Source organism: Cyprinodon tularosa, unplaced genomic scaffold, assembly GCF_016077235.1.
Source record: "Cyprinodon tularosa strain WSP-4 unplaced genomic scaffold, ASM1607723v1 ctg401, whole genome shotgun sequence".
NCBI classification, from domain to species: Eukaryota; Metazoa; Chordata; class Actinopteri; order Cyprinodontiformes; family Cyprinodontidae; genus Cyprinodon; species Cyprinodon tularosa.
In genome coordinates, this window is record NW_024039121.1 from 67,576 (window position 1) to 344,421 (window position 276,846).

General features: G+C 41.7%; 2 protein-coding genes across 4 annotated transcripts; both read right to left on the reverse strand.

Annotated features, from left to right (window-relative positions):
• Window positions 1-27,106: 27,106 nt before the first annotated feature.
• On the reverse strand, window positions 27,107-196,047 carry sorl1 (sortilin-related receptor, L(DLR class) A repeats containing). Of its 3 annotated transcripts, none has more exons than XM_038298187.1 (48): window positions 195,730-196,047; window positions 165,693-165,809; window positions 153,556-153,690; window positions 149,724-149,885; window positions 149,214-149,281; window positions 138,679-138,859; window positions 125,924-126,025; window positions 125,640-125,809; window positions 122,019-122,211; window positions 113,622-113,739; window positions 102,737-102,810; window positions 96,026-96,114; window positions 95,770-95,948; window positions 91,716-91,902; window positions 91,477-91,605; window positions 85,729-85,814; window positions 85,479-85,651; window positions 85,254-85,385; window positions 80,875-80,966; window positions 77,552-77,798; window positions 73,376-73,514; window positions 73,121-73,294; window positions 72,907-73,020; window positions 72,711-72,833; window positions 70,787-70,906; window positions 70,461-70,586; window positions 70,168-70,278; window positions 69,845-69,976; window positions 65,625-65,756; window positions 65,405-65,539; window positions 65,179-65,331; window positions 64,741-64,893; window positions 59,631-59,759; window positions 56,681-56,807; window positions 56,428-56,597; window positions 56,093-56,205; window positions 48,869-48,973; window positions 48,723-48,789; window positions 46,394-46,476; window positions 46,224-46,314; window positions 44,870-45,063; window positions 42,855-42,974; window positions 40,800-40,964; window positions 40,519-40,693; window positions 37,630-37,736; window positions 36,831-37,020; window positions 36,496-36,708; window positions 27,107-28,081 (listed from the first exon to the last, which is right to left on the reverse strand). In XM_038298187.1, exons 1-48 carry the CDS (start codon window positions 195,991-195,993, stop codon window positions 28,014-28,016), a joined length of 6,627 nt encoding a protein of 2,208 aa, XP_038154115.1. In that variant the 5' UTR covers window positions 195,994-196,047; the 3' UTR covers window positions 27,107-28,013. The 3 variants fall into 3 exon arrangements, with proteins under 3 accessions (XP_038154115.1, XP_038154114.1, XP_038154116.1); XM_038298186.1 differs by having other exon boundaries at window positions 64,741-64,896; window positions 195,730-196,046; XM_038298188.1 differs by lacking the exon at window positions 195,730-196,047 and adding an exon at window positions 177,684-177,771 and having other exon boundaries at window positions 64,741-64,896.
• A 55,800-nt stretch (window positions 196,048-251,847) lies between these two features.
• Window positions 251,848-260,117, reverse strand: bco2b (beta-carotene oxygenase 2b). Its single transcript, XM_038298185.1, has 12 exons — window positions 260,006-260,117; window positions 259,738-259,936; window positions 258,870-259,081; window positions 258,665-258,780; window positions 258,450-258,552; window positions 258,236-258,364; window positions 257,438-257,598; window positions 257,190-257,357; window positions 253,084-253,221; window positions 252,825-253,007; window positions 252,644-252,754; window positions 251,848-252,438 (listed from the first exon to the last, which is right to left on the reverse strand). The coding sequence occupies exons 1-12, from the start codon at window positions 260,040-260,042 to the stop codon at window positions 252,322-252,324; spliced, it is 1,674 nt and encodes a 557-aa protein (XP_038154113.1). The 5' UTR covers window positions 260,043-260,117; the 3' UTR covers window positions 251,848-252,321.
• Between the last annotated feature and the right edge of the window lie 16,729 nt (window positions 260,118-276,846).

Genomic DNA, 276,846 nt, shown 5'->3' on the forward strand with positions numbered 1-276,846 from the left:
GTCACTGTACGGCGAGCCATGGCGGCTTCTTCTTCGCAGAGATCTGTTGACGCAGGCTCGTGGAGAGATATTTCATCCTCATCTAGAACATATGGCTCTTTGGGCCAGGCCTGTGAGAGGGTGAATATGACTGCCAATGGCTTCCTCAGTACGTCATTAAAACTACTCAGAGTGCAAGAGCTGTTTCCACAAACAGCGCATATGAGGGTAAATGGCGTGCATTTGAAAGCTGGTGCACAAAAACCATGCTTGGTGCCATGCAGAACCCTTTGTCACTCATCCTTACATTCCTGCAGGAGCTGCTGGATAGGCTTGGCATTTCTCACTGTGAAGGTGTACCTTGCCGCTATCTCAGCTTGCCATATTGGTTTTGGTGACAAGACAGTAGGGCAGCCCCCACTGGTGTGCCAGTTTATGCCCAGTGAGCCCAGTGTCAAGGAGCTTAACCCCCCCGTGGGATCTACCGGTGGTATTTGAGGCCCTATCAGGTTCACCATTTGAACCGTTGCATCAGGCTGAGCTCAAAATACTGATGTTCAAGACGGCTCTGTTAATTGCTCTGGTCTCTGCTAAGCGTGTGAGCAACCTCCACACGCTTTCAGTGAACCCATCCTGTATGGATGTATGTGGAGAAAACAGCTGGTTTCTGCAAATCTGATCAGCTGTTTGTATCATGGTCCCCACCACATAAAGGGAAGCCCCTAACTAAACAATGTCTCTCACATTAGATAGTGGGAGCTATTATCATGGCTTATGAGGTTAAACGCCTCTCACCCCATGCAGGCCTGCATCATCCTGGGCAATGTTTCAGGGTATACCTTTTGAGGACATCTGTGGGGCTGCCAGCTGGGCAACTCCTCACACCTTCACTAGGTTTTATAGGTTGGATGTTACCACACCCTCACTGGCCCACACGGTTCTGGGTGTAGGATCTTCACCTTTATAGGTTAGGTCCTCGAGTAAGCTTATCTGGCAATACGGGAGTTGCAACATCCAATAGTGAGATACCAAAACAAATGTTGAAAGAGAACTCTAGGGCTACGTTCACACCGCAGCCTGAAGTGACCCAATTCCGATTTTTTTGCCCATATGTGACCTGTATCTGATCTTTTTATGACAGTCTGAACGACACAGATCGGATTTTTTCAAATGCGACCCAGGCCACTTGGATATGTGGTCCTGAATCCGATACGTATCTGATCTTTTCAAATGCGACCTGTGTCTGTACGGCCAGGTCGCATTCATCCGACCTACACGTCATTGATACTTGACAAATATTACTAAACGTTACTAATCTGCGTCCTACTAAGCGGAGGCGGGGAAAACTAACAACCATGGCGGAAGATAACACAGAGAGCAGTCAATGGAGAGAAAGTGAGGTTGCTGACTTAATTCATATTTAGAAAGCTCGATTCAGACCAAACTCGAAGGGTCTTACCGGAACCGGGGGAGGGTCTTTCTTTTTGATCTTCTTAAAAAGATTTCGTTCGTAATGTGCCTGCTCCTGTTGGAGAAGAACTTAAAGAACGCAATATACGCTGCGGTATTACGAGTCATGTTTACTTCCGCAAACACTGAGGACGCTTGCTACGTGTGACGTCATCGCGTCCTCGAGTGCGCATGCGGGACACTTCGGTTGGACGCATTCAGTTCACACAGTAGATCACATACAAGTCGCATATACTTGGAAGTGTGAACGGACACGCAAAAAAATCAGATTTCACAAAAAAATCGGAATTGAGCATTAAGGCCTGCAGTGTGAACGTAGCCTAGGTTAAGGAATTAACCCCGGTTCTCTGAAACATGAGTGAGGTATCTCGCCAGATCACCCTCCTTGCCTGGAGCGAGGAAAAGGTGTGCTTACGAGACTAAGGGTCACCAGCGTGACGTCAGGTTCTTATACTGGGTATAAGTCCCTCCCCCAGTAGCAGACGTCACCTCTGTGAGCCAGTCATGACTGGCGTAATGTTATAGTGCTTCTAGAGACAACGCTGGGGGCGTGTCCCATAGTGAGATACCCCACTCATGTTTCAGAGGACTAGGGTTAATTCCGTAACCTAACGTTTTCCTGTATTGTATTTTGTTTGTTCTGTTCACGTAATTCAACATTTCAGTTTAGAGAATGACAAACAGTATGATTTCAGTATTGGGGTAACATTTATTCCACCCAAGGAAAAGCTCTACATATGAAGCTACAATTGTCCCATTTAGCATTTTTCACAAACCAAAGCTGAGTCCTTCCTGCATTTGTGACAGGTATACTTTGTGCAGTGAACACAACGCTCAGTGCTGTGGTTCCTGTTGCAGAGATTGCACACCTGGCCTGCTTATAGTAATAATGAAAAAATCTAAAAAATAGAGTTTAGCATATTTTCCCAAAGTAAGAGTTGTAGACTGAACTAGTTGAGGTTATCTATGTATCATACAAGTTTGGTGGAACTGCAATGATATATAGTGTAATTATTGGCTTTTATATGCTTTTAATAACAATGAATAAATCTCCAAAAATACAGTTTGGCTTGTCTTCCCAAAGAGTTGTAGTATGATCCAGGTTAAGTTATCTATTTATCCTAGTTTGGATGCACTGCAATGATCTATAATGTAGTCATTGCTCATTTTATACTTATTCTAATTATGAAATAGAGGTTCCATTTGTCATTTAGGCTTTGGGAAATTCCTCAGAAAATCATTAGTCTCAACATATTATTACCTGTGTTTTCTGTTATTTTACATTTCATTGGCGATCTAAAGTAGCTGAAAGTAAAAAACAATCATTATCAGTCTTGAAGGAAAGTCCTGCCTTCTAAGACAGACTGAGCTCTGCCATTTAACAAGGAGACAAAAAACTCTCAGCTTATTTTTATTCTTTTTATTAAGATCTGAGGGCAGGGGAGGACAAATGGAACATCTTAAAAAATGACTTTCGTAAAGATTTTAGACAAATAAAACAGTTATTCCACTTGTAGAAAATCAATGGTGGTTGTTGACACAAATTTAAAAGTAGCGTAGCTTAATATGGCTAACTGAGCAAGATAAAAGAGGCTAACCTGTTAGCTACTGAGCACAGCTAGCCACAGTCTATTTCGAATTTCGATCTGACCAGCAGTGGCGGCCGGCCCATAGGGGGCGCTGGGGCACCGCCCTCCCTGATAAGAAGAGAGAAACGTAAAATATATTTTTAGAAATTAACTCATAAATGTCAGTTTTACTCTCTAGACTGTGTACCTATAAGCAAAACAAATTATATAAACTACATTTCCCTATCTACTGTCATTAATTTGTGGATTTCCACAGACAGACTCCTACCGTCTCTGTTCTGGGGGCGCTGATCAGACAGCCCCACATTTGCAGAGAATCTGTCAATCATGTACTATTGCTAGGTGAATTTAATGGCCAATCAGCGTCTCAGAACTTTATGGTCTTGGGGCGCTGAAAATACTGCGCTTTAACAGGCTTCTGAACCCAAGCGCAGGTGCAGACAATTAGAGGGAAGATGGCGAACGTAACGACCGAGATGCAGCTTCCACCAAATTCGGTGAGATCCTTATTTATCTACCCGTTTGCCAGAAGAACATCCCTGTTGTAGGATATGAACATTTCCTGTCATGGTTATTGTGACTATGACGAATCCACCTCGTCGCTTAAAACAACCTCTCTAACTTTGCGCGCCACACACACATTCCTGTTATACTGTGTTTGTGAGGACCAATACACTCGCGCTGAGCCCAGTAGCTCCATGAACTTAAAACACACAAGCTGTTCCTGGTTACCTGCTGGTGTATTGAGGGTGCACACTTAATATTTCAGTGGGGTTAGCCGTGTGTGTGTGTGTGTGTGTGTGTGTGTGTGTGTGTGTGTGTGTGTGTGTGTGTGTGTTTGTGTGTTTGTGTGTACGTGTTTATGCTACGGGGACTTGTCATCTTCAGTCTGGCTGCGTCTTTGTTGGGTTCAAACCCAGTTTGGTGTAATTGAATAAGTCAATGAATCTGTGTAAAAGAATTAAGTTGTAAAAATTATTTGTTTTTGTACATCAATTGTTTGTGGAGGTAATATATGGACAAAACTGATTAATGAGAAGAAATCAGAAATAAGAGAGCCTGAGGGTAGGGGCTTAAACTATTTAATGAGGGCTGTGGGAAGAAAAGCGGCAATTTTTGTTTTCTGTTTCTTTGTTACATTGCTGGTAACTGGAGGGAGGCTGAGGCCCAGAGTATCTTGTACATGTTTAGTTTCTTTTGCACCCTGTTTTGAGTTTTTGAGCACAATAAATCCCCAACACCGGTAACCCGACTGAGCCTGGATTCTTGGAGGCCAAAGAACCCCGTCACAGTGACCCAAATCATCACTGTTACTGTTATTTTATAGTAAATTAAATCATTACTGTTAAATTGTATGTATTGTCCAATTGTTTATTTGAATTCTTATTCCGGATTAGTTGGAGACATACACTAGGCTATATCAGCCCCACCAAAAATAATTTTCACCAGCCGCCACTGCTGACCAGTACTCCAGATGAGGGGGGATGAGGGGGGATGGCATCCCTTTTCTTAAAACAATATTAAAAAATCATCCCCCTTCTGAAATGTAAGTTATTCTAAAACCACCATGGTTGACCACAGGCTAGTTTATCTATTCAGTTAGAAACATTGTATTTAACATGATGCACACCTTCCAGAGTGCTCCAGTTTTGTCTCGTTAGTCTGGAGAATAATTTTCCAATTGTCTTTGATATCATCAAGATGATTTTTGGTAACTATGAGACTTTACAAATATACTGGATCATTTAATTTTTTATTCCTAAAGGTTTTTCTTTTAGGTCAGGAAGGATTTTTTTTCATTTTGCACGAGAGTGCAAGTGCAAAAAATAAGTTGGGCTTATCTGGCTCTTCTATGTTTCCTGTGGATGAATGTCTCTCATTGTGATCAGGAAGAGGCTTTCTCACACTTTTCAAACTGATTTCAGACAAAAGCTTCTCAGTATTTCTGGAGTTTGTTTCTTTATATCTTTCAACCAACTTTATGTTATCAAAGATAAGATTTAGTTGATTTTAAATACATGGATGTAAAAAGTGGTCAACAAATAACCCTTAACTGTGGTTCATGATGGTTTATATGATTTAACAGGACGAGCAGTTGGTTTAAGTTTAAAATTAGGATGTTTGGAAAGCACATTTCCTTCAATAACTGCAAAGATTAGAAAAATTCATACTGATTTTATTTAATGCATTGTTGTTTGCTATTTGCATGAATCTCTGAATCAGTTCAGAATGAAAACAGCTAAACCTTTATAAGGTCCTATAGGTAATAAGGACAAGACCTTATTACCTTTGCAACATTCAAAAAATATGGATATTTTGATTGCAAAAATTAATTTCAGTGTAATAAGGAGAAATGCCAAGAAAAATTGTTTCTAGAAGAAATTAATGAAAAACACAGGGTTTTTTTTCCCAGCATAACCTTAGAGGCATTAATGCTGATACTGGCACGGACATGTTTTAGTTTATAAAACTAAATAGAATCGTTAACTAGGTTTATTAAATTTTTTACTTTACTTTTTAATTAGCTTTCTACCTTTTTTTAAAGGGGAGGGGGCTCCATTTGTAAGGGGGATGCGAGTCAAAAACGCTAACCTGCCCTATAAAGGGTTAAAGTGGAAGAAATAATTTTTTCCCACTTCTGTAGTCGAACCATCACTGAGACAAAGTCTGACGTTTCTCTACATCTGGGTATCAGTTAATAACCAATGCAACAAAAAAGATACCATCAGGTCCGGTTTAAAGCGGAGCTCTCTAGCATCTGGAGGTCCAGCACAGGCCACCAGCCCTTCAAAATGTCCACAGATAGCAGAGAGCAGCAGGTTTAAAGAAGGATTCATTGCTGCTCAGAGAAAGAACAAAGCCTGACATAAGACAGCTGCATCAGTCACTCCTGCCCCCTGCTGGACGTTTACTCCACAAACACGCACATGTTGTCTCACACTATCCTTGTGGGGACTTTCCATTGACTTTCATTTCTTCTCACTTCTATGGCCTAAGCCTTAAATAAACTAAACTCACACCTTAGTCCTAAACCTAATCCCCGCCTCAAGATGGGAACCTTTCCTCATAGGGACCAGAAGTCCCCAAAATGTAGCATATTCAAGGGAAATCGTCCCCACAAGGTAACAGAACCTGCACAAACACACACACACACAGCTGTGTTGACTCAGAGCTCCTGGAACACTGTTGTCTGAAGCGGATCCTTGTTCCTCAGCAACCTGAGGCCCATCTGAGGGGCCCGATGGGCCGACTCCAGCTTTAAGAACGTTGAGCTTCCACACAGGGATCACCGCTCACCCTCCTGGGATCCCGATAGGCCTGATGAGCACCACTATGTCCGAAGGTGAGCTCATTCCCTGCAGCGCTGCCAGGCCGAATGACCTCCATCCTAAAGATGAATCCAGCTCTCAGACAGACAGCTGGACCGCATGCCTGATGTGTGCTGCCCTCTGATGTGCATGACCAAATTTAGGAGCGCAGCAGCCAGTCAGTCGCTGCACAGCTCTATTTTTACCTGCATTACATAATCATGTTAATTAGTTAGAATAAGCACCTTTATACAGAAACTTAGAATCTAATCTAGAACTGTTTACATGATGGAGGAAAACAGCTCAGTAGTGTTTTCAAAAAAGTAAAAAAACAAACTTTGAAGACGTTTCTCTTCCATCCAGGAAGCTTTTTCACTTCAAAACGTCAGAAATAGCGTTGAATTCCAGGTTTTATCCAGCAGCCCAACAAAGCCTGGTTTTAGTTTAGAAAATATGCAAATAGAAACAGACGAACGGGTCCCCCCCTTTGGAATGGGGGTCGTTTGTTGGCCTGCAATGCCCCATACCTGTCTATGTCTCTGAAAGGGGGTCTTTAAAGAGAATTGTTGGAATGGCTGAACAGGTGAAGTCTTCTGTTCCACTATAAACAAGGAAGCAACTCAACAGCATTTCTGATATTTTGAGTTGGAAAAGTTTCCTGGATGTGAAGAGAAACGTCTTCAAACTTGGGAACAAAGTCCAGTGAATTGTTTTTTAACTTTTTATGACTATGACCTGAATGACTGAGAATCTTCACCAGAATACAGCTCATAAGTGTTGGACAATGTTACCTCTTTAAATTAAGGTGAAAATGTAAAGTTCACAATCATCTATCATAAAATCAAACCATGTGTGGAAAAACTTTGGATCTATAGATGAAAGAAGTCAGAGTGGAGTAAAAGCTGACTAACTCAGAGCCTGACACACCCTTCCCATCAGGGGGGCGGAGTTAGGCAGAAGCCTGGGGTGGCCATGGCTAAAACTGTGGATGTTGTTTTCAATCATTTTCCTCTTGGTTCAGTGCGATCAGTAGAGATTGACCCTGAAGTGGCTTTGGCTCCTCTCGGTGTTCTGCCATCCTAAATGCACATTATCCTCTGCCTGGACTGAGACTCCTGATTTTATGTGCAGATTTGTCTGAGACTAATCTGTTCATGCTCACATCCACTGACCTCAGATAGAACACCTTGAAAAAAAGCCAAAAGATCGCCAAAATACGACCGACGACTGAGATTCTCTTTCTGTTGGCCTGGTTCCAGTGGCGGCTGGTAGAGTTTACTCCAGGGGGCGCTATAACTTCAAAATAGACGTATACCAAAAACAAAATGTATACTAAGGTTTTGACCCTGACCACCCAGGGTGCAGACCAGGAAGCAGAGTTGTAGTTTAACACACATCTCTGCAGCTTCTCTACTGTTACCCACTCTTTACTCCATCCAGACAGTGTCTTGCCCACGACCAAAATCTAATAAATTAGCAAAGATTCCCAAAGGAGTAAATCATGATAATCTAATTAAAATCAAAATAACTCCAATTGGGGAAAAAGTTAAAACAATTAAATGCGGTCTGTTTAACATAAGATCGCTTTCCTCTAAAAGTCTACTAGTTAATGACTTGATTTGTGATAATCACATTGACTTGTTTTGCCTTACAGAAACCTGGCTGCAGCAAGAGGATTATGTGAGCATAAATGAGGCAACTCCTTCAAGCTATTTAAATTTTCACATCCCCAGAAGTTCTGGGCGAGGAGGAGGAGTAGCAACAATCTTCCAGTCTGACTTACTGATTACTCCCAAAACAATTAATACCTACAACTCTTTTGAACATTTAACCCTTAATTTCCCTGATCCAAATTTCAAGGCAAGAAAACCTCTTCTTTTTGTAACTTTGTATCGTCCACCAGGTCCTTACTCTGAATTTTTAGATGAGTTTTCAGAGTTCCTTTCTGATTTGGTATTAAATACTGACAGGGTCATTATAGTGGGAGATTTTAACATCCATGCTGACATTGAAGGCGATAGCTTAAGAGCAGCCTTTAATGCTATCTTAGACACTATTGGCTTTGTTCAAAATGTGAATAGTCCCACGCATTCTCATCTTCATACTTTGGATCTTGTGCTGACATACGGCATAGAATGTGAAGAAATAACAGTATTTCCTCACAACCCTGTCCTCTCTGACCACTTTCTAATAACCTTCAGGATTACTTTAACAGAGTTCTCCTCCCCCAAAAGAAGGTTCAATTTTAGTAGATCTTTATCAGATAGTGCAGTTATACATTTTAAAGAATCTGCTTCACTTTCTCTCTCCTCTGTGTCGCTGAGCAGTGCTGCAGAGTGCAAAAGCTTAGCTTATTCCCCTTCACAGGTTGATGATTTTGTTGATGGGGTTGCTAGTTCTCTGCGTATTGCCTTAGACAACGCAGCTCCTTTGAAAATGAAAACCGTTAAAAATAGAAAGCTTGCTCCTTGGTTTAATGCAGAGCTGCGTACTTTGAAGCAAAATGCTAGGAAACTGGAGAGAAAATATCGCTCCACAGGCCTGCGAGAGTCCTTCCTAGTCTGGAAAAATGGTTTACTGCTGTATAAGAGGACCCTTTGTAAAGCAAGAGCAGCATACTTCTCCTCATTAATAGAGGAGAATAAGAATAATCCTAGATTTCTTTTTAATACAGTTGCCAAACTCACCCAGAGCCATAGCTCTGTTGAACCGTCCATTCCACCTGCTCTTAGCAGCAATGATTTTATGGGATTCTTTATAAATAAGATTGATCTTATTAAAAATAAGATCATAAGCACTCCTCTATCCGCGATTGTACCTGAGGTAGTCATGGAATCTGAACCGGGTTTAGACTGCTTTGATCCAGTTGAACTCTCTGAATTAGCAAAATTATTGTCTTCATCTAAGCCTTCAACTTGTACGTTAGATCCAGTTCCAACCAGGTTATTTAAGGAGGTATTCCCTTTGATCTCCTCCTCCATTTTAGATGTGATTAATCTATCTCTGTTACAGGGAGATGTACCTAAAGCTTTTAAGATTGCTGTAATTAAACCTCTGCTTAAGAAACCGTCTCTTGACCCAGATGACTTGGTCAATTATAGACCTATATCCAATCTTCCTTTCTTATCCAAAATTCTTGAGAAAGTAGTTGCCAAACAAGTCTGCGATCACTTCCACCATAATGAACTTTTTGAAGAGTTTCAGTCTGGCTTTAGAGCTCATCATAGCACTGAAACAGCTCTGGTGAAAGTCACTAATGATATTCTCATGGCCTCAGATAATGGACTTGTATCTGTGCTCGTCCTGTTGGATCTTAGTGCTGCATTTGATACAGTTGACCATAATATTCTTTTAGAAAGACTTGAATATTTTGTTGGAATTAAAGGAACAGCACTAGACTGGTTTAAATCTTATCTATCTGATCGAATTCAGTTTGTTCATGTTAATGATAGATCTTCAACACGCTCTAAGGTTACCTGTGGAGTACCACAGGGATCAGTGCTAGGACCAATTCTCTTTACTTTATACATGCTCCCAATTGGTAGAATTATTAGACAGCATGGGATTAATTTCCACTGTTATGCTGATGATAACCAGTTATATCTGTCTATAAATCCAGATGAAGCTAACCCATTACATAGATTACAGGCATGTCTTGAAGACATAAAAACCTGGATGACTCTTAACTTTCTGCTTCTGAATGCAGACAAAACAGAAGTTATAGTCTTTGGACCAGAGTCTCTGAAAAAGAAACTGATTAGCCAGTCACTTCATTTGGATGGGATTAAACTGATTTCAGATAATAAAGTAAAAAATCTTGGTGTTATTTTTGATCAGGACCTGTCATTTAAATCCCATATCAAAGAGGTTTCTAGAATTTCCTTCTTTCATCTGAGGAACATTGCAAAAATTAGAAATATCCTGTCCAGGGGTGATGCTGAGAAACTAGTCCATGCATTTGTTACTTCAAGGCTGGACTATTGTAATTCTTTACTATCAGGAAGTCCACAAACTGTAGTTAAAAGCCTTCAGCTGATCCAAAATGCTGCAGCCAGAGTTCTAATGAAAATGAAAAAGAGAGATCATATCTCTCCTATCCTGGCTTCTCTTCATTGGCTTCCTGTTAAATCAAGAATAGAATTTAAAATCCTCCTTCTCACATATAAAGCCTTAAATGGCCAAGCTCCATCTGATATCAGAGATCTGATTGTTCCTTATGTTCCTAACAGAGCACTTCGCTCTCAATCTGCAGGTTTACTAGTGGTTCCTAGAATTTCTAAAAGTAGAATGGGAGGCAGATCTTTTAGTTCTCAGGCTCCTCTCCTGTGGAACCAACTACCAGTTTTAGTCCGTGAGGCAGACACCCTGTCTACTTTTAAGGCTAGGCTTAAAACTTTCCTTTTTGATAAAGCTTCTAGTTAGAGTGGCTCAGGTTATCCTGAGCTATCTCTATAGTTCTGCTGCTATAGGCTTAGACTGCTGGAGGACATAGGGACCCCTATTTCATCATTCTGCTTCATTCTCTCTCTGTTCTCCTATTCTGCAGAATCTGTTAGTTCAATCTCTAACCTTCTGCTCTCTCTGCTTTTCCTCAGAGTAGCTTTGCCTCGTCTGTTCCTGTTTGGCTGTGACGTCATCCTGGAAAAAACATCAGCTGTGCTGCTTCTATCAACACCCTTGTTAATAGATGTTGGAGATCGGCCTGTTTTCCAGTGTGGTCCTGTTTCTCTGACCGTGACTGAGTGGATGTGCTCTCTTCGTCCTCTGGCATGGGAGCTGCCTTGGACCTCGTCTGCCTGGCTGTGTGTTTCCTGGACGGGGCCGCCTTTTACAGCTGCTTTTTGTATCTCTGCTTCTGTCTCCTTGAACCCCAGTCGGCCTCGGCAGATGGCCGCTCACACTGAGCCTGGTTCTGCTGGAGGTTTCTTCCTGTTAAAAGGGAGTTTTTCCTCTCCACTGTCGCTACAAGCATGCTTAGTGTGAGGGATTGTATTTGAGTCAATGAGTCAATGCAATCAACTGGTTTTCCTTAGATAGAAAACTTTGTATCAATTTGACTGTATGATCTGGTTGAACTGGAAAGTGCCTTGAGATGACATGTGTTGTGAATTTGGCGCTATATAAATAAACTGAATTGAATTGAATTGAATTATTGTGAATTTATTTGTTAAGGACTTATTTCATAACAAATGAATGATAAGTTACTGAGTTAAAAATATAAGTTAACATTAATGTTGATAACACAGTTCATGTGTTAACTGTGGTTAAATTTAGGACTGCATTTATTTGGAGTTGAAATAAGTTGGACTCTATTACCCAAGATGCTCTAGGAGCAGGAAGTAGAGAAAAAAGCTATGTCACCTTTACGTAAAAAAGGTAGTATTGTTGAGCCGAGCCGACTGGCACATAGTGTTAATTTTACCGGCCATTTTTAAATTTAGTTTCAGTTTTAGTCCAGTTTCAGCATCACTTGTTAGTTTTTATCACATTTAGTCGACATCATCCCATTTTTATTTAGTCTAGTTTTAGTCGACTATAAGTCGAGCATTTTAGTCTTTATTTTAGTCCAAGAAAACATAATTTTATTCGTTTAGTTTTAGTCAACAAAAACCGTCAACATTTTAGTCTAGTTTTAGTCAGGACATCATTTTAACCTTTTACTTTTTTGTCAGCAGATAATATTTAACATTTCCTAACATTATTTCACATTTAAACATTTTCTCTCATTTTTTTGATTAAAAAAAACAAAATTTTAAGGAACACATGCAGACATGGAAGATGTTCTGAAAATATTAGCATATTTATTTCTAACATTGTTAAGGTTCACGCTGCTTTTTTCTTCCTTTTTTTTCACCATTCTTCACTAAAGCTCAAATAAGGTGAGTAACTGTCTCACTTCGTCATTTTTAGTTGTAAGTCACAACATAAGGTATCACACCAGTATATTTACATGAATGCCAACAACAAAAACAAAGATTCTAAAAGGGTTTTAAATCAGTCCTAGCTGTCTTTATCCATGCTGGATCTGATCCTGACCTTTGAAAAAGGAGGCAGGAAAAGCCTTAGCCTCGCTGCATGCAGTTAGCCGCGCTGCATGCAGTTAGCCTAGCCTTGGAGCTAAATAATCCTATAAACCTGTCAATCAGACGCACTTTCTAACAGACGACTGTGACGTCAGCGCTGTGGAGGGAGGTGGTGAATAAATATAGCTGCTTTCAGCTCTGGGTGCAGCAGAGCTGCTCCCCAGGATCTTTGCATTGAAGAAGAGCTGCTGCGCTGGACGACTTTAACCAGATGAAGGAAGATTTATGGAAATATGTCACCAATCTGAAGAACGAAACAGCTTTACTTTTCGTTAAAGATTAAATATTTATCTTGCACATCTAGAAATATATTACTATAATTAGAAATATTTTCATTTTATAATTACATTTTTAGTTGTTTTTTGGTGGGGCGGCACCATAGCGCCCTCTATTGGCCAGCTGCCACTGCATGCTTTTCATTACAGAGCATTACTGAAAGGCTCGATGCAAGCGAACGCTCCCAGATCAAATCCACTGATATCGAACTCTTTTGCATGAATCTAAAACTTCAGGGCTCCATTTGAATACTTCCAGTCAAACTGTGCATAACTTTTCAAATTATTGTGTGGAAGTCAGACTGACTCCAGATGTAACTCAGATGTTTTAGTTTCAGTTTGCTGAGCTTTTTTATCCTTTAGCAGCAGGTGCATCATATTTGATACATGGATTTTTAAGAGCTGCACATCAGCAGTGAAATATTGCTGTTCTTGAAAAAAAATGGCTATTACTATCAGACAGGTGCAGTGAGCAGAGAAGCTATAATAAATTTCACAGACATGCTTTATGTATCATATTTGATAGAACAGCTGATCAGATTTCAATTAGTCGATATCTATATATTTTTCCCATTTGTCAGATTCTTGAATGACTCTAGTTTAAGAAAGTTTGAATTTTCTCTCCATTAATTTAAAGTTTAGACGGATCAAGTATGAGTATGCATTTTTGAAAAATCGACCCTCCAGCTTCAGAGGTTCAAAAACATTTTTTTTTCAGGCCTTTGACTTTTCAATGCTAATGAAAATGTGAAGAACCAGAATGTTAACGTCTATAAGCATGGAACTCAACGCCATTTCTGACACCTTGAACTGAAAAAGCTTCCTGGATGGGAAGAGAAACGTCTTCAAACTTGGAAACAAAGTCCAGTAGATTTATTTATTTATTTTTTTTTTTTTGAATGACTGACCTGGGTGACTGAGAAACTTCACCAGCATGGTAAATATCATGTTTTGCTTTGAGAGTATGCAGAAATAAAGTTTATTTTCTCAACATATTGCTTCAGTTTAAAAAAGGCAGATTACATGAGATTCTTCGTCTTTCTGCTGCCTTTTATCCAGGAGCTTAGAAAGATGTTATGTTTTTTTAGTTTAAATCCAACTATGAAAATACATTTAATTAAATAAAGGTTAATAGCTGTAGGCAGGATGAATCTCCTGTAGCAGTCTGTCTTACAGCGCATCCTGCAAAGCCTCTGACTGCAGACATACCTTTCAGTAGTCCCACATTTTTGCATTATTATCCTTTTATTGGTCTAAAGTAACATTTTTATCCTACATGTCTAATTTGCATCAGCAATGGGTAGAATACCGGCAGAAATAAAGACTAAAAGTTTTTGTCTGTTAGCAAATTATTTATATAATGTGTTTCACTTGTTGAATTCTTCCACTTAATTGATGTTTTAATTAAGTAGAAATGCCTGTGTAGATAGTACACAGACGTGCTGCTGCAGGATATGAGCTAGAATAGAAAATTATTCACATCATCATTGTTTATATACTTAGGAAAAAGATTTAGAAATAAGTAAAAAAAATTCTTAAATTAAGTGTATTTACCCTTGCCAATGAAATTAGTATTTTTACTCTTAAAATAAGATAATTAGATAATATGCCCTTGCAATAAGAAAATGTAATCGTGTTTTATTTGTTTTAAATATAAATCATCTTGTTTCATTGGCAAAATGTATTTTTACCTCCTTAATCCAAGAACAAATGCTCTTATTTTAAGAAAAAATTACTTATCTAGATTTAGATTTTTTTCAGTGTACTTTTAAAAAACTCTTCAAGTAAATCATCGGATTCCTCAGCAATAGGTCAGCCATGCCAGCGGAGGTTACAGCAGCACAAGTTTTCTGATTTCTTCAAACATGTTGTTGCATTTATCTGAAAGTTCTTCTCCCAGTTTACTGATGAATATGCAGATGATGCTTGAATATCTATGTATATCTATCTATATGGTGGTTTTGCTTGATTTGATCCTATATAGAATGGAAATGAGTTTGACCCAAAACGTCAGTGTTCTGCTGAGACTGAATGATCGAAGCCGATGCTACAGAAAGCTCTGCTGTGTAAAAGGAGCAGACGGTGTGATTTGATTGTGAAGAAAAGTGAACAGATGGAGAATTGAGACAAACCTCTGTGTGTCTCACTGCATCCCTCTGCGTGGCATCACAGCGCCGGGTTAAGGAAAACAAATAGCTTTTATCTTTGTTATGAAATTCTGAATGTACAAATATTGTGACTATCTTTGAATTTTCACCACTTCATATTTACTGCATAAGCCTGACTGAAGAAAAAGCAAAAAAAAGCAAATGTCTAAAACATTAAACAGTTTAGAGAAAAGAAAAAATTTCATTCAGTCCACCTCTTTCTAATCTAAGCTGTAGGCTGCAGCTGATAGGATCAATTAATGATCAATTCCTTTTTTTTTTTTCCTTTTTCCTGTCTCTGTCATAATACAGGATTTATTTTTCTAAACCTTAAAGGTGCAGGAGATCTTTTCTCATGCATTTTTTACCATGTAGCTTAAAGATCTCCCCACAGCCGCTAAGCAAGCAGTGAAATAGAAGGTCTGGAGGTGAAATTAAAATAGATGATCTCCGCTACAGTGAGAAATCAATGAATAACCCCAACTAATCACAAAAGACGGTCCCTTCTACACGATTGGTTCCATGACACGTCAATCATGGTTGTCTGCCCCTCCCCCCTGTACACGTACCCTGACACATGAACGAATCGACCCCCCAATGCTCGTACAGGACGCCATGGCTGGTAGCTAGCCACTGTTATGCTACGTTCACACCTAGAGCAGTGAAAACACGCGTGTTGCTTCATTTTTGATGATGGTACAAGTTTAGTTCTGATACGCGGCTGAAGCATCTTTGCTAGGGTGACCAGGTTTGGGTTTCTGAAAAGAAGGACACTTTTTTTTCTGGGGGCCACAGGTGTCAAGGCTACCATCACCGGGTCGGGTTCGGTCCCTCCATCCCCTGGTCGCTCCCTGGTTCGACCACGTGCTGCTCTGTAGTCGACCAAAATCCTGGTTGCTGCTCTGGCTGCGCGGTGGTAAAGTGGGTCTGATGCGCAGTGGGCGGAGCTACCCTATCCTTTCTCTGCCTGGAACAATGGCAGCTATATTAGCTGTGATCAGCGGGTAAAATGTAGTTTGAATCTATGTTGAAGTGAGAAAGTCCTCCTGAAAACATGGTCTGAGCAGCCAGTTCATCCAGATTACCATTAGGGCTGTAAATCACACCCATCATGGCGATTCGATTCAGTGTCGATTTCCTGACCCAACGATTCGATTATTTTCGATACTCAAGAATACACCACGATACGACCGCAGACAGGAGGCCGGCTTGTTTTGTTTTTATGACCGAAATTGCGGAAAACAACTCGGGAAGTTTGACCCGCTAGAAGAGCGAAGTGCGCGAGAACGCTGGGACCCTTTTTCCACCTGGATCTCCGCTCTTTTTGGTCCTCATGTCCCTCCGTCGTCGGACTAAACTCGCCCCCACTTCCTCGCCGCCTCGACCGTATCTAGACCCACAGCGTGTAGCACAGACCATTAATCAAAACTGTCTGCATCAAGCTCACTGCAACACACTGCTGTAAGAGTATAACCAGGAAGCGAGGTAGGAGGGCAAAATAGGTTTAGCGCCACCGCAGCACGGGAGGGAGAATTACGCCCAGGAGCAAATGGATAAAAATAGACCGGAGAAAAAAAAAAAAACATGAATTGATTCTCTTGCGGACGTATCGATGCATCGGCTCATCGGCTGTTGGATCGATGTATCACCCCTAATTACCATCCTGCCTTCAAAGATTTCTGTGGGTGCCGCTCAGACCCCCACATACCGGCGGTGCGCTGTCACTGGGAATCCCATTCCTGGCGGTTTGCCGCAGCGGCTGGAAGGCCTTTTTCATGTACGTAATCCAGACTGAAGGCGCCAGGATAATAAAAGGAAGCAGGAAATAAAGTACCATGAACACTGGAAGTGGGGCCCCTAGTGGCGGAAGGGAGATTAAAAAAAAAAAGTTATAAAATATACTTTGCACAATTTAGATATTTTTTATGAATATTTCGGGGAATGATTTTAACTTTTTTTTATTTTGCTATTACGCGCATTTGGATTTTAATTGAATTATTTTGAGGCCTAATCAACACAAGTTCATGGAAGTTATGTTGTCATGGAAACGTCAAGCAGGCTAAGGCGTGGTATCCTGAGTAAATGTACATAGTCTAATGAAAGAAACGAACAGGAAATATGGCACAGAAACACAATTTCGGATTCGTCCGCTCATGAGACAATTGATCTCCACGACCTCAGAGCGCACCTGAACATTTGGACACCTGTAACCATGGCAACCTGCCTGTAGCTGAAATTAAGAGTATGGTGCCGCCGCATACTGTACTTTAAGAGGTTTAAGGTGATTTTAAACATAGTATTTTAGTTATTTTCATCTTGTGACCAAATCTATGTTGTTATGAGGCTAGGAGGAAGTTCAACTGAAGAAACTGATGGCTCGCCTTAATCTGCCTACGACACAGCTTTGAACCACACCACCATGAAAGCCAGTCAGCATCCAAAGTTCACCTTAAAAGGTGAATCACAACTCGTCTGCTCTCTGGTGCGCAGGAGGTGTGACTTCATTCAGATGACCCCGTTTCAACCCCCCTCCAGCCCCTCCTCCACCAAGCTTCATCAGAGCGTCATTCCTCCCCGACTCTTACTGCGTTCCCTGTCTCATTTCAGCTGGTCCAGCAGAAGACCGCCATGTTGAGTCTGGTTCTGCCAGAGGTTTCTTCCCAAAGGGGAGTTTTTCCTCTCCACTGTCACTTCATGCTTGCTCATCATGGACAGGTTCTCTCAACCTGTGTTTATCCAAACTGGACTTCCATCTTCCAGGTCCCTGAGTGAAGCTCTAGTATCAGCTCATACAGTCCTCTGGATCTCCCCATAAAGCTCAGCAGACCGTCTCTCCAACCAGCAGTCTACAGACTGACCAACTCCATCTATCTCCACTCCACCAGCAGTTTCAGGCCTGGGGGGGGGGGGGAAACAGTCCTGTTCTTTACTCCTGTTCATGCTTACCAAACCAAACTCAGCGCTATGTTTCCTGCCGAGGTCTGAGCGCCAAAGACTAAGTAATTGTATCTATAAATTTCTTCTAATTGTCTTTTCTCTTTCTGTGAGTTTTCCAGATTGATATAATGTTATTGTAAAGATTAACTTATAGCGCATATATTCACCTGAGAACTGACGATGTCTGTGTGTTACAGACCCTGGTTGGTGCACTGAAGGGTATATGAAAATAAAGTAGTAGATCTCAATCTATTTTTTTTTATTGTATTCTAAATAGGAATATAGGCTCATAGGTCTTTTAACCAAAAGAAATTCACAGCACCCCCTGTTCAAAAGTACTTCCAGTGGCCCTGCACTTGAGATTACTAATTCCATGGTCAAAATAAATATTTAAACTTCATACAATTTATAAAATAAAAATAAGCCTTAAATGTATTGCTACTAAGAGAAGCAGTACTACAGTATTCCGGTGCAAAGGAGGATGTATGTTTTTTTTTTTTTATCTTCAACTAAATGTTATCATCACTTCTAGAACCAAATAATCAGAGTTTTAGGGAACCCAGAGTTTTGAATCACAGAACTATATTTCTAAAACACCCTGCATGTATAAAGGATGACTCGTCACTCCGTTAGGGGCGGACCAGGGAACCAGTCAGCCAACAGGAATAAACATTTCAAATTATCTGGTTTATCTGTAAAGGGAATTATCTACAGATCATCAGAAGTGAAGTTCAAATGAGTCTAAAAGCAAAACCTGAAAACTGATCAGGATGCAACTTCCTCTGATTTAAGATGCATCAATAAGATTCTGACCAGAACCTAAAACTTCAAGAAGAGTTTTCCTACAGAGAAACAGAACTGCTTTGGGATTCCTCCGCTTTGGGGCAAATCTGTGAGGAAAGTTAAGCACTAGAGGACGTGGATTAGCGGTCGCCATGATAGGTGGCAGTAAGGAAGGAGGAAGCTGGCTGCTTTTTATCACAATGCCAATTCACAACACAGGTCATCACAGGTCAGGTCATCATTTACTGACGATTCATACAATCAGATTGATTCATGGTTTCCTTTTTATAGCGCCTGTCCCTCCTTGCAGATTTATCCAGCGTCTGCCTGATGTCCCAAAATCTCCTAAAACTCTGGCATACGCTGAACTTTAAATGGGTTTTTCTATTCTGGGCGTAAATGTAGAGTATTTATAACGAGTCCAGAACTTCTGTCCAACAACAGCCTAACTTCTGCATAACACACGGCAGCATAATGCCCAGGAAATGATGCACAAGCCAGTGTCCTGATGGGGGCAGCAATGCCACCAGTGGCACCTGGTCTGCAGAAAAAGATGTCTTTGATCGGGTATATTTATTAACTTGCTGCTGGCTTACCGCCCGGCAAAGAAAACAAAAAGAATAAAGAAAAAGAAAGAATGAAGGTCGCAGCAGATTGAGCGTCATGTCTGCTAGGAAGTGTGTTGGTGGTGGGCGTGAACGCAGGGAGGATCCATCACTCACCTTCTGGCTCATCCTATGATGGGGATGAAGTCTGGAGGAGAACTGACGGTTTCCTCCTGTGAACCCCCTTTATACCAAAACGCTGCCAATACGCCATTATACAGTAGCTGGAAGGTAGAAACACGTTCAGCGCTCGTCTGGAACACGGCAGATACGCTGATATGTTGGAGAGAAGTTCTGGATAAGTTACGCAGAAGTTACTCAGAGGTTTAGGATCAGCTAGACGCCACGACTGATGAGGAACTGACACTGAACGGATGGCAGCCATCAGATAACTGACCTGGAACTGACGGACCACATATAGCGTATGTTGACATACGTATGTCTACGTGTTTCATTGTGTTTCAACGTACTCATAACTTATACAAAACGTACCCTTATCCATCGTATGCCAGCGTTTATGACAGATTTTCCGTACATCAGACTTACTCTGGTCTAAATTTCCAAGGTGTGACGGGGGGGGCTTAAGGAAATCCAGTCATTGACTTTGCAGGATTCTCTTCTCCTGGGTGAGCAGGTAGAGACAGGAGATGCAAACTTGCATCAAGTCAATCCCTCACTCTGAGCATTTATGCAGTGACAAGAAGAACCAGAACCAGTTTCAGTGTGAGCGGCCTTCTGCTACATTCAAGGAGACAGAAGCAAACAGACAAGAGAAACTTACAAGCACTGATCTGTTAATATGTTAGAAAAAATGTAAAACGGTAAACTACCTCCTTAGGAGCATCTGTCTGGGAAAGAAAGTCAATCAGACGATCTGTGAGCAAGTTTTCATGTCAATGGGATGGAATAGAGCACACCCAGTTAGTCCCAGTGAAAGCTGATCCCACACTTATGTCTAGGAGAGAAACAGGACTAAACGCTGAAAAACAGACCCAAATCTATCATCTATAATGTAAGGTGTTGATGGCAGCAGCACAGCTGATATTTCTCTCCAGGATGGAGTCACAGCCAAACAGGAACAGACCAGATGAAGCTACTATGAGAAAAAGCAGAGAGAGCAGAACGTTAGAGATTGAACTAACAGATTCTGCAGAGTGGGAGAATAGAGATAGAATGAAGCAGAATGATGAAAAAGGGGTCCCTATGTCCTCCAGCAGTCTAAGCCTATAGCAGCCCTCTAGGCTTAGACTGGGTAGGATTCAAGTTTTCCATTTTCTCTCCAGTTTCCTAGTGTAAGAGAGCGTAGGACGTACAGCCACTCTGGGTGACGTATGCTAATTTTTCACCTTCATATATTTTGGATTTTATAAAAGAGAGCTGTATTTCTGTAACTTTAGTTTTCCTGAAGTTTGTGGTCTTGGTTTGCCCTCCATTATTCATTTGTTTATTTGTTTAATAATGACATCAATAAGGCTGAAGGCTGTCTGGATTAACACACTAGTCAGGAGCTCATTTCCTACCCTGATGGCGTTCTACTGTTGACCCCACGAAAGGTCAAAGAGCTAAGAGCAGCAGGTAGAGGATACAATTTACTCATTTCTGAATTTAGAGGGAAATTTAAGCCATGCCCCTGTAATATTAGATGGTTGGACATTAAAGATTAAACTAGGTATAATTCTTCCTAAAGAAAAACTATAAATTAATCTCAGAATAAAGAAATATTTGAGAAGCATTTTTCATGTAGTGTTTAGTCTTAGAAAATCTTCTCAAATATTGTTGTGCACTGTCGCCATCTGCTGGCAGCACTTATACGTCCATCAGCTCAGCAGCTTCAGTGAACAGCAAAGGTCATTTTATATTGAGAATGCTTCTTTTGTCTTCTCCATCTGAGCTTTTCTCTGCTTGGGAAACATCCTTGTTTTACGTACATGTCTGATATCCTCCCGCCGACCACGAGGTCTTGTTCCAGGAAATATACAAAAACACTTAAATATTTATGGGGGAAAACAAAGTTTAAAACAGAGAAAGGAAATAGCCTGCAGGGTTATAATTGAGAGTGTATGTAGTGAGCGATCCAATGGAATAGAAATTAGTAAAGTTACAGGACTAAACAGGGACCCTTTAAAGGAAAAGTCCGCTCATATTCACAATTCAAACGTCTGAAAGTAGTTTAACTTTGAAATGATTCCATCCTGTTCAATAAATGATCAGTGTTTTTAATTCAGAGTAATTTTCATGTGAATGTGCTTTACTGGAGGCATCCATGTTTGTCAAAGAACTCTACTGCCACCTACGCAGAGATAGGAGGTAATGAAGTACAAATACTTCGTTACTGTACTCAAGTAGATTTTTCTGATATTTTTACTTTACTTTACTACTTATTTTTATGGCGACTTTTAACTTCTACTCCTTACATTTTTATACAAATATCTGTACTTTCTACTCCTTACTTTTAAAAAAATTGGCTCGTTACTCTAATTTTGAATCATTTCAATGGAGTTACCGTTATTATTTTTCACGTCATCAATACCAAATTCAATCTAATTGGATGGGAATCTACGTTGCATTTGACGCACCACTACAAGATGAATCGACAGATTCGGATTCATTGGCGGCAAATCGTTGCAGCTTGGTGGCGGCGGCGTTAGCATAGTAGCATGGACGACGAGATGATTGAAAATGAACACAACGGAGATCTAGTCCTATTGGCAGACATCCATTTAAAATGTAGGCAACGGCATGAAAAAAGTGGTTTCTACTTTTACTTTTATACTTTAAGTAAATTTACAAGCCTGTACTTTGTTACTTTTACTTGAGTAACGAAGTTTAATCAGTACTTCCACTTTTACCAGAGTATCTGTACTTTTACTCAAGTACGGAAAGTGAGTACTTTTGCCATCTCTGCACCTACTGGTTAGTGACATTGTCACGGTGCGGTATCGGCTGTTGATCAAGTCCCAGTGCTGTATCTGGTGTTTGTCACAACGCGCTATTATCCAAGTCATCTTGAAAACATTCTTCTTCCAAAGGTCAGTTTCTCTGACCGTGACTGAGTGGATGTGCTCTCTTCGTCCTCTGGCATGGGAGCTGCCTTGGAGCTCGTCTGCCTGGCTGTGTGTTTCCTGGACGGGGAAACACGCAGCCAGATTTTTGTATCTCTGCTTCTGTCTCCTTGAACCCCAGTGGGCCTCGGCAGATGGCCGCTCACACTGAGCCTGGTTCTGCTGGAGGTTTCTTCCTGTTAAAAGGGAGTTTTTCCTCTCCACTGTCGCTACAAGCATGCTTAGTGTGGGGGATTGTATTTGAGTCAATGAGTCGATGCAATCAACTGGTTTTCCTTAGATAGAAAACTTTGTATCAATTTGACTGTATGATCTGGTTGAACTGTAAAGTGCCTTGAGATGACATGTGTTGTGAATTTGGCGCTATATAAATAAACTGAATTGAATTGAAATGTTGGCTACATATTACGGGTTTTTTCTCTGGCCAGAAGTTCGATGGCAAATCCTCCCTCTTCAAGTTGGCGATCCAACGACCAACCCGTCCGTGGAGGATCAGGAATCAGAAAGGTGGAATAACTTTTTTTTCCACTTTTACCCGATGTATTCCAGCATCCAGCTGCCATGCACGTGGGCATTGTCAGTTTCACTATAGCTCTGGTGAATTTCAATGGTGAAGTCCTCTGGAAATCTTCAATAATTGTTGTTGATTGCAGATGTGTCTAGTAGTTCCCATTGATTTAGCTTGTAAAGCGGGGAGAATGGCGCTAGGCTTACCGCACCGTGACGTCACTGCTGGAAGATGGCAGGAGGGAGTGGCTACTAGCCTAGTAAACTAGCCCCACCCACCAGTGGCCAAAATCATTTTAGCCTGTGAGTGGTCTGGCCTCGATCAATGCCTCAGGCCCTAGAACTGGCGGGCCAATCACAACGCAGACATGTGTTTTGAATTTCTGGACGCAAAATGGGCGGGGTTTGAGGGCGTGACGACAAAGCTGCACGACGCTGAAGAAAACACAAGGAAGCTGGCAACAACTATTGAACAGTTGTTGTTTGACTCTGCTTTGGAATCAGTTTTGGAAGGATTAGACTTTGGGTTTTAAGTTGAAACGTGAGCAGGAAGAGGCTCTACGCTTGTTCATTTTTAGGAACAACGTATTCGCCGTTTTACAGAAAGCTTTCTGTCGTGCTTAATACGTCACAGTCAGTTTCGCTCATTGGTCAGAGCGTTGGCCAATAGGGAGAGACATTGTTTGAAAGATAACGGGTTGTTCTCATCAACAATCTTCTGATGTCTCATTCATCGGGGCCAGACTAAATTACACATTTAATCTCACATTAAGTCTGGTTTATCAGGCTAAGGTGGTACTATATTTGGGCAAAATGGTCGCTCCCAGACTCGGTGATCGCGATGAAAATTATTATCTTTATAATAATACAGTGTATCTCTGTATGTATGAATATTTCAGGGTCATATAATTCTAATGATTTGTCATATCATGCTCTTTGAAAAATACTCAAGTCTTTTGAGGAGACTTTGTTGAGCTATTTTTCTTTTTTTATGGATTCATCAAAATCCCAGAAGCATTTGCTGAAATACTGGTTTATAACCTGAAAGTGAAACAACAGCTTCAGAACGATGGACTCCTTTTGTTTGACTTCTAGGAGTGATTTATTGTGTTAAAGACGTCTACATGTTCACGGGTCAACGTGAAAACCTGTGACGCTGGTTTGCAGAAGGGATTGCTGCTAAGTCAACAACCCGATCATCCTGGGGGAGAGAATCCTGTGAAGTCAGTGACTGGATGCAATCAGCTGGGATTTTTCAACCTTTAATCTGATTTCTATAAAGCAGCTTTAGATGACGTGTTGTTAACTGCTGTTAGGAAATTAACTGAACTGAATTCTAAAAGTAGAATGGGAGGCAGATCTTTTAGTTCTCAGGCTCCTCTCCTGTGGAACCAACTACCAGTTTTAGTCCGTGAGGCAGACACCCTGTCTACTTTTAAGGCTAGGCTTAAAACTTTCCTTTTTGATAAAGCTTCTAGTTAGAGTGGCTCAGGTTATCCTGAGCTATCTCTATAGTTCTGCTGCTATAGGCTTAGACTGCTGGAGGACATAGGGACCCCTTTTTCATCATTCTGCTTCATTCTATCTCTATTCTCCCACTCTGCAGAATCTGTTAGTTCAATCTCTAACGTTCTGCTCTCTCTGCTTTTTCTCATAGTAGCTTCATCTGGTCTGTTCCTGTTTGGCTGTGACTCCATCCTGGAGAGAAATATCAGCTGTGCTGCTGCCATCAACACCTTTGTTTCTAGATGTTGGAGCTTGGCCTGTTTTCCAGTGTAGTCCTGTTTCTCTGACTGTGACTAACTGGATGTTCATCCTCTGACATGGGAGCTGGCTCGGAGCTCGTCTGCCTGGCTGTGTGTTTCCTGGACGGGGCCGCCTGTGGAGCTGGTTGACAGTTGCCTTTTGTATCTATGCTTCTTTTTCTATGTCTGCTTCTGTCTCCTTGAACCCCAGTGGGCCTAGGCAGATGGCCGCTCACACTGAGCCTGGTTCTGCTGGAGGTTTCTTCCTGTTCAAAGGGAGTTTTTCCTCTCCACTGTCGCTACAAGCATGCTTAGTGTGAGGGATTGCTGAAGAGTCAATGAGTCGATGCAATCAGCTGGTTTCCTTAGATAGAAAACTTTGAATCAATCTGACTGGATGATCTGGTGAACTGGAAAGTGACCTGAGATGACATGATGTGAATTGGAGCTATAGAAATAAACTCAATTGAATTGAAAACCTTCAGTCTAAGAATTATCCTCTGGATCTAAGGAATACCTCTTTGTTTGTCGGGTAAACTTGTGTATTTCCACGTCTCTCCGCCGCCTCTGCTGCTTGGATCTAGTCTGAGGTTTAAGCTAAGTTCAAATGTAACGGCTGATCTTCCTTCTCTTCTTGTCTTGGTTCCAGTTTGGATGCAATTAGTGCCGACCAAAGCCAAGATTCATCTTTTTACAACAAATCCCATCAACAGGATTACCTTGGATCCAGAGGTCAGGATGTTTTCCTTCTCTTCCAGTTTGTATAAATAAAATAATGCAAAGCTAAAACCCTGAAACAAAGTGGCTCTCAGCAAATTAATGAAAAACAGAAGGTCTAATAATAAGAGTCAGCAGAGTTTCTATATCTGCTGCAGGGATGGGACGGATTAGAAACGCTGGCTGATAACGTGTGAGGAGAGCAAAGGAAGTAAAACCCTGCAGCTCCTGTACCTTCAAACCACAGGACCAAGGTTTCGTTTTTTTATCACGTTTATTTCAGTATAAGTGGTTGTTTAAAACACCTCAACATTGTTTCTCTAAACTTCTCATTTTCTTGCAATCTGCAATACAAGCAAGCAACACATCAACATCGTCAAACATGGCCGAGTTCCACATGGTCCGACTCGGCGTCACATTACGCAAACTATTTGACGAGAGTCAACATTAAGACAGGTGGGAAGCAAACAGTCACATGGTCACCTCGAATCACATCCTGCAGAGGCAGAACAACCCGATTACAGACACGGAAAAGGGCTCCATTAAACCGTCGGATGTGTGTGAGGACGTGCGCATGCATGTGCATCTTTGTTCCTGTCGTAGAAACGTGACATCACATGAAAATCCAACGTGTTGTGATAAGGCATTATGTGGCGAAAAGAAACAGCAGTCAACAGAATCAACATCATTACCAGAAAGATCTGCTTTTTAAGGCCGAGCAACAAAGGGTCTCAGCAGAACTTTAGAGGAGATCCTGTAAAAAAACAACAAAACTAAGCAGGTTTCCTTACATTCCTCATGAAAAGCTTTCACTCTTTTCCAGGCTCAACTTTCCAGACTTCATCTGTGTTTCCAGGATGGAGGAAGGAGAGAGAAAAGGAGATGGAATGCAAGGAAGAGACATAGATTTAAGGAAACCAAGGAGGATATGAAGGAAGGACAGAAGGATGCAGCTTTAAACAACAGGAAGGACATGCACGTTTCATTATTTTCTCTGTAGATCCAGGAAGAACCGGACGGTGCGATGCTGTTGGCGAGCAGGTGGTCTGCAAACTCCATCTTTGAGCAGACGGTGGGCCGACGCTTTAAAAACTACACCTAAAAATACATTCATGACGACGACGTCTTTCACAACAAAACCAGGAGGGGAGAAAGCAGGACGCCGGGGGTTTGGGTTTCAAATGGCTCAGGCCCGCAGGCAAAACCCAAACCAGTCCTAGAACCGGGCCCGACACCCTGAACAGAACCCAGCTGAACGGTGGGTTCAGGGAACAGGAACCAGGGGAGGAGAAAGAAATTTGCTTTGGTTCTGAAAACATTTATGTTAAAATCAACCGTATAAAAACTCCCAGGAAAATGTTTGGTGATCGGCCAGATCCAGGGAGGGTTCTGATGGCGCCGAAGCCCGGGTGAAGAACCCGGCTGGTTTTCTAAGGGGGGTTCCCTTTCATGTCTGAATAGCTGGTATATATCTAACTTTTTATTTCTACCTTACAGAACTGGGCTTTGATCAGGGCCCGGTTCTGACCCGTTAGCTCACAGGTGCATCAGAACATCTTCCTCTTTATATAAGTTTGGGTTTTAAAAAAAGGGCCAGCTCAGAACTTCTTGGGCTAAATCCGGGTCGGTCGGTTCTAGAGGCCAAATAACTGCAGAACTTTGGTTTAGGTGTTAATCTGATTCATCAGTTATAGTTTTCTACTCTGAGGGTTTAAAGGTTTATAGAAATCCAGTTCTTAGAAGCAGAGGTCCGCTGTAGCCTCTCTGAGCGCTGCTAGCTTTAGCATCTGGTACTAAGAGATCTGGAGGACGCCATCATGTATCTACTGCAGCTGAGATTTCACCAGCTAACCTGCTTTTACGATTAAAAATCCCAACTGTCCTTTCAAAGAGCCTCTCCACAGCTCCCAGTTCAAACCGGCTCCTTTGAATCCAGACCAGTCATGGTAACCGGGGGGTGCCGCCCCCAGCGCCGGCGTCTGCTCTCACTGTTCCCTGAGAACCCCAAACAAACTTCCCCTGTGACCACAGCTACGACAAACGCTGGGGACAACAAACCCCTCTTATCCTGAACGATTTAAACATAAAAACAAACATTTTACAAACGGTACAGTGCAGCATTGCAAGGAGAGGAAATTAAAAGCAAATATTTACAAACAGTGACGATGAGCTTGGCTGCGCTCGGATCCTGACGTGGGTTTGGCTCTAGAGAACGGTGCGCTGGTGCTGGAAAGGAAAGGTGTTTCAGGGGAACATTCTGTCCATAATCCACAGTGAAATTCCCCAGCTGCCCGGCCAGGGACGCCAATATCACACCTGCTCAGATAGTACAGCACATAACTGTACTATTCAAAGACGTGTTTCTGACCTGATGAACAAGCTTTTTAACTCATGTTTACAGCGTAAGACTATTTTAATATATTTCTCTTTTTCTATGTTGTTCTGTGTTTTTGCATTCTTTATTCCAGTTTGAATGCTTATTTTGGCTTTAAGCAATAAACGGCTCCGACGAACAGAGCTGAAATTCCAAAAAGGAGTCATTCCCAGGACGAACTCTGATCCTTCACAGCTTGCTTCGGTTTCCGCTCCCCCCGCCCCCATCAAGTCTGAGCCCACAAACACAAACATTTAACATTAGAAAAATAAGTTATTGCGCATCCAAAAAAAGTGCATCGTATCCTTGAAAAATATTTATATTTTTTCCCCCGTTTTCCTTCATGTTTCCTGCCAAGCGGGTGGATTCCCACCGATGGATCCGAGATGGCGGGATGTTTCTGGGTGCTCCGATGTACGAGGGGATGGCCAGCTATGCAATGACCATGGGGACGTCGTCGGAGAATCCGCTGATCATTGGAGCATCTTCATCATCATCGCCTAAATCAGAAGAGGACGAGAACAGAAAGGATTTCATGTTTGCATGTCGTGTTACTTGGATAATTTTCCAAGCAGGAAGAATCAACATCAGCACTGCGAAGAAAAATCAGATCCTTTGACTGAATTGTTGGGAAACAATTAGTCGTATTAGTCAAGTCGTGTATCAAGTAGGGCGGTGAATCTTTGGGATTCCCACGATTCGATTTAGAATCGATTCTTGGGGTCACAATTAGATTTTTTTCCGATTTTTTTAAATCCAAAGGATTCGATTCAGAAACGATTAATTTACGATTAAAGACGATTCTCAGGATCTATTCCAGTCTGCTGGCATGAAAGAAGAGTACATTTATAAAGACTTTATAATTAAAAATGTTTTATTTACCTATTGCAATAATGTAAACACCAAAAGGTAAATTCTACCAACAACTCTGGGTGATGTCTTCAGAGATGATAAAGGGGATTTGAAGTACTCCTGAAATACTTAACTTTACCGTTGCAATCTCTGCAAATCGCATGAGTCATGTCAAGCCCTTTCTAACCCGGGCCGGGTTGAAGGTAAAATCCAAAGTGTTTCCAAATGGTTGCTTTTAAAGACCGCGGCGGCGGTTGAATTTCTTTTTCTTCATCCTCCATACTTTAGCAGCAACAAACACAGTAGCTCACACAACACTACACACAACTCTGTAGCCTGCTAGGCTAACGCTTCCATGCCTGTCCATAGCTCACACTGCTCATTGGTTTCGCCAAACACTACGGTGCCTGATAAGTAGGGGTGTAAATAATAATCGTTTTGTATCGATGCATCGATCCAACAGCCGAGGTTCCGATGCATCGATACGTCTGCAATAGAATCGATTCATGTTTGTTTTTTTCCTCCGGTCTATTTTTATCCATTTGCTCCTGGGCGTAATTCTCCTCCCGTGCTGCGGTGGCGCTAAACCTATTTTGCCCTCCTACCTCGCTTCCTGGTTACACTCTTACAGCAGTGTGTTGCAGTGAGCTTGATGCAGACATTTTTGATTTATGCTCAATATTGAAGCGTGGTCTGTGCTACACGCTGTGGGTCTAGATACGGCCGAGGCGGCGAGGAAGTGGGGGTGATTTAGTCCGACGACGGAGGGACATGAGGGCCAAAAAGAGCGGAGATCCAGGTGGAAAAAGGGTCCCAGCGTTCTCGCGCACCTCGCTCTTCTAGCGGGTCGAACTTCACGAGTTGTTTTCCACAATTTCGGTCACAAAAACAAAACAAGCCGGCCTCCTGTCTGCGGCACTGTCTCCGGTCAGCTATAATTTGGGAGAGGAGCAGTGGAGCGTCTGTGGAGGGGACGGGACGTCTGGAGCCAAGGTATGGAATTGAACTCATTGCAATGATTTTGTATTTTTACAGTATTTTTTGATGCAACTTTTCTACTTCTGTTATTTGCTGTTGTTTCTAAAAACAAATGCATAATGATATTACAGCTTTCATTGATTTATTTCAAACTTGAAACTTTGTTTAGCCTGTAAGGTGTAAAAAAAAAAAATAAATAAATAAAATAAATATTTTAACCGATTAATCGAATCGAATCGTGGTGTATTCTTGAGTATCGAAAATAATCGAATCGTTGGTCAGGAAATCAATACTGAATCGAATCGCCATGATGGATGTGATTTACACCCCTACTGATAAGGCACATCCACACCCACAAAAACGATCGTTTTTAAAGAAAATGAGAATCGATTCTGAATCTTTAAATGTTAGAAACGCGAATTTGAGCTCAAATTGATTTTTTTTTTTCACCCCTAGTATCAAGATCGGATCTTTAAGAGCTCAGAACATTTTAACTAGAAACCAAATACGTTTAAATTTTTCCTTTGAAATATTCCTATAAATGATTTCTAATAAACCTGGTGAGCTGAAAGAGAACTAAAAACTGAACAGAGATCTGGAAACAGATTCTGGGTCAGAAGGTTGTTTGGATCAGATTTTACTTCCGTCTAACCGGATTTAAACTAAGCATCTGAAGGCAGGTCATTTAGCGATGCAGTCCGACACAATATAATCTTCACACTGCATGAAAAGTGGGATTTTCGTCAATATGCGGCACTGTAGATTGTCGTGGAACTTCAGGTTAGCGGCAGTTTACGACAATTTGCAGGCTTCGCCGAAAACTCCCGTAAATTGTCAGAAATTGACGTGGACTTTGTTAGGCAGTGTTCCCCCCATGCCTCCCCCCCATGGGATTCTAGGGGAGGCTTTAACATGTAAATGAACATGCTGTGAGCTATACAAATGCAAATCAGGGTTGCAGGGGGGGTTTTACTCCAAGTGACATTTTTCTAAAAGGTAAGAAATCTCTGATACAAAGAGATCAGGCTCAGTATAGCCTCTTACATTTTAGCTTGATTGGATTTATTTAATTAAAGTATAGAGACCAAAACAGATATTTAGCTGACAGAGCAATACATTTAGAGCAGTAATTATAAAAAAAAAAAAAAAAATTGCATTTAAGATAAAAAATAAAATGTTGTCTGTCAATATGCTCAATTCACAATTAAGTGGAAAAGTTTCAAGAAATGAGTCTGAGATGATTCACTTTATAACATGGCGCATTATCCTGTTGGAAGTAGCCATGAGAAGATTGGTACACTGTGGTCATAAGGTCCGGCCAGGTCAAGATCCGCAATTGCAATCGCACCAAACAGGAAAAAGAACATCGAGAAATTCCGGTTCGTCAAATTAAAATATAGCAGCAACAGATCGGTGACTAGAAATTATAGCACAATTCTTATATATAAAAAAAAAAAAAAAAACTAACACCGTTTATTTCAATGATTGGATCCAAACTATTGGTTATTCACCAACGAGGAAGCAGATTTCTCATCTCCATCAAAATATTTATTTTATACCGAGGGACTTAAACTTTAATCAAATCCATTCAAAAGAAACTTCTTATTACAGGAATGAAAAGAGATGTTTGGGAGAAGAGAACAAGTTCATTCAAAAAAAGCAGTTTTGAATTATCCTTATCCCCGTTACAAAAATCTACAAAAATATATATATATATATATTTGGGCAAAAACTGAACATATGCTGGATGATGGTGGGATTTTTTTAATATGTCATATTAAATTAAGCACTCACAGGGTTCATACAGGAATGAGTGACTCTACTTTAATGCTATTTTAATGCTATTTGAAATGATTTTAATGCCATCAACAAGAACCATGTACACAAGTTATTAGTGTACATGAAATATGAAGGAGTTGCAAGCAGAGTTCCATGACTCCTGTATGTATGTAAACACACACACACACATATATACGTATATATATATCCTCTAGCTTTTTCTCCGCCTGGAGCGATATAATATATCTGACGAAATTGTTTTTATAAGCATTTTTTATTAAAGAATTATAAATACTTCGATAAACATATTTCAATAATTTTAGTGCCAATTAAGGCCTTGATTTAAAAAAAATGAATGATTTTTTAATTATTTTTATTGATCCGCGGAAACCCTGGTTCATCTCGCGCATGCGCTCTACGATCTCCAAGAAACTCAGAGCGGCGCGGTGAGCAGCCACAGTGGAGGATGTATGCTTTGCTTTGTGCAGCGGTCTGGAGCGTCTGGATTTCGGGGTAAAACTCCTCTTGGACGCGATGGCGACTCTGCATCGAACAAGACGAACTCAAAGAAGAGATGCTAGCGGTAAATATATGTTCGATTACTGCCTGCTAGGCTAAAAGCAGCCTAGCCTAAGCTACCGCTAATAGTAGCCTAGCCTAAGCTACCGCTAATAGCAGTAGCCTTGCAAGAACAAGCTTTATTAAAGTGTATTTTTTGTGATTCACAGGAAGCAGTACGCCGTCTTCACAACTCGGAGACTAACTGCAGGCGCTATGAACCGGAGCAAGGGTAAGATTTAAAGAATATGCTTTCATTCTGCGGTAAAAGGCAATGGATACGGATGGATACCGATCATAGCTTTTACATTTTGTTTTCACAGACTACTGTCGCCTCACAATGAGGCGGTGACCTATTTGCTCGGAGCCATATCAGCAAGTCCAGATTTGCACGATGTTGATAAAGACGACATTGTGTGTAAGTGACTTGTTTTAATGTTTTCTCCTTCCTTGTTACTGTGACTTGCGTTTGATTTTTTATTTATACCACTCTCATTTAATTGTTTTCCAGCTGCCTGTAAGACGTATTTTAAGACGGTATGCAGGAGCTTCAGATATACGCTGCCAGCCAACACGCTGCGTGCGGAGGCTATCTGCTCGGAGTCGGGCCAGAAGAAAGAAGGTAAGACTTTATTTGGTGACTATTTTTCAGGTGCATTAATAGATGTGTTGTGTCCATTTTTTTTTTCAGCTGCTGAAAGCGAGGCAGAGTGTGCTAGCAGATGAGGAAGTGGAACTCTGGAAGTCTGCCACCATCGACCTCATGTCTGACGAAGAAGATGGCGTCGTTGGGGGATGGATTGTACGGTCGCCGCCATTTCGTAGGCCGGATCTCACTGAACTCTGTTAAGCTGCAGTCCCGGTTAGAAGCGATGCCGAAGTACAGGGCCACGCACAGTAGGCGTCTGCACATCGGACCTGTCTCGAAGGGAATGCTGCCAGTTACCTCCAACCCCGAGGAGGCAAACGGACCGTTCACGGAGTTGTAATTTTTGGATACGCATGTGTGGGCAGACCCTCGCGTTGTATATAGTTGTGTGTGTTTTAATAAAGCTCTTTCTTTGCATAAACAGCTTCCTGGCAAATGTTCATTTCCTGTATAAATTCATTCATGTCCTTGATGGTAGCCTAATAATTGTGTAGTAGTGTAGGATAACATAAATACACACCATATGAATGAATAAATATATGAATGAATAAATATATATATGTAAGCCAACCAATCACGAGCGACTTTACTTGTTTAAAAAGAAGTGGTTCCGTCCAATACTCAGTAAGAAAATTAAAGCCTGGCGTGGCCACGTGTGGTTTTGCTGCCAATCACGAGTGATTTCATTTGTTTGAGAATAGTGGTTTCAGCCAATACTGAGAAGGTTATTCAAGCCAGACCTGGCCAGCCGCGCGGGTTTGCTGCATTCATATGCTAATTAGGGCCATTAGTACAGCTGATCGCTCTCCACATACGTCAGAGTCCGTTTCCGACAATTTGTGGCACGACAAACGCGGACAAGCACGGGTTGCAAATTGTCGGAAACTGACGAAAATCAGGCAGATCTGCGGGAGTTTACGGGGAAGAAAATCTCACTTTTCATGCAGTGTCATCCATCTTTTTTAGAATCAGAATTTTTAGAATCCGGAAAAAAATCTGTTTTGTTTTCTTTCACTAAAGTTTTTAAGCTTTCACTCTTTTAACATGTTAGGATAATTATCATTGAAGATGTGTGAGTTTATTACACCCTGGTTTGGGCTGCCTGTTGCGCGTCAGAACAGACATTTTAATCTGATTAGGACCGGGGTCGGCAACCCAAACTGCTCAAAGAGCCATATTGGACCAAAAAAAGAAAACAAATAATCTGTCTGGAGCCGCAAAAATGTAAAAGCCTTATATTAGCCTCGTATGGCAACACGGGCTCTAAGTGTTTTATCCCACTATAGAAAAATTTAATGTTTATCCTGAAACAAATGTCACATGAGGTGACGGAGGAACAGTGAACGCTCCCATCGCGCACTGCTTCACCGGGCGCCGCTGCACCACCTTCACTGCGCGGTTTAAGTTTTCTTGCAATGATGAAATTATAGAAACACGATAAAGGAATCTTTCTATGGTGGACATGTTTCTGTTGGGAGGAGTTAATTTAGTTATGAGGAACCAAGCAGGAAGTGACATCAGAGCTGTGCTCTCTAACCCCGAAATCCCACATCCTCCATCACCATCGTTCCTTGGTCTGATTAATATTTTTAGGATTTGGGGAAAAATGGCAGAAAGTTCCCATCCCTGCATCAGAGCGCCACCTGTTGGATCTGTGGACGGTTTTCCATCCTTGCAGCCAAATTAGCAGCAGTAGTTTGGAGATGCAATCTACTTATTAAATCTATCTTTGCTCTCCTCTAATTTATCCTGCAATCACACTTTTTCTCTCCCTCCCAGCTTGGTGGTGGGCTGTAGATTTAGCCTTCCCTGGAAATGCCTTTCCTAATTTTTCTTTTTTTTTTTGACACCCTCTCATTACAAAGCAAAAATGCAGGCAATGAGTCGGCCTATTTGAATCCTCTTTTCTCATCAGCTATCTTCCTTTTTCCCCTTTGGGATTCATATTCCGAAACACGCCTGCAGCTTTGTTAGCCTGGCACCGCGCCGTGTCACGCTGGTTCCAAGTTATGATCACTGATCTCTATGGCTATGATGCAAATTATTGTTCAAATTGATTTATAATACAAATGTTTAAAGCATTGGAAAACATTAATTTTTGTTTGCAACCTGCACAGCATATAAAAAAAAAAAAAAAAAAAAAATCGATTTTCATAAATTTTAGAAAAAGTTCCAGGGAGCCACTAGGGGGAGCTAAAGAGCCGCAGTTTGCCGACCCCTGGATTAGGACAGTTCCTCTCTCTGGATATACCGTTATAATCTTCATTTTGTTCGTGGCAAATATTTGGAAATGGAACGAGAGCGGCGTCCTGCAGCTAAGAACGAAGTGTAATATTTTGATAAGGCTGGAGCCATGGATGTCTAATCATCTGCTAACATCTATGATATAATGATGATGCAGACTGGAGATTTATAAAATGCCTTCTTAACTGTTAATTATGGCCACTTCCTGTGAGGTGAGCAGCTGCCTTCTGTAACTCGGAGCTATTTCTCTGATCTGAGTAAGATTATAATTTCTATCAGAATCTGTTGTTGTGTCTCCTGGTTATTTAATACATATAAGTTATGAAGTGTTATTTAAAGAGTTTTACCCAAGTCATCTCTTTTCAGGGAAAAGAACCGGAAAGATAGAGCATCAGGGTGCATAAACAGAGCCTTTAACAAACACTTCATAAAACCATCATAAAACTTATGATATTTTCACACTATTTGCTAAATTTAGGAGCTGCAACCAGCTGCATCACTCTGAGCTGCAATGGTGTCTCCTCAGCCCCTCCAGGAGAGGAACAAAGGGTCAGGCATACAGTAGCATCCATTCAAAATGGCCCAGTCAAACGTTACACTTCCTTCCAACTGAATTCACTGAATTACGGCGTCTGACCAGGAGATGGCGCTTCTCTTTAGATCTTAATGTCCACAAATAATGACAGAAAGAATATTTTAGTACAAAGATTGATGTTTAAAAAGGAATTGAAGGGGAGCAGCCAAGGACCCAACAAGGAAAGTGGGGTAATTTTGAATGGCTGCTACCTTATAACTAAACAAGAATCTATTTGTTATGAATAAAAAAACGACCAATAAAATATCTCCAATGTACAGAACGTAGAGCTATCATTAATAGATAGGGTACGTTTCTCCAACACACTGTCATATGGAAGCCAATCGTTACCATATTTCTAATTAAAAGGCATTTTCAGAAATGCTTTTTTTATTTTAAGAATGTTGCTGCATTGTTTGACTCATAAATGAAATTAGTAATCAATCATCCTATTTGCATTTTCATTTTCTTCTTTAACACCGCTCATCCTTTTACTTAATTAATACAAAAAAAAAAGACATTTGAGATTTATTTTTCAAAATGTACTCCAGCAAATACGAACCAAAATTCAATTTGAAATGTAAATTTGAAAATGAAAAAGCATTTCTGGAAATGCTTTTTCATTTTAAGAATGTGGCTGCATTATTTGACTCATAAATGAAATTAGTAATCAATAATCCTATTTGCATTTGCATTTTCTTCTTTAAGACTGCTCATTTTATGCCATAATCAAAGAGAAAACACGGCGGACATTGCTTTTTCGTTCTCATGGTCTGCCTGCAAAGAACTGTGCTGCAAAAGCATTTCTGAAAATGCTTTTTTAATTTAAATATGGTAACGATTTGCTTCCATACTGTCAGACTATTTGTTACTTGGTATCAATGATGCTAGCTGTGATTTCTCTCTGTTTTTAGTGTAATCCAGCGTTCAGTGCTAGCAGCGCTTTTAAACAGGCGGTTCTGGTTCTGGTTGCTCTCAGAGGAATGTTAGATCTTGGCTACATGAAGGTCATGACCCCATAGTGACCCATAGGGGCATCGTGCTAAAACTACTGAGGTGTCAGGCTAATCATCAAATGCTTTTTTAAGTCTTTTGCAGAATATTTTAAGTCTATATTAAAACAGACTCCCCTCAGTTTTGTCTTCGTGACCAGAATAGTAACATTTATTGAACCTCAACAGCTGAGCTTCTAGTATTTGCCCATTTTAATAACCAAGGTGTGATCGAGAGGGAAAATATGATTACATCAACAGCTAACAGAGAACACCTCCAAACCTTACCTAATTCATCCCCAGAGGAGAAGATGGCAGAGCCCAGGCGAGAGTTATAGTGGGAGTTGGCGAAGGCGGTGAAGTTGTTCTGCAAGCGGCGGTGTCGGATGTAGAGCGCCACCAAGCCGCCGCCTACCACCACCAACAGCAGGAAGAGGACGGGAACCACCACTGACGCCATATCCCTGGAGTGGCTCTCAGCGCGGGACGCATCGCTGCTGCCTGAGCGGGTGGACAGAGAAGAGGAACAGGAGGAAGTTTGTCTTCTAAAGACGGAATGGCGTGGGTTAACCTGCGTGGGTTAACCTGCGTGGGTTAACCTGCCTGGGTTAACCAGGACCTACCTGTCTGAGGGTTATAAAGCAGGAGTGCGGGCTCCCCACACAGCTGGCCCCCCAGCAGGCAGCTGGCCTGCACTGAGAAGGTGTAGTTGTGTCCCGCCAGCAGGCTGTTGATGCGGAAGTAGGTCTCTGTCGTGTTTCCCAGGTACGACGTCTGGTTGGTCTCGCTGTCAGACATCCGCACTTCATATCCCTGCGAACAGCCGGGATGGAGGGAAAGGAAAAGAGGAGAAAGGAAACACTCAGACCCTCTACTTCTACAGACTCCAGTGTTCCAGATCAGGGTTCCACTGAACAGAGCATCTTCTTTAGATCAGCAGCGGCTCTGGTGATTAAACTCTACAACGACTGAATTAAATCTAAATATGTCATTTTTTTCATAAAATAAGGGATTTTTTTCTTGAATTGAAGAGGTAAGTGAGACGCTTTGCCAATGGAACAAGACAATTTACATTTAAATTAGAAAAAACATTAGCATTTTCTGCTTAAAGTGCATATTATCGTATTTTAAGAGTAAAAATACTCATTCCATTGATAATCTCATTGACCTACTCAAATTAAGGGTAAATACACTTCATTTAGGATTATTTTGTTTTTGCAGTGTAGGCAAACACTGCAAAATATTTGAATCTAAAGAAGACATTTTTTCTTAAAACAATGTCATCGTTTTCTTGAATTGAGGAGAGAAGTGAAAACAAGACAATTTACATTTAAAATAAGAAAAAAACAATTGCAGTACTTCAAGAGCATGTAATCTAATTATCTTATTTTAAGAGTAAAAACTAAAGTTGTTGGTTCTCACCCTGCTCTCGTTGAAGCCCTTCTCCCGGACGGCCAGGCTCTTCCAGAACAGGAAGATGTGGTCGTTTTCTGTCAGAATCTTCAAGGCTTCAGGAGCAGAAAGTGGAACTGAAAACGAGAGGAAAGTATTTTAGGGCTGCAGTGAAGGATTTTATTGAATGAATCAAATTATAATCAGACAGGAAAATGTGCAGAATTAGAACCAGTTGACGTAAAAAGCCTCTGATGAGTTCTGGATGGACACATTAATGGCATAAGTTCAAACATTTAAATGTAGATTAAAAAAGGAATTAAATGTAGATGTGTTTTTACAGATTTACAGTTTAATATCTGCTCCGAGCGACTGGCATCTCCTGCACTGCAAAAAACGTGAATCTAAGTAAGTCATTTTTTTCTTAAAATAAAAGCATTTAGTCTTGAATTAAGGATGTTGCCAATGGAACAAAACAATTTACATTTAAAATAAGAAAAAAAACTATTGCATTGTCTTATTTCAAGTAGGGGTGGGCGAATATATCGGATAAACTCCATGTATCTCGAGTTTCCCCAGCGCACGATAGTTAGAATTTGCATGAAATCTTGAAATCAGGGATGCCTGCTTTAACCCCTTAAACCTGGCGGGCCCGGTACCGGGCCCAGCTCACACCAGCTGATGTTTATTTATAAAAAATTGCCAAAACACAGTCACATGGTGTTTTGTCCTTTAAAATCGGGCTTTAAAATCTCTAAAAGATGTTTCAAAATTAGTTTTTCACAAATAAATGTTGTTTCATAGTTGTGTAAACTAATAAAATGGGATTTAAAATTCCACCTGAAATGTGTGACTCTGCGGGAGTAATGCAACAGCAGGTATTCATTTTTAGCCCCGCCCCCTAATGGCCGCCATCATTTGCTTGAGTTATAGTCAAGATGTGGATCTATAAAGTCTGAGGGTTCATCCAGAGTTTCAAATGGTTCTTCATGGTGTTTTGCAGAGTTTATTTTAGGAAACATTTTGGCGCGGCTCAATATTTTTCATTTTTTTCTTAGTCGTCTGCATCTATTTCACTGAGTTTTATTTTTCCCGCACACTTTGAACACATCATAAACCCCTCCTTTAAACAGGATTATTTTCTCGCACACTACAGCAACCGGCAAAGTAAAGATGGCGGCAGCAGTTGCGTCAACTGAGCGATATACGGCAGCGGTTTGGATTTCACGCCGAGGACGTCGAACAAAAGGCGCTAATTTGTAAGACGTGCCGCTAACCATTGCTGCAAAAGGAAGCAGTACAGATTTATTCCAGCACCTAAAAAGTCATCAGCTCCTAAATGAAGAATGTTATAAACTCTGCATGTCAGCGTCTCTCTGCTCGCCAATTAAAACATTCAATCAATCAGCTGTGAAGCCGATGGCGTTGGCCGCGAGTTTGAAAAATCGATCCCATATGAGAGAAACAGGAAGAGATGGAGGGAAATCACAGATGATATTAATGATTTTATTTAAATATTTTTTAGATGCTCTAATATCTGTGATGAGATGGTCAGAGGTTTTGCAGGTGTTTTCTAAACTTGGCAATGTTCTCAAATTCATAACTTTTTGTGTTTCTCTAAAATTCCCAGCAGGTAAAGATCAATGTTAATACAGTAGATGCTCTGATAATGCTTTAATTTCTGGACAGTATTTCCACTTTTGTTTTGAAATGTTATTTTTTAATTATGCACAAAAGAGCCTTTTTTATTTTGATTTATTTAGTATTGTGTGTTTTTGCTTTGTTTCCTGTTTGGTTGCTGGGATCTTGTTAACGGTTTAACCTCTTAAAATCCACCTCATTTTGGGTAAATCCTCGCCTATTCTGCAAACCCAAATGGAAAAGCAAATAACTTTAACATGTGCAATACATTATTTGAAAGCTAACACCCTCTAGTTTCTTAATATATAAATTACAATTGGCTGAATTGGTGACTAGAACCCAGACCAACCTGCATCAGTTCAAACCTGAATCAAAGTTGTTGTTTTTTATTCTCGGAAATGAAAGGTTAGAAATGATGGGTCTTAAAACCCACCTGGCGACGTGGTGGGTTTTAAGAGGTTAATTCTGACACCCAAAGACATCAAACGGCAGTAAAGCTTTGATCTGGTTAAAATTAAATAAAATTAAATTAAATTTGAAACCAAAAGTTTGAATGATTGTATCAGTGCAATGTTATGCTCTCTATTGTTTTTGAAGGTATATTGTGATCACAAATATATCATGGTATTAGATTTTCTTCACATCTCCAAACCCTCGTTTCTTCACTTCCTACTCAAATGATTAATCAGAGACTAAATTAGTTGATTCATATTTTAATCATCGATTAAAATGATGTTACGGTTAAATTGGACGATCCATTAACTATATTTGGGTCTATTCTGATCTCAGCCCACATCTTGTTCAGCGTCAATCGATTTCCTTCCAGCTTTTATCCCCACATCGATCTGCAGTGTTGTTTAAAATATTATTTTTCCTCCATTCTGACAGGAAACAACATCTGTTCTTATGTTCACATTTTTAGCATTCAATCAGCTTCTGGTTTATTTTAATCTAAACTTTGTTCACTTTTCTGGGCTTTTCACTTTGTTTCCTTACTTCTAGTGTGTGTGTGTGTGTGTGTACTTGTCTAGCCCTCAGAGTGAGGACCATTTTTCCAATTTAACCATCAGATTGTTCCAAAGTGAGGACATTTTGCCGGTAATTCTGTTAATTGTTAGGTTTAGGACTAAGGTGTGAATTAGGTTAGGATGAGGTATGAATTGGTAATGGTTAGGTTTAGGGTTCGAGCATAGAAAGGGTTGAAAATGACTGAAAAGCACATGGTCCTCACTACATATAGCAGAGCAGGTGTGGGGTGTGAGTGTGTGTGTTGCAGACCTGTGTTCAGGTTGAAGCTGGCCTCCTTGGTCATGTTGCGCAGGCGGACGGAGACGCTGTACCTTCCTCCGGGCTCCAGCCCTTTCAGCAGGTACTCCACCGTGTTGTTCCTGGAGGTCAGCTTATAGTCCCGCTCCGCCTTACGGATCACGTCCTTCACGTGGATCACATACGTCTGGGAGAATGGAAGGAACACAGACCATGACGTCACAGCAGGCAGGTCGTTAACATTAAACCTGGGACGGCGATCCTCCCACAGAAGGAGCTGAGCGTCTGCGTACCAGAGGAGCGTCCGGCGTGTCGTAGGGCGGCTGCCACTTCAGCGTGGCCTGCGTTTTGTCCACGCGCACGCGGTGCAGGTTGCGGGGCGGGAGCCGCTCGTCGGGAATCATTTTGACCACGGCGTATTCAGAGGGAGGACCCAGGAAAGGAGAGACGACCCGAGCCTTGGGGAAGACGGCAGAGGTCAGCGATTTAGGATTCACAGGATTAAAACATTCTGCTGGTTGCTGGGAAAGAACCGGATCTGTCTGGTCCTCATCTGGACTGGGAGACTGACGGTATCCCATAATCCCCTGCTCTGTCTCCACCATCCGTAGAACTATGGCTTCTAATAAATTATAACTAATACAGAATATTTCCTTCAGCTCCATGTGGAAATTTATAACGGCAGTTTAGCTCAGAATGATTATATTTACATTAAATCTTCATTAGAACAAATATTTTATATTAAATATTTGTAAGTTCTAATTATAAATGAATACCTAAACTGACTTTAATCTAAGTTTAAACTAAAATCCTTTTTTATCATTCTTGCTTTAATGATCTTTTTGGAAACACAGGAAGGAGCAATCAGCTAAGTGAGCTTAGTGCTTGGAAAAAATCTTTCATTCATTTAGAGACAGCATGAAAAGTCAGCTGAGTACAAAACAGAGAGGAAAACAAGAAGAAAAGGGACAAGAAGAGAGGGACACAACCTAGAACAGATAATGGATGTCTATTCTATTAACATTTCTCTATCTGGAGAATGGCTCTGTTTTATGTGTTGTCTTCTCAATTCAGAGGGCCCCCTGCCTGTCTTTGCCTAGGGCCCCACATTTCCTAAATAAGCCCCCATGTCTAGTAGCTCCAATTGATTTTGCTTGTTTTTTTATTATTATTATTATTATTTATTTCGAACATGCAAGAGAAAAACAAAAAAACAATGTTTAAAAACATTGCAGAGAAAACCAACAAACAAGGTCCCCTTCTTTCCTGAGTTAATTTACCTCTATTACATGTGTGAAAAGGAGCAGGAAGAAGTAAAACTTGTGCTCCTTCCCCTTTAATTCTTGTATTTCTTCAATTTACAATATTTATAATTATGCTGCTATATATATCCATATAAATAAATACCTACCTACACATATACATACATAAATATGTATACACATATACCTTCAAACATATATATAAACTTTCTGCAATGCTTCTCTAAACCTTTTGAAAATAATTTCTTTGTACATTTTTTTGAAAAGGAATATGTTTGGGCATTGCTTTAGTTTCTCATTTAGTTTGTTCCACAATTTAACTCCACAAATTGATAAACATAATCTTTTTCTTGTTGTTCTACATCTATTAGTCTTAAAATTTCCCTTTAAATCGTACCCTCCCTCCCTTTTGTATATTCCCAGGCAATAGGCTATGTCTTACTTTGAACATAAATACTGCAATTTGGTATTCTATTAAATCATGGTATTTTAGTAATTTAGATTTTAGAAATAATGCGTTTATATGATCCCGAAGTCCGGGATCCCGAAGTTGTAAAGCGGGGAGAATGGCGCTAGGCTTACCGCACCGTGACGTCACTGCTGGAAGATGGCAGGAGGGAGGGGCTACTATATTTGGGCAAAAATGGCCGCTCCCAGACTCAGTGATCGCAACGAAAATGATTGTTTTTATTTTTTACTGATTAACACTAAATTCATTAAATCACTGCGAACGTGTTAGTTATTATCCATTGGTTATTCCTTGCTGACCAGACTTCTCCTTTAACAACCTGCTTTGCCAGTGTGGGTGGAGCTATCAGAGGATTCTCCCGTTACGTCCTCCTAGTAAATATATTCTTGGTCATTTTTGATGGATTTATGCCGACAGCTCTGCAGGAGCAGAGATCCCCGTTTGGATGCAGGAACCGTCTCCTTGGCAGCTCCCTGCTCATCCTCCGATTGGCCGCCATGGCATGTCGACATTTTTCTCAAGGCTCAGATGATTTGGACGCATTTGATGAACGTCCCGGCCGATGCTGAAAAGGCGTTCAGCTGGAACGCAGCATTAGAGTTTGCAGACGGACTCACCAGGAAGAGAAACTGCTCATCGCTGTCCACCGTCACCGTGAGGCTGGGGGACGTGCTTCGGACCTGATGGGGACTGCGATACAGATCCAGGAAGGAGGTGGCATAAAAAACACTGTACACCTGCACACATGGTGGGAAAAAAACAGTTTCAGCCATATTCAGCTGCTTCCACTGATGCTGTCTAATAAACAAACATTTAAAAATAGTTCTTCTAAGATAAATATTTGTCATAGTAATGTTTTAAACAGGCAGAGATGAGAATAATGTAGCTCTGATCCCGAATTAAGCCTGAATTAAATGTTTTCAGCCTAATCAGATGATGAAGGGCAAACTCTTCCTCATCCTCTCAGACTGAAACAGGTCAGATTATCCGTCTCCAATGGATAAAAGGTCTTCTTCATGATGGTGGTGGCAGTTTATGGGTCTCTACCGATAATTAAAGCTACAGACGCTCCTCTGCAGCCACCAAGCAGGACCTATTGTTACCATGGAGACACCAGGATCTGCTGAAGTGGCCCTTAATGGCGGGGAACAGAGGGGGGCCGAGCACACAGCCCTGGGGTGGGAGTTATGGACTGACCTCTGCTCCATTAGTTACAAAGAACAGTTTTTGTAAATGCAAATTAAAAAATGAAATTTGAAAATCTTCTGCACCAAAAACAGGTTTTTAAAGGAACATTTTCTCAGATTTTATTTTTCACTGTAGTCGCTGCTACGACGGACAGAGGTTAGCAAAGCTGTGCTAACCACAGCGATGGCCGGTATGGCTACCAGATCTGATCGGGTCCTGCTTCATGCTAGTGGCGTTACGCTACCTGATTGGCTGAACGTTGCCACATGATGTAAAACATGGTGGTTGCTCAGACGACAATAATAACATCACGCAGCGTCAGTGTGGCGAGTCGGGAGCTTCTGTAGCGTTAGCGCGTCTAATGACCGATAAAGTTTTATGTGAGCGAAAACAAAACTAAAAAAAAATGTTTCTTGTGAACAAAGTAACTGTTAGACCAGGATATGAAGAGCTGGGTAGCGCTGTGGCTAGCTGTGCTCAGTAGCTAACAGGTTAGCCTCTTTTAGCACGGTCAGTTAGCCATATTAAGCTACACTACTTTTGAATTCATGTCAACAAAAACCGTTCATTTCCTCCAAGTAGAATAACTGTTTAATTTGTCTAAAATCTGTATGAAAGTTATTTTTAATATGTTCCATTTTGTCCTCCCCTTCCCTCAGTTCTTAAACAGAAGAAAAATAAGCTGAGACTCTTTTTGTCACCTTTTTAATGTTGTAGGGAAGCGGCTGTTCCAACCGTTGCATTTCCGAATTCTCCCGAGTAGTACACGACTTTACACGGGTGAATAAAGTGAATGTGATTGGTCGATTATCGAGGGGGCGGTATTGTTTTGGTGGAAGGTTTGCAAACAAGTTTGATTGTAACCTTTTTGTCGGAAGCATCGTGCTAACAGTTAGCATCTTAGTGCTAGCAGGTTCCCAATGGGAAATTCCATTGGGACCAAGTAGCACTAAATTGGTGACTTAGAAACGACGCTGTCAAGGAACGCTATGGACAGCGGAAACATGCAAGAGGAGGAGAGTTTAGTGTCGGAGGTCGTGGATGAGTCTCCTCCGTCATCCATTTTTTATTTAGAGGAGGAAAGCGGGGACGAAGATGTTGTGGAAGAGGACGCCAGGGCGGCAGAAGCTTGGTTTGGTGTAGAAGGCTTCCAGCCGTACATGTTTGAGCCCTTGCCTCGCAACGCTGCCAGTTCTGTTAGCTCTACGCCTGCCGAAGACACAGACGTCCATCCCCGTAAACACTGGGACGCAACTCAATGGGAAAGGAAAGGATACTGATTTCAACCGTAAAACATGAAATTATAAATTTTAAAGAAAATATAGAAATAAAATCTAAGAAAGTTGCTTTTATCATTTATAATTTTTTTGATTGTTAATTCTGGTCTGTAATTCGGCTCCATACGTCCGTCCCTCATCATTGATCACTGTGTCGCCGCCTTTACCAAGGAAGCGGCGCTGCTGCCGCTGTTGATGCTACACTCCACCGCCGTCTGGTTGAGAGCCTTGGCTTTGAGGAAGGGGCGCTCCGGCTGGGTGCCTGCGGTCTGGTAGTGGGACAGCGCGGTGGGGCTGTCTCCTACGCTGGTGTGAGCCCACACAGACACCTCGTACACCGTCCCCGCTGTCAGGTTTGTGGCTGCGGACGACAGAAACACTCAGACTTACTTCACAAACATTTATTAACTTCCCTGGTGAGGATGTGTGATAATATTCCTTTAATTTCCCAAAAAGTTAATATCAATCCACTGGACTTTGTTTCCAAGTTTGAAGACATTTCTCTTCCATCCAGGAAGATTTTTCAATTCAAAATGTCAGAAATAGCGTTTAGTTCCAGGTTTTATCCAGCAGCCCAACAAAGCCTGGTTTTACTTTAGAAAACATGCAAATAGAAACGGATGAACGGGTCCCCCCCCTTTGGAATGGGGGTCGTTTGGCTTCTTTGATAGCCTGCAATGCCCCATACCTGTCTATGTCTCTGAAAGTTTTTTTTTTTAAAGGTTTGCTTTTTAACTTAAAAGAAAGTACCAGTCTGGATTCAGTGATTTTGAGTTTTGAATTAATTGAGGGTTAGAAAAAATGTTTTTCTTTCCTTTTTTTAATTTTAATTTTTAAAGCTCAGTCGAACTTCACAAACATAATTAGGACGGTAATCTCACAGGTCAAAGGTTAATGACTCCACCACAAAAAAGGGGAATAAGAAACATATCTGACAAATGCATTATTCTAAATATCCAGCTGAATATCTGAGACATGCTCCGCTGTCCTCCACCCTTATGAGTTATGAGGTCAATATTAAAATAAAGAAATCCTTTAGAACCTAATATTAATTTAAATTATTGCTTAAAACCAGACATGATGTTGTTTGTTTTATATTTAACAAACATCAAAGTCGTTACTGATCAGGCTTCTGCGTCAGATTGTAGTATCTCCAATATTAAAAAGTTAAATCAGTTAAATTTCTTCTGCTACAGAAGAAATGAGGCCATTAATGGAACGATGATTTGCTCCCAGCAAACAATAGAAGGATTCTTTAACAGCATTTCTACCAAAAGAAACAACTGCAGGATTTCTTAATCTGATTTCTTGTTTTAATTCGATTTGATTGGGTACGTAAACCAGCCGTGAGCCGCAGTCCTACATTCTCTGCTCTTTTTAGAGAAAAGATCCCAAACAGATCTGGAGGTTCTGAGTTTTGGCGACGCTGAGAAGCTGCAGGCTTTTCTTTTTCTCCTCAGACAATCTTTCAGAACAATTTCTCCAGCATTAAAAGATGAAATCCCATCCAGCAGGTTTTACCTTGAAACTGTCCCTGTGTGACGTTGTACTGATGACTCTCCTTCACGTGAGAGTCAAACTGCCAGAAGAGAACCACCATGAAATACTGCAGCTGGAGGAGAGAAACAGAATGAAAGACCAACCAGAACGAGGAAGGATGGCTGCGTCCCGACTGGAGGGGAAGCTCTTACCTCAGAGCGGGAGCTCAGGCTGAAGGACAGAGAGATGGAGCTGGAGGAGATGTTGGTGGCTTTGACTGAGGGAGGAGGCAGAGCTGCAGCACAGAGAGGAGGAAGCATTACCCATCTGCTTTATGCACAGCTTACTGCTTCATCTTTATCTTAATGAAAAAATAAATCTAAGTCTAATCTTTACCTCTAGTTTTATCAGAGGAACGAGCATTACGAGGTGAAAAATGGATCCAAGCTGGGAGGTAATTAGGTAAATATTCTGGTGCAACATTTCCAGAAAAAAACAAAAAAACAAACTAGATTTCCATGATATTTAGATCCTGCTTTAGGATCCAGGTTGTGGGAAAACAGAGCAGGTTTCCTCTCTGCTCCGACTGCATGCTGGCGAGTTAGGAGGAGAAGGCTGCCTGTGAGACGGCGCTGAGGGAAGCAGAGAGAGGGTCACAGCCGCTCTCCATCGATTACTGCTAAACTCAACGGAAAAGGGAAAAGTCTACACTTTTTTCTATAATCCAGGGTTATTATTATTATTTTTACAGCTTTCTCTCTGCTGCTGAGGCTTTAGCGAGCCTTGGTGAACTGAGGACAGTTCAAATTTTCATATCCGTGAGCAAATCTAGAGCTAAATGTGATGAAACGTGTCACTGCCATCTAAAAACACTGGAGACTTTTGAAATCTAACTTGACAAACTTGAAATGAACATGGGGGAAGCAGACATGTACGTCAAAGTGCTGCTAAGCAACATGCATTTTCAGCTTAGCAGCGACTTTTTTAAGGATTAGTGCTGAAATGCAGCGGTGAGACCCCTGTAGTCTCTGCTAGACGAGTCTGAAAGTCTCCAAAGATGGCGACGAAGTCAGCATCACTGGACTGTGGTCTCCAGTTCTCCTTCACTAACGAGAGCAGAGCACCGGAGCCACCAGTTAGCTTCATCCACTAGCTGCATACACAGCGCTGTTGGTTTTATAACTTCATGATATTTCAGTATATCTTAAACTCTGATCATGATTAGAATAAGTGTGCAACCTTTAACATTGTTATTTAACCACTGTGAAGGAAACCTGCATGACAACATTTAAAGCCTTAAATGGCCAAGCTCCATCTTATATCAGAGATCTGATTGTTCCTTATGTTCCTAACAGAGCACTTCGCTCTCAATCTGCAGGTTTACTAGTGGTTCCTAGAATTTCTGAAAGTAGAATGGGAGGCAGATCTTTTAGTTCTCAGGCTCCTCTCCTGTGGAACCAACTACCAGTTTTAGTCCGTGAGGCAGACACCCTGTCTACTTTTAAGGCTAGGCTTAAAACTTTCCTTTTTGATAAAGCTTCTAGTTAGAGTGGCTCAGGTTATCCTGATCTATCTCTATAGTTCTGCTGCTATAGGCTTAGACTGCTGGAGGACATAGGGACCCCTTTTTCATCATTCTGCTTCATTCTATCTCTATTCTCCCACTCTGCAGAATCTGTTAGTTCAATCTCTAACGTTCTGCTCTCTCTGCTTTTTCTCATAGTAGCTTCATCTGGTCTGTTCCTGTTTGGCTGTGACTCCATCCTGGAGAGAAATATCAGCTGTGCTGCTGCCATCAACACCTTTGTTTCTAGATGTTGGAGCTTGGCCTGTTTTCCAGTGTAGTCCTGTTTCTCTGACTGTGACTAACTGGATGTGCTCTCTTCATCCTCTGACATGGGAGCTGGCTCGGAGCTCGTCTGCCTGGCTGTGTGTTTCCTGGACGGGGCCGCCTGTGGAGCTGGTTGACAGTTGCCTTTTGTATCTATGCTTCTTTTTCTGGCCGCTCACACTGAGCCTGGTTCTGCTGGAGGTTTTTTCACGTTAAAAGGGAGTTCTTCCTCTCCACTGTCGCTACAAGCATGCTTAGTGTGAGGGATTGCTGAAGAGTCAATGAGTCGATGCAATCAGCTGGTTTTCCTTAGATAGAAAACTTTGAATCAATCTGACTGGATGATCTGGTGAACTGGAAAGTGACCTGAGATGACATGATGTGAATTGGAGCTATAGAAATAAACTGAATAGAATTGAAGCAGGCTGGAAAAAGGAAACATGAAGCCTTTAAAGACAATAGCTGAGCCTCGTTTCCATCAACCATCTGGAAATGTTGGGTTTACATTTTTCAGGCCTACAGTCAAACATGCAGCAGTGACTAAAACATTAAGATCATTGAGACAGAAGAAGAATCTAGAAGAGCGTCTAAAACTCTGCAGAGCTAAAAGGATAAGATCTGTGTTTAAGATGTAATAATGAGAAAGATGGACGGGGAAATATCTGAGCCACTAGATGGCAGCGTTACACGGTGAGCCAATGCTGTCGTACCTTTCTGGGGGATGATGGATTTAATGTCCGTCCAGTTTCCAACACCTCGACTGGTCACTGCAGCCACCTGGAAAACATTTCTGAATGCATAACCAGCGAAGGGATAAAATAAAAAAAGGCCAAGATGGCGGGAGGGTTTTCCTCACCCTGAATCTGTACAGGATGTCCGGCTGCAGCTCCTTCACCTCGGTTCCAGCTGAGCTGCATCTCTGAGACGTCCAGTCAGGAAGGCCGTCCTGGCTGTACTCCACCTGCCCACACCCACATAAAGCTATGACCAACCAGTCTGATCAGCTTCTGGTTTATCAATCCTGCTTAGATTTTACTGCTTTGATGCATAAAGAAGAAAGAAAATATTTTTTTAATTTAATGTTTAAGTCCAAACTTTGAATTTCATCAAAGAATCAGCAGCAACTTTACAAAGTTACACATTAGTAAAAACGGGAATAAGCAGCTTAAAGTCCTGCCCTGTTAGAAAGGACCTACTGTAGCAACATCCTATGTTTACGCTAAAATCCATCAGTTCATGTCAGTCATTTTTTCTTAAAGATCAGGCTAACTGCTGTTTGGCTGTCACACCTTGCTGATTTAGCCAGCATAAGCCTGACGTCCCAGAATCTCCTAAAACGCTGGAATACGCTGCACTTTCTATGGATCTTTTCTATTCTGGTCGTAAACATAGAGTATTCATAATGAGTCCAGAACTTCTGTCCAACAACAGCCTAACTTCTGCATAACGCACGGCAGCTTAATGCCCAGGAAATGATGCACAAGCATCAGTTAAAGCTGCTCCCCTATGGTGCATCACTGCTCCAAAACAAAAAGAATAAAGAATAAAGAAAAAGAAAAAGAAGGTTTTTGGTGTCAGCAGATTGAGCGTCATGTCTGCTAGGAAGTGTGTTGGTGGTGGGCGTGAACGCAGGGAGGATCCATCACTCACCTTCTGGCTCACCCTATGATGGGGATGAAGTCTGGAGGAGAACTGACGGTTTCCTCCTGTAAACCTAACCTGACTCCGCCGGATGGATTTGCTCCTCATATCCATCTGGAAACCTTCCGTTGAAGTAATTTAGGGAAGGGGCGAAAATACTGGTTAGCTGATTGGCCTATGTTGGTGATAGACGGGCCAAATAAACCAATCAGATCAACGAAGCATATGACGTACTAACAGAGCGACGACGAAGAGGAGCCAATTGATAGATCAAACTCTTGCCGAAACCAGTCGGGAGAAGAGCAAAAACATCTTTTCCTCTGAGAAAAGCCTCCAGAGCAGTGTTTTGCTCTTCTTTCAGTGAAGAAATACTCTGTAATTCCCATAAAACTTGCTCGATAGTAACGCTAACGCTAGTTTCATCGGCTGAAGCCGCCATGTTCTTTAGACTGAACTGTCGCGCTTCTCGTTGCGTCACGCCTCAACCCGCCTCAAAGCCAACGCTGATTGGACGTTCGTTTGGTGAACGGCTCCAAATTTTCTTTAACGGAGAGTCTCCAGACTGATCTGCGAGTGAAACCTTGAAAGCTCGCGAGATCAGGATGGTCTCACGAGGCTCCTGTGAACCCCCTTTATACCAAAACGCTGCCAATACGCCATTATACAGTAGCTGGAAGTTAGAAACAAGTTCAGCGCTCGTCTGGAACACGTCAGATATGCTGATATGCGTTGGAGAGAAGTTCTGGATAAGTTACTCAGAAGTTACTCAGAGGTTTAGGATCAGCTAGACGCCACGACTGATGAGGAACTGACACTGAACGGATGTCAGCCATCAGATAACTGACCTGGAACTGATGGCCCACGGATGGCGGACGCTGGCGTACGTTAAAAATGTATTCGCCGCATATCGACGTACTCCAGCTTGCTCCTAAGTTATACAAAACCCGTTACTTATCCAACATATGCCAGCGTTTTTGTCCAGATTTTTCGGACGTCAGGCAGACGCTGGTCTAAATCGTTAAAGTGTGACAGCGGCTTTAGCCTGTAGGGCTGAACGATTTATTCAAAAATAAAAATTGCAATGAATTTTAACCAAAATTGCGATTTCATTGCGATTTAAAACCAAGCACATATGTGTAGATGTTTCAATTGGTGGTTTCAGTTTTTTATGACCTTGTTACAGGACTTTACTGTAAACTTTGTGGGAAAAAAGTTTCTACTTCCTGCAACTGTCTCTTCCATTGTGTGTTTTGGTAAAACAATTTGAGGCATATTACTGCCACCTAAAGGCTGCAGGGAGAAATTGACCTAATTTATCTTAATCTTGATAAATGTAAGGTGACTAAAATTGAGTAATTCTGCGATTTGATAATTGCGATTATATGCAATTAACTGCCCTATTAGCCAGACCAGCTGCTATCAGTGAATCTCACTGGGCCGCTTTTTACAGTTGCCTTTTGTATCTATGCTTCTTTTTCTATGTCTGCTTCTGTCTCCTTGAACCCCAGTGGACTGAGCCTGGTTCTGCTGGAGGTTTCTTCCTGTTCAAAGGGAGTTTTTCCTCTCCACTGTCGCTACAAGCATGCTTAGTGTGAGGGATTGCTGAAGAGTCAATGAGTCGATGCAATCAGCTGGTTTTCCTTAGATAGAAAACTTTGAATCAATCTGACTGGATGATCTGGTGAACTGGAAAGTGACCTGAGATGACATGATGTGAATTGGAGCTATAGAAATAAACTGAATAGAATACGGAGCAGTTGGCTGCCAGCAGCCACTTCCTGGTTTGGGACTGATTAGACTGAGCTGAGAAATGACTTCTGCTGAAGGTTTCCTCTGTGAAACGACCTGCAAAAACTGCTGATGATGCAGGATGGGATCTAAAAACCATAGATCTATGACAGCTTTGCTTTAATGGCCCTCTCTCCCTGTGCTCAGAAGTTTGTTTCTTTGTCTGACAGCTGCACACAAACAGCCATCTTTAACCGTTTCTTCCTCAGATTCATTTTTTAAAGGGGTTAACAGTTCTTCTATAAGCTTCTATAAAGTATCTATCAGATCAAGGACAACTGCACTTGATCTTGGCCACAAGATGGCTGCCAGGGTGCAGACACACAGTAAGGCAGGTCCTGTGTTTTTGCCAAAAAAAGACTCCAAAACCATCAAATTTCCTTGGATTGTGCCATCAACATGTGTATTTTTCATTGCTACCTTGTTGTAAATTGTTACCTTTTCTGGAGTTTAACGGGCCCTCGTAAAATGGAAAACTCAACTCCATACGCAGTAAAGAGGAATCAATACCTCTTGTTCACAAGATTTCTCAATTCTGGATATGCCAGGCCACCCCCAGGTAAACTTGATCGTTCACTTACAACTAGATCATCCCTGGGGGCTTTGGAACTTGTGCTAATCTTACTTTTAGCTGGTGATATTGAAATAAATCCTGGACCGGCTAGGAGCACATGCCATGTTGGACTACAGTTAGCAGGCCCAACCCCTGAGCTAACCAGGCTACAATTACAGCTACCCTGGTTCCTATCTCAGCTGCCTGGGTTACAACTTCAGCTAGTTGGGCATCCACCACCTGGGCTGCAGCTAACCAGGCCTCCATCTCCTGGGCTACGGCTAACCGGGCCTCCACCACCTGGGCTACGGCTAACCGGGCTTCCACCACCTGGGCTACAGTTAACCAGGCTTCCACCACCTGGACTACAGCTAGCCGGGCCTCCACCACCTGGGCTACAGCTAACTGGGCCTCCACCACCTTGGATACAGCTAACCGGGCCTCTACCACCTGGGCTACAGCTAACCGGACCTCTACCACCTGGACTACAGCTAGCCGGGCCTCCACCACCTGGGCTACAGCTAACCGGGCCTCTACCACCTGGGCTACAGTTAACTGGGCCTCCACCACCTGGGCCACAGCAAACAGGGCCTCCACCACCTGGGCCACAGCTAACCGGGCCTCCACCACCTGGGCCACGGCTAACCGGGCCTCCACCACCTGGGCTACGGCTAACCGGGACTCCACCACCTGGACCACAGCTAGCCGGGCCTCCACCACCTGGGCAACAGCTAGCTGGGCCTCCACCACCTGGGCAACAGCTAGCCGGGCCTCCACCACCTGGGCCACAGCTAGCCGGGCCTCCACCACCTGGGCCACAGCTAGCCGGGCCTCCACCACCTGGGCCACAGCTAGCCGGGCCTCCACCACCTGGGCCACAGCTAGCCGGGCCTCCACCACCTGGGCCACAGCTAGCCGGGCCTCCACTACAAAAGAAGGAGAGAAATCTTGTTTTCAAAAAACATCGGACATCTAAGATTTTCCATACGCTTAACCAGGCAAAAACAATCTGGGATCCGCAGGCCAAACCAAAAGGCTTGTTAGGCGGACACTTGAATATACGGAGTATGGCATCTAAAAATGAAGAGCTTCAACATCTACTCTGCAACTCTAACATCGACTTTCTGGGGCTCTCTGAAACCTGGTTATCAGACAACTCTCCAGATTCAGTGGTAACTATGCCAGAGTATAATGTTTATAGGAATGACAGGGCACATGGGAGGGGTGGAGGTGTTCTTCTCTATGTTAAAAGCGCTTTAAAATGTAGACGGATATACTGGCCAGAAGAAATCCAGCTCGAGTATGTTGGTGTAGAAATTTCACTCTCACCTGAAATGTCTTTTATTGTAATTTGCTTGTATCCTAAACCATCTGCTAGATTGGATTTTTATGACAACTTAAAACTTCTTCTTAATCATTGTGATTTAAATAAAGAAATTATAATTATTGGAGATTTTAATGTAAACTGGAATGATAAGAAAGCTAGAAAGAACCTGAAACAAGTCACTGAACATTTTAATTTTAAACAGTTAATAGAACAACCTACTCGAATAACTTCACACTCCAAAACTTTGATAGACTTGCTTCTTGTAAATAAACCTGGAAGAATTATCAAAACCTTTAATTATGTAACTGGGTTGTCTGACCATAATGCCATCTTCTTCTCAAGAAAACTTACAAAAAAACGTTTTAATGATTCATATAGGCCAAGTGCAAAAGTCTCACCCAAAACAATCATTCCCAAAAAATTACTACCAAATCTAGTGGAAGCTCTGCAAAGCTGTGATTGGAACGAAATCACTCAAAGTAAAGATGTTGAAAATAGCAGCTGTCTATTTCACAAGAAAATTAAGGAAGTAATGTTAAACTTTACCAAAAGGGGAAGCCACAACAAAAGAAAGAGAAATCTATTACCATGGATGAATGAAGAATGTAAGAAATGGATGAGAGACAGAGATGAGCAACTAAAAAAATATATGAAATCCCATCTCATCACAGACAGGCATAAATTTACCTCACTAAGAAATAAGGTTACTCAAATTATGCGAAAGGCTAAAGCAACATTTTTCATGAACATAATTTCTGAAGCAAATGGAAATTCCAAAAAGATCTGGCAAAGTTTAAATAAATTAATAGGGAAGGATAAAAAAGCAAAACAAGAAATTGAGTTGAAAATTAACAATATTGCTGTGACTGATCCAGATCTATTGACAAATGAATTGAATAATTATTTTATAAATTCTGTGAGAGAAATAAGCAAATTATTTCCATCTCCTGATCTTAAACCAAGGTCCATTGATCTCACACAGCCTGTTTTTAATTTACGCGAAATAACAGGGCCGGAAGTCTCCAAAATTATTAGTTCACTAAAAAATTCGAAAGCTAAAGACATTCATGGACTAGACACTCATCTCCTAAAATTATGCAAAGAGTCCCTTATTGCTCCAATAACTCACATGGTTAATTTATCACTTAAACAGAGAATTGTCCCATCATCCTGGAAACTGGCCACAGTCACCCCAATCTTTAAATCTGGTGACAGTTCAAATGTATCCAATTATCGACCAATCTGTATACTTCCAGTTGTTTCCAAGGTTGTTGAGAGATGGGTAGCAAATATTATAAATGAACATTTAAATAATAGTCCCTTTAAACTACATGCAATGCAATTTGGCTTCAGAGCAAACCACTCCACTGAATCAGCAAACAGCTTTTTTATAGAAAAGGTGAAAAGTCAATTGGATATATACCCCTGTGTTGGTGCAGTGTTCCTTGACCTTAAAAAGGCTTTCGACACTGTCAACCATGAACTTCTTCTAACAAAATTGTCAGACTTCAATTTCTCACCAGAGGCAATTCAGTGGCTTAAATCATACCTATCCTCAAGAAAACAATGTGTAAAAATTGACAGTATAAAATCATCGGTCTTGGATGTCTCTGTCGGTGTGCCGCAAGGATCAATACTAGGTCCCCTGTTATTCTCCCTGTACATAAATGATCTTCCCAAAACATGTAATAGTGTGAATTTTCAAATGTATGCAGATGACGCTGTAATTTATACTCATGCAAGAAGTGTTAAAGAGGCAGCTTCTATTCTGACCTCAGCCATGGTGCAAGTAAATGACTGGTTTTTTAAATCATGTTTGCTTCTCAATAAAAAAAAAACGGTCTGTTTGATGTTCTCAAAGCAATCAAAGGAAATAAAAAGCTCCGGAGTATTCTTGAGAGGAGAAGAATTACAACTTGTCACAGAATTCAAGTACCTTGGTGTGATGCTTGATTCCACTTTGTCCTTTAAAAATCATATCAAAAAACTTGCCAATACTGTCAAATTTAACCTTAAAAATTTTAAGCAAATCAGGTCTTTTTTAACACTTGGTGCTGCTAGAATTGTTCTCCACTCAATGATTTTATCTCACATTGAATACTGCATCACAAGTTGGTCTCTCACCACAGTTACCAATTTAAAATTAATTGAATCACTGTACAAAAAATCTCTAAAAGTGTTTGACCAAAAACCTAATTCTTTCCATGTATGTAATATTTTAAACAAGTACAATCTTTTAAATTTTGAAAATTTTATAAATTTTAAGTATGTATGCTTCATTTATAAAGCTCTACATGGACTAGCCCCACCTCCTATGTCTACTCTGTTCAAACACAAGACTTCAAGTGGCCTGAGAACCAGGGCCTTCTCCAGAGGAGACTGTGAGGTCCCTCACAGAAGAACAACTTTTGGTCAGAACACTCTCTCTGTGAGAGCCACTAATATCTGGAACAGTCTTCCTCTACACATACGGGAGAGCCCTACACTGATCAGCTTCAAAGCCCAACTCAAACTACAGATGAAAACAAACCAGTCATGTAATCACTAAACTCTTAACATTTCCTTGTGATGCTTGTATTGTATGTTATGTTCTTTCTTATGTATTTGCCTGCCTAGGGACTACGGATGGAAACTAGCTTTGTAGCTATAATCCGGCATATTTACATTTGTTTTTATACTGATGTTCATTAATGTGCATTGTCCCTATTCAAATAAAAAAATAAAAAAATAAATAAATAAAATAAATCTATGGGGACCATGGGATCACTTACGATGTACTCTCTGATCAGACCGCGTCCGCTGTCAGGTGGGCTCCAGCTGACCTTCACCGTCCCGTCCTCGCCTCGGTCGCACGTCAGCTGCAGGTGTCTGGGAGGGTTGGGCACTGCTCCAGGTCGCCGGGAAGAGACAGAAAACGCTGCGTGAAACATGGCTACATGGAGAAACGAGCCGCTGACCAGAATCAGGTGATCCCAGCTGGTCAGAACGGGTTTCTAATGTTCTCATCGGCGAATCCTCAGATCCATGAGGGAATAAATAAAAAAAAAACAAATTTTTCTAGGTTCCAACCTCTGTTGTCACAGAACAGAACACCTGCAGCACTCACATCCCTCCGGCGTCCTGATGGTGATCATCTCGTTGGTCTTGTGCAGCTTGTTGAGGCACTGAGTGAGCACCTTCACCTGGTAGGTGGTGTCTGGCTTCAGCACGGTCAGCCTGTAGCTGGTTTTGTTGCTGTGGGTGTCCATGCTGGTCCACTGCTGTGTCCCCACCAGCCTGGACACAGAAACCATGGATGAGCCACGTGGGGGCGGAGCGTAAAGCTCAGATTTCCCCACCTTCCTGGTGACAGAGCTCACCTGTAGTAGACCAGGAAGTAGCAGGAGTTCAGGGGCAGGTTTTTGGGGCGTGACCAGGTCACAGTAACGGCTCCGGAGAAGTCCGGGGTCCACTGGAGGTTCTGGACTTTGTAGGCACGCGTGTCCACTGGGAGATTAAAGGGACAGCTGGTTATTTATTTAACACCACCAGCAGGTGGCAGCACTACACCACTTTAGACACAATCAACCATGACGATCTGCGGTATTACTGTCAGTATTGAAGGAGGAAATCAAGCCGTTGGTGGCGGTAATGCACCAAAAGTTGTTTGCCAACCGCCATAAAACACAAGAAGAAGAAGACGAAGAAAGAGGGAATCAAGCAAATCAAAAGATTTCGGTTGTTGTTTATAGTTTTTCTTCTTCTCCTGTTTTGTGTTGGTTGGCAAGCAACTTCCGGAGGCGCATTACCGCCAACTACTGGAATGGAGTGTGAATCGGGATGTGCAGCCAGACGGAGATGGCGCGTTCTGCTCATACGCTCTTGTTATCAGAGAACCGAGCCAGGGAAAAACCGAGCCGAGCCCACCTCTGGAACTGGTCTGCAGTTAGCTCGGTTCGGTTCAGTTCAGTTTGCTTTCCATTTACACACCATAAGTTATCTCAGTTACTGAGCTCGGACAGGTCTCGGCACGGTTTTTCAAGGGTAGTGTAATGGGGTATGTGTCTCTGAGCTGGCCCGGTTTCTCTTCGGGGTCCCCCAGAGCAGCTGGAGGAGGTGAGTGTGGATCAGGAAGTCTGAGCATCTCTGCCTAGACTGCTGCCTCTAAGACCCGGCCCCGGATAAAGAGGAAGAAAATGGATGGATGACGAGTAAAGCCGTTTCCTTCGTCGTTGGATCGTTGACATATTTCCATAAATCTTCCTCCATCTGGTTAAAGTCGTCCAGCTCAGCAGCTCCTCTTCAATGCAAAGATAGGAGCATCCTGGGGAGCAGCTCTGCTGCACCCAGAGCTGAAAGCAGCTTTATTTATTCACCACCTCCCTCCACAGCGCTGATGTCACAGTCGTCTGTTAGAAAGTGCAGCTGATTGACAGGTTTATAGGATTATTTAGCTCCAAGGCTAGGCTAACTGCATGCAGCGAGGCCAACTGCACGCAGCGAGGCTAACTGCATGCAGCGAGGCTAAGGCTTTATCCTGCTTTCCCTGCCTCCTTTTTCAAACCAGGATCCGACCCAGCATGGATTCAGACAGGTCGGAATCCATGCTGGGTCGGATCCAAACTGGTTTGATGACTTAGTATACAGGTGCTGGTCATAAAATTAGAATATCATGAAAAAGTAGATTGATTTCAGTAATTCCATTTAAAAAGTGAAACTTGTATATTATATTCATACATTACATACAAACTCATATATTTCAGATGTTTATTTTGTTTAATTTTGATGATTACAAATGACAACAAATGAAAATCTCAAATTCATCATATCAGAAAATTAGAATATTACTGAAGACCAATAAAAACAAAGGATTTATAGAAATGTTGGCCAACTGAAAAGTATGAACATGAAAAGTATGAGCATGTACAGCACTCAGTATTTAGTTGGGCCTCCTTTGGCCTGTATTACTGCAGCAATGCGGCGTGGCATGGAGTCGATCAGTCTGTGGCACTGCTCAGGTGTTATGATAGCCCAGGTTGCTCTAATAGTGGCTTTTAGCTCTTCTGAATTGTTGGGTCTGGTGTATTGCATCTTCTTCTTCACAATACCCCATAGATTTTCTATGGGGTTAAGGTCAGGAGAGTTTGCTGGCCAATTAAGAACAGGGATACCATGGTCCTTCAACCAGGTACTGGTAGCTTTGGCACTGTGTGCAGGTGCCAAGTCCTGTTGGAAAATGAAATCTGCATCTCCAAAAAGTTGGTCAGCTGCAGGAAGCATGAAGTGCTCTAAAACTTCCTGGTATGTGGCTGCGTTGACCCTGGACCTCAGAAAACACAATGGACCAACACCAGCAGATGACATGGCACCCCAAACCATCACTGACTGTGGAAACTTTACACTGGACTTCAAGCAACGTGGATGAAGTGCCTCTCTTCTTTTCCTCCAGACTCTGGGACCTTGATTTCCAAAGGAAATGCAAAATTTACTTTCATCAGAGAACATGACTTTGGACCACTCACCAGCAGTCCAGTCCTGTTTCTCTTTAGCCCAGGCAAGACGCTTCTGACGCTGTCTGTGGTTCAAGAGTGGCTTGACACAAGGAATGCGACAGCAGAAACCCATGTCTTTCATACGTCTGTGTGTGGTGGTTCTTGAAGCACTCACTCCAGCTGCAGTCCACTCTTTGTGAATCTCCCCCACATTTTTGAAGGGGTTTTGTTTCACAATCCTCTCCAGGGTGCGGTTATCTCTCTTGCTTGTACACTTTTTTCGACCACATCTTTTCCTTCCCTTCGCCTCTCTATTAATGTGCTTGGACACTGAGCTCTGTGAACAGCCAGCCTCTTTAGCGATGACCTTTTGTGTCTTGCCCTCCTTGTGCAAGGTGTCGATGGTCGTCTTTTGGACAACTGTCAAGTCAGCAGTCTTCCCCATGATTGTGTAGCCTATAGAACTAGACTGAAAGACCATTTAAAGGCTTTTGCAGGTGGTTTGAGTTAATTAGCTGATTAGAGTGTGGCACCAGGGGCCATCAATTTTGAACCTTTTCACAATATTCTAATTTTCTGATATGATGAATTTGAGATTTTCATTTGTTGTCATTTGTAATCATCAAAATTAAACAAAATAAACATCTGAAATATATGAGTTTGTATGTAATGTATGAATATAATATACAAGTTTCACTTTTTAAATGGAATTACTGAAATCAATCTACTTTTTCATGATATTCTAATTTTATGACCAGCACCTGTAGATTTGATTGTTTTTTGGGTCAATATTTCTAACCCACTGGTACCAAATCCTCCAGGATGGTTTTAAACCTACCGGTGCAGTTCTCTTCATCGCTGTGATCCGAACAGTCCAGGTAGCCGTCGCACCGCTCGCTGTCCAGAACGCAGGCTTCGCCGTCGGAACAGCGAGTCCCGTTGATGCAGAACAGAGACTGCTGGGTGGCTGGACACAGACAGAACCGTTACGTTACTTCTAGGAAATGGACTTCATGAGAAGAAACATGTCGGATCTTCAATAAACAACCAGCTGTCATGAATCGGTAAAGATGAGAGAGAGAGCTGAGGAGGCGGTTAGGGAACCGATGGAGAACAAGGAACCTGCTTCCAGACGCTCCTCAGAACAATCTGAGGAACACGTTCTCATCCGTCATGAACAGGTGGAAGAGGTTTTCTGATTAAGCAAAATGTTTCTAAATCTGTAAACTTTAGATCTGCTTTGGGATCAACTTCAGCTCTTCGCTTTTATTGGTTCAATCAAAGAACACAAAATGCACAAAATAATATTAAGACCAATTTAAAGAACAACAGAGTTCATGTCATCATCTGTTTTCTTTTTAAATGGAAACAGACAACAAAAAAATAAAGATAAGAAAAAGGAGGGAGTGTTTAGATCAGAGGGAACCAGGATGTAGATTTATGAGGTCAATGAGTTCAGAGTGAAGCGCCAGCATGGAGAACGCTCCACCTGAGGCTGCCGTCCCTTTAAGAAAAGGTTATCAATGGAGATATGACTTTGCGTATTTAGTGGTGAGTTATTAAAGGTTATATATTCAACTGATCTGCAGCAGTCTGAGGGTGAGCGGCGGGGTCACAGGGGAACACAGAGACACACTATCCGTCGTGTTTTTGGACTGTAGGAAGAAGCCAGAGTACCCAGAGAGAACCCACACATCCACAGGGAGAACAAGCAAACAAATATCCACAGCCAAAAACGTCTAGAAACAAAAATCTGTGGTAATCAGGGCTGAAATCAATTAATCAGATTAATTGAGTATTTAAATAATCTGCAGCTAATTTAGTAATCGATTAATCGTTAACTGGAGCATAGAGACTATAAACCAGTGGTAACCAATTAAAGATCAGTGGGTTCCAAATAAAGAAATGTAACAACCAGTAAAGATACGGAGACATTTTTAACTATAATCTGTTACTTGAAAAGAATTTAACACTGAAATAAAATTAGGTTATTATGCATCCATGTTATGCATTGAATTTTTAAATAAAGATATTAAAAGTTTTTAAATTTTTCCATTTTAAAATCTAAAGTGTTTTTTTAAGTAGAGAACAACAATCGTTCAGTTTGGTTTATAGATAATTTCCTGATTCCCATATTTTCTCAAACCCCTGAACTGATGGTTTGTTATTTTCTTTCTTTTTTCTGTCTTAATGTTGGCAGTGGGCTTTAGGCTGCCCTGCAAGGCTTTAAACCTGGGTTTAACCGGAGACTAAGCCATTCTCAAGCACATATCAAGGAGCTCATTTTGAGCCTGGATCCAGATTTATTGTTGATTCTGTTCATGGTGGAGAATCCTGCTTCACAGCAGCAGGTTGAGCCAAACATCCTCTAAATGTGCAGGGTCATCTTTGAGCACGCCATTTCACTTTTCTTTCACCAGTTCACCGCAGTTCTTCCAGCAGTCCACACTTTCTCTGCTCTCTTTTTCTCATGGTCTTCTCCTTCTTTCCCATCGCCCGGCTTGCCACAGGTTTGCCTGCTGTGTCTAAAAGTAGCAGCAGCAGCAACCCAGACTGACAGCTCATTGGCTCATTTGGATCACGTGCAGCCTGGAGCCGGACGCTCCCCAGGGCTTTACCGTATTAACAGGAGAAGCAGAGAAAGTGAAGGTAGACACTGTCATCAGACAACATGCAGTAATTTATAAATGTTTTAAATCAGGTTGGGTCCAGCAGGTTAATCATAAAATATGCCTTTAGCAGAAACTCACTTAGAGCAGGAATCATACCAAATATTATAAATAATATATATACATTTTTTGCATTTAAGTGAACAAATCTTTTTCTTCTGCCAATCTGCTCTATCAAGAAATCCTCAAGTGGAAAAGTTTTAGTTTAAACTGGGTTAAATCCATAAAAACTATTCTTTGGCTATTTGATGATTAATCGGAAAATAATCGAAATATGAATCAATTTGCAAAATAATCGATAGTTGTGGCCCTCGTCATGGAATAGATACCAAAAGCAAATGTTTTTGCATATTTTGCTGATTTTAGATTTATTTCAAACAGTAATACCAAGTATTATTTTCTACAGACCAATTATCTTATAATTCTTCACATTTCTTTTTTTACTCATTTCAGTAACTTCTGTCGTTCCGATCAGAGAGCATGTTCCACTTTGAGACTAAACATCATGTTAACAAAAATAGTTTTATGCCGTGAACCATTTTAATGATTCATTTGGTATTGGAAAAGTTATAGAGCATCAAATATCCTCCTGGGTTTAAAACTTTTAGTATGATACCAACTGTAAAGAGAAAGTAGTGAGCAGAAAAAAAGGCTACATGAAAAGTTTTTCTGAAATGATGCTTCCTATCTTTAGCAACATTGAGAACAATTCCTGACTGATCAGGTCTTTGCAGCCTTTGACCAGTAGAGGGCACTCTAGTAGAGGATGTCAGTGTTCTGGCTCCACATGGCTCCTCAGCCTGGGTGCTGCTGGGTGCTAGTTGCCCCCCAGAGACTCCATGGAGACAGATGCTGAGCTGGGATTCAAACCCTAAACCTTCCTGGAGAAGAGGAAGCAGTAATATTGCTGCAACCTGCAGCAGCATGAGGATAAACTACAACCTAGTCGCCTCAGATAAAAGGAGAGAAAATCTATTCATGATAAATATCTGGATGGGAAGAAAAGAAAAGCTCAGACTTCAACCATTGAAATGTCACGGGAAAGACGGATTAGAAAAGAATAAAAATAAATGAAAAATGTTTGGAAGATCAAGCAGCAGGAAGGATATTAGAAATGAAATATACTTAGTCAGATTCTCAACACTTTTGGAGGCTTTTTTATCTTTATAAGAAGGTTAAAAACTACATAAAAACCTTAATTTAAAAAAAAAGGAAATAAGAATGCTTTCTTTACATTACGTCGATCAAATTTAGGAAACAAGATGTTTTATTTTGTTTTTTTCATTAGTGATTTCAACTAAAAACGGAGAGATGGAGCCTTCAGGTCCCTTCAGGTCAGTTGGGTTGGTAAAATAACAGCTTCTTTTATTTTGAAAGATGGTAAAATTATTAAATCAAAGATTCAATGCATCTTTCTCTCTCAAAGGGATTTTAGTTGATTTTGTGGGGTTTTTTTGTTTTTTTTTTGGTAGTGATGTTTCTCAGTCATTCCAAAAAAAAAATTTAAAAATCAATCCACTGGACTTGGTTTCCAAGTTTGAAGACATTTCGCTTCCCATCCAGGAAGATTTCTCAATTCCAAAACCCAAACTGGGTGTTTGTCAAATCAGCAAAGGAAATGCAAAAGACAAGCAGCAGAACATAACGATGAGAAGATTAAATGCAAAACATCTCCATCCATTATGTTGTTGGAGGCTCTGAAAAACTCAAGAGGATTTTCTCCAAACACTAAATCCCAGAATATTTCAAACCAAACAGACCCTGAAACAGAGACTAGTTCATCCTAAAGACCAAACCCCCAGACCTAATCTGAGCAGAGTGGTGTCTGCAGTACACCTACACCTGATGGACAGAGGACATTCCTTGGAGGACCAGAATGTTCACATTTTGGACAAAGAAGACAGGTGGTTTGAGAGGGGTGTGAAGGAAGCCATCTATGTTAAGAAAGAAAAACCAACCTTAGACAGAGGGGGGGGACTCAGATTTCAGCTTTCAAAAACCTACAATGCAGCGATAGAGTTGATTCTTTCCTGCTAATGATGGGTCCAGCAACACTGATGCAGTGCATGCATCGAGCTGCCAGAACAAACCACCATCGATGCACGTTTCGTTTCCAGAAAGTCATGTGACCGATACAGGAGGTGTTTCTAACCGATTCACTAAACTGTTTAAAAATGTTTCCATTAACATGATGCTTCTACTAAAAATCTTTAGTGGTTTGTCATTAAAATGATCAATAATTTTGTAGCAGCCTTAATGGAATAGGAACATTTCAGCCATTGTGGGTTTTGTTTAATTATTTTCTTGTTGTATCATACTTTTCCTCATCACTCAACTTATCCGAATAAAAGTTAATTTCAAATTGCCGTTTTTTTCTGTATCCTAATCCAAAAGCATCCTCATTCACATTTTCCCCTCAATTCTCACATTATGTTTACATTTATTGGCTGTATCAGAAAATATCAGATATTTTCAATTCAAACAGATATGAAATACAGTATAACCTCCAATAACATTATACTAGGTCATCCAATGAATTCAGTTTATTCTGTCCAATCAGCTGCCTGTAGTGTCTTTAAATGTCCAGCAGGTGTCAGTATTCTGGGAGACAGCATCAATGCAGTTTGGCAGTGTGTCAAAATTCCTCATTAACCAATCACTATTTCCACCATCATCACAACCCCAAATCCCATAACGGGCTACAGAACACCTCGCCTATTCAGCCAGGCCAACAATTCCCTCTAACGACCCCCCTTTCAGAAACATAGACAGGTATGGGGCATTGCAGGCTAACAAAGAAGCCAAACGACCCCCATTCCAAAGGGGGGGACCCGTTCATCCGTTTCTATTTGCATGTTTTCTAAACTAAAACCAGGCTTTGTTGGGCTGCTGGATAAAACCTGGAACTAAACGCTATTTCTGACATTTTGGATTGAAAAAGATTCCTGGATGGAAGAGAAACGTCTTCAGACTTGGAAACAAAGTCCAGGAGATAGATTTTTTAAACTTTTTTATGTTTGTTTCTTTTCTATATTAATTTTACTTATTTATTTATTTTCTATAGTGATTAATCTCAGTGCATGCATTCAGTAGTGTTTGTATTTCTGCTTTTGTGCACCACTTTGTCCGTGCTGGTCTTTAAAAGTCACCGTGTGCGGGTGAATCTAAGACGCTGGTTTAGGTGTAGAAATAAAAACCTTTGCAGTCGTTGATTTTTCTCCTTCAGACGACGGAGAAATATTCTGGATGATCAGTCGGATTAAATGCCTGCAGACTTACGGCAGTTGGCTTCGTCCGAGCCGTCCTGGCAGTGCGGGTGGCCGTCGCAGCGCAGCCACTCCTGGATGCAGTGGGGGGGGTGATTGCACTGGAACTGCCCCTGACCGCAGCGTCCGGGGGCCGGGGGAGGGCCCGCCGTCATGGAGCTGTTAGCTGCTGTCAGAGGAAGCAGAAGAAAGTTCCAGATAATCTGCTTCAGTCTAGAAACCCAACTGGCTAATACAGCTGGTTGCTTAGCAACACATGGAGTTTCTTTGGCATAAAACATGTGACTACTCTTCCTGCTGTCTGACTGGATGAGCAGAGGAACCGAGACGTCGAAGTTCATAGACAAACTGGGACCCTAGAAACCCGGATCTGGTGCTGAATCATCGGAAAGTTTCTGCCTTTTCCACAAAGTATCAAACCTAAAAAAATTCCTGAACAGATCATTTCAACCTGTGGGACATCCGAGCTCATCGCTGCCGTCAGGACAGTCGGCGTAGCCGTCACAGACCCAGGTGTTAATGATACAAGCTCCTGTGCCGCAGTGGAAACGGTTTGGGGCGCAGGTGATGGGCCCAGAGGTCGCAGCGTGCGGAGTGGCGCCCCCTAGAGGAGACGCATGACCTGTTAGTCCAGGAATAAGACAGAATGTAAAGAGAGCTTTGGTTGGGAAACCAACCTGTGCACTGGGCCTCGTCCGACCAGTCGCCACAGTCGTTCTCTCCATCGCACTTCCACCACGTAGGAATACAGTGACCGTTCCTGCATTCAAACTGGAAATACCTGGAGCAGCCCGGCATCTCGGTGGGAGCAGCTGGAACGATGACAGTTAGAATGATTTAACGGTTCCACACGGTGCGTACGCATCGCAGCGTGAGTGGGAGGAATCTCCTCCTCACCGCAGTTGGCTTCGTCAGAGTAATCCCCGCAGTCGTCCATGCCGTCGCACTTCCAATCCAGGCTCACGCACATTCCGTTAGCGCACTCAAACGTGTAGGAATCGCACACTTTGCCAAACTCAGACGGCGTAACTGATAGAGAGGGAAACAAAAACTCAGTCTTCGTGGAAATCAGAAGAAAATACATTAAAATTCAAGTTTTGCTGAAAACAAAAAAGCAAAAACATATTTAGGTAAAAAAATTGCTCCTCCCCTTTAACATGTGGATCCACTGAAGGACGCTGGGACTTTCACAGCACTAGTGGGGGTTTTTTTCGCACAGTAAACTGACAGGAAGGGGATAAGAGAGAGGGGGAGAGACATGCGGGAAAGGACCACAGGTCGGACCCAAACCCGGGTCAGCCGCGTCGTTGACTAAGGTCTCGATACATGGATCATGCGCGCTAACTGCTGCGCCACCAAATCATGGCGGCTGTGACTTTTTTAACGTTTCTTTCCCTACTTCCACCTTTTAGAAAAGACACGTATTAAAGGAAAAGTCCGCTCATATTCAGAATACAAACTTCTGAAAGTACTTCAAATATTAAATTATTACTAATTGTTCTATTACATATTGTTCAATAAATGATAAGTGTTTTTAATTTTCATTCTAATGTGCTTTACTGGAGGCATCCATGTTTGTCAAAGAACATGTAACCTGCATTAAATAATCACCCGCATTTTATTTTGGCGGGTCAAACAGGAAAGCACACTTTAAAGGAATAGTACACCCAAAACATGATTAGCCTTCATTTTCTACTACCCCCATGCTGAACAACACTCTGGAGTACTTTTTTGATATCTCAAATGCATCTGGAGATCTGGGAGGCTTCTTGCTGTCTGCTGACATTCAAATAATGGAGGTCTATGGCGCCCGAGGCAGAAAGGTCCATAAAAGTCCACAAAAAACGTGTCAATATTCCTCCATACTGCTCGTCCAATGTATTCCAAGTGTCCTGAGTGGGTAGCATCCAGAATTTACTCGAAACGAAGTCATTTAGAATGTTTTTAGAGCATAAACAGTAGTGTATAGGATTTCCTAAAAGCGAGTTCACGAGTCTACGGAAACCGCGGCAAACCAAGCCAGATGAAAGTGCGCATTCAGCGTCTGCTCTGCCGATAATGCAAGCGTAGAAGAAGAAATGTGCTGTTTACCTGTGCAAAGAAAGAAACAACGAAAGAAAAATGTCTGAGGACTTCAGTGTTGAGGAAGAGCATGAGTTCTTTGCCGAGCTGAATGCGCACTTTCATCTGGTTTGGTCTGCCGCAGTTTCCGTAGACTCGTGAACTCGCTTTCAGGAAATCCTATACACTACTGTTTATGCTCTAAAAACATTCTAAATGACTTCGTTTCGAGTAAATTCTGGATGTTGCACAACAGAAGTTCGATGGCAAATCCTCCCTCTTCAAGTTGGCGATCCAACGACCAACCCGTCCGTGGAGGATCAGGAATCAGAAAGGTGGAATAACTCTTTTTTTCCACTTTTACCCGATGTATTCCAGCATCCAGCTGCCATGCACGTGGGCATTGTCAGTTTCACTATAGCTCTGGTGAATTTCAATGGTGAAGTCCTCTGGAAATCTTCAATAATTGTTGTTGATTGCAGATGTGTCTAGTAGTTCCCATTGATTTAGCTTGGAAAGCGGGGAGAATGGCGCTAGGCTTACCGCACCGTGACGTCACTGCTGGAAGATGGCAGGAGGGAGGGAGGGGCTACTATGTTTGGGCAAAAATGGCCGCTCCCAGACTCAGAGATCGCCACGAAAATTATTGTTTTAATTTTTTTACTAATTAATGCTAAATTCAATAAATCACCACAAATGTAAAAGTATAAAAGTTTTAGTTATAAATAATGATCCATTGGTTATTCCTTGCAGACCGAACTACTTAAACTTTTATTGTCTAAGCTGTCAAATGTTCATCTATTAGAACCAATCAGCCAGTCAGTAGCTTCATGGCTGAAATATTCTCAAGCGTTGGGTCGTCGCGCCGTGCACGCCATGCTCGAGCCCATAGAAGCACTGTACTCTTTTACCCGTCCACGGGATGTAGGTGCAGTACCCGCAAAAAAACACATAGGAGCAGTGATACAACATAACAAGCGGAAATGCAGAAACAAAATGGAAAAATATGACGTTCCACTTCCAAAATGGCTGAATATAGTTTTGTTTATTTAGGAATTGATGATAATGGAGGAATAGTAGGTGAATTACATAGTGGATTGGTTTTTTTTTTAACTTTTTTGGAATACTATGGGTGGTTGTTTCAAACTTTTATATGTTCTATGTGACGAAAACAGAAACTAGAATCCTTGTTTTTCTCACCATCTTGACCAATCAACTTTTCAGTCAGTAAATGAAGAGTAACAGCACAGCATTTAACCACAATGTTCCACTGGAACCTTCTGCTCTATTTGATGTCAGTATGCCTGGCTGTGTGTTTCCTGGACGGGGCCGCCTGTGGAGCTGGTTGACAGTTGTCTTTTGTATCTATGCTTCTTTTTCTATGTCTGCTTCTGTCTCCTTGAACCCCAGTGGGCCTCAGCAGATGGCCGCTCACACTGAGCCTGGTTCTGCTGGAGGTTTCTTCCTTTTAAAGGGAGTTTTTCCTCTCCACTGTCGCTACAAGCATGCTTAGTGTGAGGGATTGCTGAAGAGTCAATGAGTCGATGCAATCAGCTAGTTTTCCTTAGATAGAAAACTTTGAATCAATCTGACTGGATGATCTGGTGAACTGGAAAGTGACCTGAGATGAAATGATGTGAATTGGAGCTATAGAAATAAACTGTATTGAGTTGAGTAAAGGAAATTCATGGAGAACAACTTCATATCCTCCCATTTGGTACGAGGCTAGCGTACGGTCCACGCTCGGGGCAGGGAAGCATGATTGTGTCACTTTTGGTGCGTGCACCGTCTTGCCCTGTTCGACCTAGCAAGTATAAACCAAGCTTCACCCTCCTTTTCCTCCCTGGAGAGATGAGGTCCCGAAGGCAACAAATGTTGCTTTAAAGTCGTAGGGAAGCGGCTGTTCCAACCGTCGCATTTACGAACTCTCCCGAGTGGTGCACGACTTTACACAAGTGAATAAAGTGAACGTTATTGGACAGTGAGCAAGGTTCTGGTAAATCGACTCGTACCTCCTGTATACTACATGACACAGTACACTAGCCTCGTGAGACCATCCTGATCTCGCGAGCTTTCAAGGTTTCACTCGCAGATCAGTCTGGAGACTCTCCGTTGAAGAAAATTTGGAGCCGTTCACCAAACGAACGTCCAATCAGCGTTGGCTTTGAGGCGGGTTGAGGCGTGACGCAACGAGAAGCGCGACAGTTCAGTCTAAAGAACATGGCGGCTTCAGCCGATGAAACTAGCGTTAGCGTGGCTATCGAGCAAGTTTTATCGGAATTACAGAGTATTTCTTCACTGAAAGAAGAGCAAAACACTGCTCTGGAGGCTATTCTCAGAGGAAAAGATGTTTTTGCTCTTCTCCCGACTGGTTTAGGCAAGAGTAGCCTGGCTTGTGGTTGTGTTTTCGTCGTCGCTCTGTTAGTACGTCATATGCTTCGTTGATCTGATTGGTTTATTTGGCCCGTCTATCACCAATATAGGCCAATCAGCTAACCGGTATTTTCGCCCCTTCCCAAAATTACTTCAACGGAAGGTTTCCAGATGGATATGCGGAGCAAATCCATCTGGCAGAGTCAGGTTAGCAGTACACACCATGAGGCTGAAACTCGTTCCAATCCAAAAAATTTTCACGTGACTGGAGAAAAGACACCAAAAAGGCACAAAACAGTCATATAGTGTACGCCCGCCTTAAGGAAGAAGTCCCAAAATGGAAGAGTGCATCTAAACTTGTCACTACAGCGTATTAACTGCTTTTATTTAGGCACGGCTCTTCTAGATTTCCTGTTTCCTGCAGCAGCAGGTCAGAGGTTCCCAGTCTCTAGTGAGAAGTTAGCCAGCAGAGACATTTAACTGAGTGAAAATGACTATGAGATAAAGAAGAAACTGCACAATGTTTTAAAAAAGAAGAGCTGAGTGGTTTGATTCAGGCTGGACAGCCTCCTGCTGGCTGCATGGTAGCTGGACTCTGTTTACATCACATCTTTTCTTTCATTCTGAGATGAAAGCAGCACAGAAAAGGAGAGAAAAACCAAAATACACAGAGTGATGCTCACCACATCCGGCGTACCCGGCGTCCTCATCAGAACCGTCTTCACAGTGCTTGATGCCGTCGCAGACCAGAGACTGGAAGAGGCACTGCGCTCGGTTCTTACAGACAAACTCCATGTAGCGAGTACACAGCGGATCTGAGGGAGAAACCCAGACGACTTTTAGCTAAATCCCTCTTTTTCTTTAAGGCACGGGTCTGAGTCTCCTCTGTCTTTCTGTTATCTATGCAACTCCTTCCTGAATAAAGTTCCTCCGATTTCCTTGAACCTGAACAGGAGGATTAACTGGCTGCATGACTTCCTGTGGTACGCTGGTCTCTGTGACTCACCACAGCTGTGCTCGTCCGCCCCATCAGGACAGTCGCGGATGCCATTGCAGTGAGCCTTAGCTGGAAGGCAGGTGCCGTTGGAGCACAGGAAACCTTTACACTGGGTTCCCTCTGAAACAACAGAATTTACATTTATGGCTCCTTTTATTTAGGAACTTTGAAAGCAGATATCCAACCCTGTTGTATGTGAAAACAAGGAGAAAAGGCTGCTGCTGCTTTTACCATTATTTAACACTGAAGTGATTCTCTGAACAGCTTCTGTTTCCCTCAGCAGGAACAAAGCTTCAACTCACCGCAGTACTGAGGATCCTCATCAGAGTTGTCCTGACAGTCATCATCTCCGTCACACTTCCAGCGCAGTGGAATACAGTGGCCTGTGTGACACTGGAAGCTGCTCGGTTCACATGTATGGTGGCCCACTAAGGACAAACGACATAGAAGAAAATGCTGGTTGAACAGCTTCTACACAGATGAAAACCTAAACCTGCAACAGTCAACAGACACTAAATGGATCGTTTGTTAATGTGGACTGAACAGCCGATGGTTTTTTTTAGATAAAACATCACAAATGTTCTGAAAGCTTTACGTTAATTAACTGTATAGTTTATGAAGAACCAACCTGTGCAGTTGGCTTCATCGGACCAGTCTCTGCAGTCGTTGTCTCCATCGCAGCGCCAAGCATCACGGATGCAAACCCCTCGTGCGCACGTGAACTCTCCCGGGCCACACTGGTGAGACTCTGAGGAGGCGATGAAAACTGGAGTTGGTGCAGAAATCAGGAAGGAGTTCCTCTGGTTTCTCTGTTTTTCATCAGTTGCATTAATTCCTACGGCTGCATTGTTCAGAACCAATCAGAACCCAGAGCAGCTAGCGTTAGCTAAACTAATGCTACGTTCACACCAGTGTTGTAGTACTCGAAATCGGTCTTGGTCTCGAGACCATTTTTTGATGGTCTCGTCTCATCTCGGACTTGACCACATTTGGTCTCGGTCTTGTCTCGGGCGCTGAGGACTCAGCATTTTATTTCAAGACCGGTCCAGACCACAGCTGTGGAAATAACGCTAATCATCAGAATATTATCAGTCTCTTTAAGATCCTTCTTTTTATTGGATGCTTGGATTCAAACCCAAGCAATAACCTCATAGTCTCATTGGTGAATGCAGTGAAGGAGATCAATCTATTTTTTCAACAAATTATCTGTCTCATAACATATTTCACAACTAGGTGACAGATATAGATTTATTTTAAAAAAGTTGAGAGAAACAAGAGAAATGATTGGCATTTTTTCAGTTTTACACATTTTACAGAATTTTGCACATTGTTTTGAAATAGCACATTTAAAAACAACATAAATGTGTACTGTTCATGAACGGCAGAGAAAGTACTATTTTGATCAACTTTGATTGTTTGAAATTCTGTGATGACTACACAGACGTACTAAATAAAGATGTTAATGTTTATTCCAGTTCTGTCTGTTAAATATCTAGGTGTTTTTATGTGAATGAGAGTCTTTTTAGATCAATTTTTGTGATTTTGATCATGTTTCACATTTTATTGTCACATACTGGCGCTGGTCTTGGTCTTGACTTGGTCTCGGACCCTAAAAGTCTTGGTCTGGTCTAGCCGCGCGGCTGAAGCAGCTTTGCTGCTCTGGCTGCGTTGTGGTAAAGTGTGTCTGACGCGCGTTGGGCGGAGCTACTCTATCCTTTCTTTGCCTTGCAGCTATATTTGCTGTGATCAGTGGGAATAAAGTAGTTTTAATATGTTTTAAAGTGAGAAAATCCACGTGAAAACTTAATCATTGCAGTCAGTTCATCCAGATTACCATCCTGCCTTCCAATATTAGTTCTGTCGGAGCCCCACATACCAGCGGTGCGCTGTCAGTAGGAATCCCGTTCAACAGCAGCCTCTAGCCGGGTCGCCTCCTCGCGGTTCACCGCGGCGGCTGGAAGCGGTTTTCATGTTCATTATCCAAACTGCAGGCAGCAGGATAATTAAAGCGAACATGTTTTGTTGGCAGGTTTCTACATTTTCAGTTAATTTAGGCGTTAATAAACTGTTTAAACTGTTTCAGAGGAGTGATCATAGCGCTCTGTGTCATCAGCGATGTGTCCGTCTCCCTGCCAGCTCCCAGATCAGCTTCTCTGATTGGTTGATGCGGCGCGTCCAGCAGCAAAAGTTCCATTTTTCCATCTCGAAAAGCAGCACGTTTGCGGGGCATCGCGCGCGTCAGATGCTCAGATGCGCTGCGGTACATTTTGCTGCACCTTGAGGCGCGTCAACCATTGACTTTGCATGTAATCTCGCTGCTCCTGCTGCGTCCGTTGTGAACGCAGCATAAGAGCAGCTAGCGTTAGCGGCTGTCTGGAAGGTGTCGGGTGCGAGGACTTTAGGGAGAAACCTGACGCCATACTACCTCATGGATTTTCTCAGGAGCTTTCATCCCTGATTCCCATCAGGTCCTGAGTTGCCGAGGATAACAAAAGAGTTGGGAAAATGAATGCCAACAGTTAACAGCTCCGGCTCGGAGCAGCAGGGCTCACCACAGTGCTCCTCGTCACTGTTGTCTCCACAGTCGTCTTCGTGGTCACATTTGAAGGCCAGCGGGATGCAGGAGCCCGAGGCCACGCAGCGGAACTGGTTGGACGGGTCACAGGTGGTCGTCGCTGCAAACAGACACAGAAACGTTGCCCTCATTTCTTTTCACCATCAGGTGGGGCTCGTCCGGTGGATACTCACGACACTCCTGCTCGTCGCTCATGTCTCCACAGTCGTTGTCGCTGTCGCACTTCCAGATGCTGTTGATGCAGCGGCCGTTGGAGCAGCGGTACTGATTGGGCAAGCAGCTGTGCTCTGATGAGACGAAAAGAAGGAATGAAACCTGATTACCCTGAAGACAGACCACAGCGAGCATCAGAGGAAAGCCGGAGGTCACGCCGCCTCTTAGCCTCACCGATCTTGATGCAGGTGTTGTTTTGGAGCCGGTAACCAGAGGGACACAGGCACTGCAGCTCCCCGCTGGGCGTGGTGACGGTGGGAGCGCCGTCCGGACAAACGCAGGTGTGTCTGTGGCTGGGCTGTGGCAGACACAGCAAGCTGCACGGCTGGTCGGCGCAGGCGTTATGTCCTGATCAGGACGACAGGACAACCAGAGAGGATTAGAATCCTGCAAGGGATGTAACTGTTAGTGGAGACGGATGCTCCTTACCTCGGTTCTTCCCTTTAGAGAAGATCTTCAGATCCATAACTCCAGTCAGTCGGCCAACAATCAGCTCATTGTTCTGAGATCCAGCCTTTGGAGCTTTGAAGATTCCCATCCTTGACCAGTCATCCCAGTACAGGTCGTTCTGAAATGAGGAGGAACCGTTCAGTGAATACAGGAGGAATGGGGGATCAGGGCTCCGGTGGAAGAATAAAAAAGCCTGAAACCATCAAATCAGGGCAGAGAGAAACAGGGTTGAGTTTCCTCTGGAAGAAAGTCCTGTTATTAGATGATATTTTGGAGCGCTGGAATAGATCCATTGAAAAATCAACTCACTAAATCAACCAGGAGAATAAGGATAAATCCACCCATCAGGGAATTCCATATTTAACACAGAAGTGATCATTTACTAATAGCATTTAAATGGTATGTAATGTAATGGCTTGTATACTCAGATTACATTCATTTCTTCTGCTCTGTGTGCCCCCTACAACCCTGGCAGTGAAGGATGGGTGGAATTTCTAGCTATAACTTTGAGAATTATGTAGATAATTTCTTGTACAGTAAGGGCGCAGGACGATTAATTTTAAAATCATGTTCATTGAAAGTATTATAGACTGGTTTATATGTTCTAATAACTAATAACTGGTTGTAGTATCGTTTACCCGCCGTCTTGTTTTCTACCAGGGCTGCTGCGGTCATTATTAGCCGTCATCCTCAGAGTCTGACTGTAGACCAGAGGTCTGACCTGGAAGCTGTGATGCCTCCATGTCCCGCAGCATCACTACCTCTCCTGAGCTTGAAGTGGCTGATGGTTCAACCAACTGTTGTTGGAAAATGTTATTCTTGTTCCTTCCTTCTCAGTACATTGATGTATGCTATTTACTCTCTAAAAATGTTTTTTTTTCTCAGTTAGTTTGTCTCACTTGCAAGGCCACAAAATGTCTGAGTGGAAGATGGTTATAGACCAGACATACCTTTTTCCCATAACAAAACCACATACTTTTTCAAGGTAACTGTTTAACCAAAGTGTCTGTTATTGTTTTGACTCTGCCTTAAAAGTAAGGGAACAACTTTGTCTAGGTTAGAACTTGGCAGACCATCATGCTGTGAATGTGAATGTCTAGTTCTCCTTTACTTTGCAATAGGCTTGTCCCAATCCGATACGTGGATCGGATCGGGACGCCGATATTGGCAAAAAAATGTGTATCGGCAAAGCATGTAAAATGCCGATCCAGACTGCCGATCCAGTTTTTAAAAAAAAAATCTGGTCCGTATTTTCCAGTTTCGCCGATTGAAACAATCCATTCCACTATTTTGCGCCAGTGTTTCCCTGTTTTGCATTTTTTTTTAAACAGTAATACTTGCACCTTTAACTGTTTACGGTTTTACTGCTCACTGTGCAATTTCAGATTGCTATTCATAATTTTGTCCAGTTTGTGTTTATCTCTTAATAAACAGGTAAGTTTTTTGTTACCAAGCATTGTGTTTTATTCAATCTCACCTAATTCAGCTGGCTAGATGTTATCAAGAGTACTAAAACCCTTTTCAACATGAGTCTTACAACTAAGGCTAAATACTTTAACTTAAACTTAAATACGTGCTCGGATATGCTGGTATCGGCCAGTATCAGTATCGGATCGGAAATCCAAAAACAATATCGGTATCGGATCGGAAGTGCAAAAACCTGGATCGGGACATCTCTACTTTGCAAAGTAAATAAAGTGCCGACTGAGTAAATCCCTCGATCTCCTTTATTTAACTGGACCAAACAGTTGAAAACTTTTTTCACACAACACCAACCGAACCAGTTCCAGACTAGATGTTCTGGAACAATTCTCAGGGCGTTTCTCAATTCACGATAACGCAAGTACGTACTTGCGTTCTCGTCAAGTCCGTTCTTGGCGAGAACGCAGGAAGATCGGACTTGACGAGAACGCGAGCACGCAAGCACGTATGTGTATTGGAGCAGAAGCGTACTCGTGACGTCATCACAGGCAACGTTGTTTAGCATTTCTTTAACAGTCAAAGCTATTTATTCCCTACACAAAACATTTTGAAAACAATATTTTTAATTTCTAAAGCTTAAAAAACATTAAAAAAAATTACCGAACCGCAAAAAAAACGCCATCAGAACGAGCGGTAGTTCACACATAACTAGACCGAGAGAAGTGCACTACAGACGGGGTAAATTTAGCCCTGGCTGCGGTTACCCTCGGAGGTCTGCTGGTCACTCTGGTCCGCTCAACGTCGGACTTTTTTTTTTTTTATTTCACACTAACTCTGTAAACAGGCCACACAGGGAGGCTTAAATGTATAATGTTATTGCCTCAAACGATTTCAAATCGTACTTTTGAAAAACAACAGCAGCAGAAAAGGGAATGTTTAACTTAACACTGTGAGCGCTGTCTCGAATCAAGCTGCGGCCGCGGGGTATTTTGGGGAAGCGGTCAGTCTGAAGAACGCACAAGTCTGCTCTGATGCATGCTCGATAAAGAGGGCGGGGCGAGAACAACATCCGGGGATTTGATGCGTTCTCAATCTGGCGTTCTCGAGAATTGGAACGCTACTCGGGCTGAGGCTGATGACGTGTCACGAGTACACGAGAACGCTCAAGAACGCATATTGAGAAACGCCCTCAGTGTTTCCATCTATTTCCCTTATCGCATGCTAAGCTAGCTCCAACAGTGACGTCACCACGGTGATGGGTTTTTAACATCTGTTAATCAAAGTGCTGGTGTGGAGCTCCTGAATGTAGGATATTTCTGTTAAAAATAAGACTGTTTGATACCATGAAATCAATAAATATACTTCTTTAAAGTTGTAGGGAAGTCATATTTAAATGTCAAATTATTCTTGCTTAAACATGTATATAAATGTACTCTTTATTAGACCATATTGTCCCAAAATGTAAAAAAATAAATAAATAAAAAATCCTGTCTTAAAATCAGTGTTTTTTCCGTTATCTTCTGCAGGCCAGTTAGTTCTACGTCAGCCTGAACATCTAAATTCGGCCAATCATATATCAACGGTCATCTGTCAATCAAATGTTTTCATTTATAGCATCTTGATTCATCTGTCGCAGCTAATATATGCAACGGTTGAAACCAGAATCCCTTCCTTTCCCATTGAGTTGCGTCCCAGTGTTCACGGGGATGGACGTCTGTGTCTTCGGCAGGCGTAGAGCTAACAGAACTGGCAGCGTTGCGAGGCAAGGGCTCAAACATGTACGGCTGGAAGCCTTCTACACCAAACCAAGCTTCTGCCGCCCTGGCGTCCTCTTCCACAACATCTTCGTCCCCGCTTTCCTCCTCTAAATAAAAAATGGATGACGGAGGAGACTCATCCACGACCTCCGACACTAAACTCTCCTCCTCTTGCATGTTTCCTCTGTCCATAGCGTTCCTTGACAGCGTCGTTTCTAAGTCACCAATTTAGTGCTACTTGGTCCCAATGGAATTTCCCATTGGGAACCTGCTAGCGCTAAGTTGCTAACTGGTTAGCAAGATGCTTCTGACAAACCGGCCACAAGTAAACTTGCTTGCGAACCTTCCACCACAACAATCCCGCCCCCTTGATAATTGACCAATCACATTTACTTCATTCACTCGTGTAATCTCGGGCACCACTCGGGAGAATTTGGGAGAAACGTTTGGAACAGCCGCTTCACTACAACTTTAATTTATAAAATCTTTAACCAACTTCTGCTGTGTTGTTTTAAAGTCAAAATAAAAGGTCAGTATTTTGGAAGATGGAAGAAATATTCACCACAAGTCAACACAAAGTGAGTTCTTCAAAATAAAAGCACTTCCTGTAGGAATTTGTTTGATAATCAATTTTAAATATGTCCTTTTAAGCATAAATACATATTTACGGTACATTGTAGCTCGATTGTTATTCGATATTAATATGTATTGTATTGTAGAAATAACACAAAGAAGTATAATTTCTAAAAAAAGTAAAATCTAAACTTGTTTCTGCGTAAAATTTAGATGTAAAGGCAGAGCAGGTTTATTATTGAAGCCAAATTCAGTAGAAGAACAATTCAAAGTGCTTTAGATGAATAAAATGAAAAGTAAAGGTGTTGCTGACAGACCAGCCACCATGAATGCGATGTGATGAAGCTAAACTTGGCAGAGGCTGGACCCCTGACCTCAAAGCGGTCTGGAAACTGCGTCCTACCTTGAAGACGGCGATGGCGTACGGATGGGGCAGCCCCTCCATCAGAACGCTCCTCTGCCCCCCGTCGAAGTTGGCCCTCTCGATGCGGTCGCTGTAAGCTTCGGTCCAGTACAGCCACTGGTCGTCGGCGGTGATCCCGTTGGGCCAGCGGACGCCTTCAGACACTATGCAGGACACGTTGGTCCCGTCCATGAAGCCGCGGTAGACGCCGGCGGCCCGGTCTCCCCAGTCAGTCCAGAACATCATGCTGAGGAAGATTAAAGAGGTGCAGCCATGTTACTGCTGTTCTACACAACCGCTAACCGGATCTTTAACAGAACCATTAAATCTCTGATCAGAACCAGGCGGGGGATCGATTCAAGTTTCAATCTAATGATCCTCATATCAAAAATAATATTTTTTACTTTTTGCAATAAACAGCCAATTAATAAAGAGAGAAATTGCTAATGGTGGCTGCAAGGACAATGGAAAAAGTAATTCTTAAAAGCCAATTAATCAATTAAACATTATTAAACATGATTAACTGATTATTGAAATAATCGTCAACTAGTTTAATAATAGGTCAATCATTAACTGGAGCGTAGACTCTAAAACATGCATTTAGCTGACAGAGCAGGAATTATATGAAAATTGTAAAAAAAACTATTTTGCATTTATGATTAAAAGACATTATTTTTAGTCAATCTACTCTATTAAGGTAAAAATCCTCTAAGAAACCTTTTGCTATCGAATTATTAATCAGAAAAATAATCGACAGATAAACCTGTAAGCACGATAATCATTAGATGCAGCTCTACTTTACATAGAGTCAAGCAAAGTTTTGTAAATGGAAATATAAAAAAAGAAAATCTAGAAATAAATCTCTGTAAAACATTTTTTCCTATCAGAAAAGTTTTAAGTAAATTTGTTGTTTTCCCCAATTTCTTGTTTTTAAATGTATAATTTTTCTAATTTCTCTTTTTCAAATTAAGTTTCACCACTGGGGGCGGGCTTTACTCTAGAATGATGTATTTCTATTGGCCTGCTGGACTTTAGCAACATTTAAATTGGTGAAGAGCGTTTGTATTGGGCTTGAAGAGAATTAGATCTGTTAAACTCAATCTCAAAAAGAAATTTTAAAAAATAAGATATTCTTAAAAATTTTTTTTTTTTACAATTTCAGGAGACAAAAAAGAGAAAATATCAAATGAGGAAACAGCAATGTTACTCCCAAAACATTTCTTTTTTATTTTTAGTATTGAATTTCTTCCATATTTCTGCTTACAGATTTTCTGCTCCCAGCAAGCAGTGATGTGAAGCAGAGCGAGATCATTTCTGCTTAATGCTGACAGATACTGTCTGTCATGCCTTTTGTTAAAAGACAGCAAGCAATTCATAGCATGGATTAGTTACATAAATTAGATAATGAATTAGTTAATAGTTTAAAATTAGTCTAAGAAAATCCATGTTAAAAAGCAGCTAAAAAGAGTTTGGGTTTATAATTAATCAGAGTTAGACATCTCGTTTTTGTCAGAGCTGTAAAATAAGTTAGGTAGTGAGTGCTCTCACATTGAAAATATCTTTGACGTATTTTTCTCTGAAAAATCCCGTTTCAGCAGTAAGCTACAGAAACTGTTCATGTTGAAGTTAAATGTTGTTCTACACGCTTCTGCCTTGGAAAATATTCGTCTTTGTAAGGATTGCTTTGCTCAGAAAACTCTTTAATTATTTTGTGTAGAGTATGAGAAATGTCTCAGATACATTTGTGTTAAAGTGAAGCTAACTAAGTGTAGAATGTGCTGAGGATGTTCAGATACAAATATTAGTCAGTGATTAGTTTTTTTCTTCTGTGAATTTCAGTTACAAAATAAAAAAGGAAATCAAAACCAGATTTTTGAATGAAGGTTCTTCAAAGCAAAGCAAGCAAAGCAAGCCTTGTGTGGAGAACTTTTTTCATGTTGTTCGCTGGCTGTCTAGCTTCACATGGTCACGTGTTGTGAAGACAGCATACTGTCTTTTACCTCCTAATCTGCACAGTGACAGCAACAGTTCTTTTTTAGTTATTAGTTTAAGGGTTGCCCTAGTGGTTAGAGCAGTGCGCTGTGCTCTGAGAAGGTCGCAAGTACCCGGTTTGATCCCCACTGCCTATACTCTGGGTCCCTGAGCAAGACCCTTAACCCCACACTGCTCTCTGGGTGCCGCACAATGGCATCCCACTGCTCCCCAAGGGGATGGGTTAAATACAGAGAGGGAGTTTCGTTGCTCTGTACTGCTGACAGTGGAAAGACAATATAAGCTGAAAAAAAGATAAAATCAAATAAATCTTATGCTGCGTCCAGACCGAGCTCTTGGGCTTCAAAGCTTCTGGTTTACACGCAAAGTCTATGGGGACAGTGTCGAGGCATCCAGCGGCGTGTCTGAGCGTCCAAGCGTTCAACGCTGGAGTTCAATAAAATGAACTTTTAATGCTGGACGCCGGGGCGTCAATCAATCAGAAAAGCTGATCCAGGAGTTTTTTGGGGGAGACAGACTCTACCTGCAAGCTGTCATCGCTTCTGCAGATTAAAATAAATAAATATCAAGGAGTTAAACTCCAAAGGTTAAAATAAAGCATGAAGAATGGATGGTCATGTAGAAGGAACAGAGAGCAGCTCTGATCATTATTGCTGCACTAAAACATTTTTTATCAGCTATGGAGAAACAGTTTATAAAAACCCACAAAAACTAGAAATGTTAAAACCTGCTGATGAAAAATATTGGATTCTATATTCTGGTTCTGCAGCAGGAAACCCCCCACAGGCTGGCTGCAGCAGAGAGCTTTCAGCTGGGATTCCCAGTGCTGCCTCCTGGTGGTACGCTGGAGGTCTGGAGCTCCCAACAAGAACTGCAGATTATAGTGGGATTATAATCCTGATGAACTGATGAACAGAGGATGTTTGGAGGAGGACTTTCTCTCTTAAAAACGTGTTAAAACTATTTTTCCAACTCATAAAGTGAATAAAGCCGAGCTGCTCTCTAGCTGGAAGCTACAGAACAGAGCAGATAAACAACCAGAGCGTCAGAGAGTCAAAGCAACTTGAACACAGTTTGATCCAACGTCCAGATTTCTGTGTTTGCAGGTTTTTGATGCCCCTAACGCCTTCTTTATAGTTTTAACCACAGGATGAAACAATGAAGTTTCACCAACTCCTTAAAGCGTTGCTGCTTGTTGAACACGTGGTGTAGCAAGAAGCCCAAATCAGCTGAGATCATAGGATCAGTAGACCTCGGCCAGAGCAGCAGTCAGTCCTGGCAGAGATCCCCCCCCCACCTGTAGCTGTAGAGAGAGGAATCACAGACGTTACCTTTCTGCAGGCAGCAGAACCAGAGCTCTCGGATGCTCCAGGACGGTGGAGTTGAGCAGAGTGTGACGCAGGTCGCCATCAGGATTAGAAACCTTCAGAGATAAGGAGGAAGCAATAAGGAGATAGAAAAATGATTTGTAAAGAATTACATCATGATTAAAAATCAGGACAGGATGCATTCATGTTTCCCAGAGGACAGAGAAAGTTGAGAGGATCTTTGAGCTTCTTCCTTCTAACTTTAGGCTTATTGAAGGTTTCTGCATCAAACAGCAAAAGGCCACAATCAGCACCTCTCTGTCCGCGGACTCTCTGAGGGAGGTTTTTGTTTTTTAAGCGGTTTCCATTCGTCCCAATCAACCAGAGGAGCTTTTCATTAGAAAACTTTGCTCCAATCAGAACTTTATCTTCTACACTGCAGAGCTTCAGTTGGTCTCATGTTTTCCTGGAATAGTAACTGGATCTTTGCCACCTTTTAAGCCAACAGGTCATTGGTCGTTTCTCAATTCACAACAACGCGGGTACAAGGAAAGAAGTAAGTATGTTCCTGAGAAGAACCAAGGAAAGTCTGGATTTGGGGAGAACGGGAGAACACAGAATAAATCTGGTTCAATTAGAACAGAAGCGTACTGATGACATCACCACATTCAAAGCTAGTCTGGAGCTGCTTTTCACCTCCTGTTATTAAAAGTCTTTTTTTTCATTTAGTGGAGGAATAATGATGAACACAGTCAGATTAACACAAATAAAATTAACAATTTGCCAAATAAAACAAAAAAATCGCCATCAGAGCCAGCGGTCCTTCACATGCAGAGAGAGGGCTACTATAGACGTGCTAACGTTAGCCGGTCAGCAGCAGCCAGGGCTGTATGGGAAGTACATGCAGCTCGTAATCAAAACAGGGAGCCAGCGGGGGACTGAGCGACTGAACCCGACCCGGGGACGGTAGCCTGGACAACGGCGACTCGGAAGCGCGGTAAAGCAGGCAGGGGGAAGAACGGGGCCACTGCTCCAGGCTACCATCACCAGGTTGGGTTCGGAGCAGCTCTGGAGCTCAAGGCTCGGTTCGAATGCCCGGTCCAGTCCAGTCAGCGGCCCAGCAATCCCACCCCACCCCCCCCACACACACACACTCCTTTTCAGAAACCCAAATCTGGTCCCCATAGATATGCTAGCATTGCTATGAACAGCTTAGCGACAGAATCATCCTTCCAGCTTGCGGTGCTGATGGCCTTAAGGTGGGAACAGCTCCTCGTTTCAGTAAAAAAAGTTTAGCAAATCCTGCTTTGAACTGTCCAATAAAATGCTTCGAGCAAATGAACAGCTGAGCATCAAACTTTGCAGGGATCCTCTGATAGATAAAAATAATCCATGCCTGTCGAATCTTCGGATCCTTGGGAAGACTGTGAAAATGTTCCCCTTCGTCCGGTCAGCCTGGAACGCTGCCTTTCCACCCGTGGTTCTGACTTATTATCAATAGAGAAACTTCCTGCTTTGTAATTGTTGAAGTTAACCAACTGTAGGCTAACGGCTAAACTGCTGTCTTCCATCTGCCTCTATTCATGTTCCTGGGCCTTGAACCAGTGGGCTGGTCTGGATGTACATTTCAGGGCACGATAAAAGTGCAGCCAGAACCAAATAAGGCAACATCCCAGAGTTTACGTCAACTTGTTGCTTCATTTGGATTTGCATGTTTTCTGGTGGAAGTTTAGAATAGTGAGATTTGCAGAGAAAGGAGGTGTTGATGGGTTTGAACTTCTCTGTACGTCCATTTCACCCAATGAAATATCGTTATTCATCTACAATGGAAACTGTTTGCATTCTATGACGCCTTTAAAGTACTTTCTTAAGCAATAGTAGATTCTATTCATTTGTAAGGCTATTGAGTGTAATAGTTTTATTTATTCATTTTATGTCTATATTACTATTTATAAATCTACAGTGGGCGCTGGTTGGAAATGGACACTTCACTCACGCTCCGCGTGTTTCACGTATTGTGTGAAAAACATGTGACTACTATAGCCACTAGGTGGCAGTCTGACTCCATTTCGGCGTCCCATGAGTCAGAATTACATAGGTCGAGTAGCAGACTGGGAGAGGTGTCACGTGTTGCGAACTTATAGCGCAGTGGTTAAGCTGAGTGCTCTGTGGACTAACAGCTTGTGGGTTCAATCCCAACTGTGGCCGAGTTGCCTTAAATGTTTTTTTTTTTTTTTTATAAAGTGATGAAAGTTAGAATGTAACCAGGTTTTCTATTTTTGAAACAACAATTGGAGTTATTCGTTGGACATTCACGCATGAGCCTGTATAAAAAGAGGAGCTGACCAGCTCCTTTAGTCAGAGACTTGCAGTAGACACCGTGTCTGTAAGTTTGTGGGCCTGCAGTCAACTGAAAAGCAGGTTTATTGGGGATCTTGGTGTGATATTGTTCTATTTTATTTTGTTTTTGATTAAAATAAAGTTAATGAATTAATTTAACATTGGGACTGCATAATCTTATTTCATGAAAATATTTATAGATAGATTGATTTTTGATTTTTTCCCCTTTGGTTAAAAATTTAATATATAAATGTTAAAGTATTGCAATTGTTTCCAAATTAATTTTTCTTTGCACCAACCAAAGGGGAAAAAATAGAAAAAAAGCATCTGATTTTTTTTTTTTTTTTTTTTTTTTTGTGGTTATCTGCTGCGGACATACTGTAAGTGGACTGGTCATGTTATTGTCCGACTGATGTGTGGGTTATACAGGCCAAACATCTTCCCTTGCCAACCCAAATAATGAAATCCGTTTTTTTTTTTTTTTTTATCTTGACGAAAACCAGAAATATGGTCTGCCTGCATTCATCAACAACTTATGTTTGTGAGACCCCCTACCCCTCAGGACCCCCGCCTAATCAATGCAAAAAATAACGGCAAATGGCTTTAGCAGGTTATTCAGAGTTGACGCGGTACTTTGCAGACAACTTACTCTCTTGTTCTCTGACAATAGAATTCAACCACCACCATTTACAGAGACCCCCTCCCCCTCACAGCTCAACTTTGTGGTTTAACAGTTCTCAGATAAGATCGGAGGTGTATCTATAACTACTATCAATCTATCTATAAATATTTTCATGAAATAAGATTATGCAGTCCCAATGTTAAATTAATTCATTAACTTTATTTTAATCAAAAACAAAATAAAATAGAACAATATCACACCAAGATCCCCAATAAACCTGCTTTTCAGTTGACTGCAGGCCCACAAACTTACAGACACGGTGTCTACTGCAAGTCTCTGACTAAAGGAGCTGGTCAGCTCCTCTTTTTATACAGGCTCATGCGTGAATGTCCAACGAATAACTCCAATTGTTGTTTCAAAAATAGAAAACCTGGTTACATTCTAACTTTCATCACTTTATAAAAAAAAAAAAAAAAAACATTTAAGGCAACTCGGCCACAGTTGGGATTGAACCCACAAGCTGTTAGTCTAAAGACCACTCAGCTTAACCACTGCGCTATAAGTTCGCAACACGTGACACCCCTCCCAGTCTGCTACTTGACCAGACTGGGAGGGGTGTCACGTATTGCACGGCAAGAAAGTAACACACAAAAACAAAGCTTTCAACGGCACTTATATTTTACAAAACTAAAGAAAATATATTTTCTTACATACCCTTTTGAATAACTTTGGCTTATCTTAATGAGGAATCAACTTTGGATATGATTTTAATTTCAACATCACCAGCCGCAGCACTGTCTCTGTCGCCTTTCTCTGGTTGCGCTACAGTCCGTATCCCCGGCTCCAACTTAATTAATTTTATTTTTCATTAAATAATAGCGATGCAGATAAATAGAAATAACAGTTCTCAGATAAGATCGGAGGTGTATCTATAACTACGCAACCATTTTCATAAAATAAGATTATGCAGTCACTTGACTGCATAATCTTATGTTAAATTAATTCATTAACTTTATTTTAATCAAAAACAAAATAAAATAGCACAGTATCACACCAAGATCCCCAATAAACCTGCTTTTCAGTTGACTGCAGGCCCACAAACGTCACCCTCAGCACGGCAGAGGTCCCAAGCGCCACCTGGTGGTTGTCCGGGTACATTGCAGTTCTTTTTGAAATAAAAAAACTGGCCTCAGGAAATACAACGTGATTCACGTGGGAATCACACAGGAATCACGCAGGAAACCGTCCATTTCCAACCAGTCCCCACTGTAATCATTGTTATCCTTTTATGTATTTACTCTTTGAAATTGTTATAAATTGTTTAGTATGTGTGCATGCTGCGAAGTTTGCCTGCTCTTCATTGTGCAAATGGTGTAGCACGTGTCAACGTGTTTCTGTAAACTCTTATTGGAAATTAATTTTAAAAAATGAATGTTTTTACCTCTATCTTCTGGGCTCCAGCGTCTACCCAGTAGAGCAGCCTGCTGATGGGGTCAAAGGTCAGGGCCTCCACATTCTGCAAGTCTTTCCTGACTATGACCTCCTGACCCGTGCTGCCGTTCAGACACAGACGCTGCAGGAGAAGCAGAACATGGAAACGCCATCGGTGAACAACGCAGCAGCAGAAGAGAAGCTGAAGTTCCACGGAGCACCAAAGGATCCAGACCTGGATGGTGTCCAGCGAGATGTCGGCCCAGTACAGGCAGTTCCTGTCGTAGTCAAAGTCCAGAGCCACAGCTTCCCTGAGGCCGGCCAGCGGCAGGGCCTGGTCGGTGCCTGTAGCCAGGTCGTAGCGGTGGATGGAGTTCCTCACGGCGTACAGGATGAACTCGTTACTCTCTGTGAGGACACGGCAGACGGCTCAGCATAAAGCAACCAGGCACACGGGTCATTTGGTTGTTTAGAAAGGAACCGACCTCCGACAGGACAAGGCAGCATCTCTCCATCCAGCCTGGCTTCCACGTCTCCTCCGCTGCAGCTGTCCCCCGGTACCTTCCTGTAGCTGCGAGTGGAAGAACCAGACGGTTTAATACCCAGCAGGACACCTGGTGGTCCTCACACCGAGCAGCCAGCAGGAGGAGGAAACACAGAACCAGTGGCAGCAGAGGTGGACGGATCCGATCAGAAACAACGGTAGGAAACGCTCAGATCCTCCAGACACCAAACTTAATCTGAAACAAACCAGGAACTCCAGCACCACAACCCTACGTCCATGCTGTGGACTCGGACTAGGCCACTAACTCTTAAAGTCGTAGGGAAGCGGCTGTTCCAACCGTTGAGTGGTGCCAGACTTTACACGAGTGAATAAAGTGAATGTGATTGGTCGATTATCAAGGGGCGGGATTGTTGTGGTTTTGCAAGCTTTTTGCTTGTGGCCGGTTTGTTGGAAGCATCTTGCTAACCAGTTAGCAACTTAGTGCTAGCAGGTTCCCAATGGGAAATTCCATTGGGACCAAGTAGCACTAAATTGGTGACTTAGAAACGACGCTGTCAAGGAACGCTATGGACAGAGGAAACATGCAAGAGGAGGAGAGTTTAGTGTCGGAGGTCGTGGATGAGTCTCCTCCGTCATCCATTTTTTATTTAGAGGAGGAAAGCGGGGACGAAGATGTTGTGGAAGAGGACGCCAGGGCGGCAGAAGCTTGGTTTGGTGTAGAAGGCTTCCAGCCGTACATGTTTGAGCCCTTGCCTCGCAACGCTGCCAGTTCTGTTAGCTCTACGCCTACCGAAGACACAGACGTCCATCCCCGTGAACACTGGGACGCAACTCAATGGGAAAGGAAAGGATTCTGATTTCAACCGTTGCGTATATTAGCTGGGACATATGAATTAAGTAGCCTCGTGAGACCATCCTGATCTCGCGAGCTTTCAAGGTTTCACTCGCAGATCAGTCTGGAGACTCTCCGTTGAAGAAAATTTGGAGCCGTTCACCAAATGAACGTCCAATCAGCGTTGGCTTTGAGGCGGGTTGAGGTGTGACGCAACGAGAAGCGCAACAGTTCAGCCTGAAGAACATGGCGGCTTCAGCCGATGAAACTAGCGTTAGCGTGGCTATCGAGCAAGTTTTATGGGAATTACAGAGTATATCTTCACTGAAAGAAGAGCAAAACACTGCTCTGGAGGCTTTTCTCAGAGGAAAAGATGTTTTTGCTCTTCTCCCGACTGGTTTCGGCAAGAGTTTGATCTATCAATTGGCTCCTCTTCGTCGTCGCTCTGTTAGTACGTCATATGCTTCGTTGATCTGATTGGTTTATTTGGCCCGTCTATCACCAACATAGGCCAATCAGCTAACCAGTATTTTCGCCCCTTCCCAAAATTACTTCAACGGAAGGTTTCCAGATGGATATGCGGAGCAAATCCATCTGGCAGAGTCAGGTTATGAATCAAGATGCTATGACCGAAAAAATTTGATTGACAGATGACTGTTGATATATGATTGGCCGAATTTAGGTGTTCAGGCTGACGTAGAACTAACTGGCCTGCAGAAGATAACGAAAAAAAACCCCACAGATTTTAGGACAGGATTTTTTCAAAAATATAAATTTTCTAAGAGTGATTTGACATTTAAATATGATTCCCCTTGATCAGGTGAAAACATCCCCTCAGCATGCTGCTGCCACCGTCGTGTCTCTCCATTGTGTTAATTTCAATGAAGTTAACACTGACTGAGTTATAACTGTTTTTAGTGTAAACCAACAACCAGTGCTGGACGAGACTTTGTGCTGTTAGCAGCGCTTTTAAAAGGTTCTGGTTCTGGTCGCTCTCAGAGCAATGTTAGAACTCGGCTCCATGAGGTATTAACTCTCAAAAGTCTTCCCCATCTACTGTGCCAATCGCTAGCATATCATGTTTCAAACGTTTAGCTTAATAACCTCTATTTTTCTAGTTCTGCTGCTCCGCTGTGCAGCGTGGCTAAATGGGCCCATTCAGGTGAGAACTGGAGGAGGTTAGATTTACAAACAGAACCACAGGAAGTCTGTTCTGCTTCCTTCATTCTATTAAGCAGTGGAAACAGGATGTTAGCTAACAGGACGTACGGGCGTACAATGTGCCATTACCTGTTTGCCAATAATGGCAAACAGAATAACTTCCAGTGGAAATATTTCCTTTTTCTTACTTTTTTATTCTTTTGTATTTTTTAGAGGCATGGGTTTCTTTTTGTATATCTTTGTATTTTCGTATTTTCGTCAATATTGCATTTTCTAAAAATAAAAAAACAGAAATACATAAAAAAGTTCAATCATCTTGTGATAGTTACTTTGACTGCTCTGAGCATGCGCAAATATACGTCACACAGCGTATATATTTAAATTTGTTTAAATATTTGATTTACTCTGTACTTAACTATGCACTCCAGCAGTACTGATCCCACAATGGATTCATTTGCTACCTTTCGTGACCTGCAGTTTTTCATTGATAAGGGAACATTTCCTGAAAATTTGGATTTTTATTCCAGAAAAAATGACATCAAGCAATACAATGGATTGAATTTAAAAAGCATCCATTTCTTCCAGAAAAGTCTTCAATATTGTCCTTACGATGTAGTTTAGTATTCTTTAATTATTTAAGGATATAAAGAAAGTTTTTTCAGTACCGTAATTACATTATTTTTTGGCGACCCGGAAGTTATTCTGTTCGCGCAGGCGCAAATGAGCTGATGGTACGGATCGTGCTACCGGTACGGATCGGGTAGCGACATACACGCTTAGCTAAAAACTTTAGAAATTGTATGCCCCATTTTTGGGATGTACGACTTTGGTACGCCGTAATTTTACCCCGGAATATGAAGGAATATCTAATGTTTCTATGGACAATTTCACTGGCGGGAACAAGCACGCTGCGCTGTCTGCAAGCGGGTTTTTAAAAAGTTTAGGAAAAGTCATTGAATGGCTGATAACTGTAGGGTTATTTTGGAGTGTTTTTTTTTTTTTCTTTGGGACATTACTGTCCTTGGAATGGGGGGGGGGGGGGGGGGGGTAACAACAGCGTAAGCTCCTGTCACACCTGGACGATTTAGACCAGCGACTGCCTGATATACAAAAAATCTGGCAAAAACGCTGGCGTATGGGAAACCCTTCGACATACTACGACGTCAAGAATTTGGAGCATGTTTAGAGTTCCCCGACATATTCCAGCGTGTGACATACGTGGGCCATAACTTCCTGGTCAATTATGTGATGGTTGACATACGTTCAGTGTAAATTACTCATAGGTCGTAGCGTCTAGCTTACCCGGAATCTATGAGTAATTGTGCATAACGTTTGCGTAACTTATCAAGAACCTGTTCCAGTTGACCGCTTACACTTAGACACTTAACATTATTTATCCCATGGGATTACTTCCCAGTAGCTTCTATAGAGTACAAAGAGTTAAAGCAAAATGCCATTAAAGATAAAAATACTACTGACAATATAAATAGAGCAGTGTTGTATAGTAACAAAGTAAAAATACTTCATTTCTGTACTTAAGTATAATTTGAAGTACTTTATACTTTCCAAGAGTATACATTTTTTGAGAACTTTCACTTTTACTTCACTACATTTACGAACTTAATTGCATACTTTTACTCCGATACATTTTCAATGTTTGGTTTAGTTACTAAGTAAAAAAAAAAAAAAAAAAAAACGAGCAAGACAGCGAGAGAAACGGAAGTGTTTTGACCCCGCCTACTGACTACAAAGTTGGGTCTTGACAATAGGATACTCCTGTTTCACAAAGTCAGTCTAAATTTATCCTACACTTAGTTGTTTATACTATTTTAGGTAAATTTAACCTTTAAAGTTTACCAAAATGTACCGTAAAAAAATGTCATTCAAACTGCACTTACTTTTTACTTATACTTTTCACTACATTACTTGAGTACATCTATTTTTACAGTAATCCTTATACTTAAGTACAAGCCATTTCATTTACTTTAAGACTTTTACTCAAGTAACATTTCAGTCAGTGACTTGGACTTTTACCAAAGTCATATTTTGGAAAAGTACTTATACTTTTACTGGACTCCGAGATTTCATTACTTTATACAACACTGAAATAAAGTGTATACTGTACCAAAACAGCATTTAAAAAAAAGAAAGCTGTAATGTCCTGGAATATGTTTCCCTTAGATATAAAAACACGCTGAACGTGTTTCTAACTTCCAGCTACTGTATAATGGCGTATTGGCAGCGTTTTGGTATAAAGGGGGTTCACAGGAGGAAACCGTCAGTTCTCCTCCAGACTTCATCCCCATCATAGGGTGAGCCAGAAGGTGAGTGATGGATCCTCCCTGCGTTCACGCCCACCACTGTTAGGTTCATTCTTTATACATCATGTGCATTGTTATTCTGTTAGCCAGATTAGAGAGAGTAGAAGGCCTTCCTTCACATTGTGGATGTCACTGTGTGTACGGAGGTCATCTAATTAGGACAGCCTTCTTGTCTTTTAAAGATACACAGGATATGGGCAAATCTTGGAGCCGGTCTGATGAAGGAGAGCTAGCTGTAACCCTGGGGCATAGAGGCAAGATGCAAGAAGTTCAGGGCATTCATAAGTCAGTTTCTGATACGGACAGCTAAGCATCCACCTGATGCAACACATAGACTCATGAGCTATAAGAAGGAGAAGATGGCCTTGTTTAGGGCTCAATCTTTGCCGGACGCTCACTGATGTTTTTGGAGCCCACAGCTCTGCAAGCTCCAAGCATTTTCTCTGTCCTGTAACGACCTGATCTGGAATAAACTCTGTTACTTTTTTACCCTTGTTCTATAGTCCTTTTTATATGGTTTTACTCAGTTTGAGTTAAGAGTAGAAAATAACTTGCTCCCAGGAAAAGAACCGGAAGGGAAGTTCTGAGGCGCAACTGCCTATTGGGGGGGGGTAAACAGCAGCTGGGTTAAAAACACGATCAAAGACATCTTTTTCTGCAAACCGGGCGCCTCCGAGCTCGTCGCTGCCCCCCTCAGGACACTGTGCATCCTTTCCTGGGCATTACTCTGCTGTGTGTTATGCAGAAGTTAGGCTGTTGTTGGACAGAAGTTCTGGAATCGTTATGAATACTCCATGCATACGCCCAGAATAGAAAAAATACGTAGAAAGTTCAGCGTATTCCAGAGTTTTAGGAGATTCTGGGACGTCAGGCAGACGCTGGATAAATCAGCAAGGTGTAACAGGGGGGGCCTAACGTAAATGACACATGGGTGGTGGGGGTTGTGGGAGGGGGGGGATTGAAGCATTCTTAACAAAGTAGATATAAACAGGACCGAACTGTGAATCTGTTCATGGTTCAGCAAATATCGGTGAGAATGAACAGCCTCTATGGATACGGAGAACATTACAACACAGAAAATCATCAATTATTAAGATGAAATGATTTTTAATTCATTAAGATTACTCTCATGATGACCCTAGTTTTTGTTAATCGTTTAATACCTAACATTATTTATGTGATAAATCCCAGTTCTGATCATAAAAAGTAACTTTAAATTACTTTATCTTAGGTAACTTTTAACTTCGATTGAGAAGTACTTGAGTTACTATCTATTACTTATGGGTAAGAGTAACTAATAACTATAACTAGTTAGCTTTTTCAGTAGGGGATGAAGTGTCATTGCCACAGTTCTAACAGTTATTTTCTTTAAATTTCTAAGGAAAGACGTGCATTTGTGATTTTGAGAATTCACCCTTTGCTGCGACGGTAGGTGGTCCCAACGGGACAAGGGACCGGAGGAGCGTACAGGTCTCCAAGGAACTCTGGGTCCGGTACGCACACCTGAAGAGACAGGTCCTCGCTGAGCTTAAAGCCATAGTCACTGAAAACAGAAAGAGAGAGACTGAGAGCTGCTATTTCCAGCTGACGTCGCATCGTTCTTCAAACCCTTTAATTATCTTTATTTCTGGGATGGTGTTTCGCTCCTCTCACCATTCGTAGTCCTGCCGCGTGCAGGAGCAGTTGGAGACGGTGACGGGGCGATCAAAGTCCTCCCCGTTGAAGCAGGTGGCGTGAGGAGCTCTCCTCTTGAAGGTCACCTCTCTGCCCAGCAGACACTCGTTTCCATGTTCGTCTGAAGGAGACCAGCGCTTGTAGTCGGCCTCTGAACACGGGACACCTGGAGCGGGGGGGGATCTATTATTAGGCAACACTAGGCAGCTGTCCAGGGCCCCAGGTTCCTGGGGGGCTCCATAAAACTCTGTTTCCATGTATGGTTATAATAATAATAATAATAATACATTTTATTTAACAGCGCCTTTCTAGACACTCAAGGTCACTTTACAAATAATACAAAAAATAAATAAAAAGAGATGAAAATACAAAATACAGATACAGGAACATAAAAAAACAGAGAACAAAAAAACCAATTATGGATAGGGAAAAGAGCAGTATATTCACAGATAAGCGAGCTGGAACAGATGGGTTTTGAGTCTGGCTTTGAATAAGGGGAGAGAGTCAATACTGCGGAGGTCGGGAGGAAGTGAGTTCCAGAGCTGGGGAGCAGAGCGGCTGAAGGCTCTGCTCCCCATGGTGACAAGTCGAGCTGGGGGTACAGTGAGGTGGATGGAGGAGGAGGATCTAAGGGAGCGGGAGGAGGTGGCAATGTGAAGGAGGTCTGACAGATATGAAGGAGCAAGGTTATGGATGGCTTTGAAAGTATAGAGAAGGATTTTGAATTGAATTCTGAATTGAACTGGGAGCCAATGGAGTTGGTGAAGAACAGGGGAAATATGATGGAAGGAGGGGGTTCTGGTGATGACACGAGCTGCTGAGTTCTGAAGAAGTTGGAGTTTATGGAGAGATTTATGAGGGAGGCCAAAAAGAAGAGAATTGCAATAATCAATACGGGAGGTGATGAGGCTGTGGATAAGGACAGAGGCAGTATGAGTGGTGAGGGAGGAACGGAGACGGTTAATGTTGCCAAGGTGGAAGTATGCAGACCTGGTAATTTTATCTATGTGAGACTGAAAGGAGAGGGAGGAGTCGAGGATGACACCCAGACTCTTGACCTGAGGGGAGGGGGAGACTAAGGAGTTGTCAATGGGTAGTGAGAAACTTTTGATTTTTGATAGGGTGGATTTAGTGGCAACGAGGAGGAGTTCTGTTTTATCACTGTTTAGTTTAAGGAAGTTTGAGGTGAACCAGTCTTTAATTTCAAGTAGGCAGTTAGTAAGGGACAAGGGGGGGAGAGAGGAAGTGGGTTTACTGGATAAATAAAGCTGGGTGTCATCCGCATAACAGTGAAAGTGAATGTTGAATTTCCGGAAAATACTGCCAAGGGGAAGAAGGTAGGTGATGAAGAGGAGGGGGCCAAGAACTGAGCCTTGAGGAACACCAGAAGTGACAGGGGAAGGGTGCGAAGTGAAAGATTTGAGCTGAATAAACTGAGTGCGGTCGGAGAGATATGAGCGGAACCATTCAAGAGGGATGTGAGAGATGCCAAGAGAGGATAATCTATTGAGGAGAATGGGATGAGAAATGGTATCAAATGCTGCACTGAGATCGAGAAGGATGAGGATGGAGAGGAGTCCGGAGTCAGCAGCTATAAGGAGATCGTTTGTGATTTTTATTAGGGCAGTTTCAGTACTATGAGAGGGGCGAAAACCAGACTGGAAAGGTTCGTAAAGACTGTTGAGGGTAAGAAAGGTGTGGAGTTGAGCAGACACAATTTTTTCAAGTATTTTAGAGATAAAGGGAAGATTAGAAATGGGATGAAGATTATTAAAGTTAGTGGGATCAGAACCAGGTTTTTTCAGAATCGGGGAGACAGATGCAGTTTTGAAAAGTGAAGGAACAATACCAGAAGAGAGTGAAGAATGAATAATGGAAGTAATGAAGGGGAGGAGGGAGGTAAGACAGGTTTTGACCAGAGCCGTGGGGAGGGGGTCAAGAGAACAGGTAGAGGACTTGGATTTTTGAATGAGGTCAGAAATTTCAGAAGAAGTGGGCAGTAGGAAGGAGGAAAATGACTGGCTACGGGGGAGGGGCGGAGGGGAAGTGGGAGGCAAGGCGGTCATATGTAATTGCTGGTGAATGGAGTAGATTTTTTCATTAAAGAAGGTTGACAAAGAATTACAGGTCTGAGTAGAATACATGTAAGAAGGCAGGGTGTCAGGGGGGTCAAAGATCCTATGCATTATGGAAAAGAGAGACTTGGAATTTCCATCATTGGAACAGATAAGGTCAGAATAGTAATTTGATTTGGTAATGGCTATTGAATTTGAATATTGAAGTAGATGAGTTTTATGCATTTCTTTGTGTATGGAGAGACCAGTTTTTTTGTGGAGGCGTTCCAGTTGCCGACCTTTGGCTTTCATGAGGTGGAGCTCAGGAGTAAACCAAGGGGCAGAGCGGGAAAAGGTCACAGACCGGGTTTTGAGAGGGGCAAGGTACTTGAGAATATTGGAAAGTCCAGAGTTGTAGTGGGTGACAAGGTGGTCCGGAGAGGAAAGAACAGGGATTGGGATATTGTCAATGTGGGAGATAAGATGTCTGTGTTTATGTTCTTCATATTGCGGAAGGAAATCTGGTGGACAGGCTTGATTATGGAGAGAGACAGGGAAACGTTGAAGGATAAAAGAAAGTGATCTGAAATATCACAATATAAGCTATTACTAGATAGACTAATTAACATTGGTATAGGAAACACAGCTATTACTTGGTTCAAAAACTATCTTACAGAGCGAACGCAATGTGTTTCTATAGATGGTCTTAAATCAGACTTTTTAGAAATTTCTATGGGTGTTCCTCAAGGTTCGATTTTAGCCCCCATCTTATTTTCTATATTCATAAATAACATTGGAAAGGACGTGCAAACTGCTAAACTGCATCTTTATGCAGATGACACTGTGATTTATTCAGTTGCCTCTTCACTGAACCAAGCCATGCATGACCTTCAGTTGGCCTTTCAGCAGCTTCAAGTTTCTCTACATGGCCTTAAGTTAGTTTTCAAGGGCTCGTTCCCAATCCCCAGATAATATAACTATTAACACATTAAATGGAGACTTAATTGAAAAAGTTTCTTCATATAAGTATTTAGGTTTTTGGCTGGACAACAAACTTTCTTTCAAAGTTCATGTTGAAAAACTTGTAAAAAAAGCTGAAACTACGGCTGGGGTTTTATTTTAGAAATAAAACTTGTTTTAACAAGTCAGCCAGAAAAACACTTGTGAAGGCTACGTTTTAAGTGTTTTGGACTATGGTGATGTTGTCTACATGCATGCTGCCTCTAGCACTCTCCACCTGTTAGATTCTGTGTACCATAGTGCTCTGCGCTTCCTAACTAACTCCTATTCCCGTACTCATCATTGTACGCTGTATGAACTGCTAGGCTGGCCGTCACTAAGTCTACGTAGATAACTTCATTTCTATATTTTTCTATACAAGGCCATGTTGGGTAAACTGCTGGCATATTTATGTAATCTCCTCAAGCTAAATTCCAGCCATTTTCATCTCCGTTCCACCAGGTGGCGCTCTTACCAGGTTCCAATGGTTTTTACTGAGCTGGGGAAGAAATCCTTCTCTTACTTTGCTCCATGGTCCTGGAATACTTTGCAAAACTTGCTCCATTTAAATGATCTAGTCCAATTGAATGAATTTAAGACCATGTTAAAATGTCATGTCATTCAAAAATGTAAATGCCCTATGTGACCTGTCTTTTCCTCTATGTGAGATTTTGTCTATGTTGTATTTCTGTTTGTATTTTAACTGGTGTGCCGTCTTGGCCAGGTCTCCCTCGAAAAAGAGATTTCAATCTCAAGGGACTTCCTGGTTAAATAAAGGTTAAATTAAAAAATAAAATGGTTCATACAACTATTCCTTATTTGTGCACATTAGTTATGTTTTTAATAAAAATCCTTTGTCTAAAATGCCATCAGACAATAATTATCAGGAAATAAACCACTCGTCTGATCATGAGCTCCATCCCAGGTGCGATCTGAGACTCCGGAGCAAAGCGAAGGCGGCGCCTCATTCTGCCACCTACCCAGAACATCCGAGGTGTTGACCTGCAGGATGAGCCAGCTGTGCCTCTGCTCAGCATACGAGCCGAAGATGGTGAAGATGGTGCTCTTCTCCCCCGGCTCCGTCAGAAGCTGGTACACGTACACCTCCTTCTCCGAGAACTGGAACTCGGTCCACGTCTCTCCTTCGTTGGTGCTAAACCTGCCGACGACACGTTACAATCCATCCTCTGCAGGACAAAGATGGAGACCAAAGAAATGAGTTAACGTGAGACTTACTTGAGATGTTTGGTGGCGCCTCCCTGTGTAATGGCCATCAGGATACCCCCGTGGTCCCCCCAAGTATAGAAATGAGGGCCAGCCAGAGCCTGAAGACAAAAAACAAGAACATCTCTTGGCTTCTACTCTTCAGACACTATTTCATTTCACCGTCCCAGAAAGAACAAACACACAAAAATACATCAGTTTTCCTCAGGAATATATGAATAACCAATGCTTTTATTTTGATGAGTCTAGTTTCGCCTCAGTTGTAGCATGTAAATAAGATGAGTTGCCAATTGAATAAGATTTTTTTATCTTAAAATAAGATCATTGGAAAATATGCACTTAAAATAAGACAATGCCATTTTTTTTTTCTATTTTTAAATGTAAATTGTACTGTTCCATTGGAAAAGAAGTATTTTTTTCTTAAAATAAATGCATTTTTTCTTGGATTAATCAGTTCAAGACGCCATCTTAGACCTGCTTCAACAAACCCGCTGTCATTTAGACAAAGCAGACAGCAATGTGAGGATCCGGTTCTTTGATTTCTCCAGAACATTTAACAGCCTGACTCTAAGAAGGCTCAGGCGGGGCATCAACAATCACCTGGACCAAAAAAACCTGAGAAACTTAGGTTCTTATCATGGCAAGGGCAAAAAAAGCTCAACTGTTCTAAGAACTCTGGAGATGATTTCACACAGAGGGATTCCTCATAGTGAAGATCATGGAGAGCAGTGATTTCCTGAAGACTCTGACTTCTTCAGTCGGATCCTTCCCTTCTACACTGGCATAAAATCTAAATCTAGAGAAGTCTTTTTTTCTTAAAATAAAACCATTTCTTCTTGGATTAAATAAATAAAAGAAACATTTTGCCAATGGAGGAACATAATTTACATCTTATTTCAAGTCTACGTTACCTACAAAACCCAAAACCAGAAAAGTTGGCCTGTTGTGTAAATCGTGAATAAAAACAGAATACAATGACTTGCAAATCATTTTCAACCTATATTCAACTGAACACACTGCAAAGACACCATACTTAAAGGAGAAGTTCGGTTTTTTACACTTTAAGCCCATTTTCTGTAGTGTCCAGGATGAAATCGAATGATCGACACCAAAATTTTGACAATTGCTCCTGTCTCTGCTTTTTGGCTCATTTAGAATCACCCCCTGGCTGCTTTAGAATGGCTAGCATAGAGCATGTCCGATAATGTCCTTAAAACAACCTTAAACGTTCTTTTTTTTAAATATGCTACTCACCGTGTCGTCAGCGCTGTTCAATGACGTTCCAAAAAAAGTTTCGTGAAGAAAAAACGTTCCTGTAGTGTTTTATTTAGCATTTTGTAAATCCCATTGAGTTCTGTAGGAATAGTCAATATTCCGCTGCCACCGGAAACGGAAATGGGGCCTGTTTACACAGTTGTAGTCTTTTCGCTTCACTCTGTGTACTCGACGTCGAGAATCAAGAATCCACCTTTCGTATTCCATTTTCAGAGTTTTTTAAAGTGTTTAACAGAGACGTTAGCACCTCGACGTCGGAGTACACAGAGTGAAGCGAAAAGACTACAACTAAGCGTAAACAGGCCCCATTTCCGTTTCCGGTGGCAGGGGAATATTGACTATTCCTACAGAACTCAATGGGATTTACAAAATGCTAAATAAAACACTACAGGAACGGTTTTTCTTCACGAAACTTTTTTTGGAACGTCATTGAACAGCGCTGACGACCCAGTGAGTAGCATATTTAAAAAAAAGAACGTTTAAGGTTGTTTTAAGGACATTATCGGACATGCTCTATGAAAGCCATTCTGAAGCAGCCAGGGGGGGATTCTAAATGAGCCAAAAAGCAGAGACAGGACCAATTGTCAAAATTTTGGTGTCGATCATTCGATTTCATCCTGGACACTACAGAAAATGGGCTAAAAGTGTTAAAAACCGAACTTCTCCTTTAACGTTCCAACTGGTAAACTTTGTTATTTTTTTGCAAATACATTTGGAATTTGATGCCTGCAAGATGTTTCAAAAAAGCTGGCACAAGTGACAAAGAAAACTTATCCAACACTTATTTGGAATATCCCACAGGTGAACATGCTAATTGGGAACAGGTGGGTCCCATGATTGGGTATAAAAGCAGCTTCCTTGAAATGCTCAGTCATTCACAAACAAGAATTGGGCGAGGGTCACCACTTTGCGAACAAATGGGTGGGAAAACTGTCGAACAGTTCAAGAACAACATTTCTATTGCAAGGAATTTAGAAATTTCCCCATCTACGGTCCGTAATATCATCAAAAGTTTCAGAGAATCTGGAGAAATCACTACATGTAAAGGGGCAAGGCCGAAAACCAACCCTGAATGCCCGTGACCTTCGACCCCTCAGGTGGTACTGCATCAACAACCGACATCAGTGTGTAAAGGAAATCACCACATGGGCTCAGGCAGGGGCGTTGCTAGGCACAAAGCTTTACTGGGGCACTTGCCCCCTACCGCATATGTCCCTCCTTCCATACACAAATACAGACAAGCACACTGCCCCACTGTGATATATTCCTACCAAAATTAACAGTTGAAATATTAATAAGTGTAAGATCATATTTGTTTTAACAAACATGAACATTTTCAACGTTGCAGCTATAATAAATAAGACATTACCAACTTTGACAAATAAAAAGTTTCCTAATACACATTCTGAAGTAATCATTAATTCCTAGGTTACAGAGTTTTAGTTCAGGGGAACATTTAACTCAACCTGAACTAAGTTTTTCTTTTATTTATTGAGCATTAAAGTGTACCTCTTATTTTTCATTTTTGCAAAGCGGTCAATCACTAGACTGTGACTCAGCTTAGAAAGTTCTTCCTTTTCAAATGATAAAATAGCCAGATGATGGAGCCTATCTTGTCCCATTGTGGACCTCAGCCAAGTGTGGAGCCTTCTCAACACACTGAATGACCTTTCACAACTCCAGCTGTTGACTGGGATTGTAAAAGGGAGATCTGGATGACCTGCGTTAGTGTTGGGAATATGATGTTATCAAGCAAGTTGAAAACACTGCATATCCTTGATGACAAGGCTTTCTTTTTCAACCATCAAACCATTTTGAATTAAATGAACGTTTTTTTACTCCAAATTTGTGCTGGGGATGGTGGGACAACTTCACTTGTTTAGGACCATCACGCTTTCCCCCTAAGTCACTAATGTCCCCTTCTTGTTTGTGGAAGCTGGTTGTTGCTCCCTCATCACCTTCATGGTCCTGTCTCTCTCCTGTCTCTTGCCTGTCTGTCTCGCCTCCTCCTCCCTTTCCTACTCCAGCACCTGCATTCTCATTCTCTACAGCAAACATTGAAAAATGTAAATTTATATTTATGTAAATATCAGTCATATTGCTTATAACGTTGCTAATGTAACTGGTTAGCTTAAATCACTAATTCATCACGAGACCTTACCTCCCTCTCTCTCATCTTGTTTTACTGCTTCCCTGTCTCTGCTTCGTGTGAGGAATTTCCTGATATCCATCTACAAACCAGTGCAGTAATTTTCAGTTAGTAGCCTATAAATCATCTGGTTTCACTGGGAAAATAATAAAATTGACAGAACTAAAAATGCGTCGCGGCCGCACAGTGTCCCATCCAACTCAGTTGAGAGCAGCGCGTTAGTTTACCTGCAGTTCATGCAGTGACATGCGCTGACGTGGGGGGCGCTATTACATCCTCATTTTGGAATAGAAATACACATCTCCTCCCGTTGGAATTATTTTAATAGATGCTTTAAAAAATGTATTACTGTTGCAAATATTCATGAGATTTATACTGGGGCACAGCTCATTTATACTGGGGCACGTGCCCCAGTAAATGGGGTCTGGTGACGCCGATGGGCTCAGGAATACTTCAGAAAACCACTGTCACTAACTATAGTTCATCGCTACATCTGTAAGCGTTAGTTAAAGCTCTACTATGCAAAGCAAAAGCCATTTATCAACAAGATCCAGAAACGCCGCCGGCTTTGCTGGGCCCGAGCTCATCTAAGATGGACTGATGCAAAGTGGAAAATTCTTCTTTGGTCTGATGAGTCCACATTTCAAATTGTTTTTGGAAACTGTGGACGTCGTGTCCTCCGGACGAAAGAGGACAAGAACCATCCGGACTGTTATAGGCGCAACGTTCAAAAGCCAGCGTCTGTGATGGTATGGGGGTGCATTAGTGCCCAAGGCATGGGTAACTTACACATCTGTGAAGGCAACATTAATGCTGAAAGGTGCATACAGGTTACATACATATGCTGCCATCCAAGCGACGTATTTTTCATGGACACCCCTCCTTATTTCAGCAAGACAACGCCAAGTCACATTCTGCACATGTTACAACAGAGTGGCTTCGTAGCAAAAGAGTGCGGGAACTCCCCTGGCCTGCCTGCAGTCCAGACCTGTCCCCCCGTTGAAAATGTGTGGCGCGTTATGAAACGTAAAATACAACGGAGACCCGGACTGTTGAAAAACTTAAGCTGTACGTCAGCTTAGAAGAATTCCACCTGAAAAGCTTCAAAAATTGTCTCCTCGGTTCCCAAACGTTTACCGAGTGTTGTTAAAACAGGGTTCCTACAGCATGAGGCAAGTTAAGTTCAAGACTTTTTAATGCCACTTGAAATAAAAATTTAAGACCAAATTCACAAGAAACACCAGAAAAACCTGCTTGCGACAACTTAACCCAAAGGTTTATTTTAACATAAACCACTGCACTAATGTTTCAAATTTTGAAAGGCTTCCCATACAGGAAGAAAGCTAAAAACACACAAATGACAGATATATTTTAACAATTATTTAACTGTGTCAGGTTTCTGTTATAGTATTTAGTCTTGCTTTACTCCTTGCTGTGTTCTTTGGTTTTTTCCAGTTACTGTCCTAGTCTGGGTTCTGTTATGTTTTCTTTTAACATTGTGTTATTTCCAGTCTTCCAGGTTTCTATTTGTTGCTCTCTGCTGCCCTCTTGTGTTCTCCTTCTTCCCTAGCTCTTTCCCTCTTGTTCTGTGCACACCTGCTCCCAGTTTCCTCATTAGCCCCCTCTTTGTCTCTGTCTCCTTTAAAAGCCCTCTCTCTTCAGTTCCCCTTTGCTGGGTCCTCGTCAAACACCGTCTACATGCACTAACTCCTTCTCTCAGAGCCTTCTTCATTATGTTTGTGATTCCCCTGATGTCCCCATGGTTTCTGGTACGTTAGACTTGTTTTCATGTTTTTGATTTTTGGACTTCTGGTATCATGTTTGTTTGGACTTTCTGTTTTCTGTTAAGTCATTATTAAATCCACAACAGATTCACGTCTGCCTCTCTGCCTCTTCTTTTGGGTCAACACTCAATAACCAAATCCTGACAAACTGAATTCACAAACTTTGTTTTAGCAGGGAACAAAAAAAATCAGTTTTAAAGCCGCAACATAACCATTGCTAAGTCTTTTTGCAGCTATTTTTCTTTGTATGGTTTTCTTAGTATGTTTGATTTGGTGATAAGTGGAGGCGTTGCAGAGACAAGGGTGGAACTAAACTGAGAAATACCGGCTGTTTCTCTCTAACTCCATTTTGACGCTTTGTGTTTCGCGCTTCGCATGTGCGACTCCACTGCCTTAATTCCCATCGTTCTGAGCTTGAATGACTTCTTGCACTAAATCCACTGAGCCTCATGTATGTTCCCTGGTTTTAGCCATGGAGAAAACTCTTGGCTGGAGACAATTTTGGTTACATTTACACTTGCTCATATTTTCCAGACAAAAGTTAATGATGCATCTCCCAAATGTCCCGGCCGCAACAACGCTTTTATTGGTTCCGATATCGGAACCAAAATAAATAAAAATAAAAATAATCCTATTTATGATGTTTTAAAAATTAAGACCTGCGAAAAACTGATTTAAGACATTTTAATACCAATTAAGGCCTTCGTTTTATTTTATTATAAGACTTTTTAAGGAGCCGCAGGAACCCTGCATAAGGAAAGGTGATGTAACACAGTGGTAGAAATGCCCTGTGCAACATCTTTCTGGCATTAAATTCTGAGTTAATGGTTATTTGCAAAACAAAATGCAGTTTCTCAGTTCGAACATTAAATATATTGTCTTTGCATTGTATTCAGCTGAATATGGGTTAAAAAAGGTTTGCAAATCATTATATTCTGTTTTTATTTTAGATTTACATAACCTGCCAACTTTTCTGGTTTTAGGTTTGTAATTATCTTATTTTAAGAGTAAAAATCCTCATTCTATTGGCAAACTATCTCATTTACCTGCTCAAATAAAGGGTCAATACGCTTCATCTAAGAATATTTGACTTATTTCTAGATAGTTTTTCCAACATCAACACCGAGAACAACTGGTTAAAAATAGCAACAACAAAAACTATGACTTGCAGAAACATTTAATTTCCCTTTTGGATTAATAATAAAGTATATTTGAATCTTACTGATTGGATTCTGCATTAAAATCTGAATCAATACCGAGCTCTGCTTGTTGTAAAGTAAAACTTAGACATAACTCAGAGGTAAAAGTCCTGAAACTGTTAAACATTATTTACAACCGAAGCATAAACGAAATAAATGACCCAATAGTTCTGCAGGAATAATGAAACGTTTGGATTCTTATCCAGTTAGTTTAACCTCACAGATCGATCAACAGATCGGCCTTTTCTCTATTTTGACGTCATAGAAACGAGCTGCCGTTTCTCGTCTCGCCGTCTGCGTCACCTTCCGTACTGACCTCTTTCCAGCGAGCTCCAGCGCTGCTCGATACGTAAACGTTGGGCTTGTTGGCCAGATTCCTGCCAACGGATCCTGCAAGCAGAGAACAAAGCAGGTAAAACACATGAAGGGAATCTCCTGTTCAGCATCTGGGTCTCTCCTCATTTAGCTTCACAGATGAAAAGCAGATTAAATAAATGTAATCCATTAAAACATCATTTTGCAGAAGAGTAAAATTATTAAAATACGGTTTAATCTTCTCATTATTTGTTAAATCTGTTTTTCTGGGCTTGCAGCATTTTAATGCATCAGGAAATAGTTTGGGGTCTGATTTTCAGCCCAGTCTGACCTGGAAGAAGGAAAACATGAAAAGGAACCAGAACTAAAGGCGTCGTCAGCAGCACTCGATGCGGAAGCCATCAGAGAGGGGCGGAGTCAGAGTCAGACTGCTGTTATCAGTCTGAGATACTGAGAAAGCACAGAGCTGTTAAACGCTGCATAGAGGAAAAGCTATTTCTATAAAAACGCTGTGCTTCTTTAAAGGAATAGTACACCCAAAACATGATTAGCCTTCATTTTCTACTCACCCCCATGCTGAACAACACTCTGGAGTACTTTTTTGATATCTCAAATGCATCTGGAGATCTGGGAGGCTTCTTGCTGTCTGCTGACATTCAAATAATGGAGGTCCATGGCGCCCGAGACAGAAAGGTCCATAAAAGTCCACAAAAACGTGTCAATATTCCTCCATACTGCTCGTCCAATGTAATCCAAGTGTCCTGAGTGGGTAGCATCCAGAATTTACTCGAAACGAAGTCATTTAGAACGTTTTAGATTCTAAACAGTAGTGTATAGGATTTCCTAATAGCGCCCCCATGCGCGCTCACGATTCTACGGAAGCCGGCAGACCAAACCGGAAGAAAGTGCGCATTCAGCGTCTGCTCTGCCGATAATGCAAGCGTAGAAGAAGAAATGTGCTGTTTACCTGTGCAAAGAAAGAAACAACGAAAGAAAAATGTCTGAGGACTTCAGTGATGAGGAAGAGCATGAGTTCTTTGCCGAGCTGAATGCGCTGGTTTGGTCTGCCGGCTTCCGTAGAATCGTGAGCGCGCATGGGGGCGCTATTAGGAAATCCTATACACTACTGTTTAGGCTCTAAAACGTTCTAAATGACTTTGTTTCGAGTAAATTCTGGACGCTACCCACTCAGGACACTTGGATTACATTGGACGAGCAGTATGGAGAAATATTGACACGTTTTTTGTGGACTTTTATGGACCTTTCTGCCTCGGGCACCATAGACCTCCATTATTTGAATGTCAGCAGACAGCAAGAAGCCTCCCAGATCTCCAGATGCATTTGAGATATCAAAAAAGTACTCCAGAGTGTTGTTCAGCATGGGGGTGAGTAGAAAATGAAGGCTAATCATGTTTTGGGTGTACTATTCCTTTAAGCCTCCAGGAGAGAGAAGATAACAGGAAGGCTGCCTTGTTTTAAACTTTAAACCTCAATCTGTCAAAGAAGGCAGCGGATTCATTATTCTGCTGGTTTTTGGACGTCTCCAGGTTAAAACAAGGATCGTCATTATTTAGTCCTCACCGTTACTGGCTGCTGTTACTGTCATGTAGGGGTGTGGGAAAAAATATATTTGCCGATATATCGGGATTTTCAGCTGCCAAATTAATATTGATTGTTAAGTTTTGACTCAAACAATGAGGGAAAATGGGCTACATCTGCAACTCCGCTCTGGCAGATGGCGCCATGGAGCCCTTTAGCCGTGCGACGCTGCGCCATATCTGTAGTTGAGGCCGTCACGACGGAAGACGTGAGCTGTTTCTCAATCTGTGTACTTGTGCGATCTCATACGCTAAAAAAACGTCATCAGCCTGAGCCTTAGTACCGTTCCAATTCAATAAATAAGACCAAGAACGGACAAAGTCCCCGGATGTTGTTCTGGCCCCTCCCTCTTTACCCAGCATGCATCAGAGCAGACTTGTCCTTTCTCCAGACTACTTCCAGGTTAGCGCTCACAGAGCTCAGAGGATTAAGTTAAAAGTTCTCTTTTCTGTTGCTGTTGTTCAATAAAAGTACGTTTTAAGATAATTAGAGGTGAGAAAATTATATTTTAAGCTTCACTATATGGAACATTTACTGATTTAATGCGTAATTTAAAAAAAAAGTTCCGATGTTGAGAGGACGGCGGCAGCCAGGGCTAACGTTAGCCCGTCTGCAGCGGCCATTATTCTAACTTCATTTTATGGTACTAAGGAGTCTTTAATTATATGTTTTTAAATTAGTTAATAACTATTAAGTATTTTTAGTAACAATTGAGTATCATATGTCAAGAAAGAGCTAGGTGTCCTCTTTTTCAGAAATCTAGATGTGCTCACCCTGATTCTGATATAACACCAGAGCTGCTGTGATTAATCAATTAAGTCTAATTAGATGAAATCCTTTAAAATCTGAATACGAATTAGAATTTCATGTATGAGGAAATCATGAAAGTTTCACTTTTAATTTTCTTCTAAGTGCTACGGCTGTGATATAGATGTAACTCAACTTAAAACAAAGCAGAGTGTATATGACGTCATCCGCACGCTGGACTGGAGTTGTGACAGACAACCCGGGCCACAGGCGGCGCTCTACCGCTTCTATTCATTCTAGCTAATCTGAATCCTTCAATTCCATTTGGAGAGCGAGATCATCTGTGGTAGCAGCACTAGACGTGAGGAAAACTAGCAGCAGGATAAATGAACGGTAGCCAGCGTGCGCGGATGACATCATACATGCGCCGCTTTGTTTTAAAAAGATATAGAAAATATCCCCAGACGGGTGTCTGGGAGGCAGTGATTGGCCTCCATGTTCTGAATGCTGGCGTACCATAAAGAATAAATGATGAACAGTTTAGTTTGTGCCTTCAAGTCGTTGCCCATAGGAAGACGTTACTTGGATTAGGGGTGTAAATAATAATCGTTTTGTATCGATGCATCGATACGTCCGCAAGAGAATCGATTCATGTTTTTTTTTTTCCTCCGGTCTATTTTTATCCATTTGGATGTAATTCTCCTCCCGTGCTGCGGTGGCGCTAAACCTATTTTGCCCTCCTACCGCGCTTCCTGGTTATACTCTTACAGCAGTTTGTTGCAGTGAGCTTGATGCAGACATTTTTGATTTATGCTCAATATTGAAGCGTGGTCTGAGCTACACACTCCGGGTCTAGATACGGCCGAGGCGGCGAGGAAGTGGGGGCGAGTTTAGTCCGACGACAGAGGGACATGAGGGCCAAAAAGAGCGGAGATCCAGGTGGAAAAAGGGTCCCAGCGTTCTCGCGCACCTCACTCTTCTAGCGGGTCAAACTTCAAGAGTTGTTTCCCGGAATTTCGGTCATTAAAACAAACCAAGCTGGCCTCCTGTCTGCAATTAGGGAGAGGAGCAGCGGAGCGTCAGTGGAGGGGGGGGGACGTCTGGAGCTGAGGTATTGCATTGAACTCATTGCAGTGATTTTCTGCAGTATTTTTTGATGCAACTTTTCTACTTCTGTTATTTGCTGTTGTTTCAAAAAAAAAAATGCATAACGATATTACAGCTTTCATTGATTTATTTCAAACTTGAAACTTTGTTTAGCCTGTAAGGTGTAAGAAAATTAATAAATAAATAAATAAAATTATCCGCTTAATTGATTAATTGAATTGAATCGAATCGTGCTGTATTCTTGAGTATCGAAATTAATCGAATCGTCTGGTCAGGAAATCGCCATGATGGATGTGATTTACACGCCTAACTTGGATATAACCTAACGGAATATCTTCAGAACGGCTCCAAATGACACTAAACTCATACGGGTGAGTAGAACATGATGGAATAACGGAAAATCAAGGAGGCACTGTAAAAAAAAAAAAATGGCGTTCCCCTTTAAGCTAGAAATATGTCTGAAATGTGTGAATTATATATTTTATAGCGGATGTTTAAGTCTTCTTAAACTGCTTGAAGTCATTATTCTGAGAAAGACCAGAATGTTTTCTGCCATATTTCACAGTCGTTCAGGTGTGCAGATGGAGGTGGAGAGAAAGAAGGGATGAAGGTGATAAAGAGCGAAAGGTTGGTTTAGGAAAAGACACTTGGTACAAACCGAATCCTCAGAATTGTTAATATTAAAAACATTAGCAGGATGTGAACTTTATTGAAACCTATAAAATAAAGCTTATTTAACAATGTTACTCAGTGGCGAAGAACAAAAGACAGAAAGACAAGTTAAGTAATAAATAATGTCTTGGATAAATTGCTTTTAAGTGCAGTTGTAATCTTTGAATAAGGGTTTTTTACTTGTGCTTAAGTAATTTTGTCCTAAAATAACAAAACTAGGGCTGCAACTAACGATTATTTTGCAAATCAATTAATGACTAATTATCTTCTTATCCAGGATGATGTTCCTGAATCTCAGATCAACCAACTGTTGCATCTCAAGTGAGACAGAAAGCCTGTCATTTCTGCAAGATGTGATAAAGCCTTAGAGGGTTTATAACAAGGGAAAACCTGTTTGGTTGAATGAAAAGTATCAATCCTGATGTCTGAATCTCAGAAAGTAGAAAAATACGTCAACTAGACGACGGAGTAGCAGCTGTAATTAGCCCATCTGTTTGGGAGCGATAAGAGAGCCGAGCGCTCGCTCCCTCACAGCTCTGCACTCTCTCTCCATCCTCACCCTGTTATCTAATAACAATTACATTAGAGAGTCATGCTGGGGGTGGGGGGCGTCAACAAATCAGAGCTCTCCACCAGCTGCAAAGAGCTGAGGAGTTGTTGTTTTTTGCCAGTTTCAGCAGCAGAGCGTTTTTATCCCAGCAGTTTGCTGCTGACAGAACATCTAGATGTTCGGTGAGAAATGTTCTGACAGAGATCAGCAGACCTGGTCTGTCTGGTTCACTTCCTGTAAAGGTCGGACTGTCTGGTGGCAGCAGAAATGTGAGGAATATGAAGAGAAGCACAAAAAGACGACGGCCAGCATCTCTTCCTTCTTGTCCTCTCATAGACAAACCTGGAAAACCTTCAGAGAATCATCCAGCAAACATGTCAGTTGAAACCATGGCTCCTTTCAATGCTGAGGAGCAGCGGCTCCACTCTGAAGCCTAGTTTATGCTCAGAAACCAGGTCGTCTGTGTGTGTCGCAATTAACACAGATATGCGCATATTACTCAATCTTTTCAAGATGGTTGAAAATGAAGACTGCTCTCCGCATCATTGGCTACCATGGTTGTTTTTCTTCCTGCTTCTGTGTAGCAAGACGGAGAATAGTGACCTTTGTTGAGTATTAAAGGGATAGTTCAGGATTTTTGACATGAATCTGTATGGCATCCCCATCACCAGTGTCATGCTATCACACTGACTTACCCCTGGCAGCGTCCTGTGAGCAGAGTTCTCGTCCAGTTTTGGTCAAGCCGAAAGTAGTCCGGCAGGTTTGCTAGACCCAGCGAAATAAAACGTTTCTCTTCCCAAAACATTATGTGTTCAAAAGAGCGATATTTTTGCATCCCAAAAACGTTGTAGTGGAAAAAGTCACACGTCGTTATCAATTGGTCCTATTTTCTCTCTGTTCGTATCAGTGCGCGCCGTCATTCAGACAGCTAGGGCCTACTAACCTGACAACAGCCAGATGCTGTGACTGTTACTCACACTGACGTTTCTCTTTTTTTAAAATCTGAGTAAGTCCTACTGCTGTTTCAGCCTTTTAGTTGGTGGTGGCATTGTACTGAAATGAGATATATAAAAAAATAACATTTCGGCTAGCGTGGCAAACATCTAGAGAAAGTTAGCAGTTAAATATTGGATGAGTGATCAGCCCAAGACTACGGAAGAGGATTAGGGCCACTGAAAAAAGTTAAGTGATTTTTAAATTTTATTTCAGTTTAATACAGGAAAAAAGTCAGAATTCTGACTTTTTTCTCAGAATTCTGACTTTTTTTCACAGAATTCTGACTTTAATCTCATAATTCTGACTTCTTTCTCAGAATTCTGACTTTAATCTCAGAATTTTGGATCTTAATGTAGATGGGCACCACGAAGGTAGAGATGTGGAGCATTCAGCTTCACTGATAAAGATGTGAGTTGTTTGAGATGGCCAGTGACATACTGTATTGGTGAAAAATTACAGAATTAGGCAACTTTTGATGTGCCCGAGGGGTCCCCCTTATAAATGGAGGAGCAGAAGGTCATTAAAACAAGAGAGCTAGTCTCTAAAACAGACATGGCTATGGCTTGATGCTAACATGTTTGTTGTTAAACATACTTTTGTTATATTACATTTGTGTTGTGTTTTCCAAATAGTGTAGAAAATGGATGGTGGGTTTATAATGTTTACCTTTTATGAGCAGGACAGGAAGCAGAGAAGTGCTTTTATTTTTTATTTATTAATTTTTTACCAGATTTGTTGATTAATTTCAAAATTATGTATTCCTTCCAAATTTCCAAATCTGAAGAATTTTTTAAACCAATATCTACATTATTTAACATTTAGTTTGTTTTAGCAGTACTTCCTGTTATCTTTACTCTAAACATATATTCTGGTTATTTTTTTAGTTAGACCTTCTTGTTTTTATATATCTGTATAGTACCCCCCCCCCCCCCCCCCCCCAAAAAAAAAAAAAAAAAAAAAAAAAAAAAAACTGTAAATTGATTAGAAATATTAATCATCTGTCAGATTTCTGAGAAAAAAGTCAGAATTCTGAGATTAAAGTCAGAATTCTGAGAAAAGTCAGAATTCTTACTTTTTTACCCATGTTAAACTAAAAAAAAATTTAAAAATCAGTTAACTTTTTTTTTCCAGTGGCCCTAATCCTCTTTCGTACAAGACTAAGATGACTAAACCAAAAAGATTCAGTTTCTATATATGAAAGTGAACTGACAACAAAGCACATAGGCAGCATCCCGACAGACCATTTTACCTCTTTCACAAGTTTCTGACTTCTGTATCGCTGTTTCCCTCCCTTCTCGGAGTGCTCAAACACTCTCACTCAGCAGTTCAGAGAGGGGAGGGGGAGTACAGTGACGTAACGCTATGCTGCGCCTTCAAAATAAAAGCACGCTAGTTAAAAAATGTCAAAATCGAATATTTTGCGGTACAATTTTTTGAGGGGGACATATCCACCTGGCTTTTATATCGGGGGGGACATGTCCCCCCCGTCCCCCCCGCTTCCTACGCCACTGGAGGGAGACATGCATCTGGCTGTTGTTGAGCTCGCTGTCTGAATGACGGCGCGCACTGATACGAACAGAGAGAAAATAGGACCAATTGATAACGACGTGTGACTTTTTCCACTACAATGTTTTTGGGATGCAAAAATATCGCTCTTTTGAACACATAATGTTTTGGGAAGAGAAACGTTTTATTTCGCTGGGTCTAGCAAACCTGCCGGACTACTTTCGGCTTGACCAAAACTGGACGAGAACTCTGCTCACAGGACGCTGCCAGGGGTAAGTCAGTGTGATTGCATGACACTGGTGATGGGGATGCCATACAGATTCATGTCAAAAATCCCGAACTATCCCTTTAATGGCGTGTCGGATGAATGCGACCTGGTCGTTCAGACACAGGTCGCATGTGAAAAGATCAGATACGTATCGGATTCAGGACCACATAGCTTAGTGGCCTGGGTCGGATTGGAAAAATTCTGTTCTATGTTGTTCAGACTGTAATGAAAAAATTCAGATACAGGTGCTGGTCATAAAATTAGAATATCATGAAAAAGTAGATTGATTTCAGTAATTCCATTTAAAAAGTGAAACTTGTATATTATATTCATACATTACATACAAACTCATATATTTCAGATGTTTATTTTGTTTAATTTTGATGATTACAAATGACAACAAATGAAAATCTCAAATTCATCATATCAGAAAATTAGAATATTGTGAAAAGGTTCAAAATTGATGGCCCCTGATGCCACACTCTAATCAGCTAATTAACTCAAACCACCTGCAAAAGCCTTTAAATGGTCTTTCAGTCTAGTTCTATAGGCTACACAATCATGGGGAAGACTGCTGACTTGACAGTTGTCCAAAAGACGACCATCGACACCTTGCACAAGGAGGGCAAGACACAAAAGGTCATCGCTAAAGAGGCTGGCTGTTCACAGAGCTCAGTGTCCAAGCACATTAATAGAGAGGCGAAGGGAAGGAAAAGATGTGGTCGAAAAAAGTGTACAAGCAAGAGAGATAACCGCACCCTGGAGAGGATTGTGAAACAAAACCCCTTCAAAAATGTGGGGGAGATTCACAAAGAGTGGACTGCAGCTGGAGTGAGTGCTTCAAGAACCACCACACACAGACGTATGAAAGACATGGGTTTCTGCTGTCGCATTCCTTGTGTCAAGCCACTCTTGAACCACAGACAGCGTCAGAAGCGTCTAAAGAGAAACAGGACTGGACTGCTGGTGAGTGGTCCAAAGTCATGTTCTCTGATGAAAGTAAATTTTGCATTTCCTTTGGAAATCAAGGTCCCAGAGTCTGGAGGAAAAGAAGAGAGGCACTTCATCCACGTTGCTTGAAGTCCAGTGTAAAGTTTCCACAGTCAGTGATGGTTTGGGGTGCCATGTCATCTGCTGGTGTTGGTCCATTGTGTTTTCTGAGGTCCAGGGTCAACGCAGCCACATACCAGGAAGTTTTAGAGCACTTCATGCTTCCTGCAGCTGACCAACTTTTTGGAGATGCAGATTTCATTTTCCAACAGGACTTGGCACCTGCACACAGTGCCAAAGCTACCAGTACCTGGTTGAAGGACCATGGTATCCCTGTTCTTAATTGGCCAGCAAACTCTCCTGACCTTAACCCCATAGAAAATCTATGGGGTATTGTGAAGAAGAAGATGCAATACACCAGACCCAACAATTCAGAAGAGCTAAAAGCCACTATTAGAGCAACCTGGGCTATCATAACACCTGAGCAGTGCCACAGACTGATCGACTCCATGCCACGCCGCATTGCTGCAGTAATACAGGCCAAAGGAGGCCCAACTAAATACTGAGTGCTGTACATGCTCATACTTTTCATGTTCATACTTTTCAGTTGGCCAACATTTCTATAAATCCTTTGTTTTTATTGGTCTTCAGTAATATTCTAATTTTCTGATATGATGAATTTGAGATTTTCATTTGTTGTCATTTGTAATCATCAAAATTAAACAAAATAAACATCTGAAATATATGAGTTTGTATGTAATGTATGAATATAATATACAAGTTTCACTTTTTAAATGGAATTACTGAAATCAATCTACTTTTTCATGATATTCTAATTTTATGACCAGCACCTGTAGTGTCGCATATGGCAGAAATATCGGATTTGGGTCACTAATGGTTCAACAAGCACCGCATCCATGTGTACTTCAAACCCGGCAACACCCTGGGACAAAAACTGGTTCACCCCAAAGACAAGACGCCCAGAAACAAGACCGACAGCGTGGTATACGCCGTTCAGTTTAGTGAAGAGTGCAGAGACCTGTACATTGGAGAGACCAAGCAACCGACTCCTCAGAACAGGACTCAGCTGTTCAACTACTGAGGGCTAAAGGACACTCATTTGAGGACAATGTCCACATTCTGACCAAAGAAGACGGATGTTTTGAGAGATGGGTTAAGGAAGCCATCTTTGTTAACCTGGAAAAACCATCTCTCAACAGAGGAGGTGGTCTAAGACATAACCATTCACCTATTTAAGGGCTGGTTATCCTCCTGCAGCAGTGTGTCACAGTTAGCTTGTCGCAGGTATGATGCAGATATTCTTGATTTATGCCCAATTTTGAAGCGTGGTCTGCACTATGTTATTCCACCCCACAATACAAAAGGGACAACCACGAACTAGCTAGGATTGTGGGTGTCCCTGTATCGGTTTGACGAGCTTGTTCGCCGTCTAAAACCCCTCATCCAACGGCGGAAGACACACAGTTCACCCGTGAGTGTTCCCCTAAGACCGGTCGTGGCGCTGCGTGTTTTGGCTTCGGGTGCAAACCAACAGACTGTCGCACAGAGCTACAAACTAGCGTCCTGTACGGTGTCTGGGATAGTGTCCGAGGTGTTATGGACGGCACTACAGCCACAGTTTCTGCCATTAGGTACCAAACAGGAAATACGCATAGAGTAGAGCGGTTGAGAATTGACCAATCAGAGGCCTCCTGTCTGCGCTCACCTACAATTTTTGGGAGGAGCACCAGAGTGTCTGCGGAGGGGGACAATAACCAGAAGATTTACCTGCCCTCACCTGACTCACTTCGAAGAGGCATGTGATCGAAATCACTCTGAAAGGGGAATTTACGACCAATCAGAACGCCCTAACGAATATTAACCGCCCAGGTGACCTGCATGGCCAATCCAGTAGGAGGGATCAGAGCCACCATTTGTTCCCCCTCATTCCTTGTTCCACCTCCAGTATATTAATCTCATTGCTCCCCACAACTAGTTGGAACTGAAGAAGCCTCCTGGATGAGGAGAAACATCTTCTAGAAAACTTCACCTCCCTCTGCCTAAACTGAACTTTTCAATATTGAAGACTTTGGTTAAATATTTAATATTATGAGTTTAGAACCGCCTTGACAGACAGAATAGCAGGATTTTAAAGATGCAATTCAAACTGTGATAAATGGCAGTTAACTATGAAGCTTCTGCAATTAAAAAAACATAGTTTGACAGCCCTGAGGTTTATATATTTACTAATAATATACGTATTATTAGTGACTCAGCTGATGTAGTGACAGCCGCAGTGACTGACGGGGTCTGGTTGGTTAAAATCTGAGCCGATCTGACGACGCTACAGCAGGAGGAGTCCAACGTCTTCTCTGGGAACTAAAAGACCAAATATGGCGGCAGGTTCTACTCCTGTAGCTCATGTGGTCTGGATTACTGCTGCTCTCCTACCTGTGGCCATGATGAGTCCAGGTGCAGAGTCCTTGGATAAAATGGGCATCCTCCTCAGCTGGATGTTGAACAGCTGGCTCCAGCGCTGGGCCAGGTGGAGAGAGCAGCCTTTGCTGAGCTGCGGGAAAAAAACAGGAATCAGACGGAAAAAAGGAAAGCTGTTTTAATAAAGCTTATAGTCATGGCTGCCATGTAGGAGTAGGGATGGGGATCGTTAATATTTATTGATATCGATACCTTTATCGATACTCCTTATCGATCCGAGCCTTTATCGATACCACTATCGATACTTTTCTGTTATTTGGTGGAAAGACGATGCAACAATATGTTTTAAACAGAACTGGTATTGCTTCTATTGCTTAACAAGTGAGCATAACAAAAACGTTTCTAGCCTTCAATAAACATGGCTAATGTAATAGGCCACTTCGAAATGACATAAAACTAACTAGAATATATTTTCACAATTGTTGGTTAATGTATTGTCTACTGTCACTTTTCATCATGTTTTTAGTGATTAGGAAAATATTTACAAATAAATAATTGTATTTTAAATTAAATGTAATTTTTAATAAATGTTGGCATCAGTAGTTTAATTAAATATAGAGCAATATACAACTGTATTACTCATGTTTCTTGCCAAAAACAAAATTTCCCGTTTTCTTTACGTTACACTTGAACGCATCATGATAACCTAATTGTCGTTTTACTGAGCCAATCTGAACACATCATCACGCAGCACGTCTGAAACTTTATTTATTTTTCAAGCTAACTAGCTTGTATGCTTCCGATTACAACACGGATTTCACAATTAATATTTTTAACTGACCGGACAAGCTACAAAGTCTGTGTGCGCGCTTACCAGTGGTACTCTGAGTGGATGATTAAGACGGACAGACTGCGGTGCGGGGGCAGCCGCAGGAGGAGGAGGAGTCTTTTCCGTTCAGCCATTCTCGAGTCACGAGCAAAGTTAAGTGCCAGACTTCACTTGTTTTACTTTTAATATCTGTTTGCTTACAATTTCATTCCAAAACATTGGTGGACATGCTGCAGTGATTGGATTGATTAGATTTAAATGCTGTGACGCGACTCGAGGGACACACAATTATGTGACAGGACCTCCGGGAGAAAAAAAAAAACGACCAGACTCGATAGTGGTATCGATAAGCCCAAACATTATTGATTTTCGGGTTTTGAAAAAAGTGGAACCGGGTCCTTGATGGAACCGGGTTTCGATCCCCATCCCTATGTAGGAGTGGTGGTACGACTGAGCTCCAACAATCCAAACTATATCAAGAAATCACTCAACATCCACCCTATTTAAACATGTTTTTGAGCTGTTCAAGACACTGCTGCCACTGGATCAAAAAACATTTTTAAATTTGGTGAAATTTCTGGACTTTTTCAGCGTAAGGAGCAACTTGTTGGTAAGCTACGGAAGAGGATTAGGGCCACTGGAAAAAAAAAATGTTTTTTATTTTATTTCAGTATAGTATGGGAAAAAAGTCAGAATTCTGACTTTAATCTCAGAATTCTGACTTTTTTCTCAGAATTCTGACTTTTTTTATTGTCAGAATTCAGTTAGAATTCTGATATTAATCTCAGAATTCTGAGAAAAAAGACAGAATTCTGAGATTAAAGTCAGAATTCTGATATTAATCTCAGAATTCTGAGAAAAAAGACAGAATTCTGAGATTAAAGTCAGAATTCTGAGAAAAAAGTCAGAATTCTGACTTTTTTCCCATGTTAAACTGAAATAAAATTTAAAAATCAGTTAACTTTGTTTTGTTTTTTTTCAGTGGCCCTAATCCTCTTCCGTAGTAAGCAGACACCATTACCAAACTTTTTATTTTTCTTTACAAACCATCTAAGGAAAACATTTGGTGAATAAATGGAAACTGACAAATTGGTACAAGATGTGGAGGACATAAATAAATCTCTGAATTTCATGTCAAATGAAATAACTACAGTATCACAGCAACAAAGCAGCCTGCTAGAGGCCTTGGATCAAATCAAACAACTGATGGCTTTAATGCACGAAATGGACAAAAAAAATTGAACGGCTGGAAAGAAGAATTGATGACTTGGAGCAGAATTCAAGGATGGATGATCTCCTGATCTCAGGGCTTGAAGTACGGGCCACAGCAGGTGACAAGAAGGAAGATCTGGATTCTTCATTGGAAGAAAGGCTGGGCGATATGGCAAAAATAAAATATCACCATTTTTTGATTATTATTGTGATCTCGATTTTATCACGATTTTTAGATACGACTAACATAACTTCAATTACATGCAAAGAAGAGAAAAATGAAATAAATTAACAAGTTTATTAAAATTAGAGAATCAAAGTGGTGCTAACAAACTTATTTTTTAAATTTCTATATTGTAAACACACAAAAGAGTATAAAAATGCAATAACTCCTGAGTAAAACTATTACAAATTAGCTACATTTTTCAAGTTACTACAGTCAAAATAAATAAAAATTCTAACTGTATCTTAGTGCAGTTTTATTACTTTAAAATCTTGACTGGTCTAATAAAGTAAAAGAAAAAAGAAAGCACAGAAACTAACTTGGGGGGCGTAACTGATTTTCAAACTAACGGACGAACGTCAAACCTTCCGATTATATTCTAGCTGTGAAGGTTTTTTTTTCTTGCTCTTAAATGTTGTCAGTGGCAGAAATACAGCAGCGCTGCAGTTCTGTGGATCCTGATAAAATGGTCTCTAAATAACGACAGATCGTCAGAGGTGGAGGTCGTAACACGGTCTTAAACCGTCACATCGCCCAGCCCTAATTGGAAGATCAGGTAATCAAGTTCATTAACAGCAAAGACATCATCACTGATAGTGAAGACATTGTTGCTTGCTATATTTTGGCTAAAAAGCCAAATGTTACCATTAGGCTCGCAAGAAGGAAACTCAAAATGGAGGTGCTGAGAAATGGAAGGGTATAGATGTTAACCTGAATGAGCACCTCACAGAAAGAAATTCTGAAATTGCAAGACAAGCAAGGATCCTAAGAAGAGAGAAGATTGATAAAGCTGGATGGAACCCCGGAACAAGCAAAGGTGATTGTTGTTAAAGATATAACAGAACTTGAACTACCGTATTTTCACGACCATAAGGTGCACCGTACTAAAAGGCGCAGTCTCAGTTATGTGTGCCATTTCTGTATTTACACACACATAAGGCGCACCGGACTATAGGGCGTGTTTTTTATATACAGGTACATGTCCTCTACTACCTTTAAATACCTCTACTGCGTATTTAAAAATACAGCGGGGGCAAAACTGAGTATGATTGTGCTTTATTCATGTATTTATTACAAACTATTAATCAAACCCATCAAAGTCATCATCCTCTGTTTCTGAATGAAACAGCTGCACTAAATCAGACATGCCAATTTCCCCTTCTTCGCTGTCAGAGTCACTTTCCGTGCCGGGCGGCTCCTCGAAAATTATGCCGGCTTTTGCGAAAGCTCGAACAACAGCGCCAGCAGACACGTTAGTCCAAGCATCTGCAATCCATCCGCAAACGGTGGCGTTCCTTTCTCTGCCTTGCAGCTATATTTGCTGTGATCAGTGGGAATAAAGTAGTTTTAATATGTTTTTAAGTGGGAAAATCCACCTGAAAACTGGATAATAAAAGCTAACATATTCTGTCGGCAGGCTAAGTTAATTTAGGCGTCAATAAACTGTTTCAGAGGAGCGATCACAGCACTCTTATATGTGTATCATCAGCGCTGTGTCTGTCTCGCTGTCAGCTCCCAGATCAGCTTCTCTGATTGGTTGATGCGGCGCTTCCAGCAGCAAAACTTCAATTTTTCCATCTCGAGCTGCAGCAGCACGTTGGCGGTGCGTCAGATGCTTAAACGCTCCCGACGCGCAGCGCCTGCTGCTCAAAACGCGCTGCGGGACCTTTTGCTGCGTCTATACGCTCGTCAACCATTGACTTTGCATGTAAACTCGCTGCTTCTGCTGCACCTGCTGCGTTCGGTTCACACCGATGTCGTGCGGTTGAATAACAGCGAGCACAGCGTTCATTTGTTTCCCCATGTTTTTCACATCAGCTGTGAGATGGGCACGCATGGAGTTACAGATTAACAGCGATGGTGATGAGTGGAAAAAAAACACCTGGTCTCCTTACATTCAGCCACTCTTTCATCATCTCCTCAATGAGGTGGTCTCAAAAGTCGCAGTTACAACACACATAGGGCGCACCGCACCATAGGGCGCACCGCACATTTTGAGGAGAAAAAAAGATGTTTATATGCGCCTTATAGTCGTGAAAATACGGTATATAAATAACACGTCATCAGGATTAACAAGGAAGACATGATGAAAACAACTCATCATATACGGATGACAAAGAAATAAGACCTGCAACAAATTTGGATGAACCAAAATCCTCAACTACTGAGAGCAACAGCAGAGACTTAATGAATGTTCTGAAAGCCGACATTACCAAATGTTTAATTAGACGGATTAACTGGATATGCAAGATGATATTGATCCACAGAATTATTTTTACACTGGACTACGTATTAATTGCAAATATTATACTGAAGATCAGTTTGAAAGCAGTGTGATAACTAAAGATAAAGTACCGGTTATCAATTTCAATTGTAGAAATTTAAATTCAAATTTCTCTAAGATTATTTACTGGTTGATACAAACTAAAAATACATTTTCTGCAATGGCAATTTCTGAGACTTGGCTTCATGAAGAACAATCTTCTATGATTTAAATGCAACGAATTTAAAATGTACTTTACAAGTAGAAACAGTCAAAAAGGCAGGGGTGTTGCGTTATATATTCAGGGCTCGATGTGAACCATCGCTCGATCTCCCGGGGCAAGTAGTTTTTATTGTTGCCATCATTACCATCTGATGGCAAAACAAAATTATTTTTCACTCAGAATTACTTTTAAATCACCGACATTTGATGAAAACGACCCAGAAGCGTTGCCGGCGCCATTTTTGTTGTTTTGTACACATTCTCGCGTGATTTTCCGCGGGAATTGGCGCGAATCAGACATTTTTTTCGACTTGGCAGGCTAAAAAACAAGGCAAAAAAATGTGAGTGGACTAACACACCCACCACCTATTTCACCCTCCACCCAGATAACCCTAGATTAAAAATGATCGGTCAGGTATTAGGAAAATTGGCATAATTGTTCGCCATGCGCACAGTGTAAATATGGCTATCATACGGCAGTCTTCTGTACAGTGATGCAGGTCATACATTAAAAAATGTTCATTAATTTTTTTCTCTCAGACATTGGAGATGTGCATTTAAATGTTATAGAGCTAAACATGTTAGATTGGTGACCTGTCATGTTATTATTATTGTCTTGTTGCTGCATTTATTTTGTCAGGGAAAACTAATCCTGAGTCAGTTAAAAGTCAGGGAATTCTGAAATGATGTCAGACTGTGGAAACCCTGAATAAAATAACTATGGATAATGATTCTCTAGAAAAGTCACATTATATTAATCTTGTATAAACAAAATAAAAGTTATTCATTTGTGACATTGACTTCTGTCTTGTGATTTATCTTAAGTTTTTAACCTGTCAAGTTTTTTTTTAGATTTTTAACATTACAATTTATATTTTTCCAAGCACACAACAGTTTAAAGCAAAATTTAGTTTGAAAAGAATGAGCAGGAAGGATTGAAAAGCATGTTAACACGGTAATGTAGGCTGGAGTTCATTATCTGACGCATGCAGATACACACCAGGAACCTGGAAACTGAAAAAATACTGAATTACAAAAAACATTAAAAAACAAACATTTTTCATTGATATATATACAAAAATGAATATTAGGAACTATATTTATCAAACATTATACTGGGCAAGTAAAAATTGTTTCTGGGCAAATGAAATGTGAAAGCCACTTGCCCGAAGGGCAAGTGCTGAAAATCCTTAACGTCAACCCCTGATATTAAACAAAAACTTACAGGTAAATTGGTGAATAACGTGTCATTTTCTATTGATATAAGTATAGAGTGTTTCTGTGGAAACTGAGATGGAAAAGTCTAAGAACGTAATAATCAGCTTAATTTACAGAAAACCAGGATCCTGTGTTGAAAAGTTCAGGGAAAAAATAACTGGCATAAATTAATGGCATAAACAACAACAACAAAAAATGGCTTTGTAAGCAGAGATTTTAACATTGATTTGTTGAATCCTCAGATGCAAAATGCTAAAACAGATTTCATTAATTCCACGTTAAGTTTAGGATCGTTTCCATCAATCACTCCACCAACTCGAAAAACAACAAATAGTGCAACATTGATTGATATATTTTCACTAATGTTGTAACATAACCACTATTATTTTTTTTCTTTTTCTATAAAGTACATTAAAGTGTACCGATAACAAACTGTCTCGTAGAACAGTTAGTTCATTGGTATTATTATTTCAAATCTCCACTGGATAAAAAATGATGATGGGAATTAATATACTGGGTTATTTTGGTGAGGAGAAATTTCTCAATAAAAAGGGGCGTGTGCGTCGGCGTGCGTCGGATGCTTAGGATCCTTAGGATCCAGATCAAAGTTATCTAAAAAATTGGTAGCATTATATATTTAATGTTAATGTTCACATCTCAAGTTTAAACTGTCTGATTTACAAGTTTGCACTTTGTGTTTAATGTGACAGGAAAAAATTAAATACATGAGAATTTTGAAACACAGTTGAACCACTTTCACTATTGTTAAACTATTCATACTGTTCTAAAAACTAATTAGTTGCCAGTACATGTTCAGGGTCTGTTTTTGATCAGGGTCAGTTCTTATGATCTCAGAGGGAAGAAAATGTTCAGAAAACCAAAAGCAAGAACTAACGTAAAACAACATTGTTTTCTTTTGTTTGGGTTGAAAGTAAAAGATTTTATATAAACAAGCTTTAAAAAGATATTTAAGAATAATACGATAAAAAAATTATGAAACGTGAATGCAATTTAGAGCAGTAAGATATTTGGTGCGTTACCTTTTTTTTGTCTCCTTTCTTTTTCCTAAAAAATTATTGCAGAATAATAATTTTTCCTAAAATAATAATAATAATACATTTATTTAAAGTTAAAATCTCAAAGTGCTACAGGTAAAATCATCAAAGAAGAATAAAATCAAAATGTAAAACTATATAGAAAATAAAATCAATAGCATACTTGTAAAATGTTAAAAAAGAATATAAATTTTTTTAATCTTTTTAAAAAGTCTGTATAGTCTGTGGTTCCCTCAGATGATCACGGAGGGCAAAAAAAATGTTGGTATGTATTATAAACGGTCGCCATCTTTTTATCTTTATTTTCTTATATCTTTGTAAACTGATGTAAATTGGCTTTGGAGGGCGGGCATTATAAGATTCTTGCTTCTGTCAATACACCCTTTTTCAGACTGTTTTATTTTATGTTACATGGCTCAGGTTATCCTGAGCTATCTCTATAGTTCTGCTGCTATAGGCTTAGACTGCTGGAGGACATAGGGACCCCTTTTTCATCATTCTGCTTCATTCTATCTCTATTCTCCCACTCTGCAGAATCTGTTAGTTCAATCTCTAACGTTCTGCTCTCTCTGCTTTTTCTCATAGTAGCTTCATCTGGTCTGTTCCTGTTTGGCTGTGACTCCATCCTGGAGAGAAATATCAGCTGTGCTGCTGCCATCAACACCTTTGTTTCTAGATGTTGGAGCTTGGCCTGTTTTCCAGTGTAGTCCTGTTTCTCTGACTGTGACTAACTGGATGTGCTCTCTTCATCCTCTGACATGGGAGCTGGCTCGGAGCTCGTCTGCCTGGCTGTGTGTTTCCTGGACGGGGCCGCCTGTGGAGCTGGTTGACAGTTGCCTTTTGTATCTATGCTTCTTTTTCTATGTCTGCTTCTGTCTCCTTGAACCCCAGTGGGCCTCAGCAGATGGCCGCTCACACTGAGCCTGGTTCTGCTGGAGGTTTCTTCCTGTTCAAAGTGAGTTTTTCCTCTCCACTGTCGCTACAAGCATGCTTAGTGTGAGGGATTGCTGAAGAGTCAATGAGTCGATGCAATCAGCTGGTTTTCCTTAGATAGAAAACTTTGAATCAATCTGACTGGATGATCTGGTGAACTGGAAAGTGACCTGAGATGACATGATGTGAATTGGAGCTATAGAAATAAACTGAATTGAATTGATTGACATCTTAAAAGTGTCTGCAGAGAAAGGAGCCTTTGATCCACGGAGACGAGGAAAGTTATCATAAAAACACCAACCAATGCGTGAAAGGCTATTAGAACTCCCAGGATGCACTACTTCCTTTTGCAGCCTTGTTATTGCTGTGACCTAGAGATGATCTTTTTCTTATTCCGGGGATCAAAAACTTCCCCTTTAAAACCTTGGCGAGGATCAGCCGTCGGCGTCGGTCATACCTGGCAGTCCACGGTCCCTCCCAGGCTGTCAGCGGCCGGCGCCTGCAGCAGCTCCCATGTCCCCCCCTTGTCAAACGTGATGACGGAGCGCATGTTGTCCTCGCTGACCGACCCGTTGATGAGCGTGGCGATGAAGATTCCTCGGAGCCCCTCCACCCGATGCAGGTCTGCAAAAGGCTCGTTGGCGAAGTACCTGGAACAGCCAATCAGAGTCTGTCAGGAAGTGAGCGGGTCGCATGGAGCAGGTCAGTGATCATTTAAACAACAAGCCGATGATGTCATCATGAGAAAAAAAAACATGGATGGAGGAGAGCAGGAAGTTTCTGAGGAAGAACATGGTGGTTTGTTGTTCTCCACCGTTACCAAGCGTCTCACAGCAGAGTCCAAGAGGTTACCATGGGAACAAGCAAACAGGTCACGCCTGTAGGCTATTAGCGCCTCAACGGATTCAGTAATTTTGTTGTAATCTGTGTTACAGCGGCTAAAGTCCTCTAACCTGCTTTTCATTACCAACACGTTGGCGTGTTCCAGATTAGACCGCCATGTTTCCAGCGTTTGTTTCCTCCATCCTGCAAAGATGCGATCAAACCCAGGAGGAAAGATTTCATCAAGAACTCTTTAAAAATTCTGATGTATTTTACATAAAAACTGCTTTCTGGATGCTTTGGTAGTAGCTACCTGAGAGGAAAGCACGGCCATAGAAAGTATTTAAACCCCTAAAGCTTCTCCAAACTGTCTTTATTAGGATCTTTGTGTGAAAACTAAGGAGTAAAGCTGGATGGTTAAGTAAAAGGAAAAATTTATGGTTGATATTTAGAAGAAATCCCTAGAAATATAAAACTAATATGGCTGCCGTCGTTATTCAGACGCCAGTGCAGCTGATTTTCATCTGACCTGTGAGTTCAGTAAAGTCTCAGAGCAGCCGTTCTGTTTCTGCATGATAAAGACAGAGGAAGACCACAGACAGATCAGAGAGGAAGATGAGGAGAGATTTAAAGCAAGATCCATCCATCATCCATCCATCCATCATCCATCCATCCATCCTCCATCCATCCATCCATCCATCATCCATCCATCCATCATCCATCCATCCATCCTCCATCCATCCATCCTCCATCCATCCATCCATCCATCCATCCATCCATCCATCCATCCATCCATCCATCCATCCATCCATCCGTCCATCCATCTTCTTCCTCTTATCTAAATAAGACAATCCACATGTATCGGTCACATCATTAGATCAAACGCCGTGTGTCCCAGGGCCCTGGTGCCATTACAGGAAGGAACAATGTCAGAAAAGGCCTTCTGCTGAAAATTGGAGCGAGCGTGGAGCGATTTCGCCGAAGCAGCAGGAAAAGTGAGCACAGTGTGGATTTTGAGCGGTGCGTCCTGGCAGAACTTTGAGCGGCGTAGCGAATGAGCGAACATCCTCCTGAGCAGGGAGCAGGAATTGCGCGGCACTCCGCTCCGTTCACATGCTCTGGCCTCCTCCCGGGGGGACGTACCCAGAACACCTCACCAGGGAGGCGTCCAGGAGGCATCCTAACCAGATCCCTGAGCCACCTCCACTGGCTCCTCTCGACTTAAGACCATGGAGGACTTTGTGATTTCAGCCAAGCATTGCAGGAGAGCAGTGGAAATAAACACATGCATGAACCAAACTTTTTAACAGATAAAAGCTTTCCATGAGTTGGCGGCTGGATTATTCAGCAGCTTTAAACAACAGAATGCCCATTTTTTTAAGCCAAACAAGCCGTAAAGTCAATGAGAGGTCAGAGTACGTCTGTCAGAGAGGAGCTACCAGCTTCCCCTACTGACATAAAGATTTAATTGATGGGAGACGCCATGCTACTGGAAGACATAGAGTTCAAAGAGTCCAGGTACGAGGATTGATCCCTGAGGGACGCCGTAGAGTGAAACAGAACCACCTGCCCACCAGATGTGGCTTAAATATTCATGCAGTCCCACCCATAGACAATATATATGAAGACGCCTCATTGGATGAGGCACTGAAATTTAAATGTTGTATGTTTGTACTTACTGTTTCAGTGTTAAAATATATTCAAAACACATTTTTGACTTAAAAAGAAGTTCATTGTCATTATTTCTAAACAGCTGAAATTTCATTTGTTATTTTCTCTTCAAGCTAAAAAATCACATTACTATTTCAAAATTCAAACTCCTCAGATTCAACTCAGTTAGCGTTAGCTAGCATGACCGGCTCCGTCATGCTGGTTTTCCTTCCGTATTAGCGCCACAAACGTCACGTCACGTGACTAAGAAAACGTGACGGGATTGGCTGGGTGTTGGACGCCACAATCCGTTGCTAATGTCTGTGACCTGAAGTAACCCTTCCCTTTTTACACTGAATTTAGACGCCAAATCTAAGACGGTGAAATAGAGCAAGTTGAATCTCAGGAGGCTGAAAATATTGAGTTTGAATTTTGAAAGATTGAATTTTTTTATATGCAGATTTTTTCAACACTGAAAAATTAAACTGAAAAATAAGTATTGAAAATGTAATCACTTTGAAATAGTAATGTGAATTTTTAGCTTGAAGAGAAAATAACAAATGACATTTCAACTGTGTAGAAATAATTGAAATGAATTTTTTTTTTTAGGCCAAAAGTGTGTTCTGAATATATTTTAACACTGAAACAGTAAGAACAAACATACAACATTTAAATTTTAGTGGCATTTTTAATTCAAATCCCAGCGACACACAGATGACGCATACACGCGCTGCTTCTTTTTTAAAAGATATAAGTATAAATAATCTAACTGTGGATGTCTGGGGGACAGTGATTGGCCTCCATGTTCTGAATGCTGGCGTACCATAAAGAATAAATGATGAACAGTTTAGTTTGTGCCTTCAAGTCGTTGCCCAAAGGAAGACGTTACTGGATATAACCTAACGGAATATCTTCAGAACGGCTCCAAATGACACCAAACTCATATGGGTGAGTAGAACATGATGGAATAACGGAAAATCAAGGGACCAATGTAAAAAAAATGGTGTTCCCCTTTAAACCTCTGTGATAATCCTGTCCTTTGAATCCTGGAACATTTAAACAACTTTACTACAAAAAAATGAAATCTAAATAAGTCATTTTTTCTTAAATTAAATCAATTTTTTCTTAAATTTAGGAGGTACATGAGAAGCAAAACAATTTACATTTAGAATAGGAAAATCTATAGCATTGTCTTATTTCAAGTAGAGGTGGGCAATATATTGAATAAACTGCATCTCGAGTTTTCCCATGCACAATAGTCATACGTCAGCCTGAACACCTAAATTTGGCCCATCATATATCAACGGTCATCTGTCAATCATATTTTTTTGATTGACAGATGCGTGGCCTGCAGACAGGCTAAAGTTAGCACCGGCTGTACCCCACCTTAAATATCTCTCCCGGTGAAAATAGCGGGTTAACGTGTGTTTTCAAACATGGTCGCCCCGCTAACAATAAGCATCTGCTTCCCTTCCTACTGGCATAAAAAGCTGGTCTAAGCGCTCCCTGGCAGCTGCGCGGCCTCTGACCCCCCACAGCTCTGCGTCTGGTGACATCATCACGCTGGGTTAGCGTTGATGATGTCTGACGTGTGTGTTCCAGGTACCTGATGAGTGTGTTGCTGCCCGAGCCCTCAGGACTGTAGTAGAGAACGTTCTCCAGCGACAGGGAGAAGGACAGGCCCTGCGTGTCGGAGATGTAGAGGTGCGTGGCGTTGTTTATGTGGTTGACGCACACAAACACCTGGTCCTCGGATGCATCTGCGATGTAGTATTCCTGTTGGGTGGATGGGCAGAGGCAAGACGTCACTCCAGGCCCCGTGAATCCCTCCCATCTGCGGGATTCTACCCCAACTTGATCTGAAGCACCTGGAATCATGGTAAAACTCACCGTGATGGGATGGCGGGTCATAAACTGGGCTGCTTTCATTGGCTGACGGTTGTAGGAGACCCAGAGCTGAACGGAGGAGGGGGTACGGCTGCCCAATAGTTTCTGTGGGGGGGAGCAGAGATCGCAGGCTTTAATTAACTCAGACTCAGATATCAGCTTAGATCAGAGCTTTTCTGACCAACAAACCAACAGACATTTACCTAAAGAAGCAATCTTTAAGAAAAACATGTAATTACTAAATTCAAGTTACATTGGAGTGCTAAATGATTTGTCGTAACCTCAGAAAATGTCTCCAATAACATCGTGAAAAGGTTCAAGTTAATTTTCACTTCAGGAACTGACTTCTCTTCTATGGACTATACATCTATAGATAAGAATGCACAGATAAACAAAGGTAAATATGGATGGACCGGACAAACAACCAAGTCTAAAAACATTGCTCATCTTTAATCCCTCCTTAAACCTCTTTCCCACTGAAAATAGCGGGTTAACGCGTTTTTCCAAACATGGTCGACCCGCTAACAATAAGCATCTGGTTCCTTTCCTACTGGCATAAAAAGCTGGTCTAAGCGGCCTCTGACCCCCCGCGGCTGCGCATCTGGTGACATCATCATGATGTGTGAAAGTAAACAATGGAGAGCAACATGTTAGGAAGCCAGGGCTGCCATGTTTATCCAATGGAAACAGAGTTGATTCTGCTTGTAGATCAGAAGCGACTGGCGCCGTGTGTCGACGTCAGTACGTTGCGTTCAATGTTCCCCCGGCATGCCGATTAGAACTGAGGAAATTTTAACGCGTGTTGCTTGCCGAGTCGTTTGACCCGGGTAGAAACGCATCAGCGAGCTGTTCCCACTGCCACTAAAAGCCCATTGTTCCTGGGTTTAAACGGGTTTAACGGTCAGTGGGGTCATAGAGGCCCCCAGTCACTTACTGACCAAGGTAAATATTTACCCCAATAACTAGCAGGTTAAAGCTTTCCATTAACTATGGGATCCTGTTAATTAGTCTATTTTATCTCTGTTTAAGGAGATTTACCAGAACCACGCCACATGATTGGAGGTCGGATTTTTTGGGCATGAGGAAACAACGTATTTTCCCAAGTAGACCCGAGTAAAAAAACTAAAATTAATAATTGGATATCAAGAGTGAAGAGGCACAAAACAATGGTTCCCAAGAAATGGGTAGTATGTGATGGAGTTTAGATGTTGTTGGAAAATTTAGATTTCTCTTCTATTATATATTAATTTGTCCTATTTACTGATTTGATTACTCAAGTTTTCACTCAGTCTGATTCACCTTGAAGGCCACACCATTCTCTGCAGGACAGTGTTTGTAGACCAGACAGAGCTTCTTCCCATAACAAACCAGATTCTTTCTCAAAGTTTATTAATAACATGTTACTGTTTAACCAAAGTGTCTGTAATTTGTTTGGACTGAAAACTTTCCATTGTTGTAAGTAAGGGGGAATGAACGCTGCCCAGGCAGAACAGGGCTGAAATACCAAGCAGTAATGGCTGGATGATGAACTGTTCTCTCTTTGCAAAGATAAGAAAATAATGTGCCGACTGAGTGAAATCTATTGATCTCCGTTTATTTAACTGGGGTGAATAGTTGAATACTTTTTTTCTCACGACAATGTTAAAGCTGCTGAAGCTGCAATGGATGCGTGGGTAGGTAGTGCCAGCAGATGGCGACGGCATACAGCGAAATTAGCTGGTCAGTAGGTGACAGGGCTCCTGTAAAGGGGATGTTTTAAATCTACTTGCCAGTAGCTCGCTCTGGTTGCAAAGAAAGTATTTCTGAAAAATGACCACTTCCTGTTGGCATATTATTGTTTTTTTCTGTATTTTATGCTTTATCTTTCATAAATTTGTTAATAAAAAAGCCCTTTTTGTGTGTTCTTCCAATAACTCCATATAGCCGCAGCTAAGACACTGCACATGCTCAGTTGGTAAATAAGGAAGTGAAAAGAGAAAAAAAAAGCACACCATGTTTTTTTGTATTATTAATTTTATTTTTTTAATTGCAAACGACTTGGGCTACGTTCACACTGCAGCCTGAAGTGACCCGAATCAGATTTTTTTTGCCCGTATGCGACCTGGATCTAATCTTTTGATGACAGTCTGAACAACTCAGATCCGATTTTTCCAATGTTATCCAGGCCACTTTGCTCTGTGGTCCTGAATCCGATACGAAGCTGATCTGTTCAAATGTGACCCGTGTCTGAACAGCCAGGTGAATGCTGACCTGAATGCCATTAATATCTGACAAAGGTCACTATTCATCTTGCTACGCAGAAGCAGCCAGAAAAACAACAACCATGGTGGACGATGATGCGGGGAGCAGTATTTAATATTGAAAAGATTGTGTTTTCAAGGTTGGGAAAGATCGCTAGATGAGCTCCAGCGCTACCATCCATGTTTACTTCCATAAACACAGAGCAGACTCGCTATATGTGACATCATTATGTCCTCTACTGTGTATGCGCGACAGTGCATAATATGAATGAAGTTCACACAGGAGATCACATAAAAGTCGGAAATGTGAACAGAAACGCAAAAAAAACTAAACAAAAAAAAAACAGATTTCACAAAACAATTGGAATTGAGCATTAAGGCCTGCAGTGGGAACGTAGCCTTGGAGTTTGATCGAGCGTCCAGATTTCTATGTTTAAGCATTTTTAACACTTTAACACTTTTGCTGTGAACGCAGCTTTAAGCAGGAGCTGAAGTAGAGACTGACACGGGAGTGGATTTTCACTCCTGTCCCGTCCCACTCCCTCAGAAAAAAATTGTGTCCCGTCCCGATCCCGGGCCAGAGTAGAAATCTAAATCCTGTCCCGTCCCACTCCTGGTGAAATTACTCCCATCCCACTCCCATTCAGAATGACTCCCGCTCCTGCACCACTCCCATTCTTGTTTTTGAGCGCGGGTGAAAAACTCAGAGCGGAAGCACTGTTGGTTTTTGGGTCGTGTAGTTTTTTTTGACTCGCATTATAGTGTAGGCTTCAAGGAAAAAAACTACAAAATGGCGGCGCCAGTACTGGATTTTTTTTCTTTCTATTTTATTTTTTGGCATCGATCCTAGTTTTTCCCGCTCCCGTCTGCTCCCGTTAATGTTTAATCCTGTACCGTCCCAATCACGTGATCGTTACTAATACTGACTCCCATCCCACTGGAATCTCACGGGAATCCCGTGACCCATGGGATTCCCAAAAAAATGTCAGTCTCTAAGCTGAAGCTGCCAGTAGATGGCGCACACGTCTGTTTATGTCTGTCAAATGCACCCGCTGCAGGAATTCTATTGAGTCTCATAAAGGACGATCTAAACACCATCAGGATGTGTTTGGTTTATATAAACTTATTTTATCAAGATCAAATGTTTTTTTATCTGAAGAGACATTGACCGTAAGTACGACCTTTTAACTTAGCTGGGATTTTAAATTTCAAAGTTGATGATAGGATTTCTGGAAACAGACTGAGCCAGTAGTTTGGGGTGTTACCACTGATCTCTATTTATTCACTCGATTGCTGATTGGCCGAAAAAAGTGAAGCCACCGCCCGCTATGTTGGTACTCCCCACTCCCACGGAGACACGCAGCAAAAATGCCTCCCTGAGCAGCATTGGGAAAACGTTCCACAGATAATTTCCCAGTGAGTGGATGAACTAAATAAATCCATCTATAGGATAGTCTGTAGACTAACATTAGTCTGGCTATCTGGGACTGACTGGAAGACATTGACTGAGTTAGACACTGACATTGGATCTAAGGTTAGGCAACAGAAAGGACAGGAAGTAGAAACTAATTCACTGTAAAATGTCAATGTAGTTATTCTTTATTAACGTTTTTAAAGGTTATGTGCTGAAATATATTGCAGGTTATATTGACGGAAAAAAAAACAACCCAAACATTTGATCCATATCTTTATATATATATATATATATATATATATATATATATATATATATATATATATATATATATATATATATATATATATATATATATATATATATATATATATATATATCAGGGCTCAATGTTAACCGGGCAAGTGCACTCAAAATTACTTTTAAATCACCGACATTCGCTTAAAAAAGGACCCAGAAGCGTTGCCGGCACCATTTTTGTTGTTTTGCACACATTCTCGCGTGATTTAAAAAAGCTGCAAGATTTTCCGCCAGATGGCGGGATTTTTGTCCGGGAATTGGCGCGAATCAGACACATTTTTTTCGACTTGGCAGGCTAAGAAACAACAACAAGGCAATAAAATGTGAGTACAGTAACACACCCACCACCTATTTTACCCTCCACCCATTTCACCCTCCACCCAGATAACCCTAGATTAAAAATGATCGGTCAGGGATTAGGAAAAATGGCATAATTGTTCGCCATGCGCACCGTGTAAATATGGCTATCATATGGCAGTCTTCTGCACAGTGATGCAGGTCATACATTAAAAAATGTTCATTAAATGTTTTTCTCTCAGACATTGGAGAGGTGCATTTAAATGTTATAGAGCTAAACATGTTAGATTGGTGACCTGTTATGTTATTATTATTGTCTTGTTGCTGCATTTATTTTGTCAGGGAAAACTAATCCTGATTCAGTTAAAAGTCAGGGAATTCTCAAATGATGTCAGACTGTGGAAACCCTGAATAAAATAACTATGGATAATGATTCTCTAGAAAAGTCACATTATATTAATAGTATCATCTTGTATAAACATACCGTGACTCTAAAATAAAAGTTATTCATTTGTGACATTGACTTCTGTCTTGTGATTTATCTTAAGTTTTTAACCTGTGCTTTTTCTTCTTCTAATATATATAAATATGGATGTCTCTTTAGAACCGCACTGAGCTTTCAGCTATGCAGAGCTGTGCAGATCTACACACCAGCAGGGGAGGAATCTGCCAGCGATTTGTAACTGTCTGGTATGTTTACTGAACTGCGAAGGAAACCATGTTTGAGAAGCCACTATAAAAGCATGCAGGGCTTTGAAGAGAGGAGGAAATTGTGATGCAATCACCACTTCCTGTTTGCATTTGATCCATCTTAGACCATCTTTGCAGACGATCTGCAGCCTAAATGAGGATGACTATAGAGATCACAGAGAGTCATCAGCATTACATCTGCTAAAAAAACGTATCTTCAACGACTTTTCTTCATGGGAACAAAAGCAGAGACATTTAAGGTCTGATAAGAAGCTTTCTCCATCAATGAACTCCATCATCTGGGTTCTGCCAAAGGCACTGGCTCTATTTCATTATTCTAATCCTATTAAAGAGAGGGAGGATAGAAGAAAGAAGCGCAGCTGATGACAGATGAGGGATGAGGAAGATAGCGGTGCTGGAAGGAAGGGAGCCATGGGGGCATTTGGCAGAACATTCGGGCTTTTCTCCATCTAAACCTGGCCGGTCTTGGTTGTTCTGCTTTTATCGCTGTTCTCTAAATGTAGCCAACATCAAAACTGATCAATCATTTGGGCAGAAAGACATTTAAACTCAAGTTAGATTATTTATAAGAGACTTAAATGCACTACAAGTTGAAGGACAACTTTTTCTCTTATGAGGGGACACAATGCCACAAAACTCTTCAATTTAAATTCAAATTACAAATGGAGTCCCCCCTGTCCCTCAGTGAGGTCTAGAAGCAAAAGATCTATATCCAGCCATTCAGCAAAGATCCTGCTACATGGCTGCACATCTGATTTTGGCATTTGAACAATTAGATGAGCCCACTCAATGAGATTCAAATTAAATTGGGGAAAAAAAGTCAACAAGAAAAAAAAGATAAAAAGTTAAATGAAAAGTTAAAAGGTGAATAAGCCTAGCTAACAATTATATTTAGATTTATAAACTAAATAATGTCAGTGCCAGTATCAGCATTAATGCCTCTAAGGTTATGTTGGACCAAATAAAAAAGTGTTTCTTTCACTCTCAGAGTGTTTTTCATGAATTTCTTATAGAAGCACTTTTTCTTTAACCTGACTCCGCCAGATGGATTTACTCCGCATATCCATCTGGAAACCTTCCGTTGAAGTAATTTTGGGAAGGGGCGAAAATACTGGTTAGCTGATTGGCCTATGTTGGTGATAGACGGGCCAAATAAACCAATCAGATCAACGAAGCATATGACGTACTAACAGAGCGACGATGAAGAGGAGCCAATTGATAGATCAAACTCTTGCCGAAACCAGTCGGGAGAAGAGCAAAAACATCTTTTCCTCTGAGAATAGCCTCCAGAGCAGTGTTTTGCTCTTCTTTCAGTGAAGAAATAATCTGTAATTCCCATAAAACTTGCTCGATAGCCACGCTAACGCTACTTTGGTCGGCTGAAGCCGCCATGCTCTTTAGACAGAACTGTCGCGCTTCTCGTTGCGTCACACCTCAACCCGCCTCAAAGCCAACGCTGATTGGACGTTCGTTTTGTGAACGGCCAATTTTCTTTAACGGAGAGTCTCCAGACTGATTAGCGAGTGAAACCTTGAAAACTCGCGAGATCAGGATGGTCTCACGAGGCTACTTTTTCTTGCCGCTTCTTGTTATTTCATTGACATTCATTTTTACCATCAAAATATCCAGATTTTTTGAATGTTCCAAAGGTAATAAGGTCTTGCCCTGATTCCAATAAAAACTATTAGCTGGGAATTTAGATTTTCAAATTATTTCACTGTGTGTCCTATAAAGGGTTAACTCCATTTGGGATTGAAAATGCAGCTGATTTTGTTTGCTAATGCAGCAGGCTGATGTGTTTGTGGGACGTTAGACCGAATCTGAAACTCTCTCCTCAAACCAGCAACCTGAGTTGGTCTATTTTCCTCAGGTTTGTTTTGACGTCTCTGGCAGCACAGATGGATGTCGTATGTGAACGCCGTTCATCGTAAACGGTGATAATATAATTTAAAAACATCAATTCCACGTCGCTTTGTGCATCATCCAATAGTCTTATAAGACTGCAAACCAGTGGTGACTAGCCAATAGAGGGCGCTCACCCAACGACCTTGATTAAGACATTATAAAAACAACAAAACGTTCAATTATAGAATGAAAATATTTCTAAATATATGTGCAAGATAAATATTTAATCTTTAATGACCAGTAGAGCTGTTTGGTTCGTCGTCGGATTGGTGACGTATTTCCAGTGGTGTCAAAAGTTCACACATTAGTTACTTATAAAACATTTTATAAGTAACTAATGTAATTAGTTATAAAGTATTATGTATAAAGAATAAACCTAACAAGTAGAAGTATAGATACTGCAGTTTAAAAACACTCTGGTAAAAGTTGAAGTATCAACTTGACCTCTTTACTCAAGTAAAAGTGAAAAAGTATGTGCTCCAAAAACGACTTAAAGTATAAAAGTATAAAGTAAGCTTTAAAAAAGAGCCAGATGCCACTAGATGAACTGAAAGCTCAATTTTTTGACTATTTCTATAAATTCTCTGAGATAGGGCCAAGGATGAGGGAGGTCTTGTTGGTCTCCGTCTCCCGATACGCTCTCGCCTGTGTCCGACCTTTCAGACATTTCAACATCTTTTTCTGAATCCCACATTGTAGCATGGCATAGACAATTCACGTTAGCAGTTTGAAGAACACCTGCTTGCTTCTGATGATTTCCTTTAGCTAACCAATGAGTGTTTGCGTTCTATGACTCATCCAATCACACTAGTTTTCACTAGATGTGGGTGGAGCCAATGATCTGCATTGGATGGAGCACATGACGGGAAATAAAGATTTAGAAACATTAAACCAGGGGTAACCAATTAAAAATCAGTGGGTCTGAATAAAGAAAATCATCAACCAGTAAAGGTCTGGAGACATTTTTAATTATCTGTTATTTTACACAGAATTTAACACAGAAATAAAATGAGGTATGTATGCTTTCATGTCATACATTAAATAAAAAATAAAAAAAAGAGAAATTGCCAAAAAATGGCATCCAGTGCTATTTGAAAGGAGTTGACACTATGACTGTATTCCTGTATTTCCATCAGTAGTTAAAGGTCAAGGGTCACCAAATGCTAACCCTGTCTGTAAAACAATGACAGCGCAATTGTCGCTTTATGATCTTAAGCCTCATTTGGAGCTTTTAAACAGGCTTTTGAAAACTTTGATAATTTCCTGCTGTAATATTATAGATTTTTTTTTTAAGAATAAAAAGCTAGCAGATGTGCATAATTAAAAAATAACAGAAATACAATTATAGAGCATTAAGTATTGTAAGAAAGCCCACAATGTCTCTTAATAAATACATTGAGTACATGAGTTAAGTTCCGTTTAGTCTCTTTCCTTCTACTGTAATTATGAAATGTCTCATGCTCATGAATGCACCATAGCTATCTGATGCTCTTGAATGCATCACACTGGTCTGTGAATGTTGTGCTGTGTAGATGCGCGTTTGTTTTTCCGCTTACCGGTAAGACAAAGCTTTGCAGTTTCCAAACTCCCGTCGGCATCACTGTTTATTGTTGTGTGAATAACAAGAGACTAGAACAAATAAATCAGCCGTACCTCGGACAAAATCTTTGGATTTAATGTTGTTCATAACACCGGTACTTTTGGAAATTAATCTGCCAAATAACCACAATTTTTTCCCACAAGAGGAATATTTGTACAGACCAAGGCGTGCTCCCGCGACTGGGGATGCATATTTCGGCAGGCATGCGCTTTTTGTTATGCTCACCACCTCCCTCCACAGCGCTGACGTCACAGTCGTCTTTTAGAAAGTGTGGCTGATTGACAGGCTGATAGGATCATTTAGCTCCAAGGCTAGGCTAACTGCATGCGGCTAACTGCATGCAGCGCGCCTAACTGCATGCAGCGAGGCTAACTGCATGCAGCACGACTAACTGCACGCAGCGAGGCTAACTGCATGCAGCGAGGCTAACTGCACGCAGCGAGGCTAACTGCATGCAGCGAGGCTAACTGCACGCAGCGAGGCTAACTGCACGCAGCACGGCTAACTGCATGCAGCGAGGCTAACTGCACGCAGCGAGGCTAACTGCATGCAGCGAGGCTAACTGCACGCAGCGAGGCTAACTGCATGCAGCGAGGCTAACTGCACGCAGCGCGGCTAACTGCACGCAGCGAGGCTAACTGCACGCAGCGAGGCTAACTGCACGCAGCGCGGCTAACTGCACGCAGCGCGGCTAACTGTACGCAGCGAGGCTAACTGCACGCAGCGCGGCTAACTGCACGCAGCGAGGCTAACTGCACACAGCGAGGCTAACTGCACGCAGCGAGGCTAACTGCATGCAGCGAGGCTAACTGCACGCAGCGTGGCGAAGTACATGCAGCGAGGCTAACGGCATGCAGCGAGGCTAACTGCACGCAGCGAGGCTAACTGCACGCAGCGCGGCTAAGTACATGCAGCGCAGCTAACTGCATGCAGCGAGGCTAACTGCACGCAGCGTGGCGAAGTACATGCAGTGAGGCTAACTGCATGCAGCGAGGCTAAGGCTTTATTTTGCTTTTCCTGCCTCCTTTCTCAAAGGTCAGGATCTGATCCAGCATGGATAAAGACAGCTAGGACTGATTTAAAGCCCTTTGCAGAACATTTTAGAATGTTTTTTTGTTGTTGCATTCATGTAAATATACTGGTGTGATACCTTAGAATACGTTTAATTGGTTTTTGGTATACGTCTATTTTGAATATGTAACCCAGCCTGGAAAAAACTCCACCAGCTGCCACTGCTGCAAACATGTCAGAGCGTAGGAAGAGAATAAATGGTTAAAGTCATTAGCACTGTCATGGTTTTCATTTCATCTGACTCCCCATCGATACCAGACAGGTTTGGACAGTCAGGAAAAAAGAGTTTGGTTCTTTAGTCACCAAAAACCATCTGCTGCTTCTACTGCAGGTGAAAAGGAAGTATAATAGGAAGTAGATATTTTTACAACATTCCTTTCTGACAACAGGACAGGAACTGATCTAAAGAAATTCAAGAAAAGTTGAGAAAGAGGGTTGTTGTGACACAGCAAAGAGCAACAATTGCCTCATTTCCGCTAGTCCTCTGAAACTGATCCGTGCCGAGTTCGGACCCAGCTTGGATCAGTTAACCGCACCGAGCTTGGTTCTTACGAACATTTACACTTAGACCACAGACACTTGGACAGGTATGGGTCATTGCAGGCTAACAAAGAAGCCAAACGACCCCCATTCCAAAGGGGGGGACCCGTTCATCTGTTTCTATTTGCATGTTTTCTAAACTAAAACCAGGCTTTGTTGGGCTGCTGGATAAAACCTGGAACTAAACGCTATTTCTGACATTTTGGATTGAAAAATCTTCCTGGATGGAAGAGAAACGTCTTCAGACTTGGAAACAAAGTCTAGTGGATTGATTTTATTTATTTTTCTTATTTGTTTTGGATAGTTTTATTAATTTGTTACATTTAAAAAAAAATATTTAGTGTCTGGCCAGTATTTCTCTGTTTATTTAAGTTTATTTGTAAGTTAGTTTGTCCGTCAGTTGTCCCCCTTGTGTGTCAGCAGTGACCTGATCAGACACTATTTAAGTTTCCGTCATGTCTAGTTTGAGAAGTCAGTCTGTGCTTGAGTGCTTTATCACCGGCATTGAAGTCTGTTTGGTTGACTTCTTTATTTGAGCCCAATTTATCATTGTTTAAATCAATTAAGACCTTTTTGAAAATCTTCAGTGGTATTCTGGCTGGTTTATGCAGATCCCTCACAATGGGGCTTTTGTTATCAGAGAACCGAGCCATAGATGAACCATGCCGAGCCCAAATGTTGAACTAGTACTAGATTAAGCGGTTCGGATCAGTTTGCGTGCTATTCCCACTCAACAGTTATCTTGGTTACTGTGCTCAGACCGTTCTCGGCACGGTTTCAGAAGGCTTGTGTAAATGGGACTAAATTCACAGGCTTTCAGGGGAAGTCTGGTAGGAGCAAAGAAAAGCAACATGTTTTCACATTTCTGCAAAGAGAGACGTCACAGTCTGCATTCAGACGGACAGCTCAGATGGAAACTGAAGCTGGGGAGAAATTTCTGATTCAGAAGCAAACAAACTGCAGCATCATGGGGAGGTTATAGGCTTATGGAACACCGCACTGCAAAAATCAAAAGGGAAATTTGTGGATAAGTCTACTGGGCCTTAATGGGAGCAGGTAAGTAAAATGATCGGCACATAGAAGGATTTCTTTTGACCCTGAAAATGAGATAAATTTCAGTAATCAGATTAAACCCTTAAGCCCAGCAGACCCAGTAACAGGCCCGATTGACACCTTCTCATGATGATCTATTCAGAGAAATGGCCAAAACACAGTCGCATGGTGTTTCATCCACAAACCTTTCAAAACGGGGCTTTAAAATTTTTTTTTACAGTGTCCTGTCTGGCAATGTGGCAATAAGAATAATTGTCAAAAAGAGCCCAACAGATTTCACTTTCACAAGTGGAGCAGTACGGCTATCGCCATATTGCTCCACTTGATTTATGCATATAAATAGCTTTATTATAATTATGCAGGGAGTTTTACAGTTTATATGGACACTGCAATTTAAGTAGAACAGAAAAACAGAAAAAAAAGGAAAAGAGAAAAAAAAGAGAAAAGATGAAAGAAAGAGGAGATAGAAAGGAGACAATGACAAAAAAAATAAAAATCAGAAACAAATAAAATGAGATTTTAAATTCCACCTGACGTATGACTCTTTCTGGAGTAATGCAACAGCAGTTATTTATTTTTAGCCCCGCACCCTAATGGCCGCCATCATTGGAAACTAGAGGCTCTGACCTTTTCAAGGAGGGGTCAGAGGTCATTGTGAAACCATTTCAGGTAATATAACCGGCATGCGTTACATACGCTGCTCTGTTATTCCTATTTTCTATTTAGTTTAGTGATTTTATTGGTAAATTTCAATGAACCAACATCTAAACCTTAGAAGCAAAGGCTTTGTCTTATTCAGAAGGTCTCCAATAATTTAAATCCACATATTTATCTGATCAGATTCCCTTTTATGAGTGGAAAAAATGCATTTGGTACATTTTGGCCACTTTTGGCACCATTGTACCAAAATCCCATTTCCTCCTAGCAAACTGCTCACTAAATCCTTTGTGGAAATAACATGCTTCAATTTATTCAGTCCACATGTGGTTGAGTAATAGTCTAGATGTGGATCTATAAAGTCTGAGGGTTCATCTGAGTTTCTAATGGGCTTTATGGTGATTTTCTGTTTTTAGAAAGACTACATTTTTTTTTCTTTGTTTAATCTCCCATAAATCAGACATGATGATATTTAAAATAGAGGTTTCACCTGAAAAATATTCCTCATTTCCTTTCTTTCACAAAAATATAAACAATTGTATTTCCAATTTATAGTTTGGAAGCTGCACTTTAATACACGTCTGTATTTTCAGGCGGAATTTGCTCCTAAGACCCGTTGGGCTTAAACGGTTTAAGGAGATTTTTACCTTATTTAAGGTGCTAAATCTTTTCCTCCTCATTTTACTGAGATATTTAAATTAAGAGGAAATAAACTTATCCCCTCAATCATCCCCTCCATCTGCGGCACGGTGGAGGCTTTCATATAACAGCTCTTCTGCTTCGTAGCATCACTGAAGCTGTCGATGGAAAAGGAAATCTTCCTCTGGGCATTTAGGAAACGTCTCGCAGCAGTGGAATGATAGAACCTTAATGCTGCAGAATTTATCTTTTTATTCGTTTGTCTGATTGTGAAAAAGATCTTTGGCGCTAGGTGCTTAGGTGAAAGAGGCGTTAGGCTCCGCCCACTTACCCTGGTGGTTGTAGCAAACATGTACTTGTCTCGGAGCTGGAAGCTGTCCACCTGCTCCAGAATCACTTTCCGGTTCTGCTCGCTCTGGAAGAAGTCGGTGCTGCTCAGGACGGTGGAGACGCCCTGCGGCTCGTGCCTCTGGACCAGCACCGTGGTGGGGGGGTCGTACGGATCCACACCCCTGAGATGGTTCAAGGAAACAAAGGAAACAAAATCCATATCAGTTTTCAAATTAGTTTCCAATTAAAGCCACTTCTTTTCCTTTTTTGGGAGGGTTCTTTAATCTGAAAGTAAAGCTTTATTTTGGAATCTACTTTGTGGGCTCTGGCTAGAACAGTGCCAACCATAACCCCCCGCACTCCTTTCATCATATAGTGGGGAGTGCTGGCCTAGTGGTTAGAGCACATTGGGTCACAGAGGTTGGGACTTCAAGTCCTACACATTCCCACAGCCTCCACTCTGGGTCCCTGAGCAAGACCCTTAACCCTGGGCGCAGCACAACTTGCTTAACTTTTTATGTTAGACACCAGGAAACAACGGTACAACATTATTAACTAGGGATGCACGATATTGGGATTTTGGCCGATATCCGATATGCCGATATTTTAAAACTCATGTAGCCGATAACCGATACCGATACCGATGTTAAAGCTGGACAAAAATAAGTAGTCATTGAAAATAGCAGTTTTGTTATCCATTTCTGACACTTTGAAAAATAATATACTCAAATATATTTTCCTATGCTGATATCAAATAGATTTTTAAAAACGCGGTATCGATCTCTTTTACTTTCAAAATCTGGTGAAATTTCATCGTTCTGTTACAAACTCTCGTGATATTTTACAAATTCTTGTGAGATTTTGTTAGTAAAATAGATCGATACCGCGTCAATATATCAACATATAAAAATATGGCAACATTTGGTGAATTTTCGGGGGATTTCGTAGCATAACGATGACATATAGCAATATTTCATTAGTAAAAGAGATTGATATGGTGTTTTTAAATGGCAATATATCAGCATATGAAGATATTGGGATATTTTAATGGATCAATATTTTTTCTCTCGTCTTTAGAAGTTTTTAAGTCTGTAAAAAAGAAGTTTTTGAGGAAGAAGAAGAAGTTGTATTTTTATTTTATTTTTTTTAATCTTTAGAAACTCAGAAGCTGATCAAATGTCCGATATTCAGTTTTAAGGCCGATACAGGCCGATACCGATACGGGGCCGATTATATCGTGCATCCCTATTAATAACTGCTAACTTTATTAAACCTTTTATTTCAGCTGGAGTCGACAACCTCCTAAATTCTGTAATAAAACTCAGATAGGGCTGAAACAATCAGACCAATCATAATTCATCGATTTTCAGTAATATATTACTCATGGAGTGTAGAGACTCTAAAACATGCCTTTAACTAACAGAGCGACTAATTATACCAAAATTATAAAAATTAAATTTTTGCGTCCAAGTTAAAAAACTTTTTTTGTCTGTTAATATCCTCTAACCAGAACTCCTCATGTGGAAAATTTTAGTATCACCTGGTTTCATTTCATTGAAAAAACTCCTATAAGGAACCTTTGGCTATCTGATTATCAATCGATTAATCTGAAAAATAATTAACAGATTAATCGATAAGAGGAGCCCTAAACTGGGGGGGCCGCCTGTGGAGCTGGTTGACAGTTGCCTTTTGTATCTATGCTTCTTTTTCTATGTCTGCTATGTGTCTCCTTGAACCCCAGTGGGCCTCAGCAGATGGCCGCTCACACTGAGCCTGGTTCTGCTGGAGGTTTCTTCCTGTTCAAAGGGAGTTTTTCCTCTCCACTGTCGCTACAAGCATGCTTAGTGTGAGGGATTGCTGAAGAGTCAATGAGTCGATGGAATCAGCTGGTTTTCCTTAGATAGAAAACTTTGAATCAATCTGACTGGATGATCTGGTGAACTGGAAAGTGCCTTAAGGTGACATGATGTGAATTGGAGCTATAGAAATAAACTGAATAGAATTGAATTAAACTGGGAGCTACTCTGTTCTTCTGGGACTCTGTGCTTCACTAACGGGACACTTTCTGGTTGTTGTTGACGTTCTAAAGAGAAAGGATGAATGCTTTTGTCGGAGCCCAAACACAGGCCTGCCTGTCAGGCTATTTGTAGCCAGCAGAGAACGGCAGCCTTGGTACAGACAGTCATCCAGAATGAATGGAGGAATTTTACTGCATCCCACCGACAGATTTCCAAAGCAGCCTGTTGTCCTCCGCCGTCTGAAGAGCTAAACAGAGGGAGCATTGTCTGGCCTGGGCTCTGCCTCTCTGGCCTCCTTTCAACGATCTGCTCAGCTGGCACGCTGCGCCTGGACTCCCCATCAGCACGCCCTATCTGCTCCCTTCTCAGATCAACCTCACCTGCAGCTTACACGTTATGGAGAGTCTTCTCACCTCCTTTAGCCGGTTTCTATGTTCTGCCGATTCCATCAGTTCATTTAGACTTCCTGATTTCTTTCAGTCTCAAAGCTGCTTTTAGAATGGACCAACTAAAAAAAATCTAAGAGTTATTTACTCATTTCAAGGATATTTTCTATTATTTAGTCAATAATTAAACATTTCTATCCGTCTATAAAGAGTTATCAGCATAGAAGAAACTGCCTGTCAGCTTATACAGTCTGAAGTGGGGATTTTATATTTGAACTATGAATAAAGACGCTGCTGCAGAGGAAAACTGACTCCAAATCAGCTCCTTTTAGTGATGCTTTTTAAAACACAGGTATCACAGGTAACAGTATCTCGGGGTCTTGTTCACGAGTGAGCGACGGATGGAGCGTGAGGTCGACAGACGGATCGATGCGGCGTTGGCAGTGATGCGGTCGCTGTATCGGACTGTCGTGGTGAAGAGGGAGCTGAGACAAGGACCAATCACAGCTGCTTCCTGTCTGCGCACTTCTGATTGAGGTCTGCGGAGGTTTGTGACCGTCCGACGCGTAGTCAGGATTTTTTGAAGTGCGCAACAACGGTTGCAGAACCTCTGCAACCGTCAGACACATAAATTGGCCTTAAGAGTAAGAGTAATGCGCCCAGTGTGAACGCAGCATCAGAGTATTCAGCTTCGCCTTGCTCTGCTCAGGTCTGTTTGGGTGAAGCAACATTAGCCATGCAGGCTGCTGTCATCATCAGAACTAATTCATTTAGTAACAGAAATGTCTAATCTTGTTTTTTTCAGTCAAACAATTTTAACAACAATTGAAACAATTTGTTTAAATGTTCGTGATCTTTTCCTTTCAGCAAGATTTGTTTAACTTCCTGTGAGGAATAAGAGATAAGACCTTTGATATAAACAGAAACAAGCCTTTTCCTCCACGTCTGCATCCCAGAAGGATTAGGAGCTGATCCCGCTGTAGTTCAACCATCAGCTTCACACCAACGCTGTTTACACCGGAACAAACAGGATTAGGCCAAATTAGATAAAGCTGTGGGAGAGGAACGGTGTAGGATCGATCTTCTATGCTGCCTCGCTCTTAGGGAAACATCACTTTCTCTTCTCCGGTTTACAGATGTAGGAGTTTAGATTTGACTGGATTTATCAGATATTCGCCGGCTAATCAAAGGCGTCTAGTCAATTAATCTGAGACAGATTTCTACAGGGAGGCTTTAAAGGCACATTATCAACTAATTTATCTACAGGTGTTAGAGCTGCTAAAAATGTATGGATAAGGCCACTTTACTACAGCAGGTACATCGAGTACGACGCTTTTATTTGACAATATAAACATGAACATTTGAAACTTTTACCATCTATACCAGTTAAAAATCAGTCGGGGTCTGAATAAACAAAATCAACCAGTAAAGGAGACATTTTTAACTATAATCTGTTACTTTAAACAGAATTTAACACTGAAATAAAATAAGGTTTTTATGCACCCATGTTATACATTGAATTTTTAAATAAGAAATGCTTTAAAAAAGAAAATTTTTTCTTTATAAAATCAAATTTTTTTTTTTTAAATAGAGAACAACAATCGTTCAGTTTGGTTTATAGATAATTTCCTGATTCCCATATTTTCTCAAACCCCTGAACTGATTGTTTGTTTTTTTCTTTCTTTTTTCTGTCTTAATGTTGGCAGTGGGCTTTAGGCTGCCCTGCAAGGCTTTAAACCTGGGTTTAACCGGAGACTAAGCCGTTCTCAAGCACATATCAAGGAGCTCATTTTGAGCCTGGATCCAGATTTATTGTTGATTCTGTTCATGGTGGAGAATCCTGCTTCACAGCAGCAGGTTGAGCCAAACATCCTCTAAATGTGCAGGGTCATCTTTGAGCACGCCATTTCACTTTTCTTTCACCAGTTCACCGCAGTTCTTCCAGCAGTCCACACTTTCTCTGCTCTCTTTTTCTCATGGTCTTCTCCTTCTTTCCCATCGCCCGGCTTGCCACAGGTTTGCCTGCTGTGTCTAGAAGTAGCAGCAGCAGCAACCCAGACTGACAGCTCATTGGCTCATTTGGATCACGCGCAGCCTGGAGCCGGACGCTCCCCAGGGCTTTACCGTATTAACAGGAGAAGAGGAGCAAGTGAAGTTAGACACTGTCATCAGACAACATGCAGTAATTTATAAATGATTTAAATCAGGTTGGGTCCGGATTAGCCAGCAGGTGGGTCTGGATCCGGGCCGCGCTCCGCTAATCCATGACCTCTGATCTATAAAGACAGATCTACGGCTCCTCGGTCACCATGGTCTTTCTCAGTCAGATCTGGGCGTCAACTAACAAAGTACAAATACTTTGTTTCTTTACTTAAGTAGAAATATTGGCATCTCTTTCTTTTTACTCATTACATTTTCAAAATAGACTCGTTAGTTTAGTTTCATTTAAGCTAATTTTCATTATGGCCTGTTGGCCTATTATTTAACAAAAAATTAAATAATTTGTTTCATCCAGACAATTAATTTCTTTGTGGTTGGACTCGGTGCTGCCCCAACTTGTTGTTCACAACATACCAAAATAAATAGTTTTTCAAGGTGATGCAAAGTTAAATGTGACGCTGTTACCATTAGTTATAAAACTAAGAAAATGAAGTCTAAGGAAGTTATCGTCCAGAATTGTAGGAAAAATGTTCCTTTAACAGGGTAGAGCAGTAGAGCTTCTGGCCTTAACAGTTTTTTCCTGCATTACTTTTACTTTTATACTTTAAGTCGTGACTTTTACACTTTTACTAGAGTAAAAAGCTGAAGTTTTAAACAGTAAGATTTATACTGGATTAATAAACATTAATAGTTTGGAAACCTTTGCTTCTGGGATCCTGACATCAGTGACGAATCTCCTTTACTTTCAGTTAGGGCTGCAACTAATTATTATTTTTAAATCAATTAATCTGTCAATTCTTTTTTTGATTAATTGATTAATAATTCGATAGCTAAAGGTTCCTTAAAGGAGACTTTTTGCACAATTAAAGCAGGTGAAACTAAAACTTTTCCACTTTAGGCTTTCTGGATAGATAGAGAATATTGACATGCGAAAAAAGTTTGTCGGGTTTTTTTTTTTACCTTAAATGCAAAATATTCACCTGTTATTTTTTATTTTTACATAAATCTTGGTATAATTCCTGCTCTAAGTGGGCCGCTATGTTGGCTACAGGCATGTTTTAGAGTCTCTTTACTCCAGATAACCCTTTATAGGGCAAGTTATCATTTTTGATTCACAGGACTGACTTTAAAGAAGCAAACAGGAGGACCAGCAACAGATGCCTAAAAATTAGACTTCATGTCCTTAAAAAAAAGATAATGTTTTTTCTTTTCTTATTTCAACCTAAGTGATCTTATTCTCTTGGCAAACTGTCTCAGTCATCTGCCCAAATCAAAGGGAAATAGATTCCTTTCAAGAAAAACTGACTTTGCTTTCAGTTTTTGCAGTGCAGCTCACATCAGGAAGTATTTGTAACAGAGCGTTGCGTAACGCCCAGATTAAAATCAGCTGCTCTGTGTTGTCAGGGAGCCGCTAGAAACAAGAGCTTCAGAGGGAGGAAGACGTCTTTCTAAGAAGATATTCTCAAATAAGGTCAAAGCAGAGTTCCTAAGATGATCCTTGCTAACCAGCATGCTGTAGAGTTGCTTTAATCTGATGCTGCGGGTCGAGGATTAAATCAACTCAATCCAGCTACAAATAAAGTTATAATCCATCCAAATTCAGGTCTGATCTATGTGTGATAAATCTACGCTGGTTTCCAATCTATCAAAATCCTGCTGGGAGAGGAAACAGCAGATCAGCAGAATTTAAATATCTGGACAGAGAGGAGAGAAGTGCTGGTTTCTATTCACATCCTGGAAGACTCTGTTAAACAAACAGCCTTTCAGGGAGGAACCTGATTGGCCGTTCCACACAGAAATCCTTCAGGCATCCTAGAAAAAAAAAAAAAAACGGCGCTCTGAACTCTGTCAAACCAGGATGGACTTCATTAGGAAAAATATGAAAATACAGAGGCTGCGCAGTGATGCACTGCTGCCTTGCAGCAAGAAGATTCTGGGTTCAATTCCCGGCTGGGGTTTTTCTGCATGGAGTTTGCATGTTCTCCCTGAGCATGCCTGGGTTGTCTCCTGGTACTCCGGCTTCGTCCCACAGTCCAAAAAATGACTGTTAGGTTAATTGGCTTCTCTAAATCCTCCTTAGCTCTGAGTGTGTGTCAATGGTTGTTTGTCTCTGTGTTGCCCTGCGATGGACTGGAGACCTGTCCAGGTTGGACCCCCCCTCTCTGTCCAGGTTGGACCCCCCTCTCTGTCCAGGTTGGACCCCCTCTCTCTGTCCAGGTTGGACCCCCCCTCTCTGTCCAGGGTGTACCCCGCCTCTCTATCCAGGGAGGACTCCCCCTCTCTGTCCAGGGTGCACCCCCCTCTCTGTCCAGGGTGTACCCCGCCTCTCTGTCCAGGGTGTACCCCGCCTCTCTGTCCAGGGTGGACTCCCCCTCTCTGTCCAGGGTGCACCCCCCCTCTCTGTCCAGGGTGCACCCCCCCTCTCTGTCCAGGGTGCACCCCCCACTCTGTCCAGGGTGCACCCCGCCTCTCTGTCCAGGGTGGACCCCCCCCTCTCTGTCAAGGGTGCACCCCCCTCTCTGTCCAGGGTGTACCCCGCCTCTCTGTCCAGGGTGGAATCCCCCTCTCTGTCCAGGGTGCACCCCCCCTCTCTGTCCAGGGTGCACCCCCCACTCTGTCCAGGGTGCACCCCGCCTCTCTGTCCAGGGTGGACCCCCCCTCTCTGTCCAGGGTGCACCCCCCACTCTGTCCAGGGTGGACCCCCCCTCTCTGTCCAGGGTGCACCCCCCTCTCTGTCCAGGGTGTACCCCGCCTCTCTGTCCAGGGTGGACTCCCCCTCTCTGTCCAGGGTGCACCCCCCACTCTGTCCAGGGTGGACTCCCCCTCTCTGTCCAGGGTGCACCCCCCTCTCTGTCCAGGGTGTACCCCGCCTCTCTGTCCAGGGTGGACTCCCCCTCTCTGTCCAGGGTGCACCCCCCACTCTGTCCAGGGTGGACTCCCCCTCTCTGTCCAGGGTGCACCCCCCTCTCTGTCCAGGGTGTACCCCCTCTCTCTGTCCAGGGTGGACCCCCCTCTCTGTCCAGGTTGGACCCCCTCTCTCTGTCCAGGTTGGACCCCCCCTCTCTGTCCAGGGTGTACCCCGCCTCTCTATCCAGGGAGGACTCCCCCTCTCTGTCCAGGGTGCACCCCCCTCTCTGTCCAGGGTGTACCCCGCCTCTCTGTCCAGGGTGCACCCCCCACTCTGTCCAGGGTGCACCCCGCCTCTCTGTCCAGGGTGGACCCCCCCCTCTCTGTCAAGGGTGCACCCCCCTCTCTGTCCAGGGTGTACCCCGCCTCTCTGTCCAGGGTGGAATCCCCCTCTCTGTCCAGGGTGCACCCCCCCTCTCTGTCCAGGGTGCACCCCCCACTCTGTCCAGGGTGCACCCCGCCTCTCTGTCCAGGGTGGACCCCCCCTCTCTGTCCAGGGTGCACCCCCCACTCTGTCCAGGGTGGACTCCCCCTCTCTGTCCAGGGTGCACCCCCCTCTCTGTCCAGGGTGTACCCCGCCTCTCTGTCCAGGGTGGACTCCCCCTCTCTGTCCAGGGTGCACCCCCCACTCTGTCCAGGGTGGACTCCCCCTCTCTGTCCAGGGTGCACCCCCCTCTCTGTCCAGGGTGTACCCCGCCTCTCTGTCCAGGGTGGACTCCCCCTCTCTGTCCAGGGTGCACCCCCCACTCTGTCCAGGGTGCACCCCGCCTCTCTGTCCAGGGTGGACCCCCTCTCTGTCCAGGGTGCACCCCCCTCTCTGTCCAGGGTATACCCCGCCTCTCTGTCCAGGGTGGACTCCCCCTCTCTGTCCAGGGTGCACCCCCCTCTCTGTCCAGGGTGTACCCCGCCTCTCTGTCCAGGGTGGACTCCCCCTCTCTGTCCAGGGTGGACTCCCCCTCTCTGTCCAGGGTGTACCCCGCCTCTCTGTCCAGGGTGGACTCCCCCTCTCTGTCCAGGGTGCACCCCCCCTCTCTGTCCAGGGTGTACCCCGCCTCTCTGTCCAGGGTGGAGTCCCCCTCTCTGTCCAGGGTGGACCCCCCCTCTCTGTCCAGGGTGCACCCCCCTCTCTGTCCAGGGTGTACCCCGCCTCTCTGTCCAGGGTGGACTCCCCCTCTCTGTCCAGGGTGGACTCCCCCTCTCTGTCCAGGGTGCACCCCCCTCTCTGTCCAGGGTGCACCCCCCACTCTGTCCAGGTTGCACCCCACCTCTCGCCCGTAGACAGTCTGTTCGGTATAAGATTGATGGAAAATGGATGAATGAAAATACATCCAGAGAAAAGAAGCAATTAGAAAAAAAGTCGATCTTCACATCGGAGCAAAACATAGTTTATTGTAAAGTTCTCCACCTTGGAAAGATCAGAGGGTCTGTGATCTTCTTCACTGGTCTCTGATCGTCACCATAGGATCACTTCAACTATTGCCCCAGTACCACTACCCTCTGAAAACCGATCCGTGCCGACCTTGGATCAGTTAACCATGACGAGCTCGGTTCCTTAAGGCCGTTGACACAGCATACTAGCACGGTTCCTTGCCTCCTAGTGGCGATCTACGGTAGTACTGAGTACTGAGGTAAACAAGCAAACCAACATGGCGGCGCTCGTAACATTTAGGAAGCGTGCGGAGAGTCAGGCGAAGAAGGCAGCCTTTGGTGAATTTACCTGACAGAGTCGGCTTTTGGGAAGCGGATACGACAAACGATAGTCTGATCAGGACGCAGGAAACAACGACAGACGTTGAGGTTGTTAAATGGTAGAGCTCAGTCTGCCTTAAAGGTTGGTTATCTCCCGCAGCAGTGTGTCGCAGTTAGCTTGTCGCAGGTATGATGTAGATATTCTTGATTTATGCCCAATTATGAAGCGTGGTCCGAGCTATGTTATTCCACACCGCAACGCTAGAGGGACAATCAGGAACTAGCTAGGATTGATGGTGTCCGTGTGTCGGATTGACGAGCTTGTTCGGCATCCAAAACCCCTCATCCAACGCCGGACAACACACAGTTCAGCCGTGATTGTTCCCCAAAGACCGGCCGTGGCGCTGCGAGTTTTGGTTTCGGGTGCAAACCAACAGACCGTCGCACAGAGCTAACTAGCATACTGCACGGTGTCTGGGATAGTGTCCAAGGTGTCCGACGGCACTACAGCTAGAGTTTCTGCCATTAGGTACCAAACAGGAAGTACGCATAGTGTAGAGCGGACGTAGAATTGACCAATCAGAGGCCTCCTGTCTGCGGTCACCTGAAATTTTGAGGAGGTGCATCAGGTGTCTGCGGAAGAGGGGGGCATGTCTGCGTTAACTACAACACCCACGCAGACGACCTGGTTTCTGATCATAAACCAGTCAAGATTCACATGATTGTTTTCAACTTTCGGCTTCTTTAGATCGCATGAAATGAATGAAATGTAAAATATGTTGAAATGTTAAATAAGAGCCAATATAGTTGGTAATAATACTGAGAGTCCAAAACAGATCTGATCCTTAAGAAAAGGGTGAAACACAGTTTGTCCGAGTGGAGTTTCCATATGATGATGTCATAAGAAGGGGCGGAACCCCAAACAGATCCGGTACCTGCACCGGGAAAGCTCATCATAGACGCTCCTTTAGTAGCTTCAACTTTTAATGTTTAGTTGTTTGATGTTTCCCTCCGCGGCGTATATGAAATGTTTTTATATTTTTGTTTTTTAAATAAATAAAAAAAAAAGTTTTTCTAACCAACTCATCTGGTGTCTTTTAAAAGATAAATTTCACTGCAAAAAAAAAAACTAAAAGCATTTCTCTGGATTTGAGCAGGTGAGAAAAAGAGTTTTACAGCAGAATTAGATGTTTTTTTTATCTATTTAAAAACATCATCTCATTTTTTACCTGCTTAATTAAGCATGATTATTATTTTTCCATATTCTTTAATCACTGTTTGCAGTTCATGCTACATCCAGGGAAACACCAGCATATTTCTCACATAGGGATTATTTTCACACTTCTGTGCATAAGCAGACACAGCCGCCGTCTTACCAAAAGTAGGTCTTCACATGTTCTTGGATCAACACCCATGTCTCCCCGAAGTCGTCTGACTTCCACAGCTACAGCATCGGGGGGGTCGCAGGGCGGCGGGGGAGGAGCAGGAGGAAGGGAAGAGGAGAGGTGGGAGAAGAAGGGAGAAGGAGAGGAGGGGGATGGTGCATTTTAAAAATGTAGGTCAGACTCATTGCTATGCTCTGGCTCTCACACACATGACAAGGAGATGGTTTTGTGTTTGAACAAAAAGCAACAGAACAACAATAGCTAACAGCCTCCTGATGTCAGAAAACTCTGAGCAGGGAGGGAGAGTTACCAAATGCTGCTCTGAGAGCTAAAAACAAAATATTAAATCATCAATTTTACAGGTTTATGTAGAAAATCTAAAGGTAGAGTCAGAGGAGTTGAGCTGGAGCAGCTCTCCTGCTGCGGCTCCGGTTCAAAACCATTCAAAGGTTGGCCTCTACCAAGAAAAGATTTTACAAAGAGACGAAGAAGAAGATGAACCTGTTTGCTGGGATGAGAGCCGTCGTATCCGAGCACCAGGTTAGGCTGGCTGGAGTGAAGCAGCAGGTCAGTGGGTTTGAAGGGGATGGGGAAACCCTGGACCGTCTGACAGAAGTCGAAGGTGTTCCACAGGAAGTTGTTGGTAGAGTCCACAAACAGATACTGAGGAGGAAGAACGAGAGAAACTTTAAGATATGTCAAGGAAACTAGGACTGCAGCAAGCTACTCTGGTAGCTTCATCTGGTCTGTTCCTGTTTGGCTGTGACTCCATCCTGGAGAGAAATATCAGCTGTGCTGCTGCCATCAACACCTTTGTTTCTAGATGTTGGAGCTTGGCCTGTTTTCCAGTGTAGTCCTGTTTCTCTGACTGTGACTAACTGGATGTGCTCTCTTCATCCTCTGACATGGGAGCTGGCTCGGAGCTCGTCTGCCTGGCTGTGTGTTTCCTGGACGGGGCCGCCTGTGGAGCTGGTTGACAGTTGCCTTTTGTATCTATGCTTCTTTTTCTATGTCTGCTTCTGTCTCCTTGAACCCCAGTGGGCCTCAGCAGATGGCCGCTCACACTGAGCCTGGTTCTGCTGGAGGTTTCTTCCTGTTCAAAGGGAGTTTTTCCTCTCCACTGTCGCTGCAAGCATGCTTATTGTGAAGTTAAAGATGATCTGGTGAACTGGAAAGTGACCTGAGATGACATGATGTGAATTGGAGCTATAGAAATAAACTGAATAGAATTGAACTAATCATTATTTTGCAAATTGATTAATCTGTTGATAATTTTTTCAATTAATTGATTAAAAATCTGATTGCCAAAGGTATAGAGGAGGATCTTTTATTTCTGGGTGAATCATCTCAATCAGTGGTCCTCCTGATTGTCAATCATTCTGGTGATATGTTTCCGTAAGGCCGTCCTACGTCTTCGTCCCGTTAGCTATCTTTTTGTTTCAGGTGTATCTCTGTGGAGAGCTACGGTTTCAGACGGTCATTGAAGCTCACCTTTCTCACCGCGGTCGTAAGAGAAAAAAATACGATGTGAATGACAAAAGAAAGGCCTCAGAAGAGGTAGATATATCCCAGAATGCTTTGCACAGAAAGCTCTCCTCGCAAAGCATTATGGGATTTGCTGTCACAGCGGCCCGCTGCTGCCATAGGCTGCCGCTACCAGACAGTGGCGACTAATAAAGATGGCGCAGGCACCACGCGGTGGAGGAGGTACGTGACCAACGGAGCAAAAAGCAGTGATCATCTGTCTGAACGGTCAGTTAACTGAGTTCACTATAAAGTTCACTATATAGTCCCCGCTGTATGTAGAAACAGTTAGCTTCTATGAGCTATGAGAAAAGCAACTTTTAAACAGGCCGTGCACGAGGAGAAATGGACTCGTGCACTTTTTTTTTTTTTTTAAGTGGAGAGGGCGGGTCTTTTAAAAAATCCTCCACAGAACCTTAGGCCCCGTCCACATGAAGCCAAACCCTGGCCTAAATGCACACATTTTTCACCAAACCAGCCTCTCATCCATACGAAGCCGGCGTTTCGGGGGTCTGTAAACGATCTTTTTTTTATTAAGCCTTCAGAGTGGGAAGATTTTGAAACGCCGTTTTCGCGTTTCCATCTTTAAGCTCTGACCGCATTTTTTGTTACACGCATACGTCATAGCGTCGCCTCTAAACACGCATGCGCGACACAGTATCACAACAACAATGGCGCCGTACTGTGTTGAATGGTTGCTGCTCGTGCTACTCACCCTGCTGTCGGGCTTACAACAGAATCTTCTTCTTCTGGAATATCTCCAGGAAGAATAGAGCAATATCGACCACATAGTTCAGCACCTGAATTTGACTGAACCACGAAAATGGACCCGCAGGGTGTTGGATTAATTGTACAAGTTATTCTACTTTAATCATATTATACTTATACATTCATATTTACACATTTGCATATTCCTGTATACTTGTATTACACAAAGTGTTGAAATGTTTCACTTGCTGTCTTTCTAATGCTTGTTATTAGTGTGTGCAGGAAGCAAGGTCAAGGAGAATGGAGAATTGCACGTACTGACACCGGATGAGGAGTGAAGCTCTCCTTATCTTATGATATTGTATGATGTGATGCAAAACTTCTGGTTCCGACTGGTTTTCACCTCCTCCTCCCTTTTAGCAGTCGGAACCAACATTGTAGCTAGGGCGTTCCTTAATAAAGGCTTGTAAAGGCAGAGCTGTTTCAGAGTGTTTTGGAGAATTGTAACTGAACAGTCTCTGATCACTCTCCTTGCAAGTAAATCATACTAAATTCTCTGTGTCTTTCTTTGTACAGGTTACTGAATAAAATGTTTGGTGTTTAAACCTAACACAGGGCAACCATGCATAAATATTACTGCGCATGCCCAACATTTCGTCGCCTATTTTTGCTTTGGCACCACAGCGCCACTTACAGGCCTGGCATACATTTTGCAGCGTTTTCATGCATTCATGTGGACGATCACATTTATTTTACGTCTCCGTCTTTACGACAAACGTTCTGGAAAATATTAGCGTTTCGTGTTCGTTTTGACTTCGTGTGGACGGGGCCTTAATGGAAGACTTGTTGTGTAATTAAACCAGGTGAAACTAGGAAGGAGTTCTGGATAGAGCATACTGACAGATGAAAAAGTTATTTTTCTTAAATGCAAAATGTTTCTATATTTTTTTAACAATCTTGGTATAATTCCTGCTCTAACTGTGTTGCTCTGTCAGCTAAAGGCAGATTTTACAGTCTCTATACTCCAGTTATTGATTAATCCATTATGATAGTCGTTGAGGATTATTGCAACAATCGATTAATCTGATTAATTATTTCAAAACAGTCACTCTGAAAAATAAAGGACTAGAAAACTTGTTGCTTGGAGGAAAAACTAGAGGATGACTGAGGTCCAGTATAAATGATGGGAAAAGGACATTTATTATATCACCTGTTTATGCCTAAAATATTCAGCTAGAATAGAAAAAATGGAGAAATATTTCCACATTCCAAGTACTTTAAGTTCCTTAGTTTATTCTCAGATGACCGAGGAAATGACTGGACTGCTGGTACGAATTCAAACCATTTATAACTCAGCATCCTTGAAATATTGCTTTATTATCTTTAAAGGAATGCGATCGATACAGCTCCACAGTGTGTAGCAGCACTCAGGCTGATAACTCTGCTCTCCCTTCCAGGAAGTGATCAACCAGCAGCCTCTGTGAGCATCCTGATGTGTTCAGCCTGGATAGTCCAGCCAGCTGCTCTAATGAGCCACCACCATAGACCAGCTGCCACCATCCTGAACTATTGTCTAGGTGTTAAACAGTTCAACTAAAACATTATTATTTCAACTTTTTATTTTCCTATGTAAAACTATTTTTAATATTCGTTTTTGTTTCTGCATCTTTGGCTGTTACACGTTGTCAAGGTCGGGGATCTTGTGGTTTCAAAAGTTGTGTTTGAAATAAGTAGGTCCAGGAACTATAAAGGCAACAGGGTTGATAAAGACGTCATTGTTGGAGTCTGCATTTTTTTTTCTTTTTTTTCCCTACTTGCTTTGATTCTGTTTTAATTTCCTATATTTTAATCATGTAAAGCACTTTGCATTTTCTTTGTACTGAATTGTGCTATATCGCCTTGCCTTGCCATAACCAATTCAAGAAGCGAAACACATTTCCGCCTCATCTTGCAGCCGCTGCAGAGGGGCTATGTTTTCCGTCGCTGTTGATGCCACACGAACAGATGAAATGATGGGAATTTCTAGGTGTTTGCTGTGAATCCACCTGAGCAGGTAACTGCGGCAGGCGAATGGCTCCTCCAGACAAGCTCACAGACTCACCCTCTGGTTGTCCGCAGGGCTGTGGTAGAACTGGGAGATGACCTGCTTGCTGCCGTTGCTGCTTTTTGCTTCCGAGAGCTTGAACTTGGCTGACATCATGGCGAACGTCCTTCCGTAATCATACGACACGTAGACCTGCAGAGGAGAGGATCCAGATTTAGTCCAAACCAACGAAATGTTGGTTTTTCCACCAGTTATCATATCTGATCAAGAGAAAAACATATTTTTATTTCTCCATATTATGGTTGGTCGGTTGGAGGAATCTAAAGACCAACGATAGACTCAGCCCTTCAACCATCGTTTTTTTTTTTTTAAGGGCTATTTTATTGTTTCTGTTTTGCACCGAAAAAATAAAGTTTTTTTTTTTTTTATGGTGCAAATGAACTCCTTCCAGCTGCAGCTTTTTTCTCAGAAATGTATCTTCTTAAACCTGAAATTAAAAAACTGATCCAAACCAGAGACTAGCTGCTGTTTTTTTTAACACCCGAACCAACATGTTTCAATGAAGCTAACGGATTTAGCGCCATGTTTGTTCATGTTGCCCAACATTTAATAACATGTTTTATTGTTGATTTTATTGAATTGAATTAAATGTTTTAAGCATGTGGTTGTGGTTCTATTTGCTCTCAGAAGAATTTTTAAAAGTCTAGCATGCTAACTGCTAGCATGTATTTTCTATCCTGTTCCAAATTTCTAACGTAAAGCCAGGTAAGTGAAGATGGCCACCACCATCTTAGTCAAATAAAAAAAAAAAAATTGGTTTTAAAAAATTTCTCTTTGTGCACCAAAAGTTGTCATCGGGACAAAGCTCTGCAGGCATCTACACCTTATGGACAAAAGGTGTTCTTTGGAGGACCTCATTTAGGAATGTTTTACTCATTTTAAAGATATTTTTGCAGTAAGCTGGGCATAGAAACTAGGAATCCAAAATATGAGAACTTAAATAACCGATTATCAATTCGTGATGTCCGACCCAAAGCTCCACTACGGTGGCCCTGAAGTGCAAACTGCAACTACAAATCTAAAAGCGCAACTACATTAAGGAAAACACAATTACATTAACCTACCGGAAAAGGTAGGTACCAGTGGGAAACATGAGACATCGCTGATTGGACGACAGCGCCGTTTGACCCTTGAACCGGAAGTTGCGTCGTCTGAACAGTCCAGCTTCTTTTAAGTGTGTCTTCAGTGTACGCAAACTAACTGAAATTTCGTGATTAGTCTTGAGCATATCCAGTATCACCTCGTACGTATGTCCTGATTCAAAATATTCCTGGATAACGGCAGCTATGTTTGGGGCGCTGACAATATCCATGTTTTCAAAAGCCGCAGCAGGCAGAATGACTTCCGGTTCAAGGGTCAAACGGCGCCGTCGTCCAATCAGCGATGTCTCATGTTTCCCACTGGTACCTACCTTTTCCGGTAGGTTAATGTAATTGTGTTTTCCTTAATGTAGTTGCGCTTTTAGATTTGTAGTTGCAGTTTGCACTTCAGGGCCACCGTACTCCACCCCTCAAATCCACTCCAGGTTCTTTATATTATTAAAATAACATGTTAGGGCCCGCAAACTGGCCGTCAATTATCCAATTATGTTTTGTCCCTTTCAAAGGAGGGTTACATATAGAGCTGAAATAATCCGATTAATTATGATTAATTAATTATTTGAATAATAGTAAACAAGTTTAGCAATCGAATGATCGTTAACTGGAGTATAGAGGCTGTAAAACATGCCTTTAGCTGCCAGGTAAGTGAAGATGGCCCCCACACCTTATGCAAATAAAAAAATAAAAATGTTTCTTTGAGCATAAAAGATTGTCATCGAGACAAGACTAAGTGGTCTACACCTTATGGACAAAGGACATTCTTTGGAGGACCAGAATGTTCACATTTTTCCCTTTACAGGAGAACAGAAGACCTCACCTGTTCATCCAGGCCAACAATTCCCTCTAACCACCCCCCTTTCAGAGACATAGACAGGTATGGGGCATTGCAGGCTAACAAAGGGGGGGACCCATTCATCCGTTTCTATTTGCATGTTTTCTAAACTAAAACCAGGCTTTGTTGGGCTGCTGGATAAAACCTGGAACTAAACGCTATTTCTGACATTTTGAATTGAAAAATCTTCCTGGATGGAAGAGAAACGTCTTCAAACTTGGAAACAAAATCCCGTGGATGGATTTTTTAACTTTATTATAATCAAAAGTTGTCATTTGCGCCAGCGTCGTTTTTAAAGTATTTATAAAAATTTCAGGGAGTCAAACGAAAATGGTGTTAAATGTTTGTGCTACGTTTGTGTATCGCAAATTTGTCCTGCTTCTGTTTTAAAGTATTTAAGGAAAGGTCAAAGGTCAAAGGTAAGTATTTAAAAGGTCAACCAGTCGTCCCTTTTCTTTAAAACTAACTAAGCTTGCATCAGATACTTGTGCTACCTTTGCACATCAGAAGGCTGTCATTAAGATGTTTCTTAAAGTTTTCAGCATAATCATAACATCCTGTGTGAAAGCAGAAAAGTGGAGCTATTTGCGTAGAAGCATTTGTCATTTGTCTTTTGCAGACCTCTGCAACTTCTCATTTCCACATGGTTTCCCTTTGCTTTCTGCTTCATGACATTAACTGCAGGCCCATCTGACAAACAGCTTTAAATTATTCAATATCTCTTTTTCAATAAACCATGATATTAATTCCAGGTTCAGGATCTTTTTCAGTGCTTAAAAATAATTTGGACTAAGATTTTACTTCTGTGTCACAGCTTGAGCAAAAGACACTCTTTCATTGTTAATATTTTTTTTGAAGAGATATATTGGTACCAAATACGGATGAAAGTTTGTATTTGGGTACAGAGAAAATGCCAAATAGTTATTGTTTACAAGCAATTAAATACATTTAGTGTAAAGGATGAATGAAAATACGCATACTGCTTGTTAAAATCTCTCTATAATTCACAAATGTAGCACAAACATTTCAAACTCATTTTGTTAGATCAAACATAGTGTGTGTGTGTGTGTGTGTGTGTGATGTGTGGCCATGTGTGGTGGGGACAATTTCCTAGGAATATGCTAGATTTTGGGGACTCATAGGTACTTGTGGGGACCAACAACTGGTCCCCATAAGGAAAGTTTCTCTTCTTGGGGTGGGGGTTAGGTTTAGGACTAAGGTGTGAATTGAGTTTAGGTTAGGTTTAGGGATAGGTATGTGTCGGTAATGGTTAGGGTTAGGGCAAGGGTCACGGTTAGGCCATATAAATTAGTGGGAAATGAATCGAAGTCAATGGAAGGTCCCCACAAGGATATTGTGACACAACATGTGTGTGTGTGTGTGTGTGTGTTTGTGTGTGTGTTGGGTGGTTTGACCTTTTTTTAAATTAAAGTTGTAAGGAAACTGATGTTCTAACCGTTGCAATTCCGAATTCTCCCAGTGGTGCCCCACTTTACACGAGTGAATAAAGTGAATGTGATTGGTCGTTTATCAAGGGGGCGGGATTGTTGTGGTGGAAGGTTCTCAAGCACGTTTGGTTGTGGCCGGTTTGTAGGAAGCATCTTGCTAACCAGTTAGCATCTTAGCGCTAGTAGGTTCCCAATGGGAAATTCCATTGGGACCAAGTAGCACTAAATTGGTGACTTAGAAACGACGCTATCAAGGAACGCTATGGACAGCGGAAACATGCAAGAGGAGGAGAGTTTAGTGTCGGAGGGCGTGGATGAGTCTCCTCCGTCATCCATTTTTTATTTAGAGGAGTAAAGCGGGGACGAAGATGATGTGGAGCCACACCCAGCACATTGTGATGTATATATATGATGACATAGACTCATAATTTTTTACATTATTTTACATTTTAAAACACGTTTTTAGTTCGCGGTACTGCCGCTTATCACCGCTCCCGCCTACACTGTGTGCCCTCCCTCCCACCCGCACCCGAAATGACTCTGCTTTGCGTTGGGTGGGAGTGCAGGGCTCTAGTTCAGCGCACATCTGGAACACGTCAGATATGTTGATATGCGTTGGAGAGAAGTTCTGGATAAGTTACGCAAAAGTTATGCACACGTTACTCAGAGGTTTAGGATCAGCTAGACGCCACGACTGATGAGGAACTGACACTGAACGGATGTCAGCCATCAGGTAACTGACCTGGAACTGATGAACCATGGATGGCAGATGCTGGAATACGTCGACCCGTCCCAACGTGCTTCAGCATAACTTATACAAAACGGTCTAAATCGTCAGGGTGTGCCAGGAGCGTTAGTGAGTCCTTGGCTGATATCTTTACTCACTGTAAAAATAAGTCAATTTTTTCATGAATTGAGAAGGTAAGTGAGACACTTTACCAATGGAGTAAGACTATTTACATTTAAAATAAGAAATCTCATTCCACTGGCAGATCATCTTATTTACCTGCTCAAATTAAAGTAGGGAAGCGGCCGTTCCAACCATTTCTCCCGAATTATCCCGAGTGCTGCCCGACTTTAGACAAGTGAGTAAAGTGAATGTGATTGGTCGATTATCAAGGGGGCGGGATTGTTGTAGCGGAAGATTTTTTTGATTGCAGCCGGTTTGTCGGAAGCATCTTGCTAACAAGTTAGCAACTTAGTGCTAGTAAGTTCCCAATGGGAAATTCCATTAGGACCACCGTTGCGTATATTAGCGGCGACATATGAATCATGATGCTATGACCGGAAACATCTGATTGACAGATGACCTTTGATAAATGATTGTCTAGGTGGTGCCCTGAAAACAACGTGGGCTACATTAATAATTGGCAATCCTTTTGGGGAAAGCCTGGTCTGATTCGGAGAGACGGCATCCATCCCACTTTGGATGGTGCAGCTCTTCTTTCTAGGAATCTGGCCACATTTATTAGTCCTCCAAAACCCTGACCACCCAGGGTGCAGACCAGGAAGCAGAGTTGTAGTTTAACACACATCTCTGCAGCTTCTCTACTGTTACCCACTCTTTACTCCATCCAGACAGTGTCTTGCCCACGACCAAAATCTAATAAATTAGCAAAGATTCCCAAAGGAGTAAATCATGATAATCTAATTAAAATCAAAATAACTCCAATTGGGGAAAAAGTTAACAATTAAATGCGGTCTGTTTAACATAAGATCGCTTTCCTCTAAAAGTCTACTAGTTAATGACTTGATTTGTGATAATCACATTGACTTGTTTTGCCTTACAGAAACCTGGCTGCAGCAAGAGGATTATGTGAGCATAAATGAGGCAACTCCATCAAGCTATTTAAATTTTCACATCCCCAGAAGTTCTGGGCGAGGAGGAGGAGTAGCAACAATCTTCCAGTCTGACTTACTGATTACTCCCAAAACAATTAATACCTACAACTCTTTTGAACATTTAACCCTTAATTTCCCTGATCCAAATTTCAAGGCAAGAAAACCTCTTCTTTTTGTAACTTTGTATCGTCCACCAGGTCCTTACTCTGAATTTTTAGATGAGTTTTCAGAGTTCCTTTCTGATTTGGTATTAAATACTGACAGGGTCATCATAGTGGGAGATTTTAACATCCATGCTGACATTGAAGGCGATAGCTTAAGAGCAGCCTTTAATGCTATCTTAGACACTATTGGCTTTGTTCAAAATGTGAATAGTCCCACGCATTCTCATCTTCATACTTTGGATCTTGTGCTGACATACGGCATAGAATGTGAAGAAATAACAGTATTTCCTCACAACCCTGTCCTCTCTGACCACTTTCTAATAACCTTCAGGATTACTTTAACAGAGTTCTCCTCCCCCAAAAGAAGGTTCAATTTTATTAGATCTTTATCAGATAGTGCAGTTATAAATTTTAAAGAATCTGCTTCACTTTCTCTCTGCTCTGTGTCACTGAGCAGTGCTGCAGAGTGCAAAAGCTTAGCTTATTCCCCTTCACAGGTTGATGATTTTGTTGAGGGGGTTGCTAGTTCTCTGCGTATTGCCTTAGACAACGCAGCTCCTTTGAAAATGAAAACCGTTAAAAATAGAAAGCTTGCTCCTTGGTTTAATGCAGAGCTGCGTACTTTGAAGCAAAATGCTAGGAAACTGGAGAGAAAATATCGCTCCACAGGCCTGCGAGAGTCCTTCCTAGTCTGGAAAAATGGTTTACTGCTGTATAAGAGGACCCTTTGTAAAGCAAGAGCAGCATACTTCTCCTCATTAATAGAGGCGAATAAGAATAATCCTAGATTTCTTTTTAATACAGTTGCCAAACTCACCCAGAGCCATAGCTCTGTTGAACCGTCCATTCCACCTGCTCTTAGCAGCAATGATTTTATGGGATTCTTTATAAATAAGATTGATCTTATTAAAAATAAGATCATAAGCACTCCTCTATCCGCGATTGTACCTGAGGTAGTCATGGAATCTGAACCGGGTTTAGACTGCTTTGATCCAGTTGAACTCTCTGAATTAGCAAAATTATTGTCTTCATCTAAGCCTTCAACTTTTATGTTAGATCCAGTTCCAACCAGGTTATTTAAGGAGGTATTCCCTTTGATCTCCTCCTCCATTTTAGATGTGATTAATCTATCTCTGTTACAGGGATATGTACCTAAAGCTTTTAAGATTGCTGTAATTAAACCTCTGCTTAAGAAACCGTCTCTTGACCCAGATGACTTGGTCAATTATAGACCTATATCCAATCTTCCTTTCTTATCCAAAATTCTTGAGAAAGTAGTTGCCAAACAAGTTTGCGATCACTTCCACCATAATGAACTTTTTGAAGAGTTTCAGTCTGGCTTTAGAGCTCATCATAGCACTGAAACAGCTCTGGTGAAAGTCACTAATGATATTCTCATGGCCTCAGATAATGGACTTGTATCTGTGCTCGTCCTGTTGGATCTTAGTGCTGCATTTGATACAGTTGACCATAATATTCTTTTAGAAAGACTTGAATATTTTGTTGGAATTAAAGGAACAGCACTAGACTGGTTTAAATCTTATCTATCTGATCGAATTCAGTTTGTTCATGTTAATGATAGATCTTCAACACGCTCAAAGGTTACCTGTGGAGTACCACAGGGATCAGTGCTAGGACCAATTCTCTTTACTTTATACATGCTCCCAATTGGTAGAATTATTAGACAGCATGGGATTAATTTCCACTGTTATGCTGATGATACCCAGCTATATCTGTCTATAAATCCAGATGAAGCTAACCCATTACATAGATTACAGGCATGTCTTGAAGACATAAAAACCTGGATGACTCTTAATTTTCTGCTTCTGAATGCAGACAAAACAGAAGTTATAGTCTTTGGACCAGAGTCTCTGAAAAAGAAACTGATTAGCCAGTCACTTCATTTGGATGGGATTAAACTGATTTCAGATAATAAAGTAAAAAATCTTGGTGTTATTTTTGATCAGGACCTGTCATTTAAATCCCATATCAAAGAGGTTTCTAGAATTTCCTTCTTTCATCTGAGGAACATTGCAAAAATTAGAAATATCTTGTCCAGGGGTGATGCTGATAAACTAGCCCATGCATTTGTTACTTCAAGGCTGGACTATTGTAATTCTTTACTATCAGGAAGTCCACAAACTGTAGTTAAAAGCCTTCAGCTGATCCAAAATGCTGCAGCCAGAGTTCTGATGAAAATTAAAAAGAGAGATCACATCTCTCCTATCCTGGCTTCTCTTCATTGGCTTCCTGTTAAATCAAGAATAGAATTTAAAATCCTCCTTCTCACATATAAAGCCTTAAATGGCCAAGCTCCATCTGATATCAGAGATCTGATTGTTCCTTATGTTCCTAACAGAGCACTTCGCTCTCAATCTGCAGGTTTACTAGTGGTTCCTAGAATTTCTAAAAGTAGAATGGGAGGCAGATCTTTTAGTTATCAGGCTCCTCTCCTGTGGAACCAACTACCAGTTTTAGTCCGTGAGGCAGACACCCTGTCTACTTTTAAGGCTAGGCTTAAAACTTTCCTTTTTGATAAAGCTTATAGTTAGAGTGGCTCAGGTTATCCGGAGCTATCTCTATAGTTATGCTGCTATAGGCTTAGACTGCTGGAGGACATAGGGACCCCTTTTTCATCATTCTGCTTCAGTCTATCTCTATTCTCCTATTCTGCAGAATCTGTTTGTTCAATCTCTAACGTTCTGCTCTCTCTGCTTTTCCTCAGAGTAGCTTTGCCTCGTCTGTTCCTGTTTGGCTGTGACGCCATCCTGGAAAGAAACATCAGCTGTGCTGCTTCCATCAACACCCTTGTTTATAGATGTTGGAGACCGGCCTGTTTTCCAGTGTGGTCCTGTTTCTCTGACCATGACTGAGTGGATGTGCTCTCTTCGTCCTCTGGCATGGGAGCTGGCTCGGAGCTCGTATGCCTGGCTGTGTGTTTCCTGGACAGGGCCGCCTTTTACAGCTGCTTTTTGTGTCTCTGCTTCTGTCTCCTTTAACCCCAGTCGGCCTTGGCAGATGGCCGCTCACACTGAGCCTGGTTCTGCTGGAGGTTTCTCCCTGTTAAAAGGGAGTTTTTCCTCTCCACTGTCGCTACAAGCATGCTTAGTGTGAGGGATTGTATTTAAGTCAATGAGTCAATGCAATCAACTGGTTTTCCTTAGATAGAAAACTTTGTATCAATTTGACTGTATGATCTGGTTGAACTGTAAAGTGCCTCGAGATGGCTTGTGTTGTGAATTGGCGCTATATAAATAAACTGAATTGAATTGAATTGAAATTGGGCTAATTTAGGTGCATCAAATGAAGGTTATTTTGTTTCAAAACTATTCGTGCATTGTAAGTGTGAATTTGAAGTTCTAGAGGGAGTTTTGGATGTGTAGAATAAAAAATAAATTCACAAGAACAATTTTTTTTTGTACAAGAGTACAAAAAAGTACAAGAACACAAGTTGTGTTCTATGAGTCGCACATCAGAAATGTCTTCCGTTTAGTTTTGCTACAGTTAATCTAGAACAAATGCTGCAAAACAATTTCAAACACGTGTATTAAAATCTTTAAAAAAATGCACGATATAATCGGCCCCCTATTGGTATCGGCCTTAAAACTGAATATCGGACATCGGCCATCCCCACCGATATTTAACCCGATATTTGATCAGCTTCTGAGTTTCTAAAGTCTAAAAAAAAAAAATAAAAATACTACTTCTTCTTCTTCCTCAAAAACTTATTTTTTACAGACTTAAAAACTTCTATCTTCATATGCTGATATATCGCCATTTAAAAACACCATATCAATCTCTTTTACTAATGAAATATTGCTATATGTCATCGTTATGCTACGAAATCCCCCGAAAATTCACCAAATGTTGCCATATTTTTATATGTTGATATATTGACGCGGTATCGATCTATTTTACTAACAAAATCTCACAAGAATTTGCAAAATATCACGAGAGTTTGTAACAGAACGATGAAATTTCACCAGATTTTGAAAGTAAAATAGATCGATACCGCGTTTTTAAAAATATATTTGATATCAGTATATGAAAATATATTTGAGTATATTATTTTTCAAAGTGTCAGAAATGGATAACAAAACTGCTATTTTCAATGACTACTTATTTTTGTCCAGCTTTAACATCGGTATCGATATCGGTTATCGGCTACATGAGTTTTAAAATATCGGCATATCGGATATCGGCCAAAATCCCAATATCGTGCATCCCTAAAAAAAATGTTGTTTTTTTTCCTTAACACAGATACAAATCAATTAATACAACTGCACAGATCTGCTGCTATGAGTCACAAATTCAACTTTACAAGTTACGCCTTTATTTTTACTTTTGATAAAAATGTCACACTGGTAAAAATGATCTGTGACTTGTGGGAGGTACGCTTGATCAGACAGCAGGGGGCGCTACTTCGCGTTCAGTCTGTAAAAACATGAAATGCATATATGGCCTACTGCCATGTTGCCTTCCATATGCAGTCACAGGAAGCGTTTGAATTTAAGGCTGCGTCTTCCAAGGACGCGATCTACCTGGACTGGATCCTTTGAGGTCCTTGAAAATAAGGAGACCGGAAGAGTTATTTTCAGTTCGTCAGCATCCATATGCAAGAGCGGTCATGCTAAAAGTCTTCAAGGTTAAAAGTGATGGTTATGGAAGGTAGAGCCATATTTTTTATTTTTTTAATTACCCAATCATCAACATCCTTAGTGATGGTGAGCCAATAATAACAAAATAAATAATAATAATAATAGAAATACATATTTAAAATTCTAAAATGTTGTTGAGTAGAGGTTTAAATTATTCAATATGAGGTGTAAAAAAATTTGTACTTGTCTTTTTTTTATTCTACACATAAAAACTTAGAATGTAACTGTCTCTATTCACATCTGGATGCACAAAAAGCTTTGAAACAAAATAACCTTCATAGTTCAGAACCAACTGGCCTGCAAAAGATAACAGGGGAAAAAACACAGATTTTAAGGCAGGATTTTTTTTTAAATAGAAATTTTATAAATTTTGGGAAAATATGGTCTGATAAAGAGTACATTTATATACATGTTTAAGCCAGAATGATTTGAAATTTAAATATGACTTCCCTACGTTTTCAACAAGCAAAACCAATGGAGCTCAAGTTAAACTTTTTAGTGCAGAAACCAGCATAAAGGTAACAGAACTGATTGTCGCTACTTTTGTTTGGGTTGGGCAGTGATTGGCCTGTTGACCTTTAGTGACCCCGGGAAACTTTGGAAATACCTGAAAAATCTTTGCTGCACAAACGTTTGAAACCAATTAGTTTGAAGACGGGGTGGGGGCCGATCAATAAGTTGATTATTAACATTTTTCCTTGGATCAAATCCTTGGGGAACTCTGCGAAGCGTTACATGAAAACAACAAAGCTCTGCGTGTCACACCTTGACGATTTAGCCTAGCGTATGTCTGACGTACGGAAATCTGGAAAAGACGCTGCCATACGTCGGATAAGTTATGAGTACGCTGAAACACGTCGACATACGGCAGGTACGTTGAGAATACTCAATACGCCGTATTCCAGCGTCTGCCATCCGTGGTCCATCAGTTCCAGGTCAGTTATCTGATGGCTGCCATCCGTTCAGTGTCAGTTCCTCATCAGTCGTGGCGTCTAGCTGATCCTAAACCTCTGAGTAACTTCTGCGTAACTTATCCAGAACTTCTCTCCAACGCATATCAAGGTATCTGCCGTGTTCCTGACGAGCGCTGAACGTGTTTCTAACTTCCAGCTACTGTATAATGGCGTATTGGCAGCGTTTTGGTATAAAGGGGGTTCACAGGAGGAAACCGTCAGTTCTCCTCCAGACTTCATCCCCATCATAGGGTGAGCCAGAAGGTGAGTGATGGATCCTCCCTGCACTGCAAAAAATGGAAATCCAAGTAATTTTTTACTTAAAATAAGTACATTTTTTCTTGAATTGAGGACGAAAGTGAGACACTTTGCCAATGGAACAAGACAATTTATATTTGAAATAAGAAAAAACCATTGCATTGTCTTATTAGAAGTTCATATTATCTAATCATCTTATTTTAAGAGTAAAGATACGACTTCCATTGGCAAATCATCTCATTTACCTACTCAAATTAAGGGTAAATACACTTAGTTTAAGAAATTTTTACCTATTTCTAGATCGTTTTTGCAGCATGCGTTCACGCCCACCACCAACAAACCTCTCAATCTGCTGCCACCAAAAACCTTCTTTCTTTATTTTTATTTATTCTTGTTTTTTGTGCAGGTGGTAAACAGCAGCTAGGTTAATACCGCGATCAAATAAATCCTTTTTATGCATGCCGGGCGCCTCCGGGCGCATCGCTGCAGCAGGGGAGCAGCTTTAATTGACGTTTCATAATGCCGATGGGCATTAGGCTGCCGTGCGTTATGCAGAAGTTAGGCCGTCGTTTGACAGAAGTTCTGGACTCGTTACGAAACTCCATTTATACGCCCCCCAAAAAAAACAAATCCATAGAAAGTTTGCCGTATGCCACTGTTTTAGGAGATTCTGGGACGTCAGGAATACGCTGGATAAATCAGCAAGGTGTAACAGGGGCCTTAGCTGTCAGCAGGAAAGTCAGAAAGAGTTGGAAACCAACTCAGACTGTCACCAAAGAAAAAACCTTTAACTGCAAAGATGCATAGAAAATTACAGTTCAAGATTTAATAGAAAACTCATGACATTGTGCTGATCTAGAAGGTATAAAGGAAACTTACAGAACTGGTTTTGGGTCCAGTCGCTGCTGCGCTGTCTCGAGCCAAGGCTACGATGACATTGCTCTTCTCTCCAGCCCAGTGAACCACCATCTGGTTATGAGAGTCGTTCAGGTTGGCCTGTCGGGTACACATCAATCAAAGCAAAGAATCAGATTTGAATATAAAAATATATACATTATGTATTTAGAGCTCAGAATTGTGCAGATAATTCTCAGTTTCAGTGAAATATTGTAAAATATTGTGAAATATGACTCCATCTTCTACGTAACGTTCTGTTGGAGCAGTGGCTTAGCTGTAGCTGAGAGGAAGCGGCTGGATCAGCTGATCAGAAAGGCCTGCTCTGATTGGACGCCCTCTGGACTCAGTGCAGGAGGGGGGAAACAGACGGATCCTCACTAAATGAACATCTCTGTTGGATAATGTCCCCTCCCCCCATGCATGAAGCTGGTGCTGAACTGGACAGCTCCTTCAGTGACAGCCTGCTGCACCTTAAATGCACCGGGGAGCGTTATCACAGATCCTTCCTCCCAGCAGCTGGAAGACTCTAGAACCACCACTTTTCCCAACAACATGTTTTCACATTCATGCTGATTCTGCACAGTTTCTACCTTAATCAGTTAAATAACCTGCTGCTGTCATTCTGCACATCTCTGATGCTGCTGCTATTTTCAAACATCCATTACTTTAAAAAGCTGGTTATTTATTCTCCAGGTGAAAATTATTTATATTGTTGAAACACTTTGCAGTACAGTGTTTGATTGTTTATCTTTTAACTCTTAACTTATTATGTTATTCTTACACATTTTTCTAAGGTCCATATTTGTGTGACCATTTTTTTTCTATAATCTTTTTGCTGCTTTAAACACTAGAATTTCCACATTGTGGGACAATAAAGGGATTTTCTCTTCTATAGTAAAATAATAATAGTGACTAAGAGACAATGCAACTCATTTCTTCTCACATGGTTTGCTTTAAACACTCAGGATGAACTTTAATCTCGTTCTGCTTTATTGGAGCATCCTCTGCACCGATGGCAGCTTCCCTCTGATCAGCAAACCTAAACATGTCCTTAGTATCACCGGCCGTTTAGACGCTCCTGAACGCACCTTTACATCCAGATAACATGGAAATGACTCGCCCCAGGGGCGACATTCATATTCAGGATGAACGCACCTTAGGAGCTGAACTGGGAATAATAAAGAATAACACCCTACAAAACAACAGGGGCTGGAAACAAGATTTAAAACTGTAAATCTGAAGGAAAGGAAGCTAAAAATGAAAGAATGTATCCAGATTAACGATTTCTTAACGAGACTGCTTGAATTTAGAGTTCAGTGTCAATTTAAGCCCTTAAAATAAACAGTTAACTTCTAAAACAAAATTAATGATCTAAAACTTTTAAATGTAAGTTTTTTATCACAGAAAGAAGCAAATCATTTGCAGTAATCTAATATAATTTCTGCATCCAACCAAATCTGACGACCTTTTACCCAGTTTCAGCTCAATATACCGACATGTCGAACAGATTCTGTTGGATTATTACGTTTCTAATCATAATAAGTGTGATAATCTGACCGTGCAGAAAGACAAATTTCACTTGGTAGGACTTAATGACTGGAATTTTGTAGAGGACCCAAATCTAGAGACGCAGTGATGCTATGAGATGAGCCGAGGCTTTGAGGCGTGATCCATTTAGGGGAGGGGCCAAAGATGATGACGTCCCCTCTACGGCAATACCACCTGACTGCTTCAGGAAGTGGTTCAGACCAGCATTTAAACAGCCTCAGGATTCAGTCAAGATGTGGGAGTTTGTAGTTGAGCTGCTGTCAGTTGGATAGATTCTAAGAATAGATTGGTTGTTTTTCCAACCAATCTAGTTGGTTAATAGCTGCAGTCTGTAACATTGAGGAGAGAGCAGACTTCGACTGAAAATTTGAAGAAAAACAGGTTTCACGCCACTCCCCCACCCTCTCTGCTTCACTCATGCCCCACCTCCAAGCTCCACCCCTCTCACAGCATCTGCGCGGCTACCGCATGCCACCAGAAGGGGGGGGGGGGGTGGGATTCAGCGTGTGTGAGCTGTGATTGACACTCCATCAGACGCTCCTTTGGCTGTGATTGGTTGTTTTGACTCGTCCCGAATTATTCTTTCCAGATTGAAATACAGGCAGTAGGCGGGACCAATTGAAGCAGTTTTTTTCACAGGTTACATATCACATGTACTGCTGTCTGGGCATAGGGACAGTTTTAGCCAATATGACAAAAAAGTGATTTTTAAAAACTTACAGACTTCAGCTTTAAAATTATTTTGGTTAGATTAAACAATGTAATGATCAGAATCTGCAAGCCACTGGTTACAGTTGTAACATTAGTGTTAAGTAGTACTGCTTACCTTAGGCAACACTAAGCAGCTGCCTAGTATGTTCACATGAATGGTTAGTACAAATATTCCTTATTTCTGCACATTAATTATGTTTTTGATAAAAATCCTTTCGCTAAAATGCAATCAGAACGCTGATAATATTAAGTGTGTCTCAGCCCCCCCTTCAGTGTCCACCATATTGGATCAGTCCATCTGCTGCACATGTTCAGAAAGGTCCAAACAGACAGCAGCAAACCATTTGAAAACAAACGATGCAAAGAGCAGTGTTGCCAACTTAGCGCTTTAGTCGCTATATTTAGCCACTTTTCAGACCCCTCTAGCACTTTGATTTCTAAAAAGCTCCTAGCGCCAAATCTAGAGACTTTTTTCTGCTACTGGAGACTTTGGAGACAACATCTAAAAGCAGCGAACTCTGCTCTCCAGAGCGAGTAGATTGGTAACCCCGCCTCCTGCTCTCCTCTATCTTGTCTGCTGTCATGATTCATGCAGCTATTATTTCATCCAAATGAAAAATGGAGAACAGATAAGCAGATCATGGCTTGTCTACAGTGAAAAGAAGGACTGGGTTATTTACTTTGGCCTTTTTGGAAACACAGGAAGGAGCAATCAGCTAAGTGAGCTTAGTGCTTGGAAAAAATCTTTCATTCCTTTAGAGACAGCATGAAAAGTCAGCTGAGTACAAAACATAGAGAGGAAAACAAGAAGAAAAGGGACAAGAAGAGAGGGACACAACCTAGAACAGATCATGGATGTCTATTCTATTAACATTTCTCTATCTGGAGAATGGGGCTGTGTTCCACCTTTGACTTTTGAAAGTTGTGATAATCCTTAACAAATATTTTGGCAAATGTGACTAATTTGTTTTGGTTTGCTCTAGTACAAATATAGATTTGGTAAAAACACTGCCAAATTAGATTAGTTGGTTTAACCTAAAGATAGGTTGAACACATAAATTCCAACCTGAATAAAACCAAAAAATGTGGAAAAAAGTATAATGTTTGAATAAAAATAACTAACACCTTTCATTTTGATCATCATTGTCCAATTTGCACAAACACTTTCAATGTCTGCTCGTGCTTATTTCACAAAAATGGCAGAAAAACGGTGAACCTTAAATGATTGTTCTCCTCTAAGACATTTTAGATAATAAAACAACAACTCATAAAATATTTTATTGTAGACACCAATCAATTACAATTTCAAAGGAACTTAAATGGGGAAAAAACAAGAAAAACAATTGCAAAAAAAACAGCATAAAGGTAACAGAACTGAGTGTCACTACTTTTGTTTGGGTTGGGCAGTGATTGGCCTGTTGACCTTTAGTGACCCCGGGAAACTTTGGAAATACCTGAAAAATCTTTGCTGCACAAACGTTTGAAACCAATTAGTTTGAAGACGGGGTGGGGGCCGACTCCGCTCACCTCCACTTTCCCATCATATCTCCTTTTGAGCTCAGCAGAAAAGTTCTGCAGAGGAAGAATTACTTCTGCTGCTAATATCAATCAGGATCCGCTTAGAATTAGCAGCGGTGCCTCTATTGAATGGGGGAGATATTACACTGTAAACCCAGATTTTGTTTGTACTCAAAGAAACTGAGTTCATAGTACTTAGAGAGGTCTAATTTACTGACATTACTTGTTTATTTCAATTAAGCTGAACTTTTTTATGTCCTTTTTCAGTGTAATTATATTTTTAAGTACAGTCAATGGTTTGGACTTAAACAAACTAAGTTAGTATCACTAAATTCTTTATATTAACTATTTTTTCTGAGTAAACACCACTTTCCAATGATTTAGCTTATTGTAATTATGTATTTGAGCTCAGACAACTCAATATCATTAGTTTGCCTCTCACGTCATCCACCTGCCCGCGAAAAATCCGGTTTAGACCAGTTTTGAGCGAGTGAAATAGAAAAGCTGGCACTGAGGAACTCCGAAGCATTTTGAGACAAAACAGACGACAGCGTTATTGAGATCTTCAACAACTTATAACAAGGAAGTCATTCCACAGAGATTTAAAGCACTCGGTGAATGAAGTGAGTTCAGCCACAAAACGGTAAGTTTAATCTCTTGTTTTGCTGCAGTACTTAGCAAAGGCTACTTAGCTAATGTTAGCCTGTTAGTTATCTTGCTTGGTTAGAAAAGCTATTTTTCAGTTACTTTAAGAAGCTATTCTCTATTAACTGTAATTTTCCTTACTCCACAGAAGGAAAGGATTGTTTAACTGGTTCTTTTTAATTTATGTTGATGTGATTTGTATGCATACATAAAAAGGCACCATCCAAAACTGTATCATGTGCCTCTTATCATTTTTTAACTCCTTTTGCACTAATTTCTGAACTAGGCAGGGGGTGAACTCTATACAGGTCAGACGTGTGGGCTGCAAAACAGTAAAGGCTGTTGACTGCAAGATGTTAACAAAGTCATGTACTGTTATTTCTTTCAGGACAATGATGAAGAAAGTGTGCACAACAATGTTCCTGTGGGGGTCCTCCGCAATGAACAAGAAAATATAACTCCACACAAGCAGTCCATTCACCATAATGTATCCTCAGTGGGAATTATCCTGGAGGGAAATGTAGTGATGGAAGTTGAGAACCTTCCGCAGGCCATGTACACGGTCTTTGGACTTACCTATGCACTCCATCTCAGCTACCCAAAGTACATGAAGAACACCTTTGATTTTTTTCAGCAGGTACCTCTTAACTTGGGTAAGACAGATCTGAGGCCTAAACTTCAAACACTTAAAAATCAGCTTGCCATGTAAGATCCAAGATCTGCTCATTTAAAATCTTTTGGGCTTTGAAATTTCTTTTGTTGATACAAATAAAATGTTCAATGAAAACAATAAAAAGTTGAAGTGAAATGTATTTTGTACAGCTCTATTAATTTAACACGTTTTGAGTTTTGTGAACTAAAAAATATAAGTTTGGTCAATTTGAATACACAATTTAATTGAACTAAAATGCAGTAATGCCTACTTAACAAGCTAAGTTTAATTGACAGGTGTTAAGCTGTTGCTCCAACTACATATCGTCAGTTACTACAACTTGATTACCAGTAAATACAACTTAAATATTCTATTCCAATCCATTAGGTGCTCAAGTACATTTAACATAGTTTACTGCACTCATACAACTAATACCACATTACTTAAATTTTTTAAGGCAACGAGTTACCTTGATTTTCTTAAGTACATTCTACTTATCCGGGTTTACAGTGTACAACACTGAGATATTCCTTTTAAGCAGATGTTATTAGTAATTTGGATGGAGTAAATAAGTTGATTATTAACATTTTTCCTTGGATCAAATCCTTGGAGAACTCTGCGAAGCGTTACATGAAAACAACAAAGCTCTGCGTGTCACACCTTGACGATTTAGCCTAGCGTATGTCTGACGTACGAAAATCTGGAAAAGACGCTGCCATAGGTTGGATAAGTTATGAGTACGCTGAAACACGTCGACATACGGCAGGTACGTTGAGAATACTCAATACGCCGTATTCCAGCGTCTGCCATCCATGGTCCATCAGTTCCAGGTCAGCAAAAAAAATATATATATAATAGATTATATTACTACCTGTAGTTCTGCACTCCACCAGTAGATGGAGACATGTTCACATGAAGCATCATGAACTGTTGGGATTGTTGAAGCAATTTGGCCAAACCGTTTAGTGCCTCATCTCACCATCACTACAGAGATGGAAGCTGAGATGGTTTCTGGCAGATTTCATAGAGTCGCAGCAAAAAAAACATAAATCCAGAATAACCAATCAAGGAACACCGGAATCAGAACAAAGGGGGACACATGTGTTAAGGAGGGAATAAAGAGAACCCAGAATGGAGGAATCAGCTGATTGGGAGCAGGTGTGGACAGAAGGAACTAGAAGGGAGCTAAGGGGAAAGAAGACTGGCACAAGAGGGAAACAAGAAATACAACACTGCTCAAATACATCCAGAAAACAAGTAGAATGAAACAAAATGGAAATGAAACCAAAGACCAAGAAAACACAGAATTACACAACGAAGTGTATCTAAAAAAACTCAAGAAAAAAGTACAGAAGGCAGCATCATGACAGTAGGCCTTTATATTCTAAAAACAAAACATCTTACCAAGTGCAAAAAGTTCACTGTATTTGCAGATTATTGCAATTTTTAAGGTGTTATTAATTAAGAGAATCTCCTATATTTTAGTAATTTAATCTCTAACAAGATCAAAAAGACTTAAGGTAAGGCTGTGTATCTTCCTGCAGCAGTGTGTCACAGTTAGCTTGTTGCAGGTATGATGCAGATATTCTTGATTTATGCCTAATTTTGAAGCGTGGTCTGCGCTGTTATTCCACGCCACAATGCAAGAGGGCCAGTCACCAACTAGCTAGTATTGTGGGTGTTGGTGTGTCGGTTTGACCATTCAGAGGCCTCCTTTCCCTCCTCCCTGCGGCGCTATCTGAGGCACTGTCTGCGCTCACCTAGACGACCTGGTTTCTGAGCATAAACCAGGCTCAAGTTTGTAAGACCTTCTTTAAATGGAGACTTTTTTTCCGTGTATTTGTGGTAAAACCTCTGAATTCTGAGCCGTGGGCTGCAGGTTTCTATAACATTATTTTGATGTTTAACTATCTCATAAAGCTCCACTGAAGTCTAGTTAGCAAAGAAATGAAGGATCTTAAAGGAACAACCCGTCTTCCAGGATAACGCCATCTCCTGTTAGCAAACAGGAAGACCTGAAAAACCTTTCCAAGAGGCGTTGGAGCCCATCGGCGTTTCCACTTTTACAGCACCGCCGCCGGAGCTATGATGCAACCAGCCGACTTAAAAAGGGAAACTGATCCGACCTCTATTGGTTTTTTCATGCCCATTTAAGCAGCGCAGAGAAACAGATCTAAACCTGCCTGCATGACTGTTTCCATGTAAACAGTGACTTCTCCTGCGTGCGCCTCCCATCAGGCAGAGCGATCAATAAGAAGAAAAAGCCATTTCATTCTTCTTGTCACAGCTTGGCTCTCATCCTGCTGCTGCGGCTGCTGCCCTTATCTTCCCCTGACGGCTCCTAGAGGAGGAGCAGCATTTCTGCTTCCCTTCTAAAAAACACGCGTTACAGGTGCTGCTGGTCCAACGCCGCTTCAGTTTCCTGACCCAGATAATAAACCCTAAACAACTGTAAGTAAATGTTCCACTACAACTTCCAGAGAAAAGTAAGGGGAGGAAAAGGCTGAGACACTAATATCTCCTCCTACACGGGCCTGAAAAATCTATAAAACCGACGCAGTAACTAGAAACACTGAGCAGGAGAACAAAGGAGCATCGAAAGAAATGATGATTTATCAATGTGGTTTAGTCCTTCCTGATGCCGTAGCCACAGCAACGCAAACATCCTGCAGAACAAGGGCACATGTTGTCACCAAAGTGTTACCTACAAACTAAAGCCTGTTTCAGTGACACACAGCTCGCTTTTATCCTGCCAGCAATTCCTCCTCGTCAGCTCGCCTCCCTCTGGGCCGCCGTCATCAAAGCCTGAGGCTTCACTCCAGCCAAGGTGCTGCAGCAATACATTTCTGCATTTTAGGCCCCATTGGCTACCGGGGCGGACAGTGGGGGGGAGCGGTCTCTGCAGCCTGGCAGAATCAGACTGAATGTGAAGATAAAGGGCCGTTTCACAGGTTGCAGCAAACAGTTGGGTGTGTGAAGGTCCATTTAGTGCTGTGTTGGTAGCTTAACAACACGGGGGGGGGGGGGGGGGGGGGGGGGGGTTACAGCTGAATAATGCATATGATGACTAACCGTTTTCTTCCTTTTTAGCTGCCAGTTACTTTCTCATGCAATGCTGCGTCTTGATTTCATGCTCCATAAACTGCAGCTCTTTATCCTGAACAAACTGTCTTTGTGGTTCTTAGCGACACTGACTCGTTTCGACCCTCCTCCTGCCTGGGGGGGGAGTCACGTCCTGATCCAGTCCCGCTCTGGGCCTGACAGCCACATCAGAGCCAAAGGCAGAGCTGTTCTTCAGTTTTCAGGCCAACTGACCTTCAATGTACCTTGTTCTTGTGGTGAGTTTAAAACCCAACATTGCGCCAGGTTTTACAGATTCTTTGAACACTTACGGCAACGAGCTGAGAATCTGTCTGCGGCGAGGAGCCGCTGCTGAAGGAAAACCCGACTCTCTACAGTAGCAGCCATTCAAAATGGCCCTTCCTAGTCCAACGCCAGCTGAATGGCAGCCCACTTCCCTGCAACTCCCAGCAAAATCCCCTCTAACTTCCACACACTGGCCTTCTCCTGGGCGTGCATATTTTTTACTCCGACTCCACCTTTTTCCTGAATTACAGGGTCAGACCAGGAGCTGATGCTTCTCTTTAGATCTTAATGTCCACAAATCATGACAGAAAGAATATTTTGGTACAAAGATTGATGTTTAAAAAGGAATTGAAGGGGACCAGCCAAGACCAGCAAATGACCAGCAAAGGACCAGCAAAGGACCAGCCAAGGACCAGCAAATGACCGGCCAAGGACCAACAAAGGACCTGCAAAGGACCAGCAAAGGACCGGCCAAGGACCAGCAAAGGACCAGCAAATGACCAGCAAAGGACCAGCAAAGGACCAGCAAATGACCAGCAAATGACCAGCAAAGGACCAGCAAAGGACCAGCAAATGACCAGCAAAGGACCAGCAAAGGACCAGCAAAGGACCAGCAAAGGACCGGCCAAGGACCAGCAAAGGACCAGCAAAGGACCGGCCAAGGACCAGCAAAGGACCAGCAAATGACCAGCAAAGGACCAGCAAAGGACCAGCAAAGGACCGGCCAAGGACCAGCAAAGGACCAGCAAATGACCGGCCAAGGACCAGCAAATGACCGGCCAAGGACAAGCAAAGGACCGGCCAAGGACCAGCAAAGGACCGGCCAAGGACCAGCAAAGGACCGGCCAAGGACCAGCAAAGGACCAGCAAAGGACCAGCAAAGGACCAGCCAAGGACCGGCCAAGGACCAGCCAAGGACCAGCCAAGGACCAGCAAAGGACCGGCCAAGGACCAGCAAAGGACCAGCCAAGGACCGGCCAAGGACCAGCAAAGGACCAGCCAAGGACCAGCAAAGGACCGGCCAAGGACCGGACAAGGACCAGCCAAGGGTCCATCAAAGAAAGTGGGGAAATTTGGAATGGCTCCTACTGTACACGTCCCTCCAGATCAGTTCCAGCTCAGCCAGATGATTTCTGGCTGAGGCACATTTATCCACTGCCTTTTATATCGGAGAGTTATATTGGTAGAAAGGCCAATGTTGGATATTTGGTTTTCAAAGTTCATATCAGCCGATACTGACACCATCAGACAACCCTGGTTTTATGTTTAAAAGAAATTCAGGAACAGGAACGTTTGACCCAGACCTGAACTCTAAACACCAACACTTGGCTGGTTGGGTTGTTCTTTGGGGAAATGTTTCCTCTTTTCTCCAACAGACAAACTTTATTAGCAGTATCAATGCACTTGTTGATCCACAATGGAAGGTGATGCTAAAAAACCTGAAACGCCTCAAACTGAAGAAGCCTGTTGGAGAAGAGGTTAGATTCACTCAACCTTTTTTAACCTACAGATGCAGGACAACACCATTTCCTCTTTTTTTAAGGAATCAGGAGTGAGGGCAAGGCTACACATCATCTGTGGAGTTTATTTGTACCGCATGAGAATATTTTCTTGTTCAACTGTGGGATTGGTTTATAAGCCAGTGACCTTTACAGCTTTCCTCCAGAGGTGCTACTATCATGTAGCTATTAGGGCGTGTTCACACTGCAGGTTCCATTCAGGAAGGGTGAAAAAATTCAAACCTTCAGTTGGCCCGGTTTACTTGCAGCTTTTTAGACCAAGAAAAAGGATGCCGTGCAGCTTTACAGAGTGATCAAGAAGAAACAAAAGCACCAAGTAGAAAGTCTGTAGCATGACGTACTGCTACTTTGGTAATCAAATGTAAACTTTGTCATCTTTGGATTTGTTCTTGTTCTACAGCAGCAGCCATTCAAAACGGCCCTTTCTAGTCAAAAGTCAGCAGAATGGCAGCAAAATCCCCTCCAACTTCCAGCCACTGGCCTTCTCCTGGGTGTGCATATTTAATAGATGATGCTTCTCTTTAGATCTTAATGTCCAAAAATCATGACAGAAACAATATTTTAGATGTTTAAAATAGGAATTGTGGGGTAACAGCCAAGGATCAACCAAGGACCAGCCAAGGATCAGCCAAGGATCAGCCAAGGACCAGCCAAGGACCAGCCAAGGACCCATCAAGGAAAGTGGGGAAATTTTGAATGGCTGCTACTGTACATACTCTAATCATGTTTTTTTTGCATGCTGTCTAAGCAGGCCTTCACTCTGCAGCCAACCACTCCAGGTTCCAGATAAATGGTGCCTGGGGGCTGAATCAGATGAATGGTTCATCACCAGGCCTCTGCAGGGCAGAATGACTGATGTGGGAATTAAGCATTTTGGTCCAAATGTGTCAGAAAAGGTCATAGTCGTTCCAAAAAAGTTAAAGAACATTCCACTGGACTATATCTCTGAAAGGGGGTCGTCAAAGGCCTTATAGGCCTTATAGCCCGGCGTCATAGCCTGGCTGAAGAGGCGAGGTGCTCTGGTCCCCTGTAATGGGGTCGGGGTTGCGATGATAGCAGAGACGTAGACAGGTTTTGGGTATTTCAGGCTAACTAAGAAGCCAAGCGACCCCCATTCCAAAGGGGCGTTAGGTTCAATTTGCATGTTTTCTAAATAAAAACAAGGCTTTGTTGGTCCACTCTATAAAAACTGGAACTCAACGCCATTTCTGACATTTTGAATTGAAAAAGCTTCCTGGAAGGGAAGCAAAACATCTTCGAACTTGGAAACAAAGTCCAGTGGATTGTTTGTTAACATTTTTTTTTTTTTTTGGAATGAGTTGGTGTCTCTCATTTTTTGTAGAAACACTTCTTGCCAGTTCAACCATACTTTGCATTAATTGTTTATTAGTGTTGAAAAGCTGAGAAAAAATATCTAAATCTAATCTTTCTTATTAAAAGTTGAACAAAGTGAGCCAGTCCATCAGAAACCCCCAGGCCAATTCTTCAGCCCACTCTGGCCTTGAGTATTGAAATACTTTTTGAAACTTTTTTCTCTATATTCATCACAAGTATTACTGGACTAATGCTTTATTTGAAGTTAAATGATTAATAAATGATTAATACAGCTTCTGCAAGTAAAAGAGAATCATTTGGTTCATTATGAATCGATATATTAGCTGCTGCGGGAGAAAATGAACTGATCTGTGCATGTTTTCTTTTCTCCCACACTGTTTATATTTGATCACTGCTGCACTTTAAGGAATTGAAATGTTCTGAAAGCTGTTCAAAACTAAATTTAGACAATAAACTTAGACAATAAAAGTCATAATGGCCAACTTCAGAGAAGATTTGGTCTCAGACATATAAAGCCAGGACTGCAGGTCCATCAGACTGACAGAACTGGTGCCACACCTCTGCAGAACCATATAATAAATATTCAAAGAGCCAGATTTAGGTCAGGTTGATTACATTTTGACTTTCCTCGAGGGTAAAACTAAAAGAAATTTTGTCCTTTTACCAACAAAATGTTACCTGCAGCAGAAGTTCTGGCTTTGTTCAGGCCCAGATCCATATGTTTTCTTGTCCGTCTCAGTTTTAAAACATGACCGCTATTATTTATGAGGCATATTTTCCAGTTATTTTGTGCAAAGGATGCGTGATTCTGAGGTTAATGTCAGCAGCCAAGGGAAACTTTCAACCTTACAACACGTCTGCTATGCTCTGCTGGCGCGCCCAGGCTTGCCTGCTTCTTCAGGATTCGAGTGGGCTTTTTCACAAAGCCAAAACAGAAGGAAACAAAAAGCAGAAGCTTTGAACAATGCACAGCTGTTCATACATTTGATTCGACTTTCCTGATTAGACTTTCTGGAAGCTTAAATAAAAAGATTGTTCACTTTTTTTTTTTTTTTTGGTGTCATGAAACGGATTTTGATGCGCCCACATAGGGTCCGGGAAAGAGCCGAAAGTAATCATGATGGCGTCTCTATTGTCATCAGCGGGACTCTTTTATAAGCCGTTTGATTAGCAAGGCTGCCATCTTTTAGCATTGAGCCTTCTGCAGCATGACTGAGAAAGAACATGTCAACATGTCACTAACGGGCAACAGGGCTACGGACTGGAGCGACTCCTGGTCTGACGTCGGTCCCATTATTCTCATATTGGGTTATGCAGACGGCCAGACTGCATTAATAGAGAGTCACTCACCTCAGCATGCCAAATACCTGAAGTGGCTATAAACTGGAAGCAGCCTGACTTACTTTCTGAAGAAAGTTTGATCTGTCTGACGGCTGGGGAACCACTCATAGTGAGGGGGTCGTGGGCAAATCGCTCAGTGGGCAAACAAGGATCCTTCTTCTTCTTCTTCCTCTCAGAGGAAAACCCAGCAGCATGGCGGGGGGGCAATGAGTGAAATGGAGTTCTTCCTGTCAAACTGACAGACCGTAGTAGCCATGTTAGCTCAGCCATGTCTTTGTCCAAATACGTCGTCTCCTTTTCTTTTTAGGGCTTTCAGCACTAAATTGCCCAAATATCCAAGGCAGAGCGTTTCACTCTAGTGAGCTTCATGTTCCTCTGCTACTGGTTTGGCTTCCAGATAGACGAGTCCGAGTAGCGCCATCTCACTGCGGAGCTGAGACCCACCTGGTTTTTACAGTGTGAGCAGGTAGATCGCATCAGAGCGTCGGGTCGCACAGTGTGAGAACAAAGCTGTGCTGTGAACTTTTAAACTCTGCGGTTTGGTCGTACAGTGCGAGCCGTAGCGGCGTGCAACGATTGAAACCAATCAGTGTACGCCCAGCTTTATTCTCATGTGCTCAATGACACTAATCGTTTTAAAAAGTTTTCGGGAGAATCAACTTCAGAAGTAAGTCATGAGCTTTTGTTTTGCTCTTAATTGACAATCTATCATTTCAAAAAAAGTAAAAAAAAAACAATCCACTGGAATTTGTTTCCAAGTTTGAAGACGTTTCTCTTCCCATTCAAGAAGATTTTTCAATTCAAAATGTCAGAAATAGGGTTGAGTTCCAGGTTTCATAAGAGGGGTAACCATTTAAAAATCAATGGGTCCGAATAAAGAAAATCATCAACCAGTAAATATCTGGAGACATTTTTAACTATAATCTGTTACTTTAAACTGAATTTAACACTGAAGTAAAATGAGGTTTTTATGCATCCATGTTATACATTGAATTTTTGAATAAAGATATTTAAATTGAAAATTTGTCCAATTTGTCCGAAGTAGAGAACAACAATCGTTCAGTTTGGTTTATAGATAATTTCCTGATTCCCATATTTTCTCAAACACCTGAACTCATCGTTTGTTATTTTTCTTTTTTTCTGTCTTAATGTTGGCAGTGGGCTTTAGGCTGCCCTGCAAGGCTTTAAACCTGGGTTTAACCGGAGACTAAGCCATTCTCAAGCACATATCAAGGAGCTCATTTTGAGCCTGGATCCAGATTTATTGTTGATTCTGTTCATGGTGGAGAATCCTGCTTCACAGCAGCAGGTTGAGCCAAACATCCTCTAAATGTGCAGGGTCATCTTTGAGCACGCCATTTCACTTTTCTTTCACCAGTTCACCGCAGTTCTTCCAGCAGTCCACACTTTCTCTGCTCTCTTTTTCTCATGGTCTTCTCCTTCTTTCCCATCGCCCGGCTTGCCTGCTGTGTCTAGAAGTAGCAGCAGCAGCAACCCAGACTGACAGCTCATTTGCTCATTTGGATCACGTGCAGCCTGGAGCCGGACGCTCCCCAGGGCTTTACCGTATTAACAGGAGAAGAGGAGCAAGTGAATTTAGACACTGCCGTTGGACAACATGAGGTAATTTATAAGTGTCTTAAATCCGATGGGTCCGGATCCGGATCGCGGTCCGCTAATCCATGACCTCTGATCTATCCAGCAGCCCAACAAAGCCTGGTTTTAGTTTAGAAAACATGCAAATTGAAACAGATGAACGGGTCCCCCCCTTTGGAATGGAGGTCGCTTGGCTTCTTTGTTAGCCTGCAATGCCCCATACCTGTCTATGTCTCTGAAAGGGGGGTCGTTAAAGGGAATTGTTGGTTATTAGATTTGTAAGATTTAGCATTTATCATTTTATTGGGGCAGAAATAAGCCATCCTGAAACAAACATCCACATCAACCTGATGACTGAAGGTAACTGATCGTTGCTCCTTTAAATTTCTCTCCACTGGATCCTCTTCCTTCACAGGTTCTTATTTCTACTCTGAGCTTTATGTTGGTAATTAAAGAAAGTTTCAGGAAAGTTTGGCGACAGTAAAACACATAAAAGCAGCAGGACAGATTTGGATGTTAGATTATCAAAGATCTTCTGCTGTTTGTTAAAAAGCTCTGAGGTCGGCTCCACAGATTCCATTAAGATAATTTTTTACCTCTACTTCTGCCTCTGAGGCCACACAACTAAACTACCTTCTGAATGCATCTCATGATATCAACAATGGATGCAGGCGATGACGCATAACATTTTTGTCCTGATCTGGAGCTTTAGCAGCAGCAGGCGTAATCCAAGCCGGCCAAGTATCCATAAACAAGTAACTGCAGGGAAATGCTTTCAGTCTCTCCTCCTTTATTCATTACTAGGGCTGCAACAACGAATCGATAAAATCGATAAAAATCGACTTTTAAAAGCGTTGGCAACGAATTTCATCATCGATTAGTTGTGTCGCGCGATTATTGCGTCATCCGCCGCGCCGTCATCACTGCCTCTTGACTGAAAGAGGAAAAAAAAAAAATACGGCAGAGCGAGCCAGCGCCGCAGGAGCAGTGTTGCCAACTCAGCGACTTTTTAGACCCCTCCAGCGACTATTTTTCAAAAAAGCGACTAGCGACAAATCTGGCGACTTTTTTCGGTTTCACTGGCGGCTTTTGGAGACTCTTACGTGAAAGCATGTATCGTTCCTACTCTGCCGTGGGGCGCCTCCCCCACCCCAAACCGCGTTTTCCCGCAGGAGTCCCTCTCAGCGCTGCAGTCAGAGCCTCAGCGTCCAGACTGCAAATGAAGCGCGCATGCACCGGGATTGACGGCGCAAATTGATCACAATAATTAAAATAGCCTGCGCTTTGTAAAGCGAAAAAAGTGATAACATGCAACTTTTGTCAAAACAAATAAACATGGCACGGAAGCACCATGTTTGTTTTGGTTTTAAAGTGGGGGAAACGTAACGTTAGTTTCTCAGGTAGCTCATCTGATGCTTTCCTTACCGTGTTAGTAGGTTACAGACAGTGATAAGGTTGGCTACTTATTTTACTTTTAATTTCATTTGAATTAGCTTAAGCAGCGTTTACATTTACTTTATAAATAAATTAACTTGCAAATTATGAGGGCAAGGCTTTTAAAGTTTAAATCTTCTGGCAAAGATAAAGTAAAGAAGATCCTGCAATTTATGGAAGTAAAGCAGAATAAAATCCAGCAAGATCAGTAATATGTCAATTAATTATCTGCCACATTCCCATGTAAATATCTGTCTTTGGAGGATGTGTTTTTTAGCACCCCTAGTTCTCTCATTTTTATTCCAAATACAATTTATAATTTGAATCACAGGCTATTTTGATCTCTATGGTTCAGTATTTTCTCAAGTAGCAACTTTAACTGCTATACTTTCCTGTCTTAAAAGGCAGAACCCTTCTAGTCTAAAAAAACTCATTTGTTGAAATGGGGGGGCCTATTGTTTGAACCCCTTAGGGGCTTTTAAAAACAAAAATGTATTTTTTTGCACTTTATGAAACAAAGTACCCTATATTTTGTGGATGTACAGCTACATTTCTCATGTAAGTTTGCGTAGTTTTAACACAAACATTTGTTTTTCATATTGCACCAGTACAGTTAATGAGCAACCTGTACTTGTGTGCTTGTTTGTTCTGTCTAAAATGTTTATTTTGGAATAAAGAGGTTAATATAAAAAATATTTTTTGTCCGATTCATCGATTAATCGAAAAAATAATCGTCCGATTCATCGATTTTTAAAATAATCGTTAGTTGCAGCCCTATTCATTACCAACTTTCATCAGATGGTTAATTATTGACCACCAGCGGAATAGCAGACCTGATTTCTGGTAAATTACCTCTTTAAATGAGGCACATTCCTTTAAATGAAATGCATAAATAAAAAACAGAGACTTCCACAAATATATCGCTTACAAATGAGGCTTAAAGCCAAAAAAAAAAAAAGCTCTGCTGCATTCCTCACACTCCTCCCCACCCTTCTGGCACTTTCATATCCTTCTGGAAGCGTGGAGGAGTTTGGCTCTGGGTCTGGTACTACCAAGGAGAGGAATGCAGAACAATACGCTGCGGCTCCATTCGCCACACACAGCAGCCCTCCTCTACTCGGCCCCGGGCTCCGTGTCCGTCTCAAACGATGACATCACCTCTGCAGGACTGGCAGGCGGTGACGGCTCGCTGCGCTCTGGAAACGCACTCTGGTTCACATGGCGTCCAATTAAGAGCGCTACAGACAGAAACAACACTCAACTCACAAGCCAGGAATATTTAAAACAGATAAAAGCATTTTATTAAAAATGGAACAAACTGGAAAAGCTGTTCCACTCTGGAGACTCTGCTTGTAATGACTGGCAGCAGCTGATAAGCAAAAACTTAAAAAAATTACTTTTTTCTGTCCTGTAATCTGCTTTTCACTAAGGGTCCGCTCACACCATTTATCCAGCTTCTGCCCGACGTCCCAGAATCTCCTAAACACTGGAATACGCTGAACTTTCTATGGATTTTTTTTCAATTTTGGGAGTATTCATAGAGTACGCATGGGCACTACGAAGGCAGTCGCAGCAGATTGAGCGTCATGTCTGCTAGGAAGTGTGTTGGTGGTGGGCGTGAACGCAGGGAGGATCCATCACTCACCTTCTGGCTCACCCTATGATGGGGATGAAGTCTGGAGGAGAACTGACGGTTTCCTCCTGTGAACCCCCTTTATACCAAAACGCTGCCAATACGCCATTATACAGTAGCTGGAAGGTAGAAACACGTTCAGCGCTCGTCTGGAACACGGCAGATACGCTGATATGTTGGAGAGAAGTTCTGGATAAGTTACGCAGAAGTTACTCAGAGGTTTAGGATCAGCTAGACGCCACGACTGATGAGGAACTGACACTGAACGGATGTCAACCATCAGATAACTGACCTGGAACTGATGGACCACGGATGGCAGACGCTGGAATAGGTCGACCTGTCCCAGCGTACTTCAGCATGCTCAAAACTTATACAAAACATACCCATAACTTATCCAACGTTTTTACTAGGGGTGTAAATAATAATTGTTTTGTATCGATCCAACGATCCAACAGCCAACGATCCGATGCATCCATACGTCCGCAAGAGAATCGATTCATGTTTTTTTTTCCTCCGGTCTATTTTTATCCATTTGCTCCTGGGCGTAATTCTCCTCCCGTGCTGCGGTGGCGCTAAACCTATTTTGCCCTCCTACCTCGCTTCCTGGTTATACTCTTACAGCAGTGTGTTGCAGTAAGCTTGACACATTTTAAATTGTCCTCAATATTAAAGCGCAGTCTGTGCTACACGCTGTGGGTCTAGATACGGGCGAGGCGGCGAGGAAGTGGGGGCGAGTTTAGTCCGACGACGGAGGGACATGAGGGCCAAAAAGAGCGGAGATCCAGGTGGAAAAAGGGTCCCAGCGTTCTCGCGCAACTCGCTCTTCTAGCGGTCAAGCTTCACGAGTTGTTTTCCGCAATTTCGGTCATAAAAACAAACCAAGCCGGCCTCCTGTCTGCGGCGCTGTCTGCGGTCAGCTACAATTTGGGAGAGGAGCAGCGGAGCGTCTGTGGAGGGGGCGGGACGTCTGGAGCCGAGGTATTGCACTCATTGCACTTTTTGCACGATTTTCTGCAGTACTTTTTATGCAACTTTTCTACTTCTTATCTGCTGTTTTTTCTCAAATAAAACACATAAGGATATTACAGCTTTCATTGATTTATTTCAAATTTGAAACATTGTCTAGCCTGTAAGGTGTAAAAACAAAAAATTAACCAATTAATCGAATGGAATCGTACGGTGGTGTATTCTTGAGTATCGAAAATAATCGAATCGTTGGGTCAGGAAATTGATACTGAATCGAATCGCCATGATGGATGTGATTTACACCCCTAGTTTTTACAAGATTTTCAGTACGTCAGGCAGACGCTGGTCTAAATCGTCAAGGTGTTACAGGAGCTTTAAGCACACAGAGTGAGTGTTCTTAAAGCAGTGAGCTACAACCATAGTTTCCTCAAATCGAGTCTCCTATCGCGTTGGGAAAATTACATTAGACCCTATGCAGAGCTCGCTCCTCTGCAAATGCTTAGGGACCGTCTGCAAGTTGCTAAATAATCACAGAGAAATATTGAAAAACGTCACCAAGGAGATGTGGATTATTATCACATTTATTAGATTAGGAAATAATACTTTTCTGAGGAATTTCACAAAGCCTAAATGACAAATGGCACCTATATTCTATTATTAGAATAAGTACAAAATAAACAATAATTACACTATAGATCACTGTAGCGCCTCCAAACTTGTAGCACACATAGATAACCTCATCTAGTTCATACTACAACTCTTACTTTGGGAAAATGTGCTAAACTATTTTTTTTTTAGATTTTTTCATTGTTATTCTAAGCAGGCCAGGTGTTCAATCTCTGCAACAGGAACCACAGCACTGAGCGTTGTGTTCACTGCACACAGTATACCTGTCACACATGCAGGAAGGACTCACCTTGGGTATGTAGAAACTGCCTAATGGGACAATTGTAGCTTCATATGTAGAGATTTTCCTCTGGTGGAATAAATGTTACTGCTATACTGAAATCACACTGTTTGTCATTCTCTAAGCTGAAATGTTGAATGAGGTGAAAAGGCGAGACAAGATAAAATACAATTATTCTCTAAGTTGTTCTTTCTTTCACATAGTGAGCTTTGCAATATAAATGAGTCTGTTGGTGAATGGACAATATAAATAGACTCTGCCTTGCCTGGTTGGAAAAGCTGGTTATGACCTGTTCTCAGCTCAGGAACTAGGACCCGTGTGATATCTGGTTGCTCAATAGGTTTGCCTAAATAAAAGATTTAGATCTGACTTATCAAGATATTCCTGCAGAAAGGTCTGATGTTGCAGGGAAAGGTAATGAAAAGTGTTTGGAGCATGCTCTGGTTCTGATGCCAGTTTGTTTATCCAGTCTCATGTAGAAGGGCTGGTCACATCACAGGAAAGTTAGCAAGGTAGAGTAAATACACAAACTTGAAGAGGGGAGGGGGGCTTGCAGGAAAGCTGGATTTCTCTGGACTTCTAGTGTTAAGAGACAGTTTAAGAGGCATTACATGATACTGACACCTGTGGCGAAGTCAGAGAACTGCAGCTCTCTTCTACTCCTCATAATTTCCGCTAGTTCATTTATTTTTTTTTCACCTTACATAGAGTTGCTATTGTTGTCCGAGTTGATCTGGCTGCTAGGCATCTTGGATCCAACACTTCGATTGTTTCCTAGGTCAGACCTATTTAAGATGGACGGCGTCTCTGCAGAACAGCGTGGGAACTTCTGACCCCAAAATGAATTCAGGAAAATAGGCTACAGGCTGATAGATGCATCAGCGCTGAACTACTGAGGCGTTAGTCTGATCATCAAACCATGTTTTAATCATTAAGGGTCAAATAAAAAGGCTATTTTAAAGATATTTACAGTAAAAACTTAGATAATGTCTCTTTAACATCATAATGATAAATTATTTAGAAATGTTCCTTATAATCTGTCCTGGACAGATGAGCAGCGGTGATTGTTAACTAACCGCTGATGTTTTTCCTCTGCTGCTCTGCAGCCTGTTTACTGTGTAATTACATCCATAAGGTCGTAGTAAGGTGGAGACGTAATTCTTTTTGATTGCCTCAACCATAGGGTGAGAAATACTGTTTTTGGTCTTGCAAAGACCGGACCATCCCATCCTCTAATATATAAAACATTCTAAGCCGCTTCCTATTTCACCATTTTTGACTCAACATCTTGCAAAAAGCAGAACCAAATAGTGCAAAGTCATAATGTGGTTTCTGACCTGTTACTCGGCCGTCAGAGGAGGGCCGGCCTGGGATGACTAAGAGAAGATAAATGCACCATGAGAGCAGCAGAAGTAGGACCGTCACTGTCTAAGAACAGCAGCAGCGCCAAGACACTAAAGGCATCGTTACTGTTCACCAGCAGGTTTGTTTCCTGAGATGAGCTCTGCAAGCTGGAGATCAGCAAACAGCTAATGAACCGAAATATAATCCATATTAAATCAAGCAAAGAAGCATCAAGCATGATTTGAACACCATCTCCGCCAAAATGCATCATAGAATAACATGTTAGTAAATGATCTGATGCGTCCTAAAGACTAAACCCCCAGACCTTATATGAGCGGAGTGGTGTCTGCAGTTCAATGCTGTGAAGAATGCTCTGATCTTTATTTTGGAGAAATGAAACAACCTCTTTCCAGACACATGGACCAACACAGAAGAGCGCCCTTCTAGGGACAGGACTCTGCAGTACATCTACACCTTATGGACAGAGGACATTCTTTGGAGGACCAAAATGTTCACATTTTGGACAAAAAAGTTAGGTGGTTTGAGAGGGGCGTGAAGGAAGCCATCTATGTTAAGAAAGAAAAACCTACAATGCAGGGATAAAGTTGATTCCTTCCCGCTATTATCGCAACCCCAACCCCTTAGCAGGCGAACAGAAGACCTCGCCTATTCAGCCAGGCCAACAATTCCCTTTAACGACCCCCCTTTCAGAGACATAGACAGGTATGGGGCATTGCAGGCTAACTAAGGCTACGTTCACACTGCAGGCCTTAATGCTCAATTCCGATTTTTTCGTGAAATCGGATTTTTTTGCGTGTCCGTTCACACTTCCAAGTATATGCGACTTGTATGTGATCTACTGTGTGAACTGAAAGCGTTCAACCGAAGTGTCCCGTATGCGCACTCGAGGACGCGATGACGTCACATGTAGCAAGCGTCCTCAGTGTTTGCGGAAGTAAACATGACTCGTAATACCTCAGCGTATATTGCGTTCTTTAAGTTATTCTCCAACAGGAGCAGGCACATTACGAACAAAATCTTTTTAAGAAGATCAAAAAGAAAGACCCTCCCCCGGTTCCGGTAAGACCCTTCGAGTTTGGTCTGAATCGAGCTATCTTTCCAAATATGAATTAAGTCAGCAACCTCACTTTCTCTCCATTGATTGCTCTCTGTTTTATCTTGCGCCATGGTTGTTAGTTTCTCCCGCCTCCGCTTAGTAGGACGCAGATTAGTAACGTTTAGTAACATTTGTCAAGTATTAATGACGTGTAGGTCGGATGAATGCGACCTGGCCGTACAGACACAGGTCGCATTTGAAAAGATCAGATACGTATCGGATTCAGGACCACAGAGCCAAGTGGCCTGGGTTACATTGGAAAAAATCGGATCTGTGTTGTTCAGACTGCCATGAAGAGATCAGATTCAGGTCGCATCTGCGCCAAAAAATTGGATTTGGGTCACTTCAGGCTGCAGTGTGAACGTAGCCAAAGAAGCCTAACAACCCCCATTCCAAAGGGGTGGACCGGTTTGTCCGTTCCAATTTGTATGTTTTCTAAACAAAAACAAGGCTTTGTTAAGGCTGGTTATCGTCCCGCAGCAGTGTGTCGCAGTGAGCTCGTCGCAGATATTTTCCTATTTATGCTCAATATTGAAGCGTGGTCTGTGCTATGTTTATTCCACGCCACACGAAAGAGGGTCAAACAGGCCACTGCGGGTACTATTTAATGAAGATGCCAGTTGGGGACCTGTGAGGCGTCTGTTTCTCAAACTAGAGACTCTAATGTACTTATCTTCTTGCTCAGTTGTGCAACGCGGCCTCCCACTTCTTTTTCTACTCTGGTTAGCCTGTTTGTGCTGTCTTCTGAAGGGAGTAGTACACACCGTTCTTCAATTTCTTAGCAATTTCGTGCATGGAATAGCCTTCATTTCTAAGAACAACAATAGACTGTTGAGTTTCAGATGAAAGTTCTCTTTTTCTGGCCATTTTGAGCGTTTAATTGACCCCACAAATGTGATGCTCCAGAAACTCAATCTGCTCAAAGGAAGGTCAGTTTTGTAGCTTCTGTAATGAGCTAAACTGTTTTCAGATGTGTGAACATGATTGCACAAGGGTTTTCTAATCATCAATTAGCCTTCTGAGCCAATGAGCAAACACAATGTACCATTAGAACACTGGAGTGATAGTTGCTGGAAATGGAACTCTATACATCTATGTAGATTTTGCACCAAACAAAGACATTTGCAGCTAGAATAGTCATTTACCACATTAGCAATGCATAGAGTGTATTTCTTTAAAGTTAAGACTAGTTTAAAGTTATCTTCACTGAAAAGTACAGAGCTTTTCCTTCAAAAATAAGGACATTTCAATGTGACCCCAAACTTTTGAACGGTAGTGTACATTTAAACCTATTGCAAAGTACAGCTTTTAAAAAATGTTTTTTTTCATACTCATACTCTTCAAATATCAGGAAAAGCCGAGTCATTCCTGTGATTCCCTTTATAGTTTCCCATTAATTTTGTCATGAGAAGCGCTTCAAGGTGGTTTATAAATGCAACTGGGGCAGAGTGGAGGGACAGGTTTGGTTCACACCTACCAACTACCTCCATGTATCCTGTTGGTACTTGAAAAACATTTGCATAATCAGCTATAGCTTCAAGGAACGATCAGTCAGATTCAAAGCAGACTGCTCCTGGATCGAGATCCAAATGAATCCACTGGGCCGTAATCATGGCGTACTGAGGCGTCCATGTTTGCTGCAGTGGTGGAGCCAGAGGGTTAGCTGGGGTGGCCACCCCAGAAGTAATCTTTGCCCCCCCTGTCACCATCCCGCTGAAAATATTAACACTGTGTGAACTATACAAACATTTGCAAAGAAAGCAGTTAAATTTCACAGCAGACTAGAACACATCCTCATGCAGCAAGCTTCTTCTACACTTTTAATCAGTTAAGCTGACGTGCAGTTCCTTCGTGCTCCACACGCCTCCAAAGCAACGCGGCATCAGCACACAGGATCAGTGAAAAGCATTTCCTTTGCTGGTGTGTTCATTTAGTCGTACTAAATTAAACAAAGTGCTGTTTTAACGAGAAGTAACCACAGTGCTTGTGCTTAGTTTTACCTATAAGTATTACTACTTCAATTACGATTTTCAGGAAACAGACAAATACCATCACACCGGTGTGAAGATGCTTAAAAGAACATAATGTTAGCAAAATGTTCATCAATAATCACAGAAATGAGGCAGAATTATTCATATTTGTGTAATGCAGCATATTGATGCATTGGCAGCCTACTGTAGGAATTGCGGGGCATCATTCCTAAAAGCCTCTGCTTGCTTTAGTCACACTAACAGTAGCAGACATTCAGAATGGCCCTTCCCACTCAAACGTCAGTCTGGTCCCCTGCAACTTCCAGTAAAATCCCCTCCATGAACCCAACATATTTTTTTACTCGGACTCCATCCTTTCACTGAATTCCGGGGTCTGACCAGGAGGTGACGCTTCTCTTTAGATCTTAATAACCACAAATCATGACAGAAAGAAAATTTTAATTTTATACAAATATTGACGTTTAAAAAGGAATTGTAGAGGACTAGCCAAGGACTTGCCAAGGGCCAGCCAAGGTGCAGCAAAGGGCCAACCAAGTACCGGACAAGGGCCAGCCAAGAACAGGCAAAGTACCAACGAAGGACAGGCAAAGGGCCAACCAAGGGCCAGCCAACATCCAGCAAAGGGTCAGCCAAGAACCGGCAAAGGACCAACAAAGGACAGGCAAAGGGCCAACCAAGGGCCAGCCAACATCCAGCAAAGGGTCAGCCAAGGACCAGCAAAGGGCCAACCAAGGACCGGACAAGGGCCAGCCAAGAACCGGCAGAGGACCAACAAAGGACAGGCAAAGGGCCAACCAAGGGCCAGCCAGGAACCGGCAAAGGGCCAGCCAACATCCAGCAAAGGGCCAGCCAAGGACCGGCAAAGGACAGGCAAAGGGCCAGCCAGGTACCGGCCATGGAACAGCCAAGGAATGGCAAAGGACCGGCAAAGGGCCAGCCAGGTACCCGCCATGGAACAGCCAGGGACCGGCCATGGAACAGCCAGGGACTGGCCAGGGACCAACCAGGGACCAGCCGAGGGCCAGCCAGGGACCAGCCAGGGACCAACCATGGACCAGCCGAGGGCCGGCCAGGGACCAGCCAGGGACCAGCCGAGGGCCAGCCAGGGACCAGCCAGGGACCAGCCGAGGGCCAAGCTTCATCAAATGAAGAAAAGTGGAGAGAGACCAGCTTCTCTATTTGAGTTTGTTGTGTTTTTGGAACCTTACAAAGAGGTTTTCCATGAACTTTTTAGGCTGAGTAAAAAGTTCATGGAAAGTTCATAGCCACCGGCTATGACAGCGACCATTAGCCATGGGCTATCACTGCGGCCATTAGCCACGGGCTGTCACAGCGGCCATTAGCCACCGGCTATCACAGCAGCCATTAGCCACCGGCTATCACAGCGACCATTAGCCATGGTCTATCACAGCGGCCATTAGCCACCGGCTATCACAGCAGCCATTAGCCACCGGCTATCACAGCGGCCATTAGCCACCGGCTATCACAGCAGCCATTAGCCACCGGCTATCACAGCAGCCATTAGCCACCGGCTATCACAGCGACCATTAGCCATGGTCTATCACAGCAGCCATTAGCCACCGGCTATCACAGCAGCCATTAGCCACCGGCTATCACAGCAGCCATTAGCCACCGGCTATCACAGCGGCCATTAGCCACCGGCTATCACAGCGGCCATTAGCCACCGGCTATCACAGCAGCCATTAGCCACCGGCTATCACAGCGACCATTAGCCATGGTCTATCACAGCGGCCATTAGCCACCGGCTATCACAGCAGCCATTAGCCACCGGCTATCACAGCAGCCATTAGCCACCGGCTATCACAGCAGCCATTAGCCACAGGCTATCACAGCGGCCATTAGCCACCGGCTATCACAGCGGCCATTAGCCACCGGCTATCACAGCAGCCATTAGCCACCGGCTATCACTGCGACCATTAGCCACGGGCTGTCACTGCGGCCATTAGCCACGGGCTGTCACAGCGGCCATTAGCCACCGGCTATCACAGCAGCCATTAGCCACCGGCTATCACAGCGACCATTAGCCATGGTCTATCACAGCGGCCATTAGCCACCGGCTATCACAGCAGCCATTAGCCACCGGCTATCACAGCAGCCATTAGCCACCGGCTATCACAGCGGCCATTAGCCACCGGCTATCACAGCGACCATTAGCCATGGTCTATCACAGCGGCCATTAGCCACCGGCTATCACAGCAGCCATTAGCCACCGGCTATCACAGCAGCCATTAGCCACCGGCTATCACAGCGACCATTAGCCACCGGCTATCACAGCGGCCATTAGCCACGGGCTGTCACAGCGGCCATTAGCCACCGGCTATCACAGCAACCATTAGCCACCGGCTATCACAGCGACCATTAGCCATGGGCTATCACAGCGGCCATTAGCCACGGGCTGTCACAGCATTAGCCACCGGCTATCACAGCAGCCATTAGCAGATTTTATACAGTAGCCCAACAAAGCCTTGTTTTTGTTCAGAAAACATGCAAATTGAAACGGATGAACGGGTCCCCCCCTTTGGAATGGGGGTCGTTTGGCTTCTTTGTTAGCCTGCAATGCCCCATACCTGTCTATGTTTCTGAAAGGGGGGTCGTGAGAGGGAATTGTTGGTGAACTGTAAAGTAAAATTTGATATCTTTGAAACAAAAAGCTGAATCCGACTGGGAGGGTTAGTAGTGAACATCACTACAGACGTTTTGGTGCAATTGGTGTAGACAAACGAGGAACTATGTAGTGACAGGTAATTATCACCATCCTTCTAACAAGGGCACACTTCCTGTATTGCAGTTTGTAAAGCTCCTCTCACACCTTGACGATTTAGCCAGGATATGCCTGAGGTATGAAAAACGCTGCCATACGTTGGATAGGTTATTGGTACGTTTTGAAGAAATTATGAGTACGCTGAAACACACTGGCACACATCAACATACGGCAAGTATGTGGAGGTATATAGGTTACATGCAAGTTATCTGATCGTTGTCATACGTTCAGTGTAAGTTACCCATAAGCTGTGTAACTTGATGCGCTGCTGTGTGTTATGCAGAAGTTAGGCTTTTGTTGGACATAAGTTCTGGACTCGTTATGAATACTTGATGCATACGCCAATAATTGAAAGAATGCATAGAAAGTTCAGCGTATGCCGGCGTTTTAAGAGATTCTGGGAAGTCAGGCAGACGCTGGAGAAATCAGCAAGGTGTGACAGGGCCCTAAAGTGCCAGAAAAGAAATGACTGATAAAAATATAAAGTAAAGCATTTCACAACAAAACGATGCAAATGGAGGGGGTTAAAAAAAACACACCTGCTCTTTTCTAAAAGTGTGAGAACGAGTTTGGTTATAACTTTGTTCAATAAGAGGGAAACAGGAGTCCAAACGGCCATAAACTTTACAGCTTCCGATGGTATCGGGTAAATAATGTTTAACAAGCGCCTCCCTTTATATGTAAACACTGCCAGACAGGACACGGTTTCACATCTTTAGTTTACTTTAAAAGGTTTTCTCTTCTGTCTTTCATTATCTTTCAGTAGATTTAGTCTAATTTTCACTTTTCATTCTCTTTATTTTATCCACCACTCAGGTTTTATGTGAAGGTTTGGTTTCTTCTTGGATTTGCTAATTTAACATCATTGGAACCAGGATTCTGAAACAGGTTCAGGAACCAGACTCTGGCTACGTTCACACTGCAGGCCTTGATGCTCAGTTCCGATTTTTTTTTTTGCGAAATCCGATTTTTTTACGTTGCTGTTCATATTTCCAAATATATGCGACTTGTATGTGATCTCCTGTGTGAACTGCAGTCATACAACGCAAGTTTCCCGCATGGCTGTAGAGGACGCAGTGACATCACAGGCCAGCGTGCTCTGTGTTTACAAAGGTAAACATGGACGTTAATGCCGGCGCACATCTAGTGGTCTTTTCCAACCACAAAAAATACTCCTTTTCAATATGTGTAAACATGAATACTGCTCTCCGCATCATCATCCGCCATAGTTGTTGTTTTTCTTGCCACTTCTATATAGATCTATCACTTCATTTTACTCTCATAAGCCATTAATCAGCAAAAGATTTTCACTCATTTTTTTCTTATCAGTGGGAAAATGTATCTGCAGTAGCCGTTTCCACCCATAGAGGGCGACACTGAGACAGTTTTAGGAAAAATTGTGCAGAGTCAAAGAAGGTGACGTAAAAATGTCCCAATTAGACAGTTTATCTACAAAGTAAGGACTAAACCAACTGTTGTTTTTCTTGCCGCTTCTGCGTAACAAGACGCATAATAGTGACCACTGTCGGTTATTAATGACGTTCAGGTCGGATGAATCCATTCTGACACAGTTCGCATTTGAAAAGATCAGATTCGTATCGGATTCAGGACCACAGAGCCAAGGGGCCTGGGTCACATTGGAAAAAATCGGATCTGTGTTGTTCAGACTGCCATGAAGAGATCAGATTCAGGTCGCATCTGGGCCAAAAAATTGGATTTGGGTCACTTCAGGCTGCAGTGAGAACGTAGCCTAAGATCGGTGATCCGTTAGAGCAGGCAACCCCAAAGTGGGTCCTTATTTAGCTGTGCTAAAGCAAAGAAACCTCTAAATCCTGCAGGACAGACTAGCGTTAGAACCAGAGCTGAACATTGACCTCTTTCTCTCAGCTCTGCTTTTATCCAGCTTTTTCTTGCAGCTTCTGTCCAAACAGCAGAAATCAGTTCTTTCGTGTTTATTGGAGTAAATTTTAGTAGAACAGCCGTGTGATGCTGGAGTGTGAACCACCATGTCAGGCTGATGGAGGGTCTTTATTGAATGACAAAGCAGAGCAAGCAGAGCCCACGACTCTCACTGAGCCTAATAATGAGGTAAACCCACACAGGAGCCCTCAGCAAACAGAGGCCTGCAGCACGCTGAACATGGACGGATGAGGTCACTTCTTGCAGACTTCAACACTTTGATCCAACTGTTACTGAAGCATTAATTAAAGTGAATCCTCTTTAAACACCTCACTGCTCTGCTTTCTGCTAAGTCATTGTCTTCTGGGTCTCGGAGGGAATCATCACAGCGTGTTTCCAGTCTTGGATGACATCAGCATCCTTACAGAGCAAATGATCAGGAGTGAAACAAAAACCCAACAGCTACAACCAGGGGTGGATTTAGGAAATATGGGGCCCTAGGCAAAGACAGACAGGGGCCCCTCTGAACTGAGAAGAAAACACATAAACAAGGCCCATTCTCCAGATAGAGAAATGTTAATAGAATAGACATCCATTATCTGTTCTAGGTTGTGTCCCTCTCTTCTTGTCCCTTTTCTTCTTGTTTTCCTCTCTATGTTTTGTACTCAGCTGACTTTTCATGCTGTCTCTAAAGGAATGAAAGATTTTTTCCAAGCACTAAGCTCACTTAGCTGATTGCTCCTTCCTGTGTTTCCAAAAAGGCCAAAGTAAATAACCCAGTCCTTCTTTTCACTGTAGACAAGCCATGATCTGCTTCTCTGTTCTCCATTTTTCATTTGGAGGAAATAATAGCTGCATGAATCATGACAGCAGACAAGATAGAGGAGAGCAGGAGGCGGGGTTACCAATCTACTCGCTCTGGAGAGCAGAGTTCGCTGCTTTTAGATGTTGTCTCCAAAGTCTCCAGTAGCAGAAAAAAGTCTCTAGATTTGGCGCTAGGAGCTTTTTAGAAATCAAAGTGCTAGAGGGGTCTGAAAAGTGGCTAAATATAGCGACTAAAGCGCTAAGTTGGCAACACTGCTCTTTGCATGGTTTGTTTTCAAATGGTTTGCTGCTGTCTGTTTGGACCTTTCTGAACATGTGCAGCAAATGGACTGATCCAATATGGTGGACACTGAGGGGGGGGGCTGAGACACACTTATTATTATCTGATGGCATTTTAGCCAAAGGATTTTTTATCAAACACATAATTAATGTGCAGAAATAAGGAATAGTTGCATTAACCGTACATGTTGACAAAGCCTAATGGTAAATCCCAGCAGGTGTCTCAGTAATCTCCACCTCATGCAGGTGATGTCTGCAGAATCATAAATGGCTTCTGGTGAGATCTGGATCTTCTGGACCTTTTCAAAGTCGTTCATCTTCATCTGACCTGAATCAGGCTGCTATGTGGGGTGGGGTGGGGTGGGGGGGCTACACTGTAAACAAACGCTCCCCCCCCCCCCCCCCCCCCCCCCCCCCCCCCCCCCCCCGCGCCCCCCAGCCCCATTTCTACCGTCCACAAGGTTGAACGTCACAAACAGGCATCATTTCTCCACAGTAATAGAATAAAATCGTTGTTTTGTGACGTTCAGGTGAAACACGGAGAGAACCGTCCACCTCCGTCACAGGTCGGTGTGATGGCCGGCCGGTAACCGGGAAGCTGAGCCCTTACCTGTCCGTACACCTTCGGCATGGCCGCCTGGGCAGCGCTCCGTGGGCTGCGGTGCTCCCGGTGGGCGGCCGGAGCCGCCGCGCCGCTATTCCCCGCGATGAAGCGCTCCTCCGCTCGCAGGGTGAAAAAGCCTGTGTTCTGGGGGCGCGAGTGGCGCTGCTCCGGGGGAAGATGGAGGGTCGATGAGGAGAGTCCTGGAAGCGCCAGGAGCAGGAGGCATAATAAGGGAGAGGACAGCATCTGCTCTGCCTCGGTTATCGCCATGTTTGTGTATGTTTGGCTTCTGATGAGGTGAGACTGAAAGAGCTCCTTCTACTGGCAGTGATGCCAATGGTGCTGCGTTCAGGGGCCGTGGGAATGCCCGGAACTTCTACAACTCACCGCTTCAATTCTGCTCTTTTCACACACAGACTGTTACCAGCAGCTCATACAGGCTGCAGGCCGTAAAATACGACTGAACGCAGAAATAAACAGTAGTTAGTTTTCATTAAATCACACCGACCCATTTAAAGAACATCCTAGACCTCATTATTTAGGATTTTTGTGTTTAAAACGTTTTTCTTTCCCTGCTAATGTTTGAATCATAATGTGACGGACATATAAAGTCCCTAAGAGCATGAATGAATGAACCTCTGGTCTCTATTTATTCACTGGTTGCTGAATGCCCGTTGGTTGTACGGGGTTGAAGTGAAGCCACCGGCCGCCATATTGGTACTCCCTAGTTAAACCGGTTGCAATGTAAACAATCTGTGCGCCACAGCATCGAACAACGATGATGTTCTCATTTTCAGGGGGACTGAAGACATTAAAATAAAGATAAATTAATCACTTTGAAACAGACTGGCTGTTTCATAGCATCAGTAAATTACTTTAACTACATCACATTGCATAGTTATTATAAAGTCAATGAAGTCTATAAAGCATGTAATATAAGCTATTATACAAATCCATCTCAATAAAATTAATGCGGTAATGGAGCAGAATAATACAGATGTGCCCAAATTGACAAATTGATGAGGTACATGTAATATACATGCATCGTTATGGTAATTACATATTACAAGTCAGATAATCCATACTATATACTATATATATATATATATATATATATATATATATATATATATATATATATATATATATATATATATATATATATATATATATATATATATATATATATATATATATATAGTATATATATATATATATATAGTATATATATATATATATATATATATATATATATATATATATATATATATATATATATATATATATATATATAGCTTTTGTTCTGTCAAAATCACATGCAATATATTTCATTACACTATTTCAATTGAGAAATACAATTTCTATTTTCTCTCCTTTCTCTTTTCCAACCTTAGACCCAATGTCAATGGCTAACCCTTCCAGTCGGTCCCAGATAGCCAGACTAATGTTACGCTACAGACTATACTATAGGATCCATCAGCATATGAATTTATTGGTTAGTTCATCCACTGACTGGGAAATTATCTAAGGAACGTTTTCCTGCTGGTTTTTGCAGCCCAATGCTGCACAGGGAGGCATTTTTACTGCATGTCTCCATGGGAGTGGAGAGTACCAACATGGCGGCCGGTGGCTTCACCTTTTTCAGGCAATCAGTAATCCAGTGAATAAATAGAGATCAGTGGAATAAACAGTGGAGCCTCCAGAAATGTTTTATAGTGGGGCCAGATGGGACCAATAAAAATCTTGGTGAGAAACTATCCCACCCCTTTGGAATGGGGGTCGTTTGGCTTCTTTGTTAGCCTGCAGTGCCTCATACCTGTCTATGTCTCTGAAAGGGGGGTCGTTAGAGGGAATTGTTGGCCTGGCTGATTAGGTCCTCTGCTCTGCTGTAAAGGGAATCCAAACGACCCCCATTCCAAAGGGGGGGACCCCTTCATCCGTTTCAGTTTGCATGTTTTCTAAACAAAAACCAGGCTTTGTTGTGCTGCTGGATAAAACCTGGAGCTCAACGCTATTTCTGACATTTTGGATTGAAAAAATCTTCCTGGATGGGAGAGAAACATCTTCAAAGTTGTAAACAAAGTCCAGTGGATTGTTTTTTAACTTTTTTGGAATGACTATGGTCTGGATGACTGAGAATCTTCACCAGGAAATGTTATGACTGAACCATGAATCCAGAAACAAAGATATTCTCTTATAAAGGATGTCTTTTATTTCCACGTGAAATACCGGTGAGGTGAAAGCTTAGGCTTGTAGATAAGTGACTGTAAGATGGAAGAAAGAAAATTCATTCCACCAAAAATCCTTCGTCTTATATTTTTATTAATGTATTTCAGTTTTATCTTGGAAATGTTATTTTTATCACACATCACACATTTTTATCCATGTTAGATAATCATTGTGGAGGTTCGCTCGTGATGTGTTTCTGTAAGTTTTTAAAATCTCTTTTGTCCTAATTTAAAGTATTTAATGTGGTTACTTCTAATAATATTTGATGTTAAATATGTAATGACTGACCAGACTGTTCGTTGCTGCAATGGAGGAAGGTGGATTAATGTCGGCTGGATGTTTTATTTGCTGCTGAATAGTTTTGTTTCACTCTTATAAATAAACACGCCATTTATTGGCTGACTTGGAATAATTGAACTTTTCATTATTACACAGAGGCCGGTTACATGACCATTACAAAAAAGCCTGGCGGTAAAAATTAGAGAGTTTAATAGGAATTTTATGTACATACCAAGAAAAAGGATAAACCTCCAAGTTTCGGATCATATTCCATATAGAAGTTTGAGATTTGAAGAACTGACAAATCCAGTTTATCTCGAAAGTGTTATTTAAGGAAGAGAAAGATAAAGTTTTCAATTCAGTTTATTTCTATAGCGCCAAATTCACATCATGTCATCTCAAGGCACTTTACAGTTCACCAGATCATCCAGTCAGATTGATTCAAAGTTTTCTATCTAAGGAAAACCAGCTGATTGCATCGACTCATTAACTCTTCAGCAATCCCTCACACTAAGCATGCTTGGAGCGACAGTGGAGAGGAAAAACTCCCTTTGAACAGGAAGAAACCTCCAGCAGAACCAGGCTCAGTGTGAGCGGCCATCTGCTGAGGCCCACTGGGGTTCAAGGAGACAGAAGCAGACATAGAAAAAGAAGCATAGATACAAAAGGCAACTGTCAACCAGCTCCGCAGGCGGCCCCGTCCAGGAAACACACAGCCAGGCAGACGAGCTCCGAGCCAGCTCCCATGTCAGAGGATGAAGAGAGCACATCCAGTTAGTCACAGTCAGAGAAACAGGACTACACTGGAAAACAGGCCAAGCTCCAACATCTAGAAACAAAGGTGTTGATGGCAGCAGCACAGCTGATATTTCTCTCCAGGTGGAGTCACAGCCAAACAGGAACAGACCAGATGAAGCTACTATGAGAAAAAGCAGAGAGAGCAGAACGTTAGAGATTGAACTAACAGATTCTGCAGAGTGGGAGAATAGAGATAGAATGAAGCAGAATGATGAAAAAGGGGTCCCTATGTCCTCCAGCAGTCTAAGCCTATAGCAGCAGAACTATAGAGATAGCTCAGGATAACCTGAGCCACTCTAACTAGAAGCGTTATCAAAAAGGAAAGTTTTAAGCCTAGCCTTAAAAGTAGACAGGGTGTCTGCCTCACGGACTAAAACTGGTAGTTGGTTCCACAGGAGAGGAGCCTGATAACTAAAAGACCTGCCTCCCATTCTAGTTTTAGAAATTCTAGGAACCACTAGTGAACCTGCAGATTGAGAGCGAAGTGCTCTGTTAGGAACATAAGGAACAATCAGATCTCTGATATCAGATGGAGCTTGGCCATTTAAGGCTTTATATGTGAGAAGGAGGATTTTAAATTCTCTTCTGGATTTAACAGGAAGCCAATGAAGAGAAGCCAGGATAGGAGAGATATGATCTCTCTTTTTCATTTTCATCAGAACTCTTGCTGCAGCATTTTGGATCAGCTGAAGGCTTTTAACTACAGTTTGTGGACTTCCTGATAGTAAAGAATTACAATAGTCCAGCCTTGAAGTAACAAATGCATGGACAAGTTTCTCAGCATCACCCCTGGACAGGAGATTGCTAATTTTTGCAATATTCCTCAGATGAAAGAAGGAAATTCTAGAAACCTCTTTGATATGGGATTTAAATGACAGGTCCTGATCAAAAACAACACCAAGATTTTTTACTTTATTATCTGAAATCAGTTTAATTCCATCCAAATGAAGTGACTGGCTAATCAGCTTCTTTTTCAGAGACTCTGGTCCAAAGACTATAACTTCTCGTAGTTTAAGATCCCTTACGACCACTTAAGACGGCAAATAGGTCACCAAATATCAGGAAGTAAAGGATCCTTGTTAGGTTTTGGTACAAGCATGGTTAAGCCTTGAGTAAGAGTTGTAGGCAGAGAGAGATTTTTAATGCTTCCATTAAAGACCTCTAATAAAAAAGGGGCAAGTTCATTAGAAAAATGTTAATAGAATTCGGCTCTTAGACCATCAGTCCCACGGGATTAGTTTGTTTTGAGATGTGCAATAGCATCAGGAATTTAACGAACGGCATTTCTCGTCTCGTCAATCTTAGAAATCAGTTTCACTATTAAATTATTCAATAAGGAATCGATTGAGGCTTGACAGAGGTTAGAACGATAGACATTTTCATAAAAAGAACAACATTATTTAGCGACAAGGTCAGGATCATCAGTTGTAAAGTTGTTCATTTTTGGTCTGCTAATAGTTATTAACAGCGTTATGTTTTTCAAGATTGAAAAAATAATGGGTATTTTGTTCTCCTTCTGCCAACCATTTTCTTCTAGATCTATCAAATGCACCTTTACTTTTTTAATGTACATTTCAGCTAATTCTTGTTGTTCTAAGTCACTTAAAATCGAGGGATTTGAATGAGACAGATTGATAATTCTGGAAATTACATAATTTTCTTCTGCTGTAATATTTTTGACCCTATTACTACTAAATATCCTCAAGAATTTGCAAGATTTGAATTTGGAAAGTTCTCAATTTGGATTATAGTGAACATCCACATTAGCTTTAGACCAATACTGATTGAGCAGCGTAGATATTTCTTCACATTGCAGTAAAAAATTGTTCATTTTCCAGTATGAATGTCATAATCCTGTAGCTGATGTTTTTTTTTTCCTCTGCTCCTGCTCACCTGCCTTATTGGCCCTGTGGCTGATTGCTGCCGATCTGATTCACCTGTTCCCTGCAGCTATTTAGGCTGTTTGCTCTCCTGCCATCAGCGTCGGATTATTTAACCTGTGTCAGTGTGAGTTACTCAAGCTATCAAAGTAAGTGTTCTGTTCTGTGGAATTCTTCTCAGTTTTTTGCCCATGTGTTTTTGGTTTTTGCCTTTTTCTCTGTCTGCTCTGCTCAGTTTGGTTTTTGGCCCGACTACCTGGATTTTGCCTGTTATCGAACTTGGACTGTTTTTCTGATCTTGGCTTGGATCCTCCCTGGATACCGCTTCGGCTCTCGGATCTCCTGGTTTCTGACACTGCTCTGGACTGGTTTACGGCTTTGCATAATGCCTCACGGACACTGTTGGTCACTTTGCGTCAGCTGGCACCGGTTCTGAAGTGGTTACGACTGCAAGCGGTGGACTGTCTCCCCCCGGGTTTCTCCTCTCTGAGTTTCGGACTGAACTCTCAACCAGGTCAGTGACTTTTTGTGCTCTTCTCCGCTCTTCATTCTTGTCACTGACCTGAGTTTCCTGTCTCAGCAGAGAATAAGGGAACCTTCTCTGAGGAGTTTCCGTCGTCCTCTTAGGTTATTTTTAAATAAACTTGTTTTGAAGCTTTCTGTTTGTCTGCTGAATATTGGGTCCAAGCTTCAGTGCCCGTTACATGATGGTAAGCAAAATCTTTTTCTTGTCTGAAAATTTAAAAATCAATTTAATAGCTTTAGGGTCAGTAAGAGGCGTAGGAAGTATGTTAACAATTATATCCTCCTTGTTCATTGTGTTTGATATCCTTCCTAGACAGGATAGCTGATGACAACCATTTATGTTAAAAGACAAAAACAACCTTAAACAGAGGGGGAGGGGACTTCAGCTCTCATAAAACCTACAACACAGCGATAGAGTTCGATAAATTCCTTCTCAATATCATCTCAACCCCCATCGCTATGCAGGGGAAGAAAATATCTCGCCAGGTCAGCCAGGCCAACAATGACCCTTAACAATTGCCCTTTCAGAGGAATGGGCCAGTATCGGGTATTGCAGGCCAATAACGACCTCAATGACTCCCATTATTAAGGGGTGGAGCTGGTTTTCCAGTTTCAAGGTTTTCTAAGCCATTACAAGGCTTTGTTGGGCTGCTCTATAAAGCCTGGAAATCGACGCTAATCTAGACATTTTGAATTGAAAAAGCTTCCTACATGTGAAGCAAAACGTCTTTAAACTTGGAAATTAAAGTTCAGTGGATTGTTTTTTAGCTTTGATGTTTTGGAATGACTCTGACCTGGATGACTGAGAATCTCCACCAGCTAATTGGGAGAAACAAGGGACACTGAGATGAAAACTAAAGAAGACTGGATCTGAAGAACACTAAACAGCCAGAAAAATAATCCATGAATGTCACGGTTTGGTGGTGTTGGTAGAGGACCCAAATGCAGAGACGAGTTGGTTGAGATGAATTTATGCGTTTTAATGGGTTTTCTGGTTCTGAGGTAGGAGGTAATCAGGCTCAGAGGCAGGAGTCAAAAATCCAACAAAAATATCTCACAAGACAGGAGTCAAAAAATCCAACAAAAATATCTTCAGAACCAGAATCTAGGAGACATCAGGGAAAAACCAAAACTAAGAACCAGGAAGAGACAAGGAAGGACGACAGAGAACTGACCAGAGGTTTGATGAGATGTAAGACGAGGATCCAGCAAACAAGAACTGAAGAGGGAGGGTTTTTAAAGGGGACAGAGACAAGGAGAGAGCTGACGAGGAAATTGGCAACAGGTGCTAGCAGCACAGAGAAAACAGCAAGGGAGGACAGAGCAGAGAACAGAGCTAGGGATAGAGGACACAAGAGGGCAGCAGAGGACAACAAATGGAAAACCTGGAGGACAGGAACTAACAAGAAAACAACAAAATAATAATTAGACATTAAAACAAGAAGCAAAGTAAGACTGAATACTCTAAATAAACATAACAAAACCAAGACTGTGACAATGAAAGAAAAACTTAATAACCTTTAAATCATTTGGACAAATCAAAAATTAGGAACGGATATCAGAAAGGCAGAGCGTTTGATTCTGGTTTGAGTAAAACTAACCCTTTTTTTTTTTTAAGTTTCCTGTCTGGCAATGTGGCAATAATACTAATTGTCTTGATGCCAATAAGAGCCTAACAGATTTTACTTTCACCAGTGAAGCAGTACGGCTATCGCCATAGTGTTCCGCTTGATTTATGCATATAAATAGCTTTATTATAATTCATGCAGGGAGTATTACAGATTATAAAAATTATATATTTTTGTGTTATTTATTGAGTTCATTTGCAGGTTAATAACTTATTATTATAATATTATTATAACTTAAAATTATTTTTCTTATTTTATTCATTTATTTTTTTTGTTCTGAGGTAAAACAGGAAGTAATGAGGATCAGTCCACTTTCTATAAGTGTAGGGGCCTTTGAAAGGACCAGCAGGCAGGTTTTGGGGCCTATGGTTTTTACCAGACCAAGAGAGGCAACAGAAAGGAAAAAGGAAAGTTTGAACCCTGTAATTGCTGGCGTAAATAGGAGAATAAATCATCCAAAACAATCAACAAGTTTAAACACTGTTCTGTTCTGTTGCCTGCGTACAGAAACTTGACCCCAGTGCCTTTTATTGGATGTTTGCCTTGCAAACAATCACCAATACACTAACGAGTCCATTTTTAAAATCTAAGCAGTAGAAGTAGAAAGTTGTCTGATAAATAATTACTCCAGTAAAGCATAGACAACATTTCTACTTCAGTAAATTAACAAAGTATTTGTACTTAGTTTCTTGCCACCTCTGTGTTTGTGGATTATTTCACTGATAATCCACCGTTCAGCCACAGGGTAGCAGCATTGCTCTGCAGTTCAATCCACCGCACTCACAGCTCCGTCCCTCCAGTCTGGCAAATATTCATATTTTTAATCCTCCTTCAAATAGCCCAGGCCAAACAAAGCTTTAAAGACACAGTACCTGTGGAGCAAGTTCAGTAAAAGTTAATCATTTATATAAACTATTTAATCTGGATTAGTACTGAACAGGTAGAGATACTCAGTTTTTTACAATCTCAAATGTTTAGCACAAATGTGGTTTTCAGGTTGTTGTTTTTTTCTCTTTCATTTCTAAATAAATAAAACTCCACTTCTATCTTGTTACTTCACCCAGAAGTGAGACTTTAAAATCTGATTTTCAGGAATTGAATTTGGCTAAATGCAGCATTAGAGGTGGACTCCCCTCGTCAGCTCGGTTGAGAATCCTTGTCTCAAGTGGAGGAGTTCAGGTATCTCTGGTTCTTGTTCATGAGTGAAGGACGGAGGGAGCGTGAGGTCGATAGACGGATCGATGCGCCGTCGGCAGTGACCCGGTCGCTGTATCGGACTGTCGTGGTGAAGAGGGAGTCGGGGGGCAAAGTTCTCCATTTATCGATCGATCTACGTTCCCTACCTCATGTATGGTTATGGGATCTGGGTAATGACGGAAAGGAAGATTGCGAATACAAGCGGCAGAAATGAGTTTCCTTCGCAGGGTGGCTGGGCGCACCCTTCCAGGTGGGGTGAGGAGCTCAGTTACCCGGGAGGAGCTGGAAGTAGAGCCGCTGCTCCTACAGGTCGAAAGGATCCAGCTGAGGAGGCTTGGACATCTGTAACTGATGCCTCCTGGTCGCCTCCCTCAGGATGTGTTCCAGGCACGTCCCATTGGAAGGAGGCCTGGTGGAAGGACCAGGACATGCTGGAGGGACTATGTCTCTGAGCTGGCATGGTGTTGCCTCAGGGAGCAGCTGGAGGAGGGAAATCTGGGCATCTCTGCTTATGGAGAGATGGGAAAATGCAGTATTACATGTAACGTTTTCAAGAAAGATTCACCTAAACACACCGTCTATTGCTGAGGAAAAAAACATTTTTTTTTGAATGAAGCCAAAGTAATTCCTAATCTGAACCCTTTCTTTAAACAAGGCACATGTGCAAAACCAATTTTAAGTTGTGAAATAACAAAGACTTCTTTATCTAATTCATAGAAAACTGTTTGAATCTGTGAGATAGCCTGGCCAAGTGGCTGACGAAGGCAGTAGGCAGATGTCCAATGTAGCAGGTGGTTTATTTACATTGCAAAACAAGGGTGCAAAAAAAAAAGTATTTACAAAAGAAATTTCCAAAAAAAATAACTCAGAGGTTTAACATGGCTCAACAGAACATTAACTGAACTTAAATCAACCATAAATAATGTCAAGTGCACCCAGCTACACTGACCTGATTCCTCCCTCTTCTGAACCTCAAACAGCTCTGTTTTATACCTGTTTGGTCTGAAACACAAAATGGCCTCCAATGGACTCTTCCATTAACAAATATGGCTGCTCCATTTACTCTCTACCTAGCTGTTGTTACATACTATAATTTTAAGCAAAATGTACTGAATAAACACCATACAAATATTTACATCTAAATGTAACATTGGCAAGGATTTTAAATAGTTAACAAAATGTAAAAGGATTTTCATCCCCCCCCTCTTCCTCTGGTATCTTCCTGTGACCACAGCTCTACACAGGAGTCTTTAATTGCAGGAAGTGAGGTCACACTTCCTCCTGAAAGACAGGTAAGGTAAGTTCACCAAAATAAAACAAGTTACATAATCAAACAAAACCTTGAAAAGTTATCACCTGATTTAAACCAAGATGTTTACTAAATTATCTGTAAAAATGCAAACATAAACAAACCCGGGATAGTAAATGAATGCAAACTACAGAATAAAGAGATGGTTAAATCAAGCAAACAAAATAAATGTATAAACTGAGACAAATGGTGTTCTCACCCACTTTGTCACACTCCCCCCCCCTTAAGGCCGTTATTCCTCTGAGTAACGGGACAGGAAGTCTGCAATAACATTCTTATTTCCTGGTCGATACTGGACCTGAAAACGAAAAGGCTGAAGGGACAAATACCATCTTGTTATCCTTGCATTAGTGTCTTTCATGTTGTGGATCCATTGTAAAGCCCGATGATCAGTTTCAAGAACAAATTCTTTTCCAATTAGATAATATCTCAGTGTGTCTAAGGCCCATTTAACTGCCAAAGCTTCCTTTTCAACAGTTGAGTACCTCATCTCCCTTGGAAAAAGTTTGCGGCTGATGTACTGAACTGGCAACTGCTGTCCTTCCACTCCTTGCAGTAAGACCGCTCCTAAACCCACATCAGAGGCATCGGTCTGTACTGTAAAGGGTAGATCAAAATCTGGACATTGCAAAACAGGTTTCTGAATCAGACAATTTTTCAAATCATTAAAGGCATTCTCAGTTTCTTCAGACCACTTTAGCTTTGTAGGACTAGATTTTCTTGTCATGTCTGTTAGCACAGCAGCCCTAGAAGAAAAGTTGGGAATCAGTCTACGGTACCAACCCACTAATCCCAAGAAGGATCTCAGTCTTTTCTTGGTGTTCGGTAAGGGTGCTGCAGCAACTGCCTCCACTTTTCCAATCTGAGGGCGGATACTACCACCTCCAATCAGATACCCTAGGTACTGCACCTCAGGTTTGGAGATGTTACATTTCTTGCCGTTTATGACAAGCCCTGCATTTTTGATGCGTTGAAACACATCTTGAAGATGCTTCAGATGATCCTCCCATGTTCGACTGAAGATAACAATGTCATCAATGTATGCAGCCGCGTACTGTTCTGCACCTCTTAAAACCTGATCCACTAACCTTTGGAATGTTGCTGGCGCTCCATGCAAACCAAAAGGCATCACAGTGAACCGGAACAATCCACTCGGTACTCTGAATGTTGTGAAGTCCTTTGATGATTCCGTCAATGGCACCTGCCAATATCCTTTACAGAGGTCAAGGGTTGTCAGAAAGTTAGCATGTCCCAAGCGATCAGTTCATCAACCCTCGGCATTGGATAAGGATCAAAAGCGGATACAGAATTTAACTTAGAAAAGTTCACACAGAATCTAAGTTTAGAGTCATCTTTCTTCGGAACAAGCACCACTGGACTACACCACTCACTGTATGAAGCCTCGATGATCCCTGCAGCCAGCATTTCTTCGAGCTCAGTCTTAAGCTCAGGCAGTAGCTTAGCTGGAATCCTGCAAGTGGTATCTCTGATTGGCCGTTGATCTGGTGAATGCAGTGTGATCTTGTGTTCAATGAGGTGTGTACGACCTGGCTTCAGACTGAAGAGTTCCTCTGTCATAAGAAGCTGCACCTCATGACGTCTTTGATGATAAATGATGAAGGTCTGGTAGTACAGATTTGACAGTTGAAGTAGGAAAGTACTGCTCCTGAGGTTCATCCTCATCCACAACTGTGCGTGCCCACATAGAAGTTGCAGCCTCTGGCTGATCAGTCCATTCTTTTAACAGATTCACGTGAAAAACTTGATGGGTCTTCCGACGGTCCGGGAGATAAAGCTCATATGTGACCGGGCCTGTCTTCTTTGTAATTTGATATGGTCCTTGCCACTTTGCAAGAAGACTGCTCTCTGAAGTTGGCAATAGAAGAAGAACTTTTTGGCCTTCACTAAAAACTCTTCTTCTTGAAGCTCTATCGTGCCTCCGCTTCTGTTGTTGTTGTGCATGAGCCAGATTAGTGTTGGCAAGTTCTTGAAATTTCTCCAACCTGTCCCTCATTTTAAGAACATATGAGAGCTCAGTGCACATCTGTTCTGACCTAGATCCTTCCCAAGCTTCTCTCAAAACATCCATTGGACCTCTGACTGGATGTCCATAAAGCAGTTGGAATGGTGAAAACCCAGTAGACGCTTGTGGAACCTCTCTGTAGGCAAATAGAAGAAATGGAAGCCATTGATCCCAATCTGACCCTGTATCATTCACAAACTTCCTGAGCATTGATTTTAAGGTCTTGTTGAATCTCTCCACAAGACCGTCTGTTTGTGGATGATAGGGACTGGTCTTTACACCTTGAATTCCCAGCAGACTGTAGACCTCTTTAAGCAGCTTTGAAGTGAAGTTGGTGCCCTGATCTGTGATGATTTCTTTAGGGATTCCCACTCTAGAGAACAACTGTATAAGGCAGTTTACAATCTGACGAGCCTTTATTTTCCTCAGGGGAAATGCTTCAGGATATCTTGTGGCATAGTCACAGACCACAAGTATATACCTATAACCTGCCTTACTCCGTTCTAAAGGTCCAACTATGTCCATAGCAATGCGTGAAAATGGTGTATCAATGATAGATATGCTAACTAGTGGAGCCCTATCAGATTTTCTGTCTGGAGCTGTTAGTTGACACTGAGGGCAAGCTTTACAGTATTTTACTGTGTCAGTGAACTGCTGGGGCCAGTAAAACTTGGGAACCATTCTAGAAAATGTCTTAGATTGCCCCAAATGTCCTGCCCAGGGAATAGAATGACTCATTTTCAAAATAGTGGGTCTCAAACTCTGTGGGATCACCAACTGGTCACCAATCCTGCTGCGGCGATACAACAGATCCCCCTTAACCATAAATACTTCCTCTCTGCCCTTAACTAGAGTTGACTCATGAACACATTTAGCAAACAAAGGTTTAAGAGTTGGATCTTCTTTCTGTAGCTTAGCAACATCACTAGCACTGGGAAGACCTTCAGAATTCAAAGGTTCTAAATTGTGCCCGGCTATTTTTGTTCCTCTGACCTTTTCACGTCTTCTCACCCTTTTGGTCTTTCTCACGTTTTTGCTAACGCTAACCTCACTCAATGGAACATCCTCCTTTGCAAAAGGTAACTCATCCCAACCAGAAGAATTATCCTGTCGCTTCTCAGACTTTGACCTTGTGATAGCTAGCAAACTCTCACTAACTTCGGCCCGACAGGAATGCCTGGTTATTAGCTCTGTCAGTATCGGGAGATCACGACCCAACACCACTTGATATGGCAGTGTTTGCAGTACTCCAACTGAAAGGGTGTAACTCTGACCTTCAACTTCAATTGAAACCTCAGCAATAGGATAAGGTACATTGTCACCATGGATACAACAAACATCAACTATTGCTCCAGAAAATATTACATCCCTTGGAAGACTGTCCTGTCTAACCAGAGTGCGATTACTTCCTGAATCTAGCAAAGCTACACAGGGTTTATCCTCAATAAGCACTCCTATAGCAGGTTCATGTTGCTGAAAATCAACTACAATTCTATCCTCCTTACTGAGCCGATTTTTTAAAGCTGCGCACATGTAATTTTTACTAGCAGATCTTTTAGTACATTGTGCTTTAAAATGACCTACTTGGCCACAGAAATGGCAAGCTTTATTTATTTTACTTCTGTTCTCAGATCTGACAGGATCTGAGTTATTCCAGTTCTGTCTTGGATGCTTCAGTCCAAAGTCAGTGCCACCAGATGATTTGTTTGAAGGAAAGTACGAAAGTGACTTAGCTTTAATGAAGTCTTTCGATGGTCGACGTGCTGACAAGAAGGCTTCAGCCAGTTCTGCTGCTTCCTTGGAAGTCTTTGGATTGTGCTCTTTAATCCACATCCGAACATCAGGATTCAGTACCTCAAGAAACTGTTCCAAGATGATGGCATCTCCGATTTGTTCCTTTGTCTTTGTTTTAGGCTTCATCCATTTGATGTACCAGTCCTTGAGCCGGACCTGCAGTTCCTTTGGGGTTTCTCCTTCTCCAATGGTACAGGAACGAAACCTCCTTCGATAGGTGTCCTCACTTATTTCAAACTTCTGCAAAACAGCACACTTCACTTTTGCATAGTCCATAGTGTCATCAATATCCATGGCTACATATGCCGAACGAGCTTTACCAGTTAGCAGTGGTGCTAGGTGAAGGGCCCACTCATCCTGAGGCCACTGGCAGGCATGTGCAATTCTTTCAAAGGTGGTTAGATAATGTTCAATGTCCTCACCTTCATTGTAGGGATGCATTTTTGGCCCTTTCCAGGTAGAATGTCTCACCAGGTTTGAATGCTGAATCCCACTTGGTTGATGTGCTGGTCCAGAGTCAGGTAGGTGTACATCCTGTGAAAGGGAAGGTGGTTCTGGAGTAGGTCCTCCTGACTGAGCAGAGGTAGAAGCTAGAACCACCCGTAGTTGCTGATTGTCCATCTTCTCCTGATGCACCTGCTGTTGAAGCTGGGAAAACTGATGCCGGATTTGCCTCCATCTGTCTTCCTGCCGCCGATAATCTTGTTCCAATCTGACATCACGTTCAGCCTGTTGTTGCATCAAGGATTGCAAAAGCCTTGTCAGTTCAGCCACATTTTCTTGCCCGGTAACATAGCCACTTACTGCCCCTTGTTGGTCACTGGCTTCTTCAAATTCTCCAGCTTCACCTTCTGGAACCAAGCCTCTCTTTGACCGGGTTGACATCTTCACTATCTTCACTGCCTCTTAATTGGCCTGGGAGTCACCGCTGCCACCAAATGTGAGATAGCCTGGCCAAGTGGCTGAAGAAGGCAGTAGGCAGATGTCCAATGTAGCAGGTGGTTTATTTACATTGCAAAACAAGGGTGCAAAAAAAAGTATTTACAAAAGAAATTTCCAAAAAAAATAACTCAGAGGTTTAACATGGCTCAACAGAACATTAACTGAACTTAAATCAACCATAAATAATGTCAAGTGCACCCAGCTACACTGACCTGGTTCCTCCCTCTTCTGAACCTCAAACAGCTCTGTTTTATACCTGTTTGGTTTGAAACACAAAATGGCCTCCAATGGACTCTTCCATTAACAAATATGGCTGCTCCATTTACTCTCTACCTAGCTGTTGTTACATACTATAATTTTAAGCAAAATGTACTGAATAAACACCATACAAATATTTACATCTAAATGTAACATTGGCAAGGATTTTAAATAGTTAACAAAATGTAAAAGGATTTTCATCCCCCCCTCTTCCTCTGGTATCTTCCTGTGACCACAGCTCTACACAGGAGTCTCTAATTGCAGGAAGTGAGGTCACACTTCCTCCTGAAAGACAGGTAAGGTAAGTTCACCAAAATAAAACAAGTTACATAATCAAACAAAACCTTGAAAAGTTATCACCTGATTTAAACCAAGATGTTTACTAAATTATCTGTAAAAATGCAAACATAAACAAACCCGGGATAGTAAATGAATGCAAACTACAGAATAAAGAGATGGTTAAATCAAGCAAACAAAATAAATGTATAAACTGAGACAAATGGTGTTCTCACCCACTTTGTCACACTCCCCCCCCCCTTAAGGCCGTTATTCCTCTGAGTAACGGGACAGGAAGTCTGCAATAACATTCTTATTTCCTGGTCGATACTGGACCTGAAAACGAAAAGGCTGAAGGGACAAATACCATCTTGTTATCCTTGCATTAGTGTCTTTCATGTTGTGGATCCATTGTAAAGCCCGATGATCAGTTTCAAGAACAAATTCTTTTCCAATTAGATAATATCTCAGTGTGTCTAAGGCCCATTTAACTGCCAAAGCTTCCTTTTCAACAGTTGAGTACCTCATCTCCCTTGGAAAAAGTTTCCGGCTGATGTACTGAACTGGCAACTGCTGTCCTTCCACTCCTTGCAGTAAGACCGCTCCTAAACCCACATCAGAGGCATCGGTCTGTACTGTAAAGGGTAGATCAAAATCTGGACATTGCAAAACAGGTTTCTGAATCAGACAATTTTTCAAATCATTAAAGGCATTCTCAGTTTCTTCAGACCACTTTAGCTTTGTAGGACTAGATTTTCTTGTCATGTCTGTTAGCACAGCAGCCCTAGAAGAAAAGTTGGGAATCAGTCTACGGTACCAACCCACTAATCCCAAGAAGGATCTCAGTCTTTTCTTGGTGTTCGGTAAGGGTGCTGCAGCAACTGCCTCCACTTTTCCAATCTGAGGGCGGATACTACCACCTCCAATCAGATACCCTATGTACTGCACCTCAGGTTTGGAGATGTTACATTTCTTGCCGTTTATGACAAGCCCTGCATTTTTGATGCGTTGAAACACATCTTGAAGATGCTTCAGATGATCCTCCCATGTTCGACTGAAGATAACAATGTCATCAATGTATGCAGCCGCGTACTGTTCTGCACCTCTTAAAACCTGATCCACTAACCTTTGGAATGTTGCTGGCGCTCCATGCAAACCAAAAGGCATCACAGTGAACCGGAACAATCCACTCGGTACTCTGAATGTTGTGAAGTCCTTTGATGATTCCGTCAATGGCACCTGCCAATATCCTTTACAGAGGTCAAGGGTTGTCAGAAAGTTAGCATGTCCCAAGCGATCAATCAGTTCATCAACCCTCGGCATTGGATAAGGATCAAAAGCGGATACAGAATTTAACTTAGAAAAGTTCACACAGAATCTAAGTTTAGAGTCATCTTTCTTCGGAACAAGCACCACTGGACTAGACCACTCACTGTATGAAGCCTCGATGATCCCTGCAGCCAGCATTTCTTCGAGCTCATTCTTAAGCTCAGGCAGTAGTTTAGCTGGAATCCTGCAAGTGGTATCTCTGATTGGCCGTTGATCTGGTGAATGCAGTGTGATCTTGTGTTCAATGAGGTGTGTACGACCTGGCTTCAGACTGAAGAGTTCCTCTGTCATAAGAAGCTGCACCTCATGACGTCTTTCTGATGATAAATGATGAAGGTCTGGTAGTACAGATTCGACAGTTGAAGTAGGAAAGTACTGCTCCTGAGGTTCATCCTCATCCACAACTGTGCGTGCCCACATAGAAGTTGCAGCCTCTGGCTGATCAGTCCATTCTTTTAACAGATTCACGTGAAAAACTTGATGGGTCTTCCGACGGTCCGGGAGATAAAGCTCATATGTGACTGGGCCTGTCTTCTTTGTGATTTGATATGGTCCTTGCCACTTTGCAAGAAGACTGCTCTCTGAAGTTGGCAACAGAAGAAGAACTTTTTGGCCTTCACTAAAAACTCTTCTTCTTGAAGCTCTATCGTGCCTCCGCTTCTGTTGTTGTTGTGCATGAGCCAGATTAGTGTTGGCAAGTTCTTGAAATTTCTCCAACCTGTCCCTCATTTTAAGAACATATGAGAGCTCAGTGCACATCTTTTCTGACCTAGATCCTTCCCAAGCTTCTCTCAAAACATCCATTGGACCTCTGACTGGATGTCCATAAAGCAGTTGGAATGGTGAAAACCCAGTAGACGCTTGTGGAACCTCTGTAGGCAAATAGAAGAAATGGAAGCCATTGATCCCAATCTGACCCTGTATCATTCACAAACTTCCTGAGCATTGATTTTAAGGTCTTTTTGAATCTCTCCACAAGACCGTCTGTTTGTGGATGATAGGGACTGGTCTTTACACCTTGAATTCCCAGCAGACTGTAGACCTCTTTAAGCAGCTTTGAAGTGAAGTTGGTGCCCTGATCTGTGATGATTTCTTTAGGGATTCCCACTCTAGAGAACAACTGTATAAGGCAGTTTACAATCTGACGAGCCTTTATTTTCCTCAGGGGAAATGCTTCAGGATATCTTGTGGCATAGTCACAGACCACAAGTATATACCTATAACCTGCCTTACTCCGTTCTAAAGGTCCAACTATGTCCATAGCAATGCGTGAAAATGGTGTATCAATGATAGGCATGCTAACTAGTGGAGCCCTATCAGATTTTCTGTCTGGAGCTGTTAGTTGACACTGAGGGCAAGCTTTACAGTATTTTACTGTGTCAGTGAACTGCTGGGGCCAGTAAAACTTGGGAACCATTCTAGAAAATGTCTTAGATTGCCCCAAATGTCCTGCCCAGGGAATAGAATGACTCATTTTCAAAAAAGTGGGTCTCAAACTCTGTGGGATCACCAACTGGTCACCAATCCTGCTGCGGCGATACAACAGATCCCCCTTAACCATAAATACTTCCTCTCTGCCCTTAACTAGAGTTGACTCATGAACACATTTAGCAAACAAAGGTTTAAGAGTTGGATCTTCTTTCTGTAGCTTAGCAACATCACTAGCACTGGGAAGACCTTCAGAATTCAAAGGTTCTAAATTGTGCCCGGCTATTTTTGTTCCTCTGACCTTTTCACGTCTTCTCACCCTTTTGGTCTTTCTCACGTTTTTGCTAACGCTAACCTCACTCAATGGAACATCTTCCTTTGCAAAAGGTAACTCATCCCAACCAGAAGAATTATCCTGTCGCTTCTCAGACTTTGACCTTGTGATAGCTAGCAAACTCTCACTAACTTCGGCCCGACAGGAATGCCTGGTTATTAGCTCTGTCAGTATTGGGAGATCACGACCCAACACCACTTGATATGGCAGTGTTTGCAGTACTCCCACTGAAAGGGTGTAACTCTGACCTTCAACTTCAATTGAAACCTCAGCAATAGGATAAGGTACATTGTCACCATGGATACAACAAACATCAACTATTGCTCCAGAAAATATTACATCCCTTGGAAGACTGTCCTGTCTAACCAGAGTGCGATTACTTCCTGAATCTAGCAAAGCTACACAGGGTTTATCCTCAATAAGCACTCCTATAGAAGGTTCATGTTGCTGAAAATCAACTACAATTCTATCCTCCTTACTGAGCCGATTTTTAAAAGCTGCACACATGTAATTTTTACTAGCAGATCTTTTAGTACATTGTGCTTTAAAATGACCTATTTGGCCACAGAAATGGCAAGCTTTATTTATTTTACTTCTGTTCTCAGATCTGACAGGACCTGAGTTATTCCAGTTCTGTTTTGGATGCTTCAGTCCAAAGTCAGTGCCACCAGATGATTTGTTTGAAGGAAAGTACGAAAGGGACTTAGCTTTAATGAAGTCTTTCGATGGTCGACGTGCTGACAAGAAGGCTTCAGCCAGTTCTGCTGCTTCCTTGGAAGTCTTTGGATTGTGCTCTCTAATCCACATCCGAACATCAGGATTCAGTACCTCAAGAAACTGTTCCAAGATGATGGCATCTCCGATTTGTTCCTTTGTCTTTGTTTCAGGCTTCATCCATTTGATGTACCAGTCCTTGAGCCGGACCTGCAGTTCCTTTGGGGTTTCTCCTTCTCCAATGGTACAGGAACGAAACCTCCTTCGATAGGTGTCCTCACTTATTTCAAACTTCTGCAAAACAGCACACTTCACTTTTGCATAGTCCATAGTGTCATCAATATCCATGGCTACATATGCCGAACGAGCTTTACCAGTTAGCAATGGTGCTAGGTGAAGGGCCCACTCATCCTGAGGCCACTGGCAGGCATGTGCAATTCTTTCAAAGGTGGTTAGATAATGTTCAATGTCCTCACCTTCATTGTAGGGATGCATTTTTGGCCCTTTCCAGGTAGAATGTCTCACCAGGTTTGAATGCTGAATCCCACTTGGTTGATGTGCTGGTCCAGAGTCAGGTAGGTGTACATCCTGTGAAAGGGAAGGTGGTTCTGGAGTAGGTCCTCCTGACTGAGCAGAGGTAGAAGCTAGAACCACCCGTAGTTGCTGATTGTCCATCTTCTCCTGATGCACCTGCTGTTGAAGCTGGGAAAACTGATGCCGGATTTGCCTCCATCTGTCTTCCTGCCGCTGATAATCTTGTTCCAATCTGACATCACGTTCAGCCTGTTGTTGCATCAAGGATTGCAAAAGCCTTGTCAGTTCAGCCACATTTTCTTGTCCGGTAACATAGCCACTTACTGCCCCTTGTTGGTCACTGGCTTCTTCAAATTCTCCAGCTTCACCTTCTGGAACCAAGCCTCTCTTTGACCGGGTTGACATCTTCACTATCTTCACTGCCTCTTAATTGGCCTGGGAGTCACCACTGCCACCAAATGTGAGATAGCCTGGCCAAGTGGCTGAAGAAGGCAGTAGGCAGATGTCCAATGTAGCAGGTGGTTTATTTACATTGCAAAACAAGGGTGCAAAAAAAAGTATTTACAAAAGAAATTTCCAAAAAAAAATAACTCAGAGGTTTAACATGGCTCAACAGAACATTAACTGAACTTAAATCAACCATAAATAATGTCAAGTGCACCCAGCTACACTGACCTGGTTCCTCCCTCTTCTGAACCTCAAACAGCTCTGTTTTATACCTGTTTGGTCTGAAACACAAAATGGCCTCCAATGGACTCTTCCATTAACAAATATGGCTGCTCCATTTACTCTCTACCTAGCTGTTGTTACATACTATAATTTTAAGCAAAATGTACTGAATAAACACCATACAAATATTTACATCTAAATGTAACATTGGCAAGGATTTTAAATAGTTAACAAAATGTAAAAGGATTTTCATCCCCCCCTCTTCCTCTGGTATCTTCCTGTGACCACAGCTCTACACAGGAGTCTTTAATTGCAGGAAGTGAGGTCACACTTCCTCCTGAAAGACAGGTAAGGTAAGTTCACCAAAATAAAACTAAAGTTACATAATCAAACAAAACCTTGAAAAGTTATCACCTGATTTAAACCAAGATGTTTACTAAATTATCTGTAAAAATGCAAACATAAACAAACCCGGGATAGTAAATGAATGCAAACTACAGAATAAAGAGATGGTTAAATCAAGCAAACAAAATAAATGTATAAACTGAGACAAATGGTGTTCTCACCCACTTTGTCACAGAATCCTTATTTTTGCAAGCAAAGTATTGTTCGCTTAGATCTATTGTTAGCTGGGTGATATAACTAATCATGTATTTGTTTTGTAATTTTATTTCACTCTTAAATTATATTTTTTTTGGGCCACAAACACTTTAAAATTTATCCTAGGTGGCAAACGTTTGTGAGTTAGTTAAAACAAACCCCAGAAAATCCTCATAGTGAAGCATGTTGGTGGTAGCATTATGCTACCCAGAGGTTGCAAGAAGCTTGTGACCAGGCTGTAAGATGATCTCGACGGGACCACGACGCCACAACATCAGCTGATTGTTGAGAGGCTCCTCATCCAGGCTGAATGAGCTGGAGCGAAAAAAAACAAAAAAAAACCAAACAAGAATTAATTAATCAAAGAAAGAATTACGATAAAACATGGAGAACTGAAGACACAAAGTTGCGTTTTTCTCTCAGACCAGCTGAGCTAAATGATGTATAGCAGTGTATCTCAACCTTTTTAGACTTGAGTTCCCATTTCTGCATTTTGACTTACCATAAGCCCCCCAATCAAAAGTATTTAGGACTGTCCAAAAGTGGAATGACTAATTATAAAATCATATTTTATAATATTATTTTACTATAATGATATATTTATATATTATACAGTAGCAATGGACTGGCGACCTGTCCAGGGTGTACCCCTCCTCTCACCTATTGACAGTTGGAGACAGGCACCAGCACCCCTCACTACCCCACTTGGGATTAAACGTGTCAGAAAATGTATGGATGGATTATACAGTAGCAGCCATTCAAAATGGTTCTTCCTACTCAGCCGAATGGCAGCCCACTCCCCAACTCCCAGCAAAATCCCCTCCATGAACCCAACATATTTTTTTACTCCTGACTCCACCCTTTCACTGAATTACAGGGTCTAACCAGGAGATGGCGCTTCTCTTTAGATCTTAATGTCCACAAATCATGACAGAATATTTTAGTACAAAGATTGATGTTTAAAAAGGAATTGAAGGGGACCAGCCAAGGGCCAGCCATGGACCAACTAAAGACCAGCCATGGACCAACTAAAGACCAGCCATGGACCAACTAAAGACCAGCCAAGGACCAACTAAAGACCAGCCATGGACCAACTAAAGACCAGCCATGGACCAACTAAAGACCAGCCAAGGACCAGCCAAGGACCAACTAAAGACAAGCAAAGGACCAGCCAGGGACCAGCCAGGGACCAGCCAAGGACCAGCCAGGGACCAGCTAAAGACCAGCAAAGGACCAGCCAGGGACCAGCCAGGGACCAGGCAAGGACCAGCCAAGGACCAGCCAAGGACCATCCAAGGACCAGCCAGGGACCAACTAAAGACCAGCCAGGGACCAGCTAAAGACCAGCAAAGGACCAGCCAGGGACCAGGCAAGGACTAGCCAAGGACCAGCCAAGGACCATCCAAGGACCAGCCAGGGACCAACTAAAGACCAGCCAGGGACCAGCCAAGGACCAGCCAGGGACCAGCCATGGACCAACTAAAGACCAGCCATGGACCAACTAAAGACCAGCCAGGGACCAGCCAAGGACCAGCCAGGGACCAACCAAGGACCAGCCAGGAATCAGCCAGGGACCAACTGAAGACCAGCCAAGGACCAGCCAGGGACCAACTAAAGACCAGCCAGGGACCAGCCATGGATGAGCCAGGGACCAGCCAAGGACCAGCCAGGGACCAACTAAAGACCAGCCAGGGACCAGCCAAGGACCAGCCAGGGACCAGCCAGGGACCAACTAAAGACCAGCCAAGGACCAGCCATTGATGAGCCAGGGACCAGCCAAGGACCAGCCAGGGACCAGCCAGGGACCAACTGAAGACCAGCCAAGGACCAGCCAGGGACCAACTAAAGACCAGCCAGGGACCAGCCATGGATGAGCCAGGGACCAGCCAAGGACCAGCCAGGGACCAGCCAGGGACCAACTAAAGACCAGCCAAGGACCAGCCAGGGACCAACTAAAGAACAGCCAGGGACCAGCCAAGGACCTAGCCTGGGTGCCATTCCGAACTTAGTCCCGCCCACAAAGTTTGAGGTCGGGAAGTTCGGTCTGGCTCTGCTCCATAGTAGCGCGAGTATTATCGCCCACTGTCAGGCGATCCAATCAAATTGTCAGGGCGGGCTTTATACGATGATGGACAGATGACCAACAGTAACGTAATCAACCACGTGACCAATGCGCGCTTGGGTGACAACAATAATGGCTGCCGCTGGAGAGTTTAGGTGAGTAGATTCTGCTATTAGGTCTGTTCTAGAAGATATCGACAGCAAATTAATTTTAAAAGAGGAACAGAGAAACGCGATCAAGGCTCATCTTCTTATTCTAGGCGTGCAACTGCACGCTTTGATTTTTGTGGACAACAACTATGCGTCGCTTAACATACGTCACGCACTCCGTTGCTCTTATTGGTTGTAGGTCTATCCAATTGAGTGCAGAGGTATTTTTTTTCCTGGTTCGTTCGAAACACGCCCCATAATCACAGCTCTATGGAGCAGCATCAGACTCATATTCTGACTAGAATTGAGTAGGACTACGTCAGGCTACCAAGGACCAGCCAAGTCAAAGAAATATTTACTTTTTTGGTTGATAAAAGCTTGTTTAATTTTTCTATTAGTTTCTCACAAAGCAAAACAGATCACAGCAGTATTTTATTTTACTACCAAAGTAATAAAATATATCCATGTTCTCCTTGTAATGCACTTGCAAGCCACTAGGGGTATCACTGATAAACAACAGTATGGCTCACTACTCAGGGTTTTTAAGTTTCATTTTGGATAACCATGTTTTTTGTTGTTTAGTTTTTTTTTTTTTTTTTTTTTTTTTTTTTTTTTTTTTTTTTACAACTAGCTATAAATAGATATTTAAATTTTTGGGGGTTGTCTGTTGTGTTTTAAATTGTATTTTATGGATGTATTACTATTTATTACTGTATTTATTTTAGCTCTACTTCCCTTTTCCTAAGTGCTTACTCCATTTGTCCACATTTCTAATTGTTTTACACTTGTGTAAACAAAATGACAAATAAAATCTGTCTAAAGTAAAAAAAAAAAAGTCTTGTCAGGGCTTTATTGTAAATAATAACTTGTTCTTAATGACTTGCCTGTCAAATAAAAAAGTATAAAATTAGATCAAATGTGGGTGAACGTGATTTTTCAGCGTATAAATGAGTAGCATTACTTCAGTACTATATTTATTTAATCCAATCGGATTATTCAATCATCGGTGTAAGAAGTTACCATAGAGTTGTGGAGGGGCTTTGTTCCGATTTTTTTCTCTGTGCCGTAAACGCAGCATAGGTTGGAACGCGCTGCCGTTTAGAAATAAAGGTCGGTTCGGTTCGGTTCGGCTCGCCAGCTCACGGATTGGTGAATAATCAGCTTCTTCAAAGGGCGCTGTGGATTCTGTGAGTTAGCAGCCGTTTCTAAAAAAAAACAAAAAAAAAAACTTTATACTGTTTTTCTTCTTCGTGTCTTTATTAGCAGCCGACAGTTAGCTTCTTTGCTAGTTAGCTGTATTCACCAATAAAATCCAAACTATGAAAGTAATATTGACTGATGAAATATTAGCTACAAAAATGCAGAACTTTTTATAAAGTAAACCAAAAGAAATAGTTTAAATGGACCAAACTGGTTCCCCTGGCTGGAGACCGTTTCCATAGCAACAAATAGGAGGACAGTATGCAGCAGGTACACCAGAATCTGGCTTACTCTCATTTATAGTGCTATTTAAGGGATTTAAGAGGATGCTGATGTAGCTGAATAGAAAGCAAATCTATTTTTTTTAAGTATTGATTTGCAGTATTTGTATTTTTTCAATACATTGTGGTGTTCAAAAAGTGACCACAGATGAATCAGCAGTTAATTTGGCCTCCAGAGGCGACAAAACATTATGACCTTATTGATGACGTACCTGCCACTACCACTGATCTCTATTTATTCGCTGGATTACTGATTGCCTGAAAAAAGTCAAGCACCTGTCCACCATATTGGTACTCCCCACTGCCATGGAGACATGCAGTAAAAATACCTCCCTGAGTAGCATTGGGCTGCAAAAACCAGCAGTTTTCTGTCTGCAGGAAGACGTTCCACCGGTAATTTCCCAGTCAGTGGATGTAACCAATAAATCCATCTATACGCCGATGGATCCTATAGTATAGTCTGTAGACTAACATTAGTCTGGCTATCTGGCACTGACTGGAAGAGTTAGCCATTGACATTGGGTCAAAGGTTAGAAAAGAGAAAGGAGAGAAAATAGAAACTAATTCACTGTGAAATGTCAATGTAGGAATTCTTTATTGGAGTGGATGATGCTGTCGTTTTTGTAATGTTTGTTGTATTTCTCATTTGAAAAAGTCATGAGCTGAAATATAATGCATGTTATATTGACGGTGAAAAGGCAAATGAAACATTTGACCCATATACAGTATATATATATATATGAGAGAGAGAGAGAGATGTTATATTGCATAGTTTAGAGACTCATTGACTTCATAATGACTATGCAATATGATGGGCCTATTTTTAAATTCTAAGTCAAAGTTAATCTACTGATGCTGTGAAACACCCAGTGTGTGTCAAAGTGATGAATGTATCTTTATTTTAAAAGTCTTAAAGTCATAGGGAAATCATATTTAAATATCAAATCATTCTAGCATAAACATGTATATAAATGTACTCTTTATGACATGATGTTGTCCCAAAAGTAAGAAAAGTTCTATTTAAAAAAAAAATCCTGTCTTAAACTCTATGATTTTTTTTTTGTTATCTTCTGCAGGCCAGTTAGTTCTACGTCAGCCTGAACACCTAAATTCAGCCAATCATGTATCAGCGGTCATCTGTCAATCAAATTTTTTTGGTCATAGCATCTTGATTCATATGTCGCAGCTAATATACGCAACAGTTGAAATTAGAATCCTTTCCTTTCTCATGGGTTGCGTCCCAGTGTTCACGGGGATGGACGTCTGTGTCTTCGGCAGGCGTAGAGCTAACAGAACTGGCAGCGTTGCGAGGCAAGGGCTCAAACACGTACGGCTGGAAGCCTGCTACACCAAACCAAGCTTCTGCCGCCCTGGCGTCCTCTTCCACAACATCTTCGTCCCCGCTTTCTTCCTCTAAATAAAAAATGGATGACGGAGGAGACTCATCCACGACCTCCGACACTAAACTCTCCTCCTCTTGCATGTTTCCGCTGTCCATAGCGTTCCTTGACAGCGTCGTTTCTAAGGCACCAATTTAGTGCTACTTGGTCCCAATGGAATTTCCCATTGGGAACCTGCTAGCACTAAGATGCTAACTGGTTAGCAAGACGCTTCCCACAAACCGGCCACAACCAAAAAGCTTGTGAACCTTCCGCCACAACAATCCCGCCCCCTTGATAATCGACCAATCACATTCACTTTATTCACTCTTGTAAAGTCGGGGACCATTAGGAAGACTTCGGAAATGCAACGGTTGGAACCTGCGAATTTAAGTCCCACTGAAAATGAGAACATCATCGTTGTTTCATGCTGTAGCTCACATATTGTTCATATGCGACCTGTCTAACTATGGAGTACCAATATGGCGGCCGGTGGCTTCACTTCAACCCCGTACTACCAACGGGCAATCAGCAACCCGATCTGTCCCGGAAGCTCGATCCGTCCTGCGCATGTGCGAACAGAATAGTAAGATCCAGATCGACGAAAACTATTTAATAACCATACGGAAAATACTTATTTATATACTTAAAACATTAAAGAATGCTAAAATGCATCGTACAGAAAATATTGAAGACTTTTCTGGAAGTAATTGATATATTTTTCATTCTCTCTGTTGTATTGCGTGACGCCATCATCGGACATGCTCAGAGCAGTCACAGTAACGTTCCAAAAGCTATTTTAAGTGTTTATTTATCTGTTGCTTTTTTTCGTTTAGAAAATATGCAATATTTACGCCAATACAAAAATATTCAAAAGGAAACTCCTGCTCAAAAATGAAAAAAGAATAAAAAAAGTACAAAAAAAGAATTTCCTATGCGGAAGTTATTTTGTTGGTGCATGCACAGGAGCGATCGTGCTTCCAGGACGGATCAGGTAGTGACAGTATCTGACAGTACCTGCCGGGTACTGGTACCTGACAGTACCATTACCTGCCCCACGTTTATTACTCTTATGTTAATTTGTACTCGCATGCCGTTCAGTAGCAGCTTTCCCTCAACTGCTTCCATCCACATCGTATCGACAGATTGAGCAAAAGCCATGGAATGAGTCTCAATTACTCTTCATTATAAATTCACGCTCTTTTGTCCGTTCAGATTTGAATGAGGTCTTGTGTTTTGGCACGATGCTTACTTTCTGTCAATATATAACCTAACTGCAATCTGGTAGATATTTATCTGACACAGTGTTTATTTAGCTCAGGATACCGCATCAGCCAGCACACCCTTAGTAATGTGCATGCGCGCATCGTCGTTATTAGCGGTTATCAGTCCCATAGAATGGCGATAATGACGACATACAGTATAGCGTTAGATGTCAAGGGTCTGAATTGTACTGTTGGATGGAAATCAAACTGATTTTAACCAAGAAATAATAAGACTTTTCAGTGTCATAACAGACAGGGTTGGTTTTTATAAAGCTAGAGCCAGGAAGTGATCAGTAATCCAGGAGCTAAGATGATTAAGCATAAACGGTGTTCTAGGAGCATATATAGAGAGAAGGAACAACAGCTAAAAAAGGAAGAACCAGAGAAAGAGATAAAAAAAAACATGACGGCTATAATAAACAAAAAAATAAAAAAATACAGAGAAAACCAAAACAGAAACACTGGTGGATGATGACACAGATTTAAAATTAAAAGAAAGCGACTTAAATGAGGAACCATCATTGTTCCTTCACTAGATTCAAACAATGAAACAGATACTAATGAACTGAATTGAATTAGGATTAAATTACCAATCCTGCGTTGTCCAAGGAGATGCATGAAAAGAGGTGAAGTGTTTCTGTCATTTATTAAAATGATTATGATCATTTATTAAAGAAAATGTTCTGTGAGGGAGGAGATGGCAGGAAATTCATGAAAAGACACTGAGATCAGGAAGATCATTTAGCATTTTATTCTCCTCCTTATCCAAATAAAAGATTTGTCATTAAATTTTAAAGGAAAAGTCCGGTCAGCAAGAAATAATCAATGGATCATTATTTATACCTAAAACTAATACGTTCATGTTGATTTAATAAATTTAGCATTAAAATCACTGTGTCTGGTAGCGGCCATTTTTGCCCAAATATAGTAGCCCCTCCCTCCTGCCATCTTCCAGCAGTGACGTCACGGTGCGGTAAGCCTAGCGCCATTCTCCCCGCTTTACAAGCTAAATCAATGGGAACTACTAGACACATCTGCAATCAACAACAATTATTGAATTATTATTCAATTATTTTAATGAAAATTACTCTTTATTAAAAAACACTTATCATTTAATGAACAGGATGTAATAATTTCATACTTAAAGTACTTTCAGAAGTTTGAATTTGAATATGACCAAACTTTTCCTTTAATACCTATGAGAGCTACAGTGAGGAAAATAAGTATTTGAACACCCTGCACTTTTGCAAGTTCTGACACTTAGGAACCATGGAGGGGTCTGAAATTGTCATCTTAGGTCCATGTCCACTGTGAGACATAATCTCAAAAAGAAATCCAGAAATAACAAAGTATGAGTTTTTTAGCTATTTGTATGATACAGTTCCAAATAAATATTTGAACACCTGAGAAAATCAATATTAATATTTGTTACAGCAGCCTTTGTTTGCATATTCCAAAGGTAAAATGTTTCCAGTAGTTTTTTTTTTTTTACAAGGTTTGAACTGCACACTGCAGGAGTGATTTTGGCCCACTCCTCCACACAGATCTTCTATTGATCAGTCAGTTTTCTGGGCTATCGCTGAGAAACAGGAAGTTTGAGCTCCCTCCAAAGATCCTCTATTGGGTTTAGATGTGGAGACTGGCTAGGCCACACCAGAACCTTGATCTGCTTCTTCCAGAGCCACTTCTTGGTTATCCTGGCTTTATGCTTCAGCTCATTGTGATGCTGGAAGACCCAGCCTCCACCCGTCTTCAATGCTCTGACTGAGCGAAGGAGCTTGTTCCTCATAATCTCCCAATACATGGCCCTGGTCATCCTCTCCTTAATACAGCGCAGTCATCCTGTCCCATGTGCAGAAAAATACCCCATAGCATGATGCTACCACCCGCATGCTTCACAGTAGGGAAGGGATGGGTCTCATCATTCTTCTTCTTCCAAACACAGTGAGTGGAATTATGAACAAAAAGTTCTATTTTGGTCTCATCTGACCACATGACTTTCTCCCATGACTCCTGTGGATCCTCCTAATGGTTATTGGCAAACTGCAGACGGGCCTTTACATGTGCTGGTTTAAGCAGGGGAACCTTCCGGGCCATGCGTGATTTCAAACCATGACGTCTTAGTGTATTACCAACAGTAACCCGGAAACGGTGATCCCAGCTCTTTTCAGGTCATTGACCAGCTCCTCCCGTGTATTTCTGGACTCATTTCTCACCTTTCTTTGGACCATGGAGACCCCACCAGCTCAGATCTTGCATGGAGACCCAGTCTGAGGGAGATTGACAGCCATGTTTAGCTTCTTCCATGATTGCTCCAACAGTGGACCTATTTCACTAAGCTGCTTGGCAAATTTGCCGTAGTCCTTTCTAGGCTTGTGGAGGTCTACAATTTAGTCTCTAGTGTGTTTGGACAGCTCTTATGTCGTGGCCATGTTAGTTGTTGGATCCTTGCCATTGTGTGCATTCCTCCATTTTTATGTTTCAGTCTGCTGCTTAGGCTTGTAAGGGTTATTATTAATATTTTATTCATTTTATAAAGATGTTAGTGCATTATCAAACTAGTTGTAGTTTTTATGAGCAAACTCATCCAAGTTTCAGATTTGTGTAATTTCTTATGTAACATGTCTAAGAGTTTTAGAAACAGCTAATTGGTCAGCTGTTGGTGTCTGTTTACAGTTTCATCACTTTTTGATGAAAGACGTGGAAATGGCAGGAAAGTTGATACCACCAGCAGTAACCAGACAGATACTGCGCAGCAGCAAAGGGCCAAACCAGGAAACCTCCAAGGAGGTAGGAGCAGCTGACATCACAAACCAGCTACTGTTCACAGCTCATATTAGAGGCTTAGCTTCAGGGTGGAAATCTGCATGGATGTTTTCTCTCTCATCTAATCAGTTTATCAAGATTTTGATGTTCACTCTTAGACTTACCTGTTTCCTGAAACAGATTATTTACATACTGAGAATCTTGAAAGCCTTTTTCACATTTCTAAAACCTGTAATTCATTAATTTATCTAGTGTTTAAGACACAGACTTTAATGCACAAAGATTTGTCAATCATTTGGTCACAGTGTTAAGATTTAAAATAAACTCCTGCAGCAAGTTTTACCCTTGGTAGCAAAACATTTCTGATGAAATGAATTCACATGAGTCTGCAAGGAAAGGCTGGTATAGAATTAGAAATCCTGTCTGACTTAAACCAAAATAAACTAGTATGGGATTATATCGGCCTGCGTCTAAGATCTACAATATGCACTGCTCAAAAAAATAAAGGTAAAACTCAAATGACACATCCTAGATAGGAATTAATTAAATATTGCTTTTGAATAGTTTGTGCTTTCCAAAGTTGAATATACCAACAATAAAATCACATTAAAATCATCTATGGAAATCAAGTTTATTAGCTAAAAGAGGCCTTGATTTGGAGTCACACACAAAATTAACGTTGAAAAACACTATAGGAAGGTCCAACTTTCATTTAATGTCTTTAAACAGGTCAGAATGAGACTCAGTATTGTGTGTGGCTTCCACATGCCTGTATGACCTCAGGGAGGAACAACCTGATAAAAGCTGCCTGCACTCTGCATCAGAGAGAGTTAACTGTACATAATCAAAGCTGCTGCTAATCACGCCCCTGACTGTAAAATTGAATACTGAAAATATTTTTTAACCAACAGTGTTTTCTCACATCAGATAAAATAACTGCATTTTACATCTGCAGCTGTTATGGTTCTCCCCTTTTGGACTTTGAGTTTTCAGTTGTCCATGTCATTCTGTTTTGTTGATCTTTGGTTTATTTTTCATTCTGTGTTATATTTAAACAGTCTTGAGTTACTCTCTGTTGCCCCCTTGTGCCTGTCTCTTTTCCCCTGGCTCCCTTCTATCCACACCTGCTCCATATCAGCTGATTACCCCATTTTTGTTCTGTCCCCCATATATACTCTCCCTGCGCAGTTCTGCTCCATGCTGTTTTTTTGTTTCTTACTTTGCTCCCCATGTGTGTTTTCCCCTCACTTCTCCTGGTTTTTAGTTTCCTGTATTTTTGGTTCTTGGATTTGGTTTTCTGTTGCCTTTTTGATTTCTTTAAACCTGCAAGATCTAATATCTGGCTCCCTCATCTCTGTTGTTCGGTCCTCAACCAACCTCCACCCCCACGTTGACAACAGCCTCATTCTCTCCACCTCTGCTCTTCCAGTTTCTGTGTGTCGTTGCACTGCTGCTACTTTCTTCTTTGTTTTTTTGGTGTTTTTCTTTTTGCTACATGGCAAACAACTAATGGTGCATTTATGTCACCAGTTTCTATGGAGTGTGGAACTAAATGCCTGAATTCTTTGTATTTTTCTTTACGGGTTTTTGTAAAAGTCTCTATAAAACTCTTCATATCCTCTTTCCCTCTCCCTGCTATCCTCTATCTCTGCGCTGCTTTGACAGACAGCAAAAAAAAACAAAAAAAAAAACTTCAGAATCTACTGCAACCGGATAACATGGGGTCTGCAAATTAGACTATGACATCACATGGCGCCTTCTTGCACCTTTTAGGACAGCTAATAGCAGCTTTTCTGGCTGAGGAATTGTTGTCACTACCCGATCGGTACCTTCAGCTTATTTGCGCAACCAGATATACTTCCAGGTCCCCTTCGATTTTACTTTGTAAAAAATACCTAGATTATTTTTTTCCCTCCCTAGCATTTTTTATTGAGTAAAGGATAAAAATAAGTAATTTTATAAGCTTAATTCCGTTATTTATGGCGACCTGGATGAATATCTGCTTGCGCAAATGAGCCGATGGTACGGATCATGCTTCCAGTAAAGATCGGGCAGTGACAATTGGCAACAATTGGCAATTTTGAAAGCTCTGACTGGAACATGTTCAAAGCTGCAGCAGCCTATGAAAACAAAATAAATATAGATGAGTATGCTACGACTGTGCAAGCCACAACAACAAATGCATAGAAGACGTCAGCATCACAAAGAACGTCACCATCCGAGCAAACCGACCACCCTGGATAAACGGGGAGGTTCGGAAATCAAAAGTCGAAACTGATCTTTCAAGTCTGGTGATAAAGAAGCACTGAGAGCCAACTTAAAACGTGCCATCTGATCAGAGAAGCAGAACCACAGCCAGAAGATCAAGGATCTCTTCCATGATGCCAGCAACACCAGGAGGATGTGGAAAGGCATTCGGATGATCACAGACTACAACACACCCTCCCCCCCAGTAGATGCAGCAAACACTGACATCCCTAATTGAACTGAAAAGCTTCTTTGGAAGGTTTGAGGCACTAAACACCCTCCAGCAGTGAAAGCTGTTCCACACCAGGGGGAGGAGGCAATAAACCTGGATGTAGCTGAAGTGAGGAAAACTCTGAGGAGAGTCAACCCAAGGAAGGCCCCAGGGCCTGATAACATACCTGGGCAGGTGTATAAGGAGTGTGCAGATCAGCTGGCTGGTGTCCTCGCAGACATCTTTAACACCTTGCTGGACCAATCCATAGTGCCAGCATGCTTCCAGTCTGCCTCCATTATTCCAGTCCCAAAGAAGCCTCAGGTCGCCTCCCTCAATGATTAGCGGCCTGTCGCTCTGACTCCCATCATGATGAAGTGCTTCCAAAGGCTGGTTAAAGAACACATCGTCTCCAGTCTGCCGCCAACATTCCACCCTTTCCAGTTCGCCTACCGACGGAACCGCTCCACTGAGGACGCCATCTCTGCTGCTCTCCACCTGAGCCTGGCACACCTGGAGGAGAAGAACACCCACGATGGATGCTGTTCCTGGACTTCAGTTCAGCTTTCAGCACGATCATCCCACAGCATCTGATGGGCAAACTGGAACAGCTGGGATTCAATACAACCCTCTGCTATTGGCTGCTAGACTTCCTCACCAACAGACCTCAGTCAGTCCGGGTCGGACCTCTGATGTCATCGGTCTAAGCCCCTCCCCTCAGGGCTGCGTCCTGAGCCCTCTTATGTTCACCCTGATGACACAAGACTGCGTCCCCAGGTTCACCACCGATCACATGGTGAAGTTTGCAGAAGACACCACGGTGGTGGGCCTCATCAGAGACGACAACGACCTGGACTACAGAGAGGAGGTGGAGCAGCTGGTGGAGCAGAGATAACAGCCTGATCCTGAAGGTGGAGAAGACCAAGGAGATCATGGTGGACTTCAGGAAGAAGCGGCCTAACCACGCTCCACTGCTCATCAACAGCTCAGCTGTAGAGGTGGTCAGCAGCACCACATTCATCACAGACACCCTCACCTGGACTGGAAACACCACCTCACTGGTCCAAAGGGCCCAGAAGCGCTTGGAGGATAAGGAGTGCCCACCTTCCAGTCTGAGGCTGCAGCGCCTCAGACTGGAAGAAGCAGAGAGGATCATCACTAGGGATGGGAATCGAAAACCGGTTCCTGTTAAGAACCGGTTCCGTATTTTCCGATTCCATGGCATCGTTTGGCAGCTCGCTGAACGATTCTTTTTTCGATTCCCGCAGCACCAGAGCCTAGAGCGCCGGCTCTGGGGAGCACGACTTACGTCACGTTTTTTACGTAAGTTACGCAAGTTACGCAAGTTGGAAGAACTATTCGAGGAGGAAGACAACGAGCTGCGGTCACTTTGTGAATCAAAGCCCCGTCTTTCCTTAGCCCAGAGGATAGATCAGGAAATCCAGCTCTGTAAAAGCTTGCCCTCCATCCCCTGCAGGGATAGCGCCACAATGTGGTGGTGGAACAAGCAAGATACGCTGCCCTTGCTATCTGGACTGGCTGAAAATTACCTCTGTGTGCAGGCTTCCTCCACCCCATCTGAGAGGGTATTTTCCACGGCTGGAGACACCATACGCGCTGAAAGATCCCGTATCCTTCCAGAAAAAGCAGATATGCTCATCTTTCTGCAAAAGAATTGTTAATTTTCCCTCACTGCAAAAACGATCTGAAATTAAGTAAAAATATCTTAAATCAAGTGTATTTACCCTTAATTTGAGCAGGTAAATAAGATAGTTTGCCAATGGAATGAGTATTTTTACATTTAAAATAAGATAATTAGATAATATGCACTTGAAATAAGACAATGCAATAGTTTTTTTCTTATTTCAAATGTAAATTGTCTTGTTCCATTGGCAAAATGTCTCACTTACTTACTCAATTCAAGAAAAAATGAACTTATTTTAAGAACAAATGACTTATTTAGATTTACATTTTTTGCAGTGCTACTACTGTTTTATAATTAGTATTTTTGTTATTTAAAATAGGTTATTATCCCATCATTTGTTATTAGACATTGTTGGTTATTAAGTTTGTTCTTGTATTCATTTTTCATTTAAACACAGATGTTACTCCAGTTTCACATTTCCTGTGGACATCTTGATCTTGTTGAGTTTGTAAGATTGTGCAATAGTTAAGTAAACAAAGTTGATTCTGATAATCAAACTGTTTGTTCTCCTTTGCCCCCCAAATTGGAATCGAAAAAAGAATCGATAAAGAATCGAATCGTTTCATAGAATCGAAAAGGGAATCGGAATCGTGAAAATATTTTCAATTCCCAACCCTAATCATCACACTAAAAAACACCAAAACAAAACGCTGCATATTTGCATCATATATATTAATGCTCTGAACTGTTTACATTTGATCACTGCTGCACTTTAAGAAATGGAAATGTCATGAGAGCTGTACAAAACAAAATTTCCTTTTGTATACACTGTGTATACAAAATGACAATAAAACAGTTTAAAATCTAAGTCTAGAGCCTAAAAATAACCTTAAAACAAATAAAGAACGTACATACTTCCTTTTGTAAGAGCAGTGTGAGAAAACATTTATCAGGCCTTTTCTAATCCTCTATACAACAAAATCCAGGATAAAAGTAGGGCTCACACAATTAGTTGGACTAATTGATAATTGAAATAATTGTCAACTAACTAAACTCTAAAACATGCCTTTTGCTGGAGGAGCGACCCATTTTTGTCATGTTCGCTGCCCTGATAGCTGAGCTAATTGCTAACCTCACTCACCTGCGAACCCTCCCCGCTCACTAATTATCATTCAATCGTTCTGCTTTATATACGGCTCAGCCCGGCTATCAGGGCCAGAACATTATGTATGTTTGTCTTTAAATTTAGTCGCTGAATTCCAGGGTTCATGTTGCCATTCTGGGAGGCCAGTATTTGTCATGTCTTGTTGTTTGTGACCTCGCTTTTTCCACTTTTAAACTCCTAACTGTCGGTCTCGCCTGAGTGCTGGGTCCGTCTTCCCCGTTACATGACAACTTATTGCAGTAATTATACCAAAATTGTTAAAAATATATACAAATATTTTGCAAATAAGAGAAAAAATCTTGTTGGGCATAAACACACATTATCCAGAACTCCTTAAGAGGTTAATGTTTTTGTTTCACCAGGGTTACATTCTACGGAGCCCCTAAAGCCGCGGTTCTCAAAGTGTGTGGCGCGACTCACTGGTGGGGAATTGAGACGTGACAGGTGGGGCGCGCCAAGTTCCGGTGTGTGTGTGTGTGTGTGTGTGTGTGTGACTATAACGTGTGAGAGCAAACTGTCCTTATAGCTGTATGTTGCCGTTTTTTAGACTAATCAAACCCACAAAGTAATCATTACTAGCCTACATGCAGTCTAATTAAAAGAACAGTAGATATGAGAAAAATTTCACCTGGAACTGAAGTGCCAAAATGATGATTGACGTGACGTCGGCATATTATTTGTAACGGAATAAACTTTCGCGCCCCAGTGTTGCCAACTCAGCGACTTTGTCGCCATATTTCAGACCCCTCCAGCGACTCTTTTTCAAAAAAGCGACTAGCGACAAATTAGCGACTTTTGGAGAACATACTCCGTCAGCGCTCCGCTCCGCTCCGCCCCGCTGCGCTCCAGACCGCCTGCACAAAGCAAAGCCTACAGCCGCCGCTGTCCCCTCCGCTCCGCTCTGAGTTCCTTGGAGATCGTAGAGGGCATGCGCCAGATGAACCAGGGTTTCCGCGGATCATTAAAAATAATTACAATTCATAATTCTTTTTTTAATCAAGCCCTTAATTGGCACTAAAATTGATTAAATATGTTTATCGTTGCATTTATGATTCTTTAATAAAAATGCTTCTAAAAACAATTTCGTCAGATATATTATATCGCTATTAATTTGCGTGGAACTGTTTATAAAGCCGTATGTTCGGAAAGGAAGCTCGAGGCGGAGAAAAAGCTAGAGAATATATATACGTATATATATGTGTGTGTGTGTGTTTTTACATACATACAGGTGTCATGGAACTGTGCTTACAGCTCCATATTTCATGTACACTAATAACTTGTGTACATGGTTCTTGTTAATGGCATTAAAATAATTTCAAATAGCATTAAAATAGCATTAAATTAGAGTCACTCATTCCTGTATGAACCCTGTGAGCGCTTAATTTAATATGACATATTAAAAAAATCCCACCATCATCCAGCATATGTTCAGTTTCTGCCCAAATATATATATATATATATATATATATATTTTTGTAGATTTTTGTAACAGAGATAAGGATAATTCAAAACTGCTTTTTTTTAATGAACTTGTTCTCTGCAACTCAGCATCTCTTTTCATTCATGTAATAAGAAGTTTCTTTTGAATGGATTTGATTAAACTTTAAGTCCCTCAGTATAAAATAAATATTTTAATGGAGATGAGAAATCTGCTTCCTGGTTGGTGAATAACCAATAGTTTGGATCCAATCATTTAAATAAACGGTGTTAGTTTTTTTATTTTTTTTTATTTTTTAGATATTTATAAGAATTGTGCTATAATTTCTAGTCACCGATCTGTTGCTACTATATTTTAATTTGACGAACCGGAATTTGTCGAGGTTCTTTTTCCTGTTTGGTGCGATTGCAATTGCGGATCTTGACCTGGCCGGACCGGAGCGGAGCAAAAAATAGCTCGGCTCCGTTATTTGTCGGTGACGGACGGAGAAGACGTACGTGGACGGAGACGTGCGGAGGAGTAGCGGTGGATGTGGAACAGCTCTCATTGATTTCCATGAAAGACAAGCGCTCCGCACGACGTACGTCAGCGGGGCGGAGCGGAGCGCTGACGGAGTATGTGGAATCTGGGGGTTACGGGAAAGCACGTATCGTTCCCTTTCTTGTCCTGCTGCCGTGGGGCGCCTCCTCCCTCCCAACCCCGTTCTCCCCCGCTATCGCAGGAGTCCCTCTCAGCGCTGCAGTCAGAGACACAGCATGTTTAATCTCAGCGTCCAGACTGCAAATGAAGCGCACATGCGCCGGGATTGACGGCGCAGGTTGATCATAAATAACTGAATTTGAAATATTTTATCTTAAATAAATAACGGCGTTTGATTCACACAGCCACATGTTCATGTTTCTAGTTTGGAGTGGAGAGGGAGTATCCACTCATCGGGCAGAAAGCTGTGTGCATTCTTCTTCCCTTTGCCACATCATATCTCTGTGAGATGGGCTTTTCAGCTGCTGCTTCACTGAAAACAAAGCATGACTTGAGAGTGGCAGTATCAAGCCTGCAACCCCGTTTTGAGAAACTGTGCAATGCCAAACAGGCTCATTGCAGCCACTAATGCAGGGATAAATAGACCTGTCTTGCCTGTTGGATTTCACTTATTTTCTTTTATTAACAGATTGCAGAGTGGCACATTAATTTTTTCTATCTTTGAGCTTGATACAAATTTTGACACAGCTGCATTTTTATTTTCTTTATTTTTGAGCTTGCTGTTATTTGATGTAGATAGTTTGTATTTAGATACTACTTGTTACTTCAATAAAATTGGAACATTTTAAGATTGTTTCATATTTCATTAGCATTGTGTTGGGGCGACGGGGACAGGCGGGGCTTGAAAATTCCCCCTTGTCCAAAGTGGGGAATGACAGAAAAAGTTTGAGAACCACTGCCCTAAAGGGACATGGAGGGGAAAAAAAGAACTTTTGTGAGAAAAGTATTGCGAGATCTCGCAAAAATAAACTTCGTAACATTCTGTAAAAAATCTTCTTTAAGGAACCTTTTTTTATCTGATTATTAATCGATTAATAAAAAAAAAAAGAAATTAAAAAAATGTATCGATTAGCAAAATAATCGTTAGTTTCAGCCCTACATAAAAGTATGTATGATTATTTCTACTATCATATTGGATCTGTTGGAGCCAAATGCTTGATTTATGATTGAATATTTATTTCTAGTTTAGTTTTTTTGTCTGGTCTTGGTATGATATATATGAACATTAAAGTAGTATGAAGTATGAGTTTACTAACTTAATTATGAAATTATGAATTTGTTTAGTTGTGTTTTGCTGCCATTCATAATTTACGCTGTTTCTGGCCTCCGCCCCTTCATTATGGACAGGTGACTGCAGCACCTGGATTATATCGGAGTCGGCTATTGGGGCCGGGTGAGCTCTTGGATTCAGTCAGCGCAGCCATACAGTTTTTGACCGCTTTTGATTATTGTTGTTTTTTTGAGTGGCAAAAAAGGAACGAAATGAGCCGATATGATTGCAGTAAGAAAATCTAATTAGGCCCGAGCAGCGAAGGCTGCAAGAGCCTATTGTATTTCGAAAGTTTCTTTTTATTATTCTTTTCTCACTTCGAACGCATTTTACGGGGACTTCGCATATTCAAAAACTCAGGAAAACATGGCAGTAAATTGTCCCCCGCGTGAAATAGCCGGACTGTAATGGAATCCAAAATGGCCGCCCCCAAATTACGCCACAGCGCCACCTAACGTGAGTTGGGGGAAACTGTAAGTCACAGAGATTTGAACTTTGGCACCCAGGTAGATCTCATCAAATCATGAAAAAAAGTCTCTTGGAGGTATGCCCTAAAACCCACAGGAAGTCGGCCATTTTGGCTCAAAGTGTGATTTTTGGCCATTTTTCATTTTCGCTCATGTCGAACTTTAACGAACTCCTCCTAGGGATTATGAGCTATCGGCTTCAAACTCGGTCATTATGCAGTTAAGGCATTGGAGATTAAAAGTTATCAAAGGTTTTCGTTTTTGAGCATGTTTAAGGGGTCCCCAGGGGCCCCAAAGTTAGGGTACTTTTGAAGAATTTCAAAGTGGAATAACTTTTACAAAAAAAGTTCAAATCAAACCAAGTTTGGCAGTAAGGAGCTCCTTTGGGTGCTTGACCATAATGGATGGTCAAATGATGACATCATCTAAGCCCCGCCCCCTAAGGGAAGAAAGTCACTTTTTTCACTTGGGAGGGTCCCTTTCAGTCATTTTAAACACCAGCACCTTGAAACTTTGTCAGATGATAGAAAACATGTTGGTCTAACTTCGTTTAAAGCACAGAGAGTCTGAGTTAAATGGTGTTGCCGTGGCGCCATGGCGAAGTGAGGCGTTTCGCCATGAAAATACGATTGGCTCTCATTTCCTCATTAATAATCAGATCTGCACCAAAATCACAAGAGATGATCCTAGTCCAACTCCAAACAGGAATACAGAGCAATATTTTGTGGGCGGGGCTTAATTTTCCTACAGCGCCCCCTAGAAATAACAAACTTCAGACAACCAGCCCCAAGCCGTTTTTAGTCCAAGAATATTGAAACTTTGAACACATTTGCATCTCATCAGGCCCTAACTAAAAGCCTCTTGGAGCCATGGTCTAAACCCCACCGGAAGTCGGCCATTTTGAATTACATTTTACCCTGTTGTGAAATCACGGACCTCTGTTCAAAAAATTTTATAAAATCAGCCTTTTATCCAAATGAGCTAAAACTTTCAAAATACGTTCTTTACAAAGCCTGCTGTGAGCTGGTTACAATAGCAAAGCGCTTCTTTAAAGTCCGTCACTCTGATTTTTCAAAAGTTTGCGTTCTCGCCTAATAGTTGGTCAAGGGGACAGATAATGCCAGGAAATAATTCAGCCCCTAGCCATGCTCGTTCCTAGGATAATGAAACTTGGCACACATCTGTATGAGCTCTCCACCTACAAAAAGTTTCATTGGAGCCATGGTCTAAACCTCTCATGAAGTCGGCCATTTTGAATCAAACGGCACCCTTATGAAAATAGAATCACTATGTTAAAATATTTCTAAAAAATCAGTCGTTTTGCCAAAAGAGCTAGGACTTTTGGAATATATTCCTCTATTCGCTACTCGTTTGATGGTAAACACAGCATAGCTCTTTTTAAAAGTCCATCACTCTGATTTCTCAAAAGTTTGTGTTAAGAGGAAAGTGTTGTATCTCAAAAAGTTTTATAGCAATCCTAGCCAAATTCGGAATAGTTATTTATCCTTTGATTATAGAAAAGACTGCCAAGTTTGGCGTGAATCTATGCATGTTTCAGCATCTTATGGGATTTTCAACTGCCGCAGTATATGGCATTCAAGTTTAAAGATTTTTCTTTCTTTAAATTATTTAATAAATCATCTAAAAAAATCTAGGACATGCAAGATGTGTTCCTTGACATTTGTGATTTTTTTTTCGGGATTTTATTGCAAACTATGGATTTTTAATGATTTTTTTTGTTTTGAGTAGAGTCGGCCATTTTGAATTACATTTTACCCTGTTGTGAAATCACGGACCTCTTTTCAAAAAATTTTATAAAATCAGCCTTTTATCCAAATGAGCTAAAACTTTCAAAATACGTTCTTTACAAAGCCTGCTGTAAGCTGGTTGCAATAGCAAAGCGCTTCTTTAAAGTCTGTCACTCTGATTTTTCAAAACTTTTTGTTAACAGGAAATTGTTGTATCTCAAAAAGTTTTTTAGCAATCCTAGCCAAATGTGGAACAGTTATTTATTCTTTGATTATAGAAAAGACTGCCAAGTTTGGCGTGAATCTATGCATGTTTCAGCATCTTATGGGATTTTCAACTGCCGCAGTATATGGCATTCAAGTTTAAAGATTTTTCTTTCTTTAAATTATTTAATAAATCATCTAAAAAAATCTAGGACATGCAAGATGTGTTACTTGACATTTGTGATTTTTTTCGAGATTTTATTGCAAACTATGGATTTTTAATGATTTTTTTTGTTTTGAGTAGGGTGTATTACCGCTAACCCAGGAGTTTGGCGGTGCTGTTTCTCCATCTTTTGAACATATACTTTTGACCCACCACCTGAGATGGCCGCAGCATCTATCTCACAGATGAGATTCATCCCAGATATTATATTTTATCCCTAGTTTAACCCTTCCTGACCAAAGCTGTGGTTTTCTCCGGCTGGTCCAGAGGTGAAGCGTGGCTGAAGAGCAGGAGCATAGGCTGGGAAGGAGCGTGGAGGTGGAGGTCGCTTGGTTCCCGCGGTCGCAACATACCAGGCGGTGCGAGCTGCGAGGGCCGCTCAATGCCACTTGTGGCTTTAATTTGTTTTGATTTTGGAAAATAAAGCGTCTTGATCAAGAGAAAAGAAAGTTTGTTGGATTGCATGGTCACTTTAAAAAACAACTGGCAGAGCTGAAGGGAGTCTAATTTGGATACTTCTGAACCAAGAGTCACGCGCATCTTTATTGGAAAGATTAGAATCAATATTCGTGCCGTCCAAACCTTAAAGCTGCATAATATGTATCATACTAAACTAAATATTTGGGGTCCACCGAAAAGAAAATTCTTGGCTGAAACCGAAATGGAAAAATTAGTAAACCAAGACCGGAAAAACTCTAAAAAGATTCAATGTCGAATATTAAAATATCTGTATTTTATGGCTTTGATGTGTACTAACCCTATTAAAAAACTCATATTATTGTTTAAGCTCAACTAGGGCTGATTTTTTTGCAAGTTGAATAATATGTCAATTATTTTTTTAATTGATCATAACATAATCGGATAACCGAAGGTTTTAAAGGAGACTTATTACTAAATTAAACAAAGTGAAACCAAAAAATTTGAGGAGATCTCGATAGAACAGATTGACAGACAAAAAAGTTATTTATCTTAAATGTAAAATGTTTACATCTTTTTTTTTTTTACAATCTTTGTATAATTCCTGCCCTAAGTGCGTCGCTCTGTCGGCTAAAGCTGTCTCTATGTTAATGATTAATTGATTACTAAATTAGTTGACCATTATTTCAATAATCGATCATCTTCCGGTCTATTTGGCCGCTGAGTTAAAAAGTACATTTTAGGACGCTGCTCCCAGACCACCACCGACTCTTTTATTGAATTCATTTAAGGGTATTAGAGTAAAGGGGGGCAGTGCATCTCCCCGAGGATGGATTCACATTCATGTCCCACAGGTCATATTTGTGAAAAAACTTTTTAAAATGTGCTTTGGATTCTTAGATATGAGTTTTTATTTGTGCTCTGATGTTTAACAGACGATAAAGCTGCAGTAAAGAGTAGATTAAGAAAAAAAGCGTCTAAAATAAACTGGCTCTCAGCTGTGCTCGTTACAGATGGAATGCCCACGTTCAAATCAGGACAGATCTCCACCACAGAAGAGGAAAGCGCCTTCTGAAGCATCTCCTTTGGATTCAGAGCTTTCATTTGATGCCACAGCTGCAGGTATAGAAATTATTAGGATTCTGTAAAAAATCTTTGAATCTTTTTCCTTATTAAGGAATGAGGTAGCACATAGAGAATTAGTAGATGTGAAAGCTGCTTTAGAGAAGTGTTAAATTAGTGGGAAATTACAGTTTTGGCAATTTTCCCTTAAGAAGCAGAATTTAAAACCACTTATAGACGATGAAAATGAATTGTTCCTGTTTTCTTCTTAAAGTTTAAATATGAGTGGAATCTGTTCAGTTTTTTGTTCTTTATCTTTTCGATAACTCACCCTCCTTTTCCTTTGGCCTTACTGCTCGGCTCCACCTCGGTCTGCCTCACTCTGGTTTCCTCAGAAGCTTTTGGTTTTCCATCGGTTCACTGCAGCAGAAATTACCGCTCAAAGCTCCATATTTCAGCCTCATGAGGTCTTTACTGAAGAGATATGTACTGTTGTCCTTACAGACTGTTGCATTAGCTGGAGGTTTCTCTCTGTAAAAAGGGAGTTTTTCCTCTCCACTGTCGCTACAAGCATGCTTAGTGTGAGGGATTGCTGAAGAGTCAATGAGTCGATGCAATCAGCTGGTTTTCCTTAGATAGAAAACTTTGAATCAATCTGACTGGATGATCTGGTGAACTGGAAAGTGACCTGAGATTACTTGTGTTGTGAATTGGCGCTATAGAAATAAACGGAATTGAAAAACTTACTTTTTAATGATTTTAAAAAGTTAAAAAGGGTTTTATAATAAAATTCAGGGCCCTTAAAAGGAGTCAAATGGAGAGACAAAGCTCAAGGAAATGGTTTAAAATGTCAAAAGTCTGCCAGCTTGAGTCAATTTCTTCAGCCCAGTTCTGGGTAATCTACCCCCACACAGCACCAGCAAAGAAAGCACAAAAGATATTTGATATTTAACAGAATAAAATAAACAAAATGTAAACCAAAAACTATTAGAACAAATCAATTTCAATATTGTCAAATGAACATAAAAACAAAACCCCTGTATTTACGGTGCATTGGTGTGTACGGTGGCTGAGAAGTGCAAAACACATTTACAATTCAAAAACACATTACCAAATAAAAAACATAATAACATTTTAAGAAACAAAATTATATTTTATGAAACAAATGTATTTTTGAAAAAAAAAGTTAAAATTTTTAAAAACAAATTTACATTTTAGCAAACAAATTTACATTTTAGGAAACAAATTCACATTTTAAATAAGTTAGATTTTAGGTGAGAGAAAGTTTCATTTTAGAGAAAAAAATATACATTATAGGGAAACACTTCGTTCGGAAACACTTGTACAAGTGCAAAGACAAAACTGCAAGTGGCAAAACACAGTTACATAGCCAAAAACAAATTAACAAAAGACGGCTACACGGAAAGAGGATGTCCCAGTGGCCGGATGTGACGTCACGATTACCCTGACTTGTAGTACAAACAGCTCAATCTGTAGTCCTCCTGCTTCACGTGAAAAGTCAGTGGCGATAATTTTGTTTCTTCAAATGTTATTTTGTTTTTTATTTGTTAATCCGTTTTTGAATTGTAAATGTGTTTTGCACTTCTCAGCCACCGTAGGTGTGGATACAGCAGTAGCGGTTTAAAAGGTCCCATGTTTCCATGATTTGTCCTTGATTTGTCCTTGATTGGTCCTTGATTGGTCCTTGTCTGATCTTCATTGGTCTGTTTCTGGTCCTTCTTTCACACTGATAACACCAAACCAAAAAACATGCATATTTGCACCATATATAGTAATGCAGTGAACTTCCTTATCAATGCGTTTTTGCACCATTTTTTTTCTCCCACACTGTTTACATTTGATCACTGCTGCACTTTATGGAATGGATATGTTCATTTACAGTCTGAAAAGCTGCGCTAAATGAACTTTTGTTTTGTATACATAAGTTGTCGAAGTCTAAGTCATTGTTCCTTGACTGATCCATGTCTGGTCCTTGAATGGTCCTTCACTGCTCATTGACTGGTCCACTTTACTGGATCAGTCAAGGACCAATGACGGAGCAGACACGGAACAATCAAGGTCCACTTGACTGGTCCGCTCTGATTATTCAGGTTGTCAATATTTTTGGAGTAAACTTTGAGTTTTTAGGCCTTTCTTTGTGGTGCAGTATGCAGGTTGTTAATTTCTCTGCAGCTTCATTTCATTGCTTCTGAAGGCCAATCAGTGAGCAGCAGTTTGTTTGCATCTCAGGAAGGTCCATTCAGCAAGTTTTAAATCCATGCACCAGACTGTAAAAACAGTTATAGAAGCACTTTCCAGACAGAGTGAGGTGGAGCGGAAGGAAAAGGAGCCTTACTATCACTTTCTGTTTTTGTTTTTGTTTCAGGTGGAGCAAGAGAGATCAGCATGATGTTAACAAAATTTGCTGAACTGTTAAGGTATTCCAGTTTCTCCTTTCCGTTTGCTCATCAATCCTCCACTTTTAGATCAAATTGGTCGTGTAGATGTGTGATGATGCTGAACGGAGCTGGCTACAGCCGAACCTAAGCTGGTTGGTCTGTAGGTGAAAGCAAACCTAGTGAGCTAAGCAGTGATGGAAAATCAAGGTCCAGAAAAAAAAAATCATACCTACTTTTCCTTCTTCCTGCTCGTTAAACCAGTTGATGGGTTCTGGCTGCATCCCTCTTCACCAAGTCGACACATACCACATTTACACTAACCTTTTGAAACCGAGAACAGTCCGAGCACAGTAACCGAGATAACTGTTGAATGTTAATGAAACCTAACTGAACTGGACCGTGCCAGACACAATCGAACAGCGCTAAATTTAGTACTAGTTTAACAGTAGGACTCGGGACAGTTCATCTGTGTCTCGGTTCTCTGCGAGCGCATGAGCAGACCATGTTTTCTTCTATTTACAGTCAGCTGACTCATTTCCAGGGTTTAGTGATGTGTCTTTGCAATTCACAGACACAAACTTCTTCTCAGACTTTGAACAAAAAATGGCATCAAAAGAGCCCTGCAGTTGACTGGCGACCTGTCCAGGTTGTAGTCGCCTCTCGCCCGTAGCCAGCTGGAGATAGGCACCAGTACCCCAACTGGGATTACGCGTGACAGAAAATGGATGGATGGAAGAGAGTGGTGCGACCCGGGATGATGCAGAGTGTTGGGATCCAATGTCAATGATGTAACCAGAACTACTCCCCTCATGAAGGTGCACCCCTCCAGTTGAGTGTTTAAAGCGGAATATTTTCTATTCAACTTCAACCGGTGGCCCCTCGACTGCGTAAGGCTTCTCAGCTGAAGTAGTGACCAAATCCCTGGAAGGTCTGTGCTTGCTAGACCGAGTCAGACTACCTTGCCTACGATTCAGAAGGAGCCGATCATAATGCCATCTTTTCCCTCGAGTCAAACCTAGCAGCTGGGAGAGCTAATCCATCCCTGGTTACCTAATCTAACCAACGAAGGAGCAACAGTGGGGCCCAATTGCTGTTTGCCGATGAGCAGTTAGAAGCCGTTGACCAGTGCCATACAGGTCCTGCCTGAAACAACTTAACCTGACTCTGCCAGATGGATTTACTCCGCATATCCATCTGGAAACCTTCCGTTGAAGTAATTTTGGGAAGGGGCGAAAATATTGGTTAGCTGATTGGCCTATGTTGGTGATAGACGGGCCAAATAAACCAATCAGATCAACAAAGCATATGACGTACTAACAGAGCGACGACAAGAGGAGCCAATTGATAGATCAAACTCTTGCCAAAACCAGTCGGGAGAAGAGCAAAAACATCTTTTCCTCTGAGAAAAGCCTCCAGAGCAGTGTTTTGCTCTTCTTTCAGTGAAGAAATACTCTGTAATTCCCATAAAACTTGCTCGATAGCCACGCTAACGCTAGTTTCATCAGCTGAAGCCGCCATGTTCTTTAGACTGAACTGTCGCGCTTCTCGTTGCGTCACACCTCAACCCGCCTCAAAGCCAACGCTGATTGGACGTTCGTTTGGTGAACGGCTCCAAATTTTCTTCAACGGAGAGTCTCCAGACTGATTAGCGAGTGAAATCTTGAAAGCTCATGAGATCAGGATGGTCTCACGAGGCTAGAACCAACTATCACTAAGTTGCTAACTGGTTAGCAAGATGTTTCAGAGACACCGCCCACAACTAAACTTGCTTGCGAACCTTCCGCCACAACAATCCCGCCCCTTTGATAATCGACCAATCACATTCACTTTGTTAACTCATGTAAAGTCGGCAATGTTCCAGCTGGGCTGAAAACCAGTTTAAGCAGTTAAACTGGTTTCCAGCTAAACTCTGCAGGAACGGCAGCAGGAAATCCCCCACAGGCTGGCCGCAGCACAGAGCTTTTCCAGCGCTGCCTCCCGGCGGTATGCTGGAGGTCTGCCGCTCCAAACAAAAACTGCAGATTTTAGTGGCATTATAATCCTGATGAACTGATGAACAGAGGATGTTTGGAGGTTGACTTTCTCACTAAAAATATGTTAAAACAATTTTTTTATTTACAACTTATCAAAGTTGAAAAGGTCTGAAATAATTGACACTGAAAAGGTCACCAATAGTGTGGATTCCATTTTCTACCCACTTTCTCCAAAACACAGTGCGTTTACCTATTTTAATTTCGGGATTGAGCCACAGAGAGGAATACTGCTGTTTGTAATGTGAGAGTTTGTGTAGCTTGTGGATCTTTGCCCACACTTCCTTAGAGTGTTGGACGACTGGATTTTTGTCCTCCACTAAGCCAGTTACCTGTTGGGATAACAACTGTTTGTGGTGAAATGGTGTGGCAAGAGTCTGTTCTATATTGACCCAATTTAATTCGGACGCATCTCCACTCCAGTGTTTAGCTATCTTGGACATTTCAAAAGACAAGTTGTACAATCTAACATTAGGTAAACTCAGCCCTCCTTTATCCTTGGGTGCATAGAGCTTATCCAGTTTAAACCTGGGCTTTCTCCCCGCCCAAAGGAATTCCTTGATGAGACCGTCATATTGTTTAAATATATTTTCAGGTATACTAAGAGGGAGCATCATGGATATGTAGTTGAACTGGGGGGCAATCACCATTTTAACAACATTTATTTTACCCCATAGGGTAAGGTTTAGCTTTCCCCATTTACCTATGTTTGTCTTGATTTTTTGAAGTAGCTTATCATAGTTCAACGCAACAATCTCACCAAGGTCTGGGCACAACCTAATGCCCAGGTATACCATGCCTTTTGGGATCCATCTAAAATTGTACTGTGCAATTATTTGTGGGTGACAATGTTTGGATATTGGCATTGCTTCAGACTTGGTCCAATTGATTTTGTAACCTGAGATCTGGGAATAGTCACTGATAGTTTGCATTAGGGCAGGTAGAGAGTTTTGCGGGTCACAAGTCAGAAATAGAATGTCATCAGCATATAACATTAATTTATGCTCACTTCCACCTCCATGTACTCCTTTAATGGCGGGGTTTGCTCTAATGGCTATTGCTAGAGGTTCCAAGAAAATTGTAAACAACAATGGTGAAAGAGGGCACCCCTGACGTGTTCCTCTGGAGAGTTTAAAAAGTGGTGAGGTCACGCCATTAGTCATAACCGCCGCTTTTGGATCGCTGTACAATACTTTAACCCATTTCATGAAACCGGATCCAAACCCAAACTCTGACAGGGCTGAATAAAGGAACTCCAGCGATACCCTGTCATACGCCTTTTCCGCATCTAATGACATGGCTGCCACTGGCGCAGTGCTGGAGGAGTTCAACCACATGAGGTGCATCAGTCTTCTTAGGTTGTCAGTAGAAGATCTACCTTGTAAGAAACCCACCTGGTCATGATGTATTAGGTCTGGCAATACTGTTTCTAGTCTCAGGGCAAGCACCTTGGCAAGTATTTTGCTATCAACATTAATTAGACTAATAGGTCTGAAATTGGCAGGATCTGTATGATCTCTGTCTTTCTTTGGAATTAGAGAAATAAGTGCTTCATTCAGAGATGGTGGGAGGGAACCAGTATGCAAGGCCTCGTCATACACTTTGGTCAAGACTGGTGTGAGGATATCCATGTACTGCTTATAATATTCCACAGGGAATCCGTCGGTTCCAGGTGACTTCCCTATTTTCATAGATTGGATGGCCTTCTTCACCTCTTCCTGGGACACTGGTTTATCCAGATTACATGCCTGTTCGGCTGACAACCTTGGGAGAGTTATTTTGTGGAAAAAGTTCTGTAGTGATAGATTACTTGGCTCTCCTTCTGAACTATATAGCTTCTCATAAAAAGTTTTAAAGACCTCATTAATTTCTGCGGGAGAAGTTACTAGTGCCCCATCTTTCCGTATGGCAGGAATTGCATGCGCAGAATTGACCTCTTTTAACTGTCTCGCCAGGAGCTTCCCTGTCTTCTCTCCCGCCTCATAGAATGTTGTCTTTAGTCTAAACAGAGCATATTCTGCCTTTCTATTGAATATTTCCTGTATTTGAGATTTACATTTACAAATATCATTTAACAGCCTATCAGAATATTGTTCTGCCAGTTTTCTTTCCATTATGATTAATTCTGCCTCCAATTTTTTAATTGTATTGGTGTGTTCTTTTTTTATTCTAGAGGTATGCACTATAATTTTGCCTCTAATGTATGCCTTTGACGCCTCCCACACCATAGCCACACTGTCCGTACTACCCATGTTTATCTCAAAAAATGATGACAAATCTATTGCCAGTTCCTTCTGAAAAATGTCATTTTGAAGGATGGAGGTATTCATCCTCCATCTACCTCGTTTGAGTTTGTCTGGATGTATTTTAACACAGAGTTCAACGGGAGCATGATCCGATAAAGAAATGGCATTAATTTTGCAGTCGATGACATCATTGATTAGCCCATTAGATATCAATATAAAATCTATACGCGAGTAGGATTTGTGGCAATGGGAGTAGAACGAATATTCCCTCTTACTTGGACTAACCATACGCCATATATCAATTAAACCATTATCTTTCATTAACATCTGGATAGCTGCTCTATCCTTAGGCAGAGCCGTTCCTGAAAATCTACTCTTATCTAAAGCACCGTCCAGAACCTGGTTAAAGTCTCCAGCCAACACTACCTGTCCGTGTGCGTTCCCCAAAATGTTATTAACCTCATGAAAAAAAGCTGGCTCTTCTTTGTTGGGGGCATAAATATTACAAAGTGTTACTTTCATGCCATTTATGATAGTGTCAATACAAATAATTCTACCGTTACTATCTGCATATTCCCTGACTAGTGAGAAATTTAGCCTTTTGTGTACCAGAATAAGAACACCATTTTTCTTGGTAGAAAAGGAGCTAAAGAAAACTTGCCCCACCCAATCTCTTTTAAACTTTCTGGCCTCATCATCTTTTAAGTGAGTTTCTTGAATAAATGCTATATCTGTTTGTTGCAGTTTGAGATATGAAAGTACCTTTTTTCGTTTTACTGGGTTTCCACATCCATTAATGTTCCAGGATACAACCTTAACAAAAGAATTATTTGCCATTCAGGATACAATAGAAATAAAAAAGAAAATATTGGGCATACAAAAATAGTTGTAACATGTCTGACCCTCATAAACTTGTTCCATGTTCAAAGCTGTTGTACATTCGTTGAGTAATTTAAAAGCATCCTTAACTTTTAAATGAACAAATACGACCAAACTGGTCAACACCACCCCCCCCTCAAAAACAGGTGAAAACATATTCCCACCCCTAGAGACTCCTAGAAAATGGAGACTCTTCCCTAAAAATGAATAAAAAAAATACAACTCCTTATTTGGTCTGTGGAACGTCCGACTAGTGTCCCAGCTTAAGATAGCCACACCCACCCTCCGGCCACACCATACCTTTTTCAAAGTCTCTCAGTAGCAGTCGAATAACCATCGCTGCATTACTGTTCACCGTCATCATCTCCCTCCTCGAATTCCGTCCCCGTAACACGTTGCTGGATGAACTTCTCCGCCTCCGTAGCATCTTGAAAGTTTAGCTTCCGCCCCTTCCAGGAAAACTTCAGTATCGCCGGGAAAGCGAGTGTGAATTTCACCTTCTTTGCGTGCTGCAGTCGTTTGGCCGGCGTGAAGGCTTTTCTTTTCTCAGCCAGACTTTTCGACATGTCAGGGAAAAACGAAAGTCTGCACCCATTCCAAGTTGCTCCGTTCTTCTCCCTCGCCGCTTTGAGAACTTTATCTCTTCCAGAGCTGCGCAAAAATCGAATCATGATCACTCTCGGGGGTTGGTCTTCATCTCGGCGTGCAGCCGGAGAGCGATGCGCCCTCTCCACTTCAAATTCACCATCAATGACAATCTTTAGGCCCTCAGTTAGTATCTTTTCAATGCATGCCTTTATGTCGCCCCCTTCGCTGCCCTCTCTCAAGCCCAACATCCTAATATTATTACGGCGGCTTCTGTTCTCTAAATCTTCTATGCGGCTCCACAACGCATCAATTCGCTGACTGTGTAGTTCGCGGTCACGGGCCAGTTGCTGTACGGTGTCCTCGGCGTCGGATATTCTGGTTTCTGCCTCAGTTAGTCTTACTTGCATGGCGCTAACAGCTCTTTTCAATTCCGTTGTCGTTTCTTTGATAGTTGACACATCAGTAGCCACTGTTTTGAGCGTGGCACCCATTTTAGTCACTTCAGCCAGAAGCTTATCCATGCTCGTATTCTGTGGAGTGCTAACGTCACTGTCCACGGCAGGCTTCCCACGCGTGCCTGTTCCCTTGGAACATTTCGAGGATGACATTGTGCTAGGCTATATTTCCCGGTGAAAATTAAATAAAAATGATGGCTGGTTGTTGACGATTTCCAAAAAGCAAAATTATAAGAGAGATATAGACGGATAAGTTAAATTTTTCCGGTGTGGCTTACGGAAAAGGTTAGTGAGCAGCCATCTTGCTCGGCGATCCCACGTGACTCCAAACAGAGTATTTATTGAGCATTAGATGAAAAGAGGGGAAAAGGGTTTTCCTGTGTTGGCTTGGTGGGGCGGAATGCGGTGTCCTGTTGGTGCCGGTTCATTTGCTTCAGGAACAGTTCAGGCGCCCTGTGCTTTGGTCCAACAGCAAGTTCTCAAAGATACTTGAATTATTCTGATGCAAACAGCAGAAGGAACCTTTGGAGGGCTTAACGTCACTCACAGTAGCCCTTAAGGCGGTTGGATGGTAGCTTGTAGCCGCGGCTCAGACGGCGGGGAACCAATGGGTGACGTCCAGTTAAAGGCAGCAGCAGAACCAGTGTGGCACGAATCAGCAGCTTCTAGCTGCTCCCAGCAAACAGCCATTGGGTCTCACTGTTCCATGAGTCGACCAGAACTGGACAGTTTTCTTATCTGCTTTGGCAGGCGGGTTCACAAAACACTGTTCAACTTGGTTTGAACCGCAGAAAAAAACAATCACTCTTCTGAAACGTAGGCAGAAAGTAGTCGCCAAGGGAACGCAGGCTGTACTTCCCGGAGGGGATTTGATGGCTGCAACAAAAGCTCAGGTGAAAACCGGCGTATCTCTTCCCTTTCGAGGCTCTAGAGCCGCAGCACAGAGAACGTTTAATGGTAGTCAGCTGCTTGAGTAATCCCCAATGCAGAGACGTCAGGGCAGAGTTGCTCCTGCTTACATCACTGACATTTGATCCACAGCAGAGTGAACTCACTATTAGCTGGAATTTATCTCTGCACAGGTACATTCTGGACCTGCATGGTCCACCTCTGCACCAACGCTAACATATCGTTTATGTCAAACATCATGAACACATTTTCTTTACGTTCTTGTCCTCCAGCAGTGTCATATATATTTCTACTTTTCATAAACACTCCTGGTGAAAATAAAGATAAATCTTAATACCATTAAAGATTTTAAAAAATAATCCTATTTTGTGCTGAAGATCATGACCTGATTTAAAATAGTTTAAATTAGGGCTGGGCGATATGGAAAAAAAGGTTATCGATAAAAAAAAAATGCATATTGATCGATATCGATAATTATTGAAAAGATTTGAAACCATATTTTATGTGCAGCTCTGCCTGGACTTTTTATAATATTGCTAAATGATTTAATTTTAATAAAAAACACAAACAGACTTCGAATTAAATCTTTATTTAACCAACTTTTTTAACCATAACAGAATTGTTTTAAAGAAAAATAACTTAAGAGACCTGAGTTATGTTATTAAATACTGACAAAGAATGAACTAAAGTGACCAGAAAAGTGACCAAAATAAATATAACCAATAAATAAATGCCCCCCCACCGCCGTCGCCGCCCCCGTTTCCTGCTTTAACCTGAGTTATTACTTTGAAGTTTCTGTCCCCTCAGCTTTTTTCTCTCAATTGTTAGAACTATGTGGGAAACTGCCCAGAACTGAAAATATATATATATATTTCCCCGAAATTCCCGAAGATTCCTCAGAGGAGAGCCTCGTCGGGGCCTACACAGCTCGTACTCCTGCGGGTGTGAGCGGCTGAGATGATAAAAAAATAGTTGGTTTCGTTATCAGACTTGGTTTTCACTGGTTCCCGACACATTTTCCAGATGACTGTGGTTTGTTTTTTGTCCGACTTGCCATGACCGAAATACTGCCAAACTGGCGAACTACAAAAACCCTTCTTTGGAACAATTTCCTCCGCCTCTCCTTGCTGCGACATCTTCATGTGCTCTGTGTTGTGGTTTGAGAGGGTGGCGCTTGGTGACGGCGTGCCTGGGTCCGCGATTGTGATTGGTTGGGAGGAAGTAGTGACTAGCATAAACCTACATGCTAGGCTACAATGAGAAGGAAGGAAAACTGCGTTTCTTTATCGAACTTTTATCGACCCTCTTTTTTTCTATTGCGCCACACGTCTATCGATCGATATATATCGTTATTGAATTATCGCCCAGCCCTAGTTTAAATTTTAAAATGAATAGAATTATTGAAAACTGCTTTTTTAATGTAAACCATTAAACTTGATTTTAAAAGTTCAAGGCATCTGCCCTTAAAAGGATGTAACTGCTGTGTATGACACTGAGCAGGTGTTTAAACCGTGAGGGGTTTGGATAAAACCAGTACTCGAATTGTGTGGGGATAAGGGGGGGTGGCATTCCCCATACTATTCCCTGTGACATTTTATTACTGAATGTGTAAAATTTCTTCTATATATTAACAGTAATAGAAGAGCATTTTGTGGGCTGTGGGCGTACGAGTAGCCTGAGCAAAATCAATCAATCAAAGAAGTGTCCTACTATGACTATGAAGCTGATCTCAGTGGGAAATGAGTCCCTATCTACTGTAAGGTGCCTTGGTCCAGGTCAATGACCGGCATACCTGATTTATTTTATTTTTTCTTTACCACTAGACTACTGGATATAACCCCCCAAACTTCTGTGAAGATGAGAGATTTCCATTTGAAATGAATTTCCTCATTGATGCTACGGGCAGAGCAGTGTCTAGAGACTAACTGTACTGATTCCCTGTGAGGGAAAGTCTTTAACTGTCAACAGTGGCTGACGAATGTCACAGAGAGGCTAACATTTCTTTTCAACTTTAGCCCTGCTAAATTATTATCACAAACACATGAAAGGTTGTTTAATGTCTTAGCTTTAGTTGTTTGGAGCTAATGGGTCGCTGCTTTATTCTCCAGTAAACCTGCAAAAGTCCGGTCACATTCAAAATACAAACCTCTGAAAGTTCTTTAAATATGAAATTATTCCATCCTGTTCAATAAATGATCAGTGTTTTTAATTCAGAGTAATTTTCATGTGAATGTGCTTTACTGGAGGCATCCATGTTTGTCAAAGAACACTACTGCCACCTACTGGTTAGTGACGTCACGGTGCGGTATCGGCTGTTGATCAAGTCCCAGTGCTGTATCTGGTGTTTGTCACAACGCGCTATTATCCAAGTCATCTTGAAAACATTCTTCTTCCAAATGTTGGCTACATATTACGGGTTTTTTCTCTGGCCAGAAGTTCGATGGCAAATCCTCCCTCTTCAAGTTGGCGATCCAACGACCAACCCGTCCGTGGAGGATCAGGAATCAGAAAGGTGCAATAACTCTTTTTTCCACTTTTACCCGATGTATTCCAGCATCCAGCTGCCATGCACGTGGGCATTGTCAGTTTCACTATAGCTCTGGTGAATTTCAATGGTGAAGTCCTCTGGAAATCTTCAATAATTGTTGTTGATTGCAGATGTGTCTAGTAGTTCCCATTGATTTAGCTTGTAAAGCGGGGAGAATGGCGCTAGGCTTACCGCACCGTGACGTCACTGCTGGAAGATGGCAGGAGGGAGGGGCTACTATATTTAGGCAAAAATGGCCGCTCCCAGACTCAGTGATCACAAAGAAAATTATTGTTTTAATTTTTTTACTGATTAACACTAAATTCATTAAATCACCGCAAACTTATTAGTTTCTGTTGATCCAGAAACAGAGTTTGTTTAAAGCATGCAGATGGTTTAACCTGCGGCAGGCTTCTGTTCCAGTTCCTGTTTGGCTGAATAATCAACCTGAGTGATAAAAAAATAAAGAGAAACAACAAAGAAGAACTCGGATCCTTTTAAAGCTTCCCGGTGATCCAGCCTCGTGGAATCTGAAAACTTGCCACTCATTGCCTGATCTAAAATGTTGATGGTTTGTCTGGTTTGTTGCAGCGACAGAGCCGCGGCGGATACCACCCAGGTAAAGGAGCTGGAGGGCATCCTGACGAAGGCACGAAACCTGGAGTCCTGCCTGAAAGAGCAGAAGACTAAACTGAGGCAAACTTTGACTCAGATTTCTGATAAACTACAGAGTTAAACCTGCAGATGAGGCGGGTGTGTTTGTTTTATTTCTCTGGTCACCCTGTTTGTGTACGGAACATCTCTGTGGAGTTCGTATGGAAATGTGTTTAAGTGGTAGAGTAACGTTTTAGTTCAATCTTTCCTCAGAAAATATAAAAACATGTTTGCTTTGTAGTTAAATGGCAAAAGACAGCATTTAAAATGTAATTTATTTTTATTGTTGCTAAAATAAAACAATTTGAGAAATGGATCCACTTGTTCAGGCTGTATTTACACAAAGGAGTAAAAAATGTTGAATAAAATACATGAATAATAAAAAAAAAAAACTCAAAACGTAACTTTTTAAGCTGATTTTTTACCATTGTTGACTAAAAAAAACAACAATTTATGAACGGAAAATTAAAAAAGAAAAAAAAAAAACAGTCCAGAAATGAAACTTTAAATAAAAGCTTCTTATTAAATAACGGTTTTAAGCATAACTGATGTTTTCTCAGATTCTGTATCTTTAAGTATTTAAAAACTTTTATTCTATTGTTTACATGTTTTTACAGATTTTATTTTTAAGTGTCACTTTTTCAGATTAAGTTAATTGCATTACACAGATTCTCTTCACATCTGGGGGGGTCTCTCTTCTGCAATGAGGAGTAAAGATGCTTTTCTATTGGTCTGCATTGATGTTAGCAAAACCATTTTTAAGAGCGGGTTTAATACGCTTGAAATAAAGAGAATGTGATCTGTTAAAATTGATTATATCAAATTATGTGAAACATTATAATATAATTCTGCACATATGCAAAAATTTGACTTATGTTAAAGAGATAATCCATTAATATTGCTTACCTGACCAAATCAATATCACAGAAGTTTAATTAACTTGATGCTATACTCTGGTTAAAAAGTGTTCCTTTAATTTTTTTTAAGTAGTGTATTACAACTGTTTTTTACCCATTGATCACAGCAAATATAGCTGCCATTGTTCCAGGCAAAGAAAGGATAGCGTAGCTCCGCCCACAGCGCATCAGACCCACTTTTCCACCATGCAGCTAGAGCAGCAAAGATGCATCAGCCACGTGTCAGAACTAAACTTTTACAGGCATCAAAAATGAACCAGGAGGTGCGTTTTTGCTGCTCCTGCTGCTTGTGGTCTGAACGTAGCATCAATGTTAGCATATGCACGGTAATGCAGTTTGAAGCCTTCAAAGTATCAACATGCTTTTAACTAATATCAGAACAATGTTTGATGCTACATATTTACAGTAAGCCACACAGGGTGTTTGTCCATTATTGAATATTTAGCAAAATAATTTTTCATTTTCAAACGAAAAACATTTGAAATGTTCAGGATTTTTCTGCAGGCTGTCTAGGCTGTGCTGCTGAATGTTCCATGGAAGCCATATGGGATGTTGACTGGAACGACAGCCCTTCCCAGCTCCTCGAACGTCTTTGCATCCAAAACAAGAAGGAACGTACTCTTGTCCTGCAAGGAAACCAAGCACAAACAGGAGTTAGTTGGAACTGCACACACTGCGAATTCTGAAGGTTGAAGAAACTATTTTCTTATAAACTAGTGTTGAGTAAACGTGTTTTATGCTGGCAGGACCTTTATGACTACTGTAGTCTGACTTGATTTCCCCACTGTGAGGTTTTATGGCTCCCCCAGTTCGAATGCTTGTTTGACTGACCTTGTTTGGAGTTATGACCACAGACAGGATGACGCCGTCGTCTTCCTCTGTGGCATTGGGGCGGGGTACAAAGATTGGCTCAGAGGGAAACAGACCAGGATGGTCCCACACCTTTTATGGAGGAGAATGTGTTACATTTACATAATTTTCCCCAATTTTTATTTCTTTTTTCTCAAATTACCTTCATTTGTTTCCTTTGCAGGTCCATCTTCAGCAGGGTGTCTCCTACAAGGTGTCTGAAGCCACAGCCATAGAAGTAGCGATATGGATGCATGTTGTACCTGCCATAATTGATCTGGGGGAACTCCAGACCCCCATACTTGTGGAGATCCTCCCCATGGAGGTCCTCATGGGTACAGAAGACCTAGAAGTAAAAGTTTGCATCAGAAACAACATTTGAGCGAGACAGCGTTTTTAAACAGTTTGACTCAATTTATAACCTTGTTCTTTCCAATCCTAATAGCCGTGGCTGTGCAGTCGGGCAGGTCAATCAGATTCTGGTTGTAGGGTGTGGAGGGATCAATCCTGAGAGGTAGCACGAAACGCTGAGGAAAGACTCTACACAGGGTGTTGTAGACCTGGAGAGGAAACATGAATTCTATGAGACTCGGGTTAAAGCGAATGTTTTGCAATGAGAAGCAACAAGAACTCTGCAGGCTGCATGGAGACTGAGTTATTAGCTTGTTTCTTTGCAGCAAGAAACTAAAATTCTGACTGATACAAAGAGGGATGGATCTATGCCTTTAGGTTGTTTCCACCTAATTTTGTCTCTTATCTGACACCCTGACCTTTTCCAATACAAACAGCTAGGGCTGGGCAATAATTCAATAACGATATATATCGATCGATAGACGTGTGGCGCAATAGAAAAAAACATGTCGATAAAACTTCAATAAAGAAACGCAGTTTTCCTTCCTTCTCATTGTAGCCTATCATGTAGGTTTATGCTAGTCACTACTTCCTCCCAACCAATCGCGGACCCAGGCACGCCGTCACAAAGCGCCGCCCTCTCAAACCACAACACAGAGCACATGAAGATGTGCAGCAAGGAGAGGCGGAGAAAATTGTTCCAAAGAAGGGTTTTTGTAGTTCTCCAGTTTGGCAGGATTTCGGTCATGGCAAGTCGGATAAAAAACAAACCACAGTCATCTGGAAAATGTGTCGGGAACCAGTGAAAACGAAGTCTGATAACACAACCAACTTTTTTTTTATCATCTCGGCCGCAGCCGCAGGAGTACGAGCTGTGTAGGCCTCGGCGCGGCTCTGCATCGCCTCCGAGAAATCTTCGGGAATTTCGGGAAAAGAAAAAAAAAAAAAAATATATATATATATATATATATATATATATATATATATATATATATATATATATATATATATATATATATATATATATTCAGTTCTGGGCAGTTTCCCACGTAGTTCTAACAATTGAGAGATAAATGCTGAGGGGCCAGCAACTTCAAAGTAATAACTCAGGTTAAAGCAGGAAACTAAGCTGAACCATAACGAGGTGCCAGTAGCACCTCTAGAAGAATAGGGGCGAGAAAAAATACCCCATAGAAGTGGTAGGCTAAAGGGTGAGTGGATTTTTGTTTGAGTTTTTGTTCTTGTTGAGTGGAGTTTAAATGGTAGCCTAGTCCTACAATCTTTTAATTACCACAAGCTGGTGGTGTACTATTCCCACCCAAATAGGGTATTCTATTAATTTGTTATATTTATTTTGGTCACTTTTCTGGTCACTTTAGTTTATTCTTTGTCAGTATTTAATAACATAACCCAGGTCTCTTAAGTTATTTTTCTTTAAAACAATTGTTATGGTTAAAAAAGTTGGTTAAATAAATATTTAATTGGAAGTCTGTGTTTGTGTTCTTTACTAAAAATAAATCATTTAGCAATATCATAAAAAGTCCAGGCAGAGCTGCACATAAAATATGGTTTCAAATCTTTTCAATAGTTATCGATATCGATCAATATGCATTTTTTTTTATCGATAAGCTTTTTTTCTATATCGCCCAGCCCTACAAACAGCTGATAATTGCTTTCTTTCCAGGTTTGCTGGGCCATTCCTGAGATATAGGGTGAGGAGTTCAACCATCCAGTAGAGGCTTGGAGTAGAGCCATATCTCCTCCACATCCAGGGGAGGCAGTTGAGGTGGTCTCTACTGTAAAGGGAGGATGCCCAGAAAACAACCAAAGGCATGTTGGAGGGACTATGTCACTCGACTGGCACCGTAATACCCCCGGCTTCCCCCATTAGAGCCTGAGATGGTGTCAGGAGAGGGGAGTGTGGCCTAGTGGTTAGGGCATTGTGTTGGAATACAGAGGTTCTGAGCTCAAGCCCCACTCCCACAGATTGACTCTTTTGGTCCCTGAGCAAGATCCTTAACCCCACACTGCTCCCTGGGCGCCGCACAATGGCAGCCCACTGCTCCCCAAGGGGAGGGGTTAAGTGCAGAAACTTCATTTAGTTGCTCTGTACTTATGACAGTGTAAGAACAATAAAAAAGCTGAAACAAAAAAAGTCTGCTAAGACTGCGTTCCCTGCAAGCCTGTCCCAGATTTGTTTCATAGCCTGAGCTAGATTCTAGTGGTGATCAGCCTCAGCATCCGACTCAGAAAGACCGGAGTTATTTTACTGAAGACAAGAAAAGGGAACATTGTCAGTTCATTAGCGGATAAATTGTAAACGAATGAACAGATTCTATGGACATTTTTTTTATTTAAAGGTATGGGGAGAATTTTTTCTAATTTTTAAAAAGAACTGCCTCTCCAGTAAAAAAAAAAAAGCACATGCACAACCTGTACCTGCTGCTCCCGAGAGGGAACACCTATTAAACACGTGCGAAAACGTGCACGAGCCCATTTCTTCTTGCGCACACTCTGTTTACATGTTGCTATTTGCATCGCTCATAGAACCTTACTTTCAAAAAGAAGATTTGCAATTTTTTCACTATGTCAGACTCACTAAGTGAAAATTCATTTACGACTAGGAAACGTTTTTAAAAAAGGTGTCAAGCCAATTGTTATACAGATATTGTGAATGCAAATATATGTGTGTCTCTGTAGCTACAAGTATGTTTATAGCTAACTTTAGCATCCTAGAGGCCAATAAACAAGTTATCATCTAGCAGATTTTTAATTTTTTTTATTTATTTAGAGCTTTCAAGAGGAAAGTCTTGTAGGATCTGATTTGGACTACGAACCGTTGCCTTGTTTCCCGACCAAGATCACCAGAATGATTGACAATTAGGAGGACCACCTTTTTTGATGATCCACCTGAAAAAAGAACATCCTCCCCTATACCTTTAAATTTGGTAAGGAACCAGATCGTGTGTGAGTTTTAGCTAAAGGTATAAGTCACAATTTGGGGCAGAATTTGTTGCTTAGCAGAGGTCTGTGCTCTCCAAATAGTTTTTTTTTTAGTTGAATACGCTTTTATTTTTTCAATCCTCTCTAAATCTGAGATAGAATTAGCTTGTTTTGAAATTCAGGAACTGGTCTTCGCTGCTTTGAGATGTCTGAATGTAGATATGTGTCTTTAAAAAGTAGGGTGCATCTGACAAATGAGCTGTTAAAGGAATAGTACACCCAAAACATGATTAGCCTTCATTTTCTACTCACCCCCATGCTGAACAACACTCTGGAGTACTTTTTTGATATCTCAAATGCATCTGGAGATCTGGGAGGCTTCTTGCTGTCTGCTGACATTCAAATAATGGAGGTCTGTGGCGCCCGAGGCAGAAAGGTCCATAAAAGTCCACAAAAAACGTGTCAATATTCCTCCATACTGCTCGTCCAATGTATTCCAAGTGTCCTGAGTGGGTAGCGTCCAGAATTTACTCGAAACAAAGTCATTTAGAAAGTTTTTAGAGCATAAACAGTAGTGTATAGGATTTCCTGAAAGCGCGCACCTGCGCGATCACAACGCTACGGAAGCCGGCAGACCAAACCAGACGAAAGTGCGCATTCAGCGTCTGCTCTGCCAATAATGCAAGCGTAGAAGAAGAAATGTGCTGTTTACCTGTGCAAAGAAAGAAACCACGAAAGAAAAATGTCTGAGGACTTCAGTGTTGAGGAAGAGCAGGAGTTCTTTGCCAAGCTGAATGCGCACTTTCATCTGGTTTGGTCTGCTGCGGTTTCCGTAGACTCGTGAACGCGCATGTGCGCGCTTTCAGGAAATCCTATACACTACTGTTTATGCTCTAAAAACATTCTAAATGACTTCGTTTCGAGTAAATTCTGGATGCTACCCACTCAGGACACTTGGAATCCATTGGACGAGCAGTATGGAGGAATATTGACACGTTTTTTGTGGACTTTTATGGACCTTTCTGCCTCGGGCGCCATAGACCTCCATTATTTGAATGTCAGCAGAAAGCAAGAAGCCTCCCAGATCTCCAGATGCATTTGAGATATCAAAAAAGTACTCCAGAGTGTTGTTCAGCATGGGGGTGAGTAGAAAATGAAGGCTAATCATGTTTTGGGTGTACTATTCCTTTAAGTTTACAATGTTTGGGGATTTTGTTGCTCCTAATCATCTTACCTCATCAAGGGCCTCTCCCGACTTGCGAAGGTTCTGAATGTTGTAGTTTGCTATAGCCTGTCCGTCGTCTGAAGCACACAAGTCGATGATCAAGAAACCCTGGTCCTCGTACGCGTTGATTTGGTGAAAGGTAGACATGGCCTTGGCAAGGTAAGTGATTGAGCTTTCCTGATGGTCAGAAACAGAGATGTTACAGCTGGATGGAACTAATGACAGAATGCTGAAATTTTAGGGAACCTTGTCCCGACCTTTCCAGTCTGTTTGTGAATCAGGTGGAGGATAGTGTTGAGTTTTGGGTTCCAGGAGAGGCAATCGCTGATGCTTTTCCTGGTTAGTTTGCCAGTGGCAATCTTTAGCAGGTCCATCTTGATGGGCTGCTCAATGAACACCAGGTAGTTCTCAGACATTGCTAAAAACACACAATCAGAGGATTTTATCAGCTTGTTATTTGAATGCTGCAAATGTAGAAAGAACTATTCAAGAATCTGGCATAACTAAATTCACCATGGATTTCCACCAACATGTTGCTCCTAACACAAACTTTTATCAACTTTTTGGTCAGAGTGCTGACATCAATCTTTAGAGGTAACTAAAGATTAGGGTGATGAAAAGGGACCTGCCAACCACGAAGACTTAAAGCTCACCACCAAATTAAAAAAATAAACTAAAATAAAAATAAACTAAAATAAAAAAAACTAAAAAACCTCATCAACTATTATAAGACTGCTATACTATTATTTGACTGCAGAAGTACCATTAAATTACATAAATCTATCAATCAGTAAATTTCTAACATTTTTTTATAATACAATGAATAAAATAGCTTTTAAGACTAAAGCCTTTTTCTTTTTTTTACATATTTACATACTTTGATAGTCCTCTGGTTCTTGGATGAATAAAAGGCATTTGGCATCTCACCCTTTCAGGGACATGGGTTATTCTGTGCTAATCATAGATCAGCTTTATTATTGGGATTCACTGTTTTTCAGAAACAGAAACCAAAAGGAAAGTTCTAAATAAGTTTAAGCAGCAGATCTTTGACTGACCGAAGCTGTGGTAGTAAGATGGTTTGGTTTTGTCCTCTGCTGGAATGGTGCACAGCACCGTTGTGCCCTCCAAGGTTTCATCCTCGGCTTCCTTGGTTGGAGGCACTCTGATAATGTTGTAGTACGCTCCTGGCAGCGCAGACAAAACAGATCATTTAAAGCTGAGAACAGGGATGATGTTGCCTCCCTTAATCTTGACATATGATGTAAATACCTTTGCTGCTGTAGGAATTGCCCATGTTATACGCTGTTCCATCCGGTTCAGTATGAGGATGTGCAGTAGCTCCATTTACTGCGATAAATTTGCTCCAGTCCACCTAAAGCATATGAATGCATTTGTACAAATAATAATTAGTGTCAACTTCATTTCCATTCTAGTTTAATTTCTTTATGAGGTCATAATGTTTATGGAGACAAGGCTATTCCTACCTTCTGTGTCGTTTCCAGGGTCTCAGGGTCCACCTTGTGCATGATATTACTTTCTGTGCTGACATAGAAATCCCCCTTGTAGTTCACAATGCTCACATTGGCATTGTCAGTAGGTTCTAGAAGGAAAGAAGAAGCTGTTAGTGTCCAATTGGCACTTCCCATTCTGTCTTTCTGAGCAGTTTGTGTGATAGTATGCAGCACTCACTTGGTAATTCAAACCTTGACAGGAAGCGCTGGAAGAAGTTTTTACATGGGTCCGGCATGGTGATGGTCCCAAACTCCGCCACCACAATGCGGTTCTGCTCCCTGTTGGATTGGTAGCTGTCGCTTGACAGGAAGCGGCTCTTATAGGTAACCTGCCCGTTGGATATTTTGAACTGGTGCAGGAGAGCCATCCCATCAAACCAGTGGTTGAACCTTTGGTTGGTGGAGAGATCAGTAGAAAGTTTGGTCATGGAGTCTGGAAAGCTTTACTCTCTTAGCTCCTTTTCACTAGCCTCGTGAGACCATCCTGATCTCGCGAGCTTTCAAGGTTTCACTCGTTAATCAGTCTGGAGACTCTCCGTTGAAGAAAGTTTGGAGCCGTTCACCAAACGAACGTCCAATCAGCGTTGGCTTTGAGGCGGGTTGAGGTGTGACGCAACGAGAAGCGCGACAGTTCAGTCTAAAGAACATGGCGGCTTCAGCCGATGAAACTAGCGTTAGCGTGGCTATCGAGCAAGTTTTATGGGAATTACAGAGTATTTCTTCACTGAAAGAAGAGCAAAACACTGCTCTGGAGGCTTTTCTCAGAGGAAAAGATGTTTTTGCTCTTCTCCCGACTGGTTTCGGCAAGAGTAGCCTGGCTTGTGTTTTCGTTGTCGCTCTGTTAGTACGTCATATGCTTCGTTGATCTGATTGGTTTATTTGGCCCGTCTATCACCAACATAGGCCAATCAGCTAACCAGTATTTTCGCCCCTTCCCAAAATTACTTCAACGGAAGGTTTTCAGATGGATATGCGGAGCAAATCCATCTCGCGGAGTCAGGTTACCATTTCACTGACTAAAAGGGAAAGCTGGATGTTGAACACACCTGTGGTTACCTATCTCAAACTTTCCAGGCCCATTTCGCAAGAGGTTCCCGTTGATCCAGTCTGGGATGGTGCCGATGATGTTGGTGCTGATGGGCTCCGGAGTATCTTCCACCGAGGTTACGATCTTCTCAATGCAAGGAAGACCCTGAACATTGGTGAAGGGTTTGGGACTCTTCCTAGATTTGGATGTTTTGTCCCCTGTGAGGAAATAAAATCAGCCTTCTGAGCATTATTAGAGGAGCAAAGTTTGTAGTTTCATCAGCTTACCCATAGAACTTCTCTTATGGTGCTTGATGATGTCCATCTTCTTCCTGTTAAATCTGTTGCCGTTATTGTCTGGTTCCTCTGGTGCTTCTGGTTTTTCAAAATGGTGTTGCAGTTTTATACTCATCCCCTGACTCTGGCCCGCCTACCAAAGCCCAAATCTTTCACTAAAACTAATTTGATGCTTGCATAAAGCCTGCAGAAAACAGTGGTGCTCAGTTTTCAAAAATAGCATCACTGGTACATTTGTTTAGAGCAATAATCAAATATTATGCTCTTGTCAAACTGAAAATCATCTCTGGTTTTTATAAATAGCTTCTTTGTCTCATTTCAGATGTCAGGTCAATTATCTCTTCCTTTTTTAAGATAGGGAAACCAGATAAATTACTGAAAGCTATTTGTGCACAACATACATCTGGTTCAAATGTCATCAAAACCTAGGAGGTATTTATTAACTGTTTGACTCCTTTGAATCTATGTGCTGTAGAACCACCTTTGGTTGCCATTACACTGCTTTGATAGAGGTCGCTACCAGCTTTGAGTTGAACTATTTTTTGTTTTTGCTCTATATAAAGGGAGCTGTAATATAAATTGGATTGAAGTGAGCTGTTTTAACAGTGGGGTAATAACGAGGAAAAGTTCAAGGCTGAATGCAGAAAATAAATGAAAAAATGCTGGTGAAGATTCTCAGTCATCCAGGTCAGAGTCGTTCCAAAAAAGTTCAAAAACAATCCACTGGTCTTTGTCTCCAAGTTTGAAGTCGTTTCTCTTCCATCCAGGAAGCTTTTTCAATTCAAAATGTCAGAAATAGCGTTGAGTTCCAGGTTTTATAGAGTGGACCAAAAACTTAATCGAGCTCAACTCTATTTCTGCCATTTTGAATTGAAAAAGCTTCCTGGATGGGAAGCGAAACGACTTCAAACTTGGAAACAAAGTCCAGTGGATTGTTGTTGTTTTTTTTTTACTTTTTTGGTATAAGCAAAACATATTTTATTCTAAGAGGGATTAGATTGGAACAGAACTCAAAATATGGTTTGAACATTTGAGTTATCTGAAGCTGGAGTTCAGATGTGGCTGCTAAGTCGATGGATACGTGAACAAACGGCCTTATTAACACCAATAGCGATAATGCTACTCTGTGATTGATTGATTGGTCTGTACCTTGATGTTGAGTCTCTGTAGGAACAAGATTTTTTCCCCCTTTATTTTCAGGTCGGAGCTTCTAGAGAGGATTCACTAGAACTTAGAGTTGGTCTTCCACCACCCTGAGCTGTCACTTCTCCTTGAGTCAATGTGGGACAGTTAAAGGAATAGTACACCCAAAACATGATTAGCCTTCATTTTCTACTCACCCCCATGCTGAACAACACTCTGGAGTACTTTTTTGAAATCTCAAATGCATCTGGAGATCTGGGAGGCTTCTTGCTGTCTGCTGACATTCAAATAATGGAGGTCTATGGCGCCAGAGGCAGAAAAGTCCATAAAAGTCCACAAAAAACGTGTAAATATTCCTCCATACTGCTCGTCCAATGTATTCCAAGTGTCCTGAGTGGGTAGCATCCATAATTTACTCGAAACAAAGTCATTTAGAATGTTTTTAGAGCATAAACAGTAGTGTATAGGATTTCCTGAAAGCGCGTTCACGAGTCTACGGAAACCGCGGCAGACCAAACCAGATGAAAGTGCGCATTCAGCTCGGCAAAGAACTCATGCTCTTCCTCAACACTGAAGTCCTCAGACATTTTTCTTTCGTTGTTTCTTTCTTTGCACAGGTAAACAGCACATTTCTTCTTCTACGCTTGCATTATCGGCAGAGCAGACGCTGAATGCGCACTTTCGTCTGGTTTGGTCTGCAGCGGTTTCCGTAGAGTCGTAATCGCGCTTTCAGGAAATCCTATACACTACTGTTTATGCTCTAAAAACATTCTAAATGACTTTGCTCAAATGGCGTCCAAAGTTTATGGTGGATGCGCCACATCAACCTGAATTGAGAAGCTGATCTTGGAGCTGGCAGGGAGTCAGACGCAGCACTGCTGATGAGACCTGAAAAACGCTAACATCTACTTCCAGCCGCCACCAACACGAGGGGAAAACCCCCAAGAGGCGAGCGGGCCTGAGGCAGCTGCTGCTGGGGATTCCCAGTGACAGCGCAGCGCCGGTATGTGGGGGTCTGAGCGGCTCCCACAGAGAAATAATCCTTTAAAGGAATATGGGAGGGTTTTAACAAATCTTTGAAAGGAACCGCCCGAGAGCGAACGCCTAGTAAACGTGTGCGAGAGCGTGCACGAGCCCATTTCTCCTCGTTTTACTAGCAGTGACTTAAAATAGATTTCTCAAATAGAATGCCGAACTTTAACTGTCGGGTAGAAACATCGCAACCAAGGCTTCAGTGTGGAGCCGCCCGACCTGTGGTTTATAATTTTACACCATCTTGTGAAAGAATCTCCCAGAAACACTCTGAAAACTGCAAGTTTCTATGAAGTGTATGAGAAGAAGAAAAAAAGGCCTTAGGAGAGAGAAATAAGATCAAAGAATCGCTGTGAAGAAGACAAGCTTTAATGACTTGCTATAAAGCATAGCTCACCACAGATATATGGATGAAAGTGTGAGTGCACAGTATAGACTGACATTTTTTCAGGAATCCCACGGGTCACGGGATTCCCGTGGGATGGGAGTCAGTATTAGTAACGATCGCGTGATTGGGACGGTACAGGATTAAACATTAACGGGAGCAGGCGGGAGCGGGAGCAAACCAATAGTAACTAAAAAAAACTAGGATTGATGCCAAAAAATAAAATAAAATAGAAAGAAAAAAAATCCAGTACTGGCGCCGCCATTTTGTAGTTTTTTTCCTTGAAGCCTACACTAATGCGAGTCAAAAAAACTACACGACCCAAAAACCGTATATAATTATTATTCCTTTTACTTTAATTGACCTTTACTACAGTTAGAAACAGGAACTTAACTGACCCTTCATAGAAATTCAGATGCAATGTATTGGCAGAAATCTTATTGAAGAGAACAAGAATGGGAGTGGTGCAGAAGTGGGAGTCATTCTGAATGGGAGTGGGATGGGAGTGGGAGTAATTTCACCAGGAATGGGACGGGACAGGATTTAGATTTCTACTCTGGATCTGGACGGGACACAATTTTTTTCTGTGGGAGTGGGCGGGACAGGAGTGAAAAGCCACTCCCGTGTCAGTCTCTAGTGCGCAGAAACATATCACTAGAATGATTGCCAATTAGGAGAACCACTTATTTTGATGATCCAATCAGAAATAGAACATCCTCCACTATACCTGTATGGCAGGATGGTAATCTGGATGAACTGACTGCACAGGTGATGTTTTCAGGTGGAATTCCACAATTAAAAACATATTAAAACTACTTTTTACCCACTGATCAAACCACTCTCTGGCCTTGAACATAGGAGCAGCACAAGCCAGAGTCCTGCACAGAGTAGCGCTGATCTCTATTTATGAACTGGATTGCTGATAGGCTGTTGGTAGGACACTGTGCTGTGAACTCACCAGCCACCATATTGGTACTTAGACCGGTTGGAATGTAAACAATCCATGCGCTACAGCATTGAACAATGATGTTGTTCACATTTTCAGGGGGACTGAAGACTTTTAAAATACAGCCAAAGTCAACCCTTTGACACATGTGCTGTTTCATAGCATCAGTTGATTACTGTCATTTAAGGTAAAAACTCATCACATTGTATATTCAGTAGGAAGTGCGTTACGTCTATAAATCATGTAATATGACATATAATACAAATCCATCACAACAGAATGGGTGTGTAAATGGAGCATACATACCGTAGATTTCACACTATAAGCTGCGACTTTTTCCCCATTTTTCGACCTTGTGGCTTATATAACAATGCGGCTTATCTATGGACTTTTACAGCTAACGGCCACTAGGGTATGACCTACATCTATGGATTTTACCATCCACCATGTTGACGTCACATTTGCTTCAACACACAAGTACGGTAGCCGCGCGCAGGGGAATGCGGAGGTCCTCCGGAAGCAGACTTCTACCGCGAGTGGTACGAGACAGAACGACAGCGAGAAAGACGGACATTAAACATAAAAAACCTGCGGCTTATAGTCCGGTGCGGCTTGTATATGTACAAAACATGCAATTTAGCTTCTGTGGCTTATATTCAGGTGCGGCTAATAGTCCAAAAATTACGGTAATAATATTGTAGTCATATATAAAGAATATTACACCCACACTCCCATGCACACACACCCAGCTGTAACTTCATGACATATGGGGACATTTCATTTACTTGCATTCATTTCATATTGCCTAACCCAGAGCTTTAGCCTAATCCTAACTATTACCAACTTATACCGAAACCTAACCCCAACTCACAGGACAGAACTTTACCATATGGGGACCCAATAAATGTCCCCACATGTAGGATATTCAAAAAAATACTTCCACATTGTAGGTAAAACACATCCACACACACTAAAGGGCTAAATTGATGATAAATTTAACTGATGCGGGCATGGGTATATGATCATGATAAAAATGCGCACAGGTATCATACACAGAGTTACAGCATGAACGAAACATTATATTTTCTTTGGCCATTTATTATCTCCACATCTTAAATAAATAAAAATTAACAAAAGTTTTGTAATTTTTTAAGTAACTTGGCCAATCTTCTTACTTCTGCCAATTTACAGCTTTTAATCTGCGAGCGCAGCACGCTGGATGTGAGCGTGAGGCAATGTTCTTTACTGCTTCTGTTATTATAAACAGCTGTGTGTACACTTTGTGATCATATGTCGGATCACTTAATTATTTACGGGCCCTTGCGGGGTTTTAGAGGTGAATAATTGCGGGTAACAGGTTTGGTCTCAGTTCTTAATTCTACTGGTGCAGGTAGATACAGTTTTGAAAAATAAGACCCATGCAGGAACCTGGCACAATCTATAGACGCATCCTTTCACGCCTTACTTCTACACGTTGTGCTCCAGGAGCATCAGAGATGCTGTTGAGGGGCGTCTGACCTTAATGTGTAAAAGCATAAAAATGAAGCAACAGATGCTTTTGTGCTGCTGAAATCGCGTTCGGTGAGAAGGTAGCATTAGAGTTAAAAGATGAAGACAGGTTCACAGATGGTCTTGAAGTGTCGGTAAATATTTCAAAAATAAAAGTCAAAATAAGCGCGTAACATAATGCAAGCCTGGAGACAAACCGTGGAGCTGTCATATGAATAAAAAAAAACAGGACATTTTTGACGTGATGGTTGATAGTTTATTGCAAAACGTGAGCTTTATTACGTTGTGTCCTATTGATGGAAAATGAAACACCAAAGGCTGTATGCAGACGCTGTAAGCTTGAATTGGATACCCAAACTGGGTGTTTGTCAAATCAGCAAAGGAAATCCAAAAGACAAGCAGCGGAACATAACGATGAGAATATTAAATGCAAAAATATCTCCATCCCAGATGTTGCTGGAGGCTCTGAAAAACTCAAAAGGATTTTCTTTAAACACAAAAACCCAGAACATTTCAAACCAAACAGACCCCTAAACAGAGACTAGTGCATCTTAAAATCAAAACCTCCAGACCAATCTGAGCAGATTGGTGTCTGCAGTTCAATGCAGTGAGGAATGCTCTGATCTTTATATTGGAGAAACCAAACAACCTCTCCACAGACGCATGGCCCAACACAGAAAACGTTCTCCATCAGCAAGACTAAAATGTAACCAAATGTTCACATTTGGACAAAGAAGACACTTGGTTTGAGAGGGGCGTGAAGGAAGCCATCTATGTTAAGAAAGAAAAAAACAACCTTAAACAGAGGGGGGGGGGGGGTGGGACTCAGGTTTCAGCTTTCAAAAACCTACAATGCAATGATAGAGTTGATTCCTTCCCGCTATCATCATAACTCCAACCCCTTTACAGGGGAACAGTGCACCTTGCCTCTTCAACCAGGCCAACAATTCCCTTTAACAAACCCCTTTCAGAGACATAGACAGGTCTTGGGTATAACAGGCTAACAAAGAAGCCAAATGACGTCCATTCCAAAGGGGTGGACCCGTTCATCTGGTTCAATTTGCATCTTTCTAATCCAAAATAAAGCTTTGTTTTGGTCCACTCTATAAAGCCTCAAACTCAACACAATTTCTGATAATTTCAATTGAAAAAGCTTCCTGGATGGGAAGCAAAACATCTTCAAAATTGGAAACAAAGTCCAGTGGGTTGATTTTTTTAAAAGCTTTTTTGGAATAGAGGCAAAAAACAAAAGGGGGTTACACTTAGGGGCACCACCAGGAAATTCCTTAAACATTCTCAGTGGGGCCCGTAAAGTTGAGACAAAGCTTATGGTTTATTGTCGTTTTTACAACCATTGCATTGACTGGTCATCGGGGGAATTTGCAATTGTGTATTTAGGCCACATGTCATAGTCATGCTGTCCAGAACCAAAGTGGAAACATACACTTGCAAGCAGCATGGAGGGAGGAACTGATGCAGGGATAAGAAGGATCACTACAGTGGAGATGGGAACATTGAGTAGAACTGAGGACCTGATGAATACTGGAAACCATCGGAAAGCGTAACCCCACGTTCTGCATTCACTTTGTTTGCTTTGTTATGCCCATGTCTGCCTGACGGAGCGATCCATTGTTAAATTTATCAATGAGAAAGCTTCCACGTTGTGACTACTTTAAACATCCCCATCCATAGATGCTGCAGTCCCCCTGGCTCTGGCCAGACCTCTCAAGGATGCAGTCTTCAGGCTTCAGATGACTTGGTTTGAAGCTCAACGGTTGCTGCGGATGTAGCCTTTGCTTTTCATGGACTCACAGAGGTAGGATTTGGTGTGCAACAAAACTGCCAAGAATGGAAGCAGAGTATATGGATTTATGATGTCATTAACAATAAAACGGAGAACTCTGTGTTAGGGAGAAATTATTAAATAGGGAAAATGGTAAGGAAGAAACTGAGCATCCCAGAAATAATGAATAGAGAATACTAAAATAAATAAAACCACTTAGAAACGCACAAGAGAAACTAGAAACCATCCATCTTAATACCAATAAATACAAATTGATGTAACACATTGTGGCAAACCATAAGGAGGCAAACAAAGCCGTAATTTAACCTACAGAACCCGACATCACTTAGATGGTTGCCTTTGGCATTAAAATGGCTAGAGTTGACTTTGTTTTCTCATAGAAAATTTTCTGGAAATTCCAACCAAAACATCACATGTCCTGCAGGGATCCGGATGAACCAAACTGCAGATAAAATGAAAAATATAAAAAGTTGATTCAACACCTTAAAACGATCTGCTCTAATGTTCTGGAAGGGTTTAACTAAACCTACACGAGGCAAAGAGAGAAGCATGGAAGTAGGAACAGAAGTTTCTATTTGTTAAAGGAGATGGGTAAAAATCACATCATCCTAAAAATGAGCAGGCTTTGTAATAAGGATCCGTTTTGGATGTCCTGATTTCAAATTGAATTAGTCATCCCTGTGTATGCTGGAGATGAGAAAAAAGGGAACTTATGTCTTTGTATTCTCCATTAAAATACTGGAACTTTGTTGGGCTTTCCCTGGTTTTAAATTTAGCTTGTTTGCCTCCCTTCGATAAAACATGCAGGGCATTATGACCGTATTTGGGTTAATCAGAAAAAGAGAACACTTTGATGATAACCAAAAAATGCTACTGTAAGAGTAAAGAAAAAGTATCTTCCTCGGATGATACTGGTTTATAGTTGTGCAGATGGTTGTTCAGCAGCTGGTTATGCACGTCAGCATGTTTGGGGTCAAATAAGAGGAGAAACCAAACCCTGTTTGCTCTGAAAGGGTTTGATGAGGACAACAACATCCATATTCTTGCCAAGGAAGAAAGATGGTTTGAGTGAAGGGTTAAGGAAGCCACCTTTGTTAACATGATAAAAAAAAAAACCTATCTCTCAACAGAGGAGGTGGTCTTAGACAACCTTTCACCGTCTTACAAAATACTTTTAGGAACAGATTCACCTCTAACCTGTCCTCACCTGACTCACTTCATAGTGGCATTTGACCGAAACGCCTCTGAGGGGTTTAACGACCCATCAGAACCCCCTTTTGTTTTGTTTTTCCCCCCTAATCCTTTGTTCTACCACCAGTATAGTGATCTCAGTGCTCCCCACCACTAGATAGAACTGAAGAAGCCTCTTGGATGAGAGGAGAAATATCTTCTAGAAAACTTCATGTCCAGTTGCCTAACCTGAAATTTTTTTGACCATGAAAGTCATGACTAATGACTTTCATGGTGACTGGTGACTCAATTATCTGAGATACTTAACAGATATTGAATCTCACTCTTAGTCTGTCTACTTTCATTCTGCCACAGCTGTTCTACATTCCTTCTGATAAGGCTGGGCATTTTTTATTTATTTTTTTGTTACCATGGCGGCGCTCTGAAGCAGCAGCCAAGAATGACTCCTCAGGACAATTTCGACAATTTCACAAAATATGCCGCTTAATACGATACGAACAATACGTCAAACCCGCATCTACGATCGCCAACGTCTGCTGGAGCTATGGTTACAAAATGTTTTAAATCCAGACATTTTTGACCGTTTAAAAAGCTGCTTATATTGATCTAATACTCAAACTGCATTTTTTCTTCAGATGTGACCAGTCCATGTCCAAACAACACAACCTTGTTATATTCATGCCATTTAATGCTAGCCAAAAATTAAAACCTATCACTGGAAATGTTACTTCCCATCAATTTGTTTTCATTTTATTTTACAAACACAAACTTCTATTTATCTCCATGGGACGGATCAGTGCCTATTGATGTGGGACAGACCACCAGATCACACTGGCTGCATCCAACTTTAAAAGTCGTAGGGAAACGGCTGTTGCAACCGTTTCTCCCCATTTTTCCCGAGTGGTGCACGACTTTCACGAGTGAAAAAAGTGATGTGATTGGTCGATTATCAAGGGGGCGGGATTGTTTTATTGTGGCTGGTTTGTAGGAAGCATCATGCTAACCAGTTAGCAACTTAGTGCTAGCAGGTTCCCAATGGGAAATTCCATTGGGACCAAGTAGCACTAAATTGGTGACTTAGAAACGACGCTGTCATGGAACGCTATGGACAGCGGAAACATGCAAGAGGAGGAGAGTTTAGTGTGGGAGGTCGTGGATGAGTCTCCTCCGTCATCCATTTTTTATTTAGAGGAGGAAAGCGGGGACGAAGATGTTGTGGAAGAGGACGCCAGGGCGGCAGAAGCTTGGTTTGGTGTAGAAGGCTTCCAGCCGTACATGTTTGAGCCCTTGCCTCGCAACGCTGCCAGTTCTGTTAGCTCTACGCCTGCCGAAGACACAGACGTCCATCCCCGTTAACGCTGGGAAAGCTGATACACGATTGGCCAAATTTAGGCGTTTGGGCTGATGTATAACTATCTGGCCTGTATAAGATCATTTTAAAAAAAAAGCTGATTTTAAAGCAGAATTTTTTTTTTTTATATAGAAATGTTCTAAATTTTGGGACAATATGGTCTGATAAAGAGTATATTGATATACATGTTTAAGCCGGAATGATTTGACATTTAAATATGACTTCCCTACGACTTTAAATCTGACATTTTCAAACCTTGGTTGATTGGATATTAAAAATCTTTATTTAAGTAAGAACAAATGTCACTTCCCAGAGGGTTACACAAGAACTAAATATTTCTCCTCACTGCTTACACACATCAATAAGCACTACTTTTTAATCCCGCCCCTTCCAAAACTTCATTGCACAAATTTGCTTATTGGGTAACAAAACACGTAAATCAAAGTTTGATCAATGGAGTTCTGGCCACATAAAGATTACAGTGACGTTGTGGGTCAGTGTTGTGCACGAACGCATTCAATGAAGGGCGTTCTCTGAATACGTTCATTTTTTCCAGAGCATCCCAGATGCAGCAACCCCAGTGTGCAAGCATGAATTGATTCAAAGTTTTCTATACGGAAAACAAGTTGATTGCATTGACTCAAATGCAATCCCTCACACTAAGCATGCTTGTAGCGACAGTGAAGAGGAAAAACTTCCTTTTAACAGGGAGAAACCTCCAGCAGAACCAGGCTTAGTGTGAGCGGCCATCTGCTGAGGCCCACTGGGGTTCAAGGAGACAGAAGCAAAGATAGAAAAAGAAGCAGAAATACAAAAGGCAACTGTCATCCAGCTCCACAGGCGGCCCCGTCCAGGAAACACACAGCCAGGCAGACGAGCTCCGAGCCAAACAGGAACAGATGAGGCAAAGCTACTATGAGAAAAGGCAGAGAGAGCAGGCAGGGACAGACAGGGCCAGTGAGAGAGAGGGAACAGAATCAGGAAAACAGAACCCATAGGGAAACGCTGAAATGCTCTCACCACTGGTTAGGGATTTAACTGAAGACATGGGCTGAAAAATAAATCCCCTACAGAGTTAGCATGGCTATCACTGCCCCTACACAGTTAGAATGGCTATCACTGCCCCTACATAGTTAGCATGGCTATCACTCCCCCTACATAGTTAGCATGGCTATCACTGCCCCTACACAGTTAGAATGGCTATCACTGCCCCTACATAGTTAGTATGGCTATCACTCCCCCTACATAGTTAGCATGGCTATCACTGCCCCTACACAGTTAGAATGGCTATCACTGCCCCTACATAGTTAGCATGGCTAATACTGCCCCTACACAGTTAGAATGGCTATCACTGCCCCTACATAGTTAGCATGGCTATCACTGCCCCTACATAGTTAGCATGGCTATCACTGCCCCTACATAGTAAGCATGGCTATCACTGCCCCTACACAGTTAGAATGGCTATCACTGCCCCTACATAGTTAGCATGGCTATCACTGCCCCTACATAGTTAGCATGGCTATCACTGCCCCTACATAGTTAGCATGGCTATCACTGCCCCTACATAGTCAGCATGGCTATCACTGCCCCTACATAGTTAGCATGGCTATCACTGCCCCTACACAGTTAGAATGGCTATCACTGCCCCTACATAGTTAGCATGGCTATCACTGCCCCTACATAGTTAGCATGGCTATCACTGCCCCTACATAGTTAGCATGGCTATCACTGCCCCTACATAGTTAGCATGGCTATCACTGCCCCTACATAGTCAGCATGGCTATCACTGCCCCTACATAGTTAGCATGGCTATCACTGCCCCTACACAGTTAGCATGGCTATCACTGCCCCTACATAGTTATCCTGGCTATCACTGCCCCTACATAGTTAGCATGGCTATCACTGCCCCTACATAGTTAGCATGGCTATCACTGCCCCTACATAGTTAGCATGGCTATCTCTGACCCTACATAGTTATCCTGGCTATCTCTGACCCTACATAGTTAGCATGGAGTAAGCAGGGGGGGTTGGGGCTTATTTAGGGAGGGGGGTGCCATCCCTTCTAAACTTGAGTACTGGCAATAATCCTAGCAGAGATAAAAATGAAAAACAAATAGATAAATAAAAAACAGGAACATCTGAGCCCATGTGTATCTAACTTCTTGTTGGTTGTTTTTTTTTTTTCTTTTAATATACCAATCAGGGTGGTCTGGCAAAAAAAAAAAAAACTCACTTAGTCACAACAAATCCTTTTACAACTTGCAATTGTCATTTTGAAATTCCAGATTTCCATTTTTATTTTTATACTGTATGTTTGATTGACTGTGTGTTGAACCTCATCAGCAAAGTTTTTTCCTTGAATGTGTAAATGCCCTCTTGGTAAAAAAAAAAGGTTTTCTGATTTTCTTCTGATGTTTCATACCTGCTTATTATTTTTAACAGTTCATTTCATCTGACAAGCGAGCCTGTCCTTACAATTTAGCAAATATAAGTGCATGGTAACCTCTCTTAGAGACAGAATGTTCACCACCAATTAAAACAAGCACTTTATTTATACTTTATCTATGTGCTTCAGGGTCTTAAAAACCAGTTCATGTTCTCTTTGCTGGGTTTGTTCTCAAGACAAGGAAATCAGCTGTTAGTTAAGGGTCTAAAATAAACTCCGTAACTCTGCCCTGATCAGAGTCATTTATTCCAGGCATATTAAAAACAACAAACAAAGATCCCCCTCTCTCCAAACTGAAGAGCTGTATTGTGTAACTCTGTGTTTTTAAAATTTTATGCTAAGGAAGTGTTACATAGGTTCATTTTTTAAATATGCTTGTTCCGGAAAATTAAGGGCTCACTCTGAAAAAAACAAAAACAACCCAAAACAGCAAAGTCGGAACACATGGATCAATGCCGGTCACACAGAATCGGAAGACAAGAACCCACAGTACTCTCCTATAATGAGCAGTTTGTACCAACATTTGCTGACTAATGATTTAATAAAAAAAGATTTGCTTTCAATCTTACTTCCCACAGCGGTTAACCTTACAGCTTTTTCTCATAGTAGCTTCATCTGGTCTGTTCCTGTTTGGCTGTGACTCCAGTCTGGAGAGAAATATCAGCTGTGCTGCTGCCATCAAAACCTTTGTTTATAGTTGCTGGAGATCGGCCTGTTTTCCAGTGTAGTCCTGTTTCTCTGACTGTGACTAACTGGATGTGCTCTCTTCATCCTCTGACATGGGAGCTGGCTCGGAGCTCGTCTGCCTGGCTGTGTGTTTCCTGGACGGGGCCGCCTGTGGAGCTGGTTGACAGTTGCCTTTTGTATCTATGCTTCTTTTTCTATGTCTGCTTCTGTCTCCTTGAACCCCAGTGGGCCTCAGCAGATGGCCGCTCACACTGAGCCTGGTTCTGCTGGAGGTTTCTTCCTGTTCAAAGGGAGTTTTTCCTCTCCACTGTCGCTACAAGCATGCTTAGTGTGAGGGATTGCTGAAGAGTCAATGAGAAACAAGATCTCTGATATCAGATGGAGCTTGGCCATTTAAGGCTTTATATGTGAGAAGGAGGATTTTAAATTCTCTTCTGGATTTAACAGGAAGCCAATGAAGAGAAGCCAGGATAGGAGAGATATGATCTCTCTTTTTCATTTTCATCAGAACTCTTGCTGCAGCATTTTGGATCAGCTGAAGGCTTTTAACTATAGTTTGTGGACTTCCTGATAGTAAAGAATTACAATAGTCCAGCCTTGAAGTAACAAATGCATGGACTAGTTTCTCAGCATCACCCCTGGACAGGAGATTGCTCATTTTTGCAATATTCCTCAGATGAAAGAAGGATATTCTAGAAACCTCTTTGATATGGGATTTAAATGACAGGTCCTGATCAAAAACAACACCAAGATTTTTTACTTTATTATCTGAAATCAGTTTAATCCCATCCAAATGAAGTGACTGGCTAATCAGCTTCTTTTGCAAAGACTCTGGTCCAAAGACTATAACTTCTGTTTTGTCTGCATTCAGAAGGAGAAAGTTAGGAGTCATCCACGTTTTTATCAGCATAACAGTGAAAATTAATCCCATGCTGTCTAATAACTCTACCGACTGGGAGCATATATATAGTAAAGAGAATTGGTCCTAGCACTGATCCTTGTGGTACTCCACAGGTAACCCTGGAGTATGCATAAGGTTTATCATTAACATGAAAGACCTGAAACACAAAGTTTTCCTCTTTCAATATCCAAAAGGGGAAATGCAAAATTTCTAAAAGTTCTAGTTCAGGGAACAAAAAATAAAATTAAGGACAGAGGTGACAGTCACAACAGGGGATCCATGCATTATGTCATTTTTCTGCAATCAGGAGCTGTCAGCAACAGGGATGAAGTTGCTTGAAGACCCAAATGCAGAGATGAATGAAGCAGAGATCAGTTCTTGTTCATTTAAGAAGTCCAAAACTGCAAAAATACAAAGAACCAAAAAACCAGAAAACATCAGGGAAAAAACTCACGTGGGGAACCAGAGATGAGGAAGCAACTAACAACAAGGAACCAGCACTGTGTGACTGCAAAGGTGGAGTATATAAGGGGAACCGAACAAAGGATGGACTAATGAGCTGAATATGGAGCAGGTGTGAGTGGAACTAACTAGAAGGAAGCCACGAGGAAAGGAAACAAGCACAAGGGGGCAGCAGAGAGTAACTAAAGACTGATCGAATATAATGGAAAATAAACCAAAGATCAACAAAACAGAAAAACAGAAGACTAAAAACTCAGAGTCCAACAGGGAAAAACAAGAGTGATGACCCTCATACTGCACATGCAGTATAAACAAGATATATGTTTACTTTTAGCTCATGTGGTTAGCACGTATCAAGATCACCTAGTTAGAGACCACATTATAGTGTTTTTTTATCATCTTTATTACTGTAGTGTTCTACTTCATTTTAATAAAGTGTATTGGTTTACAGCAGAGACAGCAGCTTTCTGTTCTGTATGTGAGCATAGTGTGGTTTTTATAAATGTGTTAATGTGCTGGGTGCTCTAATTATATAAATATATACATGTATTTAAAGAATAATGTCAGTAATGCAATTATACTGTGAGCTGCGATTACTGATATGAGAAAAACAGAATATTGCTGGCAGTTTTATTGTTAAATATATAATAAGTTAAATTTATTTTCTACAGTGGAGGTTTTCCAAAATGTTTTTGTACGCCCAGTTTTCTCAAAGGTTGTGTTAAAAAATGAAAGTTTGTTCTGACAGTGACAAAGTAGATGTTTATTGGCTCACTGCTCAAAATGTCACTGAATATTACTATATATTTGTAATAAACGTTTAATGAATCTTAATAATAACAACCTTGTTTGTTTAGTAACATGTTCCAACCAGTGGAGCCTACAGAAATGTTTCATGGGGGGCCAGATGGGGCCACTAAAAATCTTGGGGTGGCCACTAAAACTAAAAGCCATAATTTCAGGGTTTGAATCTACTATTGTGGTAAACCTGCCTATAGAATCAAAACCTCCTCAGATGTTGGTTTATTGTGGGATTTTTTATGTTACGTCGCTGGCTGTGCATCATGAGATGTAAAGCTTAACTCCAATTTACACTGGCAAGCAGTGGCCAGTGGGGTCAGGGGTGGCCATGGTCCTCCTGTGCAATGCCCTGGCCACCTCCTAGTGGCGCCACACTGGTTTCAACCATCCCCAACATCAGCTGTCCTCAGGGGCCAGAGCCACTTAACCTCTATTTGCATTCAGACATGATGTGTAAAAACATTTACTTTCTTTAATCACCTTTAAATAGTTTTGACTACTAACAGACAGATGATAGTTTATTGTATAAATATATTTTTTGAACTATTTCTGATAGAGAAATGCAGAAAATATTGCAACCCACAAAAGTAGAAAAAAGGTCAATTTGTTCTTGTTCTTGAAAGACGAGAACACAAAGAAATGTTGCATTATTGAAGCAAAATAACAAAAGAACCAAAGAAAAAAGTGTTGCTTTAGCCCAGAATATAAAATGTATTTAAAACTTCACTCTGTCATGTCTTTAGAAATGACAACAAAAGGCCTTCTAACAACAGAAACCCAGATATAACAGCAAAGTAGAGGTTATGATCCTGCTCTGATAACTTCTTTGAATAATCCTTTTTATTGCTGAAGCTCCACGCCTCACTGCCGCCCTCTAGTGGACAATCTGGTACAATCACAACAGGAAAAATCAAACTGCATATTTCAGAGAAACGGGGAGGAATGGATCCTAGTTTATGAAACTTAAGTTCGCAAAACCAATTTTTTTTTTTTACAACATTTGGGTCTTTATGTACTTTACAAAAATAAAGTACATAAAGTATTTTATTTTTGTTACCACAAACAGAACACTTCCTGCTTCTAAAGGAAGACATTACAACCCTTGGTCTGATTATTTACACTGAAAAATATAAAATAGCAGCCTAACTTTAATTCAACCACGTCAGCGGCGTCGTCTACTTTCACTTCCGCTCGCGCTGGGAAATGTGCGCGTGCGAGTCTCGGTGAAGCGCGCGAAGGTAAAAAACAAAAAACAAACTAGCAGCTGCTTTTAGTCGCTGCGGAGCCGCTTCTCCGAACAGGAGCTGAAGCTGCGGACAGACCTGCAGGTTTTAGGAATAAACTATCCGAATAAACAGATTCCCACAGGAAGTCCATCTTAAAGGTAACAAATGTGTTCAAAGGAAGCGGTTTAGATCTTTATATTTTTACTGTTAAGTTTAAACTGTGTTTTGTTTTTTCTGCTGAGTTTGATGAAGCGCGAACTTTTTGGAGGTGGTTCATCCATCCTTCCAGTTTTAGTCCGTGAGGCAGACACCCTGTCTACTTTTAAGGCTAGGCTTAAAACTTTCCTTTATAATAAAGCTTATTGTTAGATCTCTATAGTTCTGCTGCTATAGGCTTAGACTGCTGGAGGACATAGGGACCCCTTTTTCATCATTCTGCTTCATTCTATCTCTATTCTCCCACTCTGCAGAATCTGTTAGTTCAATCTCTAACGTTCTGCTCTCTCTGCTTTTTCTCATAGTAGCTTCATCTGGTCTGTTCCTGTTTGGCTGTGACTCCATCCTGGAGAGAAATATCAGCTGTGCTGCTGCCATCAACACCTTTGTTTCTAGATGTTGGAGCTTGGCCTGTTTTCCAGTGTAGTCCTGTTTCTCTGACTGTGACTAACTGGATGTGCTCTCTTCATCCTCTGACATGGGAGCTGGCTCGGAGCTCGTCTGCCTGGCTGTGTGTTTCCTGGACGGGGCCGCCTGTGGAGCTGGTTGACAGTTGCCTTTTGTATCTATGCTTCTTTTTCTATGTCTGCTTCTGTCTCCTTGAACCCCAGTGGGCCTCAGCAGATGGCCGCTGACACTGAGCCTGGTTCTGCTGGAGGTTTCTTCCTGTTCAAAGGGAGTTTTTCCTCTCCACTGTCGCTACAAGCATGCTTAGTGTGAGGGATTGCTGAA

Coding starts and splice junctions, on each gene's coding strand:
- sorl1 (XM_038298186.1), bottom strand. CDS start 195,993: ATGGCGATAACCGAGGCAGAGCAGATGCTGTCCTCTCCCTTATTATGC. Junction 102,811..113,621: donor TGGACTCATCATGGCCACAG/GTAGGAGAGCAG, acceptor CTCTGCTTGCAG/GATCCGTTGGCAGGAATCTG. Junction 73,021..73,120: donor CAACACCTGCATCAAGATCG/GTGAGGCTAAGA, acceptor TCGTCTCATCAG/AGCACAGCTGCTTGCCCAAT.
- bco2b (XM_038298185.1), bottom strand. CDS start 260,042: ATGGACATCATCAAGCACCATAAGAGAAGTTCTATGG. Junction 259,082..259,737: donor TTTGAGATAGGTAACCACAG/GTGTGTTCAACA, acceptor CACCAACCAAAG/GTTCAACCACTGGTTTGATG. Junction 258,365..258,449: donor CAATTCCTACAGCAGCAAAG/GTATTTACATCA, acceptor CTGCGCTGCCAG/GAGCGTACTACAACATTATC.